At 38.1% G+C, this 212,981-nt stretch overlaps 10 protein-coding genes, 1 long non-coding RNA gene and 1 pseudogene across 29 annotated transcripts; 5 read left to right on the top strand and 7 right to left on the bottom strand.

Annotated features, from left to right (window-relative positions):
- Positions 1 to 9,714: 9,714 nt before the first annotated feature.
- On the bottom strand, positions 9,715 to 14,917 carry LOC306903101. Its single transcript, XR_013787513.1, has 3 exons — positions 14,851 to 14,917; positions 12,333 to 12,368; positions 9,715 to 12,254 (listed from the first exon to the last, which is right to left on the bottom strand). It is a non-coding gene; the product is annotated as an uncharacterized lncRNA (long non-coding RNA).
- Positions 14,918 to 22,533: 7,616 nt separating this feature from the next.
- On the bottom strand, positions 22,534 to 34,509 carry LOC306902598 (uncharacterized protein). Its single transcript, XM_079471294.1, has 5 exons — positions 34,278 to 34,509; positions 26,355 to 26,639; positions 25,925 to 26,038; positions 25,185 to 25,220; positions 22,534 to 24,993 (listed from the first exon to the last, which is right to left on the bottom strand). The coding sequence occupies exon 5, from the start codon at positions 23,903 to 23,905 to the stop codon at positions 23,138 to 23,140; it is 768 nt and encodes a 255-aa protein (XP_079327420.1). The 5' UTR covers positions 23,906 to 24,993; positions 25,185 to 25,220; positions 25,925 to 26,038; positions 26,355 to 26,639; positions 34,278 to 34,509; the 3' UTR covers positions 22,534 to 23,137.
- On the bottom strand, positions 34,145 to 39,801 carry LOC306902596 (uncharacterized protein). Of its 3 annotated transcripts, none has more exons than XM_079471290.1 (4): positions 39,251 to 39,801; positions 38,101 to 38,160; positions 37,277 to 37,564; positions 34,145 to 35,478 (listed from the first exon to the last, which is right to left on the bottom strand). In XM_079471290.1, the coding sequence occupies exons 1-4, from the start codon at positions 39,699 to 39,701 to the stop codon at positions 35,372 to 35,374; spliced, it is 906 nt and encodes a 301-aa protein (XP_079327416.1). In that variant the 5' UTR covers positions 39,702 to 39,801; the 3' UTR covers positions 34,145 to 35,371. The 3 variants fall into 3 exon arrangements, with proteins under 3 accessions (XP_079327416.1, XP_079327417.1, XP_079327418.1); XM_079471291.1 differs by lacking the exon at positions 38,101 to 38,160 and having other exon boundaries at positions 39,251 to 39,586; positions 39,671 to 39,715; XM_079471292.1 differs by lacking the exon at positions 34,145 to 35,478 and adding an exon at positions 36,072 to 37,192 and having other exon boundaries at positions 39,251 to 39,793.
- Positions 39,802 to 54,869: 15,068 nt separating this feature from the next.
- LOC306903233 (uncharacterized protein) lies at positions 54,870 to 58,867 on the top strand. Its single transcript, XM_079472245.1, has 3 exons — positions 54,870 to 55,367; positions 57,958 to 58,131; positions 58,316 to 58,867. Exons 1-3 carry the CDS (start codon positions 54,877 to 54,879, stop codon positions 58,494 to 58,496), a joined length of 846 nt encoding a protein of 281 aa, XP_079328371.1. The 5' UTR covers positions 54,870 to 54,876; the 3' UTR covers positions 58,497 to 58,867.
- On the top strand, positions 55,657 to 56,986 carry LOC306902444 (NACHT, LRR and PYD domains-containing protein 6-like; annotated as a pseudogene). The gene is made up of 2 exons: positions 55,657 to 55,666; positions 55,809 to 56,986. The product of its transcript is annotated as an NACHT, LRR and PYD domains-containing protein 6-like (transcript).
- Positions 58,868 to 83,189: 24,322 nt separating the features above from the next.
- LOC306902815 (5-hydroxytryptamine receptor 3C-like) lies at positions 83,190 to 88,907 on the top strand. 2 transcript variants are annotated; one of them, XM_079471670.1, is made up of 6 exons: positions 83,190 to 83,432; positions 83,958 to 84,127; positions 84,223 to 84,389; positions 84,528 to 84,738; positions 85,069 to 85,254; positions 88,326 to 88,907. In XM_079471670.1, the coding sequence occupies exons 1-6, from the start codon at positions 83,419 to 83,421 to the stop codon at positions 88,619 to 88,621; spliced, it is 1,044 nt and encodes a 347-aa protein (XP_079327796.1). In that variant the 5' UTR covers positions 83,190 to 83,418; the 3' UTR covers positions 88,622 to 88,907. The 2 variants fall into 2 exon arrangements, with proteins under 2 accessions (XP_079327796.1, XP_079327797.1); XM_079471671.1 differs by lacking the exon at positions 83,190 to 83,432 and adding an exon at positions 83,588 to 83,739.
- Positions 88,908 to 100,140: 11,233 nt separating this feature from the next.
- On the top strand, positions 100,141 to 102,228 carry LOC306902379 (uncharacterized protein). Of its 2 annotated transcripts, none has more exons than XM_079470896.1 (3): positions 100,141 to 101,147; positions 101,327 to 101,437; positions 101,514 to 102,228. In XM_079470896.1, the coding sequence occupies exons 1-3, from the start codon at positions 100,460 to 100,462 to the stop codon at positions 101,570 to 101,572; spliced, it is 858 nt and encodes a 285-aa protein (XP_079327022.1). In that variant the 5' UTR covers positions 100,141 to 100,459; the 3' UTR covers positions 101,573 to 102,228. The 2 variants fall into 2 exon arrangements, with proteins under 2 accessions (XP_079327022.1, XP_079327023.1); XM_079470897.1 differs by having other exon boundaries at positions 101,327 to 101,425; positions 101,514 to 102,227.
- Positions 102,229 to 102,425: 197 nt separating this feature from the next.
- psmd1 (proteasome 26S subunit, non-ATPase 1) lies at positions 102,426 to 133,194 on the top strand. 2 transcript variants are annotated; one of them, XM_079470951.1, is made up of 26 exons: positions 102,675 to 102,851; positions 103,429 to 103,472; positions 103,547 to 103,620; positions 103,702 to 103,871; positions 103,950 to 104,158; positions 104,261 to 104,404; positions 104,485 to 104,514; positions 104,593 to 104,711; positions 106,463 to 106,523; positions 106,622 to 106,750; positions 106,856 to 106,944; positions 107,039 to 107,117; positions 107,238 to 107,411; positions 107,498 to 107,609; positions 107,731 to 107,927; positions 108,238 to 108,333; positions 117,203 to 117,267; positions 129,223 to 129,337; positions 129,615 to 129,731; positions 130,251 to 130,353; positions 131,306 to 131,475; positions 131,734 to 131,826; positions 132,142 to 132,228; positions 132,393 to 132,605; positions 132,726 to 132,889; positions 132,998 to 133,194. In XM_079470951.1, the coding sequence occupies exons 1-25, from the start codon at positions 102,836 to 102,838 to the stop codon at positions 132,870 to 132,872; spliced, it is 2,853 nt and encodes a 950-aa protein (XP_079327077.1). In that variant the 5' UTR covers positions 102,675 to 102,835; the 3' UTR covers positions 132,873 to 132,889; positions 132,998 to 133,194. The 2 variants fall into 2 exon arrangements, with proteins under 2 accessions (XP_079327076.1, XP_079327077.1); XM_079470950.1 differs by having other exon boundaries at positions 102,426 to 102,851; positions 104,485 to 104,711.
- htr2b (5-hydroxytryptamine (serotonin) receptor 2B, G protein-coupled) lies at positions 117,726 to 126,413 on the bottom strand. Of its 2 annotated transcripts, XM_079470952.1 has the most exons (4): positions 126,181 to 126,413; positions 125,284 to 125,854; positions 121,566 to 121,766; positions 117,726 to 119,930 (listed from the first exon to the last, which is right to left on the bottom strand). In XM_079470952.1, exons 2-4 carry the CDS (start codon positions 125,555 to 125,557, stop codon positions 118,927 to 118,929), a joined length of 1,479 nt encoding a protein of 492 aa, XP_079327078.1. In that variant the 5' UTR covers positions 125,558 to 125,854; positions 126,181 to 126,413; the 3' UTR covers positions 117,726 to 118,926. The 2 variants fall into 2 exon arrangements, with proteins under 2 accessions (XP_079327078.1, XP_079327079.1); XM_079470953.1 differs by lacking the exon at positions 121,566 to 121,766 and having other exon boundaries at positions 117,732 to 119,930.
- Positions 133,195 to 139,156: 5,962 nt separating the features above from the next.
- LOC306902581 (arf-GAP with coiled-coil, ANK repeat and PH domain-containing protein 2-like) lies at positions 139,157 to 176,032 on the bottom strand. Of its 11 annotated transcripts, XM_079471245.1 has the most exons (24): positions 175,346 to 175,709; positions 167,340 to 167,397; positions 166,022 to 166,141; positions 165,634 to 165,687; positions 163,703 to 163,761; positions 162,814 to 162,997; positions 161,353 to 161,397; positions 160,788 to 160,883; positions 157,542 to 157,616; positions 150,951 to 151,063; positions 150,547 to 150,567; positions 150,242 to 150,293; positions 150,037 to 150,137; positions 149,849 to 149,954; positions 149,571 to 149,767; positions 149,282 to 149,351; positions 148,884 to 148,978; positions 148,017 to 148,207; positions 146,611 to 146,691; positions 145,360 to 145,568; positions 144,866 to 144,975; positions 144,016 to 144,126; positions 143,668 to 143,729; positions 139,158 to 140,673 (listed from the first exon to the last, which is right to left on the bottom strand). In XM_079471245.1, exons 1-24 carry the CDS (start codon positions 175,396 to 175,398, stop codon positions 140,591 to 140,593), a joined length of 2,346 nt encoding a protein of 781 aa, XP_079327371.1. In that variant the 5' UTR covers positions 175,399 to 175,709; the 3' UTR covers positions 139,158 to 140,590. The 11 variants fall into 11 exon arrangements, with proteins under 11 accessions (XP_079327378.1, XP_079327371.1, XP_079327376.1 ...); XM_079471252.1 differs by lacking the exon at positions 146,611 to 146,691 and having other exon boundaries at positions 139,157 to 140,673; positions 145,360 to 145,565; positions 175,346 to 175,673; XM_079471250.1 differs by lacking the exon at positions 146,611 to 146,691 and having other exon boundaries at positions 175,346 to 176,032.
- Positions 176,033 to 177,824: 1,792 nt separating this feature from the next.
- ppp1r2 (protein phosphatase 1, regulatory (inhibitor) subunit 2) lies at positions 177,825 to 189,675 on the bottom strand. Of its 2 annotated transcripts, none has more exons than XM_079471254.1 (7): positions 189,545 to 189,675; positions 189,217 to 189,458; positions 184,703 to 184,810; positions 183,297 to 183,380; positions 181,897 to 182,000; positions 179,660 to 179,830; positions 177,825 to 179,449 (listed from the first exon to the last, which is right to left on the bottom strand). In XM_079471254.1, the coding sequence occupies exons 2-7, from the start codon at positions 189,339 to 189,341 to the stop codon at positions 179,430 to 179,432; spliced, it is 612 nt and encodes a 203-aa protein (XP_079327380.1). In that variant the 5' UTR covers positions 189,342 to 189,458; positions 189,545 to 189,675; the 3' UTR covers positions 177,825 to 179,429. The 2 variants fall into 2 exon arrangements, with proteins under 2 accessions (XP_079327380.1, XP_079327381.1); XM_079471255.1 differs by having other exon boundaries at positions 177,825 to 179,437; positions 189,545 to 189,603.
- Positions 189,676 to 191,084: 1,409 nt separating this feature from the next.
- On the bottom strand, positions 191,085 to 204,330 carry LOC306902960 (uncharacterized protein). Its single transcript, XM_079471880.1, has 23 exons — positions 204,099 to 204,330; positions 203,595 to 203,714; positions 202,890 to 203,005; positions 202,478 to 202,652; positions 202,174 to 202,346; positions 201,280 to 201,414; positions 201,035 to 201,110; positions 200,426 to 200,564; positions 200,157 to 200,347; positions 199,716 to 199,832; positions 199,039 to 199,307; positions 197,724 to 197,903; positions 196,393 to 196,492; positions 196,182 to 196,298; positions 195,931 to 196,046; positions 195,539 to 195,713; positions 194,877 to 195,049; positions 194,062 to 194,187; positions 193,390 to 193,459; positions 193,039 to 193,177; positions 192,776 to 192,966; positions 192,133 to 192,249; positions 191,085 to 191,685 (listed from the first exon to the last, which is right to left on the bottom strand). Exons 1-23 carry the CDS (start codon positions 204,313 to 204,315, stop codon positions 191,420 to 191,422), a joined length of 3,498 nt encoding a protein of 1,165 aa, XP_079328006.1. The 5' UTR covers positions 204,316 to 204,330; the 3' UTR covers positions 191,085 to 191,419.
- Between the last annotated feature and the right edge of the window lie 8,651 nt (positions 204,331 to 212,981).

Here is a 212,981-nt window from a genome sequence, read left to right as displayed (position 1 = left end):
TCCAGCCGGCGTCAAGTCCTGCCCTGGCGGCCTTCCAGCCGGCGTCAAGTCCTGCCCTGGCGGCCTTCCAGCCGGCGTCAAGTCCTGCCCTGGCGGCCTTCCAGCCGGCGTCAAGTCCTGCCCTGGCGGCCTTCCAGCCGGCGTCAAGTCCTGCCCTGGCGGCCTTCCAGCCGGCGTCAAGTCCTGCCCTGGCGGCCTTCCAGCAGGCGTCAAGTCCTGCCCTGCCGGCCTTCCAGCCGGCGTCAAGTCCTGCCCTGCCGGCCACTTCGTGCTCTCGAGCGCCGCCCCCCAGGGTGTCCCCTAAGTCCCCTGGGACTCCGCGCTTCCGAGCGCCAGGGACAAGAACTGTTCCCCCATGTCCCACACCCTCTGGACTTCCTCCCATGGACTCTTTTGTTCCCCCCATGAACTCAGTTGTTCCCCCTCCCCCCCTCCCTTGTTTGTTATTTTTATTATGTCACCCCAACCCCTTTGTAATTTTTGCTTGACTGCCCTTAATCTTTTTTTCTATGTTTTGTCTTGTCGTTGTCCCAGTCTGCCCTGTCTTGTCAGTCTACCCCTTGATGAACACCTGGAGGTGTTCATTTAAGGGGGGGCTTATGTCATGATTCCGCTATCATGTCATGTTTATTCTTGGTCTTGCAGCGGAGTCATGGCATAGCCTTAGGTTTTGTGTGAGAAAGACATGGTTTTGTTTTGATTCTGACATGCCATGTGCTTTCTCGTGTCTCGTCAGTGTTTCCTGCCCTTTTGTCTCGTTAGCCTTCCCATTAGTGTTTCATTACCTTCACCTGCCCCTTAGTAATTATCCTGTGTTTGTTCCCCTATTTAATGCCCTCTTGTCTATTGTCTTGTGCTCGTTCGTTGTACTTGTATGCCTGTACTTGTTACCCCGTCTTAGAAGCCTTGTCCTGAGAGAAGTATTTAAGTTTATTCTAGTCTTTGTGAGTGTTTGTTTAGCCTTAGTGTTTTTGAGTTTAGTTTTCAGTTCATAGTATTAGTTATTGTGTACTGTCTTTTTACCCCCTCGAGGGTTTTTTGTTTTCTGTATATATATATATTAAAGTCCTTGTTAACCCCTTCATCCCCGTGTCTGCCTGCACTTGGGTTCTCCTCATCCACAATCACGACACTGTTTTGTTTTCCATTGTTTATCCTCATAGGTTAGTTAGCACTCTAAAATAAGATGGTTTTGTTTATTATGTTGGCCATGTCTGCCCCCTGAAGAGAATCCCATATGGTATTAATAAACTTGGTTTACTAAATCTCTTGTTTTACGAGTGTGGTTTTCCTTGCCTGTTTCGGCCAACCCCTAGAGGTCGTAACAGAATTGGGGGCTCGTCCATCCTTTCCCCAGATTCGCAAGAAATTGGGGGACTTTACCATTTCTGACAGATTTGCGTGAAGTCGTGGTTAGTAAATTTATAGGATTGATTTTGATGGTTGTTTTGTGTGGTGATTTTCATTTTTATGGTGAGAGGTAATAGGTATGTCGGCGAAATTTGAGTTAGATAAGTTTGCCATCGAACCATCGTTACGTTTGTTAAACATCGGTTTTAAAGATGATTTGTTTATGCTTGTGTAATGGTAATCATTTTGAATATATTTTTTAGGGTACTCTTATTTTGGCGAGTGGTCTATTTTCTTGGCGCGTGCGGTGAATGTAGCGGGGTGAGACGAAGGAGAGCGCGGTATGTGTGTCTGACAAAGAAGAGAGTGCCGTGTCGCGATTGTGAAGCTTGCTCGATAAAGTTGTTTTAATTAAAGATTATCGAGGCTTTGAGTAAAGAGCGACAGCAGACAGCACTAAGTGAACGTGTGAACAGTGACTCGCGTTTGATTTTGCGTAAGGCAGTTTTGTTCCATTATGTGTTGGCTGTGAGAGTAACGCAGTGACATATTGTGAAAACCACGAAAGCTGTGAGTACGTTTAAAGTGCAAACCCCGTTTGATTTTTGCTATCCAGAGACTCGTTACATGTCTTTTTGCACTTTTTGTGTTTTGATCGACACGTGTGGTCGAGTTAGCTCAATTGGACTGTTCACGTGTAATTAATTTCCCGCACGAGTCAGAGCACGTGAGATTGAGATCGCTGTAGTAACTAGTACACAGTACGCACTTAAGGAAGAGACATAACTTTTTCTGCTGATTCCAGAGTGAAGATTGTTTTTACCCTGCCATTCAAGTGACATCTCCGTTTGATTCATCTGCAAGTTGATTTTCTTTTGAGATAGTTTGTCTGTGAAACAGATTAGACAAAAGGGAGTGTATTTTTGAACTTGCACACTTCAATAAGGGATCTTCAGTTTATTGCAACGCACCCCACGTCCAGACAACGCACTCGAATTCATCGTTCTACGAACTGTTCTCCTTTATTTTTCAGTGACTGAACTGATAAACGGTGAACTGTGAGTAAACCTTTAAAAGTGTTATTCAGATGGGAAATTTGATGGTATGTTTATGTTTGTTGTTTTCAAAGGTGATTGTTTGAAGGTGATCTTTTGGAAAAGTGATAGTTTGTGGGTATACAAATTGACATTGACAAATTGAAGTTCTATAAGGGATTTGTTATACCACAAGTAAAAAAAGTTTACAACTTCAGTGTTAAAAGTGTGGCTGTGAATTCAAAAGACAACACAAAGACTGTAAATGACTTTATTTTATTCTTTATTTAGACAGAAGACATAACCAATCATAAGAAATCTAAAAGAATAAATTTGTTTTAATTGTTTTTTTTGCTCTTATTTACAGTGTATCTTTTCATTGAGGGCTGCTGGGGAGTGGGGAAGTCTCGCTTACTTTATTAGATCTGGGGAGGGAGGAGCATAACACACTGTGTTCTTACATATGCAATTTCTCTTCAGGAAGCCACCGTGTGACATTATCATACCTGAAGCCTACCCTTGTCAATCTTTAGATTTCTCACACAATAAAGTAAGAAACAACATACACACATTAGTGTGTAACGAGGCTAAAACGTTTGGGGAGCGAGGACCAAGATCCTTTCGTTGTCCAAACTTCCAGAGCAGTCATAGTTAATTTTCCCCACATGACGGGCTAAATCCCCCGTTACATTTGGCGTCACGAACAGGATCGAATTAGGCAGTTTAATCATTTTTTTTTTTGTCTCACGAGTCCCAGGCCTACAAGCTGAAGAATGGCAGAGCTCGACGAACTGAGAAGGCAGATGGAAGAAATGCAAAGAAGATTTGCAGAACAGACAGGGGCGCTTGACCAAGCCAGGTCGGAACAAAGGGAAGCCTTGTCTCTAGCAAGAACAGTCATTGAGCAACAAACCGCCTCACGAGCACCTCCAGCTGCCGTCTATATTCCACGAGACAGAAAACTTCCAGAATTCAGCGGCTCCCCCGCAAAACCAGGTGAACCGAGCATCGAAGAATGGGTGTCATCGATGAAATCTGCTTTCCAGGTGATGAGAGTGCCAGCGGAAGACCGAGTGGAGTTGGCGAAACAGCATCTCAAGTGTGAAGCTAAAGCGACTGTGAAGTTTATGCTGGGTGAAACGGAAGGCTCTGCAGAAAACATCTTTAAAGTCCTGCTGGAGACGTACGGAGACAAAGTGCCTGTTGGAACTAGACTTAAAGACTTCTATGAACGGAAGCAGATGCCAGGGGAGACGATACGCTCGTATGCATATGATTTGCAGGAAAGACTAAGCAAAGTTCAGTCTAGAGAGCCAAACCGAGTCCCTGATGCTGAAAGCGTGTTAAAAGAACAACTTGTTCTCGGTCTTCGGGATGATCTCCTGAGGCGGGAGATGAAGAGACGAGTAAAAGAAGACACAACTCTGACCTTTGTTCAGGTAATGCAAGATGCGATCACATGGTCTGAAGAAGAGGAGACACAAATGTCAAGCACTTTCAAATCCAGCCCTCGCGTTCGAGTAGTAAATGCTGATGCAGGACAAGCTTCGTCTACACTGACTCTCGAAAAGCTGCATGAGGCCATACAAAGGATTTCTGTCCGTCAAGAAGAGCTTTATCAGGTAGTGCATAGCAACAGTAGGATTCAAACACAGCAGGCCCGCCCTAAACGACAACCCCTGAAAGACAGCGATGGACGGTACATTTGTTATTCATGTGGGGAACCGGGACATACAAGCAGACGTTGTCCACAAGGCACAGATGCCGCTAATGTAACTGACCAGTCTCGACATTCTGCGAGGACAGCTGACACGAATACAGCTAATGCGCCAGCTGGTACATCGGCAGCGAGCTCAGGGCCATCAGTGATAAGAAGCCGTACTGCTGAATGGACGGATGAAGCAACTGAATCCCTCAAAGAAGGAGCTTTTGGAGATTGCCTAACAGTTGATGTCAAGATTGCTGGTGTAAAGACGGACTGCTTACTAGACACGGGTTCGGAAGTTTCAACGATTACGGAGTCTCATTTCAAAAGGCACTTCGGAGAGCAAGAACTGAAACTGTCATCTGCCAATTGGGTGAGGCTAACTGCAGCAAATGGGCTCGACATTCCTGTCCTAGGGTGTTTACATGCTGATGTGGAATGCATGGGGAAAATTCTCCCAGGGAAGTGTATCTTTGTGCTGACGGACACCAGCCCAGAGGCCAAAGAGATAAGAGGGCTTTCTGGGATCATTGGGATGAATATCATCAGTGAGCTGAAGTCATTGTTGATAACAGGAAAAGGTGTAAAGAAGATTAACAAGAGGGGGCAACAGCAGGAAGCAATGATTAGACGAGTGCTAGCCAGTGTTGATAAAGCTGAAAATCTGAGTCAAGATGGGAAGATTGGATTTGTCAAAGTGGGTGGGAAGAAGGCCATCACAATTCCTCCGCGGAGCGAAAGAGTATTCGAAGGTCGCTGTAGGGTACCTCCTAAACTGAAGTGTCCAGTACTGGTTGAGCCCACAGCTGAAACGAGTTTGCCCAATGGTCTACTAGTAGCCAACGTGTTAACAAGAACAGAGGGTGGTAAAGTTCCTGTGCGTGTTATGAACTCAAGTGAGAAAGCTATCAGACTTACCCCAAGATGCAGAGTGGCAGTTGTATCCAAACCACATGAGGTGTTACCTAAAGAGATGCTGGAGTTTGAAGAGAAGAATGAAACACTGCATGTCAAACAGGTGATACACATTCAAGCAGATGAAGTTTCTGAAGAATTTCCAGTACCTGTCCAGGTAAACATTGGAAGCCTTACACCCACACAGAACGAAGAACTAAGGAAGTTGTTAACAAAATACAGAGACGTATTTTCGAAGAGCGACAATGACTATGGGTACACACAAGCAGTGAAGCATGACATCCCCACTGGTGATGCTCCTCCAATCAAACAGAGACACAGACGAGTACCACCACAAGTGTTTCAGGAATTCAGAAGGCATGTCCAAGATCTTGTGTGCCAAGGCATACTTAAGAAAAGTTCAAGTCCGTGGGCGTCACCAGCTGTGATCGTCAAAAAGAAGGATGGCAGTGTACGTTTCTGCTGTGACTACAGGAGATTAAACCAAGTCACATGCAAAGATGCATATCCACTTCCAAGAGTGGAAGAGTCCCTAGATGCTCTGGGGAATGCTCAGCTCTTCTCCACACTAGATCTGACTGCCGGCTATTTCCAAGTTGCTGTAAGTGAAAAAGACTGTGAGAAGACAGCCGTCACTACTCCATTTGGACTTTATGAATGGACACGTATGCCATTCGGGCTGTGCAACGCTCCGGCCACCTTCCAGCGGCTTATGGGGGTGGTACTTGGTGACCTAACATTCGATGTGCTCTTGATTTACCTTGATGATATCATCGTGTTTTCCAGAGATTTCCAGAGCCACTGTGAACGACTAGAGCTCATCCTTGGTCGACTACGACAGCACGGATTAAAGTTGAAACCGAGCAAATGCTTCCTCCTGCGATCTGAAGTGAAATTTCTGGGTCATTTAATCTCCTCAGAAGGAATCAAGGTTGATGATGAAAAAGTGAGTGCCCTAGATACGTGGCCGGTACCCAAGAGTGTAACAGAAGTGAGACAGTTAATTGGATTCACAAGCTATTACAGGCGATTCGTACCAAACTTTGCTCAAACAGCAAAACCATTGCATGCACTGATGGGCGGTAAGACCAAAAGGAAGCCTAGTGAACCATTCTTCTGGAGTAGCGAGTGCCAAGCTGCATTTGAAAAGCTGAAACAGTGTCTGATGTCTCCACCGGTGCTTGCATACCCCAGTTTTAGTGTCCCATTCATCCTCACTACTGATGGAAGCCGCCAGGGCCTCGGAGCTGTGTTAGGCCAAAAGCAGGGGGGAGTTGAGAGAGTTATCGCCTTTGCAAGCAGGGGTCTAAGAGGGTCAGAGAGAAATGATAAGAATTACAGTGCGTTTAAACTGGAACTACTGGCACTTAAATGGGCTGTAACAGAAAAGTTTAAAGAGTACCTCATGTTTTCTAAGTTCACGGTGGTGACTGATCACAATCCTCTGCGGTATCTGGGGACGGCCAATCTCGGGGCTGTCGAGCAGCGCTGGGCGGCGCAGTTGGCAGAGTTCAATTTCGAAGTTCTGTACAAGCCGGGTCGACTGAACACAAATGCTGATGCCCTGTCGAGGTTACCTGCCAAGGAAGAACCCGAACGAGATGACACCGAAAAGGATTTTATCCGAATCAGTTCTCAGGAGGTGCACGCATGTTTGTGGCCAGCTCAAGAGATCAAGAAGGACGAAGTTGGAGTTCAGCTAGCTGTTCAAGCATCGGTCAGGGAAGTAGTGAGTGGTTACAGCTGGGATGAGATCATGAAACTGCAAAAGGATGACCCTGTGATAGGTCCAGTATATGACGCCGTCTCTAGAAACAAAAGACCAAGCTCAGCAGGACAACGTAGTATGACTCAAGAGTTGAAGAAACTCTTCAGAGACTTTGACCGTTTTCAGCTGAATCGTGGAGTGTTGTTTAGATGTATTTATGACCCAAGAGATGCAGAAAAGATTAGCCAGCTGGTTGTTCCGGATCCCTTGCGGCGAGTAGTTTACGTCTGTCAGCACGAGCACGGAGGTCATTTTGGTGAAAGAAGTACCCTAACGTTAATGAGAAGGAGTTACTATTGGCCCAACATGTCTAGAGATGTTCAAGGATGGACGGGACAGTGTAAGCGATGTACACTTGCAAAGGATGTCTTTCCAAGAATCAGAGCCCCAATGACATGCAGTAACGTTACCGCTCCATTAGAGGTTCTGGCAATGGACTACACCCAGCTGGAGATGTCATCTGGAGGATATGAGAATGTGCTGGTACTGACGGACATGTTCACCCGATTTACTGTTGCTGTTCCAACAAAGAACCAAACAGCAAGTACTACTGCTAAGGCCCTCATCAAACATTGGTTTGTTTACTACGGATGTCCTGCCCGTTTACACTCAGACCAAGGAAGATGTTTTGAGGCACATGTGATCAAGGAACTCTGTAAAGTGTACAGTATTGGAAAGAGTCGTACAAGTCCGTACCACCCTCAAGGAAACTCACGATGCGAGAGGTTCAACCGTACCATGCACGATATGCTAAGAACGCTGACCCATGAAAGAAAAAGAGACTGGAAGACTCATCTACCAGAACTGGTGATGGCGTACAACAACCATGTTCACTCATCCACGGGATATTCCCCCTTTTATTTGATGTTCGGGAGAGATGCACGCCTTCCGCTGGATGTGTTGGGTGGAAAGGATTTAGAGGAAAGTGATGCTGAAAACCTGGATGAATGGGTGAGGAATCATCACGAGAGACTGAAAACTGCAGTAAAAGTTGCAAGTGAAGTCAATCAAGAGACTGCGAAGAGACGCAAGAGGGTGTATGACCGCAAGTCTGCTGGAGCGCTTGTAAGGCCTGGTGACCGCGTTTTGGTTCGCAATCACAGACACAGAGGCAGGAACAAAATCCAAGACAAGTGGGAGCACACAACTTACATAGTAGTAAAGCAGAATCATCCAGACATCCCTGTATTCACTATCAGACCTGAGAGAGGGGGGACAGCTAGAGTAGTACACAGAGATCAGATTAGGCACTGCACATTTCCTTTGTTTTCACCTACTGCACCTTGTACATCCAGAAAACAAGCCACAGACCAGTCAGATTCTGAATCCGAATTCCCAGATCTTATTTGTGTTCCAGTCACTCCACTTAGACTTAACCGAGATGAAGGGGTGGGTCAGGTTGGAGCAGATGATGTAGATCTAGAAGGGGATATAGTGCAAGAACCTGAAAATGTAGCCAGAGAAATTGAGTTACAAAATGTTTCAGATGATGCTGATGTTTCTGAGGTTGATTGTCAAGACTTACCTGAGCTTAGGCGTTCGCAGAGGAAAACCCGTGGTAATTTACCTTTCAGATACAGAGATGACTATGTGGTTAAAAAGTCATGAAACGTGTAAAGAATTTAATTGAGATTTTAATGACGAATCTGTTTAAAGTTGAAAAGTGTTTATCTGTTTAAAAGGTTGAATATTTGTATTGCACTACCTAAATGTATTGTTTTGTGTTTCAGATGTGAGCCAATTGGAGATGTCAATGGCATGGCAGGGTTTAGCAGGGGGGAATGTAATGGTAATCATTTTGAATATATTTTTTAGGGTACTCTTATTTTGGCGAGTGGTCTATTTTCTTGGCGCGTGCGGTGAATGTAGCGGGGTGAGACGAAGGAGAGCGCGGTATGTGTGTCTGACAAAGAAGAGAGTGCCGTGTCGCGATTGTGAAGCTTGCTCGATAAAGTTGTTTTAATTAAAGATTATCGAGGCTTTGAGTAAAGAGCGACAGCAGACAGCACTAAGTGAACGTGTGAACAGTGACTCGCGTTTGATTTTGCGTAAGGCAGTTTTGTTCCATTATGTGTTGGCTGTGAGAGTAACGCAGTGACATATTGTGAAAACCACGAAAGCTGTGAGTACGTTTAAAGTGCAAACCCCGTTTGATTTTTGCTATCCAGAGACTCGTTACATGTCTTTTTGCACTTTTTGTGTTTTGATCGACACGTGTGGTCGAGTTAATAGCTCAATTGGACTGTTCACGTGTAATTAATTTCCCGCACGAGTCAGAGCACGTGAGATTGAGATCGCTGTAGTAACTAGTACACAGTACGCACTTAAGGAAGAGACATAACTTTTTCTGCTGATTCCAGAGTGAAGATTGTTTTTACCCTGCCATTCAAGTGACATCTCCGTTTGATTCATCTGCAAGTTGATTTTCTTTTGAGATAGTTTGTCTGTGAAACAGATTAGACAAAAGTGAGTGTATTTTTGAACTTGCACACTTCAATAAGGGATCTTCAGTTTATTGCAACGCACCCCACGTCCAGACAACGCACTCGAATTCATCGTTCTACGAACTGTTCTCCTTTATTTTTCAGTGACTGAACTGATAAACGGTGAACTGTGAGTAAACCTTTAAAAGTGTTATTCAGATGGGAAATTTGATGGTATGTTTATGTTTGTTGTTTTCAAAGGTGATTGTTTGAAGGTGATCTTTTGGAAAAGTGATAGTTTGTGGGTATACAAATTGACATTGACAAATTGAAGTTCTATAAGGGATTTGTTATACCACAAGTAAAAAAAGTTTACAACTTCAGTGTTAAAAGTGTGGCTGTGAATTCAAAAGACAACACAAAGACTGTAAATGACTTTATTTTATTCTTTATTTAGACAGAAGACATAACCAATCATAAGAAATCTAAAAGAATAAATTTGTTTTAATTGTTTTTTTTGCTCTTATTTACAGTGTATCTTTTCATTGAGGGCTGCTGGGGAGTGGCGAAAGTCTCGCTTACTTTATTAGATCTGGGGAGGGAGGAGCATAACACACTGTGTTCTTACATATGCAATTTCTCTTCAGGAAGCCACCGTGTGACATTATCATACCTGAAGCCTACCCTTGTCAATCTTTAGATTTCTCACACAATAAAGTAAGAAACAACATACACACATTAGTGTGTAACGAGGCTAAAACGTTTGGGGAGCGAGGACCAAGATCCTTTCGTTGTCCAAACTTCCAGAGCAGTCATAGTTAATTTTCCCCACATGACGGGCTAAATCCCCCGTTACACTTGCAGACTTGTATTAAATTCAGGTAAATCGAGGTGCAAGGAAACCAGAGATTAAGGAGGTGATTATTACACATTTGCTAGAACGTTGCGTTTTGTCTACGGAAAGTGAAGGTGAAGAGGGTGTTGCAATTCAAATGTCGGCTTCCTTAGACGAGGGGACGGTTCCCAAATCTGCGGAGCTGTTAATCCTTTGTTGGCAATCAGATTGAAAGAGCTGGAGTTGGAATTGGGCAAGCAGCAATACCAGAGTCAACTGTTGCAAGTATTGCCATTGATGAACTATTTTTTAAGTAGTCATTCCTAAAACGTTTCGAGAAGAAGTGTTGAGTGTAGCTCATGACCATGAACTTTCTGGTCATATTGGTGTTCGGAAAACTTACGATAATTTATTGAAACATTTCTTCTGGCCAGCGATGAAATCTGAAGTTTAAAAGTTCTGTAAGTCATGTCATGCCTGTCAACTAGTGGGCAAGCAAGATGGAACTTCTAGATTCTGTACAGATTATAGGAAAGTTAACGCACTAACTAAGGCTGATTCTTATCCCATGCCGCGCATGGAGGATTGTGTAGATCGGGTAGGAAATGCTAAGTTTGTGACCAAACTTAATTTATTAAAGGGTTATTGGCAGGTGCCCCTCACAGAGCGTGCATCTTAGATTTAAGCTTTTGCTACCCCTGATGTATTTGTAGAGTATAAGGTAATGCCATTCGGACTTAGAAACGCGGGAGCTACGTTTCAAAGGCTGATGTCTCGTGTGTTATCCGACATTTCAAATTGCGAAGCGTATTTGGACGATGTTGTTTGTTATGATGATTCTTTTGAATATCATCTTAGAACCATAGATAAAGTGTTCAAATGCTTATCTGATGCTAATCTCACTTTGAATTTGGCTAAGTGTGAGTTCGGTTGTGCCACCGTTACATACCTTGGTAAAGAAGTTGGAAATGGTCAAGTTCGTCCTCTGAATTCAAAAATTCAAGCTATCCTTGATTTTCCAGTTCCTAAGACCAGAAGGGAACTGAGGCGATTCCTCGGTATGACTGGTTATTACAGATGTTTCTGTAGAAATTTCTCTATTGTGGCTAGTCCTCTCACAGGATTACTTCGAAAGGCTGTATCGTTTAAGTGGTCTCCAGAATGTCAGTCTGCATTTGAAGCATTCAAAACTCTACTTTGTAGTGCCCCTGTACTGGTTGCCCCTCATTTTGGGAAACCATTCATGTTGGAAGTGGACGCTAGTGGTACAGGCGTTGGCGCTGTTTTGTTACAGACTGGAGAAGACCAATTGAATCATCCGATCGGTTTCTTCTCAAAGAAATTTCTGAAGCATCAGATGAATTATAGCACGATAGAAAAAGAAGCTTTAGCTTTGATTTTCAGTTTACAACATTTTGAAGTGTACCTTGATTCTTGTGAACATCCTATTACTGTGTTTACTGACCATAACCCTTTGACTTTCATTCAGCAAATGTCAAATGCAAATCATCGTTTGATGCGATGGTCCTTGATTTGTCAAGGTTACAATTTAAAGGTATGCTACAAGAAAGGTGTGGATAATGTTATTGCTGATTCACTGTCATGTGTAAATTGGTTAAACATTGTATGTTTTATTTTTATGGATGGGGGTGTTATGACCTGGAGAACTTTGTGCATAATGCTATATTGTTGCCTGTGTTTTGCTTTGTCTAATAATCCAGGTAAATTTTGCTTTGGATAATCCCCAAATCCAGGTGTGAAAAACATGTTGCTTTTCCAAAAAGACTCATGACTGTATTAGATCAAAAGTGTGTTTCTACTAAATACTGAGCAAAGGGTCTGAATACTCAGGACCATGTGATATTTCAGGTTTTCTTTTTGAATAAATCTGCAAAAATGTCAACAATTCTGTGTTTTTCTGTCAATATGGGGTGCTGTGTGTACATTAATGAGACAAAAAATTTACTTGATGATTTTAGCAAATGGCTGCAATATAACAAAGAGTGAAAAATGTAAGGGGGTCAGAATACTTCATTTTAATTAATTTTGGTACGAAAGTGAATCATGGTTTGTTCGTGTAATCGTTCGTACGCAGGTACAAATTTGTGTGTATGCATGCTAAGTGAATGAGACCCATTGATTTTAACAAGAGAAATAAAGCACAGGTGCACACAGCTGAATGATATCTTACTGTCATGTAGAGCTCTTTTCTCTTCAGACACGACTGTTAGAGAGAAAAACTGATTGTGAAATTGAATATTCTTGATTTGTGCTATTGAAAGAAAGAGAGACTGAATCTCACCTTCGTCTAGCTCTTTTTCTTCCTTAGGACTGCCACCTGCAATAAACAATAGAAATACTAATTTGTACATTAGAAAGTGATATTAGTAGACCTAAATGTTAAGAAGTTCCCCCTGTAATAAAACCCTAGGTTTTTATTTGATACAGTGGCTAAATTAACCAAAAATAAATCGTCAGCAACTTCTGATTCTGTATACCAGCATAGCAGTGATGAATTTATGAACTATTTCACAAATAAAATCCAAGATATTAGAGAAAAAATTATAACTATGCAACCAGAAGTGAAACCCGCTGAACAAACGACTAACTACATCGCCCCTAAGGAAAAATGTGATTATTCTCTACTATAGATCACAATGAACTCTCTAAAATCATTAGATCATCTAAATCAACTGCATGCATGCTAGACCCTATACCTACAAATCTACTGAAAGAGATTCTCCCAGAAATCATAGATCCTCTACTTAGCATTATTAACTCATCTCTGACATTAGGACATGTACCTAAAGCGTTTAAGGTGGCTGTTATAAGGCCCCTTGTCAAAAAAAACCATCTCGACCCTGAAGAACTAGTTAACTACAGACCTATTTCGAATCTACCTTTCTTATCTAAAGTTCTGGAAAAAGTAGTCTCTACTCAAATATGTTCCTTCCTCCAAAGGAATGAGATTAATGAAGATTTCCAGTCTGGATTTAGAGCACATCACAGTACAGAGACTGCTCTGATTAGAGTTACAAATGATCTACTTATGGCGTCTGACCGAGGTTGTATCTCCTTATTGGTGCTGCTAGATCTTAGTGCTGCACTCGACACCATTGACCACAGCATGCTCCTACATAGACTCGAATAGGATGTCGGTATTAAGGAAATAACTTTGAAATGGCCTAGATCGTATTTATGCAACCGTTTTCAATATGTAGCAATAAACAATGAGGTATCACGCAAATCGCAAGTCAGGTACGGTGTACCACAGGGCTCAGTCTTAGGGCCTATGCTCTTCATCTTATATATGCTACCTCTAGGAGATATAATAAAGCAACACAAGGGAAAGCTTTCACCGTTGTGCTGATAATACGCAACTTTATATTTCCTCGAAGCCTCATGAAATACAGCAATTCCATTGATTAGTGGAATGCATGGTCGATATAAAAAAGTGAGTGAGTAGCAATTTTTTATTACTGAACTCGGACAAAACTGAAGTGTTACTTATTAGACCGAAAACCGCCATACGTAACAACCAAGAATACTGCTTAACTATTGATGGATGTTCCATAAAACCCTCATCTTCAGCTAAGAATCTTGGCTTTATATTCGATAGTACTCTGTCATTTGAGAACCAGGTCGCCAACACCTGTAAAATAGCTTTTTTCCATCTTAAAAATATAGCTAAACTACGTCATATGCTGTCACCATCAGATGCAGAAAAGCTAATTCATGCCTTTATGACATCAAGACTAGATTACTGTAATGCACTATTAGGTGGTTGCCCTGCAGGCCTATTACAAAAACTCCAACTGGTCCAAAATGCGGCAGCTCGAGTTCTTACACGTACAAAAAAGTATGAGCATATTAGCCCGGTTCTGTCAACCTTGCACTGGTGCACCTTGCACTACAGTACATAATCTCTCTTTTATGTTTGCCGTCAGATTATGGCAATAATGTATCATTGATACACAATCTGACATGAAAAACAATGAAGTTGACAAATAAACCACAATTGTGTCCTATGATGTAACAGCAAAAACTTATGCTATTTTGTGTAAATATAAATAATTACAATATAAACGTTTTATTTTATTGTGCATTCCAATTAATATAAATCAATCTGCGGTTGGTTCGTTTCGATTAAAGCCATAATAACTCAAAAACATACCGCTAAATAACAATAAAACACAATAAAAACGTGATAACATCATAAAAACATGATTTGAAAAAGTATTCTTCATGTTATAATATATTTTTATAAAATTATATATTATTTGTAAACTACCTATAAAGGTTTCACAAACACAAAAACTGATATTAGAAAGTCATTGCTGAGTGTACATCTTAATGAATACAACCTCATAAGAAATGTATAAACGCAGCCTTATAGAATGGATTCTGGGATTTCAGTCCTCCTTAGAGGTAAAATGGGATGATGGTCTAAGTGTGTTTACAGAATCACTTTAAAGTTTACACCACATGACTACTATGATGTTTAAAAAATAGTGCCGCTATTGGTTTGAGTTTGATGCCTTCAAGATCCATTATTAACCAGAGAGAAGCATACTATTCAGTGTTTAATGGTTAATGGATTATAATTTAGACTAGAGTTTACGGTGTCCAGTGTTTTTAGTAAACATGAAGAGGGATATACTGCAGATTTCAGAGGGGTTAAGATAAAAGCACTGCTCCACAACAAAGGATCAAACCATCTTGTCTAAAAAATACAAACATGATTTCTTAGCTGTTTGCGCACATTACAGAAACTTACAGATCTTATTATCCTTACTTAAGTAAAAGACTATAATACTTACATTTTTTGTAGAAATAAAGAAATATACACAGCACCACCACCACAGCCACAGCCACTGCAATAACTTTAACAAGATAAGACATAATCATTATTAACACAGGTCTTATCTGAATGTCATAATAAAACAACAGCACATTTTAGAGAGTAACAGATTCAGATTTGATTAGTCCAGTGTAGACACAATGTTATTCTATTGCACACTTTTCTGAGCTCATAAATTTGAAATAAATGCAGTGTTGTTGATAGGACATTTTCTAGACTGTCTGCTTATGTTACATTATGTTTTCATAAATACGGTTCACTTATTTAATGAGGCAAACATTTACCAACGGTTTATTTGTTGACTGAGACAGCGAGGGGAACACAGCTGACTTTAACAAAAATGCTGCCGCAATTTTTTACACAAACATTATTAGACGTTCACCAACGAATAAAAAGTTGACTTAAAGGGAAACCTGACCACAATAGCAGAATAAAAGTCACTTAAGTAGTCATTCAGTATGAATCTTGACAGTGATGGGTGCTGATGAACAGTGTTGTAGTGTTGGAGGATGAATTGGACAAAACACAACTGATGTTTTCCTCCTGACAATCCACTTCCAGAGATAGATTGTTAATATCAGAAACACAGATGCTGGAGATTAAATTGTGGTTTTTGTACCAGGAGAGAGTCTGTCCCCGGGACCCATTCTTCACTGAACAGGACAGCACACATTGTGGGTTTGATGAATTTTTAGGCCAGTCCGCGGTGATGACAGGATCAGGCAGATGAGCTGAGAAACACATGAGAAGAAAAGTTAAACATTTGTTTGGTTAAATGAAATGAAATGCGGGAAAGAAAGAACAATTTGACATGTAAAGTGTCTTATCTTCAAATGAACAAATGAGAATTTTAGTTTTTGTTAGCATTTGGAAATATTGAAGATTCATCTCTTATTTAGGAAACTAAATACGACATTGTTCTACGTAAATAACGTAATATTTTAGGTCATTTACTTACCATGGACTTTAACGTAGTAAGATTTCCACGATGCTTGACCATTGTCTCCGAAAGTCTGCCGTGTGTATTTTCCGGAGTGTTCAGGGCTGATGTTTATGATGCTGAGATATCCAGTCTTACTGTCCAGTAGTACTTTGTCTTTGAATAAGTCGTTATCCTTATAGGATATATGATTGTACCTATTCTGAGCTATTTCACATCCTTCATAAAACCAAATTATCCGCTTTAACTCAAGACCACCATTCATGTGTAAAGTAGCATTATCTCCCTCCATCACAGACACTTGCTCCACTTCATCTGTTTCAACACCAAACGCACCTGAAGAAGAGATTCAAGAATAGATACTTTGCTATTATACTCCCAATACAAACCGTGTACATTTTTGAAGGAAATGTTTTCAAGAAAAAAACTATTCTAGCATTATTTACTGTATGCTGTCAATGTTTCTATAGACGTGAAAAGAAAGATTCAACAATAAAAATTTCCATAAAACAACATGGACCATCTCTGTCCAAAGTGTACACTAGTATACGGCACATCTTGTGATGGTCCTTATTCACATTAACATTTAGTAGTATTTGTGTCCTTTAGTGAACTTGAGAAGTACAAAAAAAGATTGTTTAAAATAAAGTACAAAAATACAACTTGATTAAAAATAGTGAAAGGAATAGAAGAGAATTGAACATCTACCTTTTTATGTCCATTAACATATTTTCATTACAGTATCAAACTACACTAGGCTGCCAAAGTAACTAATATAGGCTATAGTGATTAAGTAATTGAACTAACTCCAAAATTCTGATTTTTTAGACCTTTTCAGAACACCAGCTTAATTGTGAGAGTTCACACAGACAGCCCCCTGTAACAAACACAAAACCTTCTTCACTCAGCTTGTTTTCCAGACCCGTTAACTCCATATGTCTCCTTTTGTTTCAACAGTCATCAGATTGGTTAGATTAGATGTAGTGAAGGTAACATTTCCGAATCTAGGAGTTTGTACACTGCTATCATGTCCTGAACTGTACCAGCCTCACTCTTGCGCTTCAGAAAGTTTTTTGCAACTAATACTTCCTCTGACACTCTGGTCCAAACGCCAGGGCTTCAAGGCAAGGCAAGGCAAGTTTATTTGTATAGCACATTTCATACACAATGGCAATTCAAAGTGCTTTACATAGAAGAAATTAAAAATATCCATTTGATAAAACAGTTAAGAAATAAGAAAAATAAAAGTAACCAGTTAAGAATAAAAAATAAAATAACATAGTTTAGAAGAAATTAGAAAAATAGAAATTAACCAGTTAAGAATAAAAATAAAATAAAATATAGTTTAGAATAGATATAATATAAAGTAAAATAAAGTACAGCACAGTCGGACGGTCAGAGGCACAGTGGCACATTTATCAAATGCAAAGTTAAACAGATGTGTTTTGAGTCTGGATTTGAATGTGGCTACTGTGGGAGCACATCTGATCTCTTCTGGAAGCTGGTTCCAGCTGCGGCTCACATAATAGCTAAATGCAGACTCTCCTTGCTTGGAGAGAACCCTTGGTATTTCTAGCTGATGCGATCCTAATGACCTGAGTGTTCTTTTGGGTCTGTATTCAATGAGCATATCTGCAATGTATTGAGGTCCTAGGCCATTGAACGATTTATATACCAGTAATAAAACTTTAAAATCTATCCTATATGTAACTGGTAGCCAGTGTAAAGACCTGAGGACTGGTGTGATATGATCATATTTTCTGGTTCTGCTCAGAATCCTTGCCGCAGCGTTCTGTATGAGCTGCATCTGTCTTATGGTCTTTTTGGGGAGGCCAGTAAGGAGTCCATTACAATAATCCACCCTGCTGGTGATGAAAGCATGCACTAGTTTCTCTAAGTCTTGACTGGAAACAAAGCATCTAATTCTTGCAATATTTTTCAGATGATAGTATGCTGATTTAGTTATTGCTTTGACATGACTACTGAAGCTAAGGTCTGACTCTAGAGACACACCGAGATTCCTGACTTGATTTTTGTGTGTCATCTGCATAGCTGTGGTAAGCAATTTGGTTATTTCTCATTATTTGGCTCATTGGGAGCATGTACAGGTTGAATAGGAGAGGCCCAAGAATTGAGCCTTGGGGGACTCCGCATGTCATGGATGTCCACTCAGACTTATGGTCACCTTTACTCACATAATAACCTCTTGCTTCTAGGTATGACCTGAACCATTTTAGGACTATCCCAGAAAGCCCCACCCATTTTTCGAGCCTCTCTATAATTATGTTGTGATCGACCGTGTCAAATGCAGCACTGAGGTCGAGTAGGACCAGCACGGATAATTTGCCTGAATCAGTACTTGAGCGAAGTACTTCATGTTTCTATGACGCCTGACCAGAAAAGGTGCACGTCACGTCATGTTTACATGACTCCCGATTGTTAAAATAAGTATCAAATTAACGATAAACTTTAACAACAGAGACACACGTACGCACCACACAGGTTCGCAGTTTATTTGTGACGCTGCTGTTTTTGTTTCACGCTCTAGCAGTTAATAAACAGAACTGCATGCGTCTTGGGGAAGAACATATTAACCGGCGCTACTTCTTTCCGTTTATGATTCTGGACGAGTCCTGTGCTACTCCACAGCGGCGGCGACCCGCTGGACTAAAATAGTCCGAAAATAAACACCTGTTATAGGTGTACCATGGTGATTCAGGATACTAACTCCAGTACTCACCGATATGGTTTCGGAATCGGAACAACTCTAGGTAAAAGGAAAGAAGTGTGAGACAGCTTCGGATAACACATCAAGATGGAATTATGCTTAGGGCACCGAAATGGCTAGCAGCGGCCCTGTTCACACTGCCTGTGTAAACCATAATGTCTCCGGATCTGAATCCTTAGTTTACTCATTTCAACCTTAAACATGGCATGACTCAGTCAATATTTAATATTTCACAGATGTCATGAACATTTTCATAGAATGTTTGTTTGCATTGTGTAGGTTGATTGTACACCAGTAATTTTGGTTGGTTTTCACAGACCGGATCACATATTATCATGGTTTGGTTCATCTTAGTATTGGTTTGGTGGCTCCCTCCCCTCTCTTCAGACTGTACACCAGAAGCAGATAACATGCAAAAACAATCACCACAGACTCCATTTACTCTGACCCCTGCTCACTAGCCAACCACAAGATAAATAATACAAAAAACACAATGGCCCGGCTTCACTGACACTTCTAAGCTAAAGCCAGGACTAGGTATTAGGCAAGCTACGTAAATATGCTAATTTAACGTAGTAAAGACATTGCTGTTTGAATCTTGAGACAAAATAAGAGGATATGTCATTGCAAGTTATTTTCAGCTTAGACGGCTCAAACTTGCATTTTAGTCTGGAAATAGGCTTAAAGGGATAGTTCACCCAAAAAATGAAAATTCTGTCATCGTTTACTCACTTTCAGGATGTTCCAAATCGGTTTTAATGTCTTTGTTTTGCTAAAACAAAGGAAGGTATTTGTAAGAATAGATCTCATCCCCATTGACTCCAATAGTATTTATTTTCTCTATTATTGCAGTAAATGGGGGATGAGATCTGTTTGGTTACTGACATTCTTACGAAACAAAGACATTTACACAGGTTTGGAACTAGAGAGTGAGTAAATTATGACAGAATGTTTATTTTTGGGTGAATTATCCCTTTAAGCCTTGTCTGTGAAACCGGGCATAAATGATACTGAGATAAATAAAAGGAAATCATTTTTGGGAGTTGATGGACCTCTATGGTTTATAAAACAGAGATGTCAAACTCAGAGTGGATCAGCGTCCAGCAGAGTTTAGCTTCACATTCAATATATGTTTGCACGGTTAGACCTTTTTCCTGGTTTTCGATATTCCAGCTCAGTGAGCTGACAGCAATAGGATGTCATTCTACACCCACTCCCTTCAAAAAGTTTAATTCAACTGTTCCCCGCCCCACAAAGTGCTGAAATATCTTCTCATCTCGTTTTACATTAAACATAAATATTTTCATGACTAAAATAAATTTTGTTATGAATTTATGCAAGTTAGCCATTTCATCAAATAGTAAAAAATTCCAGTGACGACTCAGAGTTTGACACCTGTGGTTAAGAGGAAGAAATATGGAAATACGGTAATAGCCATATTACAGACAGAGCAAAGAAGAAGTGCATCTACAGACCCAGAGAAAGGTGGGGTGCATGGGGCTAACATCATCCCAAGGTTGAAAGAGGCTGGAGGAATAACAATATTGGATCACGTTTCAGTGTTTACAAGAGAGTTATAGAAGTTTTGATATGGTTTAAGAAAATAAGACCAAGTCTTGCTAAGCCTGGACTATCAACACATTTATGAATGCTAAAGTTGGAGTGATTTTAATAATGCATTTACGACATACTTTATTTTATAAATTTTACAATTGCATATTTATATTTTTGTAACATAGTTTAACATTAGTCTAATTAATCTGCAATCTCGGTCTAAAATGTTTATCTGTTCCGTCTTATATTCATTGATGCTCACTGATGATCACTAGAGGTCGCTGTCAGACGATAAAATGCAGCCTTTTACAGCCAATTACATCGGATTTCAAAAGTGTAAGGCAGCAAAACTGTACGGAGTTTGATATTTGATTTGATTTTACGATTTGCCCATTCATGAGATCTCAAGAAAACAAGGTGAAAATCCAGTTTTAACAATAAAATATTTAATGTCATGTATATAAATATTGTTTCTAGAGCAAATGTATGAGAATCAGGACACAGAACACATGGGCAGGTCCAGTCAGCAGTACAGGATCAGGGTTCTCAGGGGTTGAGAAGCACAGAGGGCTGTTGGGTGGTGGTGAGAGAAGGGGCTGGGCTGGAGGGCTGATGCGGTCCCAGGATGGTTCAGGCAACCGGGGCACATTAAGGCACAGGACATAAACCACCAGAGGAATGAATGGGGAGGCAATGACAGGACCATTACTGGACAGGGAAACAATAACAATTCTAGTAGCCTAATAAGATAACAGGAGGGTGAAGTTTAGAAAACCAACTCTAAGTAGGTATAAATACTTTCACTAACCAACAAATATCACAAACAATTGAGCAAACAAACACAGAAGCTTTTAAAACAGTTGTAATATGCAACAATTTGTTATATCATGTTATTTGACCTCATTTGAGGTCACAGTAAATGTAATAAAACCTTTTGCCACATGTTGTTAAACTTGAGCTAAATGAAGGACATACCTCTGAATCATCTGGAGCAAAAAGTCAGGGTAAAAACAGACGAATCCATTTTAAAATTGGAGTTTGTTTTGAATCCTTTTGTTCACTTCTCTGTAACTCAATGTCATATGAGAAACTTCCTGTGCTCACTTATAACGTTTGCAATTCAAATGAATGGTCTTTTTCAGCGTTGCCAGATCATCACAGAGTCAGCACAATGGTCTATTAAGAGTTGCAAGATTATGGCATTCACATGCATATTTTACAGTGACCGTTATATAAAAAAACAAAATAAAAAACATAAGAACATTCTAAATAACTTCAATTTATCCTAATTTATCTTATGACTGCTGATAAACATGATCTATTCATATTTAAACCTGTGACATTTACAATTATGCATTTGGCAGACGCTTTTATCCACAGCAACATACATTGAAATGAATTATACATTTGTTTCTGACTATGTGCAATCCCCTATGGCTTGAACCCATGACCTTGGTTTTGCTAGCGCCATGCTCTAACCACACCGGAACACAGGAAAGCCCTGTGACATAAAAAAACTTGCAGCAACATTTTAAATTGCCCAATTCTGTAGGAAAACCATGGACCTGGCAACCCTAATCCCTTACATCTGTTTGTTCACTACTGTAGGTGTGGTTAGGAAATTGTGGGACAGTCTCAAAATCTTCATATTCAACTGCAGCTCAAAGATAACAACTGAAAGATCGCATTCAAATATACGCACAAGTACACATACACAGAAGCTTTCACATTACTTATTATTTTAATTTGATTATTTCTGTTTTGATCTGTTTTTCATTTGTAATTTGCTGCACAGCAGTGAATTTAACTTCTCTTCAGGATCTGAAGTCATAAACAAGTATATAGTACAAGTATAAGAATTACAGCTTTAGTAAAATCACAGTGAACGAGATCTAAAGAGACATAAAAAACATACAGAAATACTGTATTAATGATGGGGGCCACAATTGTCTTGCTTTTTCTCTGTACTCCGTTTTGAAAAATTATTCAATTCACAAGTATTTGAAATAAATATTTGTAGTTGTATATACATTTCATCAGCAGGTCCCTGTTCATGTTTTCTGCTCTGCCGGGCCTTTATTGCAACCACTTTCAACGTATTCTTGTTGAAAAGCCAAATAATGTAATTTCTTGCTTTTAGTTTAAAATATTTTGTTGCACTGTCCAGGGAGCCAGTGAGGCGCTGGCAGCCACAGAAGTGAAGAACTTATATTGTCAAGAAGTGAAAGCCAATAGATTGTTCCACTGCAACACCAGCGTCCAGCAGTGAAAGCAACTCGGCTGTCCACTATAGCTTTTTGCTGTCACTATGGCAATATCAGCTGCTTTGATTACAAAAAGAACATTAAAGCGGAAATCAAACCTGAATGATCAAACCTGAATGATGACAACACAGAATGACATACAATCACGAGAATAGTGACCATTAAATCATTTTAACTGTTTATTTGATAGACTTAGGTTTTGTGAAAAAGTTTTTCATTTTACAACACATTGCTCTCTAGAAACCATGTCAGTTTTGGTCGAAATACTTTTAAGCTCAAGTTCATTATAATTATTGAATTAATATCAACATATGAAATGAAATTAAGGATATGCATCATAAAAATTGGGAATGTTGGATGTGTAATTTTACAACACATTGCTCTCTAGAAACCATGTCAGTTTTGGACGAAATACTTTTAAGCTCAAGTTCATTATAATTCTTGAATTAATATCAACATATGAAATGAAATTAAGGATATGCATCAGAAAAATTGGGAATGTTGGACAATAAATGCATAACAGGAATATATCAGCTTGATAGTCGACGTTTTATTCCTTTTTCTAATAATAATATGAATGTCTAATGTTTATATTAATGTCTGTTAAAGCAAGACTGTAAAAACAGCCACTGTCTCCAAAATGTATTAAGTTATTCAATTATGACAGACACATTAGAAGCTAATAAAAATGTTTCGCCTCTTAGGTTCTAAACTCTTTGCGGGAAGCCAGGGAGATGCAGCTCACACTGGGAGCCAGGGATCATCGAACGGCTTCAGCTTCTGAGATGCATGAGATAAAGGCACACAAGTTGTAGGTGGACAGGACACAGAAGTTACCGACATGAGCACTGTGCTGAGCTTTGGGACGAGAGCAGGCACTGTGCTGAGCTTTGGGACGAGAGTGGGCACTGTGCTGAGCTTTGGGACGAGAGGGGGCACTGTGCTGAGCTTTGGTACGAGAGGGGGCACTGTGCTGAGCTTTGGGACGAGAGCGGGCACTGTGCTGAGCTTTGGGACGAGAGGGGGCACTGTGCTGAGCTTTGGGACGAGAGCAGGCACTGTGCTGAGCTTTGGGACGAGAGTGGGCACTGTGCTGAGCTTTGGGACGAGAGGGGGCACTGTGCTGAGCTTTGGTACGAGAGGGGGCACTGTGCTGAGCTTTGGGACGAGGGCGGGCACTGTGCTGAGCTTTGGGACGAGAGGGGGCACTGTGCTGAGCTTTGGGACGAGAGGGGGCACTGTGCTGAGCTTTGGGACGAGAGCGGGCACTGTGCTGAGCTTTGGGACGAGAGGGGGCACTGTGCTGAGCTTTGGGACGAGAGGGGGCACTGTGCTGAGCTTTGGGACAAGAGCGGGCACTGTGCTGAGCTTTGGGACGAGAGCGGGCACTGTGCTGAGCTTTGGGACGAGAGCGGGCACTGTGCTGAGCTTTGGGACAAGAGCGGGCACTGATACAAGGTCTGTGAGAGAACATAATTGTGAATTTAGCGATTGATTTTAGTGATATCGGCCCAAGTTGATAGGACATGGTCTTGGTTGAATGAAAAAGCTGTTGCAAATATGTCCAGTATATGCTGTGAAAAAGGCAGCTATATGGTCAGTCTGTCTGCTTCCTAAGCTTAGCCCTCATCAGTCAAATGGTGAAGTGTACGTTTACATTTAGTCATTTAGCAGACGCTTTTATCCAAAGTGACTTACAAACAATTTAGCGCCGCTGGTTTGCTGAACACAGGGTTCTTGATGGGGTGTAGGAGTAGGAGAGTGTGAAAGTATGCCGGTGTAGAATTGTAACCTGACAAATATCCTGAATCTGATTTTTGTTGATTCACAAAATGTATTTACTCTTTAATGAATTTAATGCACAAAAGTTGTATTGTATTTCATCAACAAATATCAAAAGTCAGCTCTTTATTATGTATAAATAACGTGGAAGGTGCATGTACCTCTCTATAGTGTTCCTGTTTTAAAAGTGCTCTTTTATGAAACCCTAAATAGTGTATTACTGCCACCTGTTGTTGTGTCAGATTATTGAGACTATAATGCAGAGAATATCCATTGCAACTTTGAGAGCCATAGAGAGGGTATGTTCTCTTTCAGAATGGTTGAAATTCAGTAAATTAAAATAATGATGTCAACATAATGGATAATAATTCTAAAAACAACAACAGCAAGGAAAAATGTTTTTAGTGTGGCTCCTGTCCCATTTGTTTACATTGAGCGGGTGGGGTTTTTGACCTGTACTGCAGCCAGCCACCAGGGGACGATCAAAGAGGAAATGACTTTTCAGGACATGTGAGGCACCCCTGGTTTGGTTTAAGAATCAGGCTTATGTAGTCAGAGGTGAGGAGATGCAGGTGGCAATGATTGATGATTGGTCGGTGCAAAGGATTGTTGGAATTGTAGTCCGGAGTGAATGTAAAGGTCCAGGGGTGGGGTGCCCTCATGTGGAGCTAATCGTAACAACTGTTCTGTAGGTATACAGTTAAATCTGAAATGAAAAAGATACATTTGTTTCTCAGACTACCCAAGAATGCTGTTGTCTGTCTGCTCATTTATCAACGGTGTGTTTGTCACTGTAGAACCGTCTCTTCTGTGAGGTGCCGTCTCCAATGAAAACTAAAAGACAGAACGCACCATTAACACACATACAAAATAACACTGAATGATTTTATCAAGAGAAAGCACAGGTGCACACATCTGTATTATTTCTGTTAAATAGAATCACATATTGTAAAACGAAATAATCTGAATGTAATGTAGTAATAATAATAATAGTAATTTGAAACTGAATCTGAATTAAAGCTCACCTTCTTGTAGCTCTTTTTCTCTCCTAGGACTGTGACCTGCAAGTAAATAAATAAATGCCAACCATTTAGAATGTAAGTGTACATTTTTATGTTTACAAAGGTATTTTTTTATATTGGTATTTTGATTTGAATGTTACAAAAACGTTTCGCTGTACATGTACTGATAATGTTTACATCTTTCTGCCTCGGCTCATGATTCATGTTTGCTGTCAGATTGTGGTTAAATGTAGCAGTGATGCACAACATGGCATGAAAAATTATCCGAGCTTCTTACACTGTAAAACGTTGCTGTAGTTTTGTAGAATGTTTGCCAGTAACTTACTGTATATTTAATTATTAGTTAATACTACATTCCTATTAGTGCTCTTTTCAATTTGAGTTAAACTTTAATCAAAATTAAAACACTCTGACTTTTGAGATTCAAAATGAGCAAAAAGACTGACATTAGCACAGCAACACTTGCTAAGCAATTTAGTTTTGTTTTCTAGTAAATATATTAAAAACTTCTTAAATGATGATGCCTTTACATGACAAGAAAAGTGACCTGAAAAAATAAGTCTTGTTTTACGAAAAAAAGAACTATGTAAGTTTATGCTTTAAACAAAATAGTAAATCAAATCTACAGTAAGTTACTGGCAACCTTCTGCGAAACGTTTTACAGTAGGTAAAAAATGAAAAGTATTATGACCTCCAAGTTGTAAATTCTTTGCACAGGTATAAAAGCTGGTATTAATACTTGCCCACTTGTTCTGCTCGTCTACATTTGTTACAATTGTAATAATAAACCACAACTCCCAGCACCGGCACCAGCACCAGCACCAGCACCAGCAGGATCCATAAGTACTTTTTTGGTTCTGTAATGGACAAAGACAAACAGTCAGTAGTAATTGGTGATACCATGTATGACACCACAATAAAACAACAGCACATCTTAGAGAATAAGCATATACTGGAACATTAGTTTTGCACACAGTACTAGTGATAAAAAGTAGACATTTTATTTAAACATTTATTTAAAAAAAAACAGAAAATTGCATTGTAATGAAAAGTAGCGAGTTTGCATACCTGATCAAAAGGAAAAAAAACTCCACACTTAACATGATATCGCTATTGTTTAATTAACATTAATAATTAACAATATTAATAATTTATTAACCATAATCAGTATACCTGAATGTTTACAGTGATCAGTGCTGTTGAACTCTGTTGTTTTGTTTGTCAATGAATTGGACACCACACAACTGTAGATGTTTTCCTCCTGAAATTCCACTTCCAGAGAGGGATTGTAGTCGGTGTTTATATCAGAAACACAGATGTTTGAGACTAAACTGTGGTTTTTGTACCAGGAGAGAGTCTGTCCCCGGGACCCATTCTTCACTGAACAGGACAGCACACATTGTGGGTTTGATGAATTTTTAGGCCAGTCCGCGGTGATGACATGATCAGGCAGATGAGCTGAGAAACACAAAAAGTTCAACATTTCTGACGACAAATTCAAAATTAAATGTTGGAAAGGTTGAACAGGTTCACATAGTCTTCTCTACATATGAGAATTGTAATTTTTTTAGCGTGTGAAAATCGACACATATCTTTGTTCTGTTGATCACAAAGATAGATATTTGAAAGAATGATAGCAATTTTCAGTTCTGGGACATCTACAACCATGGTATAGTTTAGTTTTTTGTTCTTTTGAACACAAAATGATATATTTTGAGGAATTTAGGAAACAAAGTTCTAGGGCACCTTTGACTTCCATTTTATTGTCCCTTCTATGGTGGTCAATGATGTCCCAGAACTTAATATTACTAACGTTCTTCCAAATATCTTTCTAAGATATAAAAGTAACCGGGTGATTCAGCTAAAACCAGAAAGCGTTCAGTTGATCTGCGATCACCCAACACCCCATCTCCCCCCCGAAATAACAGTACATGGTGCTTACAAGGTCTAACAGCGAAACATATTTTCAGGAATTTACTCACAAAGGACTGTAAGGTTTTCTGTGTGGTTGCTTATGATCTGCACTTCATATAATCCACTGTCTTTGGAGCTGACGTTTGTGATGTTAAGATCTCCAGATATTTGTTTTGTGTGCAGTCTGTCTCTGGATCTGTTGTGATTTGGGGTTTCACCTGCTCTTATATGAGCTATTCTCTTTTTTTCAGGTCCATCTCCATAATACCAAAAAATCTGATCTGTATTTCTAACACTAACACCAGTGTACAAAGTAACGTTTTTTCCTTCTGTCTCCAACACTTGCTCAATTTTTTTCACTTCACCACCAAACACACCTGGAGAGCAGAGGCAGGATTAGTTGCCATACCACATACAAAACCATGTTCTTTAAACCTCTTAACTGGCACAGCCCTTTTTGAGGGTACACAAAATGCAGTGTTGCAACAAAAATGCTTGTAACTCTGAATCTTTCGGAGTACAGACCTAAGGTTGGTCTCATTTGAAAGAAAACTAATTACAGATTTATTTCTAAAGAAAAATCACTAAAGTTAGGTTCGGTTAGTAAGTTTTAAGTGTTTGTCAAGTTTGATCTTATAATAAAAATGTACCATTTTGTGTGTCTTGTTGCTATACCGCTCAAATATATTTTTTTCATTTATGAATGAATTGCTCTTTCTACATAAATTATTCTATGAAACCGTAATGAAATGTGTATTCTGGAGTCTTAGACCTTTCCAAAGATATAATGTTTGTCATAAGATAAGAATTCACATGCAAAATATTGAAGAAAATGTAGGTGTCCCGCTGGCAGGACAGTGACAGTGGCACGATACCTATTTTTTATGCAATTTATTAATCAATTAATCTTACATTATTCTTTAAAAGGGAGATTAAATGTGTTTTAGACTTAGACATTTCCAATGATATAAGATTTGTCACAAAAAAAATAGAATTTACGTGCCAAATATTGACGTAAAACAGGTGTTTATTGGACGGTGCCAGTTTTATTTGCCATTAAAGAAAAAGACATACAACCAGTTTCAACAATTGAGCTTACTGGATGTGAAGATAATATCACGCGATTAAGTCTTCTTTTCGATGTTAATTAGTTTTGTACTAACCAGCCACAACCGCCCTGTGGTTTATATATTTTTTGCAAACTGTTTCTATCTCTGTGACGTTGTCTGACAGCTCTGTACACACATCGATCTCATTGATGTCTTCAAATCTTCTAATACTGTGGGTAACGCCAGCAAAATGCCCGCGGCCACTCTATGTATAAAGCCACCCGGAGTGCAGTTTAACTCTCAAGTGTGTCAACATTCTAAGAATGACGAAATTTTACTCTTATTCTTATTCTTACAATTAAGAATAAGAATAAGAGTGATTACATAAAGGTTCATAAGTGTTAAGACGGTCTCAGCTCCTAGATCATTTAACAGGATGTAACAGGATGGCAGTACAGAGTCAGATATCATGATCACAGCGAGTTAATGAAATATATAATTATATAAACCATTCTTTAAATTAAATCAATTTAAATCCTATAGCTGTTTTCTTACAGTGCATACCAATTCCTACACAAATGGTTTTGATACTTATTTATTTGAAGAGCCCAGAGAATTGTGCTGCGCTGGAAATATTGAATAACAACATTTAGGACAAGCGCTTGAAATCCTTATCACGTCCTCTATAGTGAACCTGAGAACTGAATCAATGAGTTTACAAAAAGCAGCATCAGTTGAATATGTTATATCAGTTGATTTAATACAAAATTGGTCAATCACCAGATTTTGGGATTGATGAATCTCTCGAGGAGAACACTGATTCAGAGACCCGGTTTATTTTATTTGTTTGCTTTTACAGTTACAATCATTCTTAAAAGTATACAACTTTATTAAACTTAACTGAATTCACAGTGGCAGTGTATGTCTGTTTTGGAGCTCGGCAGACGTCTTTTAAATCTCTGTTTTATGGAAGGAACAAAACCGCATACTTTCCGCAACGAAACGAAGAGTTAGTTGCTTGAACAAAATCAAGCCAATTCTGACATAGAACTAACAATAACATCGTCAGATGTGATAGTATCGTATCAAGTTCATTTCCTTTCTCATTTAGAAGTCAATTTGAATTGCAACTTTCAATGAATATTCGACAAATAGCTGCTTACTGTTATATATTGATAATTGTCGACATAACTGATTGCATTTATGCAAACGCCCAACAAACACACAAACTGCAACACTTACCAAGAGCGCAGAGATGCAAAATGACTCCAACGTTCATCTTCTTCATCGACAGCATATCTCGACACTAACGCGTTGAACCGATAACTACACACAAACGATATTATGGTATGAAATGTTTCTCTACTTAAGATCAAAACTGCTTGTGCCGAAACACGAACAGAGGAGATAGCGGAGGAGAGGAGGGGACTCGCAACAGACCAATCGAAATAGCGACGCGAGTGACACGTTACGCAGGTTCTCTTCTCATGCCACCGTACGGTCAGGAGCGAAACATTCATTCGAACAGTTTTATTCGTTTCAAGTTACGTTAAATATTGATTCAGGGACAGTATTTTCCCCAATACATGACAATATTAACCAGAAGAGTTGCAAACTTTAACGTTATTGTGTGTGTGTGTGTGTGTGTGTGTGTGTGTGTGTGTGTGTGTGTGTGTGTGTGTGTGTGTGTGTGTGTGTGTGTGTGTGTTGGCCTAATGCGCTCTAATGTGGATTGGCAGGCTTTACAAACATATAAAGCCATCTTTAAACACACATTATAATGTGTATTTTAGTATAGCCGGCTTTATTGTTGTATTCGAATATTAATTTAGAATGCTACGGGTTTTAAAATAAACTCCGGAAAAATAAACCGTATTACAAAACAAACACAAACGAGTTACAGGTGTTTAAAATGACAATATAGCTGATTACATTTCCAATATTTTTGGGGTTTTGTAATATTTGGTAGAAATTGTATTTTACGGTGTGTCGTTTTGCGATGGTTACGCTTTCTTGAACGTAGAACGTAGAACATTTGCCTACTGTATTTGCTTAGCAAGTTTGAGCCCTATACTGCATTTAGCATTTAACAGTAGATTTAACATGGTATGTGTGATTAAATTGCGCACAAATGGTAATCAATCTGTCAAAAACGGGGTTCATGGTCTTTAACTATAATAAAAGCAAGCAGAATGTTCTTAAGAGAGAAACTTCACACATTTTTAAGCTCAAGGGTGAAACATTTGCTGATGCAGAATGACATTGTCTATGAACTTAAACATATAATAATAATTATTAAAAATCAGTTTTTACAATCCGTAAAAGACAAACAACAATATCTTAAAGAATCGGAAGGTAATAAACATTGTGCTTACAACGATTTTCAGTTGTTACTTAATTACTTCCTATTTATGTTAATGCAATAAACTACGGTTTTAATTTTGCTTTAAAAAATGATATTCATTTATTTATGTTGTAGCGGGGAGGTCACAATTTAAAACATCGACAAGACCTGGGCCGGCCCTGCATGAATTTCGTTTCTTGCCTCTGCGCACACTTTCCAACATAAAATAACAGTGTTCATTAAAACACGACAGATTAACGAACACACACAAATACACATACAAACGAACTGCAAAAAAAACGCCTTCGTGTTCTAGCATCTGGTAAGCAGAGTACAAACACAATCTTTTCAATTGTAGCGAATCGACTCCACAACCAAATACCCACTCCGCACTCCACGCTCTCTTCTGAAGGGAATGTGACAGGTGAGGGTCAAGCCCAACCCAACACGTTTTAAGTTTCACCCTCCCTGCCTAACTGTGCCATCACAAACGTTTTACTTCGAGATAAAGGTTATTAAGCCGTTGGGCAAATGCATATGGCATGTTAATAGGGAACATTTTATTTTAATATATATAAAAATATTATGTTTAATATTCTTACTTTTTAAACTAAATATCACATAATGTTTAAGGTTTCTTCATTCTACATTTCTTCAGCTGTATAATATGTTAATGTTAACATTCTCATTCTGATAACATCAGAGAAGGAAACATATTTCAAACTCGCAGTATTAAGTCTCTCAGTGATGTCCAAAACAAAATGTGCACTTATTCAATAATAAGTATACAACTGATAGTTAGAAGTAGGCCTATACAACTAGGCTACACCGATTTCCTTTTCAAGAAAGGTCATTGCACTGAGCGATCAACGGCTCGGGGAAGCCATTTTAGAGACACGTGATCAGTGTCAATGATGTCATCTCGGAACGGTGTGACGTGCCTTGCCTTGTACTCGTTGCCATTTAATTATAATCATAAACTGATCTCAAAGATAACTGAACAATAATGTTCTTACTACTGAAAAGACGGTAAGTTTCATAATGAAATCTCCAAAATAGTCCCAAGCAGAACATGCTGAACGATTTAACCACCTCCTTTATATGCTGTTAAATGCACCTCCTTTTGACTGCAACAAAATTTACATTACTTCTAATTTATTTAAAAGAAAATACTATAGCCTACTTGTTTAAATATATCTTATAATAGGCCTATATTTTTTACTTTGTCAGAAAATGTATAAAATGAAGGTTGCGCTATGCAAAATATATTTATTAATGTTTACATTTTAAAATAAATATTCGGAGTTAGTTTGTTTAACACATTTTTTAAATGGTATTTTGTTAAATCTGCTGACTTAATTCCTTTGAGTTGGGACTATGAATGATCAAATGTATTTTTTGTATGGTTATAAGAATTATAAAGCAAACGGATTCATTCACACAAATGTTTCCTGAGCATTCTGTGGTCACCTGTGGCACAACAAAGTCATTTATTTGTGATTAAATCTTTTCCACATATTATCTTAACATTTTGTTGATGACCGAGTATATGTCAAAGATTAAATCATAGAGGAATTAGGCTAATTTCCATTTTATGCCTAAAATCTCGCGGGGTTTGCCCGTAACTGTCTCCCTTAGCCGTGGAAAAGACACGGCAAAAAACTGCACAAATGAAGGCCAATGCCAAAATCGTCTGTTTTCATTTTAGCATTGTTCATAATTCACTTCACTTCATGCTAAAATGGTCACATTCTAAAGTATGACTTTCCTCGTCGTTTCATAAGCGTTTCCCCAAAAAGCACTTTCCATTTTTACTGCTGAAATGTCACTTTATACAAAGACTCGTAATTCTAGCATGTATTAGTTTTTAACGAAATTTTAGGCTAAATGTTTCCACCTGATGTCAGGGGCTTTGCTATATGCTTTGGAAGGGATGGGGGCTCAGTCCCCCTGAAAGAGACCATCAGAAACCACAATTTTATGATAACAACATTTTGTAAAGTTAAACAAATATGCACTGTACCATGTTATGATTACAGCTACTGCAAATATGTTTTAAACATGTATTTATATATGTTAAAAACAAACATGTGCAGTAGCTGGAAAATTGGTTCATGGAACGTGTGGTTCAATAGTAAGCAGCCAGTTTTCATGTGAACATTGAAAACGACAGTAATCCTCCAAGACCTACGCGGTCATTGAATTTCCCAAAACCTACGAAGTAACATGTGAAAATGTATTCATCTTATAGAATAAATAGTTAATTTCGCGGATCGGTTGTAGTATTATAAGCGCGGCTCTTCCGGTGAATGACGTTTGTTGAAATAGTGTCACCTGCTGGCCGTATCTGGTAAGCTACTGTTGTGTAAGAGTGCGACACAACGAGAGCTTCATGTGCGTGAATCTCCGAGGGCTTGAGGAGAAAAAACACTTTGGCCATTTATATTTTAAACAGAACATTTGACTCCGTCTGAAAACGGAGTTACATTTATTTTTAATTTTTTAGTGTATTGCAGGCTATAGTGTATCCAGCAATACACTATAGCCTGCATCCTTTGTTAGAACCAATAACATTTTTATTCTTTCCTTTTTAATGTTTAAGGCCGCTTAATTTATATTGTACTGTATTTATTAATGTAGTTTAGTAATGTAAGCAATTTAAATAAATAAGCAAACAATAAATACCAGGGCAGAATATATTAAGTCACATAGGCTATAAAGTCACGCAATTCTCTGTTTGTCCTGCAGAAGACCTCCTCATTCTCCTACCATGTGAGATTTCTCCAGTGCAGAGATGCATCCGCACTCTTCACTGACTTGCTGTACGATCACTAGAGGTCACTCTCAGACTATAAGTCTTCTATCCATGTCATTCTATTACAAATATCCCTGGTTTACGTGTAAATATTGATGCATTTCAATTAAATGTTTTCATGCACTTTCATTTGTTATGATGTCTTATATTTCTCGAGACAAGTGTGGTTAGGACAGAAACCTAATCAATATTATAGAACAGTTTTTATAGGCCAACAGAAATTTCTTTTAACTTCAGATTTCTGCACAGCTACTCATGCTGTCATTCTGGCATTTGTTGCTTTGGAGGATTGTGGTACTGTATGCAAGTACAGGCATAGATTAGTTTGCATAATATGTGAGGTCATAAACAAACAACACAGGTCATAAAAAGATATTTTCAAGCGAAAAAAACAACAGCTGGGTGTATTCAAATAAGATGGTTAATATCCAAACATAAAGTTCATTCTTTATTTGAGGGATAGTTCACCCAAAAATGAAAATTCATGGTTTACCCACCGACATTGTCATGGTTTACCCACCCTCAGGTTTTTCCAAACCTGCCTAGAGGAACCATTTCTTTGTTCTTTGTGGAGGAAGAATTGTGAAGGAATGACATTATGCAAAAATATCTGATCCCCAATTTACTGCCATAGTAGGGAAAATAAACATGGGAGTCAATGGGTGAGGAGATCTGTTTTGGTATCTTTGAGTGAACTATCCCTTTAAGGGTAAAAACCTGATCTAAACCTAATATAGCCACTGTAGAAGGATGCTGGGAGCCCAAAATAGTTTTAAAAACAGCTCAGCGACTCATTAAAAAACGATTTTCATTGAGAAAACCACACACAATGTCAACTTTTGAAAAGTTATTTTGCTTTATACTTTTTAAATATACAGTATTCAACTATGTGTTGAGTAAAAACCGCTTATTCAGGACAAAAGATGGTAAAACATTTCTCTGATCTTCTTAAGCAAGTTTGAGTTAGCTGTCACCTGAACATCATGTTTGGTGTCTTCAACATTCCAGTAAAATATGAATAATCCATGTTGATTGTAGTTTTCTATCCTTTTGTTCAACTCAATGTTACAAATCTCAGCTCTTGCTCTTGCATGGTAAGCTAAACCAAAAGTGTGAGTCAGACACAATTTGCATTCTGAATTGTAGTTTGAGTTATTTAAATTTGTCAAGCTGCAATTCAATGCACTCACAAAAGACAAAAGACCTGGAACCTGTTATCATGCTATAGTTTTGAGTTGGTTTAAGAAAACCAAACCTTTGCAGTTAGGGTGTGTTGGTACCGAAGAAGCTCATCAACATTCTTTGTCAACTAAGGTTGTGATCTTAAAGGGATAGTTCACCCAAAAATTGTGTCAACATTAAACCGTTTATATATTTTTTGTGCTGCTAAACACAAAGGAAAGTATTTGGCAGAATATCCGTTACCAAGTTTTTTCCCTACCATGGCAGTAAATGGGGGATTCAATTTATTTGGTAACATACATTTTTTTTCATCTGCTGAACACAAATGTCAATGTTTCAAACAACCTGATGGTGAGTAAATGATGACAGAATTTTCATTTTTGGGTGAACGATCCCTTTAAGTTAACCCTTATGAAAATTGACCATGGTGTAACTATTGTTACTGTATCCACAATATCCACAAATGTACAATTTCACTAATTTAGTATAGTTTTACCACGATATTTGTATATACACCGTACACGTCACAGCATTTGTGGGAAGTATAGGCCTAGTTCTTTCACACCAACTCATGGGGACCAAAATTGATGTCCCCATTGGCCAAAAACCTTAAGTCATAAAGTACAATATCTTTTGAAAATCTTAAAATGCTTAAAAGTTTCTATGATATTTAGGTTTAAGCGTAGGGGCAAATATACAATTTGTACAGTATTAAATCTGTACTGGACTGTCCCCACGGAGATTATAAACCAGACGTGTGTGTGTAAGAAAAAATAAAGAACTCGTTCACATGCTTTTCCAATTTTTTGATTGTGAATATTTTTTGATTAACTGCAAAACATCTTTTACATAAATATCTGGGGACTGAGGTGGATTTATCTCCTTTTCAGGATCTAAAGTCATAAACCAGTATAGCAACAGTAGCCACACCCACCAGAGCAGAGATGACTAACCGGATAACAGCTTCAGTGAAATCACAGGAGTGAACGAGATCTGAAGAGAGAAATACAATTTAAACATGGACATTAAACAAATAAGAATTTAATTCAATACACATTCATACAATATGAATGTAACACCATCCAAAGACGACTTCAAATTCCTCTGTACTCCACAATGTTAGTGCACATTATCACCTTCTTCTTTCTATTTTGGTTTCAACATGTACAGTACAAATTACAACACCATGTAGCGACAATGAGTCTTGGGGAAAAATCAAACTCAAATGGATTGAATATTCATTGATTTATGAATATAATCTGCTGGTCGTTCATATTAAATCTCAATTTTCCCGATAAGGAAAAATGATTAATTTAGTACAAGTAACCTCTATAGAATTGTTTAAGTTATCTGACTATTTCGTTTGTCCTGCAAACTATAGTTATGGACTTCCCACTCAATTCTCAATAAGGGATTACTGCCTTACGAACGTCTAAATAGTCTTAATTTTCTGATCAGGACAAATTAATACTTCCTAGGTTCGTACAGTTTATATCACTGAAATAGTAATATGCTAAAGCGTAGGTAACGTTAATATCTTAGTTTCATTGACTTCGAGCATGTGGTGCAAATAACAGATTCAGTTCAAATGTACTTTTTGGGATTTTAATAAACACGAGACAAAGGGGAAATAAACCAACTAACTAAACAATGATGAACAATTAGACAAACACCCATGGAACGTAAAAGCAGTAAAGAATGAAAGTAATAGACAAAGAAGGAGTGGCAGTATTACCTCAGCAATTCACATCTGCATAAACCATCAAGGACAATCTCCTTATTAAAAGGGGTAAAACTTATGCGCAGCTATTTATAAAAAGACCAGATACTTGCATTGGCTTTTAGATGTGCTGGAACATGTGTTGGTCTGCGCTGATGGAAGTCCTGATGCGTTTAAAGCGAGCGGTGAGTCCGTTGGGTTCTCCCTGAGAACCGGATTGGCTGCCGAAGGAAGTACGAACTTAGCCGAAGCAAACTGCCGGAAAAGGGCTGTCTCCAGGGAGGAGACAGGTCTCGAGATATTGAAGGAACAGCAACGAGCGCATTTTCTTCCGTGCACAGATGTTTTAACACTGAGGGCGTCACGCCCCTCCCGAGTGGGCGATCCAATGTAGTGAGCTGATTTTTGAGCGGGAAAGGTTCCTTTGTCCGGCTCAACAGCCCATTTGCATTTATGGTCAACTGGAAGTTTTGGCGCTGTAATATTCTTAGATGAAAATAAAACGAGTATGGTATACAATACATTACTGTGCTATACACCATCATCTAAAGAAGGAAAAGGGGAACCTTTATGTATGAAACATGATAGGGTTATTAGAACATTGACCCATAATTTGTACAAGAACACAATTATGAGCCTAGTTACGGTGTAACACCTATGCCTTTGATATTATGGTTAGGCTAGCATATCATGGGAACAAACATAAACGGTAGAAACAATTATTTACACTTTAAGCCTTTCTAAGGTGGCAAGAGGGGAGAAAGAGACATTTTTTTGGTAGACTTTGAATCTCTCTCTGTTCCTGGTGCCACATGGCTTTGTCACCTTAGGACGCATTCGGGACCCCCCCCCCGAGAATGCCTTTGAAGTTCAGGGAGAGCGTCGGAATGTCCCCTGGTCAGTCCAGATAGGTGATAGCTCGGCCATCTACATTTTACGACCCCAGTGTTGGCCTTTGATCCGACCAGACGCTACAACCATTTTTCACTAAAAGTAAAATATACAGTATTTATTGCCCAAATTAGCTAAAAAGCTCAAATGTTTTTTAAACAGAAAAAGAGTCAAACTAACCGGTATGTTGTAGACAGTGTTCCTGAAAGTTGAGTTGTGTTGTCAGGTTGTTGACTGGATTAGCAGCCACACAGTAATAAGTGTTATTTCTCTCTTGAATCTCCAGTGAGAGTGAGAGTGAGAGAGAGATGTTGAGGTCTTGACTTCTGTTCTGGGTCAATCTCTCATTGTTCTTAAACCACGACAGAGAAACATCTGCTCCATTGTCAGCTGAACACATCACTGCACACACCTCACAGGACAAACTTTCATCTGGAGCAACACAAGACGCTGTGTATTTCTGACAGTCTAGTGGAAGAAGAAAACAACATTTTGAGTTTCAGTCAACATACAAACATTTAGTAAATGCATTCAGTCATTTTAGCCCCACTTCTGGCACCAAGAGAATACTTGTTTCTCCGACAATTCATCAGTTTTTTATCGGTCCTTTAATATGGCTAGAGCTTCGCACTGGAGGAATGCTTTCGTGGTTACAGAAGTTTTTGGAGACTAGGAATGGTTCCAGAGCAGGGTCTAACCCAACAAAATACCACCGGTAACACATACTCTTCTCTTTTTAAAACGCTTCTTCTATGTCTACATTACATGTTATCACAAAACCTTGGACACAACAAAAACTGTGATCACGGTCCTTCTGTTTTTGTTAATGCCATGTTGGTCGTCTTGCGTCACATCAGAGGTCCTAATGCCGGTGCAAATGCAAAAAATCTAGTTCGCGAACGACAGCCCTCTTTACATAGACACCCAATAAACATAAACGTATATGTATAGAATTCACAACAGTTAAAGAAGTTAAACTCTGGAGGCAGAGGACAGACACTTACCAGACGTTTGACACACACTGACCACAGAGCTGCTCTCAATGACCGGTAATGAAACAGGTGCTTCATAATGACAGAAAATAAATGTGAAATGTGAAAATATCTCTCAGCTAGTGATGATAGCAATTATAATGTTTTCGGATAACAAAGTGTTCACCCTTTTATGCCTTTTTTGTATTAATAACAAAAACGTCAGGATCTTACGTGACTGTAATAATCCACTGGGTTTCAAAAAAACAATTCTATTTTCAATTTCATCGTCTGTTGCAAACATTTTGTAATTGGTAAGAATTTGATTCTTTTTGCACTTAAAGGGATACTTCAACCAAAAATGAAAATTCTGTCATCATTTTTTTTTAATCTTCTGTTTGGTTCCAAGCGAATATCTTTCTCTATGTTCAACAGAACAAATACATTGATACGCATTTGGAACAACTCGATCTCAACACCCAATGACTACCAAAATTACTATACACATTTTTTTTTCAGTTTAAACACAAAATAAGACATTTTGAAGAATTTAGGACAGCAAACAGTTTTAACTGTTTAACTTTTGACTACCATTGTTTTTATCCTACTATGGTAGTCAATGGGTGGTGAGATTTGTTTGGTTATAAGCATTATTCCAAATCACTCTCTCTGTGTTCATCAGAACAGACATTTATATACACTTGGAACAACTCGAAGGGTAGAAAATGATGACAGAATTTTCATTTTGGGGTGAAGTATCCCTTTAATATCATACTAGACAATAAATGCCTAGACCATACATTGGATGCTTTAGTCTGCTGCAGCGATACGTTAATGGCTACCCCATTACAGTCCAGGCAAAACTCCCTATAAATATTTACATTTATGCATTTGGCACAATAAAATGTTCATCTAAACATTGGTTTTGCTCCAAGTGCAATGATAGGATATACTACTTGTCTGTCAAACGATGTATTTGCATACACTATGGATCACCCTGCTTATATAGTTAACCAGTAAAAAGTATTTAAAAGACCATACAGTATTAAATTATTACAAAAACTGTTTTATAATTTCCTGAAAAGTAGTTTTGCGGTTTTGGAGGTTTTTCTCAAACAGTGTCGGTATTGTTATAAAAGTCAAAGTTACTATAAAAGTTAAACTATTAGTCAGTGTGACTCACCATAAACCGTAAGATTGAATCTTCTGTATTTGGTTGTTGTGTTGATAACTTGTGCTTTATAGAGTCCAGAGTGCACGCGTGTGATGTTTCTGATGATGAGCGATCCAGTCTGACTGTCCATCTGTAGTTTACCTTTCATGACACTCACATGACGGTCGAATATATGGATCTTCATCTTATAGATTTCAGCTATGAGAGTGTCTGGATTCTTTCTTCCAAACATCCACAGTATCTGTACATCATCTTTCATGACAGAAACACCGGTGTGTAGAGTCACATCCTCTCCTTCTGTCACAAAGACGTTCTTCATTACATCAGTCTCGACACCAAACACACCTGGAAAAACATGAGACCATTTCTTACCAGACACATAAAAACACAAACATTTAACATCAGAAAACAACATGTAGAATGACTTGCCAAACAGAATGAGCAAAACTGAAGTGAACATTTTCTCTGACACAGTTAGGTAAGAGATGTTTTAACATTACATGTGTGTTTGTCGGAAAAGCTATTCACACACACACACACACACACACACATACACCACTAAATATAGCTTTCTCGTGAACCAGCAGAAACCACATTTCCATGTGCAGGTTTCGATTACACTGACCCAACTAAATAAAAAAACATTACTTTAGACTGACACTCACTATTTTCTGCAAATGAAAAACCTCTGACAGCTGTTTTTCTTAAACCAAGATTCACTTGGTGAATAAAGCAGCACATGCTGTAATAAACTCTACAAATAAATAAGAAATGTACACATTAACAAAGTTAACACTTTAACAAAACAAACACATAAAGCAAATGAATCAGTCATTCAAATAATGATCTTCTACATGCATAATGTGCAGAGCAACCTTAACGGAAACTCTTCTTATTGTGCACAAAACAATTCACAGTAGCCAGGATGTTTCACAGCTCTCTGAGGTTGATACCAGAAGTGAGAATTGTCATACACAATAAAAAAATTGTGGTGATAAACAACAACTTTGTTAAAGGTTGAACCACAAAGCACAAAGCTGTGTGTTTCAATGTTTATCAAATGACCAATACAGAGTTAAACTGTTATTTAGTTGAAGCAGGGTGTGGAGCTCAAAAGAAATGGCATATTCTGTTGACCTATTATCCCTGTAAGCAAATTTATACTGGTCCAGTGTGGGTGGTGTGGTGTATTTGATGTGCCTGATAACTCATCTTTTCAGACATTTAGCCAGTATTGGGGTAAGCGCCACAGGTCTGTAGTCAATTATTCATGTTATCTTGGACATATTGGCGCTGGAACTATTGCGGAACTTTTGACTCATGCTGGAACCCAAGTTGTGGACAGTGAGATGTTGTACATTGTGGTGAAGACCACTGTCAGCTCTGTCACGACAATCCTTCGGCACCCTACCCTATTTAAATTTAGCTAAATGTAATACTTTTTAAGACTCTTCCATACATTTAAGGCCTCATCACCACTTAATCGTACATTGGCGACACTTTAACTTACTTTACTATATATTGATTGTAAGATAGCACAACTTAACAGTCTTAGTATGTGATAACCCTTTGTTAAAGCAACATAATTCAGAAGGGTGGGAACGAAACCCCAGAGAATGAATTGAGTGACTAACCCAATGCGGGTGTAAATGGACCTCCTATTATTGGGCTACACAATAATTCAATTCCAGCAAACCTTAGCATATGACTTCCTTGGACAAATATGATAAGATGATTCATAATGTAATGCTTTGGAAAATGGCATTTAAGATTTTCTATTTCTTTTTAAAAGGGCCTTCATTTTCTCTAAATGTATTTATCAAGTTTAGATACTTTTAAGACCCTGTGGACAGCCCTTCCTGGGGTTGATGTTGCACAGACAGAGTCTCACCCCGTGTGTGCTCAGGACTGGGGCAGTGTCACTGGAGGGCATTGGTGGCTGTAGGGATGGCCGTCTAGGTAATTTTCGAACGGTCCTGACCACAGGTGCAGCAGTCTTGTGTTGTATGTTGAATGTAACAAGAGTGACAGATGATCTGACAGGACTGGGTGTGGGTCATTTGCTCAACCAGGAGACCATAGCAAACATATATATAGCAAACATATACAAAGAGTTTCTAAAAAGTAAGCATATATAAGCGACCCATTTCACCAGCTGTTCATTGTGTGTTTTTTTAGTTGATGGTTTAAATATTTAGTCAAATCTTGTGGAGACAGTGAGGTAAAGTGATTTGAATGAATTTTGAAAGCCATTAAATCGCAACTGCATTAAGACCAACATGTTTTTAAAAGTTGAATCAACATTTATCTGATGAGGAGGTTATTTTTTCATTGACATACATTTGGTTTCCCTAAAGAGTGTATACACTTCCTCCAGTAAGTTCTTGTTTTAGCAATTCCTTCCACAATACCCACATTGTATCAAGTTTCATCCCCTGTGTCTTAGGACTCTGTCCTTCCTGTCTCAAGCTTTCTAGCTCCCTGGGCAGAGTCATGACATTGCCACGTCTTTTGGCTTTCTGTTATGTGTGGAGACACGTGGCACACGTGTCTTCCTTTTATGTCTCTCAGCCCCACCCTCCTATCTCCTGTAATTTCATTAGGGTTTCATTCCCATCATCTGCTTTGTGTTTCACCTTCGTTAGGGTTTTATTCCCTTCACCTGGTCTGTTAATCACTCTCGTTATGGTTTCATTCCAATCACCTGTCACCACTCTCCCCATGTAATCACTCCTCGTTAGTGTCTCCCTTTATATAGTCTCAGTTGCCCTCTGTTCAGTGTTGGTGCATTGTCAAATGTTTATGTTGGTTATCAACGCTCACGGTAGTATCAACTGTTTCAGTTTTGTGAACATTTTATTTCTATTCGAAGATCCTTGTTTTGTCCCACTCGTGGGAAGTGTTTGTTTGCTAGTCTGTTTTTGTGCTTGTTTTCCCCATTGTGGGACTTCATTTATTAAATGTCTGCCTGCATCTGGGTTCTGTCCAAACCATTTTGTGACAGAATGCACCGACCCAGTTTGAACCCAGCAGGCATTACGGACATGACGGCCATGCAAGTGAGGCATACCTCCTCTTTGGCCTCCGCCATGGAGACAGGTACATTTGGGACTTCGCTGACAAGTTTTTGGCAACGGCAAAGCGAGGCTGCTTCACGTAGGAGGAGTTGAAGGTGATCTTCAACAGCTGCCTTGCAGAGCCGGTCTCCCAGGTGGAAATGAAGTTGCTGAGACACCTGGACTTAACGGATCTTGTTCAGCGGATTCGTGATCGGGATCTGCCCAGGGTCTCTGCACGCCTTGGCCCCATTGGGTCCAATCCCTGAGGGTCACACCCTGGAGCTTGGGGTCATGACCACTACCGCACCATCAGCCTCGGACCCTGCAACCTCTCCACCACCTACCAGTCTTCAGGGCAAGCGTGGAAGGAGAGAGTCCTGGGGGTCCTCTTCGGAGGCCTCCAACGCGGGGCCAGCCCTGTCCTTCACCTCCTTCCTCCACATTTCCAACTGCAGGTTTCGAATACACTGACCCAACTAAATAAAAAACATTACTTTAGACTGACACTCACTATTTTCTGCAAATGAAAAACCTCTGACAGCTGTTTTTCTTAAACCAAGATTCACTTGGTGAATAAAAGCAGTTGTATTTTAACCAACCCATACGACACACTATCAAATGAATTGTGCTGTATTCTAACCACCCCATACGACACACTATCAAATGAATTGTGCTGTATGTTTACCACCCCATACGACACACTATCAAATGAATTGTGCTGTATGTTTACCACCCCATTCGACACACTATCAAATGAATTGTGCTGTATGTTTACCACCCCATACGACACACTATCAAATGAATTGTGCTGTATTCTAACCAACCCGTACGACACACTATCAAATGAATTGTGCTGTATTTTAACCACCTATACGACACACTATCAAATTAATTGCACTGTATTTTAACCACCTATACGACACACTATCAAATGAATTGTGCTGTATTTTAACCACCTATACGACACACTATCAAATTAATTGGACTGTATTTTAACCACCTATATGACACACTATCAAATGAATTGTGCTGTATTTTAACCACCTATACGATACACTATCAAATGAATTGTGCTGTATTTTAACCAGCTATATGACACATAATCAAATGAATTGTGCTGTATTTTAACCACCTATACGACACACTATCAAATGAATTGTGCTGTATGTTTACCACCCCATACGACACACTATCAAATGAATTGTACTGTATTCTAACCAACCCGTACGACACACTATCAAATGAATTGTGCTGTATTTTAACCACCTATACGACACACTATCAAATTAATTGCACTGTATTTTAACCACCTATACGACACACTATCAAATGAATTGTGCTGTATTTTAACCACCTATACGACACACTATCAAATTAATTGGACTGTATTTTAACCACCTATATGACACACTATCAAATGAATTGTGCTGTATTTTAACCACCTATACGACACACTATCAAATGAATTGTGCTGTATGTTTACCACCCCATACGACACACTATCAAATGAATTGTACTGTATTCTAACCAACCCGTACGACACACTATCAAATGAATTGTGCTGTATTTTAACCACCTATACGACACACTATCAAATTAATTGCACTGTATTTTAACCACCTATACGACACACTATCAAATGAATTGTGCTGTATTTTAACCACCTATACGACACACTATCAAATTAATTGGACTGTATTTTAACCACCTATATGACACACTATCAAATGAATTGTGCTGTATTTTAACCACCTATACGATACACTATCAAATGAATTGTGCTGTATTTTAACCACCTATACGACACACTATCAAATGAATTGTGCTGTATGTTTACCACCCCATACGACACACTATCAAATTAATTGGACTGTATTTTAACCACCTATATGACACACTATCAAATGAATTGTGCTGTATTTTAACCACCTATACGACACACTATCAAATTAATTGGGCTGTATTTTAACCACCTATACGACACACTATCAAATGAATTGGGCTGTATTTTAACCACCTATACGACACACTATCAAATGAATTGTGCGCGCCACACCGTGACTGCTGAGTGTCTACATTTAAGATAAAAAACGTAAGCATGCAAAAGACAGGAGACAAGGTGCAGGGCATGTTTGATGCGAGTTATAATAAATCAAAATGAAAATAAGAGTTATTAAGAGCTTGCATAAAAAAGAAAGTTTTTTATGCATTGTTTATAACACACTATCAAATGAATTGTGCTGTATTCTAACCACCCCATACGACACACTATCAAATGAATTGTGCTGTATTTTAACCACCTATACGACACACTATCAAATGAATTGTGCTGTATTTTAACCACCTATACGATACACTATCAAATGAATTGTGCTCTATTTTAACCAGCTATACGACACACTATCAAATGAATTGTGCTGTATTTTAACCACCTATACGATACACTATCAAATGAATTGTGCTGTATTCTAACCACCCTGTACGACACACTATCAAATGAATTGTGCTGTATTTTAACCAGCTATACGACACACTATCAAATGAATTGTGCTGTATTTTAACCACCTATACGACACACTATCAAATGAATTGTGCTGTATTTTAACCACCTATACGATACACTATCAAATGAATTGTGCTCTATTTTAACCAGCTATACGACACACTATCAAATGAATTGTGCTGTATTTTAACCACCTATACGATACACTATCAAATGAATTGTGCTGTATTCTAACCACCCTGTACGACACACTATCAAATGAATTGTGCTGTATTTTAACCAGCTATACGACACACTATCAAATGAATTGTGCTGTATTTTAACCACCTATACGACACACTATCAAATGAATTGTACTGTATTTTAACCAGCTATACGACACACTATCAAATGAATTGTGCTGTATTCTAACCACCCTGTACGACACACTATCAAATGAATTGTACTGTATTTTAACCACCTATACAACACACTATCAAATGAATTGGGCTGTATTTTAACCACCTATACGATACACTATCAAATGAATTGTGCTGTATTTTAACCACCTATACGACACACTATCAAATGAATTGTACTGTATTTTAACCAGCTATACGACACACTATCAAATGAATTGTGCTGTATTTTAACCACCTATACGATACACTATCAAATGAATTGTGCTGTATTTTAACCACCTATACGACACACTATCAAATGAATTGTACTGTATTTTAACCAGCTATACGACACACTATCAAATTAATTGGACTGTATTTTAACCACCTATATGACACACTATCAAATGAATTGTGCTGTATTTTAACCACCTATACGATACACTATCAAATGAATTGTGCTGTATTTTAACCACCTATACGACACACTATCAAATGAATTGTACTGTATTTTAACCAGCTATACGACACACTATCAAATTAATTGGACTGTATTTTAACCACCTATACGACACACTATCAAATTAATTGGGCTGTATTTTAACCACCTATACGACACACTATCAAATTAATTGGGCTGTATTTTAACCACCTATACGACACACTATCAAATGAATTGTGCGCGCCACACCGTGACTGCTGAGTGTCTACATTTAAGATAAAAAACGTAAGCATGCAAAAGACAGGAGACAAGGTGCAGGGCATGTTTGATGCGAGTTATAATAAATCAAAATGAAAATAAGAGTTATTAAGAGCTTGCATAAAAAAGAAAGTTTTTTATGCATTGTTTATAACACACTATCAAATGAATTGTGCTGTATTCTAACCACCCCATACGACACACTATCAAATGAATTGTGCTGTATTTTAACCACCTATACGACACACTATCAAATGAATTGTGCTGTATTTTAACCACCTATACGATACACTATCAAATGAATTGTGCTCTATTTTAACCAGCTATACGACACACTATCAAATGAATTGTGCTGTATTTTAACCACCTATACGATACACTATCAAATGAATTGTGCTGTATTCTAACCACCCTGTACGACACACTATCAAATGAATTGTGCTGTATTTTAACCAGCTATACGACACACTATCAAATGAATTGTGCTGTATTTTAACCACCTATACGACACACTATCAAATGAATTGTGCTGTATTTTAACCACCTATACGATACACTATCAAATGAATTGTGCTCTATTTTAACCAGCTATACGACACACTATCAAATGAATTGTGCTGTATTTTAACCACCTATACGATACACTATCAAATGAATTGTGCTGTATTCTAACCACCCTGTACGACACACTATCAAATGAATTGTGCTGTATTTTAACCAGCTATACGACACACTATCAAATGAATTGTGCTGTATTTTAACCACCTATACGACACACTATCAAATGAATTGTACTGTATTTTAACCAGCTATACGACACACTATCAAATGAATTGTGCTGTATTCTAACCACCCTGTACGACACACTATCAAATGAATTGTACTGTATTTTAACCACCTATACAACACACTATCAAATGAATTGGGCTGTATTTTAACCACCTATACGATACACTATCAAATGAATTGTGCTGTATTTTAACCACCTATACGACACACTATCAAATGAATTGTACTGTATTTTAACCAGCTATACGACACACTATCAAATGAATTGTGCTGTATTTTAACCACCTATACGATACACTATCAAATGAATTGTGCTGTATTTTAACCACCTATACGACACACTATCAAATTAATTGTACTGTATTTTAACCAGCTATACGACACACTATCAAATGAATTGTGCTGTATTCTAACCACCCTGTACGACACACTATCAAATGAATTGTACTGTATTTTAACCACCTATACAACACACTATCAAATGAATTGGGCTGTATTTTAACCACCTATACGATACACTATCAAATGAATTGTACTGTATTTTAACCAGCTATACGACACACTATCAAATGAATTGTGCTGTATTTTAACCACCTATACGATACACTATCAAATGAATTGTGCTGTATTCTAACCACCCTGTACGACACACTATCAAATGAATTGTGCTGTATTTTAACCACCTATACGACACACTATCAAATTAATTGCACTGTATTTTAACCACCTATACGACACACTATCAAATGAATTGTGCTGTATTTTAACCACCTATACGACACACTATCAAATGAATTGTGCTGTATTTTAACATCCCCATACGACACACTATCAAATGAATTGTGCTGTATTCTAACCACCATGTACGACACACTATTAAATGAATTGTACTGTATTTTAACCACCTATACGACACACTATCAAATGAATTGTGCTGTATTTTAACCACCCTATACGACACACTATCAAATGAATTGTGCTGTATTTTAACCAGCTATACGACACACTATCAAATGAATTTTGCTGTATTTTAACCAGCTATACGACACACTATCAAATGAATTTTGCTGTATTTTAACCACCTATACGACACACTATCAAATGAATTGTGCTGTATTTTAACCAGCTATATGACACACTATTAAATGAATTGTACTGTATTTTAACCAGCTATATGACACACTATTAAATGAATTGTACTGTATTTTAACCAGCTATATGACACACTATTAAATGAATTGTACTGTATTTTAACCAGCTATATGACACACTATTAAATGAATTGTACTGCATTTTAACCAGCTATATGACATACTATCAAATGAATTGTACTGTATTTTAACCAGCTATATGACACACTATCAAATTAATTGCACTGTATTTTAACCACCCCATACGACACACTTTCAAATGAATTGTACTGTATTTTAACCACCTATTCGACACACTATCAAATGAATTGTGCTGTATTTTAACCACCTATACAACACACTATCAAATGAATTGGGCTGTATTTTAACCACCTATACGACACACTATCAAATGAATTGTGCTGTATTTTAACCACCTATACAACACACTATCAAATGAATTGGGCTGTATTTTAACCACCTATACGACACACTATCAAATGAATTGTGCTGTATTTTAACCACCTATATCACACACTATCAAATGAATTGTGCTGTATTTTAACCACCCCATACGACACACTATCAAATGAATTGTGCTGTATGTTTACCACCCCATACGACACACTATCAAATGAATTGTGCTGTATTTTAACCACCTATACGACACACTATCAAATGAATTGTGCTGTATTTTAACCACCTATACGACAAACTATCAAATGAATTTTGCTGTATTTTAACCACCTATACGACACACTATCAAATGAATTGTGCGTGCCACACCGTGACTGCTGAGTGTCTATATTTAAGATAAAAAACGTATGCATGCAAAAGACAGGAGACAAGGTGCAGGGCATGTTTGATGCGAGTTATAAGAAATCAAAATGAAAATAAGAGTTATTAAGAGCTTACATAAAAAAGAAAGTTCATACAAGATACAAGCAAATCAAAAGTAATCCCTGCTGCTTCTGATGACATAATGCATTATAAAGCGAATCAATCAGTCTCTAAAATAATTATAAAAATAATATAATAAATATCATCTGTAAACTACACTTTCTGCAACTGAAACTTCGGACAAATATGAATCCAGTTGCTGAACCAAAGATGTTCGAGACGCTCGAGAGTAGATGCCCTAACCCTAACCTTGAGAGTAGATGCCTCAGAACCACCGCAAACCTAACCCTAACCCCCCCCCCATCTCAGGGAAACAATCTTCGGATTTACAAAAAAATTATCTGTTCTTAATACAAAATGCCTAAATACCTCAGTAGATGATTAAATATAACTATCATATAGATGATCATGTGATAGAAAAAAAAACCTTCAAACCAATTGCACAAGACCTCCTTCGCTCCTTCTTAGAAAATGAAGCAATATTAGAAAACAAATACTTTTGTTTGTAGTGCCTTGATTTTTCAATAACTGTGCCCTCTAGAGAGATAATTGTATTTTACTTTAGTAGAAAACTGAAGGTGTCATGGGTTGTGAGGGGAGAACCCAAGTGCAGGCAGACACGGGGATGAAGGGGTTAAACAATAGATTTTAATAACAAAACAGATACCACACAAACACCCAACGATGGGGAAAACACTGACCAAACTAAAATCCAAAACTGAAAACAAAGACTTCCCACAAGGGGGGCGAAAAGAAACAACTAGGAATAATACTAAGAACTAGACAAACAGGGTACAAGAACATGAACTTTAACAGGGACCATGGCAGGGAAACATCATACATGGCATACAGGTACAACGAACGAGCACAAGACAATAGACAAGAGGGCATTTTATCGGGAGACTAACAAAGGAGATAACAATGGGCAGGTGTGGGTACTGAAACACTCAGGGAAGGTTAACGAGACAGAAGGGCGGGAAACACTGACGAGACACGAGAAAGCACATGGCAAGTCAGAATCAAAACAAAGCCATGTCTTTCTCACAAAAAACCTAAGGCCATGCCATGACTCCGCTGCAAGACCAAGAATAAACATGACATGATGGCGGAATCATGACATAAGCCCCCCCTTAAATGAACACCTCCAGGTGTTCATCAAGACTGACAAGACAAGGCAGACTGGGACAACGACAAGACAAGGCAAAACATACTAAACAAAATTAGGGGCAGAAAAGAATATAAAACAACAGGTTTGGGGTGACATAATAAAAATAAGGGGAGAGGGGGAACAACAAAGTTCATTGGGGGAAGTCCAAAGGAATTGGGCCAAGGGGGAACAGTTTTTGTCCCTGGCGCTCGGAAGCGCGGAGTCCTGGGGGACTTAGCAGGGTGGACCCTGGGGGAGGCGCTCGAGAGCGCGGAGTCCCAGAGGCTCTGGGAGGGGCCGGCTGAGGAACTTGACCTGACGCCGGCGGGACCACCGGACTTGGGACCACCGGACTTGACGGGACCACCGGACTTGGACTGGGCTATGTCCTCTGTGACGATCCCTCCTTTGCTTCTCCAGAAACTCAACACACTCTCGCAGGGAGAAGGGCGCTCCAGGACAATGATATAGTGGTCTAAATGATCCTGCCAGTCCAGAAACTGGACGATCACAGGAACTTTTCTTCCCTTACAGGCAAGCATGTGAATACCCACCTCACGTGGGAGGCGCTTTGGATGACCCGCCTAGAAGAAAGACAAATTTAATCATGAACAGATTAAGGTGGTTTAAAAAACAAGGATTTAGCTCAATCTCAAAAAAACTTAAGTTTGTACTTAAAAATCTATGAAGATGTTTAACAATTGAATAATAGCACAAGGTACTTACAATCTTGATGTAATCATTGATTATTGCCTTGGTCTTCTTAACAAATTTCACTGCCACCTGATCAACAAAAGAAAAATGGATTTGTGTAAGCATTCATCCTGAACGGTACAGAACTATAATACATTTACAACATTAAAGAGGACATAGGATACATCAAGGTTAGAAAAGAATAGGATAAGATATCAAAAAGAGGAGGACAAGTAAAAATCAAACCATTAAGCCATCCTGCAGACGGGTCCCTTCATAAACGACTCCAAAATCCCCTTCACCCAGCTTTCTGCCGATCTCATACTGGAGGCAATTGATTTCTGGTAAAAGATAAATGCAACAGACATAAATCACCAAACACTAGCAATACATAATCCAAAACTATTTAACAATATTTGTTAATAAGGGTGTGTAGTGATACACAGAATCTATTGACCAACCAGAATCAAGGACTCAGACTGTATCTGTTTTATAAGTTGTGATGTAGTTATGAAAGTACACTTACCTTCAATTCTCACATTTGGCCTCTGATCATTAGAGTCAGACACAGAATCTTCTGGATCCTGAATGACATTAATGCTCCCAGAGTGGACGGGAGTTTGAAGGCGTACGTCAGGAAATGTGTCCTGAAATGAACAGTTATATAAATGGTGTATTGAGTAAATATCTGCTATTTAGCTAATGTAAGTAAAGACATCAAACCTTCAAGCCATCCTTCACCCGGGTCCCCTCATAGATGGATCCAGAAGCTCCTTCAGCCAGAATGTCTGCATTCTCACACGGGCATGAGTTGACTTCTATTAAAAGATAAATGCAGCCAAACTAAAAGGGTATAGGTGTGAGTTGTGTTATGTTGGGATTATGGAAGTAATCTCACCCCGGTTGATCATACTGAGCTCCTTATGGTCCTCCATCTCCTCCTCAGCCAGACTGACTGATGCTGGCTGGATTTCCCACATAATTCTTCCTCCCAGTCAGACTACATAACCTTGAATAAATTGTATATTACTTAAAATGTATAATACAGATTACACTAGTTCATAATACATTATAACAAATATGTATGGATGACATGAACTCCACTGACTTTACTCTTACGGTCTCTGTTGCTGGTTGTGTGACTGCAGGACCACTCTCCTGCACATGCCACTCTTCAGTACAAAAGATTTTCATTAAACATGGGCAGTATGAATGTACTGAATGTAGTATTAAATGATTAGTATTTCATCAAGCAAGTTTAGCCTCCAATCCAAGACATTTCTGCTTTAACACTTTAGATCTAGAGGGATTGAAGTTGGGTTTCTTATTTTTTATATTTTTGGCTCCTTATTCAAGTTCATAATAACTGCCTAATATTTACAGGGAACATAGTAGTGATTAATCTACTTTATATTACACAATTTAAAGCCAAAAACAGTTCTCATAAAATATAAAATACTGTAAGGATTTATTTCTCACATTTTTTAGAGAAAAGGAAGGAATCACCTTTACTGAGTTCTGGAGTCAGACGGATGACTTGCTACAGGAAATTTCAAAAGCTTTAGAACCGACCAAACCCCACAAAGTTAACAATTTTCCATCACCAATGACACACAAAACAGAGATGATGGTTGACTTACTGTAAGCACAACATCTGTATTAACATCCATTCTCCAAACTAGTAAATACATCAGTGTCATAGTATTGACAGGGACAGTAGAGATGCCCAGACCTCTAGATGTAGTTTTCTGAATAGGATTTTAGCTGCCCAACAGTTTGTGGCCTTGTTGGTCATTCTTCGTTTCATAATTCTTTTAAATATACAGTACTGGTTAAAATGTTGGAAACACTTTTCACCTTTTATTGTCATATTATGGATTATGTTGTGACTGAAATCATCTCAAATAAATCAAAAGTACCTATTTTTTTAGCATCTTCAGTGTGGCCACCCTTTTGATTTAAATCTATGTATGTATGTGTGTATGTATATAAATAACATTTTTGTTTTCTAATGAAAGAAATTGATATATTGGCACAATTATCTATGTTTGCATAAATCTATGTTTTTCTTTTTGAAGTACACAACAGTATACTGTCCCACATTGACATTTTGAAATTTATTGAAAGCGTAGCCCTTTGAGATGTAACATCTCATTTTTAGGCGGGTCCCAATGACACATACAGAATACAATACACCATTGTGTATGATATTTACTTGCTTACATGCATTTGCCCACCATGCATTGTTTTCCTAGAAATGAAAATGCCTGTTATCAGCTTCAGTATATCGACTTTTGCCATTTTGTTGTCGATACATCCTCTCAACCTCTCATGCCTGTTTCACACATAGGCCTATTCCCGAAGCCGTGTTAGAGGGGTAATGGGTAAAGCATTCACACTGCACACGAATGTGGTACAGTGGTCATTTTCTGCTATTTTTGTGTTCAAGTTCAAGCACAAGGTTTGAGGTAAAACTGAGGAATGATATAATACTGTAGTAATTTTACCACACATGCATGTCATTAAAGTAAAAAGTCACTACTTTTCCCAGGATGAAACAGAAAAAGCCAAATAAACTTAATTTAATTTAAAGACCGAGTAAACCAATATTAAATACAGTATGTGTTCCAAGTTTGTCACACCATCTGCATAACATTTAAGATAAGTACTTATAACTTCATATAAACACTGAAATCTCTATGACTGTCGAATTGACAGATAAAAGTGAATTTTATGTGATTTAAATGCTATTTTACGACATCCATAGATCTGATTCTCGAATTTGATTGGTCAAACAATTACAGTTCATCTTGAGAACTGTTATATTAATATTATGATCACTGTATATGTTAGCAGCAATATATAAATGTGAGCCATTTAGATGTTTTACTTGAACATTTTAAACACTTTAGTTCAACTTATTTAGAATTAAAAGCACGAAATACGAGTTTGTTTCTGAGCGAACACTGACATCTACTGGATCAATCCGGTTTTGCTCGTCTATGAAATGATCCAGCACGAGCAACCAATCACAGTTGTTTGACGTCATGAAGACAGACGTGAGCTCGACTTTTTGTGGAGCTGCGCAGACCAATCAGAGTGTAACATAAAAATACCGCGAGAGGATCATAAAGCACACGGAGCAGTCTATTTTCGCGGTACTTTGATGTCATAGACGTATGAGTCTGCGCAGCGCCGAGTCGTATAAACGTTTCGTTTGATTCTCCTCTCAGCAACAGGTGTTCTGGATAAACCGAGACCAGTTTTCATTGGTGCTTTACGAAAGGCGCAATTTCACACTTTGAACGTTCTGAAGGTAAAAGGTAAATCCACTAAAGCCATTCTCACAACTTTAATCATTTTAATGATGTTGCATTAATGTCAAGACATTGTGTCAGAGATGTGCGTGAATCAAAGACAGAGTTTATTGCTTGTTTCGGGGTCAAGTAGGCTACAACTTTTACGTTCTTAAAGGAGACATTACATTTGTATAGGAAACATTTACTACCATTGCATAATGCGTACAGTTATATATATATACAATATTCATCCGTATGGGTAACGTTTAAAATTAAATCAGCATTTCCTAAACTACGACAACATTGATCAATGCGCCGCTGGATCATTGAACTTAACTTTGTTTTGAGAATATGCGCTGCACCAGTAAAGTAAAAGTAGCCTATATAACTTGTAACTGGTAATATTTGTGTTATAGTCATAGTCCACTATATGGGGAAGAAGTGAATGAAAATGAGCGAACAATTTTGCACAGTGGCGTAATATATCTTGCGTCTGACGTCGTGGACATTCGTCATGACGCCTTTACACCCATGTGGCTTTATGGGTTGTTTTGTAAAATGGTGAAGATCATTTTAACATTAGTTTATTGTATAAGTTTTTAATAAAGACAACAAAATAAATGTTTGCCACGTTTAGTAACTACTAGATATAACATTCATTTAATCTGTTTATTCTCAAAACGTAGAAAATAACAAACAAGGATCACAATGAACAGTTGAAACACAAACCAAAGTAATTTCCTCGTCTGAATGAACTTTTGGATGCTTGGATCAAACGTCTGACTTCTTTATTCCTTCACTATAAAAAAGTTGCGGTATTTTCAACCAAGTGTTGCGTCAATGTTGTGTTAAATGAACCCATGTTTATAAATGTTTTATCCGACCCAACAAACGGTTAAAACAACCCAGCATAGGATTATTTATAATCCAACTGCTGGGTTGAAATGTCCCAATCGAGCCTTTACCACTGTTAATATAAATATAAATAACAAAACGGTTGTAGTTTATTAAATTATCTGCAGGACTGAGAAAAAGATGACAACATTCCCTGAACCCAGTTGTGTGTCTATGAAGAGTAACAACTCCATGATGCAGCCAACCGGTTTCAGTGATGGAGGAGTGACCTCTGAACCCAGTTGTGTGTCTATGAAGAGTAACAACTCCATGATGCAGCCAACCGGTTTCAGTGATGGAGGAGTGACCTCTGAACCCAGTTGTGTGTCTATGAAGAGTAACAACTCCATGATGCAGCCAATCGGTTTCAGTGATGGAGGAGTGACCTCTGAACCCAGTTGTGTGTCTATGAAGAGTAACAACTCCATGATGCAGCCAACCAGTTTCAGTGATGGAGGAGTGACCTCTGAACCCAGTTGTGTGTCTATGAAGAGTAACAACTCCATGATGCAGCCAACCGGTTTCAGTGATGGAGGAGTGATCTCTGAACCCAGTTGTGTGTCTATGAAGAGTAACAACTCCATGATGCAGCCAACCAGTTTCAGTGATGGAGGAGTGACCTCTGAACCCAGGTGATCTCTTTAATGCACACACACACTTTTACTATCATTATCCATTTATGCAGTTTATTTAGAATATAGAATATCTCTTGGTTTTCTTGGTGTTTGTTTGCCTTTGGTTGAACTTGAGTGTTACTGCAATCCGTGAAATTAAAAGTGATGTTTTAAATCGTACAAACAGTCGTTCTGTGCTGCAGTAAGGTTTTACGATTGTGTTATAACGAAAGGAGATGCGTATTTAATCTCAACACAAATAGAACATAATTGGAATAGAACAAGATTACAAAATAGCAACAAAAACATGTTTGTTTGTGAGTCGAAAATTTCACAACATTTTCATATTTCACAACATTTTCATATTTTCCTATTATATTTAATTCATTGTCCAACCACGTGTAAAACATGTACAATTACCTTTTTTATCTTTTTATTTCTCTCTTGTTTTTTGTGCAGTGTGGATAAGTCCGTTTTGCTTCAGCCTCAGTGTAAATGTGAACTGTGTGAGCAAGTTTGGAGAGATTCAGTCTCTATCACCTGTGGACACAGTTTTTGTCGGCAATGCATCGGCAGCTATATGGACAAGTCAAACTACAGCTGTCCTCAGTGCAGAAAGAGATTTAAAACCCATCCGTTTCCCTCATCCACACAAGGTCATGGCAGGACCCGGTTCTGCTGGATCGGCAGCGATTGATGTCTTGCAGAGTGTCAAAGACAAACATAAAACCAGCATGAAGAACAAGTATGAAAGTTTGTTTGAGAGAATCAAACCCTCCTGAACAGGATTTACACACAGCTGTACATCATAGGGGGAGAGAGTGATGGAGTGAATGAAGAACATGAGGTTTTACACACGGAGAAGAAAAACAGAACACAGGACACTCAGATTTTCTGCAATGACATCTTTAAACTGCTACTAGAATGTGAGGAGGGATAAATCAAGTGTGCTCTTACAAAAGGAATCGCTGGAATTGGAAAAACAGTCTCGGTGCAGAAGTTCATTCTGGATTGGGCCGAGGGAACAGCAAATCATGATGTCGATTTCATGTTTGTGCTTCCGTTTCGAGAGCTGAACTTGATTAAAGATGACCGGTACAGTCTTCACAAACTTCTGCTCGATCTTCACCCTGAATTAAGATCTGGACTCAAAGATTTATGACGAGTGTAAAGTTGTTGATCTTTGATGGTATGGATGAAAGCAGAATTGAAATGAAGTTTGCAGACGGTGAGAAAGTTTTAGACACAGCTGAGACTTCCTCATTGATGTCAAACCTGATCAAAGAAGATCTGCTTCCCTGTGGTCTCATCTGGATCACCTCCAGACCAGCAGCAACCAATCAAATCATCTCTGAATACATCACGCCTGTGACGGAAATCCAGGGATTCAACGATCCTCAGAAGGAGGAATATTTTAGGAAGAGAATCAGCGATGAGCATCAAGCCATCAGAACAATCTTGCACGTTAAAAACGCAAGAAGTCTTCACATCATGTGTGTCACATACCAGTCTTCTGTTGGATCTCATCCACGGTGCTTCAAAACATCCTGAAACAAGATCACAGTGCAGAAATCTCCAAAACTCTGACAGAAATGTAAATCCACTTCCTGCTGATTCAGATCAACATGAGGATTTAACTTCGAACATATGAGCTTTCAGGAGTTCTTTGCTGCTTGCTTTGTGTTTTTATCTTTTCTACACAATAACTGTGACATCCTGAAAGCGTTTCTGAGAGGAACCTACAAAAGCAGGGATAAGAACGTTCCTCTGAATGTGTTTCTGAATGGAGCAGTAAATATAGCTTCAAACTATAAAAATGGACACTTGGATCTTTTCCTACATTTCCTCTTGGGCATGTTGCTATAGTCCAGCGGTGTGGAACTGCAGAAAAGCTGTGTGAGGGCTGGAGGCTGAAAACAATCATTAAGTTCCTTTTAATTTAATTTGGAGTTCAGTACAGATGTGAGAGGAATAAGCCTTACGCTAAATGTGCTATCTTTATATTCATTTACATTTGAATGAGCTTGAAACAAAAGGGAAAAAGTGCACAACCGAAAATCATGTACCAAGCGTACTTTACACTAGCTAAAGATTCCTTAACTTTTAAACGTTTCTAGTAAATTGTATAACTTTAATTATAATTATAGATGTTCTTCCAGAGCAATCCAGAAAAGTTATCACAAGACCGAAATAATTCAGACAGCAAACTGCTTCAAACAGTTTGCCTTTTATTCCTATAATTTATACATTCATAAATATCTACGTAATGTACCTACATCAACAATGTTTTGCTAATGAAATCATTCCTCCTAAATGAAATTATTTGGAATTTATTGGCTTTAATATATCTACGTTATTTTATTAAAGGGTTGATAGCGCTAACAATAAAAAAGAACCATCAATGGGCTGATAACGATATGATCAATAATATACCGTGCATCCCTAACATTACGGAGTTATACTGCGTTCTCATATTGACGTATTTCTGTCATGAATGTGACTAAAAACTGATTAAATTATTTTCCAAATCACTATATTAGGATTTTTGTAAATTTGCTCGAAAGTATTATCTAGGTCTGATTGAATCTTTACTTTGTGTTCTGTGCAGATTGGTGAGCTGTAACCTCACTAACAAGAGTTGTGAAATGTTGAGATCGGCTCTACAATCCTCAAACTCTCCTCTGAGAGAGCTGGACCTGAGTGACAATGATCTGCAGGATTCAGAAGTGAAGCTAATCTCTGATGGACTGAAGAGCTCAAACTGTCTACTAGAGATACTGAGGTATTCATTTCTGTCAATAAACTGATCTTTGTAACGTATCAGCAAATTGCTTATAGAGATTCGTGTTTAAGAAGTATGTTTCTGTGACACTGAACTTGTGCACTTCATGAATAGCACCTGCCTTAAATGCTACAACTTCCATCTGTTAAGAACAAGTTTACTGAATGTTTATGTGTTTTTGTAGGTTTTCTGATTTCAGCTCTTACTTCAAACCTGTCCTATCTGAGAGAGTTGGACCTGAGCTACCATCACCCCGGGACCCTCGGGAGTTGTCCCATAAACTGAAAGATCCGAAGTGCACACCGGACGAACTCAAGAATCAAAACTCATTCATTGCTTGTGATAATGTAATAATGTCTTATTAAGCTTCTTGAGCAATGCAGGTGTTGCATCCCATGAACAGAATGTGATCTACTGTATTTTTTCATAGAGGAACACCAGGATTACACCAGGACCACATAAATGTAGCTATACATGTATACAAGAGCTCAATGGTATGTCTCTGTCTCGTATGATGGTAGAAACTAAATGAAAATTCAAGTTTTTATTTAAAATAAGTTAATAATTAATAAACTGATATGCTCCAAAGTGTCAACAAAAGTACATTTAGAAGATACAAGCATTTAAAATGGACACTATTGCACGTGCCTGTGACTCTATTTTAATTTACTTTTTTTCTACAAATGGAGGCTTTAAACTGTTTTTTTTCTCGAAGTTTCAGCAAAATATATTATTACGCTCTATTGTGTTGTTGAGTAATATTTTGGTAACACTATTTACTCCTATAATACAGTTGTACAGTAAATGTTATCTCTTGTGTTCAGATGTCTGTCATCTCACACTTATCTCGTAGTGTCTGAAGACGGCAGATCGGTAAAATATGTGAGAGCGGATCAGAAGTACCCTGATAATCCAGAGAGATTTGATATAAACGCTCAAGTGCTGTGTAGAGAGAGTCTGTCTGGATGCGGATACTGGGAGGTTGAATGGAGCGGAGAAGCCGATATCAGTCACTTACAAGGGAATTGACCGGAAAGGAGAGAGTGTCGGTGTGTTTGGACGCAATGCAGGTGTGGAGGTTGAGGAGCCTAGTGGGGAAGATGGTGGAGCTGGAGACGCAGCACCGTCTGAAACACGGGCTATGATACTCTTGGGTGAGGGGGGCATCACGTCTCCAAATAACAATAACAGAACAATACAGATTCAACTCCCAAGATGAGTAGGTGGCGGTAATACTCCAAAGTCCATAAAACTGTAAGAAGAAGAATCGACCAATGAGAAGCGCTGTCACGTTTTTTCGAGCAAAATTGTGACACCTCAGCTCAGGTGTGACGTCACTGATGTTATCTGAGCGTTTATAAAAGCTGCAAACGCTTGTTTTGCTCATTCTGCTACTCGTTTGCTTACCGTTGACTTACTGCAGTCGATTATCAGTGAGTTGGGTCAGAAATTCAGCAAATCTGTCAAAACTGACAGCGTTGACGATCGGAGCAGTGTGTACAGTCAACATACATCTGCACCATCGAGAAAAGCGATCAAGCGATGGATTTGCCAAGGAAACGTCTTCAGAATGAGAGCCTTGCGAGAAGGATCTTCCAGTTCAGAACTCTGTTGGCCATCTGCTTTTTTACAAGTGTGATCTGGAACTGGGTCCATCTTATATGGTAAGTTCATCCTTTTTGTTTTCTCTATATTAGAAGTTAAAAGAGGATGACAGTTAGGTGGATACATTTTTTTTGTTTGCTAGCTCGAGCTTGCTGAGCACCAGAACGACCTTGTGCAGATGGGAAGCTTACACGCGAGATGTTCTGGGATGAAACCGTTAGATTGGCTGGAAAGTTTGTCAGGTGAGATGCTTTGTGTATGTCTTTCCTATGAGTCCCTTTAGGGGACATGTAGCAATATTTTCACATTGTCTAAAAGCATTCCTTTGTAAATGTTTACATTCGCTCACAATAACTCGTTTTGCATATTGCATGTGCACGCAAAAGTCCTTCACAAGGTAGTCAACACAAAACTTGACATAATTAATGACAGGATCGTTTTAATTGAACTATTACTTTATACTACAACAGGTCATACACACAATGTTCAATCTTTGTTTTATTTTGATTCAGAGTGGTATCGATGTACATGGACACTGCAAGAGGATCCTGTTGTGGCTTCTGTCTTTTCTGGCGGCTGTCTGGCACGGGAGGGGTGTTTTGTTGAGCACATGCTTGCTGTTGTTTGACGGCAGGTCACGTGCTCAGTGTCTACGTCACTTGCCCCGCCCTTGTGTTTCCCTGTTAGGGTTTCCCTCTCACTGGTGATTCACCTAGTTGTCACTTGCACACCTGCTGCCCATTTGCCCCTTAGCTTAAATTTCCCCTAAATTGTTTCATACCGGCTCGCCATTAATACTCAGTCGTTTTTTTCCCTTTATTACCCTCCTGTGTCTCTTGTCCTTTGTCTGACTGTTGCATGTTATTTGCCAGCTCAGACTGCCATAGGTCTAGCCTATTTAACGCTATAGTAAATTCTAGTCAAAGTCTTAGTTCCTGTCATAGCCTAGCCTAGTCTTGTCCCAGTTTTCTCGCCTGCATCTCGTCGTTGTGTTACTCACCTTTAGTCTCTGCTACCCTGCTACTCCCCTAGTTCTCTGCTGGAGTCCAGGACCGATCCGAAACGACACCGCCCACTCGCTGTCTCGTCCGCCTCGGAGGCTGCGGATCTTTTGCCTGTTTAATTCCTCCCACCGAGGAACGTCCTGTGGGTGTTTTTCTTGTGGAAATAAACTATTTTGATTTTCCCCGCATTTGAGTCTGTCCTTGTCTGCCATGACAGATCCATGCAAAAAGTATTATGAGTTCCTGCTGGTCAACCCTATTTTACGTGTATCTCCAATTAAGGTTTGTATCTGTTTCCAAAACTAAATAAGAGACACATTGAACATGCATATGTATGTCACATATATATATGAAAGAGTTTGCAGACTTCTTATCGGACCTGTTGATAAAGTACTGATTGATGGAGATTTTAATATCCATGGAGATTGTGCTAACAATGCATTATCAGTGTACAATAGTAATACACACCCTACACTGAGCTGTGTTTTACCTTTTTCTTGTATTGATCCACAAAAGTACATCAGACAGGGAATCAATGAATTCATCATAGCTTTGCTGAAAGATCTACCAGTCACTCTTCTGATTCCTGTGCTTCTCATAGTTGGAGTAATCTTTGTAAGGATTAATGCAAATGTATTTTATGATATCTTAGGGTAAAAAGCACACTGAAGCTCTTGACAATTTACAACGTGCAATCTTGCTTTGGCGTGGTGGATGTCAGGACCTGCTGCCACCTGCTGTAGAGCAAAGTCGAGACCTGCCGCCACCTGCTGTAGAGAAACATACCATTCTTGTCAGGCCTCAGCATGGGTGGACCTCTGGACCTGCCTCACTATAGAAACAACTATAGAATTTACTTAAAAGTTTGTTTTGTAATGTTTTTCTCACACAGTTATTTTACTACACTTTAATAATTTTTATTATTTATTTAATAATGTATAAATAAATTTTTTTCTCACACAGTTTTTTTACTAAACTTTAATATTTATTTAATAATGTAAAAATACGTTTTTGCACAAAGTTTTTTAAAAGTAAAACTATACACACTTAACACAAAAAATAAGTCAATCTTACTGGTTGTTTGTTATAGTGCATTGCCTGTCAAGCGTGCTTTGCATTTGGTGCGTGTGCGTGGATGACCGATTACATGGAGGTAAATGATAGGAGCTTCCAGGGAGCAGAAGTTGACGTCTTTATGTAAGCTAAGCTAAACAGAAAGTTAAAGGTTTTCACCATACTTAAAGCACTTTTTAAAATCATCGTTTTCAATATGCTTCTGGTTTGTGTATTTAGTCCACAAAAATCCTACAATGTATATTGTCTCTCAAAAACGTGTCCTTTTTGGTCACATCCATAACACATTAGTTTTTCTCTCTTTTAAAATGGAAAACTTGTGCATAGACTGCTTTATTCTAATGTCTGGACTCTTATCGTCATGGGTTAAGTCAAATATGAACAGATGATTTAATATATTGGTAATGAATACATTCTGTTTATATCTAATTTATATTTCAAGTTTTGATTGAAAATGTCACATCCATAGTGCTGGAACTGCCCAAATGCGTTATGTCGATTCTCTCATCAGTCTTCAATGTTGTATTTTAGAAGCATTATTGCAAATAATATGATGCTCAAGTGATTCATGTCATAACAGTTCATCTATTTTTACAGAAGTTCAAACTGTATTAACTAGAAGAACCTGTTACTGGTATTAATAAATCATTCCTTTTGACGTTTTATCCACAAAGTTCAAGTTATGGCATATGCAGTAGCTTTCTGCGCACATCGACTTAATTGGTCTGGGTGGGCATCATCAGATATCTTGGATACTTCCAGAAGTACAATGTAAGTTATGCAAAGTGATGACATTTTATGACATGGTTAAGTGCATGTGTTTTTATACAACAGTGTTGATTTTGTGTAACACTGATCAAATATCAAACCAATAAAATGTGTTTTATTACAACACAGGTGCTTATTCTCACCATGCGAGCAGCTTTACCGAAGGTCCTACGTTTCTGCTGCTGTACAGGAATGATCTGTCTGGACTACACCTGCGGATGGATTGTTTTGGGACCCTACCATGAGAAGGTACAAACAGGAAGAAAATAAATACCATACCCTGACAACTTGTTGTCATATAACACAGGCTTTCCAACAAATCTATTTTTGAGATTGAGATGATGTGTAATGATGACCAATAGATAGCAGTATATGCAACCAAAAGGTTTGAGAAAAATAAAGCACCATGGTACAATAGCACCACTCGAGCCCATAAAAGAGAAACACGTAAACTGGAGCGCAAATGGAAACAAACCCAATTAGAGGTCTTTAAAATTGCATGGAAAGAGTGCAAACTTTTATAAAGAGGCACTAAAAGCATTAAAAGCACAATCCAAGGTTTTTATTTAGTACAGTTGCTAAATTAACAAATAAACAGACATCACCTGACCTGGTTATTCCACCGTACCTCGGTAGCTATTTTTTACAGAGAAAATAGTACGTGAAAGATAATAATACAAAACAAAGATAATACATTAGTTATTATTAGATTCTGTACTTCATTGATAAACTATTTGTTTAATCAAAATGAAAATTTGGTGTAGCCCTCCATATGAAAAACAGCACGGCGTACCACAGAAACCACCTGATTTTGACTGAGGGTTTACAGCATGCATATTGTGTTTTGCATGCAGTTGCTTCTGTTTTCTGGCATGAAAGAGTGAATTAAAATGTTAAGGTATGAAGTTTCTGTCAGTTCAGGTTTGTGTAAGCAAATCAGTTTTGGTATATAGTTTGTGAGGATTCAAATGGACTGTCAGACCAGACATGATGAAACTGTGAGGTAAAAGATCAAGTTTGGAATTTGTTTTCACTTTCTTAAGACACCAATGGCTGGAATACTTCATCCAATATCACAGGTAATACATCGTTTTGAAATATGTCATGGAGCTTTTCTGTTATAACAATGTAACTGTACAGTGTTTTATTATTTTATTTTATTCTACTAATTTTTAAATTTTTATACACAAATTCTTATATGTAGTAAATATAAAGTAGTAAACAAGACCAGGCTTGTTTTGTATAATCTTATCCATTTTATTGGTGTATGGTGGTGGTGTTGATAGTTAACTAAACCTACAGGGTAAGATTGACTTATTGAAGCGAATTTTGTGACTATTGATATTATTATTCTAGGCTGTTCAAGCATTCCAGTTTATGATCTTCTGTCTCATCACACAGTGTAAGATGAAATTACTTTTGTTTTTGCAAATTCAAGTGTACATTTTAAGTCTAGAGACTGTTGGTCCTTTCTTATATTATGATTATTATTGTAATTATTATTGTTGTTGTTTTTAAAATTATTAATAACAACAATATTATTATATAGCTTATGATACCTTCATTGCCTGTTTTAGCTATTAGTATATATTTATTATTATTATAATTATTGAATAATAATAATAAATCTTATGCCTTCATTGCCTGTTTTAGCTATAGTATACCTTTATTATTATTATTATAATTATTTAATAATAATATATCTTATAATACCTTAATTGTGTGTTTTAGCTATAGTATACCTTTATTATATTATAATTATTTAATAATAATATATCTTATAATACCTTCATTGTCTGTTTTAACTATTAGTATACCTTTATTGTTATTATTAATAATTATAAAGCTTATTATACCTTTATTGTCTGTTTTAAAACATGTATTCTGTGTATAGCTGCTTTGCAAACATGCAAATTGTAAAAAGCGGTTTAGAAATAAATGTGACTTTTAACATTAATATTCAAAGTCTATGCTTTAACATAGCTTTTTAATGTATAATTACCAATCACCTCATGTCCTTAAAGTAACAAAGAATTCTAAACACATCTTTTAAAGTGGTAAAGCACCATTAACAGATTATTGCATACGGATATATTGACAATGCAATCGATCATCGTATACTTGTTATTTGCACCTGATATGATGTTAATGTTAATTTTAATGTTAATTGTTCCTACAGCTTTATTAGTAGAATCAGCAGAGACCGTGAACTGCTCCGAACCCACTACAGACTCACTTTTAAGTGCACTGAAGGAAAGCATCTTTGACAGAACTGAAATAAGGCCAGTTTTTAACTTCAGCACTCCAACCAACATAAATCTGAGTTTCATTCTATATGGCATTTTAGACGTGGTAAGTTACATCCATTCTGATTCTTTCTGACAACAACTCTGACCATTATGGCACGCATCATTAACATTCATTGCACACTGGAGACTGCATGCTCAACAAAAATGATTAAAAACAACTATTTACATAGATTTTCGGGTCGCATATTCTTTTTCGCATAAAACCTTTTGATAACACGAATGTAACTACCGCATTATTTTAAAAGTGACTATAATAATTATTCAAACTTGAACGTCACTTGTTTGCTAGACCAAAATACAACATTTTTGACTTTTTAGGATGAAAAAGCACAGAAGTTGAACACATTCCTCTGGGTGGATATTGTAAGTCCCACTGAAAACTGTTTTTCAATAAGTATTATTCAGTTCATGTACTTTTATAATGTGTTTTACATTAGTTATAAAACTGTTGTTTGTAGTCGTGGTTTATTGAAGGTTTAAGGTGGGATCCTGTCGAATGTGGAACAGAAAAAATTTCACTGCCGAGAGAAGAACTGTGGATGCCTGATATTGTCATCAATCAATTGTGAGTTACTGTATCGACATCTGGACCTGTAGCTTGATTTAATGTTTACATAGTGTGGACACTGTCAACCATTTATCTATGTTATAAAACTTAGAAAATTAGGCCCTCGTGTGTATTTTTTTGTTTTTATTTAAACAGCTGTTGTTAATGTACACAACACCACCAGTTTTGTCAAAATCTTTAAAATGTTCACATTACATTTTAAATAACGACCGAAAAAGTGGTTCACTTCACACACACGTTCTCAACTTTTGACAAATAGCGTCTCATACAATGCTCTCCGAGAACATTTTCTATGGCTTAAGACTTTTAAAGTTTTTTAATGTCATTTAAAACAAAAGGATGTTTTGAATCAATATTAGGACAAATAACATTACTAATATCTCTACCTAACACTGCCATTTTTTACTTTACAGCATTGATGAGAACAAAGTTCCAGACACATATTACCTCTACGTGTATCATAACGGCAAGATACACGACAGTCTTCCATTTCATGTCATCAGTTCCTGTAGCCTGGACATCTACACGTTTCCATTTGATATTCAGAACTGTACATTCACCTTTAATTCATACCAGCACACGGGTAAGTGAACTCAACTGAAGGGGAAATGTTCACTTATTACTGCCTGTGAGATGAGTCCAGTCTGTCTTCTCTTCAGTGCTGGATCTTCAGTTGTTCTTTCCTGAAACAGTGGTGGCAACATTTCAGAAATCCATGTCTGTGATGACTACCAAGGGAGAATGGGAGCTAGTCGACATGCGTGCTGAAAAACCTGGGGTACCTCCAGACGAAGTGAACAGTGCATTTGATGCACTTATATACCACGTATGATCATATTAACAATTCCAGATAAAAAAGTCACGTACACTGTATAAAATTTGACATTAAGTGCTCCATTTTGTTTCTTCTGCTTTAGATCGTCCTCAGGCGTCGAGCAAGTCTGTACATCGTGAACCTCTTGATTCCCAGCTGCTTCCTTATAGCTGTGGATCTGTTCAGTTTTCTTCTGCCGCCTCAGAACACGGATCGATCTGCCTTTAAAATGACGCTCATCTTGGGTTACACCGTATTCCTGCTGTTAATGAATGACCTGCTGCCCGTCACCGGAAACACCTTACCTCTCATAAGTCTGTATTAAACATTCAATGTACCTTTAAACCACGCTTGCCTTTTCAAATTGTCTTTATATTTATATTCAATGTCTTTTCAGATGCCTTCTTCTCTCTCTGCTTGGCGCTGATGGTGGCAAGTCTTCTAGAGACGATTTTTATCACTAATATCATGTGTGGGTCCAGTCGATACTCACCGTTACCTCAGTGGGTCAAGGTGCTTTTCCTCGACTACATTGCCAGACTTGTTTGTTTAAGCAAGAGTGACCAAAATGGTGATCTGGAAGGTGAGTCTTACCAAACCAAATTTTGTTGAAAACGATATAGTAAAGATCATTTCCTCTACAGTATTATCACGTTTTTTCTAAACTGTAAAGCGAATTTATGTCAAGTTACCTTTTACCTGTAGAGTCCAGAAATGAGACCAGTCGCTTTGTTCCTGTTAAAATCCCAAAGACTGAAGCCGTCCACACGACTCCTCCCAACATTCAAAAACTGAAAAAGATAAGACAAGAGTTACTCTCCATCTGTCAACAGGTCGATGAACATTTTAATAGCAATCAGACTGAAGAAGAGTGGGTGCATTTGGGTCAAGTCATCGACCGCTTGCTTTTCATTCTGTATGCTGTCTTTCTTGTGGTTAGTTTTATCACTATTTTTGTATATTGGATGTACTGGTACAATGTCACTGCTTCTTTGGTATAAACAAATGTATCAAAGCTATATGTGCGCTCGGCTGTTGCAAGGGTTTTGCAACCAGCACTTTGAAATACTCTGTGAATGTCTTCAATAGTTCTGTAAACTTTTAATCAGACTGTGTTTAATCTGGCATCTATCTGCAAGACATATATTTAATTGTTTGCTCATTTGCAATATGTATCTAATGTCAGATGTCATATAGAAATCTAGAAGATGTCTGTAAGATGTTTATAAAACTGCTCTTTCTTAGACGTTTTTACACAGCAGATGATTTTCAGACATACAGATCTTTAGCAGACATCTTACAGATGTTACTGTGCTATCTGGGCTATAACTGCGATTCAGACCACATTGTTCCCATTAACATTTTCTGCACTGTATTATAACTTTACAACTGCTGAAGATTGTATGCTTCACACTTTTGTTTTCTAAATCATCAAATAGTCAATGATTTGTCAAATGTGTCCTTATGGGCCTTAAAAATACACTGTAACTATGTCTATTGATCATTGTTTAACTGAAATCAAAAGCATAGCGGTGACACTTTACGTTCATTTTAAGTTGTATCAATGGTTACAGAATGCAAATTAATGTTCGTATACAATTGTGGCCTAATAAAATAATAAAATCCTTAACAAAATAGAATATAGCATTGCTTGTTTCTAATTCTTCAAATACAGCACAGCTCGTTTTTACTCAACGTTGGATTAAACAAAAGGACACTGGCAGATCCCCCTATTGCCGCTATCTAAACAGCGTTCAGATTACACAAATTCGTCACACTTCCGTTCAGGTTGTTCGCGGAACCGGTCACATTTCAGCGTCTCCGTATCCTCTTACCCCATGTGACATATGCCGCTGCATATCTAGACGATATCATAATCTATAGCAGGGGTTCTCAACCTTTTGCAAGCTGGGCCCAAACCCCACACACCCACCCACCCACCAACCACACCGCCTTGCATTTAGATCGACCGACCGACCTGATAGATAGCCCTAGGCTATTATTTTTAGGCCCACATTATTATTATCATCAGTAGCGGTAGGTAGGCCTATTATAATTACTATGTTATTGTTATAATTGGCAGTAGCACCAGACTTCTAATGTGAGCTTGCAGGGATTCTTATTATTATTATTATGAGTAGTAGTAGGCCTACCATCATTGCTAGGCTATTGCTATTTAATTATATGAGGTAACATGCTTTATTGTTGTTGTTGTTATTATTATTATTATCATCAGTAGGCCTATTATCATTACTAGGCTATTGCTATAATTGGGAATTGGCACCAGACCTCTTATATTAATTTATGCTTCATTATTGTTATTATTACTAGGCCTAATAGTAGGCATCATCTACAATTTTTACAGAAGCTTGCAGGTAGGTGATGTTAATGTCAGACCTGAGCCTGCTTTGCCTTGCAAAGATCCTCAATTCTTGGCTCAATGTTTGATAAACATAGCCTCAAATCATCCTCGATTTGTGCACGAGTCAGAATTTCGTTTTAAAGGCAGTCACTTTTGAGAATCCTGCCTCACACAAATATGTCGACGCGAAAGGAAGGAGAATCTTCAAGGTGACGTCACAGAGTTCAGGATACTCCTGCATCAATGCTGCCCAGAATAACGAAAGAGGGCAGGAGCTAAAGAGTTCCTTCAGTCTACTGTCACTCTTCAGCTCAATAAGCTGTTCCTGCATATCAATTGATAGCTCGTTTGCTGTGCACACAAACGGATCTCGAACCCACGCAAAAGAGCGATGATCCTCTTTAAAGTACTTAGCAAATTGTTTTCTCATTGCTGACAGGTGCTCAGACGCTGATTGAAATAGGGAGGAGAAATCGTGTGATGTGCCTGCATCAGTGATGAAGTCTGCAAGGCTGGGGGACATGTCGCAGTTCCCTCGACTGATGCGACCATGCCAGAGGTCTAGTTTTTGTGTGAAGGCGTGCACTTTGTCTGCAAGGAGCAAAATATGAGTTTCGCGGCATGGTGCAAAGACAGGTTGAGGCCAGTCAAGCGGTCAAATATATCGACCAAATAGGACAGAGACGCAAGCCACATAGTGTCATCCAGATGCTTCGCCAGATCTGATTTGATTTCTGTCAAAAACATTGATTTCTTCACCTCCTCTCGCAGCTCATACAACCGCTGTAACACCCGCCCCCTGGAGAGCCAGCGAATTTCAGTGTGCAGAAGCAGCTGTTTGTGCCCTGACCCCAAACAAGCGATAGTTTAGCGGACGTGATTTGATGAGATTTATCATTTTCATGGATTTGTTCAGCACGGAGTCAAACTGACCCGGCATTTTTTTAGCAGCTAGTGCTTCGCGATGGAACATGCAATGTGTCCATTTCACAAGTGGAGCTACTTGCTGAACGCGAGCAGCTAGGCCACGTTCACGCCTGTCATTGCCAGCGCACCATCCGTGCATAGGCCAACACATCGGTCCCAAGCCAAACCATTTTCACGGATGAAAATATCCAAGACTTTGAAAATGGCTTCTCCTGTAGTGTGCGACTGAAGAGGCCGGCAAAACAGGACATCCTCCTCAATCGCCTTGTCCCGCAGATACCTGAGGAGAGGAGCTGTGCCTGCCCAGCAGTGGATTCGTCCAGCGGTTTACCCAGAATGCGGTTTACCCAGTTTACCGATTTGGCCACTACATACGTGCCTCCAAACACTGTTTAGAGTAGACACAGTGCTGTGCACTGATATGGTTGCCTGTTGCTGAGGGAGGGCATCAAGCTTTCTTTTAAAATATTCAGCCGGTTTATTTTTAATGCCAGCATGCTTTGATTCGAGGTGCATTTTTAATTTGCAGGGCTTCATACTGTCGTTTGCTAGCACCTCGGCACACACGACACACTGAGGTCTCAGATCAGCCGTGACTGTAAACTGTATGCTTCATCATACCTTCGAACCTTTTTGCAGCTGGTGGTGTGTCGGTTGGCTTGTTGGTCCTCACAAGAAATTTCTCCATTTTTGTTATGTGTTTTCAATAAAGTTTAGGCAATATGTAACTATGTGTGTGGCTATGTTGAGAGACGTATCAGGGGCTAATCAGTCGGGACTTAAGCACGATCTTTAATTAAACGAACAAAATAATAATTTTGAAGACAAATCAGATTTTATTTTAATACTTAAGGATTGTAGTCCTCGTCAGTGTGTGTGTGTGTGTGTGTCTTAGTCGCGTGGGTAGTTTTAGCTAAGTGTAGCTACTGCCTAGCAGTTAAAAAAATGACTGGCTAGGGCTGAGATTTTATCTAATCTTTAACAAGAATGTTTGTGGGTTTAGTGTTTAAAAAGACTGTTGGGATTTTGTAGTAAAGGCTCGTATGTAAATCGAGATTGATAACAGACTAGCGAGAGCTGGCACAAGCGAACTTGGCAAGAGACTAGACTAGAGTGAATTGAGAGCTATGTCGCGAGTCAATTTAAATTCAGTGATTTATTTTTGTGTGAGAGTGAGTGAACATTTACACACCCAGGGCGAGAACGGCGGCGGCCATGCGCATGCGCGATTCATTTGCAGCCTGGACGCGGAGGGGTGTGTGTCTTCTCTCTGCTCTGACTTCAGGCTGGGACTGCTGCGCGAGGCTACTGAGAGACTAACCGCCTTGCTTTTGGACGGGAGAGGCACAGTAGGCTTAACTTCAGAGTGATTTGTGCTTTCGAGTCTCCAAACACCACAAAAGTCTCCAAAAACACCAGTAAAAGTCACTGGATTTGTCTCTTTTGACAAAAAAAGTCGCCAGGAGGATGATTTGTTTGTGTTATAATCAGTGCTTGATGAGGGGCCCTAGACCTCTAAAGGGCCCCGCGGGCGGTAACACCAATCAACGTGCACTGAGCCGGTCGCGTGACGGCAAGCCCTACAACACAACACGACTCAAAAAATGCAAACATGGAGTAGATAAGTGGGAGCGCTTATCAGAAATTTAAAAGGGAGAAGGATATCAGGAACGCAGAAAATGTTTAATATATACCGAAAATAGGGAATTTCTCTACGCTAGTAAACGTTAGCAACTAGTCTGCTGAGGCAACATCCGTCAACGAGGACAGCTCAGCAGCTAGCCAGGACATTTCTTCACTGCCGGCGCTAGCTAATGTTCACGGCCCCGAGAGCGAAGAGCCCCAGCAGCATCTTCATCCTACGACCCGGATTCTGCTGCGAGTGCGACATTGAGGGAAGCGGTGATGGGTCTCGAGTCTAACCGTCATCTTAACCGCTCGTCGAGTCTGCGAGCAGCCCCTGTTTCACATTCAAAGTCGAGAAAAATGCTCGTGTAAGATGTGTTTGCCAAATGAAATCAAGCATTTCAAATTTAAACATGATTCAAATTGTGTATTGGACAGATTTCCAAATGTTTATATTGCACTAAAATGTTCAACCCTTGCCTGTCTTGTTGAACTGTGATGTGAAAGATTGTTTTCTGCGTTAAAACAAATTCAAAAGAGTTTAGGAGCAGATGATTCTGCATTTGATAATTTTTTTCCTTGTGTTGGCTCCATGAAAATGCTGTCAATTTTGTTTGTTTATTGTTTTTGCTAGTGTAATGGAAATTTTCTAGTCTAGCTTCTTGATGTGTCTATCTATATGTTTATGAAGTTTCTATCTATGTTTTCTTCTCTATGTTATCATGTTTTTCTCTATACGCGTCATACCACTCTGCCTTTGCCCTCGAGCAGAGGCCAAGATGTTCTGTTTGGAATAACGGGCATCACTTCTCGGAAACCAGCTCGGGATTCTGGCTAGGGGCAAAGGGAGGGGGTTTTCACGTTTTAATATATAAACTCTGGGTGCAGAAGGAAAGAGTGCCTTTGCTCTGCACCATGCTCATTGCTCATGATGCAGATTAAACGACAATAAAATACTTTGCAAAGTACCTGATGTCTCTGTATATTGCGTTTGTCAAAATTGACTCACCTTGATTAAGGAATAAGAAAATTCCACAACAATTTGACGACGAGGTATGGGATCACAAGGCTGATGGAGAACGGATTAGAGTTGACTGATCATCCTGGACATAGCAAATCCAGCTCTAACCCCATACAGGGACGAGAGAACTCTACTCCGGACCCCAGGCTGACGTGATCCCAAAAGAACTCAGTGCAAGGCACAAAAGTGAAAAACGGTGAGTTGAAAATATTCTGAACAGTCTAAGAAGAAAGGGGAGACTACTTAGCGCTAAACAGTCTGAGGGGAGACTACTCAGAATCAAGATAGATTCTAAACAGTCTGGTTAAAGAGGGGAGACTACTCAGAATCAAGATAGATTCTAAACAGTCTGGAGGACTGCTTAAGACAGTTAAAGAGGGGAGACTACTCAGAATCGAGATAGATTCTAAACAGTCTGGGAGACTATTCAGAATTATGGATAAACCAACATACAGAGAAATGAGGAAAAGGTGGGGAACGGGAAGTTTACAAGGTGTACCCTATTTAATAGAAAAAGCTAACTTTCCAGAAAACGGTACATTTAGTACCACAAAATTAGAGAAAATAAGAGAACACATGGGGAAAAAAGACATATTTAAAATGTCCAAAAGAGAAAGGGAAAAATATGATGAAGCGTGTAAATGTTTAGAGTTATGGGAGAGGGAAGCTAATAGACGTGACTATGTTTTTAAAGAAATGGCATTGGAAGAACTGCCACCACCGAAAACTCCATTGTACCCTGTTTTGCTTGAATATAATGATTTAACCCCTCTGTCTTCTTTACCCCCATCTATGACTTAAACACCAACCGGAGGATGATTGTGTCCCTCCTCACCGACATCTGAACCCGATCGAAGCAGCTCCAGTGCCCCCACCAGTGTCTCCACCAGCACAAGTGCCGTCTCCACCGCAGCCCGTGGTGCGTCAAAAGCAAGAAAGAGCGCAACCAGCACCGACGTAAAGAACTTTTGACATTTTGCAAAGAATTCTCACCCTCAATGAAAGAATTAGAGAGACTGTTGAAAGTCAAACTGAAACCATCTGACCTAAGAAAGCTACAGTGTAAATGGCCTGTGGAGGAAGTATTTAAAGAACATTCTGGACTTCAACCTGATGCAGACGGACCAGACATTGGTCCGTTCGAAGGACATCTCAGATCCGCTTTTCTGCGGAACCTCAGAGAAGAGCTGAGACGAGAAATGGAAAAATCATGCATCGAGCCAGATCGTGCGAGAATGAGCGAGATCGTCCGTCATGCTGTACACGCCGAAAGACAAACAGACAAGAAACAGTTTCAGAAGAAAAACACACAAGATAAAGAACTCCACATGGCTCTAATGAATATCGGAGGAGAACACGGAAGAATAGGAAGATGGCGAGGGAGAGGAGGTTTTAAACCCTCTGTTGATTATGATCCAGAAAAATGTTTTAACTGCAAAAGATTGGGGCACTGGCGGAAAGATTGTCCTGAGCCTCGGAGATCACGGAGGTCAAGAGAAAAGGTAGATGGAAGTGAGGAGGTGAGGCATCATTCCGAGGGTGGTGAGTATGATTTCCCTTAGCATATGCAATGAAGAAATGCTTTTTCCTACTGTATGCAACGAAGATCTGCTTAGCTCACATTCCATGATGAATGAAAACGCTTTCTGAACTTTGCTAAAATGCACAATGCTTGTGTGCAACAAACCGCTTGAATTTTTGATAGATTCAGGGGCAACAAATAGCCTACTGTGATTCACAAGAAGTGTTTAAATTTGCCAGAGTCTAAACTAGCTGTGTTTTCCCTAAATGCTAGTGGCTCTAATGTAAAATAATTTATGTCAAAAGGGTGCAATGTGAGTTGGGGAGTGTCAAATTTCAACACAGGTCTCTCATGTCTGACTGCTGCCCGATTCATTTGCTGGGCAGAGTCATAATGTGTATGATGACAGATTGAGCATGATACCAACACGACCCGAGTGCAGCGCTCGTACAGCTGTACGATGTAATATTGAATTACGTAAGTACGATGTAGAAAGTATTGCCTCACAGAGCCTCATGACGTTGATTACAATGGTGTGGGGAGATGTGGGTGTTTTGCTGACAAATATGCGCACGCCATAGAATGGGTTAAAAGGGATGACGTGCAATATTCAAATTTGTTGCACGCCCATCGTGAGAATCATGCCTGTCTGTCAGCAACAAGGGGACTTGAAGTGTTTTCACACACAAAAAGATTAATGATGAGTATTGACATACCATACATTTTGGGAAAGGTGCCCTTTCAACTGTTGATAACAGGAAAATATTATGTTTGGTTGATTAGGAACTGTGAACCTGTTGTGATAACGCCCAAGGGTAATTTTCGTCCACGCAAACAGCAATACCCCCTCAAAACAGAAGCCTAAAATCAGAAGACCTTAATGGCATAAGGCCAATATTTAATGAGTTTAAAAAGATTAAAAAATAAAGGCATAGTTGTGCCATGCCCAAATTTACCGGTGCGCAGGCCTTTGTTTCCAGTTTAAAAGATAAGAGAAAAGAACACAAAGTAAATGTTTCCGAAGTCCAGCTGGCAAAATGATTTGTTCATTTTTGGGTCACAAAATTACTGACCGCGGCAGACAGCTGTCCGCAAAGCGTGTCTGCAATTACAGACATCGCAAGTCCAAAAGTAAAGAAGCAATTGATATCATTTTTAGGGACCATTTCTCTGCTCAGACAGCAGAGCTCATTGCACTCACACGCGCATGCGAATTAGCAAAGAATAAAAATGTAGACATTCACACAGATAGTAGAAATGCATTTGTTGTAACTCATGATTTTGGCACACTGTGTAAACACAGAAACTTTGTAAAAGCTGATGGTAAAAACATTCTTAATCACACACAGGTTGCTGATATGCTATCTGCCATTCTTCTACCAATTGCCATTGTTGTGTGTGACTGTGACACACACACTTTTGTATCTGAAACAATTTTTGCAGGAAGCCGACGAGCTGACCTTGCACCAAAGCAAGCAACATCAGAGCCACAGACAGATTGTCTCCAGAAATCACTAACAAAATTTTTTCTCTTGCAGAGATGCAAACATTTTGCGGAACCAGCTGAATGTAAATACACAGACAATGTGCTTCACCTGTTTGCCAAAACATTTTTTCCCTGCTTTTGCGATTTTGACGCATGGCCTAGACCACGCGTCAAAAGGGGGGATGTTACAAGGCAATGTGTTTTTGTGTTTTTGCTCTCAAAATGTTTGTGCAGGTCAAAAGAGCAGTAGCAAATGGAGCTGACAAATCATTACATAGCTTCCAGGAAGTCGTAGGAAAGACACACCTCCCACAGCAAAAAGGTGTCCAAGGAGGGGCAACTCCAACCGTATGGCTCTTCGCAATGGTCGTGCAGACAAAGGGAATCAACTGTTCGAAGTCGGGGATGCATCGAACCCCGAGAAATTAGAGATTATAGAATTTTTTTTGTGCAACACTATATTCCAAGTTTAATAAAATGGTATGGGGAGGGACAGTGTTACCCTAATTCTGCTAGGTACTGGGGAACAAATATGTATTTGTGTAGAGGTACGTGTACCTCAGGTGATGTGGTGGATAAGGAAACAAAATTTAAAATGTGGGCCATTATGTCCCCTGGGACGGCCAAATAAAAAGGCAAAAGAAAGTGTTTTAAATATGAGGTAACGGGAGGAACTTCCCAATAAGAGTGGGAATAAGCAAGTGATGAAGGTTTAAGCAAGTGATGAAGGTTTAAGCAGGTCAGTATTGGTGTATGAGATTGAGGAGATAAAGGACACAGGTCAGAAGGTTCAGATATCAGTGCAGCCAAGGAATTTTCAGGCCGCAGAGCAGGCAGAAGAAGAGGCACAAGGAGTAGAGGCTAGAACATGGATAGACCCAGGAGAGACAAACGTAGGTATGAGAAAGGCAATATTGGAGTGAATGACAGTTGTTAGTGGTGTATGCAACTCGAGCAGGCATGGAAAGTTAGTCTTCTGAAATTAGAGGACCGGAAGAGGCTAAAGGGTCACCCTGCGAAGTCACAACCCTGTTGACAGTTGCAAACTGTACCAACAAGGCCGAAGAAAAGACAGTGCAGAGAACCAGGTGGTAAGTAAAGTACAGAATTGAACAGTTTGGAAGTAGGGAATTAGGATTGCAGGGTAGGTTAGTTTTAGATGTGATCACCGCAGAGAAAAGCGTTGTGTGTGTAAAATGCTCAGGGTCAGTTGTTGTTTCTACATTCATGATATGACTGAACAGCCTGTTGAAGTGGTGGAATTGCTAAAGTTGGGGAGTGGGGCTGAAGCAGGCGGTGTTACCAATTCTAGTGGGATTTTAAGAATTGTTTAGATAGAAGAATGAAACCTGTAAGAGAAAGGGCGTTGCTCATCTTACATGGTCAAAGTATAAAGATTTTGGTTATCATATATGATAAAAGGGGGGAATGTAATGGAAATTTTCTAGTCTAGCTTCTTGATGTGTCTATCTATATGTTTATGAAGTTTCTATCTATGTTTTCTTCTCTATGTTATCATGTTTTTCTCTATACGCGTCATACCACTCTGCCTTTGCCCTCGAGCAGAGGCCAAGATGTTCTGTTTGGAATAACGGGCATCACTTCTCGGAAACCAGCTCGGGATTCTGGCTAGGGGGCAAAGGGAGGGGGTTTTCACGTTTTAATATATAAACTCTGGGTGCAGAAGGAAAGAGTGCCTTTGCTCTGCACCATGCTCATTGCTTATGATGCAGATTAAACGACAATAAAATACTTTGCAAAGTACCTGATGTCTCTGTATATTGCGTTTGTCAAAATTGACTCACCTTGATTAAGGAATAAGAAAATTCCACAACACTAGAAAACAGCAGATTTCAAAATGTTTATATTGCACTATAACTTTATAATCCTATTGAATTCTGAGGTGACGGTGATTTCTGTTTAAAATGAGCTGAGGACCAAAATGCTACTTGATTCTAGGAGATGGATTCTATGGATTTTTGTTTGTGTCTTGTCTGTGAACTTCCTCTGTAGTGGCTCTATCAATTCTATGCACTTGTGTTGGGAGTATGTGTTGTTAAATAAATATTGGATGCTTTGAAAGTCGTTGCTTATTATTTTTTGTGACTATGGAGTGGGTCAATTTTGCCAAATGATACTGATCCCGATGTGTTTTGTTTTCATAACATCATGACTGAGTGGTCTTGACAAGAGAACATAGTGGTGCATTTGTAGTTCTATAAGCATTTGCACATCTGTACATCAAAATGCACTTGATGGCAGTTAGTTATTGAAATATTGAGTATATTGACTGTATTACTGTAATTTATTCTGTATTTTGCCAGATTATGGTGATCCTGGGGTTGTGATGATGGGGCCCTTGAATATTGTTGCCCGGGGTACAGTGAAGTGTTAATCTGGCCCTGCTTGACCAGCTTCTCGAGGAGAAATCAAACAAATGAGCGCCGTTTTCTAAAGTCTATGATCGCAGAACACACAAAGAAACTAAATTGACATAGGCCTACTGCAGTTAAATTTAAAAATGTTTTTTTTTTTATATTTATAACATTTGAATACAGTTCAGCAACATACATCACACAAGCTGACGACCAAGAGAGCTGACAATTGACCATCACTTAATTTACCATCATCTCACAATTGAAAATGTGACACTGATTTCATATGACAGCTCAACTAACAAGTTAATCATATGAAGTCACTTAAATTTTAGACGAAATAATGACTATTTTGTTTTTAAGCAGCGAAAATTGATCCGATGAATCCAAACAAAGATCACAGCAGCGCATCTCACAGCAACACTCAATCGTGTGATTCACAGCAACACTCAATGATTCAGTGTTTTGAACGAATCTGTTGATTTAAAGATTCAAGACCCATTCACAAACATCTGTCTCGTTCTTGATGACTCGATGACTCGATGACTCGCTTAATAAAACCGCTTATCACCTGCATCTCACTATACTATTTTGTTAAATCTGTCCAAACACATTTTAATTTTTATTCAGGAGTTATGTATATACAAAACTATAACTTTTTATGACAGTAGTTAAAAAAGTAGTGATTAAAAAAATTGCAAGTTTTTTTCAGTATTTTTCCTCCCATCCTGTAGCCTGATCGCGCCCCCCCGGTTGAGAACCGACTGGCAGTGGCATATGGAGCATCTGAGGGCGGCTATGAGATCGTTGAGGGAGGCTGGTCTCACGGCCAATCCGAAAAAGTGTGCAATTCGGAGGTGGAGGTCACTTGGGTCACGGACAAGTGTATCCCCAATTTCATAAGATTGCAGCGGTTGCAACCTGTCCGAGACCTAAGACCAAAAAGGAGGTGAGACAGTTCCTGGGGCTGGCGGGCTATTATAGAAGATTTTTGCCTAAGTATTCGGAACTCACCAGCCCGCTGACTGATCTCACTAAAAAGGAAGCACCAGATCCGGTCCAGTGGTCAGAGCAGTGCCAGCAGGCCTTTACCCAGGTCAAGGCCACTATTACACTCTCCTAACTTTTCTCTCCGTGGTTCAGTGAGGTCTGCAGCCGGAGAGAGAGCTGGGAGATGAGCGGTGAGTAGTTGACGCAAGTGCAAATGACAATCACCTGTGGCGTTGGGGAGCATAAAACATGCTGAGAAGCAGAAATGTGGAGAGAGAGATGAACTACTCATAGGAAAATGATCGAACCTCTTCAGAGAAAAAGAGATTCAGCTCGCAAAGCGATTTATGGGCTTTTGTTGATTTGAAAGGGTGTGACGCAACGTCCTATGTTTTGAGAATTTCTAAATAAAGCCCAGCAGTAGTCAAAACCAACCTCGGCCTGCTTCGTTTCCTTTGAACCTTGCTACAAGGAGAAAATACAATCTTGTTATAAAAGAAAATATACATCTATTGACAATATCAAACAATATTGCCATATTGCCAGGAAACTGACATGATTTTAGGTACTGTATTGGCAGATGTTGCAGAGCTCTTTGGGCATGTTTACAAAATAATCATCACATTTATGAGTATGTGAGTAAAATATTGAGTGAGTCTATTTTATGCATGTAAGGCAGTGTAATTTTAATGAATAATCTTAAACGGACAAATTATGCATGAACATTTTAAGTGTCGGCAGTTAAAAAAATAGCTTCAGTTTTCTGAAAATGTATAATAGATTCAATCACTGTGGTGAAGACATTTTGAAAGCATATGGTCACATCTACTTTATTTTTTATAAACATTTAAGTACTTTATTGAAAAACAAAGTCTTCTGTACCTGTTGCTGATTTTGTAGATTTTACATCACTGTCTTTCATATGGAAATTAAAACCATCATATTTTGCATCAGGTTTATTGTACTTTGCATGTTGTTGTGCTCTGAGACTTTGGTATTTAGGTTGGTATGACACTCCATTTGAATCCTTACAAACAGCATGAAACTGTAAAATAAATCTACCTCCTTATTCCTAAGAAGCTGATATGGCTGTAATATTGCTGTCAACACAAAAGGTAAGATATTCTTGCCGATACAGAAATGCAATCTACAGCTTTGGTTTACTGTAAATACTTTTTAATAATTTACAACAAAGTCTTTGTAAATGCATTACCTAACATGAGCTAACAATAAGCAATATATGTTTATATGCAAACTTGTTCGACTTTATTTTAAGGTGTCCATGCTATCAGCGTATTTATGCCCTTTAGAAAGTTATAATAATTATGTACAAAACTTTGTGTTTAGGGTTAGGATTAGGGTATGGTTTAGGGTTAGTTACATTTAATAATTTATCATTTATAATAAAAACTAAACTAATATTATTATATTTTATTAATACATTTTTGCATAGTTTGTACATATTTGTTCAACATTTAAATGGATGTTAACAGATACGACTTTGGATTCAACTAAATGTTAACATCATATTTTAACATTTACTTATAAATTATGTAGGATTGCTGATCATTGGTTTTTCTGTTGATGGATGAAATTTACAAATGGAAGCTTTTTTTCAACTATTGCAAAATGTAAAACTTGATATTTATGGCAGGTGATATTTTGTGGTCAAATTTGATTTGAAGATAAGGACCTGGAAATTCAATTGAACATTAACCAATTTCATGTTACAAATACTGAAATCAGTTTATAGATTTATTGGACAGTAAGTTAACCGGCTTTATGGTAATACCAGATGAAAAATGCAGCATTCAGTTGTACTTAGTGAGTTCAGACTTCCAGTAGCAGATAGCTGAATAAAACAATTATTGGATGCCATGCTATCATTCTACAATGACGCGTGTACCACAATATCTTGGGTAAAAATACGGGATTGTTTACAAAAAACACACTTCTTATGCTACATCTGAGATTTGGATAAATTGGCACTATGAGATATGTGGAAGCATCCAGAAGTTAACATGTGTAAAAGAACAAATAATCAAGCTATGTTTATAATCTATATTTGTATTACATGCTTATTACATATTGACATCATCATTTTAGACTGTTCCAGATCTCCATCTCATGATCTACTGGCTCATAATGCAGGGTATGATGAAATTGCCCTTTCATTTGATGTCTACAGTTACTGTACAGACACAAGTTCAACCTTTAAAATGTTAATCAACCAAATTTGTACACATTAATTGTATATATTAATTTCTTCTTACAGCTCTTTTAATAAAACATTCAGAGACTATTAACTGTTCTGAACCAACGACAGACGCTCTTTTAACTGCCCTGAGGGGCAGTGTCTTGGGTAAAACTGAAGTGAGGCCAGTTCTTCACCCGCGAACTCCCACTAACATCAGTGTGACCTTCACCTTATTTGGAATTTTAGACGTGGTAAGTGTCTTCATTATCAGTGGCTATCATGTACAGTACACGAATATAATACACATTTTGTATTTCTAAGGGGAGGCAAGCTACTGACCTTGAAAAGAAAAATGGGTTCAAGTTAGAAATTCATTACACCACCGAGGAACAAATATTTTAAAGGTTATGGGTGACTTGTTGGCACCAGGTGGGACTTACCTTTTGCCGAAACAAGAGGGAACGTACCTGTCAACATTCCTGTTTGTTCCAGGAGTCTCCTGTCAAACTTGCATTTTTCCGTTATTTCTCAGAGTAAACTCCCGTAATTACTGTAACCGCCATCGCTAATGTAATAGAGTAGGATGGAGAGACTGGATGGCCACTATTTGAATCCATGTGTCCAAAGGAGCTGAGGATTCGTCAAATTACAAAAGTTAATAAATAATAAATATTGGGAAAATGTGATACTGGTGGTTCTTCAAAGTGTTAGTGTATAGACAAAAAGAAATAGAAATGTTGTTGTTACATTGTACTTGTTAAACACTTGGACAATTGTTTTGAATACTGTATGTCATAGATAAACAAACGTATGAGTCATGTACTAATGCTGCTTGGCTGATTGTTGTTTATTCCTTTTTAGGATGAAAAAGCACAAATATTTGAGTCTTTCCTTTGGGTGTATGTCGTAAGTCCTTTCGCATCTGTCTTAAGCCCTCTTTAACATGTAAGATTTTACCCCTGATGAATTTCGTATTTGTTTGTAGTTCTGGAATATTGAAGGTTTGAGCTGGGATCCTGTTGAATGCGGAACGGACAGAATCTCACTGCCAAGAAAAAGTCTGTGGATGCCTGATATTGTCATTAATGAATTGTGAGTATAAAAGTAGGTTAATTAACTGTAGGCTAAAGTTTACTTCATGCAGTGGTAACTGAATACTAGATGTTACCTTTAAGGATTGTAGCGTATACTACAGGGTGTCCAAAGTTGGTCCTGAAGGGCCAGTGTTCATAAAGGGAACGCTGTGTATTGAGAGATGTATGGCTTAATGCCATGCCCTGTAATAGCCTTACACTACTAGCATTTGTCGTTAGAAACACACCAAATATTTTCCATTCTTAAAAAGAACCTAAATGTAATTTTTAACCATTTTAACCTAAGGAGGCCGCCATGTTCTTTTTCGATGACATAAACTGGTGCACGCACAGCTAGGGAGCCAAACTAAACACAGACACACTAATCAGTTCTTCAGTAAATATAAGGTTCTGTAGGATGATATATATATATATATATATATATATATATATATATATATATATATATATATATATATATATATATATATAATGCTAAAATTAGAAAGAATGAAAATAAAAACGCTATTTGGTGTATTTTCATACATTTTAATACTGTTTGTCAGAAACAATACAAACATGCATATTAATAACCAAATTCTTTTCGAATTTATTATATACACGATGTTTTAGCCAGATTTTGACTTTTTGATGTTGATTTATCAACATCAGTAGTCTAACGTTATTGTGTAACGCCACGCCAGCAGAGGGAGCCCTCACCGGAGTATTGACTGTATACCGCTCCCTCTGCTTCTCCTTTCATTTCCTGTTCTGAACAGTATTTAGGAAGAGATCTTGTGTCTGCATGTTGCGAAGTATTGCCAGTTTCATCTGCCTTACCAAGCGTATCGATTGTGTTCGCTCTGATTATTCTGTGTATGATTCTGCCTGTTTTTCTGATCACGCCTGTTGGATTACCCCTCTGCTTTGGTAACCTGTTTTGGATTGATGATTGTGTTTGGACCTCTTGCCTGTTTACACACTTCTGCCTTTTGGATTACCCTCGTGTATGTCGCCTGATTGGACTGCTACTGTGACCTTGACCCATTGCCTGGCTTAACGATTCTGTCTCTAAACCCTAATACTAATAAACATCCGCAAATGGATTTTAACGCCGCCTCAGCCTCGTCATTACATATTGTCTCTCTCTGTCATAAACTGATGGGGGCTAATATTCACATGTTCTCTAATACTGAATAAAAAACCAAAACCGCAAGCATCTTATTATTGTGTTTATCAGTATATTAACATAATGTATAAAGTATACAATTATGGTGGATGCTGATGTCTTAAATAGTCTTAAATGTCTTAAAAGCGGTAGTTTAAAGCTATACCTTGAACAGCTTACTGATACTGAACGGGTTCTTCTTTTATGGCAGGCAGGCTGGCTGGTGTCAAGTTGACATACCGCCACCTACTGTCCCTGTGTGTTTATGTATCTGATCTTATGTTTTACGTGTCATATTTTAGTGTTATATATGGAAAACCTGTGTGCTTCGCTGTTGCGAAAGAGAACGGGTTGAGGTTGCAACCATTTGACATCACAGATTTTGACGTAAAAAAAAAATGGCGGCCTCCAGGTAAAATTATTTTGTTCAAAGTTTATGATTACTGTGACAGTTACAAAATTTTTTATTTCACAATTATAAAGTAAATGCCATTGTTCATATATTAAGCGATACATCGCTCTATACCCACGGATCCTTTTAAGCTTCAACCCGAATCAAACACACCTGAACCAGCTAATCATGGTCTCATTAGGCAGACGAGGTGCATTTCCAAACGTAACTGAGCACCCCTATGCCCTACTCCCTACACAGGGCTGAGCCCTTGAAGTCAACTCTTTGAAGGGTTGTAGGGCATTACACAGGCTTTGGACACCCCCTTGTATACTAGGAATACTTATTTTTCCAAGATTTGTGAAATCTTTAAACTGCTGTGACAGTTGGTGTTTTAAAGCAGGTTTTGAGCATTGAAATGGTTTTAATGTCTTACATGTTACTCTCTGTGCTAAACTAGCGCTGTAGTGGCTTTACATAGACCTGTTATCAGGTGTTATTACATTTTTATTAAATATCCCTAACTTTGTCTTACTTTTTTTGAAGTATGGATGAAAACAGAGCCCCAGACACATATTACCTCTACGTCACTAAAACTGGTATAGTAATGGATGATCTACCAATTCACGTCATCAGTTCCTGCAACCTGGACATCTATACCTTCCCATTCGATATTCAGAACTGTACATTCACTTTCAACTCCTACAAACTCTATGGTAAGATAACGCCTTATACAGTACCTTTTCATTTATTACTTCTATCACTGTGGCTTTAAATCTCTCATGTGTTGTCATTTTTGTCCTGCACACAGTGGAAGATATTCAGATGTTCTTTGCTGAGTCAGTGGACATCACACTCAGAAATTCTCTAGATGTGATGACGACTAAAGGGGAATGGGAACTAATAAATATGCTTTGTGAAAAGAATGTCCTCCCAATGGAGATCACAAATTCTTCATTCGATTTGCTCATTTACCATGTAAGTCTCCAATGAACAACTGTTCGATTTAAACACAGATACATTGTTTAATTTGATGAGGTCATTATTTTTAATGGAAATGTTTTGATTATATTAAATGTTAAACTAATTAAAATTGTTTTTATTATCTTGCTTTAGATCATTCTCAGGCGCCGACCCACTATGTACATTGTGAACCTCTTGATTCCCAGCTGCTTCCTTATAGCTGTGGATCTGTTCAGTTTTCTTCTGCCGCCTCAGAACACGGATCGAGCTGCCTTTAAAATGACGCTCATCTTGGGTTACACCGTATTCCTGCTGTTAATGAATGACCTGCTGCCCGCCACAGGAAACAACTTGCCTCTCATAAGTCTGTATTTAACCTTCCTGTGTCTTAACCAGCCACAAGTTGACAAGTTCCAGAGTCTATTATTGCATCATCACTGAACCAAAATGATAACAGAAATCCTGATAAATCGCCACCTTGCAAAATAGTTATGAATTCCAGGAGATAAGGTTGGATAGGTGTCTGTCCACAAGTAGCAGCCAAGGCCTGGCTTTTATTGAATCGTTTTTCCAGTACCACAAAAAAAAAATCACACGACCCTAGTTGTGGCTGGCTATGACAAAATTCAAAACCCATCTCCTCTAATAACCTGGTCAAGTTTACTTTTATAAAAAGTATTTTTTTTTTCATCAGATGCCTTTTTCTCTCTCTGCTTGGCGCTGATGGTGGCAAGTCTACTGGAGACGATTCTCATCACTAATATTCTGTGTGGCTCCAGTCGATACCCGCCGTTACCGCAGTGGGCCAAAGTGCTTTTTCTCGACTACATCACCAGACTTGTCTGTTTAAGCAGGAGTGACCAAAACTGTGATCTGGAAGGTGAGTCTTACCATGGAAAACTGCATGATGGTTTGTTGTGATTGTAGGGGTTTTAGTTTATTTTAACTAGTCATTTCTATGTTAGTGTCATTAAAGAATAGAGTCTAACTTGTATTAAATGCACAAATATATTTTCTACAATATATTAAAGCAAATAGTTTACTCAACTAAAAGATTCTCCAATGCAAATCTCACACTGTAAAAATCTTTTGTAAAAAAATAAAAATTCTGTTGACTAGAGTGACTGAAATAAAAAAAAAATTCCTGTAAAATTACAGGATATAAGGAAATAGAATAAATGGTTTGAAAATTTTTTATGGAATTTTTTTGTCTTTTTCAGTAATTTTACAGTTTTTGACCGTGAAAAAATTAACTCTAAAATAAATCTTTTTAAAAAAGGAAATTTGATAAACTGAGTTTCCCTTCAGTCGGTCTCTCGACGTTGTGCTCATCCCTGAGTCAGACGGTCATGATACCTGCGTCATATACTTGGCAAGCATGCTGAGTTGGGTTTCGTTGATCCGGCATGCTCTGAGAACATGACGATCTAGGTGTTGCGGTCACGGCTGGCCACATTCTGGTGAATGTTGCTTCCCAGGCGAGTTCGACTGCCACTTCGGCGAGGTCGACCGCTTTGGCGAGCAGCGGTGGTGATTTTGGGGTACCTATGGATGTTGCTCCAGCAGCTTCGGCTTCGCAGATCACCCATACCCCGGCACACTCACCTGACTCGTCCCCGATGAGCGACGGTAGACCGTTCCATAGCGGGCAGACCTAACAGAGGGATGAGGACCTTCTGGCATCAGATGGACCCCGATCCCGATACTAGGGCTATTGCCCTATACGTAGTGACGCACATGCTGGGTCCCCCCGTATGTTGAATTTTCCTCACTTCTGATTCCCCTGTTGGTGAATCTGTGACCTCCCCTCTGGTGGTTGTCCCACCTGGATTCTGTCCCCCCTACTCGGGCTGGCGCATTTTTCTCATATGTTGTTCTCCCCACTGGTGAGACCATGTTAGTGTCTCCACATGTAACCTCCCCTTGTGGTAGGATGTTGCCTCCGTAACACACTCTTCAACAAGGAGAGCAGTGTTACGGCTCCGGACAGCGCCTCGCTACTAGAGGCGAACGCCACTGTCTATGATGACCATCAGTGCAGGCTTCTCAGTATGACCACCAGTGGCGGCCGGCCAATAGAGGGCGCTAGGGCGCCGCCCCCCTTAAGCCACAAAAAAAAACAATTAAAACAATTAAAACAAAAATAGTAATAATAATGAGAAAAACATCAGTATGTCAATATTTGTGTGTTTTAAATATGGAATGCACCCAGTAATACATGTAAAATATGATACAAAATCATATTTGCAACCTTTCCTCTGCCTGTCTGACCGCTTCATCAGCTCTGGGGCGATAGAGAAAGCGCCCCAAGGAGGCGGGTCTATGTAGCAGTTAAGCCAATTGCTAATTTAAGATATGAATGTATGACATAAAATTTAGCCAATCAGCGTTCTTAAATAGAATCCAAGAAGGGCGATCATTTTATCGCCCCAAGCCCTGATAAAATAAGGACTGGGCTCTAGGGGCGCCATTTTTATTAAAAGACAATGGCGAGCGCGGACGTTACTCCTCCAAGACCCAACCCTAACTCGGTGAAATCTCTCCTCCAAGATCCGTTTGAGAGGAGAACTTTGTCGGAGAAAGTTCGGGTGAAAGAGCTGGGCCCAGATCAACCTGACCTCTCAATCAAACAGCAGGCTAGCGAAAAAGGGAAGCAGTATATGCGCGGCTTCTCCCGTAGCTGGTACACCAGGAAGGCTTGGCTAATCATTCAGTTATATATGGTACTCTAAAAAATGTTAATAGTGTGTTTGCTAATATTACTGTATATATGTTTTGTATCAATTAATTGTTGCAGTTCTGGAGCACATTAACAATTAGTTACATTTAGTTTGATCATAAAATACTTTATGCTATTCTTCCAGTCAAAGGTTTGAGTTCAGCCACTTGATATCCATTTCTATATTATACATCCTTTATACAGTGTAAGAATTCCTATAAACTTTATAATAATTTAATGTTATTGTCCACTTTCCACTCTGTTCTGACAGCATGCATATTGTGTTGCCTATTTACTACCAATGGCACCAACAGCCTTTCCAAAAGATGTTACTTATATGTAGAAATAGTCAATTGTTTACAAGTTCAGTTTAAATGCAAATAAAAGGCTTGTGTTTGTGCATCATGATGTTTATGTTTTTGTGTACGAATGCCTCAACTTTTTAATATTGGCATTAAATAATTACTGACTATTTCACTGAGCACTGCTGTCCTGCAGTTTGTGTTAAATTTTATTGCGATGGTTACGGAAACAAAAAAGTATGGCACAGCCCCACCGAGAATATTTTTCACCAGCCGCCACTGATGACCACTACTGATTCCACTGGAAGATTACGTCTCGCAGTAGCGCTCACTTGTGACTCACTAGTCTAGTCAGTGTCGCTCCGCTTGAGGTTGTGATATGGCTCAGCTCCGTGGCGTGTAAAGATAGGTTCCCAGTTTGTCTCTCAACACAATGTCGAGAGACCGACTGAAGGGCCGTGTCTTCATGCCACAACGCTTCGCCGACCCGTTGTAGCGACCGGGAGATATCTCTCAGGTTCCTCAGCCCAAAGGGTGATTGAATAACCGTCGCCATCTTCCTTTTATACCCGTATTTACGGGGCAGAGACTGGTGTGCATGGGACATTCGCAAAGCCCATTGGCATTTATAAATTCCTCTCGAAGATGATAGGTTTTCAAAATCAAACCACAGTCTGTCTCTCAACACAACGATTCGTTCCCTCCATCAGGGAACGGAGGATACACTTGTAACCGAGACGATTTTCCATGTAAAATTACATGTTTCCTGATTTATTCGTATAAATTTGTGTTCTTTTTCTGTAATTGTAAGTTTTTGTCTTTCAAAAATATATTAAAAATCTGTTAAAAAAACAGTGAAATGAGGGGGGGGTTATACTTTTATACATTTGATAAGTTGTTTTATCAACAAGCTCTCTTTTTTTTTTACAGAATACAGAATTAAGACCGTTCTATGCAAGCCTGTTAAAATCTTAGAAGGTGAAGCCATCCATAAGATTCCTCCCACTCTTCAGGAACTAAAGAAGATAAGCCGAGACTTACAGTCCATTGTTCAGCAGGTCGAGAAACATTTTAGTAGCGATCAGAGTGAAGAAGAATGGGTGCGTTTGGGTCATGTCATCGACCGTTTGCTTTTCATTCTGTACGTCGTCTTTCTCTCAGTTAGTTTCATCACTATATTTGTCTATTGGTTCTACTGGTACAATGTTACTGCATCTTTGGTATAAAAAGATGTGGTATATAATATGGAAACGAGCTGTTTTATATGTATCATAAATAAGATTTCATTTAATTGAACGTACTTTGACATGAAATGGAATGTAATAATTCTGTAATAAAGATAGCTTGCACTTTTATATTTCATATTTGTTTCAAATTTGTTTAATTGTGTTTCTATTTGAAATTATATAAAATAAGCCGAGTTCGAATATTTGACAAATAAATTGTGAATATGTGGTACTTCAATAACATATTTAATGCAACATTTTCAAAGAAAATAAATTGAATTTTGTCATGATTTCAATTTTTTTTAATATATATATATATATATATATATATATATATATAAAGAAATTTGATTTGGGTTAATAATTACAAGAAATGTCATCCAAACTCCAAAATGTAAATAAAAAAACTGAAAAACTTCAGATTGATGAATCACACAGTTTACAGGTATTTTGTTGTGTTAATGATATCTTACCAGTAAAAGACACAAAACTATGACTTGTGTGAACATAATTTAGTGGGTTCACTATGTGAAAAGGGCTAATCCATTCGGTACAAATGAGATTTGAGTAACTGTGTTTTACAAATGTATTTTTTTCATTAATGATTAAATATTATGTAAACAAAATTATACATATAATACAAAAGAGAAAAGAGGAAGACACAACTTACAATCTAAAGAAGAGTTGATGGGTGTTGAAAATACTCATTAAGTCTAAATACACATTTAGTACAATGCTCTGGAAAACAAAATGGGTCTTTAAAAGACCGTCCATCAAGGGAATAATTATTTGAAATCTTATAACAAGAGATACTGTAGCTGTTTTATTTATTTCTGCAAATATAAACTGATTTGTCCCTATTTTTGATGGTTTAGTTGAATAATAATTCTTTCCTAAAAAATTATTTCTCTTAGTCAAAAGGTGTCAATAAACAAAACTGCTTGGTTGAACTTTCTTGTTGCACAGTTTGTCTCTTTGTTTAGAAATTTCAAGACTGTAAAAATACTGCAGAGAAATGCAACAATAAACTACAATAGGAAATCCTTCATATTTAATGATAATTGCTATCTTACATATAAACTGTATTATGTGCTGTGTTATGTTTAGTTGATGTTATATAAAAATAAGAAATTATTAAAATATGAATCTCAGACATTATTGTTGACAGTGTAGCGACAGTTTTCATACCTACATAGAATAATGTGTCTGATCATGCTATATCATTTGTTTTCTCTCTATCCACACCACACTTTTCGACAAAGTCACGTTTCTTTACCACAGATTTAGATACGACAAAAGCTCAATACCATAGTGAAATCCCAGTTAAATCCACATTCAATCAGTCTGGATTTTTTTACAACCCACAGGTGTTTTGCATCTCTGGGCTTGTGTTCCCACGAACTCTTTGTCCTCCAAAGTTTGATTGCAGCATTCCATCACAGGCCTTCCTTCAGATTTGACTACGCAAATTCGTTTGTCATATTTACCATACATGTCCACCGTTTTAACACATCAGCTGTCAAACTGAGAAATTGTTGTCAAATGAAAATCTGTGTGGCTCTGATAGTCATAACATTAACCAAGAGCTTAATGGATATAAAACTTCTGTCAACGCTTAAGGTAAGATTTAGAAATTGAAAAGTGGACTGGGTTCTGGTTAGTTTTAGATAATTAATATGACAGTCAACAGTTCATTGCTTTGTGCTTTAAGACATAATTTATGCTGAAGTAAAGAGGTGAAGGTAGCATTACAGTACAGTCTGACTTATTCATGTACTATATAGCTTGATCTTAGCTCTTAAAATGAAACGGTTCTTAATAAGTTCTTTGTATGGCTGTATTTCATCCACAGATATTTCATTTGGAATAAAGGTTTGTTGTGGTCTAAAAAGATTTGACAGACGATAAAACAGTAAGAAAGGAAGCATTCTTTTATAAAATTGTTGACTGAAAGGTTCCATCAGGAACTAAACATTGTTCTTCTATGGCACTTTGTGCACCTTTATTTTTAACAGGTAAATCGTACCTTTCGTACACTGTTGAAAATTGCTGTAGTTTGGCAGCAGTTTGCCAGCAATTTACTGTAGATTGAATTACTACTTAATATTAATTTGAGTTCAACTTTACTTAAAGCCAAATTAAAACACTTTGACTTTTGAGATTCAAAATGAGCAAAAAGAGACAAAATTCTTCTTAAGTATATTTGTTTTGTTTTCTAGTCAAACTATTTAAAACTTCTTAAATTATGACTCATTCACGTAACATAAAAGTTACCTAGATGTATAGTATTGTTTTATGCTGTAAAATATAAGAACTGGGTAAGTTAATGTTTAAAACAAAATTGTAAATGAAATCTACAGTAAGTTACTGGCAAACCGGCTGCAAAACTACCGCAAAGTTTACAGTGTAAACTGTTTGAGCTTGGCGCACTATCATCGGTTGGGTTCCAGGGATTGCACATACTCAGAAACAAATATATAGTATAGTACAATGTAAGTCTCTTTGGATGAAAGCGTCTGCCAAATGCATAAAATGTACATTTGCAATCCATCATATGTAGATCAGATTCATATGATTCCCACTCCATTTGTCATTTACAGCTGTTTACTAAACAAAAGTAGGTGAAATTTAGACAACAGTGGAGTGCAAAAGTCTGATATCATTCAAGATAAACTGTCCCTTTATCAAATAAGCAAACTTGTGACACTTACTTGTGACTTATTTTATTGTTCGTACGATGCATTAGATTTGAAATCATGCTGTAAGAACGCAGAGTGTGAGGATTTAAAGTTGTGGCATCCAAATAAAAGACATACACTGAGAAATAAAAAAAATGATGTCTGCAATGATTTTTTTGTGTGATGTTTGTGTGATGAACAATGATGTTTTGTTTTTGTAAAAATGCACTTTATATGTATGTTTTATGTTCCTTTTCATATCTAGACCCAAAGAAACTCTCAACCATATTGTCTAAAATCTGAATAAAGTAGAAAAACAATGAAATCAATGTTTATAATTGTCATTGCAGGTTAGCCCATGGGCTGCAAAGTTCCTACAACTTTCAATCTACATCTACCTTCTCATGCAATGTAAGATCAAACAGTTTATTCATCAGTTATCATAATGACATTTTTAGATTTTTATTAATGTCTTTAACTCTTCACAGCTGTTCTCATGAGACCTGTGGAGGGTATAAACTGCTCTCAGCCCACCCCGGAGTCACTCTTAAAAGCCCTGAGAGAAACGGCATTCACTAAAACTGAAGTGCGACCAGTTATTACACTAAAGACTCCTACTAAAATCTCCCTGGGATTTGTTATGTATGCCATTTTAGACGTGGTGAGCAAGTTAATGAATGATACACCTACTGTAACATCACATTTAAAAGAATGCCACTATAAAATGATCCCTGTTACCTGACATATTACTCAATAAAGTAGCGTTGAAAATGATACAATAGTGCCTCGTAACTGAAAAGAAATCAGTACTGGTTAACCATCAGGACATTGATGGGCTTTCTGTCTGTGAATCATGTTGTACTGCATGTTCCAAGAAAGTCTATGAATGGAAATTTTAATTAGTTGGTCGCCCGTCTCTCGCAATTATGTTGTTAGAACACATTCCTAGTTTTGGTTGCCCTGGTAACAGTTATAAACAAACACTGCAGTTAGTAAAGGGAGACGGATGACATGACCTCCACCGCTTTACCCCAAAGACCATTTCATCGGACGCGCGTGCCTGGACTGTTAACTTCCGCTCTCTGTTTGGCTAGTGCCTAATAATAAAACAATTCATATTAATTTTAATTTATGTTAAAAACTTAAAATGTATATATGTGTACATATATTATTATTTTACTGTTTAATAATTGTATTAAATAAACTTTTTGTGTAATTTAGTTTCATGTTCATTTTATTAAAAAAACTATTTGTTGAATGGGTCCTGTAGTTTTAAAGAATTCGTATTAGCGATTAAGCTTGGTATCGTAGTCTTAACTATCGCAGTTCATTAAAAATATTGGAGAGACAAGTAACGGTTCTTCTTGGCTTCTTTAGCTTGTTATCAGAAATAATCTACAGGCACTCTATTGTTTGCGAATGTTTTCTGTAGCTAGTTAGTTTCTCAAATGATGCATCGGTCTATGGTGGTTAACCAGCGAGTTATGTGGTTGTTTGGGAAACACACCCCTGTACTTTTTAAAAGTGTGAATGTTTTTCCTTTTTTAGGATGAAAAAGCTCAAATCTTGGACACATTTCTTTGGCTGTGGTTTGTAAGAATTCCAAGCATGATACTTCTAAGCATCACAATTTATACTTAATAAATACTTTATAGAAACTGTTTATAAAACAGGTTTGATTTTTGAGTTTTGTAGGACTGGCAGGTTGAAGGATTGAGTTGGGATCCAGTTGAATGTGGAACAGAGAGAATCACACTGCCAAGGAACAAACTCTGGCGTCCGGATCTTGTCATCAATGAATTGTAAGCATAAAAAATACAATCAATTAAATAATCTAAACGCATTTTGTGAACTTGGATTATACACTGTTTCATCGGGTGCACGCCTGGACTACAGTTAACTTCCGGCCTGTGTTTGGCAAGTGTCTAATAATATAACTATTAAGATTTTTATTTAATTAATCTTCATATTAAATAAACGATTTGTGGATTTTTTTTTATGTTAATTTTATTAAATAAACAATTTGCTGAATTGGTACTGTAGTTTGGTCGCATTTGAAGAAACCGTATGGGACATTGACATCTAGCACTTGAGCTATGTATCTGAGTCCAAGTTAAAAATATTGGAGAGACAAGTTTAGCCAAGTAACGTTTTTTTTGCTTATTATCAGAAATAATCTACAGGCACTCAATTGTTTGTTAATGTGTTTCCGAAGTTATGTACAGCCCACGAACATGCACATGCACAGTAACATTTGTTTATGTTGTCACTTTGAAACCATCTATAATCCTTTCGCAGTACTGTAATGCGACCCGTCAATCACTTTACTCTACGCCACATTTTTTTTGTCACTGCACACCAGCCACGTTTATACTATAAGAAACCTCAATGTCCTAATTTAATAATAAGTCTTACTTCTGACTCTAAACCCTGCCTGTAAAACCAAGCCTATAACACAGAGAAACCTCATTACAACACTAAAACATTAATATTCAATTTGTGAAAGTGACACAAACCTACCCACTTAAAAACAGCAAAACCGGCAAACTTAAGAGAAAAAGAGAGACAACCACATTATCAAAACACAAAACAAGACAACAACATTATTATGCAATAAGTGAAAGATACGAAAATGCATCCTTCATGATGTCATAGTACATAATACATTTTGCAGCCATGTGTGAAACAGGAAAGGAATAATAGAACAAGAAGTTATTGTTATAATTACTGCAGAATTATTACAACAAAAAAGAAACATTAAATTCAACATGAAAGAAAAGAGGGAAGTCCTGTTTGCAATTGCAGGTGCACAGTCAGAATATAATTTTTTTATTCTTTTTTTATTTTTAGCAAAATTTCTGACAATTTAATGTTTCGCATTATGTTGATACTTCAAAACATTATTTCCAAAATGTCCCCTGATTTAATAAACATGCAGGATATGATGAAAATTATATGGTGTGATGTTTTCTGTTGTAGCATGAATGAAAATCAAACCCCAAACACTTATTATCTTACGCTCTACAACACGGGCAAAGCAGAAGACGGCCTTCCTTTCCACGTGATAAGCTCCTGTAACCTGGACATCTACAGCTTTCCATTTGACATTCAAAACTGCACGTACACATTCAGTTCATACAAGCACACAAGTGAGTGAAACTCATTTCTATCTTTTTTTCACCTCATCTATAATCGATTCTATTAACAAACCCTCATTTCTCCCTCCAGAGAGAGACGTTCAGTTATTATTTTCAGAGCCAGCCGAGGACACACTCAGGAAATCTCTATTTTACATGGAGACTAAAGGAGAGTGGGAACTGATAGACATTGTGGCCGGGAGACCCAAAAACTCCACCTACTTTAACTTTGATGGGTTGGACAGCTGGGACGAACTCGCTTACCATGTTTGTGTCAACTTAACTTGTTAATTTTTCAACCTGTGTACTTGGTGTTAACATTCAGTCTGATGTCACCTTTGTTGGTTGTCAGATTGTCCTGAGGCGTCGACCGACTCTTTACGTGGTGAACCTGTTGATCCCCAGTTATTTCATGATCACTGTGGATCTGTTCAGCTTCCTCCTGCCGCCTCAGAATGTGGATCGATCAGCCTTTAAAATGACTCTTATCCTGGGCTACACCGTCTTTCTCCTCCTCATGAACGACCTGCTCCCTGTTACAGGAAACACCATCCCTATAATAAGTCAGTTAAAATATGCTCATAATATATACATCCACAAATATATTTAAATGTCATATTAGGGTACAGTGAGGCTCAAAGCTACCTATAGTGCTTCTCAAACGTGGGGGCCCCAAGATTGATCCATGGGGAGCCACAGATTTTAGGGCATTTTATGAAATATAGACATTTTTAATTAAACTTCTTTACGATTATAAGTCTTGATTTGGAGGCCACAAAGCGATGGACTGACGACAAAGGGTGCCTTAAGACAAAAAAGTTTGAGAAACCACTTCTATAGAAAACATGCTTTTTTCTAATAGTGAATGTCTGTCTATATGACCCTTGTGTGATATTCGGGTCTGTGGGAACCATATAGAAAAGATGAGAGTGATGTGTTTTATTACAGGGGGTAGTAATGTATAATAATACAATGTACTGTACATTTATACAATGTGATAGCAAATCAAAAATCTATAAATAAATTATTTTTATGTAGTATTTTATTTTAATTGTAATATGTTCGATTCTGAGACCAAGAAAGAAGTCCATAATTATAAGGAAAATAACTTGAAGAATTGTGTCTTTTTCTACAGATGTGTTCTTCTCTCTGTGTCTGGCGTTGATGGTGGCTAGTTTACTGGAAACAATTCTGGTGACTAATATTCTGTGTGGCTCAAGCAACTATCCCCCTCTACCAAACTGGCTCAAAGTTTTATTTCTGCATTACATTGCCCGACTTATTTGTTTGGGAAATAAATCTTCAGAGGAAAATTCTGCCACTCAAAGTGAGTTTCATATTAACTGCATAAAATCTGCATAAAGTAAATCAATTATTTCCTTTATTTTGTTAAAGGTAGCTCTTGTTGAACAACTAAAACAACATGAACCATTTAGCATAATTCCACCTGTCACAGGACAGATCATAAACTAAATTCGCTTTGCGACCAGATAAGTTTAGGAACACCGGCAAAATTAACTATTTAGTGACAAAATCCGGTCGACAGCAACGTCATTTCAATGCGTCCGTTGTATAACGACAAACAACCGAAGTTCGTCCAGTCAAAGCTTTGCTCACGTCACAGGTCGTTCCTATCCTGGAACGTGTTTCTCCAAAAATATTGTCCTGAACAAAAATTCTCTCCAGTTCCTGCTTTGCAAACACAACAGAAAGCGGGTACTTCGGGCAAGTCGTTCCGAAACTACCAAATGGTTCCTTCGGTCAGAAAGCCTCTTAAAAGACCTGATTTCAGTCACAGTTCTGACAAATTATGCAGTTGCCGCATTTGCACTGTAGCAGAGTAAAACCCTTCATGCAAATGTTTTCATGTAAATGTACATTTTAACATACATATTCAGTTAAGGTTTACACTTTGTAAACACATTTTATTTACAATTTCAGTGGGAAACAGTGACACCTTTTCCATTTCATCTGAGAATAAAATAAATCAAATCAGACAGCAAGAGAAACACGCCGAATCATCATTAAACCTGGCAGAGAAAGAACTGAAGGAACTGAGTATAATACATGAAAATCTACTCACCATCCGTCATCATGTGGATAAACATTTCTCAAGTGATCAGAACACAAAAGAGTGGATTCACCTGGGCGAGATCATCGATCGATTTCTTTTCATTTCATATGTTATCTTCCTTTCTGTCAGCTTCATTACCATAATAATCTTCTGGATGTACTGGTACAGTTTTGGAAGAAAAAACTGAAGATTTGTCTTCAATCTACACCAGCATTTAAACGTCTTTATTTATAGTCCTGTCTTTCATAAAAAGGGCAATTAGAACGTCATTATTTCATTCAGTTTGAAATTAATACGCACGTCAAATTTGAGTTTAAAGATTTGAATTTCATTTAGTTTCTTGTAATTACTCATTTATTGAAAGAAATATGGTCAATGTCTAAGCATGTTACACGTGTGTCATGATATGGCAGCACGTGCATGTTTAAAAGCCAGGCAAGTCCTGCTTATTTCTAAAAGCACATTTCTTCATTTCTGCTGGAAGGTCAGTGTGTCTTGCAATACAAGTGTATTATAAATATACATGGTTTTCAATGTCATGCCTAATACACATAAAACTGCTCCATCAATGTTTCTCATCATGCTCAGATTTATAATAAAGAGATTATCACAACGATCAAACGTGTTAATCAGAATTGATGACGCATCATTTTATTTGTTTACAGGTAGTTAACCCATGTGTGTTTGCTATGCAGGACAAACTTGTGACATCACTGTTCATCGATGCCTTAGTAATGTTTCTTGCGTTTTCAAATTTGACAGTTTTCAATTTCTTGCATTTCAAGCATTGTGTTGAGCAGTGGGGCTGTCATGAAACTGACAGGAACAGAACCCAGATGCAGACAGTTCTCCAAAAAAAAAACACTTTATTTGACAAGGACAAAACATAACTCAAAATCTTAGAGGGGGAAAACTGAGCAATATACGTTTTACATGACAGAACTCAAGACCTAAAACTTAACTTAAAGACAAACCAGGGGCAACAGGAAAAGACGGGGATGAAGAAATGATCCAGCACAGGACAGCAAACACAAAGGTATTAAATAGCCTGTATCAGATTTAAGTCACTGATGCTTGCCTACAAGACTATCACTGGATCTGGACTGGCATACTTTCACACCCTTCTACACCCCATCAAGAAGCCTGCGTTCAGCAAACTCACGGCGTCTTGTATTGCCTTCTCATAAGGGCATTAAATCGCTTTCCCGTTCATTCTCCTTCACAACTCCTTCCTGGTGGAACAGTCTTCCTAACGCGGTCCGGTCAACCACATCTCTCACAACCTTCGAAAAACGACTTAAAACCCATCTCTTCGGTGAATACTTGACAGACAAATGAAAAAAAGTACACTAACCCTCTTCTCTCAACAGGTAGTGGTCTAGCTTTTGTTGATACTAGTAACTTTGTATTAGCACCTATTGTACTATCGCTCTTTGTATGACATATCGCTTATTTCTCCCTGAAGTCTTTGTAAGTTGCTTTGGATGAAAACATCGGCTAAATGTAAATAGGAGAGGAACAAAAGGGGATAACAGGAAGGGCGTGAACTGAAGGACACAAGGGGGCGGAGCTAAGACGCAAGACAGGAGAGGACAAGGCACAAACAATGGCCAAGTGCTTCCAACACAAACACAGTTGGGCTTGTGCCCCTCCCCAAAGAGACGCAACTTGGCTTCCTCAAGTGGAACAAGACAAGAAAAAATTTGAAATCAAAAGACAGCGAATAATAACTAAAAGTCCAAAACACACTTGGGCCCGGTGACAGGAACAGGGGCATTAAATAGGAGAGGAAAAAAAGAGGCACAAACACAAGTGGGGCTGTCATGATCCCGTCGGCCAGAACGAGATACATCTTCTAGGAAGGCGGAATCATGACCGGTGCATCTCAATAATGTATGTTGAATTAGTGTTATAAATGTTATCTCAAATGTTTTCCAAGCACTTTCTACCAAACTGAAAAGAATCTCTGTTTTAGAGTTTGGTGTTATGACAAAGTCTGTTTATGGTAATGGTGCCACTCGGCGGCAACGCCTCTGGGCAGCCATTTATGTCATAGCAAGTCCACAGTCCTATCTGCTTGAATGGGGGAAGGCAGCTATTTCTAAAAACGCAGGCAAAAATCAGATTTAAACGGCAAATTTCCAATCAATAATTAAACATGACATGAACTGTATCATAACTTTGGTTTGCTAAGCTTAAATTGAGCTAAAATTCACACACACAAAAATCACACTAGAGCGGCCATATTGGGCGTATCCTCGCCATTCTTTGTAACGGCTGTGTCGCATATTGTTACTTATATTAAAATCTTTGTTTACGATCATTGATGTTTGAAAACTGTTTGAAAAAACTGGTTTGATTTTTGTGGGACGGGCAGGTTAAAGATCGTGTATCACAGGCAGTTTCTGTCAATATCATATTAATCTTGAGTGCCTATACAGTAGTATTGCATACGTCGTATCTTCGAAGAGTATTTAGTGTGATCAAATTTATAAAAAGGGAGAAACAGCTGTACGATTATTTCCGGAAAAACAGAGGTGAATGGGACGGAACTACAGCACGAGCAAAAGCAACACATCATCACATGAATCCATGCCAACAAAACACAGATGTATGACTTAGTCTGATTTACCGCGTGCAGTTCATGTCCAGCATCTTTTAGCACTGGGGCCGCGCCACCAATAAATTTCAAACGATCTCCGAATCCAGCGTTATATCCACCGTTTACATAACATCCATCACTGAAATACCGTGAACAAACAGACACACCTAAACCTCACTATCGCAAGAGTAATGACGAGGTCTCGCTCGTCGGTTGGCTCGAGGGCATAAAAAATGGCATGAGATTGTGTTGTGTAACCTTTCAAGGTTATTGAAAGTACAAATGTTGTGATACGTTCCCGTTTTCTGTTGTAGAATGAATCCAGATACTTCTACAACACAGGCAAAGCAGATGGGCTTCCTTTCCATGTGAGTTCCTGTAACCTGGACATCTACAGCTTTCCATTTGACATACAGTACATTCAGTTCATACACGCGCACAAGTGAGAACCTAATTCTCTCATTTTTTATTGAATCTGAAATCGATAAAAACTATTTATGTTCTGTCCTACAGTATATAATCCTACATTATCCTAAAATAATCCTACAAAATAAGGAATATACAGTATATCCTATAATGGATCTGAAATAAGTTAGAAATTCTAATACAAATCCTGTACAATTTACTTATCTTATAGATGTTTTTGACAAGGGTACTGATGACATTTCACGAGAACATAAAATAATGGATTATAAATTGCTATTGTAAGGACAAAAGCAATTTCAGTGATTTTACTATACTTGCTAACACTGATTATTGTGTAAACTTATGCAGGACATTTGTGTCGTCGGTACTGTTTAAAGGTCAAGCACACTGTTTACCCAATATTTGGGTATATCATTAACCCTTTCACACTGTGAGTTAACTACAGGGGACATCTATTCAAAACCGCATTTCTTGAGTTCTGACACATCAACCACTATACAGGACACAAGTGCATCGTCATCCTCTAGACTGTCACATATTGACAAGCCGTTATATGTGGAACATATGTATACAATAATTAATGCACAACACTATATCACAGAAAAACTTTACAAATGTTTATTTCACCATTTTGTGTGTGTAATGAAATCAAAATATAGAAAATCAATAAACAAGCGCAGACGGCGAGCTGTCAATCTTGTGAACATGCTTCCGCCAACACATGGGCTTGGGCCAATCAGTGAAGCCTTCCAAGTCCAACTTCGACCATCACAGCGACCCACACGTGCGCGCGTCCAATCGGAGAAGACTCTTTGCGTCCACCTTCTCAGGTCTCAAAAAGTTTTCCCTTTACCCGTATTAATCCTTATTCTTATCCCGAAGGCACACAAGACTACTCCGCTGAAATAAGTCGCGCCGGCAATGGCTTCAGACAGCGACGATTTCCGGCAAATCCTAAAACAGATCGGTGGAAAAAATAGCGTTTATTTAATCAGTGCGGGGTGCGAAGCCGATGGAGACGCTGGCTTGTTACAAGACTTGATCGCTGATATGTTCAATGAAAACCTGCACGAAGAAACGAACGAGTGTATTGGCAGCAGCAATGGCGAACTCAAAATCCACACAACTCTCTCCCGGGAAGAGGCTGACCCGATCGGTCCTGATCCATCAAACCATTCATCGATTCCTGCTCATCGCTGCCCCAAGAGCGACAAAGCAGAAGCGCTCAAGAGTAAAACCGTGACCTCCAGCAGAAATGTCAGCGGAAAGCAGCGATCTATCAAATGCTCCGTGATCATATTCATCTTCGGACATGAGTATGTGTGTAATAAAGCTAATAACGTGTGTTTACGGGAGATCCTAAAGGACGTGAGAGCCCGATTAAAGAGGAACGCGCACTGTCCGGCTCTGCTGGGACTCGTTCACACGGACTGTAATCGACCACAGAGTACCGAATCTGTAGATTTATTAGATCGATTACTGCGATCGGTGTTTATCAATCACCCCCAAGAGTGCATATGGACCGGCCGTTACGTCACCAAGGCCCCGGAAGTGCTGCAAGAGATCATAAGAAACGCCTGTATAGCAGTCAAGTCTTCACTGTCTGCAGGTCTGCGATTTTCAAAGTGTTATTGTTTATTACATGGATAACATTTTAGACATCATTGTGTAGAGACCTGCCTGTCTGGTTAGCATTTCGGACATATACAAATAAAATAAAAACTGCCTATAACTTTACACATAATACACATAATTGAAAATGAGTTTCAATTGGCCTTTATGTTGTAGATAGCAGCCCTGGCAGTAAAGGAAGTTTATTCTGGGCGATGACATGTTTACCAGGAATATTCAAAAAGGGCAACAGAGGACAGGCCGACATCACTTCCAGTAGGCAGCAAGGTTTGATAATAATTATAATTTGAGACTATAAATAAATTGTTCCACTAATTATTAATCTGTAACATCTCCTCTGCAGCCAATCCGCAGACAACCGAAGAAGGAATTCCATTAAACATGAGGGCGATGCCACACTGACATGAAGCTGGCTGTGCAAATAGACAAACACGGCTGAGAAAAAAGCCCAAAACTGTTTGCTTGTGTTCGACACCGGTGATATACTCTTGCACTATAACTCACTATTTAGGATTCAGGCCAATCAGAAGCGAGGACAACAGAAGGCTGCTACATTATTGTTCGTAATGTTTGATCGATATTGCAGAAGAATATTTGGTCACTATTAATACTGTATAACATAGTGTTTGTTAGAAGTCAAATAAAATGTGAGAAATGCTTGACACTGTGACTGTAATATAGAAATAGCATTTTTTTTATAAACGATACAGTTTATTGCACCATATATGCATATTCAATCAGCAAACATTTTTAGTGTTATTTTTTTAATTTTTTTTTTTTAGTGTCAATCATTCTCTGCTTTAAAAAATACTAATATAAGAATACATAAATACCTTATTTGTGTAATTAATTGTTACATATTTGTGGGTACACTGTGTGCCTTTCTTCCACAGATGCAATAAAACCGAAATTCACAAATAATGCTTGTCTTACTAAAACAAATATAAACAACGTGTATATATTACTGTAATATATTTGTACACTATTTTGTGGTTGAAGTTAAAACATCTTTCAATGGGCATATACAATAATATAATAAAACATTGAATTGAAGTTTATTTAATGGACTTTTTGTATTTAAATAATTTCGAGGCCCGTTGTGGACCGCACTTGTGTGGTTAACACTGGTTTCAAAGCCTTGACAGGCTCATAATCTTGTGAGTTAGAAGCATTTTTGTTCATCAAAGTGATCTAAAGTACTATACCGCATTCTGAAAGATAACATTTTTAATCTGTTTTCATCTTGCGCCACTACGCGGCGTGAGCAACCATTTCATCAAACACTCTTTACCGATCACCACAGAAGAAGATCAACAAAAGGCTGACCACTTCAATGCCTTCCTGATAATAAAATGAAATCAAATATGTTATAAAAAACAGGTCACATTGGCCACAAAATAATCTATACAATAGTGAAATATGTTTTAATTTTTTTAATGAATCCGTTTATGTAGCCAGCATTGCTAGAATGTTATAATGTTCAGGCATTGTTCAGGGCACCTGCAGCAGCGCTCATTGCCAGACGAGTGTGAGCTGATGCATAATAGCGGTTGATCCCTCGATCTCTTTAGTCATTTTTTTATATAGCACAAAAGAGACGTTATTTAACTTTGGATATTTGAGTTTATATTACTGCAGGAGATCTGCTGTCAGACAGACTCAACCATGATCACTTCAGCCGGTTAGTCAATGTGAATGAATGAGCGCGAGATAGTTTGATTTAGCTGAGTCACAGCTAACAGCTAACGTTAACCATTTTCGTTTGTTTGTTTGTGTATTTTCCTCTCTGCGTGTGCATTTAAGAGACGTTAATAGGTTTTTATTGTCGTATCTTTTGTCAATTAAGTAATTAAAACACGATGTGTACATTTGTACATTTATTTCGTTTCCTGTTATTCACTGTGCTAAAGTATCGGTTGCTTTTGTTAACGTCTTTATATAACACGTTTTTAAAAAGTTTGATCTCACACTCGTATGCTTGTATAAAACGTAAAACCTTCATGTAAGAATGTTTGAAGAGTTTTGTTCTTTAAAAAATCTGTCACGTCACTGGCAGCAAATGTCAGCAATATAACCTCGATGGATATGAGTGATCAGATCAAACAGAATGATGGCTAAAGAAACATGGAAGAAAGCTGAAAGATATAACTTGCATAGATGGATGCCGTATTCATGCATTCATGTTTGCATTATATGACATTAAATGTGTTATTGCTTTTAAACGCAATGTGCTGATGTTGTGTTTGCTGTTATTGCAGCTGGTATTATATCCCTCCTGGATGAAGATGAGCCGCAGCTCAAGGTAAACCTCTTGTTTCTGTTAAATTGTTGCTTATCGTGTTGACACGCTATTCATAATATTTTATTCTTTTCAAGGAGTTTGCGCTTCACAAACTAAACTCCATTGTTAATGACTTTTGGGCTGAGATTTCCGAGTCAGTTGACAAAATGTAAGTAACACATTTGTTTTACACAATTTAATCTATTGAGAGTTTATTTCTTCTTCTAACACCGTGTGTTGTTTCTGACAGCGAGGTCCTGTATGAGGACGAGACTTTTCGTAGCAGAGAGTTTGCCGCACTTGTGGCTTCCAAAGTGTTTTACCACCTTGGCGCTTTTGATGAGTCTTTGAACTACGCGTTGGGTGCTGGAGATCTCTTCAACGTCAGCGATGATTCGGAATATGTAGAGACAATCATCGGTAGGTGACGATATTCATCTGAATGATCTGAAACGCAAACGTTTGGCTGTCGACTTAATTTCAAAATGTCTTTGCCAGCCAAGTGTATTGATCATTACACCAAACTACGTGTGGAGAACGCAGAGCTGCCAGAGGATGAGGAGAAGAAAAGCGTTGATCCTCGTTTGGAAGGAATCGTCAACAAGATGTTCCAGCGATGCTTGGGAGATCACAAATACAAGCAAGCCATTGGCATCGCGCTGGAGACCAGACGCTTGGACATCTTTGAGAAAACAATTCTGGAATCAGTATGTCACTTCATTAAATTTTGAAGATAGCGAAGGTGTTTGTATTTCGACTCTCACTCAACAGTTTCCTCTGTTTTTAATGCCACATTGTGTTTTCCACAGAAGGACATTGGTGGTTTGCTAGCGTACAGCCTGAAGATCTGCATGTCCCTCATGCAGAACAAGAAGTTCCGTAATGATGTTCTCAGAGTTCTCGTCAAGCTGTACATGAACTTGGAAAAGCCGGACTTCATTAACGTTTGCCAGGTGATCTTTCCTGAGCCATCGTCTAGTTTCAACTGCTGTGTTCTCTGTTCTTGTGTTAAATTTTCGTTCTCTTTTCATAGTGTCTGATTTTCCTGCATGACCCTCAAGCAGTAAGTGATATCCTGGAGAAGCTGGTAAAGGAGGACAACCTTCTGATGGCTTATCAGATTTGTTTTGACCTTTATGAGAGTGCCAGCCAGCAGTTCCTATCCTCAGTTATTCAGAACCTGCGGACCGTCGGCACGCCCATCCCTGCAGTTCCGGGCTCCACCAACACGGGCACAGTGCCCCCCCAAGAGAAAGACAGGTGAGAGGCAAAGAGCATGTCAGTGGTAATTGTGTATGTTGAATTAAAAATGACTGGTAGTTGTTAGGGATGCACCGATATCAGTATCGGTATCGGGCCGATAACAAGCTCACGTACTCGTACTCGTAAAAATTCCCCGATACCAAAGACCGATACCTCATGTGACGTAATTGACAGAACGTTCCAGTGCACACAGAGACACCTGCCGTAGCAGACACAATGTCATAGAGTGTTCACACCTAAATCGCGCTATTCGTGTGTAGTTGGACGCTTGAACATTTTGAGTTTACTCGCTTCATACGCGCGTGGAATTCGCTTCATTCGCGAGTGAAATTCTCGTCATGGGAGGGGCTTCTGGCAGGCGGTTCCAGTCTTGTTGCGAAATGGCGGACATGGATTTTGTTGAGCAGGTAGCTGCCCATTATGTGCTATGGAAGGCTGAAGATAGACGTAGACTCGTTCGGCGCCATGTCTGGGTCCATCAGATCCTTCAGAGGCGCAGTCCTTCATTGTTGTTTCAGAGTTCTGCCTCCGCTCGCTATGTCATTATCACGTCCCTACTAGAGCAAGCTCCTGATTGGTTAACGCGGCGCATATTTTCGCCAAAGTCGCCAAAATTTTTTGATAAGCACATAAGATTGATTTATTTTTTCATAATATGAGTTGAAGTTGTTAAAAATAAAGATGCTGATAAGTTCTTTAGACTCATTGTGTTGTTCTTAGAAAATTGCCACAAACAAAAAAAAACTGTACAACAGGTATCGGTATTGGCGAGTACCAAGAAAAAAGTATTGGTATCCTTAAAAAGTGGTATCGGTGCATCCCTAGTAGTTGTGGTTGCCAGAATAAAACTTTAAAGTCCCAGAGAAATAAAAAATGACACTGCCTATTTGTTCATGAAATATTGCAGCGTTTATTGTAGATAGTTTATCAATGTGTGTCATTCTCTGTTCGTGTGCCCTCATAATCTTTTGTTAAAATCTGAAAATGCACTTCCTTCCTGTAATTACTATCGATATTAAATGAGGTATGTTAGACGGCTTTGGCGGAGCATCCGTTAACTCCTCCCCTTCAACTGTCAGTCTGCTGCCAGCTCCATCCATTTAAAATCTTTTTTTTAAACAATAAAATCACAGAGAAAGACAAAAGCCACATCAACCATTTCTTCATTAGAAATTCCATTTTAAATACGCTAGTAAAAACGATCGCAACTTCCAGTTCACGCAGACTTTCAAATATTTATGAGATTACAGGATGGCAAAGCCTACTGTACTTCATTAGATTATATAATGATGCACCAAAACTTGCTGACATAAATTTTTGCTGTAACATTTGTACATCATTTAAAATATACATGGAGGGTAATTCCAGCGTTATGGACATGACATAAAAATACTCAGAGAATGTATTGTTTGCCAGAGAATGTATTGGTTGCCAATGTATTGAACCATCTTGTTTATATTTGACTAAATCCTTGTTGATAGTGTAAACATCAGGAAAAACAGCAGTTTTATGGTAAAACAGTAAAATCAAATTTCCTTTAAAAAAAGGCAAATAAACATACGTTATGGATGTGACAAAAAAGGACACGATTTTTGTTAGGTGACAAATTTTGCACTTGAAGAAACATCTAGATCATATTTGACTCCAAAATCAAAAGAAAAAATGTTTTGGATGAATTAAATTTCATTAATGATTAATTATCGTTTCCCAGATCATTAAGATGTTTTGCATTCTGGGTTTTGTTTCAGTGATGCCATGGAGACCGAAGAGAAAGCTGGAAGCTCACCTGCTGGAAAGACCACCGATCCGGTAAGTTAGTCTCTGTTAATTGTTAAAATCCTCAAATGACCACTATCTGTTAAATGTATTTGAAGTTGAAGTGTACTTGTGTACCTTTTCTTTATTAGAAGGATGAGCCAAAAGACCAGAACTCCAAAATGATCAAAATACTAAGTGGCGAAATGGCCATTGAGCTCCATCTTCAGTTCCTCATTCGAAATAATAACACAGACCTAATGATTCTTAAAAATACAAAGGTAGGAAACCAGAGCCATGCAGCGGAATTGTTGAATTTCAGATGCTGTGCTTCCCATACGAATCGTGTCATTTTGGTTTATTTCCTTTATTTTTGTTCGTCTTAGGATGCAGTGCGAAATTCAGTGTGCCACACAGCAACAGTCATAGCAAACTCATTCATGCACACGGGAACGACAAGTGACCAGTTTCTCAGGTAACACTCGCGCTTCACAAGCTTACCGGTACAAACAGATTACTTCTGTTCTCAAGAAAACTGTGATGATAATCGCAATCTTTTTATTTTCCAGAGAGAATTTGGAATGGCTAGCAAGAGCAACCAATTGGGCCAAATTCACAGCCACAGCTAGTCTTGGGGTCATTCACAAGGTTTACATCACTTTGCTTCTGTGTTACAATTACAGAGATCTGTGCATTTATTTCTGGTGCTTTTTAAAGATAGGGAGCACTTGAAGACTCGCGGTTACGTTTACTTGCATTTGTGTCCAGGGTCATGAAAAAGAAGCTCTACAGTTAATGGCGACCTACCTGCCCAAAGATACCTCACCCGGTTCGGCTTATCAGGAGGGAGGTGGGCTATACGCCCTTGGACTGATTCATGCTAATCACGGAGGGGACATTATTGACTATCTTCTAAGCCAGCTAAAGAATGCCAGTAATGATGTAGGTCCACGTGGAGATTACTTTGAAATAAATATGATGCCAAACTTCAAAAATCAGGTACGATGTTTTCTGTATTTTGCTCGCAGATTGTCCGTCATGGTGGAGCTCTAGGTCTCGGGCTGGCTGCTCTCGGCACTGCCCGCCAGGATGTATACGATCTGCTCAAATCAAATCTCTATCAAGATGATGCAGTAACAGGCATGTGATGCTCTTTGAAACATCTTTGAGATTTTTTTTAAAGCTTCCCTTGGCATTTATTATTTTCTTTAGTAAATGGACTGTAATATTAAGGCTCCCAATAAAAGTGATGATGTCACAGGAGAGGCGTCTGGTCTGGCTTTGGGGCTCGTCATGTTGGGCTCAAAATCAGCCCAAGCGATTGAAGATATGGTGGGATACGCTCAGGAGACCCAGCATGAGAAGATCTTGCGTGGTCTGGCTGTCGGCATTGCTATGGTGATGTACGGCAGGATGGAGGAGGCTGATGCACTTATTGATAGTCTCTGCAGAGATAAGGTGAGCACTTGTCCATGTAATCGAAGTTGCATGGCATCTGTTGTTTTTTTTTTTGTGATACAGCGCACCTGTCTTATATCTCATAGAAAGTCAGAATTGTAAAATGTTTCAAACCTTTGTATTGTCTTTAGAATAGTTCACATCCTGGTTTCATTTCTATCGAGCACAATTGTTTGTCGTATAAATATTTGCATAGAATAAAAGGGAAAATTCTTTGTGAAAAATGATAATTGTTTGCTTGACTCATCTCTGGTTATCTGTACAGACACACGGTACACTAAGGTTGTGTTTTGTCTCACTGTCTCTGCAGGACCCCATCTTGCGTCGGTCAGGAATGTACACAGTGGCAATGGCGTATTGCGGTTCTGGAAACAACAAAGCCATTAGACGCCTGCTCCATGTGGCTGTGAGTCAAATATTATCAACAGAAATTATATAACAGTTATTGGTTTCATTATTATGGACTTGGTTTATGGTAGTTTGGCTTTAAACTTGTTTATTGGATTTCTTTTCTATTAGGAAAACTATTAAGACTTTATAGCTCTAGATATCTATCGGTTGTTTTGGTCACTATAGGCTGGTTGCGGGACTAGGCCTTTGTTAAATTGGGACATCTAGTAGTTTCTACAAACATTTTTTATAGTACATTCAAAATGGTTTATTTGATATAGGGAAATATGATAATTCTTTCTTGATTTATAAGACTGTATCAATTATAAGTGGAAATAATACATTTATTCAAATATGATTTCAGAGTTCGTAATAACGTTAATAATGGCATTACCATTACAACAGACATTGTAGAAAAATATAGCTGCAAGCAGCAATTATCGGGTTTCGAGGTTAAAGGCAGTCAAAAGCAGTCGTGCATTCATGAACAGGTTAGGGGGTCACACCTCAACACACGCATGAAGGATCAAAGTCCAACACACACACGCGCACAGAAAAATGACAGGTATGAACTCATAGAAACTATGCATGGTTACAGAAACATGCACGTATACTACAAGAACGTTATTTTTCTGACTGTCAAATCATTTGGACAATTCGTTAATGAGTATCCGGTTTTAATTGTTGTTGGCTTTTAAATTGAAGAGAAGGTGCTTTCAAACTCAAGAAGTCTGAAGTTCCTGGGCCGAGACGTTTGTTTTCAAAGCGTATCAGAGCCTGTTGATGTATAACCGTTGAATATTTAGATTATTTAGTGCCATTGTTCATGTTATATCGCCACCTAGTGTCCAATCACCGTGTTATTTTTACAGTGAGCTCAGAGCGATGGTCTACACATATGTGTAAAGCCCCGTGAAGCTATCTCAAATCCTTCTCTAACAACGTCCGTTTAAGTGTGATAGGCTCCGCTCAGTTTTTGCCCCCCCCTACCATGTATAAATATAAATTTCAACTTTTTTTCAATGATTATTTACATTCACACTCCACAGAAGTCATCTGCATTGGTTTGGTTCTGATCGGTTGAAAAACCAAGGACTAGTTCGCGAAAGTAGGTTTTTGACATTATCAGCGATAACTCACGAACCGTTCAATCGACATAAATGGTTCCAGAGGCAAAGTTGTTCAGAATAAGAAGAGCTATCATATGATATCAATAGTTTGTGTAAATGTCAAATGTCATATGATACACAATTGTTTAAGTAATGAAATATGCGTCAATTTTGCCATTTTTACTGTTTTAGCGCCACCTAGTGTCCAAACGCCACCTTCTTTTGTATGTGACCTCGGAGTGATGGTCTACACATATGTTCCAAGCCCCATGATGATGTGTTAATCCGTTCTGGATTTATGGCCATTTTAATGTGATAGGCTCCGCCCAGTTCCGTTTTTGGCCCCCCCTACCGTGTATGAATACAAATTTCAACTTTTTTTCAATGATTATTTACATTCACACTCCACAGAAGTCATCTGCATTAGTTTGGTTCCGATCGGTTGAAAAACCAGGGACTAGTTCGCGAAAGTAGGTTTTTGACATCATCAGCGATAACTCACGATCTGTTTGATCGAAAGAAGCGTGTTCAGAGGCAAAGTTGTTCAGAATGAGAAGAGCTATCATATGATGTAAATAGTTTGAGTATATGTCAAATATCACGTGATACACAATTGTTTATGCACTCTAAAACCGTTACTTCGCCCCCCAGTGGCCGAATGAGTTCATATTTCTTACAGACCTTCATGACCACGAGTCGAACAAGCCCAGCGAGTGTCGTTTCAATCGGCCCCTGTTAACCCTGTGTAATGAGTGCTCAAAATTCATTGGCCGATAGCGGCCATGTTTTTTGAGAAACGTCAAAGTCCTTTTATACAGTCACGGTGCATGACACAAAGACACACCATACCAAATAATAAGTCGATCGGGCAAACGGTTGCGTAGTTATAGCCCTTTTCGAGTTCTTTGCTATTATAGCGCCACCTAGTGGCCAAACACCGAGTCTTTTTTATTGTGACCCCGGACTGAGGTTCTACATATACGGTCTAAGCCCCGTGAAGATAGCTCAAACGGTTCACGAGTTATGGTCATTTGAGTGAAACTGGCTACTTCCGGTTCGGACGTTTTGATGCCCCCTAGCGACCCTGAATCGAAATTTCAACTTCCTTTTATGATTATTCATATTCACACTCCACAGAATTCATCAGCGTTGGTTTGGTTCCGATCGGGCAAAAATCCAGGGACTAGTTCATTTTATTTTTTTTGCATAAAATGCAAATTAGCGGAAAAATTTGCATACCGGAAATGAAATCGGAGATAGCCATTTTTTAAGTTTGGAGCCAAGGATTCCATTGACACCAAACACTTTGTTGTGCGACATCCGGTTTACGAGCAATGAGCCCAAACGCATTGGCCATCGCTATAGCGCCACCTATGGACCGATTTGGCTGGTTCACTGTATCTGAGTAACCTGCAAAGATACAACCAACTGACAAAGTCTCGAGTTTCTACGACTTACGGTTTGGGCTGGGCGATGCGTTTTAGCGCGGAAAAATAATAATAAGAAGAAGAAGAATAAAAATCCTTACAAAAACAATAGGTTTTCAGCACTTCGTGCTCGAAACCCTAATTAGGGTTCGAGCCCGTAGGGCTAGAAACCTATTGTATTTGTGGGTTTTATTATTCTTCTTCTTCTTTGTTATTATTCTTCCCTAAAACTATATGGGCAGCCTAAACCGTAAGGCCGACAGAGCTGAGACTTGGTCAGATGGTAGTAGTCCTTGTCGCTACTCAGATACATGGACCCAGCCAAATCGGCCCATAGGTGGCGCTACAGCGATGAAAAGCGCGTTTGCACTCTTTACTCCTAAACCGTTTGTCGCACACCCAAGTGTTTTATATCATTGTAATCATTGGCTCAAAACTTAAAAAACGTATATCTCCGATTTCATTTCCGGTATGCAAATTTTTCCGCTAATTTGCATTTTATGCAAAAAAATTAAAATGAACTAGTCCCTGGATTTTTGCCCGATCGGAACCAAACCAACGCTGATGAATTCTGTGGAGTGTGAATGTGAATAATTATCGAAAAAAAGTTGAAATTTCGATTCACCATTGCTAGGGGGCGCCAAAACGTCTGAACCGGAAGTGCCATGGTTGACTAAAATGGCCATAACTTGTGAACCGTTTGAGCAATCTTCATGGGGCTTGTACCCTATGTGTAGACTCTCAGTCCGGGGTCACAGTAAAAAGGATTTGGCGCTTGGCCACTAGGTGGCGCTATAATATACATGAACTCGAAAAGGGCTATAACTACCCAACCGTTTGCCCGATCGACTTATTATTTGGTATGGTGTGTCTTTGTGTCATGCACGATGATTGTATAAAAGGACAGTGGCGTATCTAATGAAACATGGCGGTCATCGGCCAATGAAGTTTGAGCACTCCTTAGACCGACTTAACGGGGGCCGATCGAAACGACACTCGCTGGGCTTGTTCGACTCGTGGTCCAGAAGGTCTGTAAGAAATATGAACTCATTCGGCCACCGGGGGGCGAAGTAACGGTTTTAGAGTGCATAAACAATTGTATATCACGTGACATTTGACATATACTCAAACTATTGTTATCATATGATAGCTCTTCACATTCTGAACAACTTTGCCTCTGGACACGCTTCTGTCAATCAAACGGTTCGTGAGTTATCGCTGACGATGTCAAAAACCTACTTTCGCGAACTAGTCCTAGGTTTTTCGACCGATCGGATCCAAACCAATGCAGATAACATCTCTGGAGTGTGAATGTAAATAATTATCAAAAAAAAGTTGAAATTTTCTTTCACAGTTGCTTAGGGGCGTAAACATTTTTAATAGGCGGAGCCTATTACATTAAAATGCCCATAACTCGAGCACTATTAGAGATATCAACATGGGGCTTGGAACATATGTGTAGACCATCACTCCGAGATGACTTACAAAATACCGCGGCGTTTGGATACTAGGTGGCGCTATAACAGTAAAAATGGCAAAATTGACGTGTCTGTGGTTGCATAAACAATTGTGTATCACGTGACATTTGACATATACCCAAACTATTGACATCATATGATAGCTCTCCTCATTCTGAACAACTTTGCCTCTGGACACGCTTCTGTCAATCAAACGGTTCGTGAGTTATGGCTGATGATGTTAAAAACCTACTTTTGCGAACTGGTCCTTGGTTTTTCACTTGATCAGATCCAAACCAATGCAGATGACTTCTGTGGAGTGTGAATGTAAATAATTATCAAAAAAAAGTTGAAATTTCTTTTCACGGTTGCTTTGGGGCGTAAACATTTTAAATAGGCGGAGCCTATTGCATTAAAATGCCCATAACTCGAGCACTATTAGAGATATCATCATGGGGCTTGGAACATATGTGAAGACCATCACTCCTAGGTGAATTACAAAATACCGCGGTGTTAGAACACTAGGTGGCGCTATAAAGTATAAATGGCAAAATGTACACATCTTTGGTTGCCTTAACAATTGTGTATCACGTGACATTTGACATTTACACAAACTATCGATGTCATATGAAAGCTCTCATAATTCCAAACAAATTTGGCTTTTGAACCATTGATGTCGATCAAACAGTTTGTGAGTTATCTGTGATGATGTTAAGAACCTACTTTTGCGAACTTGTCCTAGGTTTTTCAAGCGATTTCAAAATTTCCACCACAGTACAATTCTCTGGACTGTCTAGATCAATAACTATCAAAAACATCTTCAACTTTTTCATTTGCATGACCACTACAGGGTCCTTTATTATATTCAAGTAACCAGTGTACCTGAAATCTCGCTTCTCCTTACCAAATAATCCAATTGACTTGCCATTAAGTACACTCATACATCTTATTAGACTAAACAAGCATGCAAAATATGATGGTTATCAGACAAGAGATACGTTTCCTGTCTCACAGGAACAAGGTGTTAGACATATAAAGCACTACACATTAAACGTTGCTCCATATTCACACGTCTATAAATATAGAACATGTCTGGCTGGTTGTAAGATGCTGTTTTGCTTAACATAACACACACCTTTATTATGTACACCAGTTTAATTGCATGTAAACCCAAATATCTACTCAGCAGTCACATGGCAGCAACTCAATGCAATTAGGCATTTAGACGGGGTCATTTCTTAAATGAATGTGACCAAATTAACCTGAAAAAATGATTCCCCTCAAGTGTACTATATGTGCATATGTGTGTAATCATGCGTAGTGTCTGTGAACCGTTGCTGACCGTATCTATAATTTTTCAGGCGTTGGGAGTATCTTCCACTTGGGTGTTTTAGGATGAGAGTCCTCGGCTTACTTGATGAAGGCAAAGATGCTTTGGATGCCTTAAAAGTGCTCGAACCCGCTAAATGCTGCTTGCAGCTTTAATTAGGGTTCGAGCCCGTAGGGCTAGAAACCTATTGTATTTGTGGGTTTTATTATTCTTCTTCTTCTTTGTTATTATTCTTCCCTAAAACTACATGGGCAGCCTAAACCGTAAGGCCGACAGAGCTGAGACTTGGTCAGATGGTAGTAGTCCTTGTCGCTACTCAGATACATGGACCCAGCCAAATCGGCCCATAGGTGGCGCTACAGCGATGAAAAGCGCGTTTGCACTCTTTACTCCTAAACCGTTTGTTGCACACCCAAGTGTTTTATATCATTGTAATCATTGGCTCAAAACTTAAAAAACGTATATCTCCGATTTCATTTCCGGTATGCAAATTTTTCCGCTAATTTGCATTTTATGCAAAAAAATAAAAATGAACTAGTCCCTGGATTTTTGCCCGATCGGAACCAAACCAACGCTGATGAATTCTGTGGAGTGTGAATGTGAATAATTATCAAAAAAAAGTTGAAATTTCGATTCACCATTGCTAGGGGGCGCCAAAACGTCTGAACCGGAAGTGCCATGGTTGACTAAAATGGCCATAACTTGTGAACCGTTTGAGCAATCTTCATGGGGCTTGTACCCTATGTGTAGACTCTCAGTCCGGGGTCACAGTAAAAAGGATTTGGCGCTTGGCCACTAGGTGGCGCTATAATTTACATGAACTCGAAAAGGGCTATAACTACGCAACCGTTTGCCCGATCGACTTATTATTTGGTATGGTGTGTCTTTGTGTCATGCACGATGATTGTCTAAAAGGACAGTGGCGTATCAAATGAAATATGGCGGTCATCGGCCAATGAAGTTTGAGCACTCATTAGACCGGGTTAACGGAGGCCGATCGAAACGACACTCGCTGGGCTTGTTCGACTCGTGGTCCTGAAGGTCTGTAAGAAATATGAACTCATTCGGCCACCGGGGGGCGAAGTAACGGTTTTAGAGTGCATAAACAATTGTATATCACGTGACATTTGACATATACTCAAACTATTGTTATCATATGATAGCTCTTCACATTCTGAACAACTTTGCCTCAGAACACGCTTCTGTCGATTGAACGGTTTGCGAATTATCGCTGACGATGTCAAAAACCTACTTTCGCGAACTAGTCCTAGGTTTTTCGACCGATCGGATCCAAACCAATGCAGATAAAATCTCTGGAGTGTGAATGTAAATAATTATCAAAAAAAAGTTGAAATTTTCTTTCACGGTTGCTTAGGGGCGTAAACATTTTAAATAGGCGGAGCCTATTACATTAAAATGCCCATAACTCGAGCACTATTAGAGATATCATCATGGGGCTTGGAACATATGTGAAGACCATCACTCCGAGATGACTTACAAAATACCGCGGCGTTTGGACACTAGGTGGCGCTATAACAGTAAAAATGGCAAAATTTACGTGTCTTTGGTTGCATAAACAATTGTGTATCACGTGACATTTGAATATACCCAAACTATTTACATCATATGATAGCACTCCTCATTCTGAACAACTTTGCCTCTGGACACGCTTCTGTCGATCAAACGGTTCGTGAGTTATCGCTGATGATGTTAAAAACCTACTTTTGCGAACTGGTCCTTGGTTTTTTACTTGATCGGATCCAAACCAATGCAGATGACTTCTGTGGAGTGTGAATGTAAATAATTATCCAAAAAAAGTTGAAATTTCTTTTCACGGTTGCTTTGGGGCGTAAACATTTTAAATAGGCGGAGCCTATTACATTAAAATGCCCATAACTCGAGCACTATTAGAGATATCATCATGGGGCTTGGAACATATGTGAAGACCATCACTCCTAGGTGAATTACAAAATACCGCGGTGTTGGAACACTAGGTGGCGCTATAAAGTATAAATGGCAAAATGTACACATCTTTGGTTGCCTTAACAATTGTGTATCACGTGACATTTGACATTTACACAAACTATCGATGTCTTATGAAAGCTCTCATAATTCCAAACAAATTTGGCTCTTGAACCATTGATGTCGATCAAACAGTTTGTGAGTTATCTGTGATGTTAAGAACCTACTTTTGCGAACTTGTCCTAGGTTTTTCAATCGATTTCAAAATTTCCACCACAGTACAATTCTCAGGACTCTCTAGATAAATAACTATCAAAAATATGTTCAACTTTTTTATTTGCGTGACCATTACAGGGTCCTTTATTATATTCAAATGAACGGTGTACCTGAAAGCTCGCTTCTCCTTAATAAATAATCCAATTGAGTTGCCATGAAGTACAATCATACATCTTATTACACTAAAAAAGCATGTAAAATATGATGGTTATCGGACAAGAGATATGTTTCCTCTCTCACAGGAACAAGGTGTTAGACATATAAAGCACTACACATTAAACGTTGCTCCATATTTACACGTCTATAAATATAGAATATGTCTGGCTGGTTGTAAGATGCTGTTTTGCTAAACATAACACACACCTTTATTATGTACACCAGTTTAATATCATGTAAACCCAAATATCTACTCAGCAGTCACATGGCAGCTAGTCAATGCATTTAGACAGGGTCATTTCTTCAATGTATGTGACCAAATGAGCCTGAAAAGATGATTCCCCTCAAGTGTACTATATGTGCATATGTGTGTAATCATGCGTAGTGTCTGTGAACCGTTGCTGACCGTATCTACAATTTTTCAGGCGTTGGGAGTATCTTCCACTTGGGTGTTTTAGGATGAGAGTCCTCGGCCTACTTGATGAAGGCAAAGATGCTTTGGATGCCTTAAAAGTGCTCGAACCCGCTAAATGCTGCTTGCAGCTTTAATTCTAAATAGTTTTTTATAGTTCATTTGAAAATCAAATTTATTTAGATTTTTACATCTTACATCAGTTGTTTGATAGTAAGGTCATGGTCAGCATTTCAGGTCATGAATGTGACAAATTGTGTTAAATAAAACAAAGTTAATCGTGCTTTTCCAGCAGGGGGCGACATTTATGTATAACGGACTAAAGAGAAACCCTAAAAGCTGTCAAACTTGAATTTAATTCAAATAAATCCCTTCCATTTAGTTTGAACTGTAACTTTTAGAAAAAAATGTTGGCGTGATAATTTATAACTTTCTGTGAAAATGAAACATTGAAAAACTTGCTTGGGTCGAATTCAGACACTAAGGATAAACCTTATTCGAGACAAATTTACACAATGCTGATCCTTTCTGCTATGGTTTATGGTTTATTTTCTTGGCAGTTAGCTTGTATGAGTTAATCCGGTTAAATAAATATCGAAATGAATTAACTTATGACGTTATGTATATTGATATCTTGAATATGACGTTTATAGTCATAGGTCACAAGAAAACATAACCTTTAATAAAAGGCTAAGGCTTGGAATGTTCTTGTTAAACCTCTGTCCTCTAAATCATCTTTTGCCATCTTATTGTCAGGTGAGTGACGTGAACGACGATGTCCGGAGAGCCGCTGTCGAGTCCATTGGGTTCATCATGTTCAGGTATTGTGCCATCTGTTCTTACCTGTCTCCTTCATCACCCCTCTCCATTGTCTCGTCCAGTGCTTCATTTTAAACAGACCCTGTCAGGACGGGCCACTCTCTAAGTGCTTGCCAGTAAACCAGATTAATCAACCTGTAGCGTAAACACAGACGAGATTCCGCCCATTCTTCTGCTGCGCTTTCAAAATGTATTTGGAGTGTCGCCTCAAGTGCTTGTTGCCCCTATTAAAATCTCCAGAGGAAACACTGCGATGGATCTCTTCCTGCTGTCGTGCCCAAGGGCACTAGCTTCTTTGTCTGTCATGGAGATCCCATGGATCCCATACACTCAAACATTGTTTTACAGTATACTAGCTTTGTTTGAGGAAAAGTCCGATAAAAAATACTTTGCCTCTGACTAAGAATAAGAAATAGTTGTCGTATGAAATTATTGGCAACATCAAAGAATGTGACATTTTAGCATTTTTTGAAGGATTTATTTTGCAAAGCACATTAAAAGATCTAAAAAAAAGCATCTCAGTTTTAAGAACCAGCTCAAAAACTTTAGAAATATTAGAAGATGTAAACTCTGTGATCGACTTCTGCCGACCTAACCAACATATTTGTTGCGCAAAGCTTCTTAATTTAGCTACTTAATAGTAGTCTTAATAAACAATAACAGCCTTCCGAGCTGGCTTTTACATCTTTATATACCATAACAAATCATATGTAGATAAACGGCCATTTGTTGTCCTATCTTTTCTCTTTTGTTTATCTCTCATGGCCAATAGTGAATTTACTCCTGCAACATTCCCTCAGGGTTGTGGGCCAAGTAGAGGAACTGGTGAACTTTTTTTAAGCCCTAAAAAGGCCATGTGATATTCCCATGATCAATTGGCAGTAAAAAAACAAATGTAAATCCTTCCTGTGTTTAGAGAGCGCGCAGAGCTGTAACAATTCAACAGGTTTCTGTTTCTTACTGTTTCGGGCCCCATATCATCCCTGCGCATCCGGACTGTAAGACACCTCTCCTCTTGTGAGTGTTAATAGGGATTGCTGCACTCACTTTAATAGAGCATGTCCAAACTTGTGACTTTTGGTCACTTTACATTGGTGTTGAGAACATTGAGATGTGATATTAAACTCCTAGCAGCTGATATAAGGTGAAGCTTGAAAGCTTAAAATCGCTTTAGCTAGGCGTCTGCCAGATTTAAAGCAAAGAGTATATGACAATATATTTCTTACATTTGGGTGGAATTTCAATGTGTATATTATGTTACATTCCTTCTGTACAAACAATGAATTCAGAAAAGTTTATTCAGCATATTTGAAAAGCGTCTTTAAATCAGCATCTACATCTTGATCATCCTTTTGTACATTTGCAAGTTTTTATATGAAAAGCCATCAGTTTGGTTTTGATATCAGCTGCTCTATAGCAAAGGGATTTATTTTCCCTTCTGTACAGAAGGTAAGTTGAACTGTGATTTGTGATTATGTTTATCTTGCTTGTCTCATTTTGGTTTCACATTGTACACTCAGTCAACCCACTTATTCGGGATGTGCGCACACAGTCCAAATGCAGCCTTTTCACACCCAAGAGCAAGTCTTTGATGTTCTTTCCCCCAACTCAAGGCTTTAAGGAGTTTTCTGGCTGCAATTAAAAACGAACCCATGCCCTTTTTAGATCGTTCCATCGTTCGATAATTTTCCATCTGGTCCTGCAGCAAAAAAGCAGATCTCTGGCTTGTCTTGCGATCCAGCGACCACTGATCCAATAGTCAAGTCAACTTTATTTATATAGCTTACATTTTCATCCTGTTTACAGTCTTCGTTCTCTGTCAGTAGCAACGTGTCCAATGTGATGTTTGTAGACGTCTGTAGATTCGTCGGGCGACGGCGTAGGGGACTCTGATAACTCACAGGGCTGATGCCATTTTTCATACCGTGTTTCATAATCCGCTTTGAGTTTTCTGCAACGGATGACCGAAAGGAAATCCTGGATCTTCGCTGCATTTTTGGAGTCCTTACACGACTGTAGTTACACATTATGTAGCGCGTAAAAGCCTCCCGGAATGTCCTGTTGAACAGGGTGTAGACCAGAGGATTGATGCCTGATGAAACATAGCCCACCCATTGAAAAATATCCAACAACTGCTCCACTAGATTGCTATTGCACCCCTGACAGAGTACTGACGCCACATTAGTAATAAAGAAAGGACACCACATCACAACAAACAACATGAATACAATCCCCAAGACTTTTGATGCCCTTTGTTCATTGCTCAGGTTTTGCATAGATCTTTTCCCCATGGTGGACATCCTGCGGATAGGGAGCTCATCATCTGTGACGGAGTTGACATGGTTCTGTATTCGGTCCTTTTTTATTCCGTCAAGCATTACTAGTTTCTCGCGTGGAGAGAGAGGTTCCTGTTGGGAGATTGTTGAAATGGTAGGCCTTGAAGCTCTCGATCTCAAAAGGTAGGCCTTCTTGCGCAGTACTTGGATTGTCAACATATAGATGATCATCATGATCGCAAGAGGAATAAAGAAAGCTGTCAATGAACCGAACACCTTGAAGTCCCCAAAACCTTCTGGCGACAACAGGCAGGTGTGGTTTTTGTTGAAAGTAATGTTTGGATGTGCAGAGACCTGTAGTCCTTTAATTGGAATGGGTATTGCAATACCTGATGGAGAAAAGGCAGAGTAAGTTTCAAAGCATTCGAATAATAGAGGAAATTACAGTAATATGCATTTCAACAGATGCTTTGTTATAAGACAGAGATTTAACAAGTTTACTGGAACTATATTCATAGATTTGACAATCGTTATTTATATTGTCAGTAACATTTTAGACTTGCTCTCTGTTATTGGTATTGACTTAAGGTGTTATCCATAACCTCAAGCTACTGTTGTCTGTTTTGTCTCAGCACTGCTGCTTTGTCAAAAGTGAGTATGCTAAATCAGTCTTGAGTTCACTCTCGAACATGGCGTTCATGGTCAGTGTTGAAATGACAGAACAAAAGGTCTGCCTTTCATGGCGGTGAAACATTTCGCTTTATGGTTCCAGCCATGCATTGTGCTCGTCCAAACAGCGCAGCCAAAGTAATCGTCTAGACTGACGTTAACGACCAGAAATCGCAAGGTGTTTACTTAGTTCTAGGTTGACGTTGGCTCGCAGTGGGCAGAATTAAGATCTGATCGTTAAAAGTAAATCATTTTGCTTGTATAATTGAAAGTTCACAGGACAGTCAGTGAAAGGAGATGGTTAAAGAATATGTAAGGGAGGTTATTCGTTTCCCAGATCAAATAATTATTATACATGTTTTTTCAGTCAAGAGTTTAAGCCCTGTTTTGTTTTGCCATAGTTTGTATAAAGCTGTAGCTTCACATATTTGAGTTTAGGGAATAAAACAAGATTTAGTTTCTGATGCCAATTTGAGCCTTTTTTATGGTCTTTCCTCAACATTAAAAAACTATAAATTAATTTCTCTAGAACAAAATTTGCATTAGTGTTTCCCACTCAATTACCCTGTATTTGTATTTGTCATAGGTGCAAATTATCATTGTTATGTAATGTTACGTTCATACAAAGATTTTGGCTAAATATTTAATAAAATATTGCAAACTACTTTGTTCAAAATTATTTTAACAATATATTTATTTGGCCCCATGAGTTTAATCACGTATTATAATCGTGCGTTATGGATATTTGTCCAGGGTTGCCAAGTCTCTGGTTTTCTCGCAGAATTGGGCTGCTTTGATACGGTTGCTGTGGCCTTTTTTTATTCTGCGGGCTCAAGGTGTAGGTTTTTGTTCAGTTATATGCAAGTTATATATAAAATAGGATGTGTTTAAGTTAAGTGCTCTACAGTGACTTTTACATAAAAATAAAATTAGCCTCACTGTCCTTCCAAAACCTCCGATGTCCTTGCTGTTTTTCAGGAAATGGAAAAAACGCTACTTAATTACTACTAAATTATTAAATACTATGTTGTCAAAGTTGACAGGCAGTTTTTATCGGCAACATATTTGCTAAGCCCAGTGACAAACATAAAGGATGATTTAATTAAAAAAATTTTTTTCAAAAAAATGAAGATCACAAATTGTGGAGAGACAAGGTTTCAGAAGAACACCTGCGATATGTATTTTAGGTGTAGGAGAGCATATTTTGAGTTTTGAAATGTGGTCTTGGGTCGTCGGGCTGGTTTTGTTACACAAACTGGCAAACCTGTGTTTGGCACTGCCGTTATTCTTCTCACCAGGTGTGCGGGATTTAATTGTTCTTTGACAGAATATTTAATGCAAAATAGATCACATACCTACAGAGATCAGCCAGACAAGTGCAATTTTTGCCAGCACTTTAGCTCTAGACTTGAACTGACTGTGTTGGATGGGTTTCTTGATTGCTATGTAGCGGTCAAGAGAGATGGCACACAGGTGCATGATAGAGGCTGTAGAGAACAAGACATCCAGGAACAGCCAGATAGGGCACAAGAAATCTGGAAGAGGCCATCTGGAGTCTGAAATGTAAAGACCGTATTAAACACTGATCCGTGGCTCGAATTTGAAATAGAACCCCACTCTGCTTTCCTGCTTACCAAGCAAACAAAGACACAACAACCCTGCAAAATCCATGTTGTGTCTCCACAGACATTCCTTCAAATTGCTTTTTTCAGATTCAGTGCATGTCAGATAGCTATTTGTATAATAAATGACTGACCATCACTACTGATAGGAGTCATTTAATGACTGGTTTATTATGTTCTTACAGCTTTTTATTTATTGCAGACTGAAATTCCAGCATACACAAGATAAATGGCTACACAGATTTGTTTATAGATCACAGACTTAAATGGTATGATCTCTAATAACGGAAAGTTATATTTAAAACCCCAGCTTTCTTTTTTGACAAGTTAACCACCCACAAACTTAAGTTTTGCAACTGTGCAGGACATTCAATCCAGTTCCACTTTTAACATGGGAAAGCCAACCTTTTAAATCAATCTTATAATATTTCTACTGGCTTTGCTATTCTATATTCGTTCAATTCAAACAAACTAATTTCTTCACATTCTGTACATATGTAATACTGTTTTATAAACAGAGCTGTATAACTACATCTTGGAAGGTACATTCATACGCTGTCTGGGTGTCCATGTGAAATGATGTTTCGGAGAAAAAAAATCTTGTTTACAATGACTAGCATTACTTTCAGCGTTCCTGATTTTCTGCGCATCTTATCTCATATTTAGTGAACCTTAACATTCTAAAATAAATAGATACATGCCTAAGTTTAAGGCAAAAACGGATTAAACACTGAAAGGCTTTTGGGTTATTTTCAAGCTATTCCACGACAGTGTTTATTTTAGCATCAGATGTAGAATGGCGGATAATTGGGTTGAACTCTATCCCGTTGCATTTGAACATGGTTACAGATGCTTTTGTTTAAAGAGTTTTTAAATGTGAAAATTGTTTTCATGTCTGCAGTTTTGCAGCTCGTCTTTTCCATGCTTAAAACAAATGGATAGTCGATGTGAATGGTTTAGTATTAGTAATAGTCATAAAACTGGGTCAACGACATGTGGCCTTTGTACTTGATAAGGTGTACAATTTTCCTTATATCCCTAACCTGCAGTGTGTGTTTAGAGTTCTGGTGTGTGAGCAGACCTCCATGGTTTGGAGTGCTTATATCCAGATGTTGAAAACTCTTGGCATAGCCAGAACAGACCAGTCCCCTGAACAGCCCCTAATAGCACATCGAGAGGGCTACATTATTACCAGCTGGGCTGGCTGAAACTGATTTTGGAAATCGTAATATCGTTAGACATGTTAAAATAAAGAACAATTTGGTGTTTCCCCTGGCATGCAGTTGTAATCTAATGACAAAAACTGAAGAGAACTGGTTTTTCTCATGTATTTATTCAGAAATGTGTATAACTGGTTGATTATGTAGATTTGCATGTACGCAGTTTTCCCTTTAAGTTGTTTTAAACACGTTGCAACACATTTGAGTGATGATATGGTTTATTCCTTGTTTTATAGCTAAACTAGACATTTTTGGGTTATTTATAAAGGAATTGTGTTTACCAAATATGTAAACTACAATTAAATTGAAATGGTTAAAGATTTAAGGTTGCTTTTATTAACATTGCTGGTTCACGGTAGCCAAAGAATTTACGAATGAACATTTAAGCCTTTAATATTCTTTCTTAAAGGCATCCTCTGCCGAAAATTAGCGATGATCATTTTTGCATATGCTTCGTGCAGTGCGAACCCCGGATTGTCTCGTGAATGCTCGTTGGAAACGAACACTGAAGTCCGCAATATAACTGAATAAAGTCAGTTTTTTTTGTGCTCAAAAAGTACCTTCGTAATTTTATATTAAAGCGAAACCACTGCATTGAAATTGACCATTTCAACCATGTCTATGGGGGGAGTCAGAAAGCTCCCGGACCTCAATAAACTATTTTAATTATCATTCTAAAGATAAACGGAGGTCATTGGGTTGACAAACGACTTGAGGGTGAGTAATTCATGACAGAAATTTCATTTTTTGGATGAGGATCCGTTTAATGTAAGTTAATGGCTATACAATTGTTCATGTTGCACTTTTGATTTAAAAAAATAAACAAAAAACAAGATTATTTCGTCATTTACTTTTTAATTAAAAATACTTTATCTAAATATCTTATTTTGTATTCCACAAAGGAATGCAGTACCACACAGGTTTTGAATGACACAAGGGTGAATAAATTATGGAACTGTCCCCTTAACCCATCCATTTTAACACACTAGTCTCACGACACCGTCTGGTTTTTACACCTATGTAAATAGCGCAATAATATGCGATGTAGCTCCATTTTATAGTATCAGCACTTATGTTATTATCTAGAATATTAAACAACTAAGCTTGCCCTCTTCCTCAGAGTTTTGTTCTGCGACTCTTTGCGCTCAGACAGCCAAGTCTCAACTTCCACATGTAAATATTTCTCTTTTTCTCTGAGAAGTACATTTGCGGTTTTCTTCCCGAGCAGATTTTTCTTTATCAAGCACTGTGGAGATTTGCTCAGTGTTGAGACATTTCATGGTGTTTAAAACAACTCTTGTCTTCACCTGGTCCACAGATGTGCTAGACTAGGTCTTACTTTTTCGCATGCAAGGGTTTTAAACCCTGCATTACACCAGTTATTTTGTGACCGTATTGAATTGAAAGTTGATGGTACGTATCTAGAATTACAGTTGAGCAGTGTAGGGTCCTTTGATGAAAGGACTTGTCATTGTTCATGACTTCTGGCAAGCCTCAAGCTTGACGTGGCTTTTCGGGAGAATCTTTCTGTATTCACGCATGATTATTTTTCAGTGGAACACCTTTTCCATATTTGAAGCCATCTTTGCATGAATTCTGGGATGCCTTGAGTTCAGACCTTCATACACGGCAGTACCTCAGTATGAGTGCTCACTATTCAGAATGACAATTTGTGGTAACGTTATATTATGCCCAAGCATATTGGGTAAGAGAGAGACTCGGCAGTCCATGTTCTTCATCTGAAGATGAACAGATAAGGTGCAGCGAATGGAGGTTCAATAAATGTCATGTAATGTAATTAATGAGGAATAATGTACCCGCTGGAGTCTTCTGGCATTTGAGCTGAAAGCCAAGCTGGCAAAACCAAGCGACAACTGTAATAATATCTTGGCAAGTGTTGTAAGGTTTGTACGAGAAACGTTTTCAAGAGTATTCCAGGCTCTCTAAGTACTACATCAAACTACGGTTTTCTTTATTTAGTTAAATATGTAGTTTAGGCAGTATTGTTACATGTTTACTTGCTTTAAATTCTTTTAAGTGATGTGCCGAGGGGTTTTAGGGGGTGATTCGATGACTTTATTTTATGTTAAATATTTCGATTTGATAATTGCCGAAATCAGCAAAACGTATTCAAAAAACGTCTTGTGACGCATAATGGTACGACTACAATAGTTCCTGTCAATTGATTTATAAGTGTTCCACCATCAAACTTGAGTGAAGGGTTTACTTACGAAATAGCACAGTCACCAGAGCAATGGGCATGACTAACACACCCACCAGCAGATCTGCCACAGCCAAAGACATCAGGAAGAAGTTAGTGGCGTTTTGAAGTTTTCTTTCCAATGACACCGCGAGAATGACCAGGATGTTTCCACCGATGGTGGGGATGATAACAAGAACAATAAGCAACGCAGCCCAACGGAGTCGATCTCCGGACTGAGAAAACGTCCCGTCGCTGCTCCACGTTGGGTTGAGCTCCAGCAGGGACGCCTCTCGCTGGGACATGATGCTGTGGCTAGTGGTGTTGCTTCAGCGAGTCTTGCTTCGGCTTTTTCCAGAGGCTCGGCCAGCATTGTCACAGAGCCCCTCCGATCAGAGGGTGGTGGTGGTAGGTTCGGTTCAAGTGACACTCTACCATTCGCTTTAAAAACGCTTTATCGGTTTCCATCAATTTAACTTTTTTCTGTCCATATGCATGCAGAAAGCTTTGTTTTGGGGTCGTGAAGTTTTAACCTCCAAACAGAATTAAGGCAGGCATGGTATTGTCCATCTGTGTCGCTGTGTTTTTACACCACGGGCGATCTACAAGAGGAAATATAAACATTAGAGGATTAGTCTTGTCACTTTTTTAGACTTTACAGTCACAGATGGAAGTGTTACATGATGAATAAGGTTTTGCTTTTTTTGTCATTGTGTTACAATATAAATGAATCTGAATGACTGATGTTTTGAGAGAAGTTTGCTCTAGAAATTAGATCATTTCGTGAGAACGTTTTGTTTGCCACTAGAGAAACAATGTTTACATGGTTTTCAGTTAGCAATTTACAAAATCGTCAAATGTTTAAACATCTCAAATGTTTTCGTTATGCTCAAATACCATCATATTTGGTTATAGTGGTCGTACTTACCTTAACTGATTGGTTTATTAACCTCGTGCTGTGCAATTCCATGAAAACCTGTCCCTCAGATTATAGCTTGTCACGTTTTATAAGTGCACAGAAAAAACAACAAAAACATAACTTATGGGCCGATTTTTTTTGTCTGGATGATTTGGTCGAATTCTCCTTTCCGCGTTACCTATCAGACTCCAGGTTTAAAACTTCCATGCGTCGTCTGCCCCTTCCTCTCACATTCTGTGTCTGCCTGCCGACTGGCTTTGCTCCTCCCTCCTCTCACTCGCGAGTTAAACTTATGTCGACACTGGAGAGGTTCCAGTGGTCCTGGGAGGTCATTTCCTTCAATGCAGATATTTATATTTGTCCCTCAGTTTTTCTCTGGAGCTCGGGGCAGGTAGAGGGAAGAGTTATTATCTGGATAGTTATTATCTGTTTGTTTTACACTTAACGTCACAGTGTTGTTCTCACATAAACAACATTTGATTATTCCAGTCTGCTTTGTCCCTGATGAGTTTTATTAGGGATCTCTCTCTCTCTCTCTCTCTCTCTCTCTCTCTCTCTCTCTCATTATTGGACATCACATAGTTCCTGCTGTTGTTTTTGCTGCACATTCATGACACATCTGCAGTTCCACCACATCCCATTGGCACTCTGGGGAATGTGGAGGTCTTTTGAGACCTTTAGGGGGTCTCTGTTCACAAAAGTTGTCTTTTCACAAGCTGCTTAAATTTTGTGACGTGTTAAGTTCTCCATGTTTGAATTCAATAATAACCTCAGGAAAGTGAGCCTTGTGAACTTGTCTTGGTGGGTTTATTGTCTCCCATCATCACATTATGTTTAGGCTGGACAGGTCCAGGCACATCTGTTTTCCACCTTGCCAATGTGAAATTGAAAGAAGGTTTACTCAAAACAAAGGGGCGTGTTTAATGAAAATGCTTCTTTTTTATAAGCAGTATAATTTTATTACAACATCATTATAGAGCATTATAACGGTTTAATTGGAAATGTCTGGTTTTCTTTTATCAAACCTAGATCTAGACTTCGATTGTAAACTAGTAAAGCGTTGCACTTTGTTTCACAAAACATTTATTTGAGTGAAACGGCGTGTTTGTTCATTTTGCTGTTCCGTTAGACGGTGTCTGGCAAAGAGATCCTGCTCGCCTCTGACTCCTGGAGTGTGTCAGGCTTCGTCTTTGTGTTTATAAAAGTTAAAAAGAAAAAAAGCGTTCGACATATGAACAGGATCTTCCCTTCTCAGGAGGTTTTCGCTGTGAGAGTAAGGTACGGTTAAGGTTGATGTTTGTTCAGGAAGGGACAAGTTGATGTTAAGCGGTACAGTTATTATATTCTGATCTTCGGGTGTGATGTGATATAAGCAATGTGAATAGCTACTTTAGGTGTTGCATTCTAACAACGACAGTCTGGAAATGTTGCTTTTTGGAAACACTTTGTCTTTTCTGAAGCTCAATCTGTAGGTTTTGTAAAGAGAGCTTTTGGTTTTGTCAGCGTTACTGGTATATTTCACAGATTGACAGGACTGACTGAACCCTTTATATCTTCCACTTATTTATCAACACATTTATACCATCCTGATAAAAGATTAGGTGGAATTCTTCTACTGTTACTTGTCAGTGTTTCTATGTCTCTGTTGTTATTAATTACATTTTCGCAGAAAGGACTTTGGTGTGGTGTGTGGTTGTTTTATTTTGTCTGTCTCTTGGTTATTACAAAAGCCATTATCAAATACAATAATTACCCATCCTTGCTCAGAAACATGAGGAAAAAGGCCATCTAACATGATCACCATTTAATATTATAAACAGACCATTGTAAAAAGTCATGAGATGCATAGCATTATAGCAGTTATAGTTAACTACAATTGTTAGCAATAAAGTAAATTGTTAACTAAAAATAAATTACAACCGAACTTAAACTGTGATCAAATAAATTAAACCTGTATACAAAATGCACACAAAAACATGAACATAAATACAAATATTAAAGACAAAGCAAATTATTAAAACTACTTTCAAATTGGATGGATTGCTTTCAAAAACTACACACGTGATGCTGAGGTGTCACGTAGAACAGCCTTTGTGTCGAGACCACACCAGCGATGTCTAAAATGACTCTGTATTTAGTTGGCTCACGAGGTGTTGAATTGAAACCGTGACTTATTGTGCCATGGAAACCACGCCGGGATCTGTGTACAATCACCAATGCCCAACCCAAAATGGTCAGACCCCTCAGACCCACCCTTATCCCTGAAAGTGCAGGGCGGCCGTGGAGCCACAATCACCTCTCATGTAAACTGTTTAAAGAAGGCTCCTCCAAACAGCTGCCCTGGCTGGAGAGAACGGCTACAAGGAGTTCAGTTGCTTTTTAAAGCACCTTGTCAAGAGGCTCTTTTCATTCAATTGGTGGGTTTGAGAGAGTCATTTTCAAGCGTGTGAGGTCAGAGGGTGAGGTTTTTTTTTAACATCGCTTCATGGAGTACCTACTTTTACAGCTAATTTCCTCTTTGTATGTTTGTTCAATGTAATGGGGAATCATTTCCGTAGTTAGAAGTGCCAGTTGATATTACCCTTGAATCTTTTTAGGCAGACCTAAAGGAATAGTTCACCCAAAAATGTATATTCCCATAATTTACAGATGCATATGACATCCTTTCTTCAGCTGTAATATGCATCGCTTAATGTACACGCATTCAACATTAGTTTTATCTGGATGTATAGGAACTGTAATGATACTGTATTTCAATGTCGTGTTTGCATTCCCAACAACGTCATGATCATATTTGTTGTAAACTCACACGTCATGCAGTGAGTGAAAAGAAACTGTCTTAATAGCGGCTGACTGACTTGCATTGTTGTACCACATTAGCATTGTTGCTGCCAACAGTTTGACTAAGGTCTTGGGATGCGTTCCAGCTTAATCGTTTTTGCATTAACTTTGTAACACAGGATTAAGCATGTGAGCCTCAAGTTTCTTGTTCAAAGTATTACTGTCAGAGCAATGATCTTTGTCTCAAGTGTTTTGTATTTGTGTCTACAGGACTCCAGAACAATGTCCCAGTGTGGTGTCTCTGCTGTCGGAGAGCTACAATCCTCACGTCCGTTACGGAGCAGCGATGGCTTTGGGAATCTGCTGCGCTGGAACTGGTAACAAAGTAAGTAATGAAGAATTTATATATTTTCCCGGTACAAAAGTTACCACAAATCTCTTCAAAATTATCTTAACTAGATTGCAGTTACTGGATCGTATGTACAAAAGCTTAAATAGGATTTTGCAGGAAGTCAAGTGAACATCAAGTCTGAGTGGCTTTAAAGCATTGTAGTTCATGTAGTACATTACGTTTCATAGTCTCTTTGTTTGGGATCTTCTGCTGTCCTATTGTTATCGTGCTTAATATGCTTCCTTTGATGTGGGGTCATTTCCTTTAACAGGAAGCAATAAATCTCCTGGAACCCATGACCAATGACCCGGTGAATTATGTCAGACAGGGCGCCCTGATCTCCTCTGCCCTGATAATGATCCAACAGACGGAGGTCACCTGCCCAAAGGTAAGAAAAACATCTTGGATATATTTTGCATCGTGCTTAAGTAAATGTCATGAACGTTGACTGGCATTTTCAGCTGGTTGCAGCACTCTTAAGAATTTATTTTTAAGATTGTGTCATCATATATTTTGCCGCGGCGGCCATTTTTGCAAAAAGCTATTTATGTCATAGCACGTTCACAGTCCTATCTATGTGAATGGGGGAGGGCAGATATTTCTAAAATCACAGGCAAAAATCACAATTAAACAGCATATTTCCTATCAATAATTAAACATGACATTAACCGTTTCATAACTTAGCCTAAATTGCGCAATAAATCACCTTCTACGAGTTGCCTCATCTACTGCTAGTGCCTTATGAGAGCCCCACCCCTGAGAATCGTCAGACTTTACTCATTGACTAATTTTACTGGAAGCAGGCCATATTGAGCATTGCATTCCTCGCCATTTATTGTAACGGAAGTGGCACATCTTGTTTATATAAATATCTTTGGTAATGTGGATGTTGCTTTTCTCTCCACAGGTGAACCAGTTCCGGCAACTCTACTCAAAGGTGATCAATGACAAACATGATGACGTCATGGCCAAATTCGGGGCCATCCTGGCTCTGGGCATCCTGGATGCAGGTCAGTACTAGGGTCCAACAACAAAGTAGTTGACTAGTAAACTCAAACGCTTTCTTTTTCTGTCAGTATCCTAAACCCACTACACTACCATCATCAAAACAGCACTTTTGTAATCCATTCACTGCCTTCTAAAGGAAGTTATTGACAATTGTCAAGCTTCCAATTACCTTCTCGAAGCAATGATTCTGTTATTGTAGGTTTAAAGGTTACTATATTTGGCAATATCTGTTTATATTTGTACACACTTTTTCGCCCAAAAAGAGTGTTCATGGAGGCAAAGTGGGTGTAGAAAACATGTAGTCTTTGCATGCATGTCAAGACATGGAAGCTGTGTGATAAAATGCTGATAGGATTGTGGCAAAATGTTGGATGCGAATGTAGATAGCACCTTCGTGCCACTACAAGCAAATATCGTCCCTCTGCCCCTGGCCAAACTGACACGCATTAAACTTTTCCCACAACTCCGTATCATCTGCTTTGAGTTGTTTGTCTTCACAAAAACCAATTCAGTACTAAGGCCACTGCATTTAAAACCTAGTGAGCTGTGATTTTAAGAAACCGTGTCAAAGGTGTGGAAATTGTAAATATTTCTGTATGACAGATCCGACCCCTTAACTTAATTTCTTCTTTATCTTCTTTACAAATGCATTGGACTCATCCACTCCTTTTTCCTTCCTGGCACTCATCCCTCACTCCTGCTATTGTATTCTCAGGGTGTTGAAGGGTGGAGATTTGTTCCAGTTGCCGTTTTTATCTTTGTTCTTGACATTGGTCTCATCCCATTAACAACCTCATTTGGCTTTACAATACAGGTGGACAGGAAAGCTTAACACTAACCCCGTCCCTGGAAAATATTATCATTTGACTGTCTCCAGTATTTCGTCTGCTTCAGATGATGTAGGGTAGTCCTTCTGATACGCATTTTAACTGTTCAATTTCTCCCCCGTTGTAGGTGGTCGTAACGTGACGATCTCTCTGCAGTCGCGTACGGGCCACACCCACATGCCGTCCGTGGTGGGTCTGCTGGTCTTCACCCAGTTCTGGTTCTGGTTCCCCCTCTCTCACTTCCTGTCTCTAGCCTTCATACCTACAGCCATTATTGGACTCAACAAAGACCTCAAGGTATAAAGATACGTAATATCCTCCAAAGTAACCAATGTTGAAGTATATAATAATGTTTTTAGTATTTGGACCTGAGGTATTGGCATTCCTAAAGTGTAACCTCACTATGGCAGTGTGATGGTCTTATCAAAAACATAATCAGGTGTTTTGATCTCTGGTATGCCTGTATGTTTACATCTAAGCCCACGTTTTAGAACTGAAAAAACAGAGCAGTTTTATCAGCTTTAAAGCTTAAGTGTGTTTAAATGTCCTTAACAGATGCCAAAGGTTCAGTATCGATCCAACTGCAAACCGTCCACGTTTGCCTACCCTTCACCCCTGGAGGTACCAAAGGAGAAAGAAAAGGAGAAGGTTTGTTTTCATCTGTGAATTGTTAAGTCTTAGGCCGGAAAATGTTTTAATAATCAATGTTAATATAGCAGACACCACATTATTATTACAATGATATAAAGATACCAAGCAATTATATAGTTGGAATAATCCCAACAATGATAAAACATTGAAAACCAATCAAAATCCATTTGAATTTAAAGAGCTTGGGCATTTAAAATGTTACACATGCAAGAATAAACAAAATTACGATCGATTGGTGTTGATGCTAATACAGTTATTGGTATACTTGTCAGTTTATTTGGTCTTTATTATTGCTGATTTGTCTTCTGCCAGGTTTCCACTGCTGTTTTGTCCATCACAGCTAAAGCCAAGAAGAAGGAGAAGGAAAAGAAAGAAAAGGAAGAGGAAAAGATGGACGTGGTATGTGTGTTAATACAGAACTCTTAAGCTTAAGCATATTTTAGGCGTCAGGCATTATTTGGGCTTGTGTGCATTTACATTTCATTGAAAACTAAAATAAATGGGGATTGTGACTATCAAAAGTGATTCATATTCAGGATTTACTTATTCATTCTCTGCTGCAGGAAACACAAGCTGAGGCTGAGAAAGAAAAGGAGAAAGAAAAAGAGAAAGAGAAGGAGAAGAAAGATGAGGAGGATAAGAAGGAGAAAGAGAAGGAAAAGAAAAAGGAACCAGAGCCCAGCTTCCAAATGTTGGCGAACCCGGCACGTGCCCTGCCCGCTCAGCTCAAAGTTCTAATCATGCCGGAGAGCTCCAGATACCAGCCCTTCAAACCAGTGAGTTACTTTATAACACAACATGAGATGATGTTTGTATAACCGTCAAGTTTTTGGCTTGTGAAAGGCAGTACTGAACAATAGAATAATGACACCATTCCTGCTCACTATCATCCTCAGCTACATACTGGTGGCATCATTATCATGAAAGACACCAGTGAGGAAGAGGAGGAGCTAGTGGAACCTGTGTCTGCTCACGGCCCCAAGATTGAAGAGGAAGAACAGGAGCCAGAGGCACCAGAGCCATTCGAGTACATAGATGAGTAATGTACTCCACCCTACAGGTACATTTTGTTAAAGTCGTTGCATCTGAAGACCTGACGCTTCTATATTGATTTGTATACACAGGAGAACACTTGAATGTTTATCAAATGTCTTTCTTTGTCTTGCAGGAGGTGTACAAAATGGAGTTCCTAGCATGCAGCGTTACATGTCCATTCATCCACTTTAAATTGCCCCCCCAGTCAAACTCCATAACCCCCCCCGCTTGTCCTTTTATACGTTATTTCTTCCATCTGGTCAATCTTGGCCAACTGTTTTACATGAATCTCGGTCATTATAAATAAAATATACTTGCTCACACGTGGATTTGTTGTATCTTTGTTGTATTCTAGTATAATGGTCATTCATATATACATATTTTATATACAAATATTGACATTAAATCAGCATTTCTATATATACTGTGGCCATTCCAGTCCAGTGTTTATAGAATCCCAACTAAATCAAACCTCAGGAGTGACAGTCATCCAACAGCAAATGTGAAAGACAAATGAAAACTAATAAAAATCAAGGTCATCACATTAAAAATATTTGTTTAACTTTTCCTACATATATGTAGAACTATTACTGTTATATTCTTCAAAGAAAACAAGTTCAGATTTACTTTTAAGTATCTTGGGTCTTAAAAAAACGGAGCATCTCTTCTCATATTTTGACCCGTTTTTCCAGTTTTCATTTTCTATTGTTAGTGGTTCACAGAATGAAACAACAATTTGTCATTTTACCTAAACACATACCTACAAATAGCAAATTCTGAAAAAACTAAAATAAATTTGAAATTGTCTGTTAACTTTATCCATGGCTGTAATGTAAAATCGTGCAGTCCAATTTGAATGTATTGTTATTCCGCTTGTTTACAGTTTTTCATACCCTTAAAATACGTTAGTACAGGCAGTAGATTTAAAATTATGAAATGATATCACAGATGAAATTGATGTGGCATTTTCTCAGGGTGTATGTTTATGAAACTCACTGAATACAATTGTATTTTGTTTTCTGACCATTATATTCATGGTGGTATTAAGCAAATGTGTGCATCGAATTTTTCATAAGAGGTATATCAGCAAGAAGTTTAGATATTACAAAATTAAGATTATTAGATTACAGGCTATTGTATAAAAAGTCAGGTGACTAAATCCATGACAAATACCCATTCAGAGCAATGAACGGGCTTTTTCCATAAAATAAATTCTGTTTGTATAACGTCTTGGTTCTTGTTGCAGTGTAGTGTGGAAAAAAAGTGTTTTCTATAGAACTGGGTGAAGGTATTTCATGGAATGCGGTCAGAGGAGTACTTTTAACACCCCGTATTTTACCTTAACTGACAGGAGGAAGCGTTTAGTCTCACATTAACCCACTGACTATCCCTTAAAAGGAAAAGATTTTTGTCAACGTGCTCATTTCCCATTTGTCTTAACAATGTGGGTGGGATACTTTAAACTTAAAACTGAGGAACATTGGTTCCTGAAATGATTTGTATTTCCTTTTGATTTTGAAGAGTCTGGAATCTTGAACTTCAAATTATCTTATAACGTGAGAATTACAACCTTTTTCTTCAGGGACTTTTGATTTTAATGTATCTTACCTCTCTCTTGTTAACCGTATAAATCTTTGATTGTCCAATATAGCAAAGCGGAGATGCATATGAGATCACTATATCATTACAAGTTTTATTGCGTGTTGATCTCTATGAAAGTTCTTTATTTTCTCCATGTTTGGAAATATGACCATATAGAGGGTGATAAGTAACTCTCGGAGCAGTGAGGAGTTGTATTCTTATGACCCTGAAGGGTCAGTCCGGACACTTGGCGATTGTTGCCTGCTGGATAAGTATTGGTGAAAGCATACCTCTGTCGCTTTCTGCCGTGGAGTCACGGTCTGTTGAAGCCGCACTGTGTAACCGTTGATGACAGAACGGATGGCGAGAGCAAACCTCTTTTGTTTGGTCAGTCAATGTCACGGCCAGTGCGGTGTTGGCCTCAGAGTAACGTTTATGACGGGTGTCCAGGCGCTGGAGGTGGTCGAGAGTCTTATGTTTATTGTACTTAGGGAGCAGTGATGGACACGCTGGGGACAGGGATGACTGTTCCTCCTCGAGTCAGGGAACTTGCAGAGAGCTGCAGGAACGTAGGTACAACTCTTAAAAAAGTGTCGCAGCAATGGTGGGAAAAGTCCTTGTTGGATTGACAAATGTGATATGAGGGGAGTGTCTTCCTATGACCTAAAGAATGACCTTAGAGGAATAGTTAACCCGACAATGAATTTTAATCCATAATTTTCTTTTAATTTACGTAAAGGCTTTCTTCTACAGAACAACATTCTTCAAAATATCTTCATTTGTGTTCTGAAGAAAGAAAGTCGTACAAGTTTTTCGAGGTCGCTTTTCCACTGTCGAGCAGTAGGATGTTAAACTACTAGTATTGATTTAACATCAACAACCCCTAAATATGATGAACCTTTGGTGAGTCGCCCATTTTCCATCCTATGTATTTTTATTAGGGCTGTCAAATGATTAATCGTGATTAATCGCATCCAAAATAAAAGTTTGTGTTGACATAATATATGTCTGTGTACATTTTTGTATTTATAAACACAGAAACATACACATACATGAATATATTGTATTTTTAGGAAATATTTACTGTAGATGTATTTATCCAAATTTCCCAATCATTAAAATTTTATTTAAATGTTTATAAATGTTTATGTTTGATATTTCTCTTAAATATATGCTTGTATGTGTATGTTTTTATAAATACAAATATAATATTCACATTACACAGACATATATTATGTAAACACAAACTTTTATTCTGGATGCGATTAATCACGATTAATCATTTGACAGCCCTAATTTTTATGTAAACTATATCAATAGTAAGTTTGATTTTATAAGTCTTCAAATTGTTACCAAACTTAAAATGCTGGACTAATCTTACCATAACATAACCATTAACATTTTGTATTTGTACTGTAACAACTTTTACAAGTAATCTGTCTCATAGCAGTTTAACAAACCCCTAAAAGATAGAAAACAAATATAAACAGATCTGCTAAGTATGTAGAAAATCAAACGGCTCCTAATCCGGCAAATACCATACGGTTTTCACACTTTGGTCTTGTTTCATATAAATGGAAGTTCTCACCCCATTGGCAGACTATTTGTCTTGTTTAAACAAAAACTTACCATATTATTATATTTTCTTTCATAAGACTTTGGTCACTTTTCTTGTCAAGTAAAGGTATTTTGATCTAAGCTTTAAATATTTTTTACTGGGAAACCAGACAGAAAGTTTGAAAACTTTAGTTTTAGGGTATTGGCCGGATTAAAAGTATAGTGGCTCTGGTTTATGGTTTAAAAATTGTCCATAGAAGATCTCATACCAGCATCTTGTTGCAGCTCGTGATGTTTTTAGAATCTGATCAATTTAACCAGAACCATCCCTGCAAGCACAGCGTAGATGTAGACACAGATAACCTCATAGGGGCAATGTGAAGATTGAATTAGCAATGCAGAAGTCTCCGGTGTGGCGGTTAAAGGACTGGCGTAACCTGTCTGTACGTGTGCTTTGTTCACAGCTGGAAGCCAGATTGTCTGTGGTGGATTCAGTCGATTTTCCAGCCGGTTGCTGGCCAGGCATTGAGGTATGGATGACGAGTCCTCTGGGACTCTGCTTTTAAAAGTGTGTCCACTGGAGATCGCAACATCAAGGCCGTCCCATTCTGGGAAGTGAGGAGAGAGTGGTGAAACGAGACATTCACAAGTCTCAGTCGTAACATGGATGATTGTGTCGTGAGAGAATGCTGCCGAGAGCGTCCTTTCAATCCACCTTCATTCATCATCTAGAAAATCGTAAAAGGACTGTTTGACTTTCCTTGATCCTTCCAAAATCTGAACCGCTAATTATTCTTTCAGTCAACGTATGGGTTAGTTGTGGAAAGACGATTTATTGGAGATACTACCATGACACAATAATGATGCTTCTTGCGTTTCAAAATCTGAACATTGGCAAATTGACTCATGTTATATTTATATTTATTCATTTGGCAGACGCTTTTATCCAAAGCGACTTACAAGTAGTTTTTCTTTTTTTTTACAGTGACACATTACTGCAGAGCAATCAGGGGTAAGGTGCCTTGCTCAAGGGCACTTCAGTCATGACCTGCTGGCACTGAGATTTGAACCAGCAACCTTCTGATCACAAGCCCAACGCTCTAACCCCCAGACACAACTGACATCTCAGATTGGCTTGATGGAAGCTGAATGTGAATAGATATTTATGGAGCTTGGCGAATCTGTTTTTATGGAGGGAAAAAGACTCGAGCAGTGGCTCTTTGTGTCTCTGCGGGAAGCTGACCGCAGATTTCCTCTCCACCGCCGAGCAAAGATGGACGCCCGGAAGATGCCCTGCAGTGGAAGAAATAACTTTACATGGAAATCAAGTTGACTGAGATCAGTAGTTTTAAAAGAACTGTTTGACATTGCTTGTTTTATACACTTTCCAGTCATACCGGACTGCATGGAATCGTTCCTTTTTTTTCTGGTATGTATCGAGATTGTAGAGTCACCTGTCTGTTCCATGTAACTGTTTGAGTGGATGAATTGAGTTTGAAGGCACCAAAGCATGGTTCCCCCCATTTCAGCTCTAACATTTATGTTAGTCTAAGACTAGTCTTAAGCCCTGTCTGGGAAAACCCCCCCAAATGTAAATAAAACATTTTTTTTGTCAACCTTCACAGGTTTAAAGCTTATACGTAGCATTTGGATCTATGGCGCCATCTCCATTTAAAATATTACATTGCAGGTTACTTGAGTTTACGTGTTAAAGCTAAATTACATTTGTTCGTTACGATTTCATGGGAAATGTCAGTTTGATCAAATTAGGAACCATTAAAAGCGTATGGCTTTGAATTAGGGCAAGATAAAGAGCACTTAGCACTTATTTATGCAGTTTTAAACAAATCATTTTGTGTAAAGTGATATTAAATTTGTGTTTTGAGTTTGTCGCCCAACAGAAAAATGGGTTATTAACCAGCCATCCAAAGGTGAATGGAAAAAAAACTCCAAGTAAATAAAATAAGTCATCAAAGTCTCGGAAATATAAGCAGAACTCTGCTCTCACACACTGGGGGCGTGTCCACTCTTGGCGCTGAAGACAAGTTCACACCTGTATTTAACGTCGTCCACTTGTGATACGATCGACCAAAGGTATATCAGGGGCAGGCTACAGAGGCCCTGAGATGACAGGGGCACTTCAGGGGCCAATAAGATTTGGCCCCACCTCTAGAGCCGTCAGTGCGCAAGAGTCATTTGAAAGCAAACTTTTAACATTTCTTATAGTTTGTCACCGGGTTTGCACATGTTGAGTCCACTCCTCTGTAAATCTTTAAGGTTTCGTGGCTGTCGCTCAGCAAATTGGAGCCTCCTTCACAGATTTTCTATATGACTCGGGTCTAGAGAGTGGCTAGGACATTTAATGTGCTTCTGCTTAAGCCGCTCTTTGGTTGTCTTAGCAATATGTTTTTGGTCTTTGTCATGTTAAAGGCACATTCACAACCCATCTTCAGAGATCTAGTTAAGGGGGAGGTGGTTCTAGTCCAAGATTTGATGGTACGTGGGCCCGTCCCTCAGCCCCTCAATGCAGTGAAGTCATCCTGTACCAGTAGCATTGTAAAAGCCCTAAAGCATAATGTTTCCCACACTGTTTCTCTGTAGGGATGGTGTTTTTGGGGTCATAGTCAACATTTCTCTCCCTCCAAAAACAGGAGTCAATTGTGGTCTCACAGCACTTTCTCATAAGCCTTTTCTGAAGCATTGTGATGTTCATTGTCAAACTGCCTTCTTGGGCAAGAGGACCTTGCGAGTGCTTTGGGATTTTAATCTATTGTGGCATAGCGTGTTACCAATGGTTTGCTTGCTAACTGTGGTCCCAACTGTCTTGAAATCATTAACAAGCTTCTTCCGTGTACTGGTCTGATCTTTATCCTTTCTCATGATCATATTTACCCCATTATGGAAATCTTGCAGGGAGCTCCAGAATTGATAGTTATTTTGTATTTCTTCTATTTCCAAAAGAATCGCACCAACGGTTGTCTCCTGCTCACCAAGCTTCTGTCTGTAGCCTATTCAAGGTTTGGGCAGATGTACAATCTTGTCCCTGACATCCTTTTGAAACCTGTTTGGTCTTGACCATGGTGGTGGAGAGGTTGAATAAATATAAATATATATTATTTGGTTATATTTGGTTCCAAAATGAGGTAACTCCATTTAAAAGAAAATTCAAAAATCATGTTCTTTTATTGTGCATTCCAATGAATATAAATCAAACTGCAGTTGGTTTGATTTGATTTAAGCCATACAAACTCAAAAATACAGCTAACTTACACAATAAAAGCATATCTCATGTGTCTCAAATAAAGTTGACTCGTGTGTTCAAGGCAAACTAAGCCATGCGAATTAAGCCTAGGCATCAGTTACAAGCTGTTGACATGCTTTATAAATGAAGCTCCTGAACTGGTATGATGGGTAAAGCGATGTGAAAATGTAGCTTATGGCACACCTGGCAAGGCCGTGAGGTCATCAGTCACGAGCGAACGAACGGCTGCATCGTCTCACAGACACAACGCCAATGTTTATGTAATACCAATCTCTTCATAATAAACAGAAACGCCAATGCATGGAAGATTTCTTTACATAATGCCTTAAGTCATTTCATTTCCTGAATTTCTTCTTTAAAGACAACATAGTATAAAGTATGTTATCCATAGCGTGTCAATCAAGTTACAATGCTTCATTAAAAAAAACAAAGGGAACTGATCATATACCTTGGGATCATTTCGGTGAATAAAATAATATTTAAAACTGCATGGATCATATACAGGATGATTACAATGTGGAATGTGGAATACAATGCACAAAAGGTAGCTTACAATACTTAAAAAGTACCACAAAAGAAACTACCCTGCCCAAGATGTACTGTATGTACAGAATTTACACCATTTACACACCATACATTGTCCCATGAATATATTTCACTGTATACTTTTTGTACATAAAAACAAGGTCGGGTGCAAATGCAAATACGTCAAGCAAGATTTATGTTCTCTTTAACAAATGTCAAATGATATGCACGAAACAACAAAATAAATGCTTTGTTTTTTGGAAAATGTTTTTATGTAAACTGTTATGTAAACTACAGTCAGGCTAACAACATAATTGTATTCCATATTTGCTAAATAAAAATGGGTGTCATTTATAAACACACCAGAGATTTGATCAAGTTTACAGTGGATGATTTTACAAACATAAAAATGTGTCCTGCTTGTGTTGAAAACACGAATGTTGCCCAACAACTCCCATAGCAAATACTCCCATATTCACGGTTCACGTAAAGAGAAACGCAGTTCTAAACTCTACATGGAACATTTGATCAGCAAGACAATTCAAGACAAAAACACAGCTTATGAGACTGTGAGTGCAATATCATTTGTGAAAATATACTGATTTCATGACAAAAAGACTTTTCATATATTTAATTATACTCGGACAGGTTTTTGACATTAAAAACAACAATTTGCATAATGGAAATATTACCTTCAGATGCAAACATGTGATCCGTGATATAATGGACAATATTCTGTAACTAATCCAATAAAACAATGGGAGTGCATTTTCTGCATTAATCCTGTTACCTAAACTGCATTTAAGTGAAGCGGTTGAGTTTATCTGGATTATTTGATGCCATGTCCGAGAAGTCTTGGAAAATGTCCTGATAGGTTTCATCACCTGTATAAAAAAGGGATATAACAGATCAGTTGGAGAAGTACTAGAGAAAGTACAGCCCACCGGCATGCAAGCATGCTAAACACACAACTGGTGCACACCACAAGCCAAACACACACACACACACACACACACACACACAAACACACACACACACAAACAGCTGTGTACCTGCAGAACTTCATCAGAGAAACTCAGAAGACAGCAGGAAAATGCAGCAGAAAAGAAAGAAATGGAGATGTTTGCCGAGTTGAAAAGCATGTGACATCAAATAAATGAAATATCAAATATATAATGATCAATTATATTTGATCTCTCTGGCTATATTTTACATTCAAATTCCAAACACCTTAAAACATTCATGAGACTGTCGAGTACTATGAAGATTTTAGAGAACTTTTTATCGGTTATATGCAACCGACACAGTACAGCTTAACTTGTATCGAGGCTCTTTATCCACGTTATTTCGAATGCGAAAGTAAACAACGTGACGTACTTCCTTTTTGTGTTAAGACTTCCATATTATGAGCTAGCCGGTGGAAAACAATGGAAATGCTTTTAAAATGGCTCGGATGAATATTATTCACACACGCGATGTGATCTGTTTAGCGTCTGCGAAATTAATTAAAATGTAATTTAATGACAGGGCAAGTCCTGTAACTGTTGCAGCTGCGATCCTCTGGCAGGTAGGTTTGCTTAAGTCTATTGTGTTTTTAACTGCTTAATACATATAAAAATGCTAACAGCTAAATTTGAACTGTTAATATTATTATATTACTGTTTTAGTTGTGCTAACTCTCCCCATAAACTTCTGCCTTTAAACGTTTATTAATAAACGTTTAGTAATAGTTTATTAGTTATTGTAGTCAAATAGTCCAGGAGAAAGGACATCCAGTAGGCTATAATAATGAATAATGGATGCAGTTCATAGTGTAGTTTTGGGTTCCTCGCCACTGTTTGCCTGGCCGGGGGGCTGCTAGAATTTTATGGTTTTATTTCATTAACACTGCATATAGGAATTTATAGTCTGTCTGATATTTGACCTGTGTTTTGACTTGCATAACCTTATATGTTTTGCTTATAGTCAATGTTTTCCTGTACAGCTGCTTTATAACACTGAAAATTGTAAAAAGCGCTATATAAATAAAGCTGACTTGACTTTGACTATCATGCCAAGCTCTAACTGCAAACATTGTGTTTGTACCATTGGGTTCCAAACAGCTCAAAGATGGCGGCGGCCACATTTACACCAAAAATAAGGTTGATAATACACGATTAAAATATTTTTTTTGTTACCGACTGTGAGATGGGAAAGAGACAGAAAATAAAGGTGCCAAGAAATATACAACATATACTGTACAACAGTGTATTGCAGAATTGCATACAGTAAATCGTTCTGATAAGTCCATATCAATACAATGTGCATCAATACACTGAATAATTCTTCCAGCTTTACATATAAGGGCCGTTTAATGTTGACATTCATGAAACCTGAGACTAGCTTTTGTATGGTGGACGGCTGACATCAGTCCTGCTTTATTGTGCCCCTCTGTGACTACAACTAGTACTCCAACTCTTTACTACAGCTAAAATTGTATTATTATGATTTTAATAATATTCTTCAACAGAACTAACCCAATATGGCACTTTCATAAACAAAGAAAAACTATTAATAACATATATATATGCACATACATAACATCATTTCTTTTTTATTATCGTTTTCCTTTTGAAATATTTATATCTAAATAAACTCTGATTAACGTAAAAAGTTATATGGACGCTTGATTTAAAAAAATGATGCTTTTAATATAATTCTACAAATATAATTCACGCAAAACGTCTGCATCACTGTTTTGTTTTAAATAAAATTATTTTCTTAAAATCTCCTTTAATAGAAGTCTGCTACATAATATAGTTTATAAAATTAAAACCGTAAAAATTTGGTAAACCCTGTAATGCATTCATCATTTTTATTCTTGGACATCTCTGGTCTGATGTTAACACATCTAATGAAATATATATATATATATATATATATATATATATGGCCACATATATATATATATATATATATCAGGAATGTGCTGGACAGACTTCTGTGCCATTCAGAATTGAATTGCGAATGCTTTTTAACTTCTAATTCAATTTCTGCAGTAGTATTACATTGACATGAGGTAGCAAATGAAGTAGAATTAAAACGAATTATAATGGAAAATTAATGTATTTTACACAAATTACATATTAACTAGAAACCATCAAAACAGTTTGTCAAGAGAAAACCTGAATATCGACTTGACAAGTGTTGTTTGAAAGCTTACAAACATGTTGTAACCTATTTAAATGTAAACTTAATGATTTACGCCTATAAAAATTCTGTATTTCTATTATTTATCTGTATTTCACTATATTTCATGATTTTACGGATTTCCAAAATGTTATTATCTGTTAAATGATTTGATTGTTTATTTAGTAAATGTCACTTTATGTCAATAAAATTATAATTTAACTTATTGTGGCGTGTGGCCAGTTCAATTTTAAAATACATTTGTGAAAAAGAGCCAATTCTTAATTGAGATTTTTGCCCAATGGCAGAATGATCATAAATATGCTGTACACTCATTCAACTTGACTTTCAATACACCACCATTATAGACAGAAAACAAGTTATCAATAAGGCATATGTGTTTAACACCCTCTAACATCAAATTCACAAAACTACTGTATTTATTGCACATGTCCCCGTGCTTTTGACCCACTGTTTGTTAATAAGACGTTTTACATTACAAAAGGAGGTTAGATGAACCCATCCTGGGGTTATATGTAGCTCAGCTCCACTGGCTGTGTATGTACTGTACATGCCCAGATCTTGTTCATTGCTACAGCCTTTCATGGTTTTGATGTGTGTGTGTTAGGAGTCTCGGAGCTGTAAGCTAATAAACTCTTCCATACACTTTCTGTACTGCATTTCAGTAGGGCTGTTAGAGTTGTAATGACCTGTGTGACTGTACGGACCCTCCGACTCGCGCATCTCCTCGTTCATCTTGGCCAGTCGAAGCCTGCCGGAGATTCAGAGACGGGGGACATATAACACAACATTTCAACATGTGCAACATGTGCTTTGTGTAATATTATCTCTATCATCTTCTGATTTTCTCCTTTTGCGTTTAATGAGAACATTTGGGAAGTAATGAGGTTTAGCAACTGCTTGCATAAAAAAATGTATTCATTGATTTAGTTGTACTACATTTTTATAACAATAAAAGTGGGTACATTACAGAATTGTATTTTTATAACACTATCAAATGGAACAAACAGTGTGTAAATATTTGTGAAGAGACTCACAGTGTGACAATATCAGCGTTTGCCGCCTCCACTGCGATCAACAATGGCGTTTTATTCTCTATATCCGCTGCGTTCTGATTGGCTCCCCGTTTCAGGAATAAACACACCTGTCTGCAGCGAGAAAACACATTCAATAAAAGTGAATATTACCAAATCAACAACGTTCATCATATTACTGCAAAAATATGTCGTTCTTTATTTCCGGTGGGCGAGTACAAATTATAAAGTATTTCCATGCTTGTGTTCTGTTATTACTACATAGATAACAGTGAATCGAGTCTTAAAGATATTTCAGAATTTTTATTGGAATTCAAGTTTGTAAATGTAACTGCAGGTGACGGCAGCCTTGAAAGGGTACATGCTGAGGTCATTCTTTCCTAATAATATTTTTAAATTTAGCAAAATTTCGGACAATTTCAAAATGTGATTTGAAACTGATTCTAAAAACATCGCATAGCGATAAATTTTCTAGATCTTCAAATTCTACATCTCATCTGCTACTCAAATTGAATGATGAAACAAAAAATAATCATTATTTTGAACTTTAAAATAATGGGGCAGAAAGAGGAGTGGTCCTAGTACGGATGTTTGGTGCCCTCTTGTGATGAATATAGTGTACTGGAATAAAATAAACTTTATTAATGTTACATATTGTTATTTCTCTGTTTGAATAAGCTTTTTTATTACAGAACCAGGTGCAGGAGGATACAGCAATAATGAAAACATACATTTATGTACATAAATGTATGCTTTTTACAGACGGTTGTATCCAAAGTGACACATTTGGTCTGGTGATTTCTTATTTTCTACCATGGTTGTATATAATACAGTGTTGTTGAGGAGAACTTACCCAGTATGTCCCAGTATGGTGGCATGATGTAAAGGACCTCTACCGAGACTGTCCTGCAGGTTCACACTGGCTGAATTCTGGAGCAGGAATTCGCATGTAACCAGTGATCCCTGAATCAAACACATGTTATATTGGTAACACTGTACAGGCAGTTTATACAGTATTTGAAGCTTTTATTAGCTTGTTCTGCTAAACACAAAGTAAGATATTTGGAAGAATGTCAGTAACCAAATAGATCCCGTCCCCCATTTACTTCGATAGTATTTATTTCCCTACTATGGCAGTTAATGGGGGATGAGATATGTTTGGTTACTGATATTCTTCCAAACAACCCGAGGGTGAGAAAACAACGACAACGTTTTCATTTTTGGGTGAACTGCCCCTTTAAAGTTATCAATATGTTTCAATAAAAGTGATTTCTTACATAGGTTTTTTCTTATATGGGGCCAAACTTACAAACCTCAGCAACTAGATGATGTGTCGAGACCACTCACCCCATGAACGGCCATGATGAGCGGCGTCCGGTTCCCATCATCCATGTTGATCCAGTTCACCTCGGCTCCGTGAGCGAGAGCTTCAGCCATATCAGGCAGACTGCGCGACAGAGACGCCCAGTACAGCTGCAGACCCGGCGTCAACTGCTTCGGCTCAAAGAACACCGGGACATCTTTACCAGAACATTCAGCCTGAGGCTCACTGCCTTCTGAAAACAGATCATGTTCTAGTCAATCACAATACATTCGATTAAAGGGATAGTTCAGCCCAAAATGAAAATTCTGTCATGAAGTCTCTCTAGTTGTTCCAAACCTGTATACATTTGTTTGAACACAGAGAAAGATATTCGAACAAATGCTTGTAACCAAACAGTTCTTGGACCCTATTGACTACCATAGCAGGAAAAATGACAATGGTAGTCAAAGTGCCTCAGAATTGTTTACAGAACAACAAAAATGATCAAGTGGTGGCCAAGAACTGTTTGGTTACAATTCATTTTCCCAATAATGACAGAATTACATTTTTTGGGTAAACTGTCACTTTAAAGTCCCAGTAAAATAAAATATCACAATGCATTTTCTTTCATGAAATATTGCAGCGTTTATTGTTAATAGTTTATTAATGTGGGTAATTTGTGTGCCCTCAAAATCTTCAGTTAAAATCTGAAAATGCACTTCCGTCCTGTAATGACTAACCACCTTAAATGACGTACTGTATGTTAGACGGCTTGGGCGGAGCATCCATTTACTCCTCCCATTCAACTGTCAGTCTGCTGCCAGTTTCATTTTAAAACGCATTGGCTGTTTTTATACATCCAATCAAATCACAGAGAAAGACGAAAGCCACGCCCACTATTCTTCTCATTAGAAATTCCGTTTCACTCTGAGATGCGTCAAAATACTGAAGTAAAAAGGATCGCAACTTCTGGTTGACGGAGACTTTAAGAAGGGTCAAATACAGCTTGCCAACAGGATGTCTGACATCGTGTTGTATGTTAATTATTTAAATGTCATCGGTTTTCAATTTCATAATTGATCTTAATGGGACAAGTCTACATACAAACGTGCATGAATGAGAATTGACAACTAAGACAGAGGGAATTTTTTTTAGTCAATAAACACTTTTTTGATGCTATCATACGGGCTTGGAATATATAATACTAATAATTGTATATGTTGATAGAATAATATTTTGTTGACAATTTTGCCTGAAACACAGCCCATGTGTTCAATAATGGACATCAGACTGACCCGTGTCATGCATGCTGGTCGAGTTCAGCATTTCTTTTCTTCCCTCGGCGAGATTCTGTGTCTCACTGTCTGTACTTTTCACTGTAAAAAATGACGTTTATCATAGACTGACTTGAAAACACAACTTGCCGTATTCAGCACCATTACCAAACTTTGTGAAATACAAAGTCGAACACGAACAAAGGCATGGATGATGGTTGTGAGAATTGTAAACGTTCCAAAAAAGTAACAAAATAAAGCTGACATTCGAGCTCTGTCGAAAACCTAGTGCGCTAAACAGCATTGTCAAGCATCGAATGCTTCACGGGCCTTCAAAGATCTCTTGATTTGAAGTGACATTGCATGTGTCTTTCACAATGCAGAACACAAAAGACGATTTGGAGAAATGTCTCCATACAATGGAAGTCAAAGGGGTTCAGTGTTGTTTGGTTACCAAAGGACTTCAAAATATCTTCTTTTGCGTTCTGCAGAAGAAAGAAAGCCATACATGTTAGGACTGATATTCATTAAATAATAGCAAGTCAGCTCAATTGATTTTTTGAAAAAAGCTCTTGACTGATATTTAATATGTTCTCTTCAGAAAAGCCAACTGGGTGTGGATGGGTAGATGGTGCAAAAGGAACAGGGTGCAGGGTGACCTAAACTGCTGTACTTACTACTACGCAGCTTGGCGGAGGTGTTAAAGTAGGAGAAGAGAGAATCAAGTTCATCTACACAGAAGAGAGACTCGTAGTGCGCTTCAGCAACACAAAAGCCAAGAGGAAGGTTAGCATCATACACACACACACACACACACAGAGAGAGAGAGAAAGAGCAGAATGTTTTCAGTTTTAGCCTCAATATCTAAAACTTATACTAAATAAAACAACAAAGAAATAAATCCAATCCCAAATCCAACAGCATCTGTCTTGAAATTAACGGATGAAAATGGAGGATATGTTAGATGTCTTGTTAGATCTCCAAACAGTTTCTCTAAAATCATCCTCTTTATTCAACCAGCTCTAAAACAGAAAAGTAAGGGGTGATTCACATTTTGTGTCTAAGGCCGTGCGGAAAATGCTAGCTGTGCCGGTTTTCTAGTCAAATCATAGATTTGCGGACTATTTCCATATCGATGCGGCGCCGACGCAACTAGAAAAATGTGTGCTGCGACCGCGTGGCTCCCTATGTGCGCGCATGCTGCATGTCTACATTTAAAAAAAAGAACTTGCGCAAGCAAATGACGCGAAATGTGTATCGGCCAACTAGTTACACTACATGCAGAATATTGCATGTAGACGGGTCATAAGCAGACAGCCCTTCAGTGTTGTACTAAAGCTCAACTTTTATGCCACAAACATGACAAAACATTTGACTGAACCTTGCGCTAACCGAGTGTACATCTGTAGGAAAGGTTGACGACTCACCTGAGGAGCCAGAGGCTGGACGGGTTTTCGTTGACGCTGGTCCTTTTGAAGGCTGAACTTCTGAGCAGCCACTGAGAAGTTTGTCCTGACTACTCAGTGCTAAAACCTTCTGTCTGATCTCATCTTCCGACCGCCTTTGGACGAACCTTCGCTCCACATACTTGGCTTTGATGTAAGCCTCCATTTCATGCCTGCGAGTCAAAACAAAAGCATCAAATGAACCTCATGCTAATGATGATGCTGTGTTACGTTTGTGTTTAATGTTAACAAACTACAGTTGCTTCATGCCAATAACAAATTACGTTTACCTACAGTCCTGTACTGGCATTGTTTGGAACCACCAAAATGGATTTGCAGATTGGATTTTAAAGAAACAATAACCGATTAAAGGTGTAAGGCGTACGTTTTGTTTGGATACTTGAACTAGCAAGTGTAAGATTAGAAAACTTTGAAAAGCCCAACGATTATTACGGTTACTTTAGCAAGGATATATGAATTGAATATGTCGGATATGGCTTTGTGGGAAATGTCAGTGATTGGCTGTTTACATTCAGATGGCCTCTTGGATTGTCAAAGGAAGGTCTGGCTATGTGAGACTAGACGTAATTTGACTTCAACACATGTAAACATAAACGTAAGCAAAGTAACCTGCAAGTTTATGAAAAAGTTACGGATTGCAGCTTAAAGAAGAAAGATATTCATGTAATTACTAAAACCAAATATCTAGCTAATATTTTCAAAAGATTTGTCCGGCAAAGGCCTTAATCATTATTGCAAGAAACTTATGTTTAAAATGTAATTGTGAAAACTTTTATTTGGCAAATGTTTAATGTACAAAATGTGCAAATTCTGCTTGCATTGTATTACCGGGGTTCTCCTGGCTGTGGTTTTCTGGCTTGAAGCTCTTCCTGACGTGCCTCGTATATCTGATTTATAACACCATTTCCCAGCTCACACATCAGCTAGCAAAAAGAACAGATATTATTAGTGCTTTAGATACATTTTCCATCCCCATAAACAAAGACTATATTATTTAAAACATAAGAGTTTTATTAAAGGTGCACCACATTATGTTTGTTTACATTTTACTGGTTGATATAGCTGACGTTTTTATACTGACTTTTCTGTCAGGATTACTACTGAGAGATTTCTGAGATGAACATTTCCAGAAGTAAAGCCTATCTGGACAGATGTTTATGAGTTCTGACAACCATCAGTCAATCCTCCCTGCTTATTACGACATTCATCTGTCTATAAACTCTCACCTTAAGCAGCTCAGGCTCCCATGTGTCCAGTGTGAGAGACCGGACCTTAGAGAAGTGAACTCCAAGACTCCTGAAGAGCCAAACAGATGCAAATTACACCACATATAGTTCTTGTGACAAAATGTCAAAAACATGGGGCTTATGCATCATTCATGTGTGTAACAAACAGTGCACATCGAGTCATGTGTGAAAACTAAAACGTTTCCCATTAAATGCCAACAAAGCAAATCGAAATCTGCTATTTCATATTAAGTATTCAAGGATCGTATTGTTGGTATAGAAAACACACCTGTGTATCCCGGAGCACTGGATGCATAGAGTGATGCCCAGGTTAATGCTGGCCCAGCGCGGGTCGGGCTGCCCACAATCACAGCAGGTGTTATTACCATCAATGGCCATAACCTTCTGCAGCGCGCTGTCCCCTTTAAGAGTCTTCTCTCGCGTTTCACCGCTCGACTCCAGACTGCCTGTGGATGCAGACATTTTCTGCCAAACACACCCCACCGCTGGTTATCATCATGGTTATCTTTCTTTGCATGAAGGACATGTATATATTCTCAAAGCTACCTCGGCGTCCTCTGCTCTGTCCCGAAAAGCTGTTGCGATGCTGTTTTGGACGGCTGTGATCCAGGCCTGCCTGAGCTTCTCGGAGTCTGCCTGCATCATACAACTCCTGCATAGGACAAAGAACATCACTTATTCAGACGCTGATACATTTGGCTGAAGGATCGGTGTTGGAATGTGTCAAGACTTACTTTGTCGGAGAAACAACTTCGAAACAGAATCGCCGTTCGATGTCTTCGCAGTGCTTGACGGTGCATAATCGCAAATCTTCCACTACGACTGTGGGATTATCCTGACAAAAAGATGAAAATGACAAACGACAGATCAAGAAATGTGCTGTAGTTTGGGTAACTATTTTGTAAACATCTCGTTTATATGATGAGGCATAAGCTTTACCTTAAATTTCTTCTGGTACACTAGCTGATTGTTTTGAATCGAGAACCACCGCCTGCAAACAACATTTGAGATTCGACTGCAGTAAATATAAATATATCAAAGTCTACACCAATGTATCGTGACATTATGTTTTTTCTGAGCTTTTGCGCTGCAGTTTCACAATTTCAATGCACGTGTCCTTTAAATCCAAATGGATTGCGATTGGCTGAGAAAAATGCACGTGATCTCAACTATTTGTAATGTTTTCTTTAGAAGAAATATACTTTGTTATTGTCTTAAATTTAGAACAATTGTTTAAACTTTACCTAGTTATTGTCCGTGGTGTCCTTTAGGCAAAATAAAATGCATTTACAGCTGAAACTTACAAAGAAATATCTAGGTTGTAAAATAGTGCATTGCATTCGTTATTTGTTTGCACATCATTTTACAGAATGTGCACTTACAGTTTCCATACAAAGCAAAATACTACATGTACCGTAATTCATTTATGTTACGTTTAGGTTCCCAGCTGGTAAATTCCCAGCTACAGAGTGAGAAAATATTACGTATGTAGAAAAGTAAAGTGTAAAATAAAGTAGTACCCGTTGTTTTGAGTATGGTTTTCAGATTTGAGCACCAATACTCACAATACAAACAGTTTGGCAATACACTTGTGTATACAGTAGTAAAAATACAATCCAAAGTATTTCCTGGAGCTGAACACACAGACCTGTTCCATGTTTTGAAGGCGTTACTGGCCCTCTTGAACAGATATCCCTCCATGACAATCCCATTATCTGCGTCAACATTATACTCCAGTTTGGTGTCGTCATTCGAAAAGTCCTGAGAAGAAATATTTGGAGAAACTTTATTACATCGAGAAACACAAAAACTCAACTGAATTGTTGCAATTCCTTAACCAATTTCAAAATGACTTATACTCCTCATAAACATTTACATGTTGGCTGATGAACAGAACGTTTATAACATTTGATATATTTTAAGATGGTTCATAACTGAAATGTTAATGATCATGTCAGCACAATTGAGGCTATTGAGCGCCCACAAATCCTCACTAAAAAGCATAACATGTTCTTACTCAATATCTTGTTTTTCCTTTCAATTTGTTTTTAACCCCATTGGCTGGTATTTTTTCTTGTTTTACAAATAAAATACATATTAGATAAAACTAAATGTCCGTATTAAGTGATTTTACTTTTCAAGTGAATAAGAATTTATTTAAGAATCTAACTGGAAAAGAAGATAAATCTTTTAAATCTTTTTGATAAAAGTGGTACTCTAAGCTCATAGTAATACCTTAAGACGACTATCGATGTAACGTAAAAGTTATATTTGTAATATTTTTATTTTATTTTATTGGGATTTCTTGCGATTTTGTTCACAAGATCCTTGTTTACGTTCATTTTTCGGAAACCTTTTGCATAACAAAATAAAGCATGTTTAGAAATAACATGAGTGTATAACGTCACATCAGTACAGAAATATATAGTCCTTCTGAAACCTAGTATGTCCAAATTGGCAGTTTTTTCAGGAAATGGAAAGACACTGTACTTTTGACAAGCTGACAAGCACTTTTTAATACTTTTTATTTGTTTGTCGCTGGGTTTTGCAAATATGTAACCAAGGATGACTAATAATAATGATTTACGACAAAACATTTAAATCACAAAACATGGAGATACAAGGTTTAAGAAGGACAGCAGCGATGTGACAGATCTCTCTAGACACCGGCTCTTGATCACTTTGAAAGCAATGATGTAGAATAACCTAGCACTGTTGTTTCCCGTAAATGTCAGGTGATCTTAGCTGAGCTCAGACTAGTTAAACTGACTGATCTCAGACTAGAGTCCCGGTAACACTTGAGCCGTCACTGGATGCTGTGTTTTGGTCTGTTTGTTTCATTCTGGAGTGAAACCTCAGGCAGGTGACGGTAGATAAGAGTGAAACATTAGTAGGGGAGGTTAGTTTACATCCTGACCTGCGTGGAACCAGTTTGATCCAGAAGCTTCTTGCATGTGACACACACTTATGCTACATGTGTATCTAGCATAACATGAAGATAGTACTCAATACTCAACAGGCGTATGAAGCGATGATGTCAACAACAAAAAAGGTTCATACGAATAAGCCAACTGCTAATATAGTAACATATTCTTGTGAGATCAGGCTGGACTGTGATAGTGTTCCTGTGAACTTCCTCTACGTTCCCAGCAGAGCGACTTGTGATGCTTATGTGACAGCAGCGACCGTTACTAAAATGCAGATTTGGTTTCCATCTCTGAAACCCGATCATTCGACCATGAGCTTATATGTCAGCTGGACTTCTCTCGCTTGAGTCCTTTCCACTGTGACGCACATCTCATATCTGTCAGACTTCAAAGGACGAAGCTACAACTGCTTACAACACCAAAAAGCAACCATACTTTTACTCTTTCTTTAGTTACTGTAACTGTTTAAATCCTGTGTTCCTGTAGATCAATTGGTAGAGCAGTAAGGGTTTTAATCCCAGGTGGAAAACTGTAAATCGGATAGAAGCGTCTGTCAAATGCATGCATGTAAATGAAATGGCAGAAGGTATTGTTTTAGGGTCAACGGCATGACCTGGATATTGGATCTATTATTGTGATATTACGACAGCCCTAGTTGGAACCAAACAGCTGCCCTTCAAAACAAAGCCAACACACCCCTCCATGTAGACCCTCATAACTGTTTATAAATTGACATACAGTATATTAAGAATTTATATATATGATGTCAAGGTTAGTCCTGGTTGTCAAATGGCTCAAATAAGTTTTAACTTTTTACATAGTGGTTATGAAATTGTACTTGAACTCTGTTAAAACTATTATATTAAATAGATTTTTTCTTCAATGAAACTTGACCAAAACCGATTCCCATTCAAATACAGAGATATCGCCCATCAAAATGACCGGTAACAACCCTAAATCCTTTCCTCACACTTACACACAACATCAACAAAATCATAAACATGAAGTGAGGTGTAAGTTACAAGATTTCACCATGATGAAAACACTATAAACCATCCGGAACATTCAAAAGAAGCAAACAGAAGCAAACCAAACCAAAGGAAAGTCAACCAAGCACTCCAAGATCAAACAGTAGGACATACTAGGTCATCCAACACAAACCATATTCCTTCTTTATTTCAAAGTGGATTGTAGAGACACAGATATATACTGAACATATAGAAGAATGTTACTTTTTTTCCACTACTAAAGAAATAAAGAGCATAAACTCACCAGATACCAAACATAGTGGAAGCGACTGAAGATCTTCATACTGAAGACAAATGCGTCATGTGGTACCTGTTATCTCTCTCCTCATTCTATACACAGCAAACATCGTTTGTGTGTGTGTACGTACATGTGTATAAAGATTCGCAGCTTTGGTACCCATTGTAAGCTCCTCCCCTATAGGAAAGCTCCTGTATGTGTGTGTGATCAAAGTCATTAACCGTGGCTCATGGGTCAGATTCACAAAAAGGAGAAGAGCATGAAACATTTACGCCATCAGCTCTGCCTTGAAGTCATCACTATACATTTTACATTTACATTTAGTCATTTGGCAGACACTTTTATCCAAAGCGACTTACAGATGAGGAAACATTGGAAGCAATTTTAACAACATAGGCAACAAAGTGTATCAAACTAGTCCATTAACGCCTAGCATAGTATACAAAGCTATACAATTATAACTATAAAATAATCTTGATTTGTGTAACAAGCGCCTCACATTCTTATGTATATAGAGTAGATCAGCATGTAATGTGTTAAACGGCATTAGTGACCGCATGTTAGCTTAAATGTTAGTAGGATTATATTTATTATACTACGCCATAATATTTGAGACATTCTCCGGTGGCCCATCAATCTTGAGTATTTTTTTACGAATTTAACAGTCTATAATATTTTCCAGGAATAAATAACATATCTAACCTTTTTTGTAAATTAGAAATTAAGAAAAAATATGTCAATTAAGAAGAATGTTGTTCTTAAGAATGTTTTGTGAATCCGACACCTAGTTCTTGGTTTTCCAAAGACTTAAGGTCTGTGCACATACAGTCCGAAATTTTTGCATGCATTTTTTCCTATTTGGTGTCTCTGAATTGTCAAAACGCCTCTTAAAAAGGCCTGCTTCGGATGCGAAAAATGCAGAAAATCGAACCCATTCCAGATTGTTTTATGACGGACGAAAAATATCGGAGCCAGTGTGTAAATGTAATTGACACACAACTTGAGGTCGTATTTATTTTTTAACGTGCGGAAATTTCGGACGCAAATTTCAGACTCAATATACAAAGGCCTCAACGACATTTCTTTAATAAATAAAAAAATGTACCCCCCTGGATTATTTATTTTCATTTTTGCGCCTCTTCCTGCTTTCACAACGTTGAGCATCAAATGAGATTTTTCATATAAAATGATTTGTTTTATGTTCAGCTGAGAAAGAAAAGTGATACACCAGGGAAATTCTAAGAGACTTTCTGCAAAATCCTAAAACTTTGTTTACTTTTTAACTGCCGGCATTTAAAAGGAAAGGACAGAAGCGACAGACTCACCTGCAGTGCGGCCTCATATGAGTGCAGAGAAAAGAAGACAGACCGCGTTAGAAACTGCTGACACAGCAGAGAGAGAAAGACAGAGAGAGAGGAACAAGTAAAAATAGATCACTGCTGAAGGCAGTCAAGGGATCAAGGGTGAGCAGAATTTTGGCACAAGCAGGTGAATCCTCATGTGCCCAATATGGGACTTTACTGTACATGCTGTAATGCAGTGGTAATGTTTTAGACTTAAGTAGTTTAAGTCCACCAAGCAGGGAACTACCAAACAAAACACCCTACCCCGTCACCAGGGCTGTCATAATATACAGTAATGAAATGATTTTATAACCGTGATTATTCATATATCGTCAGAACATATTATAATATCATAAGCAATTTGGCACTAGTGTTCTGTTGACCATTCAAAATAGTAGGTGGTCTTACTGCATTCATTGCCTTAAGAGCCACAATTGTTATGAAAACCATCTCTGCCTCCGTACACTCATATTTTGACCAAATAAACAAAAGTATTTGGCTGATATTGCTTATTTTAATAACTAAATGCATGATCGACTGCATCTGCATAGATGTTTGCATTTGATAGAGGCTTTGCTGTACATTATGGATATAGGCCCATGACGTCACTGAATAAAGACTTTAAGAAAACTAAATCAATGCTTTCTGTCAAAACAAACAGGACTTTGGCTTGTTTATATTACGAATATGTACATTGGGACATGTATGTTCAATAGTAGATTCCAAGTTGCTGGGATACAGTATTAAAACATGAAAGTATGCTGCCGTTTGTATAATGTACTAAACTTTTGGTATCGTGACCACTTCTGCCAAACTGCTGCATACAAGTTTCAGCCCAAATCCCCCATCATGCCTTGAGGTAATGCCTAAAGATGAGTAGCTTTACTGTCATAACAACAACTTTATTACTCTGCATTTATTATTAAAACCATGCATACGATAGCAGTTAAAATCAACTGTATGGTTTCAAGAAGTCACACAGCATTTCAGAAAACCCAATGAGATGAGAAAATTATGTAATGACTATCTTCACGCAAACACTAGGGGTTGGATATCGTTTGAATTTAGCGATTCCAATTCCGCTTATCGATTCCACAGTTGGAGTAAAACGATTAGATATCAACCTGTATGGTCATTTACCCTGCTTATTGACTGATTTGCAAAATATATATATATTTATGAGCACCACTTTGTGTGTATACACTCACTTAAAGGATTATTAGGAACACCTGTTCAATTTCTCATTAATGCAATTATCTAATCAACCAATCACATGGCAGTTGCTTCAATGCATACAGGGGTGTGGTCCTGGTCAAGACAATCTGCTGAACTCCAAACTGAATGTCAGAATGGGAAAGAAAGGTCATTTAAGCTATTTTAAGTGTGGCACGGTTGTTGGTGCCAGACGGGCCGGTCTGAGTATTTCACAATCTGCTCAGTTACTGGGATTTTCACTCACAACCATTTCTAGGGTTTACAAAGAATGGTGTGAAAAGGGAAAAACATCCAGTATGCGGCAGTCCTGTGGGCGAAAATGCCTTTGTCGATGCTAGAGGTCAGAGGAGAATGGGCCGACTGATTCAAGCTGATAGAAGAGCAACTTTGACTGAAATATCCCCTCGTTACAAGGTATGCAGCAAAGCATTTGTGAAGCCACTACACGCACAACCTTGAGGCGGATGGGCTACAACAGCAGAAGACCCCACCGTGTACCACACATCTCCACTACAAATAGGAAAAAGAGGCTACAATTTGCACGAGCTGACAAAAATTGGACAGTTGAAGACTGGAAAAATGTTGCCTGGTCTGATGAGTCTCGATTTCTGTTGAGACATTCAGATGGTAGAGTCAGTATTTGGCTTAAACAGAATGAGAACATGGATCCATCATGCCTTGTTACCACTGTGCAGGCTGCTGGTGGTGTAATGGTGTGGGGGATGTTTTCTTGGCACACTTTAGGACCCTTAGTGCCAATTGGGCATCGTTTAAATGCCACATCCTATCTGAGCCAAACGTTTCTCACCATGTCCATCCCTTTATGACCACCATGTACCCATCCTCTGATGGCTACTTCCAGCAGGATAATGCACCATGTCACAAAGCTCGAATCATTTCAAATTGGTTTGACAATGAGTTCACAGTACTAAAATGGCCCCCACAGTCACCAGATCACAACCCAATAGAGGATCTTTGGGATGTGGTGGAACGGGAGTATTAGTATGGTGTTCCTAATAATCCTTTAGGTGAGTGTATATACACACAAACACACACACATATGCTATAATGTGACTATGGTAAGTTTGTGGTTTCTGTGCTTTACTACAAACAATATAGTTTAAATATGCTTACTATAGTAAAAATATGGTGAATATGGGCTTTTGTTGATATATCAGCGGATCGCAAGGTAACACATGCACATTTAAGAAAAAAGTTGCATAGAAATTGATAAGAGGAATTAAAATGTACATTTCAAGTATCCGATTCCTATTCTTTTGATCCTGATCTGATTCCTAACCTCTCGATTTGATTCCGAATTGGAATTGATTTTCGATTCCCGACTCTACTGTGCACTGCATAGCCAAATCCACAATGAAATCTCACTGGTTGAAAATCCACAGACACTGCATACAATATTCAGAAAGCCGGTCATTCAGACTCAAGCCTGGTGATCATGCAGGTGTGTTTTTTAAGGAGCTCTCGTACCTTCTGCTGTATAGTCGAGAGTTTCATTTCCATGTCCTTCTTCTCTTTAACTGCATCCACCACCAGCTGATCCAACTGAAAGAGACGTAAATGTGTGTAAAGACCCTTTTATACGTATGTAGTTTTGTGTAAACAAACGATTACAAAGGAAGGTCTTTTATCAAACTGTTTGCTCAAAAAGTGCTTTTGGTACAAAAAGTTTGTATTATATAGAATCTTGTGTTGTTATACTTTAGAACTGATTTACAGACATCCTAACATCCTATACTTTAGCGGCTTTCTATATAACATCACAGTAAATGGATTTTTGAAGGGATAGTTCACCCATAAATCTTAATTTTTTATAATTTATTTTTATTATTTTATAATTTACTTATGACTTTGTTTCTTCTGCAGAACACACAAGAAGATATTTTGACTAATTCGAACAACACTGAACCCCATTGCCTTCCATTGTATAAACAAAAAATTTATTTCATAAAATATCTTCTATTGTGGTCCACAAAATACAATGTAGAGATATGCGGATGGGCTATTATTTCATCCGCAACTGCATTACAAAACTCTTCATCCATACGCCATCCATCCGCACCAACCCTTTTGACCAATTTTCAAAACCCCATCCGCTGATTGGGTGATGCAAGGTCGCTGCAGTACACTCCGATCGGCGCACAGGAACAAAAATAAATAAATAAATAGACTAAATTAAACGCACTTCGGCAAACCTCAGATAACAATATTTAACAATGTATACATATATTTTTCATTTGATTGGTTCAACAGCCCCCCACCCGCCCAAATTTTATTAAAATATTATATCGGCGGAGTCCGCGGGTGTAACCTCCAACCGCACATCTCTAGTTGAAACTATACCATTAATATTGTCGAAAACTAATTGTAAGCAAATGGATGGTCAATTGTCCGTGCAAAATGTTTTTCTTTGAAAGATCGTGTCACTTTTATAAGTCGTGATGACTATTATTAAGGGATTCACCAATATGTATATTTTGGCGATAACCGATAATTATTTAACACTGGAAGCCGACAACAGATATATTGGCCGATATACGTATCTAAATATGAATATACAATTTTCTGATACTGAAGCAAAAGGCAAAAAGGGGACAACTGCTTTTATTTGAAAAAATGTCCACAGAAAACAAGGTAACCATTAGTTCACTTTTTCCCCCCTCAAAATCACGTACAAAGCCTACTTTACACTGGTTAAACATTGTTTAACTTTTAAACTTTTCTGGTATGTTTATTAAATAAACAAATTAAAGATGTTCTTCCAGAGCAGCCCAGAAAAGTGTTCTTAAAAAGCCACGAGTCTAACAGGTCTCAAGACAGAAAGCATTCAGACAGCAACTGGCTTTAACCAATATGCTTTTGTTCCTATAATTTACATATTCATAAATACTGTATCTACATACTGTCCCTACATTAACAATGTATTGCTAATAGCAGTAAGTGCATGATCACGAAAGACACTACTGTACAGTTTTTAACTGTGAGCAGCGTGCAGCTGAAGTGGTTTACCAGAAAAGATTATTCATAATTCGGCTATAATTTATCGGCCTAAATTTTATTATCGACGGATACCGATAACATTAAAAGAGACCATTTATTGGCCGATACCGATATGGCCGATAATTTATCGTGCATCCCTACTATTATTTACTTCATTCTTTGCCGGGTAAAAATGCTACTTTACAGAAAAGTACACCCAGCATTAAACAACACAATCTGAACTTCAAAATCAAAGCTTGAATGCTTGCTGCTTTAAGAAAAAACAACGCTTTCGTTTCTCCAAAGGAAGTAAGATAAAAACATACAGTATTTTAGTACGTCGTTCTGTTTTGCTGCACCAGGAAAGAGGCGGGCAGATGCACAGCTGATAACATCAGATAGGAAATATTTTTTATCCAACGCAGTCACAACCTCCGCGCTTCCACTTTCTATAGTTTAATGACAAAGCCTGAGCACCTGACAAACCCCTGAGCATGAATCAACCCCTAGCGTGAGCTCCTTGAAAATAAACCTTCATGAGATACGTCACCATCACTATATGGGTACAACCTGAAAGACATTACAGAGGACAATCCAGATCTAAATTAATAACTGTTGATTCAAGAATACCCCTGAACAGATATATATATTGATGAACAGATGATATAAAACATAACTCGACTTAATACCCATGTATACCTATACTACATTTTTGCCTACTTTACATTTTATTCTAATGTTATTTTATTGTTACTTTCTTTTTTCCAAATGTGGAAAGCCATAATATCCATAACAGGTGTTTCAAAACTTTCGTAGGGTAGTGTAAAAACAATCCTCTAGACGTATGAAGTGTAAGCCCACGACAAACCTGCGAGCAGCTTCTCCAAACCTCCCGACACAAGCGTTCCACTCTCTTGAGCTTCATAACGCCTGACAGACGGCAGAAAACAAGTCCTAATATCCCAACGCCGCACAATCCACTTCCAAACTGATCTCTAAACTGTTTTACACACTCGATTTAACTCCCAGACAAGGAATACTCTTTAATCACCCAATTCAACTTCCTGTTTCCAATACGGCGCTTGTATCGGCCTATCACACATCTGAAGAATCCTCTTCACATTCCTGCCCACAGGAAACAAAGATTCACGTGCCGAGGTTGAAAACAACAACGCTGGGCTCTTTGGTACAGATATGAAGATTTTGATGTTGAAAGGGGGAGTGGCAAAACCACTACTACACGATCTGCTACTGTACATCTATCCTACTAAACTACTACCTTCCTACATCATAAACTTGGTATGATTATAGTTTTTTCACAAACGTTTCTGTGATGTCACATTGAAAAATCAAGCAATATTTAAAGGAAATGTTTCAGTAGTTTTTTACAGTAGTTTTATACATGAAACATGAATTAGTAAACAAATAAAATGGTCAAATACTTAATAAAGATTGTGTTGCCTCAAACAGTAAAACATATTTTCTATACAATACAAAATTGTCATATATACTGAAAGCTGCTATATAAATAGCATGAAACTAAATACATTAATATTATGTACATAAACATATGCAAAAAGCCCACATCCATCATTTTTTGAAAAAAAGAATCACACAACATGATGAAAAGTAGACGATTGAAGTGACAGATAATGCTTATTTATAGTGCCAGACCTGGCTTAAATAGAATATATAAAGAGTTTAGGGCTTATCATCAGAAAGAAAAATGTGATGTACCTGTCCTGTCAGGTGTTTCATGAGGGGTTGTAGTTCACTGAACAGATCATAACCTTGATGGAAAAAGGTCAGGTGGGCGTACATGAAGGACAGCATCTAGAAAGCACACAAACATTTTAACAATATAACTCAGAATCAGAAGATATTTTCGGTTAGAAAATCTGTGGATGTCTGCTGAATCCATATACACGTGGGACATGATTCATTGTGATGCTGACATATTCATTTGATGAAGAATGATAAGCAACCAATAAGAGCTCAGAAAAGATCAAGGTTATAACAGTTTACCGAAACATAAACTGAAATTAAACGTACATACCGTAACAAAGTTCAAAAACTAAAACTATCACGAAAATATAAACAAAAAATATTAAATTAAAATGTAATTTAAAATGTTAATTCAACTACAATAAAACTATGATACTACTAGACTAAATTAAGAATAAAGAATGATTAAGTGACGCCAAGCATGGTTTAAATGGAAGTGTATGTTGGACTGCTCGTACACAATAACATTATTATTAGTAAAAATCTCAATAACATGAAAATCATAGTCAAAATTTACCGATTTGAGGATTTCTGAGCGCCTCTTGGACTGGAGCACATTAATCTGAAAACACAGAAACAAAACAGATTACTAAATTCGTATTATTATATAAATCACTGCTTTCGTTAACAAAACATACACAAAGCCATCATGCTGAGCATCAAAATGAATATCTGTACTTTCCAGATACAGTAAGGACACGTCATGAAAAGCGTTTGAAGCATCACTAATGCTCAAATAATGATCCGGTTCGTTCTGCAACTATCAAGCGCGACACATCTGCTTCCTGAACTTTTGTACTGGAAATCATGTTACGTCTCCGAAACCGATTGGAAACGCTGATCACACGGTTGGCCACCAGGGGGTGTACCTTACCACATGCAGAGCTCCTGTGAGTCCAGAAAACTACAGTTCCAATAAAATGACTCATTGGAGCCTGTGAGATAACAGGGCAGATTGAGAGAAAGATCAAGTTAGAGTCATTACGTCGAAGCTCTATACATTATAGCTGGCAGACTGATTTTACACTTGTGAACGGGAGTAACTGAACCTGATCTTGTGGGGTCATTACTACAGAGCAAAGGAAGTGTGGTGGACACTTTTATTGTGTTATATGAATGGATCACATTTCCTTTTTATAATGTAAAGTGCGTAACTACACACCACAATAACATTTTAAATTTACTCAAGGATACGACGGATATTGCTTAAGTGTTATATAGAAATCCTTACGTAGAACATATATAATTCTTTATAATACTATGCATCGCTTGAAACGGCAATGAAAACAAATATAGATATACATTACTGCATGTATGCAATATTTACAAACTTGCACATGTTTTGCGACTCCAGTGTAATGACACAAGCATTTGTGCAAGAATAAAGGTTAACCCTCTCTATGGTTCAGAAACATGGTGTGGATTTTAAGCCATGTTCACACTTATTTTTTTGAAGCTGCTAGCGTTAACTCCATTACTATGGAGTAAACCGCGTTTTCCAAAAAAGTCCTGAGCGCTTTTTTACGTCAAGCACCTTTTGCACAGCTAACCAATGACAGAGACCTGTCGTTTTAATAACAACATGCGAGAAACGTGATTGGTCGAAAAGGCTCAAGCTTGAAATAATAAGATGGCGGCCGAAACGTCCGATGGAGCACAGTTTGGTATAAATGCAAGTTTAATTTTCACTTTAAATAGCATCCGATTTCATTTCTAGCGAGAAATTAGTATACAGTAATAGTTTTTAGATATGTGATACAAATTTAGACGCTCTCGGTTTATAATTAAAATAGTCTTCCGTTACTCTGCCTGTGAAGCCTGTCTCTCGAAGCTGCCTTCGTGTACAAATGTTATCTTTGAACATTGGCGGATGTTATTTGGTACCACAAAAAAAAAAAAAGCACCATGGTCCAATTGTCGCAAACAATGTAGTTCAAACTATCCCTTAAACATGAGTGCATTTTTAAAGCGGACTCACCTGCAGCACATAGTCCAGGACGATGTGACGGTAACACTTGCGTGTGGCGTTGAGGAGGTTGGTGGCCTCTTCCACCTCGTGCTGTTTGTTGCGAGGTGCCTGAGCATTTTTGGCCAGAGCCGCATCTTTCTCCTCGCTCACTTTGTCGAACTGTTTCTTTGCTTCTTTAAACCTCCGGAGGTCCCTGCACAGAGAGCAATGTCATCCTCATCCCTTAAACATGCAAATCTTGGAGCAGTGGACAAATACGCTAGTTTCATAATCGTAGTGCAAAAAATCAAATAAATGTGGTTTAGTTATAGAATAACATGCCTTGTTGATGTGTAGTTACAGACAAAATAAACAATAAAAGACTCAATAAAAAACATTAATAAATGGAAGAAAAACCTGAATTATATATAATTTACATTTATGGGCCCTCAAGGGGTTTACTTAATTTGACTTTGCACATTAAACTGCCAAAGAAGAAAGTTTTGCAATATTGAAAAATGACAGAAGAACATTCCAGAGGGGAACTGAAATCCCCTGGTTAGACCTGGTTTCCCTCTGAGGTTTTTTTCTCCTCCAATAGAGTTTTGGGTTCCTCGCCACCGTTTGCATACTGTTTTGCACTGTTTGCCTGGCCAGTGTACTGCTAGAATTTTATAGTTTTATTTAATTACCACCGCATATAGGAATTTATAGCGTGTCTGATATTTGACCTGTGTTTTGACTTGCATAACCTTATATGTTTTGCTTAGAGTCAATGTTTCCTTGTACAGCTGCTTTGTAACAATGAAAATTGTCAAAAGCGCTATATAAATAAAGCTGACTTGACTTGACATCACCCGATCAGATTATAATACAACATGACTACAATACATATTGTTAGCATTGTTAGCATACTCACTCTCGCACAAATGTCTGAAGTTGTGATTTAATTGATCGTTGTGCTTGTTCGAACAGAATCTGTAAAAACAAAACAAAAGGTGACAACTGTTATGAAACCAAAACATTTCATAGATTCAATCACATTTGTTGAAGCCATTCATACACATTTCACACTTACACCGTGTCTACACCGGACGCAACGCGACACAGTGTGGACATCATTTAAAATGATATTGTGTTTTAATGCATTCTACTGTCTTTTATTGTGTTACGTCGCCCCACGGCCAGTGTAGACACAGTATTAAAGTGATTCTGCCATAATTTTTTCACCCTTTTGTCATTTTAAACCTTTCTGACATTCTTTCGCAGAACACAAAAGAAGATATTTTGAAAAAAAAAAACACTGGACCCCGTTTACTTGCATTGGTTTTGTGTCCATTCAATAGACGTGAATGGGTGCAATTGCTGTTAGATTACCAACTTTGTTCAAAATATCTTCTTTTGTATTCTGCGAAAGAAAGAAACTCATAAAGGCTTGAAATGACAAGTGGATGATTAAAAAATGTCAGAATTTGTACCTTTGGGTGAACTCTGACTTGGATTTAAACAGAAGTGTCAGATAAATTGTGTCAGATGTGCCACGCATCAGCGCTAAATATCACGCGCTTAGTTCAAGTTTGTGAGGACTTTAACCACATGTCAGCTGATCTTATCACATAAACATTGACTCGAAGATTTCCACCAGTGCTTCAGGCAACACCAGGGACAAAGCCTTGCCGTTGAGTCGGGAACGCAAACATTTTGAGCTATGCGAGCTTAATGCCATGCATTGTTTATTGAAATGTGTCCAAATGCTATGCGTACCACAGCCCGTTACAAAAGCACGCAACAGTGCGATTTTTCTTTTCCTCTATGGTCAGTGAAGAAAAAGGTGGTTATGTGTGGTAGATGAGAATACATACAATTTCTCAATGTTTTCATGCAATTATGTCCACAATGAATGTTACATCATGTGTGGCGTGAACCTTTTATATGAACGTAATGCTCATAAATAATGCCATTTTCTCAGTTTCTGTAAAGAGATTTGTGCTATATCAGTCACACAAATAAAACGAGTATGCCAAAGCAGTCCAGATGGTCTGACAGCTCCTGTTTTTCACTTCAAATGCGTTCACACTTATCATGTTGTAAATGACCAGCTGCTGTGTTAATACAGGGAAAAGAAGTGATGCTGAAAAAATTATGGGAATCCAAAAGAAACCATCACATTTCACTGGTTTTCATTAAAATACCATTATGAACCATACGATTTTCCATTGAAACCATTACAAAATTACCCTTTGTGTGTTTGGGGCCTTATTTCTATAGGATGAATATAGAATTGTACAGTATGTATGTCTACTGTCTAATAGCACATGTACGTCTGCAAGATCTACTAAATATCTGAACATCTGGGAAGCCTTTGCTGTGTAAAAACATCAGATAAATGTATTTTGAACATCAATTCTAAATCATTCTGAATCATAAACATCTTACAGACATCTTCTAAATGTCAATATGACATCTGACAGGCCACGTATTGGAGATAAGCAAACAATATAAAAAAGCGTCTTGCAGATGTAAATGCAGACATTAAATAGACGTCAACCGGAAGTTTCTTTTGCATGCCCTAAAAACCATGTATTGAATAAAATGTGAAAGTCTATAATTAAAAGATGCTGTAGAAATATTGTTCAATGTTAACTTATGTAGTTAAATACTGTTAACTATTGGAACTTGTTGCTGTAAACCTGTATAATCGTGGTCATTTGTGCTGAAGTCATCGCTTTCATCAGCACATTTGAAATCCCTTGAAAAGAACACGCGCCAACACGACAGAGGAACAAGAAAAGAAGAAGTTACACCCAATAAGCCAATACAGCAAAAGTATTCTGGAGCAGATGTTCTTACTGTGTGATAGTTGGTCATCTCTTGAAGAGTCTCGGCAAACTTCGTAAGACTTGACTGTGAAGAAATTACAGAACCTTACAATCTGTAGGGTCAACAAAGATACGAGACGAGAAAAAACAAAGTACAATACACTTCTAGATACAACACTAAACCTTATGGAAATATGGAAAGAGAAGGAATGTTGGTTTGTGGCCAGCATTTTGTGCGATCGAAAGATCACTAAATAAACAGCAGTGTGGAACTTGGCAACATTTTACTGGACATACTACAGTGGGAGTAAATAAACATCAATGGACACTATGAATGAATAAGAAGGTGTCTGACTCTTAAAACCTCTAAAGCTTTAAAAAAACATAAAGAAAAAACCTAATGTATTACATGTAATTACCTCAATGACATCATCTTTGGCAGACTGCTGCGCCAGCTCACGGATGCCACTCACAAACTGTTTGTTGGCTGTGTTGTATGCCCTTCCAGCATCTATCATTCCAATGCACAGTTTCACCAGCTAAACACGGAAAAGAGAGACATATATATGCAAAAATGCATGAACAATGAAGGCTCGAGGGTGAAATTTAAGGGTGTTGCCAGTAATTGCCAAGAAGATATTCAGAAGAATGTTGGTAACCAAACAACATTGGACCCTATTGACTTCCATAGTATGAACACAAACCCCCGTCATACACGGGTTATGAAAGACATGGAGGTGAATAAATGATGACATATAAAAAAAGCATTGTGCATTGATATATAGGCCACATAGTGCTGAATGGTTTTCACATTCATATAATACGATACAACAATCCAGTGTACTTTAAAGTCCCTGTGAACCGAAAATTGTGATCGTTTTTACTTTCGAATTCTGACACATTTCCGAATGAAAGGGAATTTCAAAAGAGAATATTTGTGAGCGTGGCTTGCGTGTTTCACTGTGAATTGATTGGATGTGTAAAAACAGCTGTTGCATTTTGAAATGAAACTGGCTGCAGACAGACAGATAAAGGGGAGGAGTTAACAGATGCTCCGCCCAAGACATCTAACATAAAATGGATAGTCATTACGTCCTGTGCATTTTCAGATTTTAACTGAAAATTCTGAGGGCACACAATTTTTTAAAGAGAATGACCCACCTTGATAAAACTATTTAGAATAAACGCTGCAACATTTAATTAAAAAATAAACATTGTAATTTGTTATTTTACTGGGACTTTAAGGAATACCATGGAGCATGTAAAAAATGATGTCATACAAAATATTTGTATTATTGCTTTATTTGAACAGTATATTTTGACGTTGGTGACTGGTGTGAATGTAGATGTTTAATTACTACATGTCTTACATTCACAGTTCTCTAAGAAAAGCTGTGCTGCTAATTCTAGAGCTAGCTCCTCCTTAAGACTCCATATCCTTCCTCAAAGAGAGAAGGAAGTGAGAAGGGTGAGTCACTCTGCCAAATGACGCTGGGCGGGTCTGCAATCGAACCCAACAATAAGCGCTCGCCCCTTGAATCACTTGCAGTTTTCATAGCAGATCAGTGCTGATGAAGCATACACATGATAATAATAATAATATCTTTTGAACGACACAACTTCACGTGTATTTAAACCATCAATTGACATCTCAAATGTGATCAGTATGGTGAAAAATGGAATTGCCCATATCTGTATCTGTCATATCAGTCGGCCACTAGTCCAAATGTACTGCACCTTATCAAGTCTGGACTCCAGCTCACAGACGTCTCCCTCCACCTCCTCGATCGTCGCCCTATAGTGAACAGAAATTTTTTTTTTGGTCATTCAACAATTGAATAAAATAATTAAGGTTTACTCTCTCTCAGACTTTGTGAAATATTTTGTACTTTGTAGAGAAACTTTTCAGTTGGGACCCAAAAGTTTCTTCCCTTGATCAAATAAAACCTATAATAAATTTGACTAAAAATGAAAGCGGAGAAAAACGCTACACTGGTTGACATGTTTAAAGGTAATATTATACATGTACACCAAAAGAAAAGGTTCAATTGATTTGCCAATAATGAATTGCAACACTTGTGGATTTTGTCAAACATCAATTTGTCATGAGCACAGGGAAACTGCGAGAACTGTGAGATGACACAATCTGTGTGATGTTTAAGGACATTTTCACACATAAGGGTGCGTTTTCTCTCTTGGTTCGGTTAGGCATATGTGAACACTGAAATCCGCCCCATATTAATCGGTCTGAGACCACCTAAACAAGGTATTCTCGGCCCGATTGCAAACGAACTCTGGAGACGTGTGACTCACAAAAACACCAAAATGTATAAAGGGTTAAGCGAGCGCTTAAAACAAATGGGATTTAATCGGTCGGTTGAACTTTGCGAAGGCATAGAAACGCCGTCAACAATATATAAAAATTAGAGATTAGCTGAAATTAGCTGCTGTCTGTCCATCCTGACAGATGACATATTTGGGCGGAATCCCGGAAAATAAACAGATGCACTCTGACCAATCGAATGAGAGTTTACTCGCACGTGACTTGTATTAACAAAGTTTGGTCCGTTTGGAAATACTGCCTTGTCAATGCGAACCGAAGTAAAATAAATTGCAATATTGTAGAGATTGAACCCCCGGTTTCGGAACAAAGCAATGGATCCAAAGGTGTGAAAACGCCCTAACTTCCCTTAAAAGCTGCTTTTCTCTCCACATTTCCATGTGGCGTCATGACATTGCTGAGATGTTTAGTAGTTAATCTAAACTCCCAAATAAGCAACTTGACCTAAATGTCTGAGACCAAGAAAACAGCTCTTAAAAATCCTTCAAACTAAAAAATATCAACAGCTTGGGTCAGGATACTTCTAGCATGACACGTATAAGCTTTGACTAATAAAATGATGTAATAACGTGGGTCTTCAATATTTTTGTTTCTGTTTTATTCAAGCAATAAGGCTCTCGAGGCCATGCTGTGTGTCATGTCTAAAGAAAAATTCACACCAATATACAGTAGCTGCAGTAGTAACAATAACTATTTCTTCCACATCAACGAACAATACTGCTGTGACTCAATTCTTGTTTACACTGAGGACAATTATAGGTTTATTCTGTGATCTTCGCTTATTCTTTTAGAATCAAGCGTTTAGTCATTCGGGATGAACTCTTACTGCAAACAATGTAAACACACCATCTTACTTCTTCGATCAGACAGATTGGTGTTGTTTCCAGGCGTGTGACCGCGGCTTAAGAAAATAGAGAACATCGGCATCCACAACTATTACAATTATGGCACATCTGACCTCCATGCGGCACCAAAAGAAAGTATAATTAAAATAATAATTTTGGAACATTTTAGAGAATAAAGCTTCTGCGAATGAACGAAAGGTCATGAACCCATAACTTTAGCTTTACCACAGTCTATTTAAAATAGTTCATTTAATGCAACTGTTGGCTCTCTGCGTTTTGATAAGAGCTTTTTATTTTTTAAAGCAACTACAATAAAGCACACTAATGGTTGTCTCTTATTTACGTCCCAAATAATCTCACCAAACAACTCAGGCTGGAGCAGACTATTGAGAAAGTGCTGACATGAGCAAAGTAAGCTGCTGTTAATGAAATCTAAGCCATTGCCTCACAGACTCAAACCTCCAGAGATCTGTTGAATGAAACATCTTCACATTTCAATAACATCCGGCTTTCTTACCCTTCACTTCATTCCTCATCCAACCAATTTCTTCTGAATAAAGTCAAGTACTATTCAACATTTTTGTATTCAATATTCTTTTTCAATCCGAAATACATTACGAAAGCACAAATAAACAGTCAATAGTGTTTCTCAATAGTTTAACAACCATACTATTGTGTTCAACCCGAGCTAACTAAACTGGTAGCATCCATATTAATATGTATATTAAGGACTGTAGAAACAAAATCCCTTATCTTCCCACGTGAACATAAGATTAAGACAGCTTGGAAAGTATTTGTGCTAAAACCATCACCATCTGCTGCGCACACTTTCTCACAGAATTTGACTTTCATTTTTAGACACGTTTGGTTGAATCTCATGCTTGGTATCATTTTGCATCTTATGATAAGAATAAATAGGAAAGAAAATTAAAAGAGGATTAAGGTTTAACTTTGTTTAAATCTGGGCGGTTTATCATAAACTTTGCAGTGGTTTGTTCTTAACAGGCCATGAAATAGTTCCCTTTCTAAACCTTAAGGGGTGGTTTCCCGAACAAGGATTCTTTTAAACCACGAGTAGGTTGAAATAAAATAAGGATATTTAAGTTGTGTTAAAAAAACATTACTGGTGTGCATCTTTAGAGAAAACAATCCTACTTATATATTTTAAGATATGCTGGCCTAAATTGTTTTCGTTTAAGACACCTCTAACATTTCAGTTATTCTGAGACTAGGCTTAAGCCCTGTCTAGGAAACCGTCCCTTAGAGTTAAATGTATGTGTTATATCTGATCATTGTGTATTGAAATAAATTAGAAACAAAAGACTATTAGGATTTTTCTATTGTGACATTATGTTTATAATATGTATGTACACCACTAATTTAAATGCTGTATTTTTTATTACTGCAAAAAAAAAGAATGCCTTATGATTTTTATGTTGGTTTTTACGCTGTTTATTAAAGCCGATTTAATTAATGAAATGTATGTAAAAACACTTTACAAATGATGTAATATTTCTTTACAGGTTGAAAAAAACCACGTTTATCTTGAATAAATAAAAAATGGTTGAAAATACAGTCTTTCTTGAGTAAACATTGAAAGAAGAACCCCACAGTCCCAAAAACCCAGTTAATAGCCAGCTAATAGCATTAACAGTTTTTTCCTCCATCCAAAAAATGAAACTGGCTCCTCAGGTTTCATGAGATTCGGCCGCAAAGTCAACATGCCAACAGAACAACATCCACATGATGAGAATCAGCTTGAAATCACTGATATCTGGATTACATTATCAATGATGTTTATCATTAATAAAAGAGTGAACATCATAAAACAAAAGGAAATATGGAGGACTAAATAACCCAGATGCAGGAAACCACATCAGCTCTCTACGTGTCAACATTCAGCATAGAAACCGTGCTATTCCTAGCATGAGCAGTCCAATGGACGGAGATTTGTTTATCCAGCTGGATTCAATAGACGCCCACCTTCCTCAAAGCCACTCTTACTAGCAAAAGTAAGGAGACAAAGACTAATCTCAGAACTCTTTAGCGTCTGAGATCCATCGGACATCTCTGCTGTACGTTGTGAAGTAAAATCAATAGAGATTCCTCACTGGGACCGACCAGTAAGAGTTGAGAGGATATATGACGTCTCTCGCACTGTGATATTGGGAGGAATGGAAGATGGGATCGGCCCCCCTGTTGTGGATATCTTCCTGCAATTGTTGCGAAACAATCCAGAATGAAATGTATGGGGAGGGGGTTCCCAGTGAGGTAAACCTCGGATATTTAGAAAACCGTAATGAGATTACATCGAGGGAATTTTGCAGAGGAACTGGAAAAAAGAGTTTGGCCCTCCTAAACACCATGAAGCACTGATTATTAGGGTTGGGCGATGTCTACCAATTGGCATCGGAAGATGCCTACAGTGAAACATTCCGATGGACGATGACATCGGGGAACGGGGCGAGGCAAGGTGCGGGTTATATCAGTTTGCTAGATGGCCATCTGCCAAAACATTAAAAACAATTCTATCAGGGATCCAGATCTCCAAATCTCATTTTGCGACCAGTTTTTAAGACAGGGTGAGCATTTTTAGTAAGTACTTGCGTAGTGCTAGGCGGTATGGCCATACATTTATATAACAGTATTTTACAGATCTATATTGGTTTACGGTACACAACAGTACTTTTTTATTAACACATTTTATACTGATTGAGAGAGGAAATTCTGCAGTTGATTGACTTAGAATAAGCTTTTATACTATATGGTGAGTGAATATTGTAGAAAAATGCCACACTAGTGTTATATGGGTGCGCATGTCCCACAAAATGATGCTGTTTAAAAAGAGGTTGCACTCATGATGAAGTGAAGGAATCAGGATGCATGACAGAAATACAGAACCTTTAAATTGTGCACATTTTGCAAACAACGTGTAACTACACAATGTAAACAACCCCCTTCCCCTATTATAACAGCAAAGTTTAGACTACTTTAATAACTGAATAGCGTGCAAAGGTAACTTGCATACATTATTTAAGCAAATAAATAGAGGGAAAAGCTCGAAATTCCCTTTTTCCTTGGTATCACCATATCTATGGGTAGCACTGGTGCTTCCAACTTCAAGAGAATATCACCCACCCGAAAATGAATAGCATCTGTCTGAAAAGTTTAATACAAAATAAATATAATATATAATACAATTTTACCATTAAAACATGCATGTGATGTCTGCCGAGTTAACATAGTCCCAATGGCTTCATGATTTCCTGAAATCATATTTTGAAATCATAAAACGACAGCTGTCAATCCTGATAATAGCATACAGAGAAACAGGTAAAACTAGAAACACGTCATGTTATATGCTTATATTTAGCAGGTATGAGGGGAACAAGCTCGCTTTTTGAAGATGTTTGCTGAGTGAATTTAATATAACGTAATGCGAACTTCCAATTGCTACACGTGTCACAGTCATCAGCGGTTCAGTCGCGCGGTGCACACTCCCATTACGACATGAACGGAATATGTAACGTTACCGCTCATGCACGAGACGAATGCGAACATCGAAACGAGTCCATTTAGTGCATGTTAATATAGAAAAGTGATGATACAGTAGTAAAGTAGAAAGACGCATTCTGTTTGAATGGCCGGTCATAGTGAAAAGGGACCCCAATGAAAAAGAGTCGCGCTGCGTTCCGCACATTGTTTAAGCTACATACGGTATATTAAAAATACATATAATAACAAAAAAAGCAAGTTTATTTTATTAGCCCTTTCAACTACAAAGTAGACCAAAGGACTGTACAGCCACAACAAAATGAGAAAATACCAACAAAATCAACATATCAGAAAAACACTCAAATTCTCATTATGACTTTCTTTCTTCCGCAGATCACAAAAGCAGATATTTTAAAGAACGTTGATAACCGAACAGCACTGGACCCAATTCACTTGTACGGATACCAAACCCCACGACACACTGTAGTAGACGAAATAAAAATACAAAAACACCTCTTTAAAATGCTTCTAATTCACCATCAGCACATTTAAAGCCAGCACTTAAAATAGAAACAGACACCAGGGCCACGAGGCCTGTTTATTCGCTCTTTCTTTGACTAACATAATGCCAAGGTAAACACTGCGAATGGAAAAATGAGGATGGAAAATCTGCCTGCGGAGGAAACCATTGCGACTCTAATGATATGACCAATAACTCTACGATACAGTAACCTTTAGATAAGGGTTAGGTGAAAACAACCACTGAATAATAACATAAATCAGTGCATTCTTACCCAAGAGAGGTGATGCAATGATGAAAAACAACATGCACAGACGGACCTGCATTACTGTGTTTGTGGTATATTTAACAATTTACAATCAAAAAACGTTTCAAGAGAAAAAGATCCACTTAAAGGGATACTTCACCTAAAAATTTATTCGTTCTGATGAACACAGAGAAAGATATTTGGAAGAATGTAGGACAACAGGTCGGGGGAACCTTTGGACAACCGTTGTAATTTTTCCTACTATGTCAGTCAATGGGGGGCCAAATCTGTCTGGTCATAAGCATTCTTCCAAATATCTTTCTCTGGGGACTTCAAAACAAAGACATTTATACAGATTTGGAACAACTTGATGGTGAGTAAATGATGACAGACTTCATTTTTGGGCGAAGTATCCCTTTATGTTGAGAACACGTAATTCACAAATTCCATTTGAGGTGTTGTAAGGTGTTCAATCTTAAGCATCATTTCTATTACTTTTTTATCGCAGAGGGTTAGGAATTGGATCAAACACCTAACATAGCGTAAGCGTAGGTGTCTTAATCCTGACATAGCGCAACCGTAGGTGTGTTTGTCCTGACATAGCGTAAAAGTAGGTGTGGTTGTCCTGCCCAATCCAATTGTTTGCGCAAAGGACTTTTCCCATATTCTTCTTTCTCAAGAATGTTAACAGCCATACTTGGACCATTCCAATATGAGGACCGACTTACGAAAAGGGCCGGTAAAGCATCGATGTAACATATATTTATGAAAACAACACTGACAATCAACCTAATAACAAGCGTCGTAGTTCTTCATGTGAAGTAAGCTCGATCAAAACATTTTAGTCCAAAAGGTTTTCTGTCCGGTTGTGGTTTCACGTCCTCTCAGCTGAACCCTTTCTTGTCGACAAAAAGAAAGAAAAAATTGTTCCTGCACATTACTTGACAACATCTGCTACTTATTTCTGAGAGAGGATGTTGTTCTCGGCAAGGAAAGGAAAACGGAGACATACTGTAGAAAGTCGTATCAAGACACATTCACTTTGAGTGACAAAGTATTTTGCACACTTGTCGTTCCAAACCTTGATGTCTTTTTTTAATGTAAAACATAAACGCTAGAAAATATACACACACAGTTTCTGTAACTGGTAAAGCATGGCACTTAGAAACACACACCACACAAAGGTCACTGATTCAATTACCAGCGAACACTGATAAAATCATGTTCTGCTAGAAAAGTTATATGATGCTTTCACGTCCTTTTTAGGATCATTATCTCAGTTTCTATTCACTTCCACTTCATAGAGTAACTTCTAAACCTTAAGTCCATGACAAAATGTCACGATTCTGTAGAAGTGTTCATTCTTACCAAACTTTTGTCTATAGTATTTCTTTAAAGAAATAGTTCGCCCAAAATAGGAACCTGTTCTTTCAGAGCTGCAATTCAAATATGGGGATGCGGTCATAACTTTGAAGTCCGTTGGTACTTGTGGTTCTCTTTGCTCACAAGCTCACGTCTTTCACCATTAACAAGCAAAGACATTGTGTCACACGTTTAGTCTGGTGTCTTGCATTTATTTGCATGTTACAGTATATGCCATTATAGAGCCAATTATAAATTACTTAAGACTGAAACACACACATAACTAGTCAAGACAAAGACACATATGATAACTAGTCAAGACACAAGAAGAGATATTGCAACAGTGATAAAACCTGCCATTACATTTGCCAATAAATTAATAATACTATTTTATAGCCCATCAAAACACATGCTTTCTTATTAAATAAAAATTACTATATCAAATGTAAATACCAAAGAAATTCCCAGTTAAGTGTGTAATATAACTATGTATGTCCAATGGTCTGTTTTTATTATAATCTTTAACAAAGCTCCTTAGACAATATTAAAGAATTAGTGAATCCATCTGCAGTAGCAGCTCCAGATATGACTCCAGTTATATAATGACAGACAGTCAATATTCACGACCACAGTAAAAAATATATATTAGGATATCGCAGTTATTCTAATATGGTCTTAAGCGCACATTATAATTTTAGTGTTACTATAATAATGGATCAACACAAAGTTGACCTATTAAAACGTTATTCAAGTAATGAATGATTCATACCTAACAACTATAAATGATGTCATATTCAATATGTTTACTGACTGTACGTTATGTACGTTAAGAGGGCGCTTATGTTGAACTTCGTCCCTCAAATGTAAAGTTCACTGTCGTTTTCAACTCCTTCACACATAAGCGCAATAAAAGTGTAAAGTTGTCCCCCTTACCTGAATCTGGGCGAATCCTTGATACATTCCTCAAAATCCACAGTGATCTTCATGTTGTTGAGATCGCAGGTTTATAAACAGATTAAGAGCTAGCTGGCTAACATTAGCTCCTGCAGGATCCCAAACCTCTCCAACTTCCGCTCAAATCGCTCACAATACACTCCACATATGACCACAGAAAGGCGGGTGTGAGTGTAAAGCCGTGGAATGATATCTAATGGAGTTGCCTGTAAAGCGAGCAGACCGATCTGGGAAGTGTATGCGGCGATGAGGCGGTGTGTCAAATCTAGTGCGCTGCCTATCTCAGTAGCATGTTTCGTCAAAGACTGTAGCTATTAACAGGACGCTACAGTGCCATTACTGTGAACAAGGAAAAGTGCAACCGAAGGACTGACGTTTCTCTAGTGGAGGTACCGAACGGTTGCGCACGCGCAGCGGTAAGAGCAGTTTAGAAAAAGTGTCTTAGGAGCGAAATGTTGCGTATATTTGATATTAACCGTGGGTCAGAAACGTGTTGTTTAATTGTGACTTAAACCAACGATTTTACACATATCCGTTTCCCCCATTCAAGTACACGGGCTTCTTGTATGTATCCCGTAGGCGTTTTAAATGGGACTACCGAGTGCGCAGTCTTTCCTGACGGAGCTCGGGTTGCGTGCAAACCATTGGAATGGCACACTGAACTGCAGCCTAAAGTGGGCGTGGTTATTGTATTTAGTCAAACGGGATGCAAAGTGCCGTGAGAGATTGTTTAATCGCACAATGTCATTTCTTCGTGTATCATTGAAGATAAGGAACGATACTACACCGGGTCGGGAAATGAAATGGGAGCGATTCGTGTTATTCGGTAGCACATTTTGTTGTAAACAATTAATCCGTTCATGTCAATTTACAAAAAAAAAATCTCTCTTTATTCCGCTGTTCGATTTCTTTGCGTCAGTATTCTCTATTATTGTTATTATGATCACACCTGCTCGAAAATGGGTTTGATGTACAGAAGCAACACGATGACAGGTATCAATGGGAGATTGGAGTCGTCGAGCGCCCCCTAGAGGAAAACAACGCCTCATGGTGTCTCATCGGAAACAGTATTTCAGTTATACACAACCAGCTAAAGCAATAAATCTAATCATTTTCTCTCTATCTACACACAGTTTACATTATAACTTTGGTTTTGGAAAACTCAAAGGCCAACAGGGCATTCAGCGGAAGGACGAGAACATGTAATGGAACCTTTTTGGATCATTTGTGGGTATATAAGCAATTAAAACTGTATTATTATAACAGCATGTAGTCACAAAAATGCGTCTCCCTCCAACCAGTCAAGTTGAGGGTTTAAATAAGTTTTGAAGGATGAGGGTACGTCGCTTTTAAACATACACACAGAAAAATTGCAAAGAGCAAGTTCGTACCAACATTTCATTGACTGGCAAATCAGCACTCTTCCATTCGAAGAACATGCAGGTCTATTTTGCGGGGGAAGCCTTGGAGTGGAATAAAACAGACACAAATGAGGAAGGTCAGCAGAATCATAAAACTAAAGCACTAGTTTAACGTGCAAATGTAGGATAAAGTATATTTCATTTTACAAGCCCAGATCAAATGAGTCAATGACGTATGATGCATTACAAGAATTGGAATTTTTAGAAACTTGACATTTCATCACAACGATAAATTCAGTTCTTAATTTTTAGATGATTTCCTTTTAAAGGAACATTCAATGTTCAATATAAGTTTTGGGTTAACGTAAAGTACCACCCCCCAAAAAATGCACTGCTAAAAATGAGGTGTCTTTCATATACACAGGCTCGACAGCATTGTGCTTTCTCATTGCCAGATGACGACCATTTGTGAATTTTTGAAAGGTTATGATGTGTTTTCATGGATATATTGTGCAAAGTGTGTCAGCAGCATGGAAGCAAATTTCTTTATCTTTTTTTTTATTTCTAACTCGGCTGTGTAAGACAAATCCAAACTATTATTATCTGAATCATATTGAAACATGTCAGATACACAATGGGGTTAGTTATCATTCCAATTAATCCCAATGTGTGAAAAGTTTTACAAAACAATGAGATGAAAACCTCTATAAATTCCATTAATCGAAATAACTGTAACAACAATATTATATACTGTATATTATAGACAGATTAATATTGAATCATTTCTAGCAAGTGTTACAACTAACCCAATGAACCCCACCCATGGCGTAAGTTTTAACGTTTGCACTTCAGTCACTTATGCTGCAAAAGAACAAGAGCGGTATCAAGTGTTCATTTGTAGCAGAGATGTGTAATTTGCTTAATATGTCAAATTTTATTCATTTTTATCAGTGACCAAAAAGCGTAACTGTACATTCAAGCCCGCTCTCCCCTTTAGTGTACGGTTCATGGGACAGGCCATTTCATATTTTTGTAAAAACCTCACTGTGACCAAGTTTGTTCAATTCACAAAGGAGCCACAAAGGATGGTAAATAGGTTTAACATCTGAACCCATAACATTCCTTTAATTCCATATTATATTCAAATATGCAACTCTTCAAGAAATACGTGCCTTTAGCTAATTTAAAGATATTACACAGAGAACTGAACACATTTGTCTAAAGCATCATTCACAGGGGTAAAACACATGAAATGAAATGTTCATCGTCATTCAAAACATTAATGAGAAAGTGGAAACTTTAGAACTACACACTGTTAGCTTTAAATGATTAATTGTGCCATTTTATGTTAACACACACAAACCCACCCCCCAAAAAAGGTTTGACATTTGGGCAAATTTGACAAAACCTGCCTGGTTCATGTTATCATCGTTCACGACAAACACGTGTGCCTGTTTTATTTGAAGTTTAACTCAAAGCTGATTTTTCAGTGTACAGTATAATCAGCATAAAGGGGTTACTACTACCATGACATATACTTAATTTAACTAAACTTTTTACATTATCTTTTGTATTACAGTAATAAAGATGAGAGTATTATTTGCATTGCAGCAATGATGGGAATCTTCAACTAGCATTCATTTAATAATAACCTTTTCAATTCCAACTTGATTTGGGGGTTAAAATATGCCAAATTAAATAAGGTGGACTTTGTAAAATTCACCCATTTGTTTTGTGTGCAAGAATTTATGAATATAAAATGAGAAAACAGAAGGGGAGAATAACTCTATCATATAAATGACAATTAATAATGTATGATTTGAGGTGGAATTTAGATATTGATCAAAATATTACAGGAAAATGATTCAATTATTATGGTATAATTCAATTGGAAATCACAGAAAAAAACCTTCAAAATGGCATTTAGAAAAAAAGGCAAACCAAAACTAAAATCACACAAACCCCAACAATGATGTAGAAATAAAATACTTCAGCATGGTGTAGCATCTATTAAAGCAGTTGTCCTAATTTGGAAAAGCAACACAGACAACCAAACGGTTCAATCTATTGATCAGTAGTTTATAGTGAAGTAATACTTACCCGTCAATGTACACAGGGCAGATATAATTAGTGCCAATATAACTCAGCATGGTTTTGATAGAAGCCATGCACAGAGCCAAGCTCATACGAGCAGTTTAACACTCCATACGTGTATCAGCTGACTCAAAGAGCACACAGTCCTCTTGATTTAAATCTCAAACTTACAACCAGTGCATGCTAAACCACCTTTAAGTTGCATTATTGGTATTCAATGAAAACGAACTGGTGTTTGGAACAGTGCGTTTCATTCGGCAAGTCATTAGATCAGGATAAAGGAGGGCATGTTGAAGCGTTCAGGTAGCGCTGGGAACAAACACACTTCTAGGTAGCCTGGCGGTTGTTAGGCATGGGGATCCCATGCTCTTCGGCCACAGAAAGAGGGTGGAGGCCTGACCTCAAAATGTCTGATAACAGTCTTGTTTTGTTAGCATGATGACAAGAAACGTTTGGCAAATGAAGGAGCTGGTTGATATGCGTGGCATTGCAGTGTCGGTGGAATAAACGAGGTGGAAAGGAATCCTGGCGCTGAACCGGTGACAAACACTGTGCCTTTTAAAGGTTCATGTGACAAGGCAGGAGTCGAAGGACAAGTCTTGACATCCTTAGGAATCTAGAGAATCAACTACAGCAGAGGAAGAGTTTTTAGGTTTTAGGGTGTTAGCCAACAGACCATGTCAAGAATAGCTAGGTTCCCTTCTTAAATGCATAAAGTGCTGTAGAGACCCTATTAAAATCTTTTTTAACAAGTGAAAAATGTTACGCACACTGCACAAAACAACAGATTTGTGTAACTATATGAATATATAATTGATTTGTATATTACTGAATTTACCGTCTTGAGGTGGGTCGACGGTGATGTCTTCGGCCTCTGTGTCGTCCTTCATTTCTTCGTCTTCATCTTCCTCCTCTTCCAGCTCATTGGCGATTAGCTGTCGAGCTAGTTTGATGTTCAGGCCTTCATTATAATGCATCCTTCTCATCATTTGGAATTGCGTTTTTCTAGCTGAGAAGGGACAAAACACACACGGCTCTAAAAGCACGGATCCACTGAGATAAACAGATAAATAAACTGCACCACAGCTTCACAGAAGACTGAAGGAATATGCATGAGAGGCCAGAAATCCAAACAGATCTTTAAAAACTGTACAGCTAAAAACAACCCCAAACACACCAATAGGAAAAGATTTCCAATTTCATTGCATTTAGAGCTGCAACTAACGATTATTTTAATAATCGATTAATCTGTCGATTATTTGTTCGATTAATCGATGAATCGGATACAAATTTTTAAAAGCATTCATTTTCAACCCTTTATTGAAAAATAGAACTGACATTGCAAAACATATTTCAAAAGCTTTATTATTACTTATTATATTATTATTACAGCTGGCTGTGGTTTACATGATGCATTTCCCATCAAGAAGCCTCTCATGGTTTGCTGTTTTTTTCTGGAATTTTTTCGGGTCTCTCTGATGGTCTTTCCTCTACCTCCGCTCTGCTTTTTTAATTTATTTTTTCTCCGCTATGCTGCGCGGCGCGATCAACTTTTTTTAGTCCTGTGACACACTAGATGCGTGGCGTGAGCGTCTCAGAAGCCTGGCGTGACCGTTTTTAAATCGGCTCTCATGTTAACAGGTTAGAGCTTGCACACTGCCTGCGTGAGACGAGCCGCACGGAAAACGCGTGCATGCTAGGAATTGAATCGACGCCTATTTTTCACGAGACACGCAAGCGTGTTGGAAGCGTTTCCAGGCAAAATAGAATAGGAAAAGATGTTTATATGTAATTTTGTACACGAATACATATTAATGAATGCCATTTTGATGTTTGAAAGCTAATCATCATTTATTTGAACGTATTTTCAAATTGAATTTCATTAAACCAACATCTACACGTTACGGGGTTTACATGTCCACTGTAGAAAACATCAGGACTTAAATCATGTTTATAATGCATTTTTGGAGAAACAACAAGTGAATATTGAAATAAATTATACATTAATATTCCTATTAAGTATGAGATATTATTACTAAAATGTTGCAAATGAATACTCCAATTAACTACTTTTTTCCATAAAATCTTCCTCCAAGAAAATGCTTAGGCTATATCCAATGAAAAGATACATTGCATTGAATGGGAATATTAATTTATGTCCATCTGAAACACATTGCATAAAGTAAACTCGTGCATCAATTGATTACGTTACATCTTTAATAACATATCTGAGAATCATCTTAATACGAATTGTGGTTCGTATTAAACCCCAAAATGTATTGGTGACTGAATTATTTTTGTTTTTTATGCTCTTAACAATGTGATTAAAAATGGAAAAAAATATGACACACTACAATAACAACGTAGTCTAGTGTGTCATCTGAGTGACGGTCCAACATCAGGTAATAAAGCTACAAAACATTTGGAAATGTTATTTAAATAAACAGACAGCCTACTTACTCATTTTTCGGATTTTGGAAGGTGTAGGTTATGTGAAAAAAGTTTAAACTTGTCGTGAATACAAGACCCTTGTCTGTCGGCGGCCTCCCTCTATGTCACCTATAGCAGCAGCAGCGCGCCAGCGCCGCGTCAGGCACGGTGCTGGTGTGCAAAGATACAGAAAACACGACGCAGCCGCCACAGAGCTGACACGCAACAGAAACGCCACGCTCACGCCACTCAAACATGTGGCGCGCGTTATAGTCGCGCGATACAACGAATCGATAATGAAATTCGTTGCCAACATTTTTAATAATCGATTTTTATCGATTTTATCGATTCGTTGTTGCAGCCCTAATTGCATTATTTACTCTTTTTTTACTTCTACAGATTGATAGATGGGGCTGGTTGTATTGTAGGCACACATAAATTATTCCTGTGTAAACAACAATGTTTATTCAATGCATCTCTTTTCAAACAATGTTGGACGGATAATGGGAAAGATGTGTGTTTGTGAGTTTGAGCCGGACAGCCCCAGGCTAGCGGATGCAGTGAGCTGTGTAAATTTACTTCAGTCTGCATGAACAAACAGAGGTGAATCTCAGGCTATCCTACAGATAGAGCGACGGGTCTTACCTTGCTCCTCCGGACTCAATTCCTCCTCTTCTTCTTCCTCACTGCTCTCCTCCTCCTGGTCCCTCATGAAGCGAGATTCTGCTCCCTCCACTGCGGCTTCCAGTCTGACAGTAAGAATAAAACAGTTACATGACCTCTTCTGAACTCTACTGAGCCTGCTCACTACATACTTACACAAAGCATCTTACCTAACAAAAGTAGAGCTCAGAGAGTTCCACATTCAAAATAAAAAAATACTGCAATAGTCTAGAAAAAGCGCTTTATTCTGACTGCAAACTGCGAATATGAAAGAGAATCTCTAAAGAAAGCAAGTCTCAGGAGTTGTCAGACACAGATACAAAATGGGCCCAATGACTGCTGGGAAAGGGTGCAAAAAATACACAAGCCTTACGCAACACAAGACAGAGAGATGAAACAGAAAATAGAGGAGGAGGAAAACAGAGAAGAGAGAGAGACATAAGATAGCAAAAGACGGAGAGGCGAGAGAGCCGTTTTCTTAATGTAAGGACAGGGATGAGAAAAATAAAGCATATTGTTCCTGGACATAAAAATCTGCCAGAGACTCAGTTACATACCCGCGGCACATAAACCACTAACATCCATCTATGGCTTTCAAAGACCCGTAAAGAACCTACTTTAAGTGACAAATCGATGCACCACATGATGTAAGTAAAAACATAAATGAAAATCTCCAATAAATAAAACGAGATTCTCATTTTCGTAGATGGTTTTTGGGCATCAGTAAAATGTTGTACATATCTGTGGATTTAGAAATATTCCTAGTGTCAAAATGTGCACACAAATGTACAAGCAGATGGACTCCACCCACCTAAACATGTTACATCCAAAGATTGAGAGAGAGAGAGAGAGAGAGAGAGAGAGAGAGAGTTCTGTCAACTCTGTTGACTCCGATGAAAGTTTTTTTCAAGGAGCCTCTTAATATTTCTCTGAAGTTACTTATAACACATGGAGTTCCAGATAAACAGACCAATTGAGGTAAACTTCTAACTCATTTAAAAACGCAAGTCACGACCATCAAATTCACAATCTGTTCTTTGGGAAGCTCTGTTTGGTCCTGTATCATCTTTAACTGCTAACCCTACAGGCTGTGTGTTTGTGTTCAACTGACTTTGTGCACATAACACAAGTAAAACCACAATACATTAAATCCTGCATTGTTCCAATGTTCATCCAATTTTCAATTTAGTGTCACTAGGCATTTGTTTTGTATTTTGGCGTCACCCATAACATAACGAGATTCCATTTTAATATTTTTTCTGTGCCCAACTGAATAAAGGAAGTCTATCTGCAAAATGTTCTTATATGGGTCTTATGTCCATATGATGGATTTTATACAGTGCTCTCACCTACATTCGAACGAAAGCTCATCTGTAACTTACTTTTTGGCGAGGTCATCTCCGGGTAGGACTGTATTTCCTTCTGAGTCACTGAGTGCCTCCTCATCCTCGTCATCGCCGACCATCCTAAAGGGAGACAAGAGTTTTAGCCGACAGTCCAAAGAGAGAAAGACATCATGACCTTTTCCGCAAGTTTGCACCGTCATCAAGTTGCGTCCTTAGTGTGCGTCTCTTCTTTTGCGAACAGGGCAGAAACATATCCAGAAAGTACAGTACAGCATTAACAAATGGCACAAAATGAATATTTCAGATTCTGCACTAGATCCAGCAACTGATAAGCAAGCAAATTTATCCCAAATCTTTTGTAGAAGAGGTAAGGTTTTCTTGCTTTCACTGAAGCACACAGGATGCTCATCCAAACCTTCTCAAGTCACACTGGGAAAACACGGATCATCAGTCTATGCCATGTCAAGCGTCTTCTGAAGTGAAGAGTCTTCTAACAGATTCCTAAATGTAGGTTCTCTATTTTCAAGGATTACCTGGAAATGTTTTTGTTTTGTTTTGTTTATTTATGTGTAGTTTATCACATAAATAGGCAGGTAACCGAAAGGACAGTTTTGTTATAGGCAAAACAATTTTTTTCTGATTTCTGTATTTTCCATTTTTTTACTACCCACAATAATTATGTATTTGTCCACATACCGTAGTATACTATTATATTATTTACTATTGGAAACTTCAGTAAAATACCTCCTTTTGCAGATAGAATCGTGTTTTTGAACCTAACAATTCTGTCCCACAATTCTATGCGTGTGCTCACGCCGGGATTGTGATTGGTTGAGCAGGTTCGAGTTTGAAAATGCAAAATGGCGGCCGAAAAAGCGGCTGGAGCTAATTTTTGTGTAAATACATTTATATTTTCTCTTTTTACAACTTTGGATTGCATTTCTAGCAAGAAAATAGTATTTTACTTTAAACATTCTCTATTAGTTAACACAAATATATTTATATTTCAAACAGTTGCCTCTGAAGGCTGTCCAAATGTGTTTCTCTGAGCTGCCCTCATGCCTAAACGCTGCCCACGAAGTAATTGCCTCATCAGGCAGCGAGGCAACAAGTCAGCTGCCTAAGCTTTCGGACACAGGCAAACTCTCATGTCCTTGTACAGTGAGACCCAGACAAATGCATGAGCGCCGCAGGTCTGTAATAGTACGTAAAACAAGCAGATGACATATTTAAAAAGCCGGATCGAGCCTCCGCTATTCCTTCCCTGTTTCCACAAAACTGTATGGCATGCGTGCTGCACTGGAAAAAAATTTCTTCGCAAATAGATTTTTCCGTATCATGTGCAACATATGTGTCACACTGTACAGCCACGATGAACCATTAAGCATCAGGTGTGGTTGATTGTTTAAGTATTGATGGCATGTTAACAGCTTGCTGCTCACCTGTTGTATGGCGTGCTTGGTTCATCTATCTTCATCAACCCATAGTCCTTGTCTGCTGGGTGATATGTGGCCAAAATGTTCATTTCATCCCATTTCTGTGACTTTTTCCTAAAAGAAAAAAATCAGACACTAAGCTCAGCATACAATTATAGATTATACTAATAGCCCTGATACCAACATTCCACTGAGATCTTCTACATTTAACCAAAGATTCTGGCCCACTTTACAACTGAATTGAATACCTTTAAGAGAGCGGCCGAAAATAGCAATAAGTGGCATACATACATAACTAAACGTATTAACCCTTTAGTGACTTCAATAATAGGACCGGAAAAACACACAAAAGTTTGTTCAGAATACACACACACTCATGTAAAACGAATGCATTGAACTCCATGCAGTAAAGCATCAATCTGTATATTTTTTGCCAGAACAGAGTTAAAATGCTCAAAGTTCAAACCCTTTCAGCCATTTTTCCACATTACCACTTGTACACAACCCTATTTAATTTTTCTCTAGTTTAATACAAATGATGCAAAAAATGGTTGGCTTTAAATAGTGGTTTTAGATGGTCATTCAAGAAACTTTAATAAGCTGACTGTGACGTTTCTCATTTGTAAAGCACTTGTGGGAAAAAATATGAATTACTTTAAAAAAAATGTCCCACTGGTTTATTAAGGAATGTGCATCTGCTTGTGTAAAGAGGCATGATACGTTTTTCTTTGACTGCATGGACCATGACTAAGTCATAGCATTACAGCAAAGGTAAAGAATGACTTCAATTCGTCATTATGTTCCTGCAATGACAGTGCCAATTTACAGCAAAGACTATGACATTTTACAAAGAAATGGTAAAAGCTTTTGTAGCCAGAATCTGTGCTTTCTGATGCTCCATAGTCAGATTAAAATCATGTTAGTGCATTAAGTGACATGAATCCATTAGACTGGAGCACTGCTTCTGCAGTAACAGTTAAATGGGTCAATCCACATGGAAGACTACAGTTACACGACAGATGTTTGAAAGAGGTGCTGCTGTGTGTTTCCCAATGACTGCTGAAATCCGCTCAAATTTTGAAGATTATATTTAACAACATATAAAGATACCACTGTTCTGATGAAGAGGATTACATAATCAGATTGAGAAATCGGAATAATATTTGAGTCCTGGTCTATTTTGGCACGGCAACCGCATCCCCGAGACAAAGCTCAAACTAATGTGGAACCGAGGCCTAATAAAGTAATGATAATCTCTTTAGAAAAGATGGATGTTCATGTTCCCACAAAAAATCTGATCAGAGAACAATTTCCCATTTCGGTCATGTTGGGGAGAAACAGCATCAATGGTGAACATTGATATATTTTGTGACTGTAATGCACACTGCATAGAATTAGCCAATTTATTTGCGATTTTGGCGGCATAACAACCTTAATCAAAAATATCACGGTTTCACAGTGTTACGGTATTGCTATTACAACACCAAAATGTGTTATTTACAAACCTCTGGATATACAAAAAACTACTTTTGAACTGGACACGATACATTTCGTTTTGAACCAACATATAGAGCATGTGTGTCAGGTAAAAATAATGCCATAAAATTACAATAATCTTTCAAATATATATTTTTGTCATCAAACGTTGAATTACATGATTTAATTATTTATTTTTCTGTAAACACAGCTCATACTTTAGAAAAAGTATCACAGAAAATGTGAGTGGTTTTCAAACATTAACTCTTTTACCTCGGTATACCTTGAAACCGATATTCGGCCCATGCCTAAAAATAAGCAAAATACAGCAAAGCAGGAGAAACGTGTGCTTTTTGTTATATTTATTTTTAAAAAGCTGGACCAATCTTGTCCAAACAAGATTTTCTGTAGGTGTGTGAAATACAACTATACAATGAACAATGCTACCTTTTCCCAATGGCTAGGTGCGTGCGACACTTCATATACTTTTTTAAGCAGAGACTAATTTGGTGTCTATGCAGCCATATCGGTTCTCACAGGACAGGAATTCGGTACTAAATGCCATTCATATAGGGTGTCCTATATTTCTAGGATTTGTAGAGCTGGATTCAAGTACAATGTCTTTTGGCAAGAGAGAGGAAGAGGAGGCAGAGGAAGACAGCAGGCCAGAGAGAACGCCTACGTACTGACAAACACAACCTCCCCCATAATCATAATCCTAAAGACGTTTAGTGCTTCCTTTATCAATGTTGTTATAATATGCGGTATGAATTTTGGCTGGCCTAAATCAATACGTGAGCTGAATATTGAAAAGAGCCAGCTCAGCTAGTAAGAAAATGGGTCGGATCGTCTTTATTTTGGTATCATTTGTGAAGCGAGACACTTTTTTGACCTCCAGGAGAAAACAATAAGTTAACAGGAAAACTCCTGAAGGTGTCTTTCTTAATGAGTCGATGTCAAAATAAATGAGGTCAGTGCTTGACATTAAGCATTGTGGTTTTCCTTTGTCATTCACTTCATTGTAACTAGTTTTACATCTTCTTGCGTACATCTTCTTTATAGGATACGGGATGCGCAAACATGTGTCTTCTTTATACAACGCGGGATGCTCAGACACCTGTCTTCTTTAAACAGCGTGGGATGCGCAGACACGAGTCGTCTTTATACAATGCGGGATGCGCAGACACGCATCTTCTTCACGCATCTATATTTTAAACAGAATTTTAAAAATGTAACTGTTGTACACTGTATGAAAGTTGTATGCATACATTTTGTAATTTTAAAGGTTTAATTCAAACAAGTCCATTTATAGATAAATTGATATGTCGCTTATAAATTTCGCTTGTCTGAAGTTTAAAATCCTTGGTGTACCCGTAAGCCAATCACATAATCTTTGGTTATGACGTATGTTATGCGCCGGCTCAGCCGACTCGAACTACCGCTGTTCACAAAGGTGTGCGGCGAAAACAAATCCATTGAGCAAAATATCGGAGTGAAGATGGCTGTGAACGACGTTTGCTGATTATGTGAAGTACAATTCACATCCTTGGTACAATTAGTGCATCTAAACTAATATTTTTACAGTAGAGACAAACAAAAAAATATTTGCAGGCAACTGTCCAAGTTTGGATTAGCTCTGTTCAACACAGCTCTTCGTTCATTTCGAGTCTGTCGGAAATGCTGTAATTTAATTGCAAGATTACAGCCTGACATGCCAATTTTCAAGGACTGGAAGAGAAATGAGACACTGACCTGTAAAAAGGGTGCCAGTTCAAGCTCGACAGATAAAAGAAACTGAGATACACCATCTAAAACTCCAAGGACCATAAAAAAGCAGAGGTAGGCCATGGACTTGCCATCACGGAGCAGTGTCACCGAGGTGGGTTAAACACTACAATGCTAGTTTGGACATACAGTAGGTCCAGTACTTTTACTTAAATTCGGCACTTGGCGTCTACGTCACAGCTCTCAGCCCTCTGTTCGTTAGTTGAATGGCAGGTGTGAAGCCGGTGATAATCTGGGAGCTGGTTTGCTATATCAGACTGAGTACAGAAGCGAACTGAACTGATATTGAGTGGAAGTACGAAGTCTGACATAGTCTGGCTACTGGGTTTGTGGCAATCTGTCATTCGCTTCCTACTGTCTTTGCATTGACTTTGTGTGTAATTTACTCATGCAAACGCTTACTTCGCGTTTGGTGTGAACCCAGCATTAGAAGTTAGTCTCCTCATTTTTTTCTTCAAGACTGGTCATGACCTTTTTAAGTCAGTTATATGAAAAGGTAGTTTGGGCTTATTGAAGTATGAAAAGTAACACCGATTAGTCTTAACTAGTTGCTAGTGAGACTAGTTGTTAAGACGCAGTCAAGTTTATGCAACAAGAGAGAACCTAAAGCAGTAAAAGCACATAAAATATATATATATATATATATATATATATTGACACAGGTCACGTGATGGCAGGTCAACCAGTAGGATTTAACAAATGTCATACGGTTAAAAAACGCCTTTATTAAATAATACGTATTGTAAATGTTGATTGCTATAAAGCGTACCACGCGCACCAAGTTATGCGGCATTTTTTTTTACCTTCCCGGAAGTTTTTACAATTCAACTTATTGCATGTTTAATGCGAATGTAAAGTGTTCTTGCAAAACACTTGTTAAATGACTAAATGTGTAATACTTTTGCTGTAACGTTACACCACTGCCTCAAAAAGCGAAAATACGTTGCATACAATTTCATCGTCCTATCTAAATAAGACCATAAATAAATATCAGACACTCTTGCTAGGCAAGACAATGACAGCTCAGATCTTATTTCAGTAGGATGGCTTGTTATTTCGGGATGACAGTCCAGTGGCTAACCAGTTAGCGACCCAAGCTACAAACACACCCCGCTAACGTCAACCCGCCTAAATCAATGAAGCAGAACCTCTAGTACAGGTTGAGCGCTTTCGTTTGAGTTAGCTGTCAACATCATGTGGCTACTGTACCGCTGCTTATGTCCGACTGATTGAACCTGTTTTGTGGACTGTTTACTCACTGTTGGTCGTCATCGGGGTTTATATAGGCTCCTGGTTCTGGTGTGTCCTGAACTGGTTCTTCAGCTCGGGATTCGATACTGGATTTGTTCTTTAGGATGCCTTTAATGGGTCGCGGTGCTGCCATAACAGTCGAAACTCCTCTTTTACGATGTTTACGCGTCCAACGCACGTTTAAAACACACCGAGGCGGTTTAAAAGCACCACCTTCGCCAAGTCAGAAAACCGCCGATGTATATTCCTCCTGAAGGTTAAAGTTAAAGAGTGTTTGTCACTAAAGTTTCGAGACTGTTCACGACTCGTATTCTTCCAACGCGCTCGCGCACTTACCCGTTCGGTGCGAAGAAAGGAAACAGGGCGCCGCAGTCGGTCTCGCGCTCTCTGTTCTCGCGAGAGTTGAAGTGCTGCTATAGCAACGCAAAGCGTATGTGTCGCGAGGGGTTCGACATCTTTGTTGTGGCGAAGGCCTATATGGACGCGCAGTGAATGATGAGCAGGAAAGGCACAACGAAGGGAGCTCGATCTCGGAAACTTTTAAGATAAACTCGCTTGTTTTTGATATCTACACTTTTTAATGCTCTAAATATTTTACTGTGACAGCCAGGCAAAAACTTTGTAAGAAATATGGCATAGTTGGTGACTTGAATGGAACGTATGAATTAATGCACTACCAGTTAGAACGGGAAAGTAATATTTACAATGACTTAAAATTGTTTATTCATTTCAATAAAAAATACTGAATAACTATATTGGATTATATTCTAGTGTCATTTTGCATTCCCCTAGGAAAACAATCATGGTTATACAGTAACCATAGCTTAACATTTTTGTAGATCTATGTTAATACAAATTACCAAAGAGAAAAGTTTGGTTCTGTTATGATAATTTTTATGATTCAAATAAATAAAAGCAATTTTTAAAGGTTTGAGCTATAAACTTAGAATATGTACTTTTTATAGAACAATGATTACTACAATACCTGCATTACTTAAAAATGAAAATTCCGTCATGAATTACTCACCCTGGTCGTTTGTTAATCCTATGACCTCCGTTTATCTTCCCAATGTAAATTAAGATTTCTTTGAAGAGGTCCGGGAGATTTCTGACTCCTCCATAAACTGCAACGCCACCAAACTTCGAAATGCTGAAAGTGAGTAAATGTCACTCCAGTGGTTCAGCTTTAATTATGTGTAAGGGAGGAGGATACGTTTTGAAAAAAATTGAAATATTCACATTTATGACTGGTGGTTTGTAAATCGAATATGTTATATGTGGTGTTTGGTGTGCTGTCTTGGTTTTTAAATATCGAGGGGATTTTGCATTAAAAAAACGGTGAAGAAAATTCCATTCAAGTAGAAATAGTATAGAATACTGTCGTTCTTCACACAAAAAAGCCCCATGCAGTCATTTATTTATAAGAGCGAGCAGCTTATCAAAACCCATAGTTATGTTTATGTATGTCCTTTAGCAGCTCTACAACAAAAATGACAAATGACCTTCCCTACCTATCAAAATGCAGCGTCGTTTAGTAGTAATGTGTGAACTTTTCACATGGTCCCTTACCCAAATCCCTTATCCAATTTGCTTAATTTTGTGTTGCACAAAAGTCTTATAGTTCCGTGGATAAAGTTTCTAGTCAGTGGATAAAGGATTTACAGATCCACTTAAAGTATACTAATTCTTGCTTTAAGAGCAGTTTATATGCACTATTTATTCATATCACACATTTAAGATAAACTTTTTTATAAACTGTTAATACAAATGAAATGTAAAACATTGAAATTTATCTTGTTCTTGCATATTTCCTTATTTCAGGTTGTATCTGCTGTCTTGTTCCATTAAAGAAGTAAAATAGACACAAAATATATATATGATAGTTTATTGTTTATTTAACAAATGTAGTCTCCAGGTTTGGAGAATGTTTGGATAAGCTACATTTCACATAAAATACTTATTAAACTTGATATAAAAATGAATTAACGGTACATGATTATGATTAATTCCATCATTTTAGAGTGTTGGTTGAAACTTTGAATTTACTTGTCCTCACAGAGGATTGTATGGTATTTCAACATAACAAAAAACTGATTTATTATATACGACGCCATCCTCCTTTCTGGACATCTTCTAAATGTTGCAGCTTCTTAGCAACAGACACAATACTAAGTATGTGTTGTGCATGCTCTATTAAACACTTTAGTGACATTATATCAGAGCTGTGAGTGAGGACATCAAGCCCAACACCAGCATCAGGAGGCTGACCCGCGTGCCCACCGCATCATTTTCCAGCTGGCAGTCAGTGTAAGGTTCAATGCAGGCTGCGTAAGCCATGGCATGAGCGATGTAATTTTGCTCCTGTACACCATGAAAGAGGTGGGCCATTGGACCTTTGGCAAAAATGGCAACATCCTCCGATCCATGAGTTTCTGAATCAAGAGGCACTGCGGCCTGCTGACGGTAACTGTTACTACCTGGAAAAAAGAAAGAGAAATAAGGTGATATTATAAATAATAGCCCATTGATTACAAATTCATTTAAAGCTTTAAATTACAATTCGGATCCCAAAAAGGAGATGTTTTGATGAATCTTTAAACTTCTCTTCATCAAAATGAATGTTAGCTTAGGAGTTAAAAACGAAGCCGTGAGGACCAGATGCAAATTTGATGGCTACGGCTTTGATCCGGAAGTCCTACTGATTTACCTTTACCTTTCAGTTATTATTAAAAATTTATACAAATTAGGAACTACTGCACGTGTGGTGAGTTATTGACGAAACAATTATAATTTATGGGTAAAATATTTCTTCATGATTGCCTGACAATTAATTGTTTTATTTACATGCAGTTATATATATGTCCACAAGGAGGGGTATCTTCATATTAAAAAAAAAAAACATGTGCAATGCACAAACATTTTACCTGAGATTGTATCATTCACGTCAGGACGAGTTCCATTCACAATCTGGTATCCCGGACCATTGCCGTAATATGTAGTAGTAAACTGTTTAAAATCGTCGGCTTTTGAATAGGAAGTGCCTGAAAGACACAGGAAAGAAACAAAACATTCTAAAGCTCTAGTTTATTTAGTGTTTATTGCCGGAAAATACCAAGACATACCAAAACCTTAAACAGTTTTTAGACATGTCAGAGTTGCAAAAATAGAAAATGTTAAATAAAATAAAAATATCCATATACAGTATAATTTACTTTCGTGTAAATATTAGAGAATGAATGAGGGAGCCATTGAATGTTGCCCTACTGAAGAAAGCAGTAGAGACCAAAGAAAGTCTAATGGATTTAATGGGAATTGTAACAACTTTTCTAATGTTCTCTGTGAGTGTCTATTGGTAATGTGTTGGGTTTTGTTGTCTGGCAGAGAGGAACCAATAGAACACCATGAAACTGGACATAAGACCGAAAACACTACATAAAGAGATTTGTCTATGGAAAACAGATGTTGGATCATAACGGCATTTGTAATGTACTCTATTTTGTTCTTAAAATGCAGAAATTGTCATAATGAATTATTAGTTTCAGGCTTTCATTGATGTTGGGTCCATACCTAGCACCGAGTTACCCCTGTAAGAGTAGCCACCAAATGAAAACACATGTGAATGATCTGCAGTGACCACGGTCATAGTGTCTAGTTCACTGGTCAGCTCAGCCGCCCGCGCGATGGCATTGTCAAATTCCACAGCCTCGGTCAAAGCGTACTTGGCCTTGCCCGCGTGATGGCCATGATCTATTCTCCCGCTTAGAGGAAAGAAAATTCGAAATAAGTATTCAGCACAACCTTAGACTCATGCAATGGAAAGCACTATGCACTTATCTTCAACAAAGAGGTAAAATCCTTTAGGGTTTTTGCGAAGAATCTTTATGGCCTTTTCTGTCATCTCTGTCAATGAAGGATCCATGTCTGGGTTGCGTTCCAACTCGTACCTGGTGTCCTTTGGCTCGAAAAGCCCTGAGCACAACAATAAACACAACAGCATTAAAACACACTAGCCACCCTACAGAACAGCTTACTTTGCAAATAAAACAGTGGTCAAAGTATTTATATTAAATAACAGTTGTTTCAAAAAGTGGTTTTACTATCTAGTATATAAAGTTGTTTTTTGTGATTAATTCGACCAAAACAAAGGCAATCTCTCCCTCAAAATGAAGGGCCAGTCTTACCCATCAAGTAATCCGTTTTGGCTTCTTTTACAGCATCAAATTCTGTCTTGTTCCAAACATATTTAGCATTCTGTAAAGATGTAAGAAATCGTTCATTCAAATAGTTAACGTTTTCAGTTCTCTCATTTTTGACATGCCCTGTTCCAAATCTGTATGACTTTGGTGTATCGTGATGAAATAAAACTTTTTGTAGAAAAACAAACCACAAATACTTTGTAATAGTTGTTAATGAAGGACACCGGACAATATGTTTTGGGGTCACAAGTCCAAAGGTTATGGAGTAAATATTTGATTCTTCACCCAAAAATTTTAATCTGTCATAATTTACTCACCCTCGGTTTGATCTAAACTTGTATCAATTTCTTTGTTCTGATGGACACAGAGGAAGATTTTTTGGAAGAATGTCAGAAACCAAACAGATCTCATCCTCCATTTACTGCTATATTAGGGAAAAAGAGTCAATTGGAGATGAGACATGTTTGGTTACGGACATTCTTCCCAAATATCTTTCTTTGTGTTCAGCAGAACAAAGAAATTGACACAGGTTAGGAGTAAATGATGATAGAATTTTCATTTTTGGGTGAACTATCCTGTTAAGTGTTTTACCACAGAATTATAAAGAACACAAGTATATTGCATACACCAAACGCGTTTTGGAAACGTTTGGCTTACTTTTCTGTTTTTGAGCCACTCTTCAACAAGGTCTGTTTTGTCCTTTCGGCTCCCATTAAATGTTGAGTACTCAGGATCTATCACGTCCTCGGGAAACATGTACTGCCTTCCACCACCTAAAATCACCTACAACATTCAAATTACATTTGATTACAAGTTAGAATATGCTTCATAATATTAGATTTAGCTTTATGGTTATGCTCACATAGGCCTAACCCCTTATCAGACCCTGCATCATCTTATCCCTAAGGCTAATTCACACGTATCTAACAAATGCCAACAAAGTTATAGACTTTGATCCAACAAATGTCAACAGGTGTTTCACACGTTGGAGTATGTTGGATCAGCGTGAATGTTTCAATGAACACCACAGCAAATGAATAGGCAAATGGGTGTGTGTGTGTGTGTGTGTGTGTGTGTGTGTGTGTAATGATATAGCCTACATATTCCAATTTGTGCATTACATCTTTAAAATGACACGTGTGAATCCAGAACTGCAACTTTAGGCTTCAGACAGTCACCACCCCAATTCTGTTCAAACAGTGTCAGCTAACTTTGCATTAAAGTGACATGAAAGGAAACAATAGTTCAATGCTCTGTATTGAATTTGATAGTCTTATTTAATTAACACTGAATATAGGAATTTATTGTGTGTCTGATATTTGACCTGTGTTTTGACTTCCATAACCTTTTATGTTTTACTTATAGTCAATGTTTTCTTGTACAGCTGCTTTGTAACAATGAAAATTGTAAAAAGCGCTATATAAATAAAGCTGACTTGACTTGACTGTAACATTCAGCAGATAGGGTCTTACATTTATATCTGTATTATTGATGAGTTGAAATGCAATATCCTTGCATCCTCTCTCGGCTGCGTCATCTGTCAGCTCTTTATCGCTGTACCATTCTCTGTCTGCGGTGTGGGAGTAACTGGCAGCAGGCGACGCGTGCTGGACACGTGCTGTGCTCACAATGCCCACAGATTTCCCTGGAGAAAATTAAACTGTACGCTTTTATATGGCCAAGGAAATGCATTAGAAGGGAAATTACACAACTCACGTGACCTTATACAGCCCGTCATTTTGTAACAGATTAGATAAGAATTTAACCTCAACTGCATTTTTGTGAAATAAATGACATGGCTTCAAAGTTCACCTGCGTTAAAATGTAATGTAGATTGAACAGATTTTTAATAGTTCATCGCCCCCAAAAACTAAAATATATTGTTTCATAATTTTTTTAACCTCACTTCATTTAAAAACCTGTATATGACTCTTTCTTCTGTGGAACACAAAAGAAGATATTTTGAGAAATGTATCTGTGGTTTTCTATTCATGCAATGGAAGTCAATGGGGTTCATCAAAAAAGAAAAAAAACATTCCTCCAAATATATTATTTTCTGTCCTGCAGAAGAAAGTATTAGTTTGGAGAAAATTATTCATTTTTGGGAATTCATTCTGTGTCCTGATCTTGCTACCTGCCATCTTTGCGCGATGAAGAACCGATGTGACCTCGTTTCCTTTGGTGGTGCTGCAGTCTTTGCGTCGAGCAGCCGCGCTGAGGCCGAGAGTGCCGTAATTTGCCTTCACACCACAGAGATACGCTGTGGCTGTCGCTGCACTGTCCGGCATCTGCTGGTCAACATTGTAGGTCTAAACAGCCACAAAAAACAAAACGGAGATCCATGGATCCAAACTGACCATGTAGCGCAAATGTTCTTGGTTTGATTGTTATGGAAAACGTTTTTTTAATGGAAAATGAAGCATGCCTTTAATACACTTTAAGTAGCTTTGATAAAACTTTCTGCCAAATGCCTAAAAGCAAATGAACCGAACAGTGCAATGAAAAATTGGATTGAGGTTTCCGCACCTTTGACAGAGCAAGATTAGGAAATGTGTCCATAGCCAGAGACGTCTCCTCTCCTGTCTCTCCATTCATTTGACCTTTCATGATCCTCGCTGCCGTCACAGTGCTGATTCCCATGCCTTAAGAACAGCATTTAAAAATACTTACCTTTATTTTGATAATTTTCACTTTATTTATCAGGCATAGTAAAAATAACATTCTGCATAAGAATAGTTGCCTCAGCAATTTATCAATAATTTATTTCTTTAACTTACCATCTCCAAGAAACAGAATGAGATTTTTAGCACGATGCATGTTGGGCTTCATGTTCAAAGCCAAATGAAGAGCCTCTTTGCCCTTTACGTTCCAGAAGCTCGGGTCTTCTTCCTTCGCTTCAAATTCAAGAACAGCACAAAATTTTCATTCGGTTTTACTTTTATCTTAGAAAAAATATAAGCACACTTATTTTATTAGAAATGCACTTACCTGGAATAATGGAAAAACATCCATTAAAGCAACATAAAGCAAATATTCCAATAGTCAGAAGTTTTGTGGCCATGATGTGAGAGGAACAACACTGACAGCTCTATAAAAATGAAAGATTTGACCTCTGTTTATAGTCTTCGCCCAGACCAAAGGGCAATTCTCAGCCGTTAACTTTTGCTCACTTCGTAATCAAACATAACATCATTTAAAGTCCTATCCTTGCATTTTGATGATGTAACACTTGTTCTTGTTACATCCCTTCTCCTCTGTCAGCCACGCCCCTCCAGCATCAGTGCTTTCTCCTAGCTTCACCCACAACATTACACTACACTTCCCACAATGCCTTGCACCTTATTGCCACCATGATTGTACTCACACCTGTACTCCATCCCCAGAAACTGTATATGCACTGTCTTTTGTTGTGTTATTTGTATTATGTGCACTAGTTAAACCTATTCTTGATACCCGTGGATATTACGTGTGTTACGTTTGTTACGTGTGTTACGTGCTACCTGCTATTTGGATTATACTTACTCGTGGATGTTACCTGTTCCCGGATTGTTTTACCTGTCTTCTATTCTTCTAAGTCTTCACTTATTATAAACCAACTTCAGCTCTCCGTGTGGCATCATCCCTCTACCTGTATTGTTACTAAAATGTTTTGTAGTAAAACCATGGTAACCACAAATTTACTATGACCTCACCAGGATAACCAGCTGAACTATGATATAATAAAGCAAGCAAAGATTAGTATAATATTATACAGAGGATGGGCTGTTTCGACCTATAAGAAACTGCATAGCAACACCCTAGAAACAATCCTGTGGCGGTGAGCAGACATTTAAAATGTATTCGTATATCTAGTTATATGTTAGGAGTGTTTTCTTTCGTTTTTGACATTAATTGCAAACCGATCAATACATTATTCAATGCTTATTAATAATAATAATAAACTACTGTGTAGTGTATGGATCATTGAGAGGAATACCATAACCCCCCCCCCCACTGGTTCCTTGATTGCCATCATCAAAGGGCAAACCCTTTTGCTTTTCCGTGGGGTATTTACTACTCCTAAGCTTCAAAGCAAGCAAAAGGAGATATGAGAAGACTCTGTTTGCATTTGTAGTTTGTCCAGAGTCACTTACCAAAATCAAAAGAATTTCAGCTAAGTTTTATGAGAAGACCCCCATCACCTTCCACAGACAAAGACAAGTTACTTTCCCTCCAAAGGTGCCACCGTTTGATTGGGTCAGTCACAGCTATAGGGCGTGACCTCCTCACAACTTAAATAAGAGATCACTTCTCTCTTCGCTCTCTTCCTTGTTTTTCACCTTGGGACCTGCCTCGACCAGAAACCAGTTCTTGGAGTCTCTTCGGAGATTGCCTTCACCCCCATCGGGGGGTGTGAGAAGGAACAATGAACTGCGGCCTACCGCTGAGCCACGAGGCCAGAACTTTTCCATCGAGATCGCATCCTGAAACCAATTGCAACCTTGCCATCCCTCCAAACGCTACAGATACAAATACAGCACAGAGCTCGCAAGTATTCCGTCCTATTCATAGAATAGCTGCGTTAAGTTTGTGCTCTGTTAAAGATGTTTTATTGTTGTTCAGATGCTACTCTCCATGCTACTCTGACAATCTATTCTTCTCACGTTTCTATCTCTCCTCTCTCCATATGTGTATTCATGTTGTGTGTTTGTTTGTATTTGCGATCGTTAAGTGTACCATTTAGATATAGTTTAATAAACAACCATATATTCATCTGTGATGGGTTTCTGTGATCAATGCTCACAACGCAAAGTCAATTCAACCGTGTTAGATCCAGGCTACCTGGTTAGAGTGTTGGGCTTGTGATCAGAAGGTTGCAGGTTCTAATCTCAGTGCCAGCAGGTCATGGCTGAAGGGCCCTTGAGCAAGGCACTTTACCCCTGATTGCTCTGCAGTAATGTGCCACTGTAAAAAAAACTACTTGTAAGTCGCTTTGGATAAAAGCGTCTGCCAAATGAATAAATGTTATTATACATATTGTACATTGAGCTAAACTAATTCCTTGACTGTACTGATGTTTAAATAACTCAGTTCATTAATTTGATCTGGACAGATCTGGTGGAGAATTTATTTGGTGAGCTAAGCTCGTCATTATTTTAACATGCAGCTTAAACCGCTACAACTGACACATTAATAACATCCTGCATTAGACGGAGTTATTCAGTGTTTAATGCAAACACATCTTGCATACTATGCAGATTCTTATCCATTTAGAGTATGATGACACTCTTAAAAATCGGCTCTATATAAGGTCCATTGGCATTGATAACATGATTAATGTAAATAACATTTATTGATTTCACATGTTAAAATGTGTAATCGCACAGTGCACAAGTACCTTCCATTACACAATATTTACAAAAATATTTTGGTTAGAAAAAACATTCGGAAATACAATTTACAATTATACAAACAGCACAGCAGACCTCCAACCCCATTATAAACTATTTACATTTAAGCATGTTACACTTTTATCCAGTGAATTTATACATTTGATACATTTTCCCCAGGTCTCTGAAACACTTTAAAACTAAATAAAAGTTATAAAATGACATTTCCCAAATGCCTGGGGCAAAAGTCAGTCTGTCATCTGACGACAACCCAAAATATGCTTGTTATTGAGAACAGAAGTAGTGAAAGAGAATTGTCACAGCCTTCAGAAAGTTCACTGTGTGGCTGGGGTGGGCATTTAGTGTATGGCTCCAGACATGCCGCGTAAGCCATGGCGTGCGCAACGTAGTTCTGTTCCTTCACTCCATGAAAAAGATGAGCCATTGGTCCTTTAGCGTAGATAGCCACGTCTTCCCCTCCATGAGTTTCTGATTCTAAAGGAACGGCAGCTTGTTGCATGTATTCTTCATCTACTGTAGATTGGATATAATTTGATATTAGCAACTCTATAAATCTTTTATTGAGTCAGAAAACAACGGTCAATTTAATTTTAAAGCTACAATGTTTTTTTAAGCTTCTGTTCATAAATGACCCATCAACAATAATACAATGTAAAAATTATAAGTAACAACATACTTTTTTATTTAAAACAATGAAATTAAAATTCTACTCATGTGTTGTATTGTAGTTCTTCAGATTCAGGAGATTTATTTATTCCTAATCAATAGGGCCTACAATTTTACTGCATTTTGAATGAAGTCGTATTGTGTATATGAACTTAAAAGAAAAATTATTCTTAAATTCTATATAAAAAACTAAAACTTTTTACGAATGTTCTTGTTATAGTATTGAATTATTATCAATTATGAACAAACACTTACGATAATCCACCGCTGAAACATTTCCTCTCGTTCCATTCAAATGAGCATATCCCGGGCCATTAGCATACAAGATGCTAGTAAATGGAAGATTATCTTCACCATACTTGGCTGCTAGACCTGAAATAAATACTCATCATTAAAATTATACAGCAAACATTTTGCCAATCCAGTTAAAAAAACAAGAAAAATATAGAAATTGCAGTTGAATAGCCTCTGGTTCATTTATGCCGGAACACAGTACATCAATATGTGTTCCCTGGGAATCAAATCCGCTGTGACCTTGAACACAGGGAATTCAAGGTATATATAAACATACAGAACATACAGTATATACACAGGTATGTATATATATATATATATATATATATATATATATATATATGTTTTTTGAACATCTAAATGCCACTCAGAAGACATGATAGGAAGTAGAATGCGATGTACCAAAAATGGGGTTTCCTCTGGGGGTATTTCCACCAAAAGTGAAGACGTGTGAATGATCCGCAGTGACAACGGTAAGCGTGTCTAATTCACTGGTCAGCTCAGACGCTCGCTGGATCGCCCGGTCAAACATCACGGTTTCGGTGAGGGCAAGCTTGGCCACCCCGTCATGGTGTCCATGGTCAATTCTACCTCTTAAAATAACAGAGACGTGGGTCACTATCAAGGTTCTGATTTACATATCTACATCTACATGGAACTAAAATAAATACTTATCTTCCACAAAAAGGAAGAAACCTTTAGGATTCTTGCTGAGGATTTGAATGGCTTTCTCTGTCATGTCCACAATGGAGGGGTCACGGGTGCGATTCCTGAACACCTCAAATCTCATGTCCTTTGGTTCAAAAAGACCTGAATAAATAAAAACGCACATAGTCCTACAGTTAGAATTTAAATGGAAAAATGTAAGATTAGAGATGATAGTCTATCTATAAATGTCCGATTAGCATTGAATGATTATTTTATGCTTCCAGTTTCGCATTCTGAATTTTAAATTTGAATAAATTCTGATTCGCCGCCAGGAAAAATGCCCTGAAAGTGATCCCTTGTTTTTTTGACAGCCATCTCATTTTGTGTTGCATGGACAAAATGCAGTAAAGTGATAGTAAACTCAAACTATTTATTGTAATCATATTTAATATTTAAAGGAATTCATTCATCATTTTGTCCTTTCAAACCTGTAGGACTTTTTTTCTTCCGCAGAACACAAAAGCAGAAGAAAGAAAGACGTTTTGAAATGACAAGAGGGCGTGTAAAGGATGGCAGAGTTTTCCTTTTGAAGGTGAACTACTCCTTTAACATCACATAAAAGCTGATCATACCCATCAGACAGTCTGTTGTTTTAACATTCACTGCATTAAGCTGCTCTTTGTTCCAAACATATTGTGCATTCCTCTCCTTAAAAACAAAACAGAGAAACGGTGAAAGCATGATCAGACTGGTTATGAATGGTTAAGAGGGAAATTATATACACTGTAATACCTGGAATCATCCAAATGAATCCAAAGCAATTTACAGTGTATTGAGAGATGCTCTACCAGATGAGCTACAGGAAAAAAACACAAACCTTGCGAGCATTTAGCCAGACTTCAGTAAGATTCAATTTGTCTTTGCGATCTCCTTTACGGGATGATGAAGATGGGTATTCTGGATCAGGGGCACCCTTTGGAGTCATGTACACACGCCCGCCTCCAAGAATGACCTATGGACACATGAAAGGAAATGTTGTGAATTTGTGTTTTTGGAGAAAAATAGTAAGCTGTCTAGCTCCAAAAATAACAAAAGGTTTCATGAACGTAGTTTATGTGTTTTACATATTATATTCTGATGTAAAGATGTCTAGAACCATACAATGGCTTTATATGATAAACAGACAAAAACTATATGATAGTGCACAGGCAGCCAGTTGTTATCGCAGAAATAAGCCCCACCCGTGTGAAGGAAAAGCCTTTTACTTTCGGTTTTAAGGTAAGAAACGACGTTCAAATGACACGCAATTTCAAAAAAACTGTCAAAGTGATTTGCTGCGTCCGGGTTACCATGTGATATTAGTTTTGCAATATCCTGCAAATGTCGCGACTGGCGAATCAGAATCAAGCATTCCAACGAGCCGTGTTATAATTACTCATTAGTCTTCCACTCCACTATATCGCACTTCTACAAATTAAATTTAAAACACTTTTTTTATTTTAAAACATTATGTAAAAATATTAAAGCTCAGTTTTTCAGTTTAAGATGACTTATATTTCGAATCAAATAAACTCATGGTGCATCATTACTTAGGAATTTTTGAGATTTGTTAAATTATCTTTTTTGAATTCCAGAAACAAATTATTTGGGAGCGTAACTTAACACGGGGACATTACATAACATAACATGGGAAATTTTGATCAAAGGTTAAACTACGATGACAATCCATATCACTTTTGAACTTCTGGCATAACAGACGGTTATAACTCACGTCAATGTCAGTGTTGGTCACAAGCTGCATGGCGATATCTGTGCAGCCCTGTCGTCTTGCACTGGAGGGCATGTCTGCATCACTGTACCAGCTGCGACTCACTGAGTGGGCATAAGCTGCAGCGGGTGATGCGTGCTGCACTCGGGTGGTGGTCACAATGCCAACAGACTTTCCTGTGTACAATATAAAGAAACAAACACCTTAAGGTAATCCCGCTCTTATAATTGTTTCTAAATTTGTGTGAAATGTGTAGATGTAGTAAGTAAAATGTATTTCATTTAACAAATGTGAGAGGGGAATGTACCTTGCGCTTTGGCGCGATGTAGTACTGAGAAAACCTCATTGCCAAATGTAGTGTTGCACTCATAGGCCACTGCTTTAGCACTCAAACCCACTGTTTTGGCGTTGGCCTTCACACCACAGTGATATGCAGTTGCTGTGCTGGCACTATCCGCCACTTGTCTGTCAACACTATACGTCTATTTGAAAAAAAGTGTATACTATTTTAAGATAGCAAAAGACAAATGGCAAAAAGCCAAAATAAATTATTTGCAGGAATCAATAAAAATACTTTGCAGTGACAAAATATTAACAATGCAATAAAGGCTAAACATCAACATTCATTTTTCGATAGACAAGACTTCTTGGCTTATTATTAGACAATGTTGTTTATGGCACCTTGATAAGTGAATAATGGGAAAGCAGAAACTTCAGACCTTGGACAGGGCAAGGTGTGGAAACGTGTCCATGGCCAAAACAGTCTCCTCCCCTGATTTCCCCCTCATCTGACCCTTCAGAATACGAGCGGCTGAGACTGTGGCCACACCCATCCCTGAATGACAAACATATGGAGTGACATTATGTCACAGTTTCGTGTTGAACCTAAAAACCTTTATTAACTCTGCAGTTATGTGGGCTTAGAAGTAACAGGTGGGTAAAGTCAGCCAGTTATAATCACAGAACAGACAGACCATAATAACACGCTTAATATTATAATATACTGAAATAATATATACATGAGCTCAAAGGAACTTTTGGTTCGGAGGCAGGGTTAGGGGTGGGGCTTCATTATAGCTTTTTTTTCCATGAAAAATTTGTCAAATTGTGATTGTGATAATGTTGTGAACAACTGATTGTGAAATGTTAATGTAGATAAGTAGAAACAATAACATATAACATTATGATACTTATAAGACCTAATGTTTAATCATAATGATAATTAATGATTTCTAATAATAATCATTATAAATTAATACTATAAATAAAATTATTATATAATAAATTATTATTATTATTATTTACATAAACAACACGATTCTAAGAGTGGAGTAAAATTTACCAAAAAAAACAGAAACTTGGAAGAAACATAATTCAACTGTCGCTTTAAAAATACTATAACAAAGACAGACTGTCACACTCACCATCACCAAGAAAGAGGATGATGTTTTTGGCACGATGCGTCCTCCGTGGCAATGCAAGGGAAGCCTCCAACGTCCTCCTGGCCTGTTCATTCCAATAAGAAGGCTCCTTTTCCCATACCGCTGTGGACCAAAACAAACATCACACTATAAACCACTTTTCCCTCTCAGAAATAGTGCCAGTCTGGAGTTGTAACTCTTTTGAAGAGGTACGAGTAGCAAGGCTCCACCGCAAACCTGCCCTGACAAGACCTGAGAGCTCCATGCGAACAGGCAAGCGGCCACAGCGCGCCCTTTCTACAAACTGGTGTAAAACTAAACTCAACTTTTCAGCACTATCGTCAGTTCAGAGAACCATCAAACTCCAACTCTCCAAGCCCCCAGGTTCCGGTTTCAGCCCACTATGCGTGCAAGAAACCCACAAGCTCGACAGGGGATGTCACCTGCCTGCCCGTCCGCAAAGCTCTAATTTTGGGAATGTAGACAATAGGAGCGCTGTGTCCTTACCTACGGCCTCCGGGCTGCAGAAGGTGCTCAGGAGGAGGTGGGCCAACAGGAGCAGCGCGCCAGGGGCCCGGCTATAAACCAAACACATCCTGAGGCACACAGAGAGAGGGAGCGACCTCAGCACACCTCGGCGCTGAAAAGGAGTGTCTCCACAAACCTCCAGCCCCTGCTTTTTAAACCCAGGGTGTGTTGTAAGCCAGGGCCCCAGACAGCCCATTGGCTCATGTTCATGTTCAGGGGGACCACACAGGGCCAGGAAGCCCCTTGAATGTTCATTTTCCAAATCCGGCGTTTTTGTTTTAGAAAAGCGTACTTCCTTGTTTCTTTTTCCTTTCTTTTAGGGATTACTCCTGAGATGTGCCGGGACTGGAGTGACTCTTTGATGTGGCGACTTGTGCTAATGCGTGTTTTTCATACGAGGGTTAATTCAGGCAGGGGGAAAATAGCTGAACATCATTCAAACCATATTGCCTTTTTTGTTATTTTACCTCTTGGAAAATGAAACCAGTATGGTGGAAATGTTAAACACTTCATGGAAGACTTCATACTATAGTATAGAGAGCTAATGTATCCTTCTCTGATAGGAAATAAGTACAGTTCCCACACTGAATTCTGATTGGATGGGTTGTTTTAAGAAAATATGTGCCCAATTTATTTCCATGTGTGAGAAAGAAAACACAGGTATTTGGAGATTGTTAGGAATTGAAGTGGAATTGAATTACACCTCAATGTAGGTTGCATTAAGATTAGTTTATTATCTTCTTTATTTAACTCAAGTATTACATAATATGTTTTTGCATTGGTGCCAGGCATTAATAATTGTATTATTTATCTTAATTTTATTTATCCAAAATCTTTTGGCTTGTGCCCATCCAGTCAATAAAAAGTTTAAATTATTATTTCAAACATGCATATATGAATAATGAATACATTAAGACTTTAGTAGCATCACTCACTGCTAATCATTTTTTATAATTACATATTATATTATCTGTTCTCCTGCGAACTTGTATGAATTTATCTGATATGAATTATTAAAAATGAATGTTTATTAGAAAATATAATTAAATAAAGCTCCACCCCAGAACTAACCATCACTGGCATAAATGCACAAATTTGACAAATTCATACGAATTAGCCACAAAATGAGCATGAGATTGTGTCGTTTTATCACGTCGCTGTTGCTGACGTTTCATAAACACAATGAGTCACTAGAGCTTGTCTGTTTATTTTCCTTTAGTAAAAGATGGTTTGCTGACTAACTCCACACACTTGGACATGTTTTATGGGAAATAAGCGTAAGCAGCATTTTTCTTCCATGAGGTAGTGGAGAATTAACATTGTAAAAATAAAAAGAGAAAAGAGAGAAAAAAATCCGACAACAGAATGAAGAACAGCAGCCTAAACGTGAAACCCAGAGAGGCTCTGTGCAGTTTGTTAATGAGGCTTAAAGAGTATCTCATCTGTATCGGACGGACGGGACGTTACCCAGCACTGCAGCCACGCTCATTTGTGCCAATTCAAGCTGCTAATAAAAGTGGAAATGTGAACTGGCCCTTCACTGAGGCCTCACATGATGTGACCGCACAGCACGTATCAAAATATTAGCTGGGAAACCTAACACCAGGCTCGCTGGGACACGTCAGGCGATTGTTATGGTAGGCGGAGCCAAAGAGACTGAACTTGAGATGACACTAATAATTAGTTACAGCAAGATTGAGAATCAACTCCAAATGCTAAACGTTCCCATGTCTTTACGGACTGGAAGTGACACTTATCCAAAAAACTAATTTAAACTACAAAAGTACATTTTTCATTTTCCCTTTCATTTTCACCTTAAAGAAATGATACTGTGTGATTGAGGTAAGACTGCTTAAAGTCCCAGTGAAATAAAATATTACAGTTCTTATTTTTCTTCATGAAATATTGCAGGGTTTATAGTAAATAGCTTATCAATGTGAGTCATTTTCTTTTTTAAATTGATGTACACTCATAAGCTTCAGTTAAAATCTGAAAATGCACGTCCGCCCTGAAATGACTATCCATGTCAAATGACCTAAATTCGACGACTTGGCCACAGCAGCCGTAAACTTTCACCTGTCAGCCTGCTGCCAGTTTCATTTCAAAATCAATGCAACAGCAGTTTTTCACAGCCAATCCATTCGCAGTAAAAAATGCAAGCCACACCCACAAATTTTCACCCTTTCACTAGGAAATGTGTCAGAATACAGAAGTAAAAACCAGCTTCCGGTCGCAACTTCCGGTTCACGGGGACTTTAAAGGGCAACCGTAACTAGATTTCAACCCAACTTTCTCATACAGTATTTACACACAGGTTAAACCATCAAGAACTACATTACCCACAATTCTGAAGAGAGATCCACTAAATCAGAGTTATTGTTACTATGGAAATAATGGTAAAACCATCCACCATCCCAAAGTTTGCAATAATAAACAAATATTTATTTTATATTAAATACATAAATAACACATAAATGATAATAATACACCTAGAGATACATACAAATACAAATACAAATAAACACAAATCCATAAATCAGAGTTTACTGTACACAGGAGTAGGATATGCCACAGGAAATGTGGCATTTCTATTGAAATAAAGAAACCTTATAGAAAATTTTACTAATAAGTATTTTTAAAAACTGTCACACCTATTTCCAGAATGTAGCGTAAACCAATGTACTGTAGAAAAAATATGTTGAAACAAATGTTAAACTAAAACTGACTCTAAAAATAACAATCTGGAGAAATAGCTGAATAAATAAACAATAACCGTATGAATAACATGTCTACACACATGATGCCAATGCATTCAATCCTCTTTTCAATGTAACAATATGACACGAGCACAAATCCATCATAACACATCATAACATTTATTTGAGTTGAAATCTCAGAATAGCAATAGAAGGACGTTTCCAGTAAAGTAGAAACTCTTAACATCTGCTGGAGCACTTGAGGGGGAGAAAAAGCAAAATCCAGAACTGCAATACCATCAAACTTTATATATGAATTTGTGACGTTACTCAGAGACGAACAGACTAGACTTACTTAAAAAAGTCCCGTACATTATTAAAGACGTTATGTAAAGCATGTTTTAAAAACCTATACTCTATATTAGCAGGAGGCCACAGAACATACTTGAACAAACAAAAGTCATACTTAATACACTTCCTATTATGATTTCTACAGCATTCGTAAAAGGGTAACATCATGTTAAAGTTTCTTTTTTTATCTGAGAGATATTTTCTACAATAGAGAATCCATAGATCTGTTTGTTTTTTGGTTAAAATGTATTTTATTGATTTCAGTTACTGAGCTGCACTAAGCATTCATTTATCCCTAAATAACATGTTTGACCTGTTTCTTCTGAACATGATCTTAAATCTCTTTATTTTTACAAAACACACAGAAAATGCTGAAGATGGCCTCTGGCGATTAAGAAATGAACTTTTAACATCAAGTTCATGAATCGACAGGAATGCAGGAAAAGCATCAAAACGTTTAAACTCTAGAGACATTTAGCTTGCCGTGACTCGTCCTCTAAAAAACACCACACAATACATGGTGAGCTATCTTCTAAGGACTCTGGAGCAATAAATGAGTGACGTATAATAGTTTTACTTTCCCCTTGAGGTATACATTTCATGCGAGAAAAACGTCCCATTCTGCAACTGAAATTACAAATGTCTAAACTTATTAACGTAAAGTAGCTTGTCAAAAACCATTCTTTGCTGTGAGATTGGTGCCACATCTGTGTGTTGGAAGGGAAAGTAAGCATGCGCTTTGGAGATCACCGCGCTCCTGTGCGTATCATTTATAAAGATTTGGAAAAATTCATACTGTTATTCTTAGAGGTTGTATAATGGTTCAGGATCTGATGTAATGTTTCTAGAAATGAATCCAGATTGTGTTACGACAGGTATGGAAGCCACCAGATAATGCAGATATTACACTAGATATTGTTCTGTATTTACGTAGAGATAAGATTAAATTCTACAACTAATGGACAGAAAATGTTAAACATCAAATGTGATTTCAATATCTTGACACGAAAATATTATTTGAAATATTTAATAGCTCATTTAACAAATGCAGATTTTCTGACAGAAAAACAACAATGTTGTATTTACCCTATATTCTTTTTTAACATTTACTTTTTCTGTAAATTATAAACAAACACAATAATCCTTGTACCTTTGAGGTTTGTGGCCTCCAATTGGAAAGCCCCACCTTAGAATCTGCTGGTATTCTCCTCCCTTACCAGCTGGCCAAACTACCACCCATCAGGACTTGAATTATTTTACTGAGAGGCCAAACAGCCGTACCGTGAGTCAAGTGCCTACAGTATGTCCTGGGGGGTCAGGCACATGTTTATTTCTCTAACCAACTGTGCTGGAGTCAGGAAGCCCAACCTCAGACTTGACTGAATCCACAAACATCCTTTGTAGGGAGCACCCTGTCCTACAGGTGTTATACCCAGACATGGGTCATCAAAATAAGACTCAGACATTTAAAGTTGGGATATATGAGGCAAAGCATATTTCTAAATATACACGAATGGGAAACTGGAGCACCTTGACAGCTATCCGCTAAAACCATATTCTTGGCACAATACTGGAGATAAATATAAATCCTCCCCAGTAGAATAAAACACTGGTTGTCTGTTTCCAATGTGCTTTCCTTGCAGGTTGACTTTGACATGCAGAATGTGTTTTGTTTGTTAAAGGCATAGACATTGATGTCACACTGTTTGGGCCATTCACAAGCATATTGGGGAGTCCTTGTATAGGCCAGTTTAGCCCTCCTCAATATGCCGGCTCCATTGACCAATCACAGCAGTAGTCCAAAGCACTCAAGTATGTGAATGGTTACAGCCTTAAACTGACATTAAAGGCATTGTCCACCCAAAATTGCAAATCATACAACTTTGTACTTTCTGCTTATTTTCAAGATCTTTTGGTAACCAAACAACATTAGCCCCCATTGACTTCCATTCATATACAGGCATGAATGACATGAGGTGGAATATTTTGAATTGCCATGAGGTAGGTTAGTTCTGGATTTGCTATGTTTGCAACATTGGTTCTCTGAAAAACATATGCATGCAAAAAAACTTATGACAATTTGTACAATAAACGAGTGAATTGAAATACACCATTCAAATCCATATACATTCATACAATCTCAATTGGAGTGGGGCTTGATTTTAATTAAATAATTGTACTTTTTGTATGATTAATATTAGTTTCCATGTGAGACATGGATTGCACATTAAACTTGTTAAGGCAAATATAATGTAAGCAGTAACCTACACGTAAAAAACATAATTGTACAGAATTTTTCTTGCTATTCTTTTACAGATTTTCCATGTAAAAAATAAAAAACCACAAACAATCAGATTTTTTCTTTCTTTACAGATTTTTATGGATATTTCAAATAGGGTCAAAAAACGTAAAATTACAGATAAGGCTGTAAATGTACAAGAAAAACAGGAAAACCATGTAATTTTACAGAGAATTTTTTTATGTTACACTATTTCTGGCACCCCAACGATGCCCTGCTGCTAAACAAAATATATATTTTTAGTTTTTTACATTTTGTTTAGAAATATTGTCAAAAACTTATTATTATTATTTATCCTTAAATCCGGTAATTTGACAGGAAACCTGTTATTTTATGGTATATTTCTGTTGCTCCAGCTGATTTTTTTACAGTGTAGCAAAGCAATGAAAACCATCCACAAGAACCTTAAACTTTGTATAGTAGCAAAGAATGTAACGGCAAGATCATTCTGAAAAAGGTTGTTTGTCAACCATGCGGCATTACTGTGATTCTGCGTCTGTAACAGGATATTCATCATTCATTAAGTTAATTAAAATCAGGAAGTATTTCAGAGTATTACAGGAATCTATGAGTAAGTAGACAACTGTGAGCTGACCTTTCCACAGATTGTAATAAGTCTCAGGAAAGCCAGCAGGAGAGATAGGGTAATGAACGCTTCTCACTAAAGCTCCGATGACAGTACTTTCAGGAAACAGAAACAATAGTGAGACTCCTGTGAGGACATGGACACATTGCAAAAGTTAAGATGCGATAGATGAAATAAATTTGAATGTAAATGGTTATTGATGTTATTAAATTCTACAGTAAATTATCTTTAATGATATCAGAACAGTTGAGAACAAGATGGTTGTGCAGCTTACTGTGGTGCAGTCTGTAATTTTAGCTTGTTAATGGTCATGACGTGTATAGCCAGATGTGATGACACTGCTGTTGCCGAGCAATGTAGTTGTGCTACTGCCCAGGGGTCCATGATATCAATAAACCTATATGTAAACAGTATTTACATATGATAATATTAAAATTAATTTAGAGCGAGTGGCTGGTTGACACTTTATCGTACAAGGTGGCAGATTTGCACCTGTTTAACATTTTGCCTTAAGAGCAACAGTGGTTACAGTTTGGATTTTGAGAGTGATGTGGCCAAAACGAGTCAGTAAACTTAAAGCGACCCTAACTCAGACAGTTTCTGTATATCCGTCCGGAATCTATTAGCTCCATCTATCAGTTTCAAACAATATCCATCTCGAACATAGTGCTCTCTCTCTGCACACAATGGAAAGTGACTTGTGCACATGCTCCTTCTCCCGCTCTCCATGGTTGATGCGTGGGTGTACCGCATGCTTTTCCCGGGAGAATCGTCCAATAAGGGACTAAGAAAAGTTTTTTCGTAACGATTTTTCATGTTCGAAAGACACTTTCCGAAACCTATATGAACACAGGGGGAGTGCATCTAGCACAGAAATACTAAATAACATGTCCAGAGCCAGGGCGGACCAGGTCATTTCATAAGACAGCTTTGTTTTGGAGAAAGTTTTGATCTCTGATCTCTTAAGATATGTTTTCAGTATTTTAAACTTCTTTTTTAAAAGGAAAAAATGTGACCTTTTCAGCATTGTCTATCAAGCAGCCTTGCTGCTTAGACACATTTTTGGTACACACAGCACTATGTTTAAAAAGGTGTTAACACTAGTGTCTGTGTTTCACAGCACACCCAGTGCAGACACATGGTGACCAAGATTACACAAAGAGAAACTATTGCAGTAGTTTACATTTTTAAACTGGGAAGGCATGAATCACAGGTTACAGGAAAGAAACCCTGTACGCACTGCCTTCATGAAACCTAAACTTTGGGATTAGAGAAGCAACATGGATGTGTTATGGAGACGTATCCGAAGCCTTGCCGCACTGCTTACTCAGATGGCCATGTGTAAATGGTGCATACTCTACTTAGGAATGGTACATTCTCCACGTGGGAAAGTGCACTTCGCACGACACACTGTCAAAACAGAAAACCTTAAGAACCCCATCTGTCCTGGGTTTAATTCTATTATTGATATCTTGACAGGTCTTTTTTACACAGGCAAGCATTATTGATATGGACCAGTAACAAACACTTATACTTGAAATCGATTTAACCTTTTTTCTATTGCATTATTCAGATTTTGCATTGTTGCAAAGCAGCTTTACAGAAAACACACTTTTGCAACTTTTTGTAATTTTGCAGTATGGGGTGCCGTTTGTAAAGCGGCTCCCTCTGAAAATAACAGCAACATTTTGTCACATTTAGCTTCAAACAATGTTTAAAAAACTGGTATGAATTTTTGAGGGTCACTTTTTAGCACATTTAGAACAATATTTGTCAACTTAGAGATATTTTAAATAGTTAAATCTAAACATTAAATGTTACACCTAAATGTTAAATCTAAATCTAAATGTTAAATTTAAATATAAATCTAAATATTAAATCTAAATGTTAAATCTAAATCTAAATCTAAATGTTAAATCTAAATATTAAATCTTAATCTAAATCTAAATGTTAAATCTAAATGTTAAATCTAAATCTAAATGTTAAATCTAAATGTTAAATCTAAATCTAAATGTTAAATCTAAATGTTAAATCTAAATCTAAATGTTAAATCTAAATATTAAATCTAAATCTAAATCTAAATGTTGAATCTAAATGTTTCGGGTGAAACTAAATATTTAGCTAATATGCAAATTCAAAATGCCGGTAACCGGAAATACCAAAATAAAAGCTCGAGGAGGTCAGTGTGTGTTTATAGTGTCAAATAATGAATAAAAAAAACATCTCATCCGGGGAAATGGACTCTTGGACATGGATTATCGTGATAATAACTACCTAAATAATAAACACGTTTGGAGAAACTGTATTTGAAGAGTACTTTGAGTTTTTAGTGTCACTTTTATGAAGGGGGCGAGACTTATGACCTGTAGCCACTATAGCCAGCCACGAGGGGCTCACTTTGACTGATCTGTCATGTTCGCTTGCATGAAGGCCAGCAAGAGCCTGTCCCCGCCCGCCCCTGACCAGGTCGCGCTGCGAAAATGTCCAACGAATCGGCGCTAGCCGAGAACATCGGCAGAGCCGTCCTGGCGGCTATTCAAACTTTTTCAACAGCGACAGCAACCGCCTCAGGCCCACCACAGGCCAACTCGGTAAGTAGCTATGTTTTCCAAATCACGTAGCATTGGATTCTTGTCAAGGCTAACTTAACTAAACTAGCTAACGGTAGCCAGTAGAGATTTGCTACTAGCACCAATGCACTTTATGTGTAGCACATTTGTTTCTATAAACCGTAAAACTCACACCGGTTAAGTTACGCAGTGGGATGAACTCATGAGTAAATGTGAGTTCAAGATTATGTGAAGATGTTCTGACCAGCAAAGCATACATTATATAATTTAGCGTTACAGCTAATGGAGACTAATTGTCACCCCTCAGGCCCACAAATGACACTGAATTGTTGGTCAAATGGAAATCTGCCTCTGTCCTCA

The sequence above is a fragment of the Barbatula barbatula genome, assembly GCF_947034865.1.
Source record: "Barbatula barbatula genome assembly, chromosome: 13".
NCBI classification, from domain to species: domain Eukaryota; kingdom Metazoa; phylum Chordata; class Actinopteri; order Cypriniformes; family Nemacheilidae; genus Barbatula; species Barbatula barbatula.
This window is presented reverse-complemented; position numbering and strand designations above follow the sequence as displayed.

What these genes read in the sequence shown, in the direction of transcription:
- ppp1r2 (XM_079471254.1), bottom strand. Translation starts at nt 189,341, where the DNA reads ATGGCAGCACCGCGACCCATTAAAGGCATCCTAAAGAACAAATCCAGT. An exon ending in AACCCCGATGACGACCAACA is followed by an intron (nt 184,811 to 189,216) that starts GTGAGTAAACAG and finishes TTTTTCTTTTAG; the next exon opens with GAAAAAGTCACAGAAATGGG. An exon ending in ATTGAGTCCGGAGGAGCAAG is followed by an intron (nt 179,831 to 181,896) that starts GTAAGACCCGTC and finishes GTCCCTTCTCAG; the next exon opens with CTAGAAAAACGCAATTCCAA.
- LOC306902596 (XM_079471290.1), bottom strand. Translation starts at nt 39,701, where the DNA reads ATGTTCACTTCAGTTTTGCTCATTCTGTTTGGCAAGTCATTCTACATG. An exon ending in ATTCAATCTTACGGTTTATG is followed by an intron (nt 38,161 to 39,250) that starts GTGAGTCACACT and finishes GTCATTATGAAG; the next exon opens with CACCTGTTTCATTACCGGTC. An exon ending in CAGTGTGTGTCAAACGTCTG is followed by an intron (nt 37,565 to 38,100) that starts GTAAGTGTCTGT and finishes TTCTTCCACTAG; the next exon opens with ACTGTCAGAAATACACAGCG.
- htr2b (XM_079470952.1), bottom strand. Translation starts at nt 125,557, where the DNA reads ATGTCCCAGCGAGAGGCGTCCCTGCTGGAGCTCAACCCAACGTGGAGC. An exon ending in TCTGGTGACTGTGCTATTTC is followed by an intron (nt 121,767 to 125,283) that starts GTAAGTAAACCC and finishes TTTACATTTCAG; the next exon opens with ACTCCAGATGGCCTCTTCCA. An exon ending in TGTCTGGCTGATCTCTGTAG is followed by an intron (nt 119,931 to 121,565) that starts GTATGTGATCTA and finishes TTTCTCCATCAG; the next exon opens with GTATTGCAATACCCATTCCA.
- LOC306902598 (XM_079471294.1), bottom strand. Translation starts at nt 23,905, where the DNA reads ATGTCCTATCAACTTGGGCCGATATCACTAAAATCAATCGCTAAATTC.
- LOC306902815 (XM_079471670.1), top strand. An exon ending in CAACTCCTACAAACTCTATG is followed by an intron (nt 84,128 to 84,222) that starts GTAAGATAACGC and finishes TCCTGCACACAG; the next exon opens with TGGAAGATATTCAGATGTTC. An exon ending in TCGATTTGCTCATTTACCAT is followed by an intron (nt 84,390 to 84,527) that starts GTAAGTCTCCAA and finishes ATCTTGCTTTAG; the next exon opens with ATCATTCTCAGGCGCCGACC.
- psmd1 (XM_079470950.1), top strand. An exon ending in AGAAAACAATTCTGGAATCA is followed by an intron (nt 104,159 to 104,260) that starts GTATGTCACTTC and finishes TGTTTTCCACAG; the next exon opens with AAGGACATTGGTGGTTTGCT. An exon ending in AAGAGGAAAAGATGGACGTG is followed by an intron (nt 132,229 to 132,392) that starts GTATGTGTGTTA and finishes TCTCTGCTGCAG; the next exon opens with GAAACACAAGCTGAGGCTGA.
- LOC306902960 (XM_079471880.1), bottom strand. Translation starts at nt 204,315, where the DNA reads ATGGGCTGTCTGGGGCCCTGGCTTACAACACACCCTGGGTTTAAAAAG. An exon ending in TCTGGCTAAATGCTCGCAAG is followed by an intron (nt 201,111 to 201,279) that starts GTTTGTGTTTTT and finishes TTTGTTTTTAAG; the next exon opens with GAGAGGAATGCACAATATGT. An exon ending in CTAATCTTGCTCTGTCAAAG is followed by an intron (nt 195,714 to 195,930) that starts GTGCGGAAACCT and finishes GTGGCTGTTTAG; the next exon opens with ACCTACAATGTTGACCAGCA.
- LOC306902581 (XM_079471242.1), bottom strand. Translation starts at nt 175,398, where the DNA reads ATGAAGATCACTGTGGATTTTGAGGAATGTATCAAGGATTCGCCCAGA. An exon ending in GAAGTTGTTTCTCCGACAAA is followed by an intron (nt 149,955 to 150,036) that starts GTAAGTCTTGAC and finishes TGTCCTATGCAG; the next exon opens with GAGTTGTATGATGCAGGCAG. An exon ending in GGGAGCCTGAGCTGCTTAAG is followed by an intron (nt 148,979 to 149,281) that starts GTGAGAGTTTAT and finishes TCTTTTTGCTAG; the next exon opens with CTGATGTGTGAGCTGGGAAA.
- LOC306903233 (XM_079472245.1), top strand. Translation starts at nt 54,877, where the DNA reads ATGACAACATTCCCTGAACCCAGTTGTGTGTCTATGAAGAGTAACAAC. An exon ending in GGAGTGACCTCTGAACCCAG is followed by an intron (nt 55,368 to 57,957) that starts GTGATCTCTTTA and finishes TGTTCTGTGCAG; the next exon opens with ATTGGTGAGCTGTAACCTCA. An exon ending in TGTCTACTAGAGATACTGAG is followed by an intron (nt 58,132 to 58,315) that starts GTATTCATTTCT and finishes GTGTTTTTGTAG; the next exon opens with GTTTTCTGATTTCAGCTCTT.
- LOC306902379 (XM_079470896.1), top strand. Translation starts at nt 100,460, where the DNA reads ATGGCTTCAGACAGCGACGATTTCCGGCAAATCCTAAAACAGATCGGT. An exon ending in CAAGTCTTCACTGTCTGCAG is followed by an intron (nt 101,148 to 101,326) that starts GTCTGCGATTTT and finishes TTTATGTTGTAG; the next exon opens with ATAGCAGCCCTGGCAGTAAA. An exon ending in CACTTCCAGTAGGCAGCAAG is followed by an intron (nt 101,438 to 101,513) that starts GTTTGATAATAA and finishes TCTCCTCTGCAG; the next exon opens with CCAATCCGCAGACAACCGAA.